The sequence below is a fragment of the Watersipora subatra genome, chromosome 10 (assembly GCF_963576615.1).
Source record: "Watersipora subatra chromosome 10, tzWatSuba1.1, whole genome shotgun sequence".
Lineage (NCBI taxonomy): Eukaryota > Metazoa > Bryozoa > Gymnolaemata > Cheilostomatida > Watersiporidae > Watersipora > Watersipora subatra.
In genome coordinates, this window is record NC_088717.1 from 38,317,039 (window position 1) to 38,570,330 (window position 253,292).

At 36.7% G+C, this 253,292-nt stretch overlaps 6 protein-coding genes, 1 long non-coding RNA gene and 2 pseudogenes across 11 annotated transcripts; 5 read left to right on the forward strand and 4 right to left on the reverse strand.

The window, feature by feature from the left end:
• Window positions 1–31,991: 31,991 nt before the first annotated feature.
• Window positions 31,992–45,162, reverse strand: LOC137405672 (uncharacterized). Of its 2 annotated transcripts, none has more exons than XR_010979794.1 (3): window positions 45,031–45,162; window positions 43,912–44,045; window positions 31,992–32,475 (listed from the first exon to the last, which is right to left on the reverse strand). It is a non-coding gene; the product is annotated as an uncharacterized lncRNA (long non-coding RNA). The 2 variants fall into 2 exon arrangements; XR_010979793.1 differs by having other exon boundaries at window positions 45,007–45,100.
• A 12,427-nt stretch (window positions 45,163–57,589) lies between these two features.
• Window positions 57,590–61,667, forward strand: LOC137406587 (uncharacterized). Its single transcript, XM_068093184.1, has 2 exons — window positions 57,590–58,328; window positions 61,537–61,667. The coding sequence occupies exons 1-2, from the start codon at window positions 57,618–57,620 to the stop codon at window positions 61,543–61,545; spliced, it is 720 nt and encodes a 239-aa protein (XP_067949285.1). The 5' UTR covers window positions 57,590–57,617; the 3' UTR covers window positions 61,546–61,667.
• A 2,503-nt stretch (window positions 61,668–64,170) lies between these two features.
• LOC137405851 (DNA repair protein RAD50.L-like) lies at window positions 64,171–172,641 on the reverse strand. Of its 2 annotated transcripts, XM_068092277.1 has the most exons (32): window positions 172,627–172,641; window positions 125,748–125,887; window positions 125,547–125,630; window positions 124,840–124,941; window positions 121,005–121,109; window positions 117,627–117,700; window positions 116,615–116,720; window positions 116,387–116,455; window positions 114,279–114,429; window positions 111,983–112,063; window positions 109,968–110,146; window positions 108,567–108,743; window positions 108,014–108,220; window positions 106,976–107,088; window positions 106,277–106,375; window positions 104,362–104,541; window positions 102,102–102,227; window positions 101,523–101,673; window positions 98,251–98,364; window positions 94,736–94,828; window positions 94,074–94,221; window positions 93,878–93,935; window positions 91,698–91,899; window positions 90,697–90,866; window positions 85,378–85,525; window positions 83,688–83,861; window positions 79,607–79,732; window positions 76,364–76,502; window positions 70,433–70,599; window positions 70,173–70,306; window positions 64,615–64,743; window positions 64,171–64,361 (listed from the first exon to the last, which is right to left on the reverse strand). In XM_068092277.1, the coding sequence occupies exons 2-32, from the start codon at window positions 125,868–125,870 to the stop codon at window positions 64,313–64,315; spliced, it is 3,978 nt and encodes a 1,325-aa protein (XP_067948378.1). In that variant the 5' UTR covers window positions 125,871–125,887; window positions 172,627–172,641; the 3' UTR covers window positions 64,171–64,312. The 2 variants fall into 2 exon arrangements, with proteins under 2 accessions (XP_067948378.1, XP_067948379.1); XM_068092278.1 differs by lacking the exon at window positions 116,387–116,455.
• Window positions 70,702–72,347, forward strand: LOC137406125 (fap1 adhesin-like; annotated as a pseudogene).
• On the forward strand, window positions 167,586–171,909 carry LOC137407041 (uncharacterized). Its single transcript, XM_068093648.1, has 7 exons — window positions 167,586–167,627; window positions 167,760–167,966; window positions 168,260–168,347; window positions 168,572–168,760; window positions 169,035–169,351; window positions 171,528–171,740; window positions 171,874–171,909. The coding sequence occupies exons 1-7, from the start codon at window positions 167,586–167,588 to the stop codon at window positions 171,907–171,909; spliced, it is 1,092 nt and encodes a 363-aa protein (XP_067949749.1).
• Window positions 172,642–173,529: 888 nt separating the features above from the next.
• On the forward strand, window positions 173,530–190,049 carry LOC137405763 (ubiquitin-like protein 3). The gene is made up of 5 exons (XM_068092150.1): window positions 173,530–173,757; window positions 177,184–177,297; window positions 179,813–179,921; window positions 185,012–185,176; window positions 189,217–190,049. The coding sequence occupies exons 2-5, from the start codon at window positions 177,259–177,261 to the stop codon at window positions 189,276–189,278; spliced, it is 375 nt and encodes a 124-aa protein (XP_067948251.1). The 5' UTR covers window positions 173,530–173,757; window positions 177,184–177,258; the 3' UTR covers window positions 189,279–190,049.
• A 7,909-nt stretch (window positions 190,050–197,958) lies between these two features.
• LOC137406071 (UDP-N-acetylglucosamine--peptide N-acetylglucosaminyltransferase 110 kDa subunit-like) lies at window positions 197,959–207,571 on the reverse strand. Of its 2 annotated transcripts, none has more exons than XM_068092598.1 (20): window positions 207,422–207,571; window positions 206,953–207,139; window positions 206,771–206,859; window positions 206,514–206,668; window positions 206,362–206,430; window positions 204,579–204,695; window positions 204,320–204,451; window positions 204,090–204,233; window positions 203,094–203,234; window positions 202,457–202,557; window positions 201,912–202,167; window positions 201,316–201,553; window positions 200,937–201,088; window positions 200,657–200,821; window positions 200,248–200,396; window positions 200,029–200,161; window positions 199,347–199,757; window positions 198,943–199,108; window positions 198,692–198,815; window positions 197,959–198,502 (listed from the first exon to the last, which is right to left on the reverse strand). In XM_068092598.1, exons 1-20 carry the CDS (start codon window positions 207,459–207,461, stop codon window positions 198,307–198,309), a joined length of 3,165 nt encoding a protein of 1,054 aa, XP_067948699.1. In that variant the 5' UTR covers window positions 207,462–207,571; the 3' UTR covers window positions 197,959–198,306. The 2 variants fall into 2 exon arrangements, with proteins under 2 accessions (XP_067948699.1, XP_067948698.1); XM_068092597.1 differs by lacking the exon at window positions 202,457–202,557 and adding an exon at window positions 202,807–202,907.
• A 9,715-nt stretch (window positions 207,572–217,286) lies between these two features.
• LOC137406490 (uncharacterized) lies at window positions 217,287–224,405 on the reverse strand. Of its 2 annotated transcripts, none has more exons than XM_068093073.1 (5): window positions 224,337–224,405; window positions 222,834–223,004; window positions 219,547–219,730; window positions 219,116–219,288; window positions 217,287–217,851 (listed from the first exon to the last, which is right to left on the reverse strand). In XM_068093073.1, the coding sequence occupies exons 2-5, from the start codon at window positions 222,987–222,989 to the stop codon at window positions 217,642–217,644; spliced, it is 723 nt and encodes a 240-aa protein (XP_067949174.1). In that variant the 5' UTR covers window positions 222,990–223,004; window positions 224,337–224,405; the 3' UTR covers window positions 217,287–217,641. The 2 variants fall into 2 exon arrangements, with proteins under 2 accessions (XP_067949174.1, XP_067949173.1); XM_068093072.1 differs by having other exon boundaries at window positions 217,287–217,902.
• Window positions 224,406–247,667: 23,262 nt separating this feature from the next.
• Window positions 247,668–249,310, forward strand: LOC137407042 (uncharacterized; annotated as a pseudogene).
• Window positions 249,311–253,292: the final 3,982 nt, after the last annotated feature.

The window sequence follows — 253,292 nt, forward strand, 5'->3', positions numbered from 1 at the left end:
TGTTGGGTATTGAATATGCAACTAGTGATTCATGGTGCAAACATTAGATCAGTTGTGACCATTTAAATTGATACATCATTTAAGCTTTTTTGTGAAATCAAGTTTTTTTTAAACTGGCAGTTATGCGATAACTAAATTTTACAAAAATTATCATATGAAAGATTGAATTTGAGTAAATTTGGTTTATAATGATCTAATTTACTTACGTGTTTGCCTATTCAATCTTTTACTCATTCATTTTTCTATTTATCCGTTTATCCAATCATTAGTATATTCATCTATTCTGTCTCCATTAACTAATTCATTCCCTCAATCATAGTTGTCTACTTGTCTACTTATTGATATTTTTCCTGTTTAAATGTTTATTCACTTATACTCATACCTGAATACCTATTTTATTTTCATCCAATGATTACTTACCAGGTAGTTTAAATGGTTAGTTACCACCTAGCTGCTTGCGCTTATGTACTTGTGTATCTGTAAACCCTGTTGAATTCATTTGTACATTATACATACATACAAAAGATAATTCTATGCATGTTTGTCTCTACACAGTTTTATGTCATATAAACTTTTACGTGGTTGAGCAAAATATCTTGGAAATTGAAATGTATGCTGCTGATCTCTCTGTAAAGGTGCAATAAGTAAAATTTAAAGAATTTAATCTCAATTGAATTATTGTAAAGAATAATCTTAGTTAGCTGTCATTTTTGAATCTCACGAATCTCCTTGGTAACAGACTCAAACAACCACTTCTGCTATTTAGCGCTTTCTAATGCTTTTAAAATATTTTTACATATTGATAAAATGTGTTGCTATTTATAAATACTAATAACTTTGTACAAACTTGACCAGTCAAATTTTAGTAATAAGAGTTAATATTTTTTGGTTAAAAACAGATTTTCTTGCTATAAACTCATGACAGTCTAAACGTTAACTTTTACACCTCTGAATGTTTGACCTGACAGGAACTTTAAGGTTGGCACGGTAAAGAAAAGTAGAAACTTGATTCGGCAGATTTGCACAACATTTTAGTAAGTTTAATAATTTGTTAAAATTGTGGAATGCAATGAACTGATAGTTTGTTAGATTTCAACTGATTACCAAACTGTATTCAGTTGATTTATTTTAACAGCTTTTTAATGGTTTGTACTACCCCAACATCCTGTGCAGTGATTGGTTGGTTTATGTCTTACATACTAACATGTGAGTCATCCTACCCCTCATTGACAATCTTTATTTCATGACTCTCTGAAGCTGTATCGTACAAATAGGAGAACATGATCTTGTTTCCTGTAACAGTGCTGACAGCTATGACATCATAGACAGTATATAAACTCAGCAGAGCACTCTGACATTCATTAGCAGGTTCTCCTTCCTTACACATTGTTGTGGGACTAAACCAGTCACTGATTTTACTATTTCAACATGTCATCCCTTTCAAGATGTAGTAGAGTGCTGGTCATGCTAAGTGTGCTGGTCAGTATAACACTCGCTGACCCTCTCAGAGATGCTGGCGTAGAAGGTAGTCGATCATGTACGGCCCATGAGTTGTTAAGTTTACCAATTCAGTTTCAACTCGCTGCCGCTAATGCGGCACTCGATGACACTTATGCTCCAAGGCTGAATCTGACAGAACATCTGCTAATTAGAGAGGACCGATCATCCATTTGTGAAGGAATGGAGAGAGTGGCTAGAACTATACCTGGGTAAGTTCAGATCTGATTTAGGATTAAATCTTTATTTATAATCGTTCAATACTATGAAACATTTGTACTGCATATTCAGACCCTCACTGATTTAAAAAGTCAATAATCAAGTTTTTTTACATTGCACAAAATCTTGTCACACATCTTTTCCGTTGTCTAATGTTACTATATAATAAATTTAAGGTATATTTAATAGAGCACTCTTTAAGTTTTTTGCCCATGTTTCAAAGTAATTGTACAAAGAAAAATCGAAGTGAGCAAATTTTTTAAAGTATGAGAGCTGCAACGCCTTTACTTCTAACTATTACTAGATGTAATATATTCAATAGTTACCCAAGATAGTAAATATATTGCTAAAAAATTATATCTGAAGTAATAAATTTTGGGCTGATTACATTATGGAATGAAATATAGAACACAATATTACCAAAAACCAATTAAAATATAAATAGGTAATTCCAGCATCAATTGCTTACAATGTAATTTACTAAATTCATCTAATAAAATTTTGTATCATGGATCACATGCTAACAAGTAATATGATATGTTAACAAGTATGATCACATGCTAACAAGTAATATAATATGTTAGAATACAATAAAATATAAATAGAATGTTGTAAATTCATATTGCTATTTTTGTAAGGAGATATGTTTAAATATTGCTATATGTACAAAACTGAACAATTGATTTGGGCTATTGATTGTAGCTGGACATAGAAATGCAACTCCAAATAAAACAAGTCTGGTTCAGCATGAATGGTAACAAATATGTATATACATGTAGTCTTCCATATGTTCTCAGGTTCTCCGCTACGTTTGAACTCAGTCTACAAGATACAGCTGTCATGCCTCTCTACACTCAATCAAATGATGGTATATTCCAATCTTCAACAGTCGAGAGCTACATCCCTTGCAGCAAGTTCTTAATCGATGGTTGTTACAGATGTGACAATACAGGAAGTAGTTGTGCTGATGTTAGAACAGCATTGACTAAGTCTCCACTCTATCTGATGCATAATGGAAGTTGTCTCCACCAGCATCAGAATGTCAACACTTATATGGCTGTCTATTTTAATGTTTACTATAACAATTTTACCTGCAGCAATTAGCTCACCATCTGCTGACACTAGACAATGGTGTATGTACTAGACACAATAAAATGCTGTCAATATACATGTAGTTTGTTTCATTCTTTTATTATGCTTTCAGTCATATCAAGCTTAAAGTTTTCTTGCTGCCATTTTTTTCTGTTAGTTCTTTAAAATCTTCTTTCTGTTTTATGTTATTATTTTATTATTTTATATGACTTGTGTTATCTCCCTACATGCTTTTCCTCCTCCTTATCTGTTATAAGTTGTATATGATGATGCAATGTCTTATATTTTACTTGATAATTGGCTTCCAGCACTATTGTAATTTAATTGTTTTCTATAACAATTAAAGCATTAATCGAGTAAAATATTTAATACTGCTACAATAATATTGAAACAGAGACAACAGATACCTCAGATATTTCTTATTCTTAGCATATTATTTTTCAAGAAAATTACATCAGCTTTCTTTTGAAAAAACTCATATCTTTCAAGAAATAGATGTCAGCTTTGGTACAATCTGATATAACTGTAATGTGATGTAATATGATATAATACAATATAGCACAATATAAGGTGATATAATTTATTAAAAATATAATTTAGCATAATATACAGTTTCAAAGACATGCAGAAACACAGATGTACAGACACGTCGTATTTGCCAAATTTTTATAACTTGAAAGATTGAAATATTGTAGAGAAATGACTCAATCTACTAACAACATGGAAAAAACTAATAGAACAGTAAAATGGTATGATGGTAGTAAGGAACTCTAACCGTTTTGTCAGAAAATATTTAAACAACTGTCGAATGCTTTTTGAACAACTAAAGTTTATGCCAATAAATAGATGTCATACATGGTAGATTTTCATGGCAACTGACTCCAACTGCAAGGTCTTTTGCTGATCTACCAATTAGAAACATGTTACAGAATGGGAGTCAGTAAAAAACTTCAAACAGGCTGTGAGAATAACATGGAGATATTCTTATTATAAATATTAAATATTGTTGATAATTCTTAGTGATTCTTTTATCATAATTAGTATTGTTATTACTATTCTTTTCATCAACTGAGTATCTTGTCTTCCAATTGTTATCATGAATAAAAATTATTAAACTAAAGACTGATGTTGACAAACCATTTTTAATCGAAAATCGATGAGCCATGTTACTTACTTTTTTTACACAGAGTAGATGGTTTTCAATTCACCTATTCTGGCTCAGCGAAATGGCAACTGTGAGTTCGCATAATTGTAAAAAATGTTTTCACTCAGATCATGAATGAATTGACATATTTGCATAGCCACATTTTATATAATTCTGCAAATTATATAAAATGTGGAATAATAGTTGCGAATGTGTGAGTTCGAGTAATTGTAAGAAATGTTTTCAGTCAGATCATGAATGAATTGACAGATGTACATAGCCACATTTCATCTAACATCTTTATATAGCAATTACCACAATTATACCTTAATTATATAATACTTTTGTTCAGCAATTTTTTTATCAACTGACATATATGCATAACTAAATTTCATATACCATCAATGTTTTATTTGTTTATATAATCAGTTGCAATTGTTTACTCTGTATTGCTTTGTTTCTGTAAGTAGATGTTCCTACTTCCTCATATTATGTTAGTCCTAGTTAGTGACCTTGTCTAGTGTGACTCATGTTTTGTTCCATAGGCAGTAATATTATTGTCAAGTGTTGTATAGCCAGTTTGTGCTATAATATACTCAGCTAACAGACTTCTAAGAAATAAATCAAAGTATTTCACTTAGCAACTATAAAAGTACTATTTATAGATAAAGTTGTCTTCCCTTGTGAAAAGTGGGAGCAGTTCAAAGGTAACTATCTAAACCTGGTCAGAGATTGACATGTGTTGTACAATTGCATAGTTGAACTTTGCGGACCATTTCATCTCACTCAGGTTATTAATCATATGTAAAACTGTGACAGAGCAGGAGAACTATTTGAATCAACACATTATCGCTGCTATTTCAAATAACTGAGAAGAAGAGTTGCAGATACAGTGAAACTAAAGGTGTTAATAGACAACAGTCATGTGAGTTCTTCAAAAATGAACTTATTCGGAATGCTGCCTGACAAAATGAACAACTTATAGTTGAAAATGATAAAAAATTGTGTATTTTATTTACAGTTTTTATTTTTTATTTTTGGAAGGGAATTAAAGAATGTGTATATAGTTGTTGTCTACAAGAGCATTTATTATTCACCAAGAGACAGTCTAGGTAATAGTGTACTACTGTTCTACCATTAATAAGTATATGACCTTTTCATTGTTCTACTACTAGCCACTTTGAGGCATAGTAAGATAGTAGATCTTTCTCTGTACTTACATTTTGGACAGAAAATTTATTCCATTCATACACAATGTACTGAAAACATGCAGAACTAAAATATCCATGACTAGTAATGCTTGTTTTTCAGCCTATTTCATAGATCTAAACAATAGAATGAACTATGTCTAGCACGAGATCATTTCTTTGCTCAAGTAGTAAATCTGTGTCACTTCACAAAGAGCATTTCCCCAAAGGATCACAATAGACCCGTAGACATTAAATTTACCAGTAAAGATGTCAAATAGCTAAATGCTAGCTGCTATGAATCAAGTATAACTGTTGAAAATGTTTAGTATGCTATTGTAATTAAGTTTATTTTTTAGTTTATTTCATAGTTTTTTATGTTCCAATGACAGTATAGGAGAAATAAAATGTAGAATGTAAAACTCAAAGATAACACAACAGATAAAATGATGGCTAAGTCAATGTAAGTGTATCACCATGGGCGGTGAAAGGTTGGTTCACGCTATATTGCCGTATGTCAGCGTTTTTTTTTCGTCGATTTTGTGAGCCGTAAACCGATGGCATCGATGAAGCAGCGCCGACACGTCGGACAAGTTTGCAGCTGTCCAACTTTCCCGATCTTTTACCGAGCATCAATGATCGCCTTTTAAATGTGAACCATTTCGGCAATGGTAAATCGCAGTCGCTGATAGTGTAATTTATTTATTTCCGTTTATGGCCATTGCTGCGGGAATAGTATTTGATTTCAGTCATGCAAAAACAGAAAGGTTTCTTCGCGAAAATTTAAAAAGATAAATGAGAACACTATATCACTGATGCAAACACCGATGGGTTTGTGACAGTGTGAACATTGTTCTCATCGACGATCACCGAAGTATTGTGACATCAACACCGAAATACGGTGGTATAGTGTAAACCAGCCTTCAGAGGGAAAGATGTGGAGATCAGTAGACTATATCATCAATACTTGACCTCTTCAGCTCAGATTGTTCACTACAAGAAACATAAGAATACAATTGAGATAGAGGTTAGGTCTATTGCATCAGACAGTAAAAATAGCAAATGTTGTAGATTGTTAGGAATAACCGTATTAGAAGTTCCTAAGTGAGAAATCTCAACATGTTGTAACATAAGACATGAAGTTGTCTGTTCATGGGTGAAAACCCGAGACCTTTTAATAATGTTAATGATTAATACTGCTAGAATAGCTAAGAATATACCTGAACTGTTTACTTTCTGTTGAAACTCGTAATACATTGTTAGTTGGTTCTGCCAAACTTCTATTTACTTAGTTAAGATGCTTTTGTCAAAGATGTTTTTGAGTATCAAAAACATTATGTAATTGTGTAATAATAGTAAACAAATATTATTATGAGAGTACTGAATATCATGTTCAATTCATTCTATAGCTCAATAATTCAGTCGTAAATGCTATATATACCATATAACATTAATGCAAATGCATTGCATAAAACTATTGACAACTGAATATGGAAACATAATTTGTATGTAAAAAAACTAATATAATGTAGTTATAACCAATAAAAATACATTATGATTGTCAGAGTAGCCTCAGTGATAAAGAAAACAGACTGCGTCTTTGTAGATTTAGCCTAGAGACACAGAGATAGTCTAATGTAGACTATGTAACATTCAAATTAACATAATTTAATTTCTTTTCTTTGTTTTTGCATTTGATTTTATTGTGAATTATTTTATATAGCCTTTCTAATTTTATTCATTTCACTTGTTGCCTTTTGCATTCGTTATATTTTCTTTCTCATAGGCAGCTGAGCTGTTTTATAGATTTTACAGGAAACTAGTCCAAAGATCTTGTCATGCTATAATACTTAGGTTTGCTTCTAAGAACAAGGTGTTTTACCACGATGCTCACTGACAGTTTTCATTTTAAACCCAAAATTTTAAAACTAAATAGGAAAGTTATGAAATATTTTCTAATACTATCTAAACACTGAGAACTCAATCAAGTTAATTAGAACATCATCCATATAAGTGAGAATTACATTTAGTATAACAATGTTTCCAAAAATTTTGAAAATGGTTTATTTCATATTGTTTCAGAGGTTGAGCTAGATGTTTGCTCAAACCTTACATTAAATGTTAAAAAAACTTATTTTTCAAAATGACTACATGTTACGGGGCGACAGCGTGTAAAATAAAGTCAGATATAGGTGTAGAAGTCAAAAAAGGTTTTATTGCTGCAACGTTAACCTAACTCATTCAGCGGTAGTACCGAGATACAACAGACCATGTTGCAATAAGGGAAAGCTGAGCTGTAACGTCATAGAGTTTACACGTAAATGGCTGAAGTACGTAACCAATCGCTCTTACTGACTCAGAACTCGTCTTTATCTGCAATATTCTCCTAGCAGATATTTTCTAGGTCTTGGATGACAGAGACCTAACTCTTTTAGCAACTTCACCGACTCATTATATTGGCATTTTGCTCCATACATAAAGCTATATATCTTCCACTTCATGACTCTGAGTTTACAAGTTTACAATGTCTCCTCTGTTTATGTTAGCTGATATACAAGTTTGACAGTTTAACAGTTTGTATATAAGTGAAATATCGTCTTTGTAATCATCAGAAGTTATGCAAATAAACAAAAGTGTTTGGCTGTTTTGTGGTACAAAAATGAATTATTGTAATTTGCATGTTTTAGGCACTGTCAATTTTTAGTTACATACTAAATTTTCTGATTAAAATATTTTCAGCTCACAGACCACTACTTACTCTAGCAAGAGAGTTGTACTTACTCTAGCGAGAGAGTTGACTGAAGTATTCTAGCTATTGTTGTTATAGCTGGGAAGATGAATATTACACCTTGCATTCTTAGCTTTATTATTATTGTACATCAAATAAGTTTTAAAGTACAAGGTAAAGAACGAATTAATATTTGAACATACAAATATCTTCACATAACATGTTTAGGCTCACATGTAAAAAGTGCTAGAGTAATGATGAAATTGTAGCTGTGGTTGGATCATCTTGTACTGGTAGGTTGCTCTATAATGGATGAAGGTTTAGTTTGTCTGCTTGATTTTGCAGACTGCATAAGAGGCAGTTCAGTTGAGCAACTTGCTTTCTGTGTTGATCGGATGGTGTCAAGTGTCAGACATGAAGAGTGGACCAACGGAAATATTGTATGCAAGCACACCTAAAATATTTGCGTGAGTTCTGGGTAAAAATTTACTAATGACACCTTGTCAAGATTCAAGTCGGCGTACACTAAAAACCTGTTGCACAGGACATTATATTTAGGGTAGGGCAAGCTGTATTAAGCTGACATAAGCCAACATTGAACTCTTCTATTCAGCTCTCCTGTTAATACACTATTTGACTGAAATTACTTTTATATGCATTATTGAAACTGTTCAAGCATCTTCTTTCTCTTGAGCAACTGATACAAGGTGGAGTTTGTCAACCATCCACTTTCAACAAGTATGTCCCATTCTCTTTACTACAAGAAAAAAGAAGAAAGATGGTCTAGAGGATATGGGATCACATAATCAATTAGACTATTTTAACTGCCAGTCAATTATTCACTTCATCTAAGTTGAACATTCTGTATAGATAAGGACTCAAAACAGCATTGACTTTGTACCTCTTTTTAATCGGTTTGATGAACTCCCAAAGATATTAGCATTTAGTTTTTTATATTAGTGTGATAAGTCTTTGTTTGTAATGTTTTTAATAAGAAAATTATAATTTGTAAAGAGATCATTATGTTTAGCTATATGGAACTTCATTTATTCTAGCATGTAGTATATTATAGGCATTTCCAACTGTCATAAAACAACCAGATTGAGTCAAGTCTGTAATTTGACCTAATATAAACCATCAATTGAAGACCAAATTGCGTGGAAGACCAAATGTTTGACAGTTGGCCAGTCATATAATGTACATGTATCTATTTTGTTGCGTAAAGTTGTATTTCCTTCTTACACACTTTGTCGTTTCCTTAAACAAGGCTACTTGCATGATTCAGCATGATCAGGAGTCTTTGATCAACTTGAACACACTAAATGATAAAGTGTTGGGTATTGAATATACAACTAGTTCAATTTTTTTGCACAATTTGTACAAACTATTTTGACAAATATTTCTATTATCTAATGTTGATATACATTCAATTAATGTTTAATAGTGCACTTTTTTAATTTCTGTATATTCTTGTTTAACAGTTTCATTTTCCCAAAAAATCAATTTGAGTAAATTCTTTAAAATATTAGCTGCAACTCCTTTACTTCTTTGGCTTTTACCAGATGTAATATATTTAATTATTACCCAAGCTAACAATCTTATTATTAAAATATTTCATCTGAAGTAATAAATTGTTTTATTGATTACATCATCGACGACAATATAGAATAAAATATTACGAAAAACCTATTACAATGTAAAAGGTAATTCTAACATCAATTGCTATTAGTGTAATTTACCAAATTCATCTAATAAAATATTGTATCAAGAATCATAGGCTAACATACATGTATATAATGTGACATATGTAATATAGAAGGTTATAATACAATACAATATATGTAGAATGTCGTAAATTGATATTGCTATTTTTGTAAGGAGGTATATTTAAAACTTGCTAACTGTACAAAAATGAACGATTGATTTGGGCTTTCCGTTGTAGCTGGACGTAGGAAAGCAACTTCAGATGAAACAAGCCTAATAGGGCATAAATAGTAACAAGAATAGTTTACTTATGGTTTTAGGTTTTCTGTTACATTTGAACTCAGTCTATCAGATACAGCTGTTGTTCCTCTCTACACTCAATCAAACGATGGTATATTCCAATCTTCAACGGTCGATAGTTACATCCCTTGCAGGAGCTTCTCAATTGATGGTTGTTACAAATGTGACAATACAGAAAGTAGTTGTGCTGATGTTAGAACAGCAATGATTAAGTCTCCACTCTATCTGATGCATAATGGAAGTTTTCTTCACCAGTATAACAATGTCAACACTTATACGGCTGTCTATTTTAATGGCTTCGATACTAATTTTACCTGCGGAAATTGGCTTGCCATCTGCTGACACTAGACAATGATGTATGTACTATGCACTATAAAACATTGTCAGTATACATGTAGTTTGTTTAATTATTTTATTATGTTTTCAGTCATATCAAGCTTAAAGTTTTCTTGCTTTGTTGTTAGTTTTTTTTTTAATTTGTTTTGTTATATGTTAAAATTTTATGTCTTTTTGATATGACTTGTGTTACCTTTCTACAACCTCCTTCTTATCTGTTATGAGTTGTATATGATGATGCAATAAATCTCTTACACTCATTTGATGGTTTACTTCGAGTACTATTGTCATCTAATTGTTTTCATAACAAATGATACGTGCAAAATAAAATAAAATATTTAATATTTTTACAGTAATATTGAAACAGAGACAACAAATACCTTTGTCATTTTTTACTCAAAGCATATCAATTGTTCATAAAAATTACATCAACTTTTTTTTTTTAAACTCATATCTCTGTCAAGAAATAGATGTCAGCCTTGGCACAATCTGATATAAATGTAATGTGCGTGCGTGTGTGTGTGTGTGCGCGCGTGCGTGCGTTTGAGTGATTTATTTCATCAAATATATAGTACATACAATTGCAAACATTTGAACAAGAAAACAAAGAAAAGTTTCAAACAATTGTATATCAAGAATCAGACAAAAGTAGAGATGATGGGGCCAGTGCGAAATGGCAGAGCTAACCGGTCGCAGGCCCGAGTCGACAGCATAAGGCGTAGACACTAATACTCACCAAGCCGAGCTAAGGTGGAGCCTTATCTCCATTTTAAATTCACCAATAGGTTTTATTAATTTCAACGACGCTGACAATTTATTCCACAGTGCAGACATCACAAAGTTAGATGTTCGTTGACCAGCAGATGAAGAATAAAAAGGAGTAGGAAGTGAGGATGATTGAAATCGGGTGTTATAATGTGAAGGTTTCTGAAAGGTTTGTAAATGATATAGTTTGTGTGCTCTAATAAGTGATTTGTAATGATACATTCTATCAGCAGTCAAAATCTTAGAGTCGTGAAATAAATCAAATGTTGGGTTACCAAAAGGCTTTTTATATATAATACGCAATATTTTCTTTTGAAACTTAATTAATTTGTCAAGGTGAACCCAAGAAACATTCCCCCATGATTCTATTGAGTAGCATAATTTAGCGTGAATAAAAGAGTGGTAAAGCATTATCAGAATCTTTCTTGGAACAGTGGTGCTTACTCGAAAAAACATTCCTGAAATAGGTCTTAAGTCAATCAGTAAATTGCGTGTGTGTGTGTGTGCGTGCGTGCGTGCGTGCGTGCGTGCGTGCGTGCGTGCGTGTGTGTGTGTGTGTGTGTGTGAGGACCAACTCAAATTCTTATCAATTGTAATGCCTAAAAACTTAATTTCATCAACTTCAACTATATTTCTATCATTTAAAGTTAATAAGTGTTCAAATTTAAAACTGTTCTAGTGGTTTTTGAAAACAATGTAAGCTGTTTTTTCACAATTAATTGTTAGTTTGTTTACTAATGTGATGTGATATAATATGACATAGCACAATATTACATAATATGAGATAATATAATTTATTAAAAATCTACTAACAACTTAATAGGTAAAAACTAATAGAACAGTAAAATGGTATGATGTTAGTGAGGAAATCTAACCATTTTGTTAGAAAATGTTTAAACAACTTTCAAATGCTTTTTGAACAACTAAAGTTTATGCCAATAGATAGATGTCATACATGGTAGATTTTTATGACAACTGACTCCAACTGCAAGGTCTTTTGATGATCCACCAATTAGAAACATGTTACATAATGGGAGTCAGTAAAAAACTTCAAACAGGCTGTGAGAATAACATGGAGATATTCTTATTATAAATATTAAATATTGTTGATAATTCTTAGTGATTACTTTATTATAATTCGTATTGTTATTACTATTCTTTTCATCAACTGAATATCTGGTCTTTCAATTGTGATCATGAATCAAAATTATTAAACTAAAGACTGATGTTGACAAACCACTTTTAATCGAAAATCGATGAGCCATGTTACTTACTTTTTTTACACAGAGTAGATGGTTTTCAATTCACCTATTCTGGCTCAGCGAAATGGCAACTGTGAGTTCGCATAATTGTAAAAAATGTTTTCACTCAGATCATGAATGAATTGACATATTTGCATAGCCACATTTTATATAATTCTGCAAATTATATAAAATGTGGAATAATAGTTGCAAATGTGTGAGTTCGAGTAATTGTAAGAAATGTTTTCAGTCAGATCATGAATGAATTGACAAATATACATAGCCACATTTTATGTAGCACCTTTATATAGTAATTACCACAATTATATCACAATTATATAGTAACTTTGTTGAGCAAATTCTTTAGACACTGACATATACATGTATGCATAACCTAATTTCATATACCGTAAATGTTTTATTTGTTTATATAATCAGTTGCAATTGTTTACTCTGTATCGCTTTGTTTCTGTAAGTGGGTGATATTATTTCCTCATATTATATTAGCCTAGTTAGTGACCTTGTTTAGTGTGAACCATGTTTTGTTCCATATGCAGTAGTTCTATTGTCAAGTGTTGTATATCTAGCTTGTGCTAGAATATACTCAGCTCATAGACTTCTACGAAATAAATCAAAGTATTTCACCTAGCGTCTATAACAGCACTATTTATGTTGTCTCCTCTTGTGAAAAGTGGAAACAGTTCAAAGGTAACTATCTAAACCTGGTCGGAGATCGACATGTGTTGTACAATTGCATAGTTGAACTTTGCTGATCGTTGGATCTCATTCAGGTTATTAATCATATGTAAAATTGTGACAGAGCAGGAGAACTATTTGAATCAACACATCGCTGCTATTTCAAATAACTGAGAAGAAGAGTTGCAGGTACAGTGAAACTAAAGGTGTTAATAGACAACAGTAATGTGAGTTCTTCAAAAATGAACTTATTCGGAATGCTGCCTGACAAAATGAACAACTTATAGTTGAAAATGGTAAAAAAGGGTGTATTTGATTTACATTTTTTATTTTTTATTTCTGGAAGAGAATTAAAGCATTAGTATATAGTTGTTGTCTACAATAGCATCTATTATTCACCAAGAGACAGTCTAGGTAATAATGTACTACTGTTCTACCATTAATAAGTATAAGACCTTTTCATTGTTCTACTACTAGCCACTTTGAGGCATAGTAAGATAGTAAATCTTTCTCTGTACTTACATTTTGAACAGGAAATTTATTCCATTTATACACAATGTACTGAACACATGCAGAACTAAAATATCCATGCCTAGTAATGCTTGTTCTTCAGCCTATTTCATAGATCTAAACGATAGAATGAACTCTGTCTAGCACGAGATCATTTCCTTGCTCAAGTAGTATATCTGTGTACTTTCACAAAGAGCATTTCCTCAAAGGATCACAATAGACTCGTAGACATTAAATTTACCAGTAAAGATGTCAAACAGCTAAATGCTAGCTGCCATGAATAAAGTATAACTGGTAGAAATGTTTAGAATACTATTGTAATTGAGTTTATTTATTATGTGACAATGAAATTATCAGAGAGATGAAATGTCCAGTGTAAAACTTCAAAGACAACATAACAGAGAAAATTAAAAGTACCTCAAAGTGATTGCATCACAATGGTTGGTTGAGAGAGAGAGAGAGATGTGGAGGTCAATAGACTATATCATCAATACTTGACCTCTTCAGCTCTGATAGTCCACTGCAAGAACAGTAGGAAGAGAATTGAGTTAAAGGTTAGACCTATTACATCAGTGAAATTACAGTGAAATTAGCAAATGCTGTAGATTATTAGGAGAAACTATTTCAGAAGCTCTTAGGTGAGAACTCCCAAAATGTTGTAACGCATGACATGAAGATGTCTGTTCATGGGTGTAAACCTGACACCTTTTTATAATGTTAATGGTTAACAATGCTGGAATAGCTATGAATATACATAAACCGTTTACCTTCCGTTGAAACAAGTAATACATTGTTAGTTGGTTCTGCCAAAGTTCTGCATGCAGAGTTGAGGTGCTCAAAGATGTTTTGAGTATCAAAAATATCGCACGTTGAAGCAAATCTTATTATGAGGGTACAGAATATTATGTTTAATTCATTCTATAGCTAAATAAATTACTCGTAAATGCTACATGTTCGATATAACATTAATAGAAATGCATTGCATAAAATGATATTGAAAACTGAATGGGAAAGTACAAATTTTATGTAAAAAACTAATACAATATAATATAGTCATAATTAATAAAAATACATTATGATTGTCAGAGTAGCCTTGGGGATAGAGAAAACAGACTGTGTCTTTGTAGATTTAGCCTGACGACACAGAACTAGTCTAATGTAGACCATGTAACATTCAAATTAACTTACTCTAGTTAACTTCCCTTTGTTTTTACAATTGACTTTATGGTAAATTATCAAATATGGCCTTTTTAATTTTATTCACTTTACTTGTGTATTTTGCATCCACCAGATTTTCTTTTTTATGGTCAGCTGAGCTGCTTTATAGATTTTATAGAGAATTGGTCCAAAGATCTTGTCATGCTATAATACTTTGGGTTGCTTCAAAAAAGGTTTTTCTACCACTATTACCACTGACAGGTTATATTTTAAGTCCATAATTTTAAAGCTAAATAAGGAAGGTATGAAGTTCAGTCTAATGTTATCAAAACACTGAAGAACCCAACTAAGTGACATAGAGCTGCATGCATATGAGTAGGGACTACATTTTATATTGCAATGTTTCCAAATAGGTTGAATGCTGTGTGCACCAAATAATTTCAGAGATTAAGCTAAATATTTGTTCAAATCATTCGTTGAATGTTAAAAAACTCATATTTTAAAGCGACTACATGCTAAAGGGCGACAGTTTGTAAAACCATGTCAGATATAGGTGTAGGGTGAGTGCAAGCCAAAGAAAAGTTTTATTGCTGTGATATTAAACTAACTCATTCAGCAGTAGTTCTGAAGTGCACTAGATCATGTTGCAATGAGGAAAAGTTGAGATTGTAATGTGATACAGTTCACACGTAAATGACTAAAGTGCGTAACCGATTGTTTTTACTGACTCGGAACTCGTCATCATCGGCAATATTCTCATAGCAAATATTTTTGTGGTCTTGGATGACAGAGACCTAATTCTTTTTAGCAATTTCCCCAACTCATTATATAGACGTTTCTCTCTGTCCATAAAGCTATATATCTCCCACTTCATGTGTCTGAATTTGCAAGTTTACAAGCTTTTTTCTGTTTATATTAGCAGCTCTGCCATTTTGATAGTTTTATAATTTGCATATACAATAAATTAAATATTTTCTTTGTTGTCATCAGAAAATATTCAAATAAACAAAAGCATTCTATTGTTTTGTGGTACAAAAATGAACTAATGTAATTTGCATGTTTTATACACTGTCAATGTTCATTAGTATACTAAATTTTTTGATTAAAACATTTTCAGCTCACAGACCACTACTTACTTTAGCGAGAGAGTTATACTTACTTTAGAGAGAGAGTTGTGTATTAAGAAAGTGCTAGAAAGTATTCTAGCTACTGTTGTTAAAGCTGGGAAGATAAATAATACACCTTGCATTCTTATCTTCATTATTATTGTACATCAAATAAGTTGTAAAGTATAAGGTAAAGAACAAATTAATATTTGAACATACAAATATCATCGCATAACATGTTTAGGTTCAGATGTAAAAAGTGTTGGAGTACTGATGAAATTGTAGCTGTGGTTGGATCATCGTGTACTGGTAAGTTTTTCTCTGATGGATGAAGGTTTAGTTGGTCTGCTTGATTGATAGATTGCGTAAGGGGCAGTTCAATTGAACAACTTGCTTTTTTGTGTTTATTGGCTAATGCCAAGCAATGAAAGTCGAGAGTAGACCAACGAACATTTTGTTTGGGATGACACCTAAAATATTTGCATGAGGTCCTGGTTAGAATTTTACTAATGACACATTGTCAAGATACAAGTCAACATACATTAAAAATCTGTTGCACAGGAGATTATATTTAGGGTAAAACAAACTTTATCATGCTGACATAAGCCAACATTGAACTCTTCTATCCAGCCCTCCTGTTTATATACCATTTGACTGATGCTAGTTCTATATGCATTATTGAAACTGTTCAATCATCTTCTTTCTCTTGAGCAAGTGATACAAGGTGGAGTTTTTCAACTATTCACTGTCAACAAGTATGTCTCATTCACTTTACTACAAGAAAGAAGAAAAAAGATGGTCTAGAGGACATGGGATCACATAATCTATCAGCCTATTTTAACTGCCAGTCAGTTATTCACTTCATCCAGGTTGAACATTCTGTATAGATATAGACTCAAAACAGCATTGACTTTGTACCTCTTTTTTATTGGCTTGATGGACTCCTAAAAATATTAGTTTTTAGTTTTTTATATTAGTGTTATAAATCTTCGTTTATAATTTTTTCTAAAATAGAAAACTTATAATTTGTAAAGAGATCATTAGTTTTAGCTAAATAGAACTTCATTTATTTTACCATGTAGTATATCATTAGCATCTCAAGCTGTCGTAAAAGCAACCAGGTTGAGTCAAGCCTGTAACCTGACCTAATATAAACCATCAATTGAAGACCAACTTACGCGGCAGACCAAATGTTTGACGGTTAGCCTGCCATATAATGTACATATTTTGTTGCGTAAAGTTGTATTTCCTTTTTACATACTTTTTCCTTTCCCCTAAACAAGGCTAGTTTCATGATTCAGCATGATCAGGAGTCTTTGATCAACTTGAACACACTAACTGATAAAGTGTTGGGTATGGAATATACAACTAGTGATACATGGTGCAAACATTAGACCAGTTGTGACCATTTAAATTGAAATCTCTTTGGTAACAGACTCAAACAACCACTTTTGCTATTTAGCGCTTTCTAATGCTTTTAAAATATTTTTACATATTTGTAAAATGTGATGCTATTTATAAATACTAATAACTTTGTACAAACTTGACCAGTCAAATTTTAGTAATAAGAGTTAATATTTTTTGGTTAAAAACAAACTTTCTTGCTATAAACTCATGACAGTCTAAACGTTAACTTTTACACCTCTGAATGTTTGACCTGACAGGAACTTTAAGGTTGGCACGGTAAAGAAAAGTAGAAACTTGATTCGGCAGATTTGCACAACATTTTAGTAAGTTTAATAATTTGTTAAAATTGTGGAATGCAATGAACTGATAGTTTGTTAGATTTCAACTGATTACCAAACTGTATTCAGTTGATTTATTTTAACAGCTTTTTAATGGTTCGTACTACCCCAACATCCTGTGCAGTGATTGGTTGGTTTATGTCTTACATACTAACATGTGAGTCATCCTACCCCTCATTGACAATCTTTATTTCATGACTCTCTGAAGCTGTATCGTACAAATAGGAGAACATGATCTTGTTTCCTGTAACAGTGCTGACAGCTATGACATCATAGACAGTATATAAACTCAGCAGAGCACTCTGACATTCATTAGCAGGTTCTCCTTCCTTACATGCTCTTGTGGGACTAAACCAGTCACTGATTTTACTATTTCAACATGTCATCCCTCTCAAGATGTAGTAGAGTGCTGGTCATGCTAAGTGTGCTGGTCAGTATAACACTCGCTGACCCTCTCAGAGATGCTGGCGTAGAAGGTAGTCGATCATGTACGGCCCATGAGTTGTTAAGTTTACCAATTCAGTTTCAACTCGCTGCCGCTAATGCGGCACTCGATGACACTTATGCTCAAAGGCTGAATCTGACAGAACATCTGCTAATTAGAGAGGACCGATCATCCATTTGTGAAGGAATGGAGAGAGTGGCTAGAACTATACCTGGGTATGTTCAGATCTGATTTAGGATTAAATCTTTATTTATAGTCGTTCAATACTATAAAACATTTGTACTGCATATTCAGACCCTCACTGATTTAAAAAGTCAACAATCAAGTTTTTTTACATTGCACAAAATCTTGTCACACATATTTTCCGTTGTTTAATGTTACTATATAATAAATTTATGGTATATTTAATAGAGCACTCTTTATGTTTTTTGCCCATGTTTCAAAGTAATTGTAAAAAGAAAAATCAAAGTGAGCAAATCTTTTAAAGTATGAGAGCTGCAACGCCTTTACTTCTAACTATTACTAGATGTAATATATTCAATAGTTACCCAAGATAGTAATTATATTGCTAAAAAATTATATCTGAAGTAATAAATTTTGGGCTGATTACATTATGGAATGAAATATAGAACACAATATTACCAAAAACCAATTAAAATATAAACAGGTAATTCTAGCATCAATTGCTTACAATGAAATTTACTAAATTCATCTAATAAAATTTTGTATCATGGATCACATGCTAACAAATTGTAATATAATATGTTAGAATACAATAAAATATAAATAGAATGTTGTAAATTCATATTGCTATTTTTGTAAGAAGATATGTTTAAATATTGTTATATGTACAAAACTGAACAATTGATTTGGGCTATTGATTGTAGCTGGACATAGAAATGCAATTCCAAATAAAACAAGTCTGGTTCAGCATGAATAGTAACAAATATGTATATACATGTAGTCTTCCCTATGTTCTCAGGTTCTCAGCTACGTTTGAACTCAGTCTACAAGATACAGCTGTCATGCCTCTCTACACTCAATCAAATGATGGTATATTCCAATCTTCAACAGTCGAGAGCTACATCCCTTGCAGCAAGTTCTTAATCGATGGTTGTTACAGATGTGACAATACAGGAAGTAGTTGTGCTGATGTTAGAACAGCATTGACTATGTCTCCACTCTATCTGATGCATAATGGAAGTTGTCTCCACCAGCATCAGAATGTCAACACTTATATGGCTGTCTATTTTAATGTTTACTATAACAATTTTACCTGCAGCAATTAGCTCACCATCTGCTGACACTAGACAATGGTGTATGTACTAGACACAATAAAATGCTGTCAATATACATGTAGTTTGTTTCATTCTTTTATTATGCTTTCAGTCATATCAAGCTTAAAGTTTTCTTGCTGCCATTTTTTTCTGTTAGTTCTTTAAAATCTTCTTTCTGTTTTATGTTATTATTTTATTATTTTATATGACTTGTGTTATCTCTCTACATGCTTTTCTTCCTCCTTATCTGTTATGAGTTGTATATGATGATGCAATGTCTTATATTTTACTTGATAATTGGCTTCCAGCACTATTGTAATTTAATTGTTTTCTATAACAAAAGAAGCATTAATTAAATAAAATATTTAATACTGCTACAGTAATATTTAACAGAAACAACAAATACCTCAGATATTTCTTATTCATAGCAGATTATTGGTCATGAAAATTACATCAACTTTCTTTTCAAAAAACTCATATCTCTCAAGAAATAGATGTCAGCTTTGGTACAATCTGATATTAATATACTGTGATATAATATAAAATAATACGATATAGCATAACATAAGGTAATATAATATAATTTATTAAAAATATAGTTTAGCATAATATACAGTTTCAAAGACACGCAGAAACACAGATGTACAGACACCGTCGTATTTGCCAAATTGTTATATTTAGAGACAATGAAATATTAGAGAGGGCTGACTGGATCTATAAATAATGTGGTAAACACTAATAGAACATTAAAATGGTGTGATGGTAGTGAGGAAATCTAACCATTTTGTTAGAAAATGTTTAAACAACTGTCAAATGCTTTTGAAACAACTAAAGTTTATGTCAATAGATAAATGTCATACATGGTAGATTTTTACTACAGCTGACTCCAACTGCAAGATCTTTTGCTGATCTACCAATTAAAAATGTGTTACATGGTGGGAGCTACTAATAAACTCTAAACAAGCTGTGTGAATAACTTGGATATATTCTTATTGTACATGTAATTATTAAATATTGATTCTTTTATCATAATACCTTAGTATTTTGTAATTATTATTTCTTTCATCAACTGAATATCTGATCTTTCAGGTGTGATCATGAATCAGAAAATTATTAAATACTGATGTAAACAGAACCGCCTTTCTAACTAAAAAGTTATGAAACATATCGCATGCTTTTTTTACACAGAGTAACTGGCTTCCAATTCATTTGCTTTGGCTGAGTGAAGTTGCAACTGTGTGAGTTCATGGAATTGTAGGAAATGTTTTCACTCAGATCATGAAAGAATTGACATATAGGCATAGCCACATTTTGTATGCGGTAAAACCTCTAATTGAACGCCACCTCTATTGGAACGGCAACTCTAATTTACCGCCACTCTGAGAGAAGGGTTGAAAAATAAACCACCACTCTTCAATTAAACTCCACCTGCATTCGAACGCCAGTTTGACATTATTTGATCTTTTAAAGCCCATAATATCAACTGATCAGTTGAAAGGTGTCCACATATTCGTATTATAATGAATCATTTATATCCATATCGGTTAATTCTCTTGTTGTTCAATTCCACAGCTTTGCGTTTTTTTCGTTAAAACTTTGAAAGCATCACCATAGCTAGCTTTTCTTGACAAACTGTTGTTTTTGCGAAGTTATCTCCCATCAAGCGGAGCGTGCAAAACAACAGCTTGTCACAATGCGCACTGCACGTGATGCATCAGCCGCCCTAAAAGGAAGTTTTTCTCTTCCGTCTATGCGGTTTGGCTGCGATGTTATCTCGGTCACTCCATTGGTAATCACAACGGATTTAGCCCCAAAATTTACGTAGAAAAAAATAAGATAAAAAAGTTTAAAAAACTAAAAATAAGATAATGACTATCAATACTGAAACAAAAAGTCGAAAAGCATATAATTGATCTGTTCAATAAATCATTTTTAAGGAAAAATTGAACTTGTACAAAATCTTAGCCAATTTTATCGGAAAGTATCAGTAGTTTTTTATTGTTTTTGTTTTTGATCACTTTAAACGCGAGTTTTGTCAATTTTAGCTTTAAAACATCCTGACAGTCAGATCAACTTAAACATCGAAAACAATTGCAAATGGTAGAAAAATACCAAAATTTTCTGATAAAATTAACAAAATTTTGGTATAAATTCATCTTAAAGTGTCAAATGTTGTCAAGTGCTAGCCGGCTATGGCAGCGACTTGGGCTTCTTTACATTAATTTTAGAAAAAAAGACAGTGAGAAACATGTTCAAGGAATTCATTGTATTTCCTTCTCTTTTACAACCAGCATGAGACATGACCTACAATAATGATTGGTTGATTTATCTCTTACATAGCAAAATGCAAGTCATACTAACTGTAATTGGGAATCTTTATCTCAAGAATCTCTTAAGATGCTAACTTGTAGAAATAAGAGAGCATAAACTTATTTCCTGTAACAGTGCTGACAGCTGTGACATCATAGACAGTATATAAACTCAGCAGAGCTCTCTGACATTTATTAGCAGGTTCTCCTTCCTTACATGTTCTTGTGGAACTAAACAAGTCACTGAGTTTACTATTTCAACATGTCATTCCTCTCAAGATTTAGAAGAGTGCTGGTCATACTGGGTGTGCTAGTCAGCATTACACTCGCTGACCCTCTCAGAGACGCTGACGTAGAAGGTAGTCGATCATGTACGGCCCATGAGTTGTTAAGTTTACCAATTCAGTTTAAACTCGCTGCAGCAAAGGCAGCACTCGATGACTCTTACGCTCCAAGACTGAATCTGACAGAACATCTGCTAATTAGAGAGGATCGGTCATCCATTTGTGAAGGAATGGAAAAAGCGACTATAACTATCCCTGGGTGAGTTCATATCTGACTTAAGGTTAAATCTTTATTTATATTCTTTAAACTTTGTAAAATGATTTGCTAAAATAATCTAAGAAAATATTGTGACATAAATATGCTTATTTATGATACATATTATATTACAATATGCTAACATATTGTAATATTATATGTCAGAATACAATACAATATAAATAGAATGCTGTAGATCTATATTGCTATTTCTATAAAGTTAATATTTTGAAACAATTGCTAGCTGTACACAACTGAAGACTTGGTTTAAGTTTTTCTGTGTATCTTGACATAAAAAGTGAACTCCAGATGAAATGCCTAGTTCTGGATAAGCGCTGACAAATACATGGATATAGCTTTACATATATTTTTAGGTTCTCCGCTACATATGAACTCAGTCTACCAGATGCAGCTGTTGTTCCTCTCTACATTCAATCGAGTGATGGTATATTCCAATACTCAACAGTCGAGAGTTACACCCCTTGCAGGAAGTTCTAAATTGATGGTTGTTACAAATGTGACAATACAGGAATTGGTTGTGTTGATATTAGCACAGCAAAAACCAAATCTCCATTATATCTAATGTATAATAGAAGTTGTCTCCACCAACAATGGAACTTCAGCACTTATAGAGCTGTCTATTTTAATGTCTACTACAACAATTTTACCTGCGGCAAATAGCTTGCCATCCGCTGACAGTAGACAAAGAAGTATGAACTAGACAGCCTAAAACGCTCTCAATATATGTGAAGGTTGCATCATTATTTCCGTATGTTTTCATTACTACGTTTTCAGCTACGTGCAATTTAAAGTTTTCTTTCTGTTATGTTTTCCCTGTTACCTCTTCAGCATAATCTTTCTGTTGTATAGTTGAATTTTATTTGTTTGTCACATGACATGTGTTATCTCTCTACAGGGCTCTCATTTCCTTATCTGTCATAAAATAGTACAATATAGTACAATATATATCATGCTTGTTACTTGAGAATTGGCTGCCAGCTCTACTTTACTTTTATGGGTTTGTACAAACTCTAGGGGGAGATAACTCTATGGTTTGTACAAACCACTAAACATCATTAATTAAATTAAATATTTAATAGAAGTGCAGTAATATTGAAATAGGGACAAAATATACTCTAGACATTTTTATTCATAGCACAATTCATGAGAATTACATTGACTGTCTGAAACAGTGATCAAAAAATATTCATCATGTAAGAATTCTAAAAAAACAGCTGGCGATTTCGTCTTTTGAGGCGTTTAATAAGTTAGTAACAATTACATGGGATCTTTTAGATTTAACTAGATCAAATGTAAAAAAAATAAAATTGAAACTACTTGATTGTTCAGTTTTTTCAGACAAACACTCTCAGGTTTTGAACATTTTGATGGGTTTTAAACGGTTTGAAGGTCTTTGAAGGTTTTTGAAGTTTTCGAACCTATACAATGCCAAATTGTCTATGGATAACATAAATTACGCCAACAAGCTTTAGTTTATGAGGCTAAATAATTATAGCCTCAATTTCACAATGTTTGACCTTGATTTTAACATAGACTTAACAACAGTTTAAACAAATAATATAACACAAAACTAGCCTAAAACCCTGCTATATTAAAAGCTAGATTGAGGAAGATAATATCACTAGACTAGTTAGTTGTTTCTCATTTTTCATGAATGAAGTTTATTGGCAAGGCTTGTTACGGCTGCATTATCTCACTATAGCATCTGATTCATTGTCTGAACAAGAAAACAAGTTTAGAAGAATTTTTCAGATAACTCAACACAGTGAACCAAATATTATAGTTAAAAGCTAAAATTCTGACTGACAACTTACAGATTATAGAATGAGTAAGTGTGTGAATGAAGAAATTAGTCAATGAACAGATGAATAACTTTATGAATGAATTAAATCTTTGCATCTTCTTACTCTGCCTCTGCTACATGTTTATTTTACTTCAATTCAAGATTTCGAGGTTTTCCATGGTTTGTGTCCTCATTTTTTACATGACAGTTACAGGTTCTCAACTCATTTCAACTTACGTTATAGGAACAAATTGCATAAAATCATTAACAATTATTTTGAAAACATCACTGCACACTGTTGTAACAATCTTCCACCTGATATCTGTTCTCGTAACAGAAAAAGGCTTTTTAAATACTATTTGTCAAACTATTTATTCAATTTTAATGGCTAATTGTTACCCTCTTTTTTTGTTTACTTTTGTTGTATGGCTTAATTTAAAAAACCTTTCTATTTTTGGAATGAAATTATTGCCAATAAAGTACTATATATATGAACAACTAAATGAATGAATGAATGAATGAATGAATGAATGAATAAATAAATGAATAAAGAAACAAATAAATGAATGAGAGAACAAGCAACTATTTTGCGGAATCAATTGAACTGGTTTACTGATATGTGAATTTGATATAAAACTGCCAAAACGAAAAACTGACAAGTGCTACTAGCAGTGAGAAAGTGACAAAACGTAGAAAGCGTTCAACACACCAAAGTTAGCAAAAGAAGGATACAGCACACTTCTAACTCTCTCATTCTAATTAAAAGTTAGAGTGGGAGGAGTATTATTGGTAGGATGATAGCTGACTCCTTAGACATGCTGTCATATTTAGTCTGTTAACAAATGTTTGTGTAATTCTACTTTATCAGCATATTGGTCAAGTCTTATTGGTCGAGTCTTATTGGTCAAGTCTTATTGGTCAAGTCTTATTTGTCAAGTCTTATTGGTCAAGTCTTATTGGTCAAGTCTTATTGTCAAAATAAAAAAGAGAATTGTTGTTTATAAAATTCAATTTAGTAAAATGGTAGTAAGTGTGTTGGGTTCTACTCAATAGCTACTAATAGTCGTGTGAGTGTTAAACACAAACCATGTGCACACACCATAAACACAGATAGGAATAAAACTGCATAGGCTGTGATAGGATCTGTGACCATTGACACTTGTTGTTAAGTACTTGGTCAATGTAACAGAACAAATGATTGAATATACAAATGCATCACTAGAGTTAAAAATGAGCAAATCAGCAAAGTTATTACAAAAAAATAAAAAAAGAAATATATTATTAAAAGTAAATAGCAAGAACATCAGTAAGGTGGTAGTTTGTATTTGAAAAGAAAGAGTGGTTTGAGTTGAATTCTCTTAAAGTGTTGACTTGACTGTTTATTTATATTATATTTGTATGCTTGGCAGTCTCATGCATCATGAGAGATTGTAAATAGAAATTGGCAAAAGTATATTTAATTCAAGAAGCGGCAAGGCGTTCAAGCGGTGTAGTGGTTACTGTGGTAGTCTGTAAGTTGGAGTATCTGAACTCAAATCCAATGCAAGACAATCTTTTTTTCTAAAGCTCTTAGAGTGACTTCAGGCAAGCAGACGGATGGACCCTGCTCTTATTATAGTAATGATTCTTTGGCTACTAACAAACATGGATAATGTTAATTTTTACTGAAAGAAGTTGTGTTGGTTTATTTGGCTATCTTTAGTACACTAAGGAGGAGAAAAATTAGACTTAGTTCCTTAATCTATGTTCGACTGCGGCTCCTAATAGCAGTATCAAAGTCTATGTGAAGAGATACAAAGAAGTCAATTATTGGTAGAATACACTCAGAGAGCTAGTCCCAATGTTTATTGCGGTAATAATATGTTGTCATTCAACCAGGCGGTGACATGACAACAATAAGGATATAAGCAAAGACATCACCGTGAATCAGTAGGTGGAAGCTGAGTGCATAGCTCACATTTCATTAGATCACTCAATGAGTATCAGTGTACTCGGCAACTATATGATACTGAGGTTTCACATTGCACGCTCTGAAAATCTTTTTATGCCCTTTTCAACATCATTTTGCCAAGTGACTACGCAAAAGCTCAGTGTGTCAAATATATTTCCTACATGTATATGGTGCAATAGCTATCTCAAAGAATTTTACCTTGCGAGCAGTTATTGTGACAAAGAAAAACCGTTTTTATTATCTTCTACTCAAAAAACATAGTGACTAATTACTTGTTGTTCAGAAATGACATTTTTTAGTATTTCTAACGGCAAGTTGCATACTGCCCAATATATATATATATATATATATATATATATATATATATATATACATATATATATATGTATATATATATATATATTGGGCAGTATGCAACTTGTCGTTAGAAATACTAAAAAATGTCATTTCTGAACAACAAGTAATTAGTCACTATGTTTTTTGAGTAGAAGATAATAAAAACGGTATATATATATATATATATATACATATATATATATATATGTATATATATATATACATGTATATATATATATATATACATGTATATGTGAGTGTCTGTTATCATTCTTCTGTTCAGTTATAACGATAGTTTTAGTAAGGAAAATCTGTTTCAACGAGGATCTTAACTCACGGCATTCAAGTCGCAATTCAACAAACCAGCATGCATAATTAGTAAACTAAGACATTTTCACCGTTTTCACCTCTTTATCTATCCTTAGCACAATTGCAGGTTACAAACTAAATATGTAAATTTTATTAATAATATTCTTTGTGTTTGTTTTTCTTTTGAAAATTTTAAAAGCCATTTCAAAGCTCGTTGCTACCTATTTTTTTAGGTTTTGATTCCAAATGTGTTGTTTCAATTTTAATTGTGCCGTTACACTCCTATCTCCAAATTTTCCTAAAGGCGATAGCTAAATTTAAAAGTTACAGAAACAAAGTGCTCTTGTCCGCTTTACTGCTATGCATTTCATTTGTACCATTATCAAGAAGTACCAGTATCGTCTATCAAAACTTTGAATACAATGAACTTCTGCTGCAACAGTAACCTTTTTATACGCACACGCACGCACGCACACAACACACACTTTTACATAGTCATTGGTATTATTACGTTAACATATTTATGACTTTTATTTATTTTTCTCAGTTCATATTAATTGTATCAGTATCAAATCATTTTTCACTGTAATCATTATAGCAAAACAAACTATCTAGCAATTACAGTACTTGCTAAATATTTTCCATTTTATTTTATTTTTTCTCTCAATTTATTTGAACTGCTCCAAACACTTTTTTCATGAGACAAAAGTTAAAACTTAAGATAGTAAATGTTGTATAATTAAGTTAAATAAAAATAAATTGTTTGTGCAAAGGCTTTGTTATTATCCGAGCAACCCCAAGCATTCAACTAGTTTTATAATAAGGTGAGTTACAAATTTACCTTTTTCTAGAGTTGTGATCATCGCTTTAATATATCAGTATAATTCCAGTATTGGAGTTTTTTGGAGTTATCTTGACATATGTTATATCAAGTTGGTGAAGTGAAAAAAAGACTTGAAGTTTTGCTCTCAACCAAATCAAAACTAAAAGTGAACCTTGAGTATCATAACTATAAGAGGAGTAAAAACTATTAAAGATAAAAAGAGTGAAACAACTATTTGATAAAACTAGTACATATTTCATTAAATTGTAATTAGTTATAAAAATGATAACCCTTGCGCATCTTTTTTCCGGATTTGTCTTCTCACAGTAACTTTTGTATGATCAAACTTTTTGCTTTTTTGTAGACTACCTTTTTTACAGAGCTGAGTACTATACACTGTAGATCAAACAAATGAGACAGAATATACATGTACCTTGGCTGAACAAAACTGCTAACATTCAGAATAAATCTCATATTGCTACAATAAATGAAGGAAAAGTGATTTAGTCTTATAAAAAGGCACACACCGAACTATGAAGCAAATATACTTATTATTATTGTACATATTTGAATCGTTTCCTAAGCTCAGAAGAGTATAGAGATGAGTTGATGCAAATAATGAGTTGTTTATAAGTCAATAGAAAGTTAAGAGCACTCCGTAAATAGTTTCAATTCTATGTATTCAAAGAGTAAGTTATCAAATATTTGAATGGAACTGGCCAAAACAAGCCAAGTTGTATAATCATTGACACTTGTTGCTAAGTGCTTGCTCAATATAAACAAAACAAATGAATTCACAAATGATTGAATAAATAAATGAATAACCAAAGAGTTGAACAATGAGCATGTCATCAAAGTAAATACTAAAAATAAAATAAAAGAAAGATACAGAAAATACATACTTATTATCCATGCATATTATTCATGCATATGGCAGTTGATGAGCAAACAACAGTGAGCAATAGCTAACTCACTATAAAGTGGGTTGACCAATCATCAGCCAATAATCTCGTCGGCCTAATTCTATTTAAACCCTAGCTTGTTAGGATTGGTCAGAAACTAGGAGTTGTCTACTCGACAACTTACTTTACTTGACACCCTATTCTTGTGATTAGATTATTTGCTCACTTTAGTGCATTTGACAGAATCAGAAAGTTCTTACACCGCATTAACGTTACCTAGTTTTACTGAGTTAATACTTTTGATTCAAAAATGAGTTAACCACCATCTGAATTTCTGTTTTAATTGGTTATTATGAGTATATAATTATGTTATATTTTACAAATACTGGGATGCTGCTTGTCATTACGATTCTCATATTGTAAAAGCATATTGTTTTCAACTGTTTTAAACAGAATTGAGAATAAAATTAGTGTGTGTTTGTAACAACTCCAGACCTTTAATCAGTTGGTAACAATTTCAGAGTTTTCCTTTTTGATACAAACATTAATTTAAATGGTAGTTGATTGGAGTATTTGACACATTTAGCTCTACTCCTTTAGGATCATTTCATGTATAGAAAAACAATCTTATATTTCAGGTAGTTGAATGGTTGAGACCATAATTACCATCATAACATCTGAGCTTAAAAGACCTCTAAGTATAACTATATTTTTATATATATATATATATATATCTTAAGCTCTAAAAGGCTAAATATAGCTACTAGCATGTCGGCAATCATTTGTTTGTATTTGGTTATAACATTTAATAGCCAATAATCAAGACATACATATAGCATAACTCAAAACATACCAATTTTCAGTATATTTTTTAAAAAGTACGTGCAAATAGGCATCTTCATTGCTCTAAATAAGCTCATAGCACCCTGACTATAAAACCTTAGCTAAAACCTATAGCTTCTTTTGCATCTCAAAATACTGTAAAGGCCTGGCCCCGGTAGCTGAGCCAGCCTTACTATCCTAACAAGCCGGTGCAGCCTGAACTCTGGGCCTTCCCCTCGTCGGCCTGCCTGACACACCTAGTGGTCCGATCAGTCCGCGGCTGTTGCCCAATCTCAGGCTCGCTTGGAACACTACACAGCCTGCTCTCTGAGTCTCTATCTTGGATAGTCTAGGTCCCGGGCTAGCTTACTGTAGGGCCTGATCTCTAATGCTATCGCATCTCTGATCAGGTCCAGTTGTAGCGTAGCCCAACCCCTAGCCTTCCTTAGGTATCTCTCAGGCAGTTCTTATCCGAGGCCAGATCAGTTCTGGTAGAATGGTCCTGTCTGCCACCCAGGCAGGCATAAATGTGATCAGTCCGTGTGAAGGAATTTAGTCTATTTATTATATATAATCATGCATACATGTGTAACACAGCATCAAACCGTATCGAGCTCGGAGTAATTATCCCCATGAAGTGGCTTGCGCCTCTTCCTTATATATGAGTCTTTCTCCGCTCACTTACATAATAATTACATAACACCTAATTGTGTTGCGCCAGGCCTGTGTGGCAGGCCTAAATACGAAGTGTTATATAATAGGATATAATAGAAAAGCACACATAGGGTTTTAATAATGAACACTGATATTTAAGGATAAGAGCATAGCTAGTACATTTGTCCAGTCCTCCACAATACTACTGATTCTGGTTTTAATATCTGCTACTTGCATAACAAAACCAAGTGGCGTGTAGCAATATGTTAACGCATGCAGCTCACATGTCAAACAGTGAACTGCATCAAAAACAGGAAATAATATAAGTTAAATAAATGAAGCAGGAGCGATAAACATGGTAGTTAACTACTGTTGTACATGTAGAATCTACCACATAGGAAACATATGTTCATTTGCAAACCTTGCTACCAGTACCATAGGATTTATAGTAAATATGAGAATGGCTATTACAAAAATAATTTGAGCAATCTATGATGACGAGTTCCAAGTCAGCGAGAGCAATTGGTTACGTACTTTAGTCATTTACGTGTAAACTGTATCACATTACAGCTCAACTTTTCCTTATTGCAACATAGTCTAGTGTATCTCGGTACTACTGCTGAATGAGTTGGGTCGATGTCACAGCAATAAAACTTTTTTTTGACTTGTTTTCCGTTTTCCATTTTTCGTCTTCCATTTTTCGTCTTCCGCCTTCCGCCTTCTGCTTTCCTCCTTCCGTCTGCTGTTTTCTTCTATGATCCTCAAACTGTTAGTAATGTGCTTTTATACAACAAGCTAATACTTTTTGTATTTAAAAAATACTATTAAAATGTTTTTAATAATTACCGCATTTAGCGTGCGATGGATAATCTTTAAAATGAAAAAAAACCTTAAATTGATTGTGACAGATCTGTTTATAATGAGACATAAAAATGTGACTCTCAGTGACAGTTATGTGACGAGTTTGATAAAAAGGTTTAAAAGGGTCCTGACAAGTGATAAACAGCATGTTAATCAGTTAAAAGAGAAAATGCTGTTGTGGAGGATTGTTGACTTATTCCTCTGTCTTATGTGTACAGTAAAGCTTTGAAACAATATATGACTCTGTTAAAAATCTGTTCCAGTAATTGCAGTAAGTCTAGTAATCTAAAATGTTCTAAGCTTCACTTATAGGTGGCTGTGCATTACAACCATATTATAAACAAAGTTGCAAGCTATCAGATGGTAACACCACAATGTGTGATGATAATGGCTATTACGTACCCGCAGTATAAAACTATTTTTGTTCTTATAAGAATAAAATAGCTCTTGCTAATAACCATGCTCTCCAGAAATTGTAACAATGTGATTAAATTTTGCCAAACAAATTGAAAAAGGCACACGATTTGCACTTATATACATGTATATATATATATATATATATATACATGTATAGCAAAACATTGTCACATTTCCTTAATAAGCTCATAGCTTGGTATTTTTACCCATAATTTTTTCGCAATTTCATATAATATTTGTAGGCAATGAAGCAACAGCAGTAATTATGTTGCATGGTAGTTGCCTCAGCCTGATGTTATTAGTCGAGATATTTGTGATTACCCCCTTATGCTTGCATTCATTGATTGAGGCAGCAGTCCAACCACCCGCACCGCTTTATTTTTTGTCATTATGATGTCCTTTATAAGTTGATCATATATGGCTACATCTGGTTCATCAATAATGATTTGTTTAATAGTCAGTCAGTTATAAAAATATGACAAAGTGCTGCTAACAGAAATCAAATTTACTCAATCTATAAAAACTAACAAAAAAATTACAAAAAACCAAATGTGAAATTTTTTAGGTTTGTCATATCTTATGATACTTTTCGTTGTTGCGCTTGTCTTATGTTGAGTCAGAATGAACCATTATCCTATTAGAAATTTAATTAATTTTATTTCTGCAATATTTCCATATCTGCAGTTTGCAGCTTTTATAGCAAAGGATCTATTATTGGAACCCGGTCAGTTCTAGTTTTAAAGGCTATTGCATGTAGGTTTTTATCCTCAGAGTATTTACAATTGTAGATAAAAGGAAAGGGTAAAAGTAATCAACTACTATATAAAATGATTTAGCCTGAGATTTTAAAAGGAAACCGGATGAAGTTTGGTCTGAGGAGTTAAAATTTACAAATCAACTTTTTCAGATTTACTAATAAACATTATTAAAAGCCTGCTAAAATACATGTACATGTATGCGGGTGAGTATAGTTGAGGTAAAATGCTTTAAAGCATTAATTATAGTGTTACGAGTTGTCTACTCTAATGAATGTGTGCAAACAACTCTCAACTTCACAATTGATGTTATTTTGCTTTAATAAGCTAATAAATGCTCCATCGGAAAATTGTTACGTAATAAAACCAAGAAATTTTGTATTTTCTTAAAAAAATAACATATAAAATAAGTCATTCGACAAACAATAAAATTACAATATTGTACAAGTTTTGTATATTGGCTTCTTTTTAGTAGCAATATTTCGCTCCCTGATAAGTTCGGCTCCAATATCTCTGTAAAGAGCTTGCATTTGTGTCTCACTTTCCATTTTGTTTATTAATGTTGAATGGTAGTTGCCCCAACCTGATGTCCTCAGTCTAGATCTTTTCGATTGCCGCCATATGTTTGCAGTCATTGTTTGAGGCAGCAGTCCAACCACTCGCACCGCTTTTCTTTTCGTCATTATGATGTCTTTTATAAATTGATCATATATGGCTACAGTCTTTGGCTTGCTTGGGTTGTATAGTATCAAATAAGCATCTGTTTGTGAGCATTTCTCCTTTAGATCTGCAAAACCTTCGGCCAACGAAAAGTTTAATATTATTCGCCAACATCCTTCAACCTGTAAAAGTAGGAGTCATTCTATGCTAATAGATTTACTTTCCAGTCTAAAATACTGAGTTGATTGATTCTTTGTTATACACTTGATATAGTAGCTGGTGAAAGTTGAAAAATTTTATTTTGTTGGTAGCTGCTTATTTTAAACTACATACAAACTAGTTTTATAGGTTTTCAAGCAATTTTGTGTCATTGAAGATAAGTTCTGGTTACTAAACAACAAACAGGTAAAGAAAGTTTGATCATGCTTGCTTTAACTCCATAGTTAGCAGAAGTCTAACTATAATGCAATGCTTTGTTGTTAAACAGAAGGTTTCATATATAATTTAACATTCTTCCAACAGTACAGTTTGGTTTTACAGAGCAAAAAGAGCAAAACTTTATTCTACTCGCAGTCCTGTTAATTTTCTTTCTCACTTTTTCTGTAAAGCTATCGCTGCCGTTGCAAAATTTTTGCTGTTTGTTAGACTCTCACATATCTGCAGGGTTGCATCTAATGATCATATTATCATTTTGAAATATCAGGGCAAGCTGTTGACTGAAATCCAGGTCAAACCAATTTATACAAATTTGCAAATCTACAACCAGGTCTTTCTAAAGTCAAGGACAGCATTTTGCAATTTCACAATTTAAACTTCAATAAAGTATGGCGAAATTTTCATTGATTTCAATAAAAAAACGTCTTTTGGGTTTATACCAATACTCCCTTAACCCTTTTGCAGGTGAGTTTTTGAGCCTATTTCTGATCGTCCTGGGTGAATTAATTTTTCAAAAAATGAAAATTTTGAAACTTTATTGAAATGATATTTTTTTGCTACACGATGGTTGTATGATAGGTTTGTATTATATAACAAGGAATTGTACAAACAGTTTTACACCCTTTGTGCCTATTTGAGCGATTTAAACTACCCTCACACATGTAAATTTTAAAAAAATTGAAAATTTTAATTGTTGTTGCGATAATGTTATATTGTTGAATAAAACATATTCTGTATTTATATTACAAATAAAGCATTTTACAAGTAGAACCACACTTTGTAATGCATTTGTCATTGCTAAGGTTTCTAATTACAGTCAAAACCCCATCATTACTGATTGCATCTCCTCCACCATCCCTTGGCCCAACAACAGAAGCATCGTCATCACTAGACTCATCACTTATATCAAAGTCCATTAGATTGACATCAGAAAAATTTGAGTCATTGTCCGAGTCATTAACTATAGAATCTGCCAAAACAAACTGGGCCCTTCGAGTTGATCTAGCAGGTCGTTGAGAAGATGAAGCCATGATTATAAAATATTTTTGTGTTCACAAAAAATCAATGCTCGGATCTTACTAAGTAAAAAAGGCACAAAGAAAGGGCATCGACAACAATCGTAAAGCATAAAAATCATTTCGGGGAAAAAGGCTTAGTATCTTACTTAGTAAAAAAACATAAAAAGGGCATTTGCTAACGATCGCCCAAAACAAGTTGAAGTAAAAAAATACATGTCTAAAATGTAGTTATTCAAGTCCTCACATGAGTTCTTTTACTTTAAAAGTATTTTTAATTAAATAGAAAAACAAACACAGACCAATAGCAAGTTCTTTTGTTCATATAAAAGCATAAAAATCGATTCGGGGAAAAAGGCTTCGTATCTTACTGAGTAAAAAGAAACATTGAAAGGACGTTTGATAACGATCGCCCAAAACAAGTTGAAATAAAACGATACATGTCTAAAATGTAGTTATTCAAGTCGTCACAAGTGTTCTTTTACTTTATAAAGTATTTAATTGAATAGAAAAATGAACACAGACCAATAGTAAGTCTTAATACATAGTGCGTACGATATCGACATTAATGTCGCACTACGCACTAGAATCGCTATCGCAAAACGACATTAATGTCGTATCACCTGCAAAAGGGTTAAAGATTGTTTGCAATTCTAACATGTGGATATTTCCCTTTTGCTGCTCATTGAGTGAAAACATATAATTAGCAAATAAAAATTTCACCCAACTTTCATGAACTAGCCCTTGAATATAACCACACCTGTTTGAACTTAGGCTACCTTAATGCCTGAATACATAGAATTCACTAATAAACACTTCACCCATCTCTCCCTGGCCAGCACTGTTATATATTCCTACTTTTTAAGCCTAGGCTCCTTGATGTCTCAAACACAAAACATTTTTTGAAAGACAAAAATCCATTTCATTTCCTCGTGTCAGTGTTGTTTGCATGGAACTCACTTTTCCAGTTAAGCGAAAAACTAAAAGAAAGGGACATTTGTTAGTTTATTGAATCTTTACTACGGTCTTTACTATAGTTTTCACTATAGTCTTTACTATAATACTAGTCCTGTCTGTCCATCTTTACATCTGTCCAAAGCAATAATTTAAGGCTAGGAAAAAATATTGCTTTAAACATAATTTGATCTTATGAATTTTTGCTTGCTAGACCAACATTCTACCCACTGAACCAATGAACCACCTCATTGCATTTTTCAATAATTATACAGTCTTTTACTAGATCTGACAATTCCTCACTGTGCAGTAGAGGTGGAACGAGACACGAGACGTCTCGAGTATCGACCTGTCTCGTCTCGTATCGGTCTCGTCTCGACTTAACTATTGCCAAACTCGAGACAGGAAGTAGAACTAAAGCGCCTGCGCACGGTTGTTAAAACATGGCTTTTTGCGGTAGCAACAACTCCATATATTGTAATGGATTGCGGGAAACTGCCTTTAAAGTTATACCCGGTCCGTTACTACCTGTTGCTACTGATTATGTTGGACACTGAGTCTAATCATGTAGTCCGGACAACGGCCCTGTTATTTTTTAGTTCGGTTCTGTGTCGTTAAAACAGATACCGGGTCGTATCTAATTACTCTTCGGATAATCCAATTTAATAAATAAGACTTGCGGGTAAAATGTCTGTATTTTATCGTATCGTGTCTAAACACCAACTGCCCTTCATAAAATTCGGGCCTCTTTTACGTATATACTACCAATCGCGGGTAAAACTTGCCCGAACACGGAGAAACGAACGAAAGGCCGTGTCGACCATAGTCCGTGCTCGGTTAACAATGACGTTTTGTTAGCTCAATGTAAGAATATACATGTGCATGTATACAGTAATTAATATAATTTCATGAGTACAATTTAAATATAATTCACATACTACAGCTAATACACAAAGAAAACTTTAATGAAACGATAAGAATGAAAGTGTTATCGTGTGTTCTTTTAGTTGCGGTATTTCTTTGTAGAGTGACGGCTATCGGTTTCATTTGTGATGGAAACCTGCAGTACCATCTCCTTTTTGGTTATTATCATTAGAGTTGTGTTCTCTTGTGTTATTTTATATAGTCACGCCCCTAGAGGAGGTTGGCCTTAGCCACCTCATTTGCATATTCTGTTATATTTAAGGCCGTGTTTATCGGCCTAGAAGTTGTTCAATACATGCTTTGCATTTGGACCCACACTCTTCTGTTACCTTGCGCAATAACAGAATCACACTGAGCACTATTTACTCCAAGTCTCAGTCTACGGACTGTGCTTTGGGAGTAGAGTATAGAAACACTGTCGACCCCGGTCGACCTCAGGTCGACCTTGTCGAACGAGCATAATATCACTCAGGGAGCAATTCCCCGTGTAAGGTGGTTGTAGTAGACCGGTGGTGTAAGCCGACTGAGTCGCCTCCGCGTGTTGGTCAACGGGCAACACTTACACGGCCCCTGTGGAAGGTGAATGCAGACCGGTAGAGTAAGCCGACCCAGGTCGCCTCTACGTGTTGGTCGCTGGATCCAACACACTGGTGGCAGCGGTGGGATTGAACTGCGGTAATTAGGACTTATAAGACGAACCTAGTAACCATGCCAAACAGCCGACGGAATGCTACCAGAGATCTGGCTGAGGCAGAGTTACAGCAGGTCGACCAGATTGGTCAACTGACAGAGGCTATCACTAGAGCCTTACAGATACCCCGAGGGGGAGCCAACTTCAAGCCTCCGAAGTTCGATGGGAGTGAGGATGTAGAGCTATTCATCTCCCAGTTCGAAGAGGTCGCGGAAGCAAATGAGTGGAGTGAGAAGGCCACGCTCCTCCACCTGCGGGAGACCCTGAAGGAAGGAGCCAGAGGATGCAGTCGAGGGGACTCACCTGCCTCCATCTTCTCGGCTTTACGCATGAAGTACGGGCTCTCCCCGAGAGAGGCTAGGAGTAAACTCCACCTAAAAAGAGAACCCAAGACGAGTCTCCAAGAACATGCCACAGAGATGGAGCGTCTGGTGAAAATAGCATACGCTGACCTCCCAGAATCCTACCAGTCCAGTATGGCCTTGGATGCGTTTTCTCTGACACTGGGAAATACGCCCCTCCAACGCCACCTGTTAGCGATGAAGGCACAGAGCTTGGAGGAAGCAGTGCAGGCGGGGAACGAGTTCCTGCAAATCCAGCCCACTCTTCCTCGACCTGGTGCCCGACCCCTAATAATGACGGTGGAGGAGGAAGAAGTTACCCCCGCTACAGTCGCCCCCGTCCATTCGGAACCCCCATCAGCCACCTTGAACGACGTCCTGATGGCTATAAAGGGGTTAGCAGATGGACTGAGGGAAGGGAAGCTGTTGGGACAACGGGGAGTGGACAAAAGGGGACCAAATTGTTGGGGTTGCGGCCAGGCAGGGCACATCCAACGCCGGTGCCCCCAAGCCCCCCAAGGACAACGGCCTCAAGTCACGAGGCCGGGAAACGGTTACCATCCACAGCAGTAGGGGGAAGTACTGACTGTGGATTAAATATACCCTTGCAAGGACAGTGGCAACAGCCACGACGGACTAGGCGACGCAGGCTCCCCCCCTGCTCGCCACCGGTCCCCTTGCATAACCAATATCAACCCTTACCTGAGTGTGCAGGTCTCCCACTCTCAGAAGCCAAGGATGAAACCTACGTCTGGCCAAAGCCGTCTCGGCCTTCCAAGAAGGGCCCCCAGAGGACTAGCAAAGCCAGACGGACCCACGGAGACGAATCATGGAAGCCGCATAATAGCAGCTATTTCTTGCCAGGTCGCATCGGAGGTCAGTCCGTCCAATTCCTCGTGGACACCGGGTGTACCTCTAATTTGTTGGGACGACATGTCTTTGAGCGGTTACCTAAAGACGTCAAAAGCAAATTGGAGGTCCGGGAGGACTATGGGCAAATGGCAGATGGTACCCGGCTGCAGTTCCACGGACTCATCACTCTCCCGGTCAGAGTCAGGAGTGTCCAGGTTACTGTGTCTCTCGTGGTGTGTGCCCTGAAGGAGGATGCTATCCTGGGCATGCCTTTCTTGGTCGACCACCACTGCGAGATGAACTTCCAGCAACCCACGTTGGTGTTAAATGGACAGAAGTTGACGTGCACTGACCGAGAGGGTCGACCTCTGACAAGCAGCGTACAGGTAATGCGAGCCACAACGCTTCCCCCTCGAACCGAGGTCCTGGTTGCCGGACGTCTCACGTCCTCCTCCTATCAGCCAGTCGGGTTAATTGAGGGAACGAAGAACGGATATATGGTGGCCGCCAGCCTACACCAACCCGGTGAGAAGGGGAGAGTGGCCATCCGTTGTATGAACCCCACCGACCATCCCGTCAGTGTGACGGCAGGAACGGTCGTGGGGCAATACACGGGGGTCGGGCCGGACGAAATAGGGGCCCCCTGGACAGCGAAGGGAGAAGCCGAGGTTTCCAAAGAAACTCCCCCTCCTGTCTCCAATGTACCACCCCACATGCTGGACCTGCTCCGACAGGCGGCACCACATTGCTCGTCCCCTACCGAGCACCGAAGAATGAAAGACCTCTTGACCCGTTATGCGGATGTATTCAGCCAAGGGAGCGAAGACATGGGGCGTACCACCCTGGTACAACACGAGATCCCCCTCCTCCCAGAGGCACAACCCATCCGTCAACACCCGTACCGTGTAGGACACGAGAAGGAAGCCGAAATCGAACGACAGGTTTCGGCCCTGGAAAAGCAAGGCATGATTGAGCCCGCTCACGGGGCCTGGAGCTCTCCGGTGGTCTTGGTGAGGAAGAAGGACGGGGCGTGGCGATTGTGTGTAGACTATAGGAAACTTAATAGTGTCACTCGCCAGGACGCCTACCCCCTCCCCCGGATTGATGAGAGCTTGGACGCCTTGTCTGGCAGTAGGTTCTTCAGTACCTTGGACATGATGAGCGGGTACTGGCAGGTACCCCTCTCCGCCGAGGCCCAGGAGCGGTCGGCATTCGCCACATGCAGTGGGTTGTGGAGGTGGAGGGTGCTCCCCTTTGGACTGACCTCCGCCCCAGCTACCTTCCAGCGGCTGATGGAACGTGTCCTCCAAGGGCTACACTGGAAAACCCTGCTGCTGTACCTCGATGACATCATCGTCATGTCAGCCGACTTCTCCAGTCATGTCACTAGGCTCGCCGAGGTGTTGGAACGATTGAAGCAGGCCGGGCTGAAATTAAAGCCCTCCAAATGCAGCTTGTTCCAGACCCAAGTCAAATACCTGGGCCACATAGTCAGCAACACAGGGGTGGCTACCGACCCTGAAAAGATTCAGGCTATAAGTGGATGGGCAGCACCCCAAGATGTGACACAGCTAAGGTCATACTTGGGTACCACTGGGTACTATCACAGATACGTGCCGGACTATGCCTCGGTCGCCAAACCTCTCACCTTGTTGACCAGCGAAGGGGTCCCCTGGAAATGGGGAGAAGAGGAACAGGAAGCTTTTCTTAGGCTCAAATGGTCGCTGACACACGCTCCAGTACTGGCATATCCCGACCCCTCCTTGCCCTACGTACTAGATACTGATGCTAGTAATGTAGGGACTGGGGCTGTGTTATCCCAGGTCCAGCAGGGCACGGAGCGACCCATAGCCTACTATAGCAAGACCCTCTCCTCCGCCGAACGCAATTACTGCGTAACCAGAAGGGAGCTACTGGCAGTGGTACAAGCTGTCCGGCATTTCCGGCCCTACCTATATGGCAGAGAGTTTACCATCCGAACCGACCATGCCTCCTTGGTTTGGTTGCACCGGAGGAAGGAACCCTCTTGCCAGGTGGCCCGGTGGCTGGAGAGTCTGGCCGAGCACAAGTACCGAATTATCCATCGAAAAGGCGATAAACACGGGAACGCCGATGGATTGAGTCGACGACAGTGCGTCGACTGCCGGCAGTGTGCTGCTATTGAGAAGCGGGATCAAGGGCCAACGAGGTCGCAAGTATACGACTCCCTAATAAACCCAGGAACGAATTGGGACACTGCGGTGCCAGTGGACCAAGTTCCGGTACAGCCACCGAGAGGCGTCGGAACATCCAGTCCCAACCCCCGCCAGTTGGATGAGGATGAATGGCCTCAACTACCTGGCAACAGACCGGCTTTAGGGCACGGCCCCCCGATTCTCACACCAACCAGTCCAGTCCCGGTACGGCTGCCGGGCGGGGCAGGAACACCTAGAGTGTTGGACCACCCTCCCAGAAGACCTCAGGATCCTCAGTCACAAGCCGTCAAGATAACTGGCGAAACCAAAAATTTGGATGGAACTGGTGAAAGTGTAGTCAAAAAGGGTCCAGAACAGCTGACGGTGGTACAAACCCCGCTGGACGAAGTACGGGCGCTACAACAGAGGGCCACTACCGACCTAGGGGTCATTTACCAAGCCGTCAGGGACCGGAAAGGAGTGGAAGAAGCCGTGCTACGAGTGGGCAGCCCCGAGCTGCAACGATTGGCCCGGATGTTTCACCAGCTCCAGCTCGACGAGTCGGGCGTGTTGACTCTCCATCTTACCCAGAATGGGCGAGAAAAGGTAGTGGTGGTATGCCCGAAAACATTGAGACAGGAAATCCTGTGGAAAGCCCACGAGCAAACACACTGCGGGGTGGAGAAGACCTTGAAACGCGTCCAATTGGACTGGTATTGGCCGGGTATGGCCGGAGATATCCGGAGAGCAGTCCTCTCTTGCGAGGTTTGCCAGAGGGCCAAAACAGGAAAGGGGCGGACCTCCGGGAATAGACAACGGCTGTACGCCGGGAGGCCGTGGCAACGCTTAGCCGTAGACTTGGTGGGACCCCTGCCTCCGACCCCTCGTGGAAACAGTTGGGTGTTGGTGCTCACTGATCACTTCACTAGGTGGTCAGATGCGTTAGCCATCCCCGACGCTACAGCCCCAACGGTAGCCCAGATCCTAGACGAAAGGGTATTTAGTTACTTCGGGCTACCCGAGATTATCCATACCGACCAGGGGAGCCAATTTGAATCCTCATTATTCCAGGAGCTATGCGACTTGTGGGGAGTCGATAAGTCTCGGACCACCCCGTACCACCCCGAAGGGAATGGGGTGGTCGAGAGAAACAATCGTGTGTTGGGTGACTCCCTACGAGCTCTCTTGCTGGGCAGAGGACAGGAAGATTGGGACCAGCTACTGCCACAAATCATGAGGACGCTGCGAGGGTTACCACACTCCGCGACTAAAGAAACACCCAATTATCTGATGTTGGGTCGGGAACTACGTCTTCCTGACCAATTGCAGTATGGGAATAGACTAGAATCATTCGCAAGCATACATGAGTATGTGCAGACTGTCCACGACCGGTTGATACAAGCCCATACTCTCCTCCGAGATAGGCAAAAAGATATTGTGTCAACCGACGCGAGAGAGCCTCCGTTATTCAATGAGGGTGACCTCGTGTGGTTGCTAAGCAAGCGGCGGAGAAGAGGGGAAAACCCGAAGCTAGCGGCCAAGTACTTGGGGCCCTATCGCGTGTTGAGGAGTCACGAAAACCACACTTACGAGATAGAGAGGTATGGACAGCGATCTATCCAAGCAGAGGGAAGGTTACGACTCTGTCGCCCCAGTCCGGTGCAACAAGGACGAGCCCCAGTTGAAGTCGAGCCTGCTCGCCGTCCCAACATGAGGGGCCGACCCAGAAGGCAAATCGCACGAGGAAACGATAACCCAGAAGTAGTTATTTCAGAGTTGCCCCTGCCTAGCCAACTAACGGAGTTGCGAATACCTCAGTCGCCAGGAAGGTCAGAAGCCCTTCGAATTCCCAGGAGGGACCCCTTGGTTCCACCAGGGGAGCACAATCCTACCTTGATGATTGACCCCGACCCTGGCGACGAGTCGATACCCGAGGAAGAAAGAGCCACAGAAAATATGGGAGCCCAGGCTAGTGATACCGGGGCTGGAGATGCACCACGGCCCCAACGAATCAGGAGGCCTCCCGCGTACTTGGCCGATTACGACACTAGCACCGTCCAATCGGGAGAAGCCCTCGGAGTTCAAGGTCAGAAGGCGGCCATTTTGGGTCCCAGACAGAACGCGCTCATTACTTGTTACCAACTCGAGGCGTACACACCTATATCTTTTCTCAACATGGAAGTCACCAAAGAAACCGTGAAGAAGTCGGCACCGATTATCGGAGCTTTACCCCTGTTGCCAGAAGTAAAGATCCTGCCACTGGAGCTCCACCCAGCGCCGGGTGAAACCCTGGACGACTCAGAAACGGATTCTTTAGATAATCACGTTCCACACCCCCCACTACCAACCAAATGGATTGCGGCAGAGACAGCTAAAACGATCTCGAAACTATGTCGAGAGAAAGGTACTAACTGTCCATTGTGCCAACAACTACTCTCTACCCCTCGACGGCGCAGAATCCACATCGCCCAGCACTTTACACGCTTTTTCTGCAAATGTGGGAGAAATTCTACATCTCGAGATACTATTGCCAAACATCAGGCTCGGATCAAGGATGCCGAAGTAAGGAAGGCGCACGGTGGAAAGGGAATTACTATATACGAGGTCGACCGAGATAGCTACCCGGCCTGGAGCAAAAAGGTACAATTAAATAATCCTCCGGCCTTTGAAAAGCCTATACCCTACGGGCCAATTAAAACCAAGCCACCTACACGAAGAGGACCTCCGGCACCTCTCCCCTCTCCCCCGAAGAAGAAGTGGTACAGTCCGCCTAAGCTGGAACGACCGGTCCCAGCTCCTAGAAGGTTGACGACAATAGGCAGCATCCAGAGCCGGCTGGGGGACGTACGACCCCGGGTTACAGTGGACGCTTTACGAGAAGAGGCCTCCAACCTCCGACGGGCGGCTCGTCGCCTGGAGGACCTGGCAAATCGCATGTCGACCTCCTAGATGACCCGGTCGACATGATTTATCCGTATTTCTCTTGGTATTTAGTAATTGCGGTTTCTCATATTATTATATTCCCTTTTCTTTGTCTGTTTTGTTGTAGCTAGTTGGTGTGTTCCTATATTTCTTGTGTTTTTTTTCTTTTCTTGTAGTTTTTTTTTTTTTTTTATATATAGCCGGTAGTCGTCTATAGGGGCGGCGTGTGTGATGGAAACCTGCAGTACCATCTCCTTTTTGGTTATTATCATTAGAGTTGTGTTCTCTTGTGTTATTTTATATAGTCACGCCCCTAGAGGAGGTTGGCCTTAGCCACCTCATTTGCATATTCTGTTATATTTAAGGCCGTGTTTATCGGCCTAGAAGTTGTTCAATACATGCTTTGCATTTGGACCCACACTCTTCTGTTACCTTGCGCAATAACAGAATCACACTGAGCACTATTTACTCCAAGTCTCAGTCTACGGACTGTGCTTTGGGAGTAGAGTATAGAAACACTGTCGACCCCGGTCGACCTCAGGTCGACCTTGTCGAACGAGCATAATATCACTCAGGGAGCAATTCCCCGTGTAAGGTGGTTGTAGTAGACCGGTGGTGTAAGCCGACTGAGTCGCCTCCGCGTGTTGGTCAACGGGCAACACTTACACGGCCCCTGTGGAAGGTGAATGCAGACCGGTAGAGTAAGCCGACCCAGGTCGCCTCTACGTGTTGGTCGCTGGATCCAACACACATTACACATTACATTAAAAAGTAAGAACCATTCAATAGATGGTAAAAATATACATGTTCAAAGCAATATGTTTATAATAATTATGATCAATCAAGCTCAAAATTCTTAGAATATATAACTTCGGTATTTTAGAGCTGTTTGTGTCACTTTTGTTTACAAAAACTACATGCCATATCACTATTAAAATGTTGTATTTAAATCGTTTACACCAGGTGAAAATTCAATTTAAAAAGAGTTTTATTAATTTTATATCTACCAAGTAGCTAGTACTTGTGTAGTGAAATCATCACCAAATGCTCATTATTTTACTGTCTCGTGTCTCGAGTCTCGAATTTTTACAAGACAGTGTCTCGAGTCTCGTCTCGAGCTTAAAAAACCTGTCTCGTTCCACCTCTACTGTGCAGTGGACTGCCAAATTACTAACAGAGATCATTTTATCTATCAAGTGAACATACTAGGGCCTTACTAACTACTTAGTATATTGGCTATGGATATATGTATAGCTTGTTTCAGTATAGACTTCATCATGCTTGGAATACAGTACAGTTAAGTGCTTACCTCAATCTGCTTGTTCATGGTTGTTACACTTTCGTTGACCATATTGAATTCTGGCCGAGCATCGCCACATGTTATAACCAACACGTTGAATTCCATTGTAGCAGACATGCTTTAGCGATGTAGTCTTTTGTCACCTAAAGAAAGATAAAATAAGTTGCCAATCACTTGCCTAAAACCTTTATGCAGAAATAAATAACCATAGCAGCAACAACAACAGCTCTGATATATCATCAAATGTCCTAAACAAACCCTTGTGAAACACACATAGAGATAATATGAATTCCTTATAACTGGCTTGTCATGACTATAGAACTACATGTATATAAACAGCAGATGGAGCAGGGGTTCTTAACTTTGCTGCATGAACTGACCTCACCTTCACTTTTACCGAACCTTTCTTTATTGAAAATTAAATATGAATTTTTTCCCATTCAAAACATACATACATACAACATACGTATATGTTTTACTGATGCACAAAATGAACTGTGAATTAACATCACTGTATTCAAACAACAAAACCACTACAACGCATGAACTCACAACAAACTGCATACTTGCTTTATAAATACATGACCTTGCAACTCAGTGACTTGTGTTGTGGCCTTCGGAGAGACCATTTATCTGTCTTGACCTCTGACTGACCAAAACCCTAGGGTTTGTTTGAACCCTAGGGTTTGCTTGAACCCAAGGATGAGAATCACTGAGCTGAAAGGTTACCTGACTCTCTCGCAATGCTGTTAGATTTCAAGCTTTTAAAACAAGTTTGTTCAACTCACTCAAAAATTCCTGATTTCTGTTTTTATGTATTTGTTTTGTTTTCTTTTAGAATGTAACGAAAAACATCATTAAGTTGATGATTACCAATTCCGATGAGAAGTTATACATACAAGCACCTGCTACTGCTTTTCAAAGTCCGTTGAATATACAAAAACTAATTTTATTGTTAGGCAGTCAGGGCATAAAAACTGCCAAAGTTAATGTACCATTTTATCTCGTAGCGTTATTCAATGACTAAAGCGGCTAATAAGGTCTATAACAATAGTACACACAAAAAGCTACTTCTGTACAACAGAGAATATTGACATGAAATACCTTGTACTCTTCTTAAGCTCTCACCTCTCTATATCCTTCCTTCTTGAACAACTAAATGATAATGGTAAACATCTGCTAGCAAAAAGGTTATCCCTTTAAAAGATCAGTGCGATTAATGGTATAATAACGCATACCACATATAAATAAACCTGACGCAGTGTCACAAGTAAATGACATATGGTAAAGCTAGCTATTGAAGCGTATCAAGCTCCTGCGTACTGGTACGACGTCATACGCCTTTCTGATAAGCTGGCAGTAGGTGATTAACACGGTTCCGCCAAATATGCAAATAATGTTCACTCGTGTTGTAAACACAAGAGGACAGGGAAAATCTGTTTTCCCAAGACACAGCTAGTTTCCTATACTTCACCTTTTTGTCGTTTTTAAATGTTGATTTGCAACAAAATTCACATTACAGTTATTTGGTATCAAGGGAATCACCATGTCTTACTCTGTTGTGTTGTAGGTGCAAAATATATGGGAATGTGATTATAAGCTCTTAAAAGCTCAAAAACGAACAGTTAATCATAGCCACACGAGACCGCCATAGTTTGGATTCTCTTTCCAAAACGGCTCAAATGGGACGTAGTTGTTACAGGATGGTTTCTGTTTACACTTTCATGCAACCTCATTCATCGAAATATTTTCACAAATATACTTCACGCATTCAATGAAACCATGTCTATTGTTCTTACGCGTCTATTTTATCGTCATTGTAATGCTGTCACTTTTAACACTGATATCTTATAACTTACCGTAAAAAATCGTTAAACTTTTTAATCTTAGCTCAAAGGAGTACATACCATTGTCTGATAATCATGACGAGCCTGTTACTTACCTGTGATAATCGAAAAGTGCTGCAAAATTATTTGCGAAGTATTGGGTCACGTGATCAGATTACGACTTGATGATTGAATAATGCCGAAACAAAACTGTAAAGTAGCGAGCATCTACATATATATTTGATACGGGGTCTTTGGTAAAACCCGAAGTGTTTGTCATAAACTTGTGCTACAATAAGTTTTATATTGAGCTTTTTATTGGCTTTTCATTTTCTGTGAGAACATCACGTGACAAGACGATAACCAAACTGTAATGACTGCGTCAGAGAAATAAACAGATTCCAATCTACGGCGGCTTTTCGTTTTTGAGCTTTGAAGAGCTTGTAATCACATTTCCACGTATTTAGCACCTACAACACAACAGAGTAAGACATGGTGAATGTTTTGATACTAAATAATTGTGATGTGAATTTTGTTGCAAGTCAACGTTTAAACATTTAGCTGCAGTGCATTTGGCATTTTAAGGTTTTGTAGTGCGTTGCAACAGAAGTTTTGCTTCTGTTGCAACTTTCATAAGAACTATGTGATAAAATCATTATGAATCAAGTTAGAAAGAAAACTTTTCTTGTCATTCAATGCACTCGTTAATAGAAATTGAAGAGGGGCTCCTACAAATTTCTAGGTTAGGTTAGTTCAGTTAGGTTTGTTCTCCCTGTCATGCTAGGTTCTATTTATGAGTACTGGTAAGGGAATAAACAGCTGGCTGTTTACATATTGAGCATAACCTTGGAAGAATTAGTTAAATTTTCAGCAGTCAGCAAAACTGTAAATTTCTTCGGGTGTAAATTTAGTTGGATTTTGCTTTGAACAGTGAAAAAACAGTGTTATGGTTAGTGTGTGGTGTGAGCAATCCCTCGAAGATCGAGTAGGATGTCTGCTTAGCTTACTGCAAGCAGAGGCTCTGTGTGTTCTTAAAAGCATTTTTACACAAAGAATGGTTCTGTGATCAGGTTGAACATGTCTGAGTCCAGGGAGAACCTCAACGATTGGAAATATGTTTAGTTGCAGAGAGCAATTTAAGGTTAGATATCATTCCTGTCATCACCAGTGACCTTTTTTGGGACTTCAACTTCAGTCTGTTGTTTGCAGGTCAGGTCAGGTGTTTCATACTCTTAGGCCACAACAACGCGCTTGGTAAACATAAAAAAAAACATTGCTCAGGTGTCACAAAGGCCTTCTAGTTGACACCGATAAGCTGTGTATCACAATGCTGCCAATCTTGAAAAATTCCTACTGATCATACTCGTGCAAAAGCTATTATATCTTTGTGAACACTGGTATGTTATTCATTATGATGATACATGTAAAAAGTCATGAACAATTGATTTATGGCAAAACTATTAATCAAACCCTGAAAAACAAAAATTTGTAAAACATGCAAATATATATTGCTTTGTGAACAACTTGAAGACAATGTCGTAAACAAGCACTAATGGTGAAAGACTAATGCCAGAGTGAAGAATTTGTATAAATTATGCATTATTCTAAATCAGATTAAGTAGAGCTGTTAGAGAATTATTTTAAGGTTTATATAATACCAAATATGCTAAAACTAAACGGAGATGTAAATAGGTATAAAAAGCTCATACGTCTAATCGATGATTTTAAAAAATCACATTATTTCTGCAACTTCAAATAAAATTCACCTATTTTAGTCTTTCCCTGATGATGTCACACATTCTTGTGTGATTTAAAGATGGTATCAAACAGTCCATTAGTTCTTTTAATGGTAGCGGCAGCCTGTTTAGAGAAGCAAGTGCTGGCCAGTCTTTTTTTAACTCCATTTTCACCAGGTACCTCTTTGATGTTCAATTTATGGTCAATAACTCTAAATGAAACTAAACAATCAATGAACACAGCAAGTTAAAAAAAATAGCAATGATATGCTTACAAGTTGAACAGGAAGCACAAACACTTTTAATGGCAGTAATATAAAAAGGAAGATAAAACTCGGAAAATTTTAAACGTTGCTAAGGATCCCGGAGTGCATAGAATTAAGTGTGAAAAACAGGCAAATAAAGAGAAATAAACTAAATAGATAATTAGATTAGAACAAAAATTATGTACACAAAAGATAAAGACTAAATAAGAAAAGATAGTAAAAGAAACATGTGTAATGGATGATGTGACATATTAAAAATGGCGAATCTACGAGTCATGTTTAGGCCCTATTTGTTTTAACATAGAGCCCAATAATCTATAGAACAGCAACAGTGAACAATTTTGCTAGATTGATTGTTACTCTATGGTAACCAGGTGATGAGTCATCTGGTGACACCTAGCAACCTAGTACTCACCACTTATGGGTTAGTTGATGAATGGATCAGTTGATCAAGTCATTTGAATCATCATCAGCTCTCTACTCAACAAGGAAATCCGATGTTGCAAACTTACTGTCCATGATTTCACCTCCATTGCTAGAGTAATTCTCAGAAAGACATGTAGCTTGTGAGTAAATTGTTCATTCATTGGTCTTTGATCTACTACTGCAACTGTTAGCCAAATTGTTGGCTGAGAATTAAGGACACTGCTAGCAAAACCAAACATATTTGGGTTTTCCTTTATTTCGAAGTTGTGAAAGCTTTGACTAACTTTGTTCCCTGAGTGGGCTTTCTTATAGACATCTAGTAGATATTCATCAGCTATGTCATTGGTGTATACCGAGCAGGAGCATGCTCTATTTAGCATGCAATACATATACCAAAAATATGGTTCAGTTATGGAAATTTTTTATATCTTAGTTACTCGGTAAATCCGTTACTCACTCAGTTACTCCCTCAGTTACTCACTCAGCTACTCACTCAGTTACTCACTCAGTTACTCACTCAGTTACTCACTCAGTTACTCACTCAGTTACTCCCTCAGTTACTCACTTAGTTACTCAGTTGCTCAGTTGCTCAGTTACTCAGTTACTCAATTATTCAGTTACTCAGTTACTCGGTTAATTAGTTTTACACACCTATAGAAGAGGAATCCCTGAAAGATTTGACTCTGTTTACAACCCAACTAGCTCTTTGAAAAGTAGCAAAAGTGATAAAGTTGCTTTGATAGGTAACATAAACAGATCAACTCTTTACCTCAACAATTATTTTCAAAATTTTAGTCCTATCTGTATGGAAAAATAAGTCTTTGTTCGAAACGAAACTGTGACAAAAAACTGGTTTTGGACTTGACTTGAATACAAAGACAACGCCTGAAAAACTGTTTTTATGAGTCTGTTATGTCTCTCATTCCTTGTTAGTTCCTAACTTGCTGACAACCATAGCCCGAGTGACGTTTGTGCAGTTACAGACACTACATGCTATCTGAGTGTCCTGGTGTGTAACTTTTCATGTAAAGTTTGACAGGCCTAAACATGGCCCAAAAACATTACCCAAAGTGGCTCTGGTTTGTGTGCGTAAACTAGAGTATAGTTTTATATCAACTTTTAGTTATCAAAAAGAATTACAGTAGAGACGGGTTTCTGGATTGCAAAGAAGTACTTTTGTAACTACCGTCATGAGTTGACATTTGTTTAATAAAAGGCAAGCATGATATTACTGCCCATTGCTACAACTTAATGTCCTGCATTCAGCATATTCTGCCGTTTATTTCTTGCATCTTGAGAGCATTTGGATCATATCTTCTTAAATTGTTGTTCTTTGAATCAGAATATAAAGCTCAGGTTCTTAGCCTTTGCCGATGTATTAGTTAGGGAGCTATTAAAGGATTACGACCCTAACATTACATCTGTTTCTCAGTCTACTTGTGTCTCTCGTCACACTGCCACACTTGTTTACTTCACCAGATGTGTGATGCGCTCGTGGTTGTTTTGTTTTTCGCGATCACTGATCCATCGCCTCATCAGATGTTTGGAATTTTACCAGTTGGTTCAAAAGTGTGTTTACTGTCTTCAGACGCTAGGCTGAATGCAAGCCTTCATCCGATTCTACTCTAGTCCTTTCTTTACCATAAATCATGGTTTATTCGGTACTGATAGTGAGCAACTTACAGAAGAGCCGACTGGTATTAAGAGATTGCCTGCTAACACTTAAAGAGACTGGATAGGCTCTATGGCATGGCTACCTATTTGCGTGTTTCCAGTCCAGCTCAGTGATTTAGTGATTCATTGATTTATTGCAGAAAGCAGTAGTGCAGTAGTGTAGTAGTGCAGTAGAACAGTACAACAGTAGAACAGTAGTGAGCTAGTGAGCTGAAACAACTGACCAGTAAACAATAAGTTCCCGTTCAATTCCCAAAATAGGCTACTAGTGGTGACAGAAGCGACATGACCTTAAATCTCTTTATGAAATTGTGTTTGTTGAGGTTCTCTTGCCACTGGACTCAGACCTCTACAGCTAAGGTCACAGAGCCATTGTTTGTACAATCTTTGAAGGATTGCTCACCCAGTGTAAGGTTGAAGATAGCTTATAGCTCATATTAGTTGGTCAAGAAGACTTTGCAGGTAGATGCTTATTCTATCAGTGTACTGACAGAGAGCTGAACTCTAACATCCTTCTAACATTGTGTTGATGTTGCCCTCACACAATTGTATAATAATTGAGTGAATTGGTAGATGCTAGTTCTATCAGTGCACTGACATAGAACTGAAATCAGCCCCATCTTTATAAGTTTACAGCTTTTGACATAGGAGCTGCGTGTTTGATACAACAAAATCACTGTTTTGAACAGTTATCAAGTTTTTTGACTTTCTAATATTTTTTTGTCACGCATTATTTCTTTAAATTTTATTTAAATTTCTAGTCATATAACACTTGAAAACACAAGTTTTATCTAAGGGCTAAGCATTTTAATGTAGTGGATAACTTTTGAGCTTTTTTCATCTTTATTGTGGTTTTTCATTTTCTGCTTTTTATGTCAGCACTCTTCTGACAACTCATTTTTTTCTGCCACCAATTCTAAGGTGGCTGATTAACCGGTACATTGTATATAATTGTATAATAATTGAGTGAATGAATGTAGAGTAGATAAATACAATAATAAATGAATAGATGAATAAGTAAACAAAAGAATGACTAAATCTAAGAATAAATGCATAAAATAAGCAAAAGAAAAAGTAAATTCATACAGTGAAGAACAATCTGTTTTCATCTTTAATGCGACGTCTTCATATGACGTGTTCTGTATAAGTTTAACTGTTAGTTTTTTGCAAACTGCAATGATTTGTTTTCACAGTACTGAATAATTTATTAATTGAATGAATAAATGAATGAATGAGTAAATGAAGGAATAGACAAACACATAAGTAAATTAAATCAGTAAAGAACGAACTGTGCTCAACTTCAATCTTTTTATTTAATTTTCTGTATAGGTTTAGTTATTGCATAATTATCAGTTTTCCAAAACTTGACTTCACAAAAGAAGCTTAAAGACTGTATCAATTTTAATAGCCACAACTGATCTAATGTTTGCACCATGTATCACTAGTTGTACATTCAATTCCCAATACTTTATCATTTAGTGTGTTCAAGTTGATCAAAGACTCTTGATCGTGCTGAATCATGAAACTAGCCTTGTTTAGGGGAAAGGATGTATGTAAAAAGGAAATACAACTTCACGCAACAAAATAGATACAGTATATGACCGACCAACTGTCAAACATTTGGTCCTCTGCGTAATTTTGGTCAACAACTAGACAAGGTCACTAACTAGGAATAACATAATACGAGAAATAAGAACACCTACTTACAGAAACAAAGCAATACAGAGTAAACAAGAGTGTTGATTATATAAACAAACAATACATGTGTATAAAATACAGCTATGCATATATGTCAATTCATTCATGATCTGAGTGAAAACATTTCTTACACTTTCGCAACTCACAGTTGCCATTTTGCTGAGCCTAAACAGTTGAATTAAGAACCATCTGTTCTGTGTAAGAAAGCAAGTAGTAACTAACCTTGTTTAGAAAACAATGAAGTTCATAAAAAAGCTTTACATTACAAAGTAGGTAAGTTATATGACCAACTGGCAGACTCTTGTCTGCTGAGCAATTTGGTCTTTAACTGCTAGTATATAGTAGGTCAAGTTTCAGACTCAACCTACTCGTTTTAATACGGTTTGAGACATCAACAATATACCACAAGCTAGAATAAATGAAATTCTATTTTTGGTATAAATTGTGATTTCTATACCAACTCAAAGTTCATTATGTTATTATAGATAACATAACAGTGTTTTACAGCTCTTTTGCTAAGGTAACTAGAGTAGTCTGTGTGCTGAAAGTATCAGAAAATGTAGTATACTGCTGAATATTGACAGTGTCTAAAGTATGCTAAATGAGAATCATCAATGTTTTTCTCATAAAACAGCAAAATACCCTACGTTTATTTCTATATATCTCCTATTAATATAAATATAAATGATATGAACAAAAGAGACATTAAAATGAGGAGTTTGTAAATTCAGACTCAAAAGATGAGATATAAATTAGACGCTCCTATATCGTATATCGTATATAATAGGCCATGAACATGTATACCTGCTTGTTATAGTAAAAAGATTTTGTTGTTGTGCCTAGTTGTAGTCATACAAAATATTTGTTATTAGTTTTACTTTGCAGAATAGACTTTGCTGTTTAGAACAAATAAGCCGATACTTGTGCAGTTCCTATCAACTTGTTGTACGATTACTGCAATCATGGTCTATAAAACCAGTGAGATTGATAATAAAAAGGAGAAAAGTTGTTGATGCAAACTAATAATACTGCGGTTACGATACAGCTCACAAATTAAAAGAGTCTACTCAAGTTTTTCCTTTTTGCATGGTCAAAGGGGTGAGTTTAAAAAGATCTGGATCCAGATTAGCCAATTACATGTATTTTACTGTTCTTATAACATAAATTCCCTATAGCGTAAATGTTCCTGGAATAGATTATTTACGTTGTAGGACCAATATAATAAGTCGGCAAAATTGCTAAGGAAAACTAGTCCTCTGTCCAACATGACCAAGAAAATATCTTCTATGAGAATATTGCAGATGATGAGGAGTTCCGAGTGAGTAAGAGCAATTGGTTACTCACTTTAGCCATTTCCGTGTAAACTGTATCACATTACAGCTCAACTTTTCTTGATTGCAACATGGTCTGGTGTGTCTCGATACTACTGCTGAATGAGTTAAGTTCATATCTCAGCAATAAAACTTTTCGTAAACTTTTCTAAACTTTGCCCACCCTATACCTACAAGTATATCTGACTTGACTGTAAACTGTGACTGAGGCACTTTTACATAACATTGCTGAGTGCTATTAACATTCAACATAAAAAATAAACAAATAATTAACTAAACATTGGATGTAAATTGAAATGAAAAACATTTAAAATTTTTGTTAATGTTGCACTATGAAATGTGATACTACCATATGTATGCAGTTTTACTTCAATTAGTTGAGTTATTCAGTGTTTAGATTATATTAAATGGAGCTTCATATCTTCTGCTTTAGTTTTAAAGTTATGGGTATAAAATGATGAGTGCCTGTGGCAACAGTAGTAAAAAATCTGATGACGCTTTTATGGAAACGAATCAAAATTAGAAAGTAAAACAAGATTTTTGAACCAATTATCTGCTGTATGATTTCAATATGATTTCAATAAATATCAATTATCTATGAAGTCAGCACAAACCAATTCTTTATAAAACCAAAAGACCAATTCTTTATGAAGTCAATAAAACCTACAAAGCTTACAATGAGACAAAAAGCTGATAAAAAGAACAAATAAACAAAATAAAAAATTAAAATTAGAAAGGCTATATGAAATAATTTGAATTAAAATATACAATATATCAAATGTAAAAACAAAAGAAACATGAAAAATGTATATTAATTTAATTGTTACACGATCTGCATTAGACTAGTTTATAAAGTAGATTACTCGTACAAAAGTGTCAGGCTTAATATTGTCAGCACTGTCATATTGTGTGTATTAGTCCTCTTCTGCACTATCTGAGTCTGAGATCCTTAACTCCTGTTTCAGTGGAGACTCAGCTGTATAGGCAGATATCTTTGGTTTTTGGGCCTTTCTCTTGCCTGTCATTTCATGTCTCTTTGCTTCGCTTTCTTTAGCCTCTTTCTATAGCCTGTTTTTCTCAGCTGAGTCTGAGAGGATAGTAGATCTTGCTTTCTTGCACACTAGATTTTTGCAAATTACATTCTTGCAAATTAGATGCCTTGCAGATCTTGTGCTTTGTATCAACCTGCTCTAGGAAGGGCTTCTAATATTAGACTGGTTTGTTTTTATCTTGTCGTTTCTTAGCAAGTTTGTAAAATCAAAAAGCTAGTTATGACAAGAAATTAATTATTGCTCTAAATATATTTACTAAAATTTGAAGCACTTGCACATTTTTTGATTATTTATTATTAAATTATATACATGTATTTATTTATTATTTATATTATTATTTCTTATTATCGTAATTAAGTATATTATTTACCCTTTATTTATATATGTGTAATAAAATAACATAAATTTTTGCATTAATGCCAGATAGACACGCAAATTCCATCTTATTTTACACCTTATCAAATAATGCCAACGAATCTTTGCAATCAAGAGAGGCGGAATAAGTTCTTCAATGACACTATTTACCCCAAACCCCTAATTTCAAAAACTTAAAATGTAATAATACAAGATTTGATCACACTGTGTAGAGAACATGGTGAGTTAAAGCAGCGTATGTGTTTGATTCAACATATTTGAAATTACTTTAGAATATACAATGTGTTTCGTTGAGTTCGGCCTTAAACCATAATCGAAATCATTACTTTTTTGAGGAAAAATCAATAAATTTAAAGTTTTGTTTACCATTTAACACAAAAAGTACTAAGTGAAAGTAAAACAGCCACTCAGGCTCAGTATTTGTCTACAAAATAGAACAACCTAAAAACTGTAGCAGTTTTATTGCCAACAGGGATAGAACTACTTACCCCATGGCACTGATTATTCCTCTTTCCCTGTAAATAGAAACTAACATAGATGGATATATCAGGAAAGACCTCAATTTCTAGGCCTAGTGTGATTTACAATGACTTCATATCTTGCTTTCTTAGAGTATCAAACACTAGTAAGAAACAGGTAAGTTATACGAGATACCTTATCTCAATCAGGTATCTAACAACTGTTTGCTGATGATGCATGTTATCTGACAGTAGACTGTAAACTGTCTGTGTATTAAGTTATCCACTCCTGATATTTGTACATCTAGACCAGGCAGGTGGTTGACTCTTTAAAATATTGAGATGGCTATAGAAAGGAACACTTTGTCTTCTTCACGTTGATAGATTTTTAGTGCTGTTCATACATATACACTCTTGATACACTTTAGACTGATTTATAAATATGAAGTTGATAATAACAGTCATGTACTACAGTATAGACTTAAAGACTTTGATAATATTTATTTATATTAGCTGATCTAACTTCTACAGATGTATTTTAACTTTGATTCTGTAAAGAATAATCACAGCAGCACTTATGCAAGACATTGGGAAAGGAACCACACAAGCTGACCTTGATTCTGAGCTGTTTATTTATTAAATCAGCGTTATACATGTGATCTCATGATTAAACGTTTATACACTCGCCAAACGAGATTAAAACGAGATTAAAACGAGATCTCATGATTAAACGTTTCTATGCTTGCCAAACGTTCATTGGCAAGCATAGAAATGTTTCTTAACAATATACTTTAATAATAGTTATTCAAGTTAACTTCTATGACTTTTGCAGATAAAATTGGAATATTTTTCAATTTTTGTAAACTTGTACGATGTTTCTACTTTTATAAGTTATTAATTTAAAAGATATTTTACCAGCTCATCACATTGTCTACCTACAGACTAACAAGTTGCTTGGAATACTGCTGTTTTAGATAAAGGTTTTATTGCTTGATTGACCATATGAGTGCTGAGTTTATTGGTACAGTCAAACATGGATAACTCGTCCACGGATAGCTCGAAAAAATGGTTAATTCGAACATTTCCTTTGGTCCGTTCCCACGTAATGATAAATTGCTATAGATAACTCGAATTCAACACTGTTAATTCGAACTGTTTTTTTGCCCAACAGCTACCGAAACGGTTGTTTTCGCTTTAGAAAATCACTTTATTCAAAGCCATAGAGGTAAACTTCATCTGTTCGTAATTCATAAGCGTCGTTATTACCACCATCGGCAAAATATTTTTGTCAACGACTTTTCTAAAAGTTTGGTGAAATTTGATTTATACAGCGATACGATGAATAGCACGGGCTAGCCGGGTCACGCGCGCAAGAATTTTCGCCACGCACATACAAAACAAAAATCGCATGTTGTTCTGTATGTGCATGGCGAAAATCCTTGAGTGCGTGACTCGGCTAGCTCGTGATGAATAGTTTTCCGACGTTGATTCCGTGTTGAATCAACGTCGGAATGTTGAATGTTTAAAACGTCTTAAAAAATGTTGTAATTAAACGTATACGTTGTCTGAGCTACAAAAAACTATTCATCGTTTGACCTAAACACAGAATACGTGTGTACATTCAATAAGTATCTATTAAAAAAGCGTGAGTGATATATAATGTACCGTAAAACCTCGTAAAACTTCTAATTGAACTGCCTCGGAGTGTTGCTCTTAACGAATCCCAGGTAAAGTAAAGTAATCTGCATAAACTTCAAGAAAAAACGGCAAAATTGATCGTGGGTAAAACCCCAAAAGAAAAAAATGTCTTTTCTTTTGAGCATTTCAACAACGATCAAGTTTTGCCAATGTCAATCTGAAAAACGTCCTGGCAATAACATCACCTCAAACAACAAACCAATCTCAAGTGATAGAAAAATCTCTATACTTTTTCATGAAAACGTTTTAAACTTTACATTAGAAGCATTTAATTTGAAACAAGCCATTTGTGCTTTTGATTTATATTATAGTTTGTATATGTACATGTATCTACTAATAAATAAGTAAATATATGGACTTGTGACAGTGCTCTGATAACTTGAACGCTCTGATAATTCGAACACTTTTGCTCGGTCCCTTGAAGTTCGAGTTATCCATGTTTGACTGTATGTGTAATATCACATTAGCATTTTTATAAATTAACTCAAAAAGGTGTGTTTAATACTACAATGTACTAGCTATAGCATACTTGAACAATTTGGTATTACAAAAATAATTCAATATTCATTTTTAAATGCACAGGTGTTCATTATAAACCGGAACTAACTTCTTTGCTTGTGAACCTCTCGATATTGAATCCGACATAAAAACTTATCCAGAGACCAGCCTCAGCGGTAAACTTTAGTAGAAATTAAGAACTTAGGCAACAACAGCAACTAAACATGTCGTTGTTTGTGTGCTCAGTCAGTTTTATTCGTATTTTTGTATCAGTCAGTTTTATTTGTTCTTGTTGGCTGTACATAACTAACTCATCTACCATTCTATTAACTCTATTATTATACTGAATGTCCTTGACCTTGTTCTTACATATTGTTGTAACCTTGACCTGATTAAATAAAAAAGGGGACTTCCTGTCTGAACATCAACATGGTGGCAGTGTGTCCTTCTTTGCCTTCAGAACTATCTATTTAATCCTACTCTTAGCTGATTGCTAATAGCCATCCATTGCCTATTCTTAGCTGACAATCATGTCTAAGCTTGAGGCACCACAAGGATTTGACTTTTCATCACCAGCATCGTTTCCAGAATGGTTGAAGCGATTTAAACTGTATAGGGTAGCTACTGGCTTGTTGGATAAGGACGGTGGTGTACAGATAGCAACCCTCCTCTACACGATGGGTGGGGATGCTGAACAGTTGTATGAAACATTTACATTTGCTGATGATAACGAGAAGAAGGATTTTGATATAGTTTCTAAGAAGCTTCTGGATTACTTCAACCCAAAGCGGAACGTAATTCATCTTAGAAGTATATTTCATACAAGAGCTCAGAGAGCAGACGAGAGTATTGAGAGCTTTATTAGGGATTTATACAAACTCAGTGAGCATTGCGAGTTTGCAGCAGAAAGAGACAATACTATCAGAGACAGATTAGTCGTTGGACTGCTAGATAAAGAACTGTCTGCAAAGCTACAGCTGGAGGAAAACTTAGACCTTAGCAAGACTATCTATATGTCTCGACACCATGAGCTAGTCAAAAATGAGGTTGCCAAACAAGTAGAGATTGATTCAATTAGCAGATCATCTGCTAGCTGTGGCACCAGCCAGAAGAATAGCGACAGGCAGGCAGTAACAAAATCGTACGCCAACTACCAAGAAACCATTAATTGTAATAACTGTGGCCTTAAACACAAGAGAAGACAATGCCCAGCATTCGGTAAACAATGTCACCATTGCCAGAAGCCAAACCATTTTGCCAAGAAGTGCAGGAGTAGAACCAGATTAACTCCGGCTGCTGCAGAAATTGTCGATCAAAATATGCCAGAAGGAGAGACCTACTACTTAGATGCAGTGACACAAATACAGGACAACAGCGAGCCATGGTTTGTGAGTATCCCTATAAGCAACACAAACATTAAGTTCAAGGTTGACACAGGTGCCGATGTCACCATATTATCCAAAAACACTTATGACTTACTTATTGATAAACCTGTTCTATCTAAAGCCAATATTGAATTAAAGTCTGTTAACTCTGATGTAACTGTTTTTGGCTATTTCATATTGAACACTAAGTACAATGGTCATGAGTACTCACTCAAATGTTATGTAGCTGATTGTAGATCTAACCTTTTGTCTAGGAATGCAGTTAAGCATATGGCGGTCATCAGCTCTGTGGTTGGTGCTGTCGGGTGTGGCACGGCTTTCGCGGTCCGGCCTGGTGCTGTGTTGGGTAAGATTAAAGGGAAGCCTGTAACCATCAACCTCAAAAGTAACATAAAACCTACTTGCATCAATGCTCCGCGTCGCATCCCCTTCCCAATGTTAGACAAAGTTGACAAAGAGCTAAACAGAATGCTCAGTCAAAACATTATTAAACCGGTAACACAACCCACTGAGTGGTGCTCCCCCATAGTTCCTGTCCAAAAAAAGTCTGGCGATGTACGACTCTGCGTAGACCTTAGGGCTGTCAATCGCGCAGTAGTTAGAGAAAATTATCCAATACCATCCTTCGAAGAACTGGCAGCCAAGTTTAGCAATGCAACAGTATTTTCAACACTCGACGCCCGCAGCGGCTACCACCAAATAGCTCTCGATGAGGAATCAAGCCTGCTGACCACATTCATCACACACAGAGGCAGGTTTAGTTTCACACGCCTACCATTTGGGATATCCAGCGCCAGCGAGTTGTTTCAGAGGACCATGGAAGGAATTCTATCAGGATGTGAAGGAGTCGTTGTCTATCAAGATGACATACTTATTTTTGGTCGCGATATGCAAGAACATGATCGGAGGTTAGAGGTAGTCTTGAAGCGAGTTGCAGAACATGGACTGGAACTAAACAGCGACAAGTGCTCATACAGGCAATCTAAAGTCAAATTTCTGGGCCATATGTTCAATGCTAGTGGCATCAAACCAGACCCATCCAAGCTGACAGCAATTGAGGCCATTGGTCATCCCAAAGATGTTCATACTCTTCGACGTTTTCTTGGCATGGTAAACTACATGCAACGATACATCCCGAACCTCTCACAACTCGCCAGCCCACTAAACAACCTGCTAAAGAACGACAGTGTCTGGACCTGGGGACAACCACAAGAGGAGGCGATGAAGGCCATAATAGAACGTCTTAAAGGTTCTCCCGGCCTTAGATACTACGATAAAAAACTCTCAGTTTCTTTGTATGCAGATGCATCTGCTGATGGTTTAGGGGCAATGATCTGTCAAGAAGGTCGTTGTGTGTCATTTGCATCCCGCACTACTAATGAGACCGAAAAAAACTATTCCAACATAGAGCGTGAGCTCCTTGCGCTTGTTTGGGCTTGCGAAAAATTTGACCAATACTTGCGCGGCTTGGAGAAATTCGATCTAGTCACTGACCATTCCCCATTAGTCCCCATGATTAACGGAAAAGACCTGAACACAGTCCCACCCCGTTGTCAGCGTTTACTGATGCGTCTCATGCGATATAATCCGGTGGCAAGATATCTTCCAGGGCCACAGATGGTCGTTCCTGATACTCTTTCTCGATCACCAGACCTTAGTGATGTGCCAGACGTAAAACTGACTGAAGAAATAGAGGAGCATCTCACCTCAGTAAGAACAAATCTCCCCATATCTGACACTAGAATAAACAGCATCATCAGAGCTACACAAAAGGACAGCATCTTGGTAGAAGCGCTTCATTATACTCTAGATGGGTGGCCCAAATACAGCAAAGATGTTGTCCCAGCACTACACCCTCTATTTCATGTACGCTCCAACCTATCCGTTGCAGAAAACATGCTTCTCTTTGAGAATAAAATAGTAATCCCAGAGTCGCTGAGGGAAGACATACTTGCCGCAATACATGAAGGTCATTGGGGGTTGGAAAAATGCAAATCTAGGGCAGCACAGGCGGTTTGGTGGCCAAGCATAAACAGCGATATTCAGTCCCACATAGCAGCATGTGAATTCTGCAACAAGCATAAGCCCGCCAATCAAAAAGAGCCCATGATTTTACAGAGCGTTCCTGAAAGTAAATGGCATACCATTGCGACAGACTTACTGGACTACAAGGGTTCAAAATACTTAGTAGTTGTAGACTTATACAGTCGTTACATTGAGATTATTCGCACTCAAAACACCACATCATATATCATAATCCAGAAACTCAAGTCCGTCTTTGCTCGCTGGGGAATCCCTATCAAACTAGTTAGTGACAATGGTCCTCCCTATAATAGTTATGGATTTGCCAAGTTCATGACTGACCTTGGTATAGACCATGTGACTAGCAGCCCGTATTACCCCCAGTCTAATGGGGCTGCTGAGAGAGCCGTTCAAACAGCCAAGAAGATTTTGTCACAAGATGATCCAGCAGCTGCCTTGATGACATATAGATGCTCAAAGACCGTTACTGGATACAGCCCTAACGAGGTAATGTTAGGTGCCGATGTTAGAACATCACTGCCCAGGCGTTTGACTAAACCTAACGTGGATACTGAAAGAATCCTGGGGAATAACTTACAGGCCAAGATGTCCGCCAAGAGGCATTACGATCAATCGGCTCTCAATCAACCTCTCAATCAGTTGACATCTGGTTCTCCTGTTCGAGTACGAACCAATGGAGAGTGGAGTGACCAGATCTATGATGTAATGGGCACGGCCGGAACACCCAGGTCATACATAGTTCAGAACCAACAAACTGGGCGCAGGTTTAGGCGGAACAGGCGCCAACTTTTGCCGTCACAAACAGCTCAATCCAGCGACTCATCACCATCAGACCTCACTGCACAATGCTCACCGCAACCACCAACGCCTAGTCAGCTAGCCAATCCACCATTACCCATAATTGACAACCCTAGCCTTACTGATAGCGGTCACAAACCTCAACCTGTTAATCATCAAGTCTTGCCTAGGCGTACCACCAGGTCCGGTCGTGCGGTTAATCCTCCTCGCCGGTACTCGCCATAGTCGGTGACCGTCATGTGCTTACTGATGTGTAACATAATTTTTCTAAACTGATTAATATCGTTATCTGTTGTTTTTTTTTGTTGTTAACATAGATTTTTTGGAGTTTACATGCTCTTTTAACACAGGTTATGTTATTGTGTTGTAGTTGCTTTGATGGGGAGGATGTTGGCTGTACATAACTAACTCATCTACTATTCTATTAACTCTATTATTATACTGAATGTCCTTGACCTTGTTCTTACATATTGTTGTAACCTTGACCTGATTAAATAAAAAAGGGGACTTCCTGTCTGAACATCAACAGTTCTTATTGATTTTATTTTTAATGTATTTTATTCTCAAGTTTTACTAAAGTTTACCGCAGAGACTGGTCTCTAATTAAACGTTCTTATCTTATTTTTCCTACATAAATTTTGGGGCTAAATCTGTTATGATTACCAATGGAACGACTGACATAATATCGCAGCCAAACCGCATAGACGGAAGAGAACAACTCCCTTTCAGTGCATCTGATGCATCAGGTGCGGTGCGTATTGTGACAAGCTGTTGTTTTACTCGCTCCGCTCGACGGGAGACATCTCAGCAAAAACAACAGTTTGTCAAGACAGGCTACACCACAGCAATAATCAATAGCGGTCTCAGGCTAGTAGTAGCTCTCTGTTTAACGCGGTCTTTCTATTTCGAAGTAGCCTGAATTTATATAAAACGGCTTGAATTTACGATAGTAGATGTGCTTTCAAAGCAACGTTATGGAAATAATTACCGCCTCAGGCTAATAGAAGTTCTTTGTTTAGCGCAGTCCTATAATATTTTGAAGGGCATGCACATAAAAACCGGTTGGCAAGTTTGGGACCAAAGGTTACGCATGCAAACTTTTACGTTTTGCTTTAGTGTTCAATGCAGCGCGTGAAAGTTTTGCTCTGCCAAAAAATTGTTTGTACGCTAATATCGACTAGTTCAGCAGTGCAGAAGAAGAGTTGAGGCCTGAAAATGTTGTGAAAGGTATTGGACAACTAGAAGATGTTCATTCCATCCAAAGTGACAATGAGAACGCTGCTATCCGAGCAAATGATGGAAATATTTTTGTTTTAAAAACATAAATTTTTGTTTCTGCATGTAATATAAGTATGGTTAGTTTATGTTAGTTGTTCATGAATATATATTTGTGTCATTCAATAGATTATTGTTGTATAACTTATAAATATGCAGATTTATAGAATGTGATTTAATAGCATCCTTGCATCTATCTTAACATGGCTTACAATGGATCGATGCTCAGAACTCCAATTCTATTGCACATAAAGAGCTAGTTTTGGCTGCAAACTGTAGAAAACATATATATCAGTGAGTGCAATAAGCTTTTATTTAACAACATTAAATATATATAAAATAAAAAAAAGTTTTCAAACTTAGAATGAAATAAAATTTGAAAATCCCAACATATTGCAAAGAAGAACACAGGCTATAATATCATCGCAGGTCAATTGCAAGCAATACATATCAACTGGTATAACATTTCTGGAGAAACATTTCTAGGTTTTTCGATGCATATCTATTAAGAGATCTTTGACAAGTCAGAGGTAAGTTAGCAGATTTATTGCATTCAAAATGTTTAATATCGGTCCACCAGAAAAAGGGCACAATATAGGCGACATCCGCTTCGACCGTATTAGGGCAAAAATGATTTTTCATGAATTCTGACAAGCCATTTGAAAAATAGGCCGCCAGCCTCTATTTAAATGCCGCCTCCAATTGACCACCACCATGGAGGAGATGCCAGGAAAGGTTGAAAAATAGAGCGCCATGGTGTTCAGTTAGAGGTTTTACGGTACATTGTTTGTTTATATAATCAGCTGAAATTGTTTTACTCTGTATTGCTTCGTTTCTGTAAGTAATGTTTTTATTTCCTTATATTGTTAGCCCTAGTTAGTGACCTTGTCTAATGCCAACTCATGTTTTGTTTGATCTGCAGTAATTTAATTGTCAAATGTTGTATAGCCAAGTTATGATATAATGACACTAATTAAGTGTAGCTATGTATAATCGTACAAACTTTAACACTGAGTTTTAACAAGCTTAACTACAGTTTCAACAAATAATATAACAGAACACTAGCCTGCAATCCTATTATATTAAGACTAGATTAAGGTTGCCTTGAAGATCCAAATAGCCCAAGAAAGTAGATTGTAGTTCCAGATGTTAACAATTCTTGCATAGCCCAACTCAATAGGCTCGTATGTCGAGATACGACTGTGTTCCCAATTTATGCAAAGGGAAAGGAGTTAAACCAAAGGTATGCAGTGGTACAAGAACAGCTATTATTCAACAGGAAACAGTCTAGGTAATAGTGTACTACTGTTCTACCATTCATGAGTATATGACCTTTTCAGTTTTATGCTACTAGCCACTTTGAGGCATGAAGATATGTGTACCATGATTAACTAAGCAAACAAAAAAATTTTTGTGCACATACATATTGGAGAAAAAGATTAAAGCATGCATGTGCATGCTTTAACCTTTAAAGCATGCACCTCACAATGTAAACATGCATAAGTAGGTACCCATAACTGGTGATGCATATTGCTCAGCCTATCCATAGATACAAAGTACACAAGTAGTACCTCTGTGTCTTTGTGTCCCTTCACAAAGGCCATTTTGAAGAATGCTTCTAGTAGACCTGCAGATTTAAAGTTTCCAGCGGAGATGTCAAACAGCTAAATACTAACTGCCAAAAGATAGGACTAATTGTTAAAGAGTTTCAAATACTCATGTAAAGGCATTTATTTTTTGCATGACAACGGAAGCATAGGAGAAATGAAATGTACAAAATAAAAAAATTAAGGATAACATAACAGAGAAAAGTACGAGTAAGTCCAAGTAAGTTTTTCACCACGGTTGGTTGAGAGTGAGAGATGTGAAGGTCAGTAAACTATGTCATCAATACTTGACCTCTTCAGCTCAGATTGTCCACTACAAAAAACATAAGAATACAATTGAGATAAAGGTCAAATAAACCCATTAAATCTGACAGTGAAATTAGCCACTTCTGTGGTTTACAACACTGTAAGGTAAGTATTTCAAAAACCCTTAGGCAAGAAATCCCAAAATGAAAACAGTGAGTTTTCATCTATAAGAAGACCCAATGGAGTTACCCAACCCAAGTATATGATGGCGAGATAACTTCTAAGCAACATGGAGAGATGAAAGTGAAAACGGCCAATACCTGACATTCTTTCCGATCTTATAGTATTCTTCAACACCTACTCTCCGTCCAAGTATCTCCACAAACTGCGTGTCATGAGTGATGATTATAAGCTGAAAGTTTTGTTGCCTTTTGCGAGCACTAATGATCCTACAAGCCAGATAATGGATCAACTTCAAAGGAATATATAACAACCAAAGGATAATATAATTGACCTCTGACCCACTCTAGGCTCAAAGGATACAGATACATTCATGATACAGTCGAACCTCTTCTTATAATCACCTCAACATACAGTCAAACCTCTACTTACAATAACCTCTACGTACAGTCGAACCTCTACTTACAATTACCTCAACATACAGTCAAACCTCTACTTACAGTCACCTCAACATACAGAGAACCTCTACTTATAATCACCTCAACATACAGTCAAACCTTTACTTACAATTACCTCAACATACAGTCACACATACTTATAATCAGTGCTGTTCATTTAATTCGATCATGCATAACCAAACATCAAGTTTAGTCAGACATTATATGTTTAGGTAAGGCAGCGTGTATTGCATTTACCATATTTTATTTTAAAACTACCCTTGATATTACAGAAAATTAAGATTTTGATATGATTACACTAATTTTTTGTATTGCTCATGATATGATACGGATTAGAAAATACATAGTCTATATTTTACAACGGCTACTCCATATGCTGCAAATTCCAATATTTTGTATGTCCTCTCTTTCTTGTCATTAGGTATAGCTTTCAGTCTCCTCGACATGCTCTCAATGAGTTTTTTTTACAAATTATAGTCAACTGTCATTTTAGTTACCAAAGCTGTCTCAATTGCTTGATTCAGAGCAACAGCATTGAGAGGCAGCTTTTTTGTTAAACTGCAGCAAGGTAATAGACTCATCAGAGAGTAATGCATTTGACCAATGTTGAATGGTGTAGTGCCTCTACCTCTGGACAAAAGCTAGTCTCAAAGTTTTTTTTAACTGGAGCAAGACGTGGTTTGGATGCAGATAATCTAGATTTTAGTCCAAAACCCTTACTTAATCGTCTGAAAAATGTACTTTCTGATACAGCAACTCTCGCAGGCAGCAATGCTGCTCTCATTTGTTTAATTCAACTTGTTGGTAAATTAATTGGCCTTCGTCTGAATATATTCATCTTAATTTGTGGTTGCCTTTATTCGACCTGACCTTTTCTGGTCATTGTAGGAGCCTGTCTAACAAACCTAGTGATTGCTGTCGTGCACTGTAGCCTTTTTACATCCAAACTTGCATACCAATCCTCTTTCACTGTACTTATCTTGCCTTCAAACTAATATCCAGGTTCAAGTATTTGGTGCCAATGGCGGTTTGCTGCCCATTTTTCCCTGGTGCTACAACTAGGATTTGCCACTAAACTGATCCGAAAGTTAAATAAAACAACAGTTCTTGTGCTGTCGATAATGAACAGACCTAAACTACCACTCACAAAACTACAAGAACTGCTGAGATTAACTGAGGCCAGAAGCTAGTACAATCCATTCATATGAAAATTCTCCAAATTTACTAAATGGTCTTAAACTTTTACAAATGACTGTACATATTATGGATTTATTGTTTTAATCGCTAAATACAAACCATGCATACAAAAAAATGAAAGTAACAAAAACAATGCAACCACTCTGAGAAAAATCGTTTTTGCAAGTTTTGGTGAATGATTCATTTTTTGGAAAACCAATTATTACCTTATTTATTCATTATTAGTTTAATATCCTTGCGGTCTAGTGTGCTGTGAGAGAGCATCAATTTGCTTACAATCTCAAAATACAGTTAAACCTGTACTTACCCCTACATACAGTCTGTACCCTGGTAGTATAGTATGCCGTGACAAATCATCAAATGTGCCAATGAAGCACAGAAAATATGTGACAGATCGTATCATTTTCAATACCAATGAGGCATTTTTTGTAGTGCACAACGGGCTCCCAAAGTGAAACTTGTCCTTCTGGCTTAAACTTTTGTGAAGCCAAGACATTCCCACCATTTATGAAAATGTAACGTTTATAGCGTGCGGTTGCTATGCCAGTCTACAATACTGAATGTTGATTGGTGCAGGTGTTACAATGCCAGTCTACCATACTGAATGTTGATTGGTGCAGGTGTTACAGTGCCAGTCTACCATACTGAATGTTGATTGGTACAGTTGTTGCAGTGCCAGTCTACCATACTAAATGCTGATTGGTGCAGGTGTTACAGTGCCAGTCTACCATACTGAATGTTGATTGGTGCAGTTGTTACAGTGCCAGTCTACCATACTGAATGTTGATTGGTGCAGGTGTTACAGTGCCAGTCTACCATACTGAATGTTGATTGGTGCAGTTGTTACAGTGCCCAGTCTACCATACTGAATGTTGATTGGTGCAGGTGTTACAGTGCCAGTCTACCATACTGAATGTTGATTGGTGCAGTTGTTACAGTGCCAGTCTACCATACTGAATGTTGATTGGTGCAGGTGTTACAGTGCCAGTCTACCATACTGAATGTTGATTGGTGCAGGTGTTACAGTGCCAGTCTACCATACTGAATGTTGATTGGTGCAGGTGTTACAGAGCCAGTCTAGCATACTGAGTGTCACAAGTTCACGTTGCATTGAAAGCAATCTACCAACTTCCATCTCTTGCTTCGAGCAGATGGACAGACACCGCTTTCGTTGTAGTAAAGACTAGCGGAATTCTCAGTGTTGCATATTTAATAAAAACGGTTTTTGCCTAGAAAACTTATTTTAATCAACACATACATATATATATAGCAACATTGACAATTCTAACTTTTAAATGAAGGCATTTGTTTATTTCTGTGTGTCCAGCCAATACATAATTCAAATATTCGAATTCTTGAGGCATAGCTAAAACAGATTATTAAAAAACATTTTTTACTTATGCTACACATTCATTCAAGATTTAAAACAGCTTATAAAAAGTGACAGGTAACGTAGTTGCCATTGGCTAAGTTTCTTTACCCAATAAATTTGAGTAACTTAAGCTAACATTTTAATCCTTACTATAATAAGAGCTGTGTCTGTCCAAAGCCATTTGAGAGCGCTTGAAAAGAATATTGCATCTCTCAGGAATCGGACCCATGCATTTGGATGCATGAATGTGAAGCCAAGTGCGCTACCACAAACCTTGCAGTCACCTTGTAACACTACGGAATAACTGTGCATATAATTATTACCCACCATGATCACTCACAGCGCACTGGACTGTTGAAGCATACAAGCATGCACACTTTAATCAATCACTTTTACCTGAATATACCACAGACAGACATTCAATTTTATATCTACTATATAAACGGCAATCGTTGTGTATCTGTCTGTCCGCTTTATAGAGTACCGTACTTTTCGGACTATTAGCTGCTACTTTTATATAAGGGCGTGTCTATTCTGTGGTTTTTTTCACCGCTAGGGCGCATTAACGGGAATCTCTGGTTAGTACACGCCTCTATTATAATACGTAACCCGCTATTCATCGTAGGGATGGACGATAAATACTGATATGCTAATAGTATGAGTTGTCTTCTCGATATATTGAGTCACCGATAACTCCCAAATATGACCAGCATAAATAAATTATGTGGCGGTCTTTTTTTTCGATTCGATCGTACGAAGCAAACTTAATTAATATGAGTAAGTAGTAAAATTAATTTAGTAGTAAATATTAGTAGTGAATTAAATAAAATTTACTACTCTTTAAATAAATTAATGAGTAGTAAATTACATCTAATTAATATTTACTGCCAACGTGTACCGGGAAGGTCATGTGAACATTTGTTTCTTGCAACCACTAGAAAAACGCTGTTCTCCATCTACTTTATAAACGGCAATCGTTGTCTGTCTGTTTGATTGAGTGTCCGCCTTATAGAGCAGTCTTTCCTTTTATCGTCGTACGAATTTCGGTCGTACGAAGCGAACTGAATTAATATGTGTAGTAACAGTAAATAAATTATAGAGCGGTCTTTCTTTTTTCATTCGGTCGAACGAAGCCAACCGAACTAATATGAATACTAAATATCGTAATTTCGTAATATGGACTATTAGCCGCTACTTTTCTCTGACGATTTGAGCCAAGCGGCTTATATAAAGGTGTGGCGATTCTGTTGTTTTTTTTTCACCGCTCGGGCGCATTAACCGAAATCCCCGGTTAGCACGCTTTTTGAACAGCAAATTTTCTGCCGTGTTAAAAAGCGCCTTCCTGAGTTCTGCGGCCTATACAAAGGTGTCTATACAGCTATATAAATGTACTATTTATTAAATAAAATAAATTAACGAGTAGTTATTTACATGCAATTAATATTTATTGCCAAGGTGTACCGAGACGGTCACGTAAACGTTTGTTTCTTGGAGCCACTGGAAAAACGCATTTCTCACTTACTAAATTTCCACATCAAAAAGCTAAGTGTTTCTTATACGATGTTGTATTGTATATGAATTGCCACATCTCCACTACTTAATAACGCTGGATTTGCCGCTGTTCGTGATAGTGGGTCATGTTCATTTCCTTCAGCAGCCGAGTTACTAATTTTTTTCCAGCTACGAGTAGGCCTACTGTAACTTACTATTACAGAACTTTCACGAGTACTCCGAGGGTTGCGATACGCTATTGTGAAAAGAAAGAGAGCTGCTGCTATCGACTTACTGTCACCCTGCATCAGCCATGACCAACTATACGTCGCCTGCTCAAAAGTAGGCACACGCCGAAAACTGTTTCTTCATACACCCAACAGAAAAACCAAAATTGTTGTCTATTCGCAAGAGTTGCGTTGAACTAAGGGAGAGAGAGAGAGAGAGAAAGGGAGAGAGGGGGGGGGGAGAAAGGGAATGAGAGGGGGGAGAGGGAGAGAGAAGGGGTGAGAGAGGGAGAGAGCGAGGAGGAGAAGAGGGAGAGAAAGGGAGAGGGGGGCGAGAGGGAGAGAGAGAGGGGGGAGAGGGAGGGAGAGAAGGGGAGAGAAGGGGAGAGAGAGGGAGAGCGAGGAAGAGAGGGAGAGAAAGAGGGAGAGAAAGAGGGGGAGAGAGGGGAGAGAGAGAGGGGAGAGACAGAGAGAGGGGAAAGAGGGAGAGAGGGAGATGTAACTGCATATTTGGAGTTGTTTTACAGTATGAAAGCCAACTCTCAATAAACCTTATGCTGCCCGTGAATCTGTTACTGTAGGCGGGTAATGCAGCTAGTATATATATATATATATATATATATATATATATATATAATGCTGTTTCATTACAGCAAATGCTCTTGAGTTCGAGGTTACATATTGACTCATAGCATATTTCAGTATAATCAACCTAATTATTAGCTTCATGAAAACACCATGTCCGGTGTACTAGTTCTCAATAATACAAGACAGGCTTGCCCAGAATCTTCTAACGACACCAAAAGTTGAAAAAAGCTAATTCAGATAAGGTGAGCAATAACCAGGATCAAAGGTCAGATGTGAGTGAGATATTAGTCCAACATTTCCTTTTACTCGAATCAAAGACTATAAATTACAAAGTATGCAAGAAAAGAGGGAATAAATTGACTTACTCTGAGAGAGCATGGGCCAGGCTTTCGATATTTTCTACATCCAAGTTAGTCGTTGGCTCATCCAATGCGAGAATTCCGCAGCTTAGACAAAAGGTCTCTGCAAGCGCAAGACGGATAATGAGAGACGCCAGCACCTGTAACAAAAAAGCACTGTGCAAAACAGATGATAAAACCAGTGCTTGCAGTATGCTATCAGAATGAATCGTAAACACAATGATTGGCCCACTGGAGCAGTAGTAAGAGAAAACAGAGAGGTTGACCTTTTGACCAGCGCTACAGCGACCTCTCATGTCCATTTGAATACCATTTCTTATCATGACCACCCTGTAGTTGTAAGTCTTTCGTTTGGAGATATCTACCGCTTCCACATCGCCTTCAGCAGAACCTCCAGATGCGTCATCAGAACAAATCTCTATATAGTCTATATCTGAAACAGTAAGTGACGACTCAAACATTTCTATATAGTATATATCTGAAACAGTAAGTGACGACTCAACCATCTCTACATAGTCTATATCTGAAACAGTGAATGACGGCTCAAACATCTCTACATAGTCGATATCTGAAACAGTAAGTGACGACTCAAACATCTCTATATAGTATATATCTGAAACAGTAAGTGACGACTCAACCATCTCTACATAGTCTATATCTGAAACAGCGAGTGACGACTCAAACATCTCTACATAGTCTATATTTGAAACAGTGAATGACGACTCAAACATTTCTATATAGTCTATATCTGAAACAGTAAGTGACGACTCAAACATCTCTATATAGTCTATATCTGAAACAGTGAATGACGACTCAAACATCTCTATATAGTCTATATCTGAAACAGTAAATGACAACTCAAACATCTCTACATAGTCTATATCTGAAACAGTAAGTGCTGACTCAAACATCTCTATATAGTCTATATCTGAAACAGTGAATGACGACTCAAACATCTCTATATAGTCTATATCTGAAACAGTAAGTGACGACTCAAACATCTCTATATAGTCTATATCTGAAACAGTGAATGACAACTCAAACATCTCTATATAGTCTATATCTGAAACAGTGAATGACGATTCAAACATCTCTATATAGTCTGTATCTGAAACAGTGAATGACGGCTCAAACATCTCTACATCGTCTATATCTGAAACAGTGAATGACGACTCAAACATCTCTATATAGTCTATATCTAAAACAGTGAATGACGACTCAAACATCTCTATATAGTCTATATCTGAAACAGTAAGTGACGGCTCAAACATCTCTATATAGTCTATATCTGAAACAGTAAGTGACGACTCAAACAACTCTATATAGTATATATCTGAAACAGTAAGTGACGACTCAAACATCTCTATATAGTCTATATCTGAAACAGTAAGTGACGACTCAAACATCTCTATATAGTATATATCTGAAACAGTAAGTGACGACTCAAACATCTCTATATAGTCTATATCTGAAACAGTAAGTGACGACTCAAACATCTCTATATAGTCTATATCTGAAACAGTAAGTGACGGCTCAAACATCTTTATATAGTCTATATCTGAAATAGTAAGTGACGACTCAAACATCTCTATATAGTCTATATCTGAAACAGTAAGTGCTGACTCAAACATCTCTATATAGTCTATATCTGAAACAGTGAATGACGGCTCAAACATCTCTACATAGTCTATATCTGAAACAGTAAGTGACGACTCAAACATCTCTATATAGTCTATATCTGAAACACTGAATGACGACTCAAACATCTCTATATAGTCTATATCTGAAACGGTGAATGACGGCTCAAACATCTCTACATAGTCTATATCTGAAACAGTAAGTGACGACTCAAACATCTCTATATAGTCTATATCTGAAACAGTGAATGACGACTCAAACATCTCTATATAGTCTATATCTGAAACAGTGAATGACGACTCAAACATCTCTATATAGTCTATATCTGAAACAGCAAGTGACGACTCAAACATCTCTTTATAGTCTATAACTGAAACAGTGAATGACGACTCAAACAACTCTATATAGTCTATATCTGAAACAGTAAATGACGACTCAAACATCTCTATATAGTATATATCTGAAACAGTAAGTGACGACTCAAACATCTCTATATAGTCTATATCTGAAACAGTGAATGACGACTCAAACAACTCTATATAGTCTATATCTGAAACAGTAAGTGACGACTCAAACATCTCTATATAGTCTATATCTGAAACGGTGAATGACGACTCAAACATCTCTATATAGTCTATATCTGAAACAGTGAATGACGACTCAAACATCTCTATATAGTCTATATCTGAAACACTGAATGACAACTCAAACATCTCTATATAGTCTATATCTGAAACAGTGAATGACGGCTCAAACATCTCTATATAGTCTATATCTGAAACAGTAAGTGACGACTCAAACATCTCTATATAGTCTATATCTGAAATAGTAAGTGACGACTCAAACATCTCTATATAGTCTATATCTGAAACAGTAAGTGCTGACTCAAACATCTCTATATAGTCTATATCTGAAACAGTGAATGACGGCTCAAACATCTCTACATAGTCTATATCTGAAACAGTAAGTGACGACTCAAACATCTCTATATAGTCTATATCTGAAACACTGAATGACGACTCAAACATCTCTATATAGTCTATATCTGAAACAGTGAATGACGATTCAAACATCTCTATATAGTCTGTATCTGAAACAGTGAATGACAACTCAAACATCTCTATATAGTCTATATCTGAAACAGTGAATGACGACTCAAACATCTCTATATAGTCTATATCTGAAACAGTGAATGACGGCTCAAACATCTCTATATAGTCTATATCTGAAACAGTGAATGACGACTCAAACATCTCTTTATAGTCTATAACTGAAACAGTGAATGACGACTCAAACATCTCTATATAGTCTATATCTGAAACAGTAAATGACAACTCAAACATCTCTATATAGTCTATATCTGAAACAGCAAGTGACGACTCAAACATCTCTTTATAGTCTATAACTGAAACAGTGAATGACGACTCAAACATCTCTATATAGTCTATATCTGAAACAGTGAATGACGACTCAAACAACTCTATATAGTCTATATCTGAAACAGTAAATGACAACTCAAACATCTCTATATAGTCTATATCTGAAACAGCAAGTGACGACTCAAACATCTCTTTATAGTCTATAACTGAAACAGTGAATGACGACTCAAACATCTCTATATAGTCTATATCTGAAACAGTGAATGACGACTCAAACAACTCTATATAGTCTATATCTGAAACAGTAAGTGCTGACTCAAACATCTCTATATAGTCTATATCTGAAATAGTAAGTGCTGACTCAAACATCTCTATATAGTCTATATCTGAAACAGTGAATGACGACTCAAACATCTCTATATAGTCTATATCTGAAACAGTGAATGACGACTCAAACATCTCTTTATAGTCTATAACTGAAACAGTGAATGACGACTCAAACATCTCTATATAGTCTATATCTGAAACAGTGAATGACGACTCAAACAACTCTATATAGTCTATATCTGAAACAGTAAGTGCTGACTCAAACATCTCTATATAGTCTATATCTGAAACAGTGAATGACGACTCAAACATCTCTATATAGTCTATATCTGAAACAGTAAATGACAACTCAAACAACTCTATATAGTCTATATCTGAAACAGTAAGTGCTGACTCAAACATCTCTATATAGTCTATATCTGAAACAGTAAGTGACGACTCAAACATCTCTATATAGTCTATATCTGAAACAGTAAGTGCTGACTCAAACATCTCTATATAGTCTATATCTGAAACAGTGAATGACGACTCAAACAACTCTATATAGTCTATATCTGAAACAGTAAATGACAACTCAAACATCTCTATATAGTCTATATCTGAAACAGCAAGTGACGACTCAAACATCTCTTTATAGTCTATAACTGAAACAGTGAATGACGACTCAAACAACTCTATATAGTCTATATCTGAAACAGTAAGTGCTGACTCAAACATCTCTATATAGTCTATATCTGAAACAGTGAATGACGACTCAAACAACTCTATATAGTCTATATCTGAAACAGTAAATGACAACTCAAACATCTCTATATAGTCTATATCTGAAACAGCAAGTGACGACTCAAACATCTCTTTATAGTCTATAACTGAAACAGTGAATGACGACTCAAACATCTCTATATAGTCTATATCTGAAACAGTGAATGACGACTCAAACATCTCTATATAGTCTATATCTGAAACAGTGAATGACGACTCAAACATCTCTATATAGTCTATATCTGAAACAGCGAATGACGGCTCAAACATCTCTACATAGTCTATATCTGAAACAGCAAGTGACGACTCAAACATCTCTACATAGTCTATATCTGAAACAGCGAATGACGGCTCAAACATCTCTACATAGTCTATATCTGAAACAGTGAATGACGGCTCAAACATCTCTACATAGTCTATATCTGAAACAGTAAGCGACGACTCAAACATCTCTATATAGTATATATCTGAAACAGTAAGTGACGACTCAAACATCTCTATATAGTCTATATCTGAAACAGTGAATGACGACTCAAACATCTCTATATAGTCTATATCTGAAACAGTAAGTGACGACTCAAACATCTCTATATAGTCTATATCTGAAACAGTGAATGATGACTCAAACATCTCTACATCTGAAACTGTAAGTGACAACTCAGTATGTGTATCTAGTTCTTTAGAGTGGACGTTACAGTTAGGCTTATTACAGACAGTTGATGCTGAGCTTTACATTCCTCCAATATAGACAGCTTTATCCTTGACTTTTGTTATGGCTTGACAACGGACAAGTTAATACAGATCCAACACTAGTTTCTATAGTATGCTGGTAGTCGTGTGGCGCAGTTGGTCGCGTACCTGGCTGGTAAGCTGAATAGCCTAGTTTGATTCCGGTCCGACATGTTTTTTCAGCGTGCCTTCGGCCACACAGACGGACACGGCTCCTATTATAGTAAAGATCGGCTACAACCGCCACAGTGGAGCGCAAGCAGTGAAAGCATTTTTTTCTTGTAAGTGGACATGGAAGTGAAATGTAACTTGGACATTTCAAAAAATAAGATATTTACAGGAAACTAACATTGGGTATAAGATCAAATATTCCATGAAAAAAACTAGTATTATGGTCATTTGAAGGATCCGAACCAGCCATTGAGTGCAAAGCAATATTAGTATCAACAAATAACAGTTCTATGGTGAATATGGAGTTGGACGTACATTAGAAAACAAGGTGCTGTCTACAATGTATCAATTTTAACAGAAAACTAGTTAACTCCAGTAACTAGTTGCAAAACCAAGGGAACTCTAATATAGAGACAAAGAGCATTAAATCTTTCGTTACCATGAACCTCGTAGTACAGCTCGGCAAAGCGTTTGTATATGACCAAAAGTGGCATGGTGTGACTTTAGTACGCTTTGTACAAACTGTTTCTGATTAGTGAGTATTTAATTAATTAGCCTATCATATCGGTACGTAGACAAAAGGAAACAATTATCCGCATGCATTGAACCAATAGAACATATGTTTAAAAACCATCCTGAGCAAAGTTTCGCTTTGCAAAAACTTATTTTATACCGCAATTCATTCTTAGCAATGACCAGTCGTGTCAGATACATTACAGATACGAAGGTTTCACTAATTTGAGAACTATTGACTTTGGGCGATTTTCACTGTACAATAGCATTACTGAGATTATTTTATTTTTAGCAGTAATAATAATGTTATAAGCTGTAATAATATTGATTAATTGTCTGACTCGGAGATACCTACGGTCATAAAATTGCTGAAAAAGTGTCTGAGCTGATTCTGCAACGCGCTTGTGACTCTATGTCATCAGCTGATGTAAAATTTTATGTTGATTAATTTGGCCTCAAAATATTTTTTTTATAGAACATGTGGCTCAAAAGTTATGACAATTTATACACGACTTGTCAACTATTAAGTTTTACCGAATATTTAATCATGTCCTGGTAAAGAAATGAATTTGGCAGTGAAAGAGTTGAATACTAAACATCCCTCTACAGAGTCATATACATTCCCAGACCCTCAGGACGGCTGATGGACTGAGCAGAAATATAGCGAGGAAACCTTACCATGTCCTCGATAGGTCTCTTTCCAAAGTTTGTGTATAATTCTGTTGAGATCATCCATCTTCTTTTGGTGGTACTCGAGGATTGCTCTGTCGAGGGCCTTGTGATATTTGTCAAGGTCAGTTACCACAAGCTTATTCACCTGTATAAAACAAAAATGTTAGCCTCAAATTTCTTGAAACATAATTTTGTAAGGAAAAGAGTAAACGAGCTTTCAGAAATTAAACATAAAAACAATAGACAATGTTATAAGTTGATTAAACTTTATCTACAAGTATACGTATCTAGTATGACCTAGAGTAAGTTACCCCACATATTTCTGTCACTCTACAACCAAACCTATAAATCTCTGAACATGTACTTCCAATGGGGGTCCTGAAGGGAACTCACAATAAAAACTTCCTTTACGGGTTATTACACTGTTAATTTAGTTGTTACAAATACTCAAGTTTCAGAAACAGTTTTTTACAGAATTTTTACAATACATTTGCTAGTATCTTTCCATACAGCATCAACATACTACATCCACCATTGCATGTTTCAGTTTATGATCTTTCTGTTTATTTAACCTTCAATTCACTAACCTGACTACTCAATACTTTTAGATTACCAACTTTTAAAATACTTTTGTTCTACTCACTTAATAAATCCTGATTTTTGCCTTACCAATTTTTTTGGCGTTTAACGAAAAACTTCATTGCGTTGATGATTACTAATGCAAATTAAAAATGTATAAATTGTCCATACATACATAGTGTTATATGTAGTCATATAGACATAGTGTTATATGTAGTCATACATACATAGTGTTATATGTAGTCATACATACATAGTGTTATATGTAGTCATACATACACAGTGTTATACGTAGTCATACATACATAGTGTTATATGTAGTCATACATACATAGTGTTATATGTAGTCATATATACATAGTGTTACATGTAGTCATACATACATAGTGTTATACGTAGTCATATATACATAGTGTTACACATAGTCATACATACATAGTGTTATATGTAAAATTTTCCATACATACATAGTGTTATATGTAGTCATACATACATAGTGTTATATGTAGTCATATATATATATAGTGTTATATGTATGTAGTCATATATACATAGGGTTATACATAGTCATATATACATAGTGTTACATGTAGTCATATATACACAGTGTTATATGTACTGTAAGTCCTTATGTTCAAGTCGCGCGGCTTGTCGTTGAGCGCGACTTCTGGTTCAAGGTAATAAGCTGCGGCTAAAGCCAAGTTTTTAAAACTTATGTGAGGCTTAGGGGGGCTTCTCGATAAATGCGGTCTCTGCTCAGTTCCGCGCAATAACCATAGAACCGCAGTCATGATACACTTTTATGTACGGGATTTTGGCAACCTACTCGTTTATTTTCAGGGTCATGTTAATGGAATACTTTAGACTAACAAGAATTTAACGCTAATGTTTAACTCACCACAGTTGTAGGTCATTAAAACCGTTTCATTCCTGACCGGCATCTTTCCATAAACGTGAAGCCCTCTAACAGCGCAATAAAAATTTAGCTGAGACATTGCAAGAAATTGTTGATGCAAGGGTTTAGGAATTTTAATTCGAACTTGGAAGTAAAAGAAAATTCTTTTCACAAGTACTGATGTAGCCTGTTTTCTTATTCAAGAGTACGGGGGTATAACGAAACCCTTCTCAACACTCTCGCTCCTGAAGGGGTCAAGGACGACAAAATCTCGGTCATTAGCCACGGTCTGTGGGCATACGCGGCTTGTTGGAGGATTATTTTTTCTTTAGTGTGCCATCTGGTTTTGAGCACAGGCCGCGCGGCTTGAGCATGAGGACTTATGGTAGTCATACATACATAGTGTTATACCTAGTTACTTTAAGTATACATGTATATCAATGTATTTGGGCTCTGAAACTAATTAAATAAAATACAATGTACTCTTATATATGTAAGAATATTAACCCTAACAGGTAAGTTTTGACATATGAGCCAAACATAGGAATGGATGAATTTTGTCAGTCGAGGTTTGACTGTCCACAGATTCAATGAAAGACTAGTAATGCTTAGTCTGAATTAAATGTATTAACTTAGATATTTGACCTCCAAGTTACAAAAAGCTGTGAGAATGCGAGAGAGAGATAGAGTAAATATACATGGTAGGGTCTATTGACCCTTCAGCCAGGGTGCATTACACAAATGGCAATGCTTGAAAACTTCCGCAAAAGTAATCAGCAATCGTTGGCCTGATACAATTGTTGCAAAAGGAAAATTGGTCATGGAAAAAAGTTTGCTCCACAATAGGAATCTATACAGAATTCAATGAAAAAAATGTTTTTGCAAGTGATACAACTAAAAAAGAGTGACATGAAAAGTTATATTTTCTGAGTTCTGCCAGGAATTTCAGTCAGTTTAAAACAGCTCTGGGGTAGTTACTCCAGTGACTACTCAGGGGTAGTTACTCCAGTGACTACTCAGGGGTAGTTACTCCAGTGACTACTCTGAGGAAGTTACTCCAGTGACTACTCAAGGGTAGTTACTCCAGTGACAACTCAGGGGTAGTTACTCCAGTGACTACTCAGGGGTAGTTACTATTGATACCCATATACGTATAAACTGAATTAAAAGACTATATCCGTAGACATATATACTAACTTGAAGGGCTACATACATACACATGAATACAAACTTGAAGGGCTATAACCATAGACATATACACTAACTTGTAAGGCTATATCCATAAACATATACACTAAATTGAAGGGCTACATTCATAGACACACATAGTAGCTTGAATGGCCACATCCATAGAGATGCACACAAAATTGAAAGATTATATTCATAGATATATAAACTAACTTGAATGGCTATATCCAAAGACATATACACGGTCTTGAAGGGCTATAACCATAGACATATATGCTAACTTGAAGGGCTATAACCATAGACATATACACTAACTCGTAAGGCTATATCCATAGACATATACACTAAATTGAAGGGCTATAACCATAGACATATACACTAACTTGAAGGGTTATAACCATAGACATATACACTAACTTGAAGGGTTATAACCATAGACCTATAGACTAACTTGAAAGGCTATATTCATAGACATATACACTAAATTGAAGGGCTACAACCATAGACATAGACACTAACTTGAAGGGTTATAACCATAGACCTATAGACTAACTTGAAAGGCTATATCCATAGACATATACACTAACTTGAAGAGCTACACTATGTTTCATGTAAACTTGAGCGGCGTCCTTCAGTCCTTCATTCTTTAATTCTTTACTATGAGTGTTGAACTGCTCCTGCCAGTTCCTCATACGTTCTGCACTTGTCGCTTGCTACAATGAGTAATATCAGTGATAACACATTCTCTCATTGTTTCTATATATTTAAATTACCTGAATGCCTGGCATTGCACTGGTAATAAAATAATTACCCAGTGAACTTGAGTAACTTAAGCTAGTAACCTGGACCAGTCCAAATATTTACTATAGTAAGAGTGTGTCTGTCGTCTAATTCAGCTTGTGCTTATAAGTTTGCTTACAATCGTTACATGTCATGATCTCTCATGTAATCATGATCTTCAAGCATGCTAGTGATATCTAATAGACTTTTCGCAAGCGCTTTATATTACAGCCATTACAGAAGTTGTCTAACCTTTGCTACTATTTTAATAATTTTCAGTTTAGCATTTGTTTTCTTACAGGTGAAATATTGTTGAGTATACACAGCATAGTAATAAGTATATAGCTATTACTTATGTGTTTTTTCCTGTATATTGACCTGTATATTGACACTTCAATTAAACGAAACCACCGCTACCATTGTTGTCCATTTTACCATGGGTCGACTCTATAGATATGATGGGCTGCCAAATTTAACAGTGTTCAATCACTCACCACTGACTATTTGGGCAGATACAACAAGGAAATGGCTCTACACTACTCACGATAAATATTTCAAGACTTATGAAATTAATCATTGTGCAGTTCACCCCCAGTTTATGATGTTCCCGTTACACAATTTCTTTTGCCTTGAGACATGGAATACAATGTTTTTTGTCCCCACCATGTGAAATTTTATTCGCCAAAATTTTTCTCAAGATTCAAACTTGGCAGTCGGTGTGCTGAATACATAGAAATAACAAAGATGCCAATAAAATATTTGCCTAAATCCTTCTCACAATATCTGAAACAGATACGAGCTTACAATACGAGATACGATAAAACTTAGCTCTATGTATGTGTTTAGTAAGCTAAATTCATTTAAGTTAAACTCAATGTTTATGTTATACATCTGCCTCGAAGATAAGAACACCCCGTGATACGTACTGCACATAGTACATTGAAATGTTACATTTTATTGCAGATCATAACCACTAAATACACTAAAGTAGCTTCAATTAACTATAGTTACTAAGGTTAACATATAATTTTGTTACCAATTTCTAACATGTACAGTACATATATAAAGTTTTGATGATTTTTACCCGGGGGTATTTGTATTAGATAATTACTACGGGTTACTATACACCTCTACACAACATTTTCACCTTAAGATGCTAACACTGGGCTAATTAATATCGTATGGTGAGGGTCCACTGTATAACAAAATTTCAGATAAGTGTCCAGTACACACACCTGTAGTTTTTAGAGCTAAATTGATAGTTTGTGTTTCCTAATAGGTAAGCATAGAAACACACCAGTCTAGACCTAGTTTAACAGCCCGATTCTATTTATTTGATCTACTGCAGTTTAGTCTTCAGCTAGACATTCCCTAAATGTGAAAAGTAGAGCAATAGCGGAGAGCATATGGCAATAATGGAGCTCTCTGCTAGTCTACAACGAATGATGACGTGTATGTAATGTTGATAAAATTACAAGTGATCTTTGACAGTGGCAGCGTAGTTGATCTGACTACTACTATGATAGAATGCTGCTGTTTGCTAAAACGTTGGAAAACAACTTATAACCTTTAGTCACAAAATACGTCAGTTGAATTGCTAACAAAGTGTGCTATTAAAGGGTCACTCACATCAAGATTTTAAAAGATTCCATTAGAAGGTATAAATATATGCTTTATTGTTTGATGTTTTGTTTATTGTTTGAGGTGATCTGACTGCCAAGATGATTTAAGATTAAAATTGACAGAACTTGATCGCAGCTAAAATGCTCAGAAGCACCATTTCTATTTTGGATGCGATCAAATTTTGCCGACTTGAATTCTGAAACATCCTGGCAGTGAGATCACCGAAAACAATAAACAAAACATCAAACAATAAAAAAATATCGGAACCATCCGATAAAATATTTCCAAACTTTGAAGTGAGTGACTCTGCTTTAATAGTACCTAGTACAGTGTACCCTTAGAATATGATTTTAATCCGTTCCAAGGTTCCAATGTATGGGGAAAAAATCGTACGGTGGGGTATAGAAGCCGTAATAATTATATAATGCAAACATTTCTAGGTAAAAATCAACAAAAATTTATGTAAGTACTATACATATTAAAAATTTGTAACAAAATAGTATATTAACATTAGTAACTATAGTTACCTACAGTAACTTTAGTATATTTAGTGTAATTATTGGTTATGATATGCATTAAAATGTAACATTACAATGTTCTAGGTGCTATGTGCGGTACGTACCAAATAGAGTTCTAACCTTCAAGACAGATGTACTTATAACATAAACTTTGAAGTCACTTTAAATAAGTTTAGTCTACTAAACACACACGCACGCACACACTTAGAGCGTGCGTGTGCGTGTGTGTTTTAGTATGTATTTTTAATTATTTTACTAAACTTCACCTTTTTATCACTAAAATTTTATCACTTATCAGCTTCCGGCTTCATTTTTACAATAACTCCTAGCTTGTTTCATTAAGACCTTTTTCAACCTAATTCACCAAAAAAGCCTGAGCGATGCTGCTCTCGCAAATGCTCAGTTTAATAAGGAATGAAGTAGATTTTCATTAGCGGGTTAAGAGAAGTTGTCTGACCATTGACCTCCTGTTTGAAGGGATCGGAACACCAACTTTGCTACTGATTTTAAAAGGAAACTATTACCGTGTTTCACACAAGAAATGCTAAACTGAGAAAAATCAGTCGTCGTGTCTCCTTCATGCGTTGTTAAAATGTTTTTGTCGAACAAAATTTCGACGTCTTTGATATTTCAATGTACTTAACAAGCACAGATACTGCCAAATTTGAACTCGGGCAAATATTTTGTTGAATTCGTAGAGTGAAATAAGATTCATATGATGACATGGAAAAATCATCATGTTTAACTTCATAAGGTGAACAAATCATATATCAGGATATTCGTATCCTGAGGGTGCACTGTAATTATAATTTTACAAACTTTACTCGTGTAACGGAAAAACCCCAGTTAACCGAGCATACAATATACCGTAGAAGGAAGAAAATGAGTTCATTGAAAGCAATTTTTATTCTGGTGGACTCAGTAACTAGTTAACTTATAGACATACACATGCTCATTCTTCAATAAACCAAGTTTTGTTTGAATTATTAGTGCTTAAATGCTATAGCGCTAAACCAAATTTTCTTATTCCATATATCTTACTTGTAGAATGTTTTCTACACGTCTGCCATAATTCCAAGTATAAATTACAAAGTTTAACATTTCTAAAAACAGTAAGAGTACCTTTTGTACGATTAAGGATGGTTGTCATATGAAAACCTCTAATCATGTGTCCTTTTTTTATTGCTGCTACATTAGGAATTGTCTTATTTTAAAAATATATGAGCTTGAATTTGATAAATTTTTACTGTAATGAGAGCCGTGTCCGTTCGTGCGAAGCCACGGTTGGAGGTTGGAAAAATATTGCATTAAATAGGGTTCAAACTCATGGCAGTTAGCTTACCAACCAAACACTCTACCAACATCACCAATCAACAACCCATGGGGCACCCTAGAATAATTTTGCAGATAGTTACTTTCTGTACTTCACCAGCACACCTGGCAATCACTTGCGCACACTAGAGTGCCAGGTCACTAGTTGCAATAATAGCTGACTAAAGGTGATCCATGTCAGGATTCCTTTTTGAAACTGAGCAGACAATTTCCGATTTATACCAAATTGTACATAAGCTGTACACGTATGCACTTTAATTGTTTCCGAAAGTCAAATCTTCAAGAATTTACAAAACCTCGCCTTTTTAAGACACGTCTTTGTGGAAAGGTAAGAGTTATTATATAACAGCCAAACCAAAATAACATTCTACAAAAATACTTTTATGAACAGCACTGAGATTAACAACGGACAAACCTCTTTCTTCAGCTCATCCAGCCTCTCAGACAGAACCTTCTGTTGAGACGAGAGTTTGCTTGGATCAAGACCTCCAAGTTTCACATTGATTTCTTCAACTTCCTTGGCACACAGCTCAGCCTCTTCGAGCTTGTCTCTATAACGCAGGTTGTCTTTCAGCTCTCTCTCGCGCATCTGTAGTATCATAAGAAAATCATTTCCGGTGAACTATGACTTGGTGTCTTTATAGACCAGATAAAACATGATAAACAGATGAAATATTAAACCAGCCTGAATCCACCGAAACAGATGATCGTAACCAAATGGTCAAAAAACTAACATGAGTGAGAATGATATGCCGTTGAGCGCAGAGCTGAGATAAAAACAATCCTTAACTACCATTGAAACAACCTCCAACTGAATATCTAACCTGACATAGACGAAGGTGGTTTATGAATTTTACTTCAACAGAGTATGAGACTTAGTAGAACTTTGAGTTGCATTTTAAGCAAACAATGAGTGACCACAGGCTCATGTTTTTTACATGGTTAAAGATGTAACATTTACAACTTGCGAATTATTTTTCACTATGTTCCTATATCTTGTTTTATTCAAAACTAAATTTTGATTGGTTTCTCTACACATGCTATGTATTTTACTTACTATCTACAAAATAAAGCATACAAGTAAATAAATTAATAAAGATGGCTACTTTCATATTTTCGGTGTAGGGAAAAATGAGGGACTTTGAATTATAAAAAAAAGTTTTTAGATTTTAAATATTTGCAATATAATCCCATTTGTGTCGATAGCAAGCAGTACATAATTGATTAAAATTACTGCACCCTGTCTAGCTAAAGAGCATAAAAATGGCAATTACATTAATAATATAATTTAATTGATCAAGTAACAGCTACTGTGTCTGTAACAGAGATCTATAACACGACGTGGTGCTAATATATTACCATTCGGCTAAAGTATTTCACTCAATAGTTACCTGCCTAACAGTAGTAATATATACCTATAAATTTTTTCTCGTCTTATGCTCCTGCTCTTGGGCAAACATGCTGAGTGCCCAATAATAGTTTATTAAGACAGTTAATAGAGTTGTCTATTCATGGCCATTTTCCCAAATTGCACAGGACTCATTATACGCTTCTTCCAAACCTCTTTGGAGGAGAAACGCAATGGCATTGCCATGTTTTCTTTGAAAATATATTCCCTCAAAACACATTAAAATTAGCAAAACAACAATATTTTCAAAGATTCAACTATATTATGAAACCACTCACAAAGAACTACACTATGTATTATTAGATCTCAAGCTATGTGATGCGGCGAAACACAGTGATGCGACATGACGAGATAGCTAGCAAAAATTTAGAAGTTCCTCAGTAGAGCAGGTAACTGTGTTTTTATACCTCTTGAGATTCTAAAATTCTCAGAAAACTCCTAGCTGATAGTGAATATATAACCCGACGAAAGTATACAAAAATCTGACAAAAGTGTAGGCAACTCCTCGTACATCAAGCATGGCATGTGAAAGCTTTGTTGTACCATAATGCTACAAATTATATTCTGTGAATTATTCATTTATGCTTAAAGGAACTAAGCTGACATGATATAACTTAAACTATTGATGTCTATAATACTGAACAACATGAAGTTGTTTTTTCCCCAGTAATATTGCACAAAACTGATTGTTTCTTGCCTTTTGTTCGGCGATCAATTTATTCAGGTTGTTAATTTCTTTTGCCTGTTCTTCTTTTATCTCCTGACACTCTTTCGTTTTCTCTCGCAGTTTCTGTAAATCTCTATCTGTCTTAGCAAGCTCCTGCGCCTTCTCTTCCGCGGTATATCTGTAAGCATTTATGATAGTATAACTTCCTCCAATATATATCTACTAAGTATGCTGACCACCTCGACACCGTTTGACGCAAACTGTTAGAGTAATCTCTTAAATGGAGCAGCAAAAATGTGCCCAACGGAGCCTTCTACGGCTCAAATGTTACAATAATATTTTGTCTCTATGGTTACAGGCATAGACATTAGAACATTGTTTTTATTTTTAAATTGTTTACAAGGTGGCAATAGTGTGAAACAGAGTGTGTCTCAAGCATAGACCTATTAACTATACTATAATGTATAGTTAATATATTATAGTATATAATGTATAGTTAATAGGTCTATGGTCACAAGGCTGGTACGAACTGTATCACAATATATTAACTGTTACCACAATACATCGGTGATCATCCGTGATAACAATGTTTATACTATCGCAAACTCCTCTGCATTTAATCTCCGGCATACCATTCCCATTATACAAAGCGATCACTGAAATGATGAAATACTATTCTTGCAGCGATGCGTTACAGCCAATCACCATCGCTGAAGTGGTGCACATAGCTCAGACTGTCGTGGATGCATGTCGAAATATCGAGTGAGTTGGACAGCCGCGATGTTTCAGACATATCTGCACTTCCTCGGCGTGCCATCGACGGTGCACATAGTTAACAAATAATTGCCGAGAAAACAACTCCAACATATTGCGACACAGTGTGTACCAGCCTTAAAGATTTCCTTGTGTGCTGTATAATTAAAAAGAATAGTAGCAGCGAAAATTCATTTAAGAATACTCTATTCATAGTAACAACCAATCAATAATTTGTACCACCTTGAAAATAACCAACTTTAAACCATTTGATTAAAGATGTAGTTGCGTCAAAAAAGTCAATTTAATGAAATTAGGACCCATAAAAGGCTAAAACATCAGCTACAATTTGATGCCATTTTTGTCTTTGTAGACCAACCCTGTCCAGAGATATATGCGATTGAATGAGGCCCTCTTTTAAAAAGCTCATGTTCCAGCGGGTGCCTATTTCGTGACGTCACAAGCAAGGTATCTGAAACGAAACCACGAGCAATAAATATGAGGTCGATTCGTTAGCCAATCATGCGTGCGAAATTTTTATATAGGCCGTAATAAATGTTATCACTCGTAAAACGCTTTGTCTGTGATCTCGAAGATTCTCCTAATTAGAGAATTCATTCTCATTACTCGTTACTGATTCAACGCGTTTCAACAATTACTAAGTTATACATAGTTTTAAAATGGCTTCAAGTTCGAGCGACCGCTACTCAGAGTTATCTGAGCAACTTTTAGTAAAAGATTAGAGTAGACAGCCTATGGCCAAAGCTGACAGGCGTCAGCAGCGTTTTGCTGCAGAAGAAGACAGAATAGAGGTAAATTAACTTAGAGTCTTCTATACTTGAGTAAATGTAATATTTTTTATAGTCATAAATACATATACTAATTAATAAAATGATAATTCTTTGCTATCTCCAATCATCGTTTCATAGCTTATCTGCCGTTTTACCTAGCTATAATATTTTTTTCGAATTTTCTTTGGTAAATTAGAGTCATGATTACAAATTATTTTCACTCGTAGGAAGTGGGTAAAATCGATTGATCATTGCAAATCTTTAATTTCCAGAACCAAAGCTTCGAATCGTTGGCTTGGCGTACTTGTGCCTTTATTAAATGTTTATTCGTTTTTAAAATTACACTCGCAATCTATTTAACTCCCAATTTGGAAGCTGTCAATAGATACGCTTTAGAATGACATATCTATGAATGACATATTTATTGCATCTACTTTGTTTACATTTACTTGTTTTACTGATTACAGAATGTTTATGTCGAACCACCAGCCGAAGAAGCTTTGTCAGTGTGGAAACTGCCATAAAGGAGAAAGCGAGACTTGAATGCGTGCTGGATAAGCCATGATGTTTTGTTTGAGTTTGTTGCAGTAGATGAATTTGTCTTATTGTATCAGCTAATACTATGTGAGTGGCCACGACTTGATGAATATTTTTAATAAAAGCTTTATGCCGAGATGAAAATATTTTTGCTTGTAAAAATTATATAATAAAATAATATTGTTGAAGATAATGCAAAACATGATTTGCAGAATATTGTAGTGAATCGGATATGGTATATGGGTGTCCGCAGAACTGGAGAATGTGAGTTCAAATCCAGTTTGCAGCAGACTTCTCATCCTTAAAACTCTATCCCTGTCTATATTCTTTTCAAAGAGGTGGCTTGCTTATTTCACTTATTTAGTATTCAGTAAGAATACTACTAGTAAGAAACTAGTACGTAGGCAATAGGTAATAGGCGACATAATGTGGGCGGGGCTTATGGGAGGCTGTATATCGTTTGTATGGGTAACTGCAGAACTGTGCTGATACAAAGACCGCGTTCTACATAAGTGACTTGACAGAATTACCGTAGACCGGTAGAATTGGTAGTCGGTACACAAATGTTTACACAACATTTGGAGAAAGTGAGTAGAACAAATTTTCAATTTTCGTTATTTGAGGCCTTTGAAACATTCATAATAATGCATCTGTAGCAGGATTTAAAATTTTATTCTAGCCAACATGAGCAAATACAAAATAAGATATATGCCAATAGAGCCGCGTAAGACTAGACTTTTATCGCAAATACCCGATGTGAATACGAGAGATAGAGACAGGTTGCCAAACGCATGACATCATTTTGGGCAAGTCTGGGCACGTTTTGGTGGCCTGAGCGTTTTTACGGCGATCAGATTTTTTCGGTTTTAATCTTCAAATATCTTGGCAATGCGATCGCGTAACACAACAAACAACATATCAACTGATAGAGAAAAAAAAAATGCTTTCTTTTAAGATCAACTTAAATTTGACGCAACTACATCTTTAAACTTGAAACCATAAATATAGCCGTCAAATTTCTTGCTCTCAATAATCTTTGTGCTAAGATTGGATACAAGCAGCAACCTTTAAGACATCTACATTCATTTAGATACTAATGATTCACGCAGACATTTAATTAGCTTGTATGAGATTTTTTTGGAAGAATGAGTTTATTTGGAACTACATAGAATCCGCATGAGCCAACAATGAGGATGCCAAAGTCAGCAGTGTGTGTAATGGCTGCTAGGTGACTCAGCTATCATGTGTGTAACTCTCGGGCAGATGTAAAAATGACATGGCTTTACATCAACAGATGTGAGCAGCATTTAGATTAGTAAAAATAGCAGTCATTAAACTCAAAAAGGAAATTTATAGCATATTCTCAAGAGTGATTCTAAATTTTGCTCTGCCCTAATTAACCACAAACCGGCACAATATTCACCTACTCATGCATAAGTTAATAAATGATTCATTTAAATTATTGGAACTGAAATGTGCACAGTATAATAGATATAGTAACAAACTATTTTATAAAAACCCTACTTCTTTGAACAAAATTGTATTTCACACCATTTTACTCTCTCTAATAGTTGAAGGAAATATATTGAAAAAGCGAAATGAGACACACTTCCCTTTCGGCTGATGATAAGATTGGTTATAATGTGTGTTGTTGGCATTGCTACTATTTATAAAAATCATATGGAAGACCTTTTAACACATGCAAAATATTAGGTTAATAAAAACATACTTTATAGTAATCGTTGTATACAAGTGATAAAAATGTAATTGAAAAACTCTATTCAAACAGTAATACTAATGACATGTAAGCAGTAAGCATCACATGCAATGCTCATCTCTATTTATTAACTCAAGTTTTAGCATTTTTGAATATGTCATGAGAAAACAACTCTTAATAACTTTTCTCTGGGTTTACTGCTTTTCAACCGATGTGACATAGGCCCATACCATTTCTGTTCATAGTTTAACTATCAATATGAACGCTACATCAGCACTCATGGGCATCTACGTGATGTGTGAATATTAGGGAGTTTTCAGACATATATGATCAGACTGATCATATATAACAGCAGTAGCATATATATGCTACTGCTGTTGCACTAATAGATAGTAATAACATTCTGTTGTTCATCAATATATTGCTAAGAGTATTTTTAAGGCTAACCCTGACATGCCTTCACCACAGTAAACTATTGCTACAAACTGATTTACGTGTTACCTAAACTGATGTGATCTACAGAACATGAAGGAGAGTCTACGCCAAGATAATACTGTAAGATAGTAGGTATACATGTAGTACCAGAGAAGCTTGCCATCGAACCATCTTTCGCTTACAACAAACCCAAACCCAAAGCTTTTCACAAGGATTAGTCTTTGCTTACGTCTCCATTCCCCTCAAAACACTCTTTACTCGAATAAAACTCGCTCTATTATTCTGACCACATTTAAATCAAAGTGCTACGAAATTGTTTCCAAAATATTATTCATTCAAAAACCTGCTACAGGTTCCGAAAACAAACTTTTCATGAAATGAAGGCTCGTGGCAGAGTTGGAAAGCTCTGACTTGTGCATTTTGAGCACCTTGCTACGTGACATACACCTATTTATAACGATGATTCCTAGGAATAAAGCCTGGTTCCCATATCGATTGCGATACTCCGGCGGTAACTTGCGCAGCAAAACGTTTGCGATGCTAGGCTTGGCGGCATATGTTCACATATAAGCTGCACCGCTAAACGTAATCGCGTAATCAAATAAAATGTTCGATATCCATGCCGTTTCTATAATGGTGACCTTCACCCGTACAGCGCATTTCGAGAAAGTTTTGTCTGCGGCCTTTTGCAAAATTTGAACAGCGCTAAACTATTGCAATGCCGCCGGCAACTACCGGCGGTACCCGGCGCGTAAGTTCCCATTTCACCGCTAATAGCCTGCGGTGCTGTCGCCGGTGCTTTGCGAAGTATATGGGAACCGGGCTTAAGACTGAAGACTTATTGGTGTAAACGAGCCTTGAGGCTCACTACTTATCTAGGGTCATTAACATAAGGCTAGCTATCACCAAAATCACCCGTTAATCGTTGTTACTATGATGGTAAGTTTTAGAGCCACCTGTTCATTCCTGTCACCATTGCAGATTTGTGGCAGATCTAAAGGACCAGGTGCTAATTGTTGTCACTATGATAATACAAGATACTTAGCGACTCATTAAATCACCTGTTATGTGCTGTCACTCTAAAAATAAAAAGCTCTCAACCACTCTCATAGTCACCTGTCGATAGCAGACTGAACTTTGCTCAATTCATCAATCCTGTGTCTGAGCTGCTGCATCTGTTTATTTAAAGCATCAAGCTTAGAATCCTTCCCACTGAGCAGTTCCCTCTTGTCCGTCAGGATTGTCTGAATCTGGTAATCCATCGGACAAAGGTCATCCTGCAGAGTCTGAAACCGCAGGAGTTAATTTTAGTTAAATACTACATCAAATAACTTTGAAGAAAAATACCATGGATGTTGGTGAAAAAAGAGCTGACAAGGATAGAAATAATTAGTGAAAACTGAAAATAGCATATTTCTCTAGATATAGAAGTACACGCGTAGAATTATGGTTCAAGGCTAAAAATATGATGACATATGAATAAAGAAGGTTCAAGGTCAAAGATATGATGACATATGAATGGAGAAGGTTCAAGGCCAAAGATATGATGATATATGAATAGAGAAGGTTCAAGGTCAAAGATATGATGACATATGAATAGAGAAGGCTTAAAGATGAACTTACACTAAATTTTAGCACATTTCATCAGAAAGTATTGGTATTTGTCTACCCTTGGCGATTGTTTTTGATGTTTGATCTGACAGTCAGGATGCTTCAAGATCAAAATTGACAAAACTTGACAGCGATTAAAACGCTCAGAAGAAAAATATGTGCGATATGACATCACTAGTTGATATCGTTGCTATGTGATTATTGCATTCCAGTATCAGCGTTACGAGTCTTTACCCTGTTGGTGTCTTGGCAGCTATAATCGTACTTTCGCTTGATTTGAGCGTTGTAATCATGATCAAATTTTGTTGACTTTCATCTTGAAACATCCTGGCAGTCAGATCACCTCAAACGTCAAAAACAATCGCAAATGACAAAAACGGACCGATACATTTTAATAAAATCTACTAAAACTTTGTGCAAGTTCATCTTGAGGTGAAACTGGAAATGGCCCAAGGTATCAGATATACACTGATCACTCATCAGCACAGCAGCCCCTGATGACTCACCTCAACCTCACGCTGAAGTTTTGAGTTCTCATCCAGAAGGGCTGCTTTCTGCTGTTCTAATGTACATTTTTGTTGCACACTCTCCTGTATTTTTAACTTGTTGGCACCAAGGTCATTCACTTTTGATCTCAATCTCATAAGGTTCTCATTGTAGGAGCTGAGCTTCTTCGTCATTCGGTCTACTTTCATGCTTGTCGTGTCACTGCAACCATGTAGTGACACGCATTGGCATGGCAATGAAACCATCAGCTTTCCCGTGTCAGATAATGAAACCACCTGCTTTCCCATGTCAGATAATGAAACAACCAGCTTACACATGTTACATCATGAAACCACCAGCTTACACATGTTACATCATGAAACCACCAGCTTACACATGTCAGATCAGGAAACCACCAGCTTACACATGTCAGATCAGGAAACCACCGGCTTACACTTGACGGATCTTGAAAACATCAGCTTACCCAAGCCAGGTTATGAGACTAACAGCTTAAATATGTAAGACCCAGAAACCACCAGCTTACACATGCCAGATCGTGAAGCCACCAGCCTGAGCATACCAGATCCTCAACTACCTGACATATGATGCCAAATAAACGCCTTTACACATTCAACCTCTCAGACACATGATATTATATGGTTTTGCCCAGTTTTCAAACATCGAAAAAATAATTAGAGCAACTCCTTCGGTGATGCCTTCGCCCCTAACTGCGTGCCACTTTGATGGAGAAAATACATAATTGATCCTTTTACAAGCAGTCATAAAATGATGACGACACTTGAAGTTCGTAGATCAAATTAATCTTTGTATAACACGGTACAGCGGCAAAAAATGTCTTAATGAAATCACGAACATACTTGAATTGAATGTTTCTCCGTCGGAGTTGGCTCAAGTAATTCTACGTGAACAACGACTCGTGTCTATTAGAACACCGTAAAATCTTGACGCAATGCTATACCCATTAGAAATTTGTAAACCATTCCAACGGCGTAAAAGAAGAGGTTTCTACAACAAAGACAAATAGTGCAAAGGAAGATAATTTTAAGTAAAAATATTGTTAGACCTATGATTTTCCAAAAGACTGCTGAACGTATAACTTTTCATTGGCATTGCTAGTCATCAATAATATTATGTTTTAGTCACATGCCAAAAGAAAACATTAATAGAAAGAAATAAGAAACTTTATTAAAGCGCTGAATGTGAGAGACTGATAAGCAGTGCAAGATTCGGTCCGAATGAAAGGAGACAAGTTAAAAACAAGATGTAGTACTTATATTAACATAGGATTGGATAGCCTTAGATAGAGTTTACCACAGAAGCCTCTTACTCGAATATGCCTAAAACTTTATAGTAAACAAAATGTATGCATGTGCACAGAGAGAGAGGGAAAAAGAGAGAGGGAAAGAAAGAGAGGGAAAGAGAGAAAGAAAGAGAGGGAAAGAGAGAGAGGAAGAGAGGGAAAGAGAGAGAGGAAGAGAGGGAAAGAGAGAGAGAGAGAGAGGGAAAGAGAGAGAGAGGGAAAGAGAGAGAGGGAAAGAGAGAGAGAGAGAAGGAAAGAGAGTGAGAGACATGGGGAGAAGTTAAACATGTTTCAGACAGCAAGATGTCTACAAGAAGTCGGAAGTGCTTGAAGAGAAGTGGGGCCAGATAGGCTATAAATCATATTTAGGAGACACGCCATATACCATGACAGAAGACCTGAAGACACGCTACATACCATGACTGAGGAACTGGAGACACGCTACATACCATGACTGAGAAGATGGAGACACGCTACATACCATGACTGAGGAGCTGGATACACGCTACATACCATGACCGAAGAGCTGGAGACACGCTACATACCATGACTGAGGAACTGGAGACACGCTACATACCAGGACTGAGGAGCTGGAGACACGCTACATACCATGACTGAGGAGCTGGAGACACGCTACATACCATGAATGAGAAGCTGGAGACACGCTACATACCATGACTGAGGAGCTACTTTCTACTGACACCAAGCTAGTCACAGAGCGATAAAGGTAAAGAGCAAGGGCAAAAGTAAGAAAAGAGAGATCAGGGGATAATAGACAAAGGATGACAAAAAACAAAATGAATAATAAAAAAGAAAGAGAGATCTGAGAAAAGAGTTTGGGCAAAAGGATGATACCAAAAGATGAATATATAAACCCACTGTTTCATCTGTTCCTCCTCCTGATCATTAGTGATGTCTTCAACGCTACGTGTGCATGCTAAAAACAATAATGACAGATGTAAATACGTATATTGGTCATATATGTACATCTTATATGTATCTTATCCGTGTACATATTATAATCTATGTATGATTAGAGTATGCAAACAAAAAGGAATGGTTCAAGCAGACATACTTAGTTCACCCATAGACTTCTCCTGATTGGTTATCCTTTTCTCTAATTGATCAATGTCAACTTGTAACGAATCAATTTTATACACATCTGGCAGAATAGCTTTAAGAGATTCCTCATCATCTTGTTTCATAGCGACTTCTCCTTCAAGCTGCGCAGAAAAAAACAACAAAAAACAGTGATATCCTCATCATTATGAAAGCATAACATATTTCCTTCCAACCAATTATTCAGCAGCTAAGGTAATAAAAAGGTTAACACCAAGAGATTCATTCCACATCCCACATTTTCATACCGACTCGCATCCCATGATGTGAAATTGACTCACATCCCATGTTCTCATATCACATCACATGATGTGAAATTGACTCACATCCCATGTTCTCACGTCAACCCACATCACATGATGTAAAATGTTCTCACGCCGACCTGCATCACATGGATGTAAAATTGACTCTCATCCCAAGTTATTATATTGACCCGCATCACATTATGTGAAACGGACTCACTTACCATGTTCACAAACTGGCCCCATTACATGATGTGAATTGTCATGCATTGATCCGAGATGATGGCTGATCAATAAACATCTATGGAGACAACCCTCACTCTATCATAAGATCTGACAACGTACACATCTAATCAGATACAGAAAGCTCACTCACCTTAGCAACTGCGGATTTCTTCTCATCGATCTGTCTCTTGATATCCAATATGTCTGCTCGATATGACGGAGCTTCCTTTTGCAATTGTTGCAGCTGCAATTTAATGACAAGCATTTGTGCTATTAAAAGAACAGTGACAAAGGCCAAGTTAACACATTTCATGCAAATCCTTTCAATCATGAGTGATTTCCTCAAGAAGCAATCTGAATCAATTGGCCAATTGCAAATCGGAAGTGTTATTATTATAGTTATATAGCTATCTATGTATTTGGAAGACAAAAACAATGCAATCAGCAAACATATTATTACCGCGGAACTTTGTGTTGTCCAACGGCTTTGTTCAAGATAGCTTAAGTTTTATAACAAATCCAATTTTTTTTTATAAATACAATTATGGTTATTAACTAGAAATTCCACTGTCATACAGCCCACGACCAAAGTGATAATGGAAAAAGAAACGGTACTGCCGGTTGAGAAATGCAATATTAACAGTGAAATGGCACTGCAGTGCAATAGGAGAACTGCTATGGTAGCTGCAATGGTAGCTGTAATGTACTGGGTGTTATTATGTACAACAAACAGCAATAATGAAAGAAAAAGATTGTTTATATCTCTTCCCTGCAATAGGAGAAATGCAATATTAGAAATATAATGGCAAGCTGTTGTGTAATATACACATGCTGGGGGCCTGTATATCATTGGTCATAGCAACCAATATCAAGAAGTTGTGATATTTATCTATATTTCTGTATTTATATCTAAAAAGATATGCTGAATTTAAAAATCAAAACATATTTTAGCTGGCTATCATAGAAATAGATAGATGTATATCTATAAGAAAATGTAGGCCTATTACTTAATTTTGCAGATATTAAAAACGGCTTGGCAGTACAGTGATATTGGGCACAGCCATAGTATCATCAACAAAATCTTTAGAAAAATAATAAGAGCAACATATTGCACACCATCGGTCACTATATACTTCGATCTTGTAAATTCGAATGATTATTCTTATAGCTAAATCTCATAATAATCTTATAAAATTGAATAATTATTCTTACAATTAAATAGCTATAATCTTATAAGAATCGTTAGAAAAATATCATCGTCATTTCCTTTACTTTCACTGTTTTGGACATCAGTTGGAATACCAAAGTACTCATTAAAAGTGTCCAAAATGTCAGAGTCCGGTAGAATCGGCAAAAAAGAAACGATTACTTTTCAGTACTTCTACGTTTATTACAGAACCTTCGGCGATTGAACAATGCTATAGACTGGTGAAATGTGCATGTTTTTCTCGTGAAATGCGCACGGCTTAATAGTTCTACTATCTGTCGCACGGCTTTATTGGTGCTTTGTTTGCTGGTCTTAATTTTGATAACAAAAGGCTTGTCAGGTTTTAATGGCGATTTTAGGCCAAACTAATCTGTCTAGTTATGTATTATCCGATCAGATGGGTAAGTTTTACGCTATTGTCTCAACTTTTCAAAGACTTGGTAACATATTTAAATAAGTTTATATGTGTTTTGTATCATTATTATACTTAAACGACTCTACCCAAAAATGGTTAAATTTTTTGATGGGATTTCGGTACAAGGTTTTGGTTACGGCCGTTGGCGGATAATTTTTCGGGAGTTGTGTGTGCATATGCATTTATCATAAAGCTCCCAAACAATCGCTTCGCTTTTATATTTTATAAGAAGTATTCTGTGAGAAGCAGTCAGAACCATTTTAATGTAGGACACAAAGAGGGCATTAAAATGAAGCTAAACATAAAAAAGGGTTTTCAACTGAGACCCAAATTAGTGAAGTTATATTGAATAAAAGTTTGTAAAACTCACATGTGACACATTCAAAGATTCGTGATATACGAAGATGCTATATCTTTGGGAAGCGATTTTCCAAACATACCATTTGCAAGGGTACAGTAATAATGAACAGTGACTGCTAGTAGATCAAAAAGGTTTATACAAACAGCTTCAAAACTTGTTGATGTCTAAACAACAGAACAATGTAAATAAATATACCGTAAAATCTCTAATTGAATGCTACCTCTATTTGAACACCACCTCTATTTGAACACCACCTCTATTTGAACACCACCTCTATTTGAACACCACCTCTATTTGAACACCACCTCCATTTGGACACCACCTCTATTTGACATTATTTGATTTTTACGGACCCATAATATCAAGTGATCAATAGAAAAGTGTCCATAAAAGCATATTAATACTGAATCGTTTACATCAATAACAATTAATTTTCTCGTAGTCCAATTTCAAAGCTTTTCATTTTTTTCATTAAAACTTGAAAAGCCACACCATAGAAATTATTAATGAAAATAATCAATAACAGTCTCAGGCTAATATTAGTTCCTTGTTTAACTCAGTCTTGATACTTTGGAGTACATGTAGTGTATATAAAAACAGTTTACATTTATGATGGTACAATGGTTACTTTTAGCGAGCAAAACTTTTACGGGTTGCACTTGTGCTAAATACAACGCGTAACAGAATTGCTTTGCTAATATCGACTAGTTCAACAGTGCAGAGAAAAGGTTGAGGTCAGAAAACATGGGACAATCAGAAGATCTTCGTTCCATCAAAAGGAACAATCAGAATGCAGCTAACAGAGCAATATTTTTGTTTTATAAACGTTAATTTTTGTTTCTGCATGTAATATCAGTATGGTTCATTTATGTCACTTGTTCATTAATATATACATTTGTAGCATTTGATCGATTACCATTATGTAACTTATAAATTTGCATATTTATAGCATATTATGTATGAGTATCCTTACGGCTATCTTAACACAGCTTACAATGGATCGACGCTCATAACTCCACTTCTATTGCACATAAAAAGCTAGTTTTGGCTGCAAACTGTAGCAAGCATTAAAGAGTGCAATGAGCTTTTGTTCAACATTGTTAAATATAGATATAAAATAAAAATATACCTTCAAATTTAGAATGAAATGAAAAATTGAAAGCTTTAGCAAATTGCAAAGCAAGACACAGGCTATAATATCATCGCAGATTAATGGCAAGGACGCAGATTAATGGCAAGCAATAGATAACAACTGGTAGAGATATCTCTCAGCTTTTAAATGCATATTTTATTTAGATATCTTCGACAAATTAGAGATAAATTAGCAGATGTATTGTATCCGAAAGGTTAAAATCGGAAAGAGGACAAAATATAAGGGAAATTTGCTTCGCCCGAAAAAGGGCTATATTTATCTTCCCAAAATTCTGATGAGCCATTTAAAAAATACAATGCCAGCCTATATTTGAACGCAAATGCCAATTGGCCGCCACTAGAGAAAAAGGGGTTAAAAATAGAGCGCCATGGCGTTCAATTAGAGGTTTTACTGTGGCGTTCAATTAGAGGTTTTACTGTGGCGTTCAATTAGAGGTTTTACTGTGGCGTTCAATTAGAGGTTTTACTGTGTCGTTCAATTAGAGGTTTTACGTTAGTTTGATGAAAAAGAGACTAAGGCTGTTGAAGCACCTGCTGTCGCTGTGGAACCAGATGTTGAAGCTTCTCTTGCTTGCTCTGCAAGCTTATGAGCTCCCGTTCACTGCTCTCCATCCTAGCGGGTAATCCTTCAACATGCCGACTCAGCTGCATGACAATGAATACAGATGAAGAGATGAACAAACCAAATGAACAAGACTACTCCTCCAAAAAAATGACATCATTGAACGCCCTGATATATGTGAATTCCATTTTCCTAATATACTTCTCTCTGCCTTGTCTAATGGATCTCCATGCACTATACCTAACATAGATGCAGTTGCATTCACTTTAAATATTTTCTTAGGCTCTTATTGTAAAAAACAATATGCATACGAAACATATATACATTATACATAAATATACATATTGATAGGAAATGCATTTAAAATGGTTAATAACATCAATGATATACAGCACCCACAAGGATAAGTGACGAGCATCATGTGGGCGGGACTTAATGATCGAGCTCTGTTGGTATGAACCCGAACACAGCACCCGAACAAACAAATATGCTGAATAAAGTCCCTTGTAAATTTACAAATATTATGAGCAATAGTAGTTATTTTACAGATCTGTTAGTTTCATTTTGTTTTAAAATTAATATAGTTGTCCAATATTGTCACCGTTATGATCAGTCAGTTGCCATTCACGATATTAACAGTCGCAATCGTAAAATAGCCCGAATTCAGTTTTATATTTAGATTTTGGGTATGAAAACTACACTCCACAGCTTTGCCTGCTATCTCATCTTATTGGCCAGATAAAACAATGTGACAACGATGAAAGACTTTGTCACTTTATCTTAAGGGGTGGCAAAATATTAATCAAAAACTAGGAAAAAAAGGCCGTTGTTCTTGTGATTTTGAGTAAATTATCGTTAACTTTAAAGGTTGACTTGCAACAAAATTCACATTACAGTGATTTAGTATCAAAAGATTCACCATGTCTTACTCTGATGTGTTGTAGGTGCCAAATATGTGGAAATGTGATTACAAGCTCTTAAACGCTCAAAAACAAAAAGCCGCCATAGATTGGAATCTCTTTATTTCGATGATGTAGCCGATGATTGAAAGGCCAATAAAAAGCTCAATATAAAACTTATCATAGTACTAGCTTATGAGAAACACTTCGGGTTTTACCAAAGACCCCGTATCAAATATAGATGCTCGCTACTTTACAGTTTTGTTTCGGCTTGGTCTAATAGGCAAGTCGTAATCTGATCATGTGACCCAATACTTTGCAAATAATTTTTGCAGCACTTTTCGATTATCACAGGTGACCAACAGGCTCGTCATGATTATCAGACAATGATATGTACTCCTTCGAGGTAAGGTTAAAAAGTTAAATGAATTTTTACGGTAAGTTATAAGATATCACTGCTAAAATTGACAGCATTACGATGACGATAAAACAGACGCGTAAGAACAATAGACATGGTTTTATTGAATGCGTGAAGTATATTTGTGAACAGATTTCGACGAATAAGGTTGCATGAAAGTGTAAACAGAAACCATCTCTCACAAATGCATCACATTTGAGCCATTTTGGAAAGAGAATCCAAACTACGGCGGTCTCGCGTGGCTGCGATTAATTGTTCGTTTTTGAGCTTTTAAGAGCTTGTAATCACATTTCCACATATTTGGCACCTACAACACAACAGAGTAAGACATGGTGAATCTTATGATGCCAAATAACTGTAATGTGAATTTTGTTGCAAGTCAACCTTCAAGCATATACTACGACATCTACCCATTTCAAAATTAGTAAAAGTAGATAATTTGAAATATTTTATTTTCCATGGATCCATTTTTGGTTAGGTGTTACACCTACAATGTAGAAATTCAAGGTTAGCTATTGTGAATTGCGGGGCCTACTGACTGAATGAACTAATGTCACGATAACAGCGAGTCGTGTTTTCCAAAACCTAGCAAGGGAATGCGACCGCCTCGCGGGAAATGTGTTAGCTCCGAAACCCAGGCTAGCACAATCCTATCAGAGCACGATCATTAAACCCAGCCCATATGATAGCCGTCGCCTATCCTTGGGGGCTGTATATCATCGATAAAATAGAAGATATTTTTTGAAATATTTGAAGAGCACACACATAGCACATGTTTAAATTAAAAAATTCTTACGAACTTGCATGTGAATAAACCTCTGGCGACTTAAATAAAGGATTGTTATTGTTGAAAAAAGTAATGCTGATTGCTAAAGAGCTGGCAGTTGCTAAGGAAGCTGGCAGTTGCTAAGGAAGCTGACAGTTGCTAAGGAGGCTGACAGTTGCTAAGGAAGCTGACAGTTGCTAAGGAAGCTGACAGTTGCTAAGGAAGCTGACAGTTGCTAAGGAAGCTGACAGTTGCTAAGGAAGCTGACAGTTGCTAAGGAAGCTGACAGTTGCTAAGCAAGCTGACAGTTGCTAAGCAAGCTGACAGTTGCTAAGGAAGCTTACAGTTGTTAAGGAAGCTGACAGTTGCTAAGGAAGCTGACAGTTGCTAGGGAAGCTGACAGTTGCTAAGGAAACTGGCAGTTGCTAAGGAAACTGGCAGTTGCTAAGGAAACTGACATTGCTAAGGAAGCTGGCAAATGCTAAGGAAGCTATCAGTTGCTAAGGAATCTGGCAGTTGCTAAGGAAGCTGGCAGTTGCTAAGGAAACTAGCTAATATGGCGAATAAGAATTATTAAAAGGCCCTCTACACTCAATGCTATTACATAAGTTAGGGTCATACATAAGTTAGATAATTTAGTGCTCAATTTAATTAAAAAAAAAAATTTGTTAATTCAATTGTTAATGCAAGTTAATGAGCCCAAAATTAATTTATGCAATTATTAATGAAACATTAAACTACCAATCAAGTATTAATCTAACTGCAATACTTTCATTGCCCCAACCATAAGTTAGGCAAAGGTGTTTCATTGAACCATCTGGCCTTTGGCAGTGATTTAGCAAGCACATGTTTCTGTTAGAGTTGGCACTAAAATATAATAACGGTTTTGAGAACCGAGAATAAAGATAAATTTTTAAAAATTTAAAACAGGCTTGAACTTAAAATAGCCTTGAAAGCAATATATTAAACATTGACTAACTTATCGCAAGTATTCAGTATACAGAGCGAGCGCATACATGAAAAAGCATACAATTGTAGGTAGGGATGCTTGCACTGTGTAGACACTCGAATATCAAGTGCCTTAAAAAATCAGGGTAGCTATGGCTTTATAAGTTGGTATCTAGAAAATATGAGACAGCACAAAGGAAATGCTGTCACCTCGGCAGCGAGCTCATCAACTTCCTCTTCTTCTGAAAACTGCCTCTTACATAGAGGACACTTCTGTTCAGCCTTGGGCCGAGATGTGTCTGTTAGTATCCGATGATATCTGGCGAACATCTCCTTGACACCATGTAGGAGGCCCCGATTACTAAAATTATGACAGCTAAGTTCATTTCCCAACTCAACATACAAATTAAAAGATGACGATGACAATGATGACGATTTAAAGATGACGATCTATGTTTGACACAATAAAAACATAATAGGAGACTAAGTAGAAGGCTAGCTAAATGAAATGCCAAAAATCATAGCAGAAAACTCAATGCAGAAGTCATATTAAATAAATATTAAAATATAAAACTTTGAACCAAACACTTGTGACATATTGCGTATGAACTTTAAACAACTGTCATATTTGATGTAATATTGCGAGCCTTTGTGTCATCGTCCTAGAACACTTTGTTGAAGCTCACTCAGAATGACTCTATACAGAATGACTACGAATTCTATTATTAGTAACAAAAATGTCTATGTTAAAGTAGGTCAAGTCACACATAGCCTAAGAAACTGACTCACTCTTGGGCAGCAGCTATTTGATCAACCATCTCCGCCTGCGTATCCTCAAACTTGTCTATATCACACACCTCACTTATCTTCTTCTTTATGTTGCTTATGTTAGTCTCAGTAGTGTTCAGCGTCTCTCTTCAAACAGTCATGGATACCATGATATAGGTCTGTTATACTTGAGAAGTCATGGATACCATGATATAGGTCTGTTATACTTGAGAAGTCATGGATACCATGATATAGGTCTGTTATACTTGAGAAGTCATGGATACCATGATATAGGTCTGTTATACTTGAGAAGTCATGGATACCATGATATAGGTTTGTTATACTTGAGAAGTCATGGATACCATGATATAGGTTTGTTATACTTGAGAAGTCATGGATACCATGATATAGGTCTGTTATACTTGAGAAGTCATGGATACCATGATATAGGTCTGTTATACTTGAGAAGTCATGGATACCATGATATAGGTCCGTTATACTTGAGAAGTCAATGATACCATGATATAGGTCTGTTATACTTGAGAAGTCAATGATACCATGATATAGGTCTGTTATACTTGAGAAGTCATGGATACCATGATATAGGTCTGTTATACTTGAGAAGTCATGGATACCATGATATAGGTCTGTTATACTTGAGAAGTCATGGATACCATGATATAGGTTTGTTATACTTGAGAACCAATGGATACCAACCAATATATAGGTCTGTTATACTTGAGAAGTCATGGATACCATGATATAGGTCTGTTATACTTGAGAAGTCATGGATACCATGATATAGGTCTGTTATACTTGAGAAGTCAATGATACCATGATATAGGTCTGTTATACTTGAGAAGTCAATGATACCATGATATAGGTCTGTTATACTTGAGAAGTCATGGATACCATGATATAGGTCTGTTATACTTGAGAAGTCATGGATACCATGATATAGGTTTGTTATACTTGAGAACCAATGGATACCATGATATAGGTCTGTTATACTTGAGAACCAATGGATACCATGATATAGGTTTGTTATACTTGAGAACCAATGGATACCAATATATAGGTCTGTTATACTTGAGAACCTAATTTCTACACATAAAAGAGCTTTAAAACATCATAATTCAACCTTCCAAGATACTAAGCTATAAAATGAGGAGTAATCTTCTCTACATTTATACATTAGATATGATGTAGAAGACAAAGTCTTTCATCAGAGTCAAGATAGCTTAATGATAAGATTATGACATACTAACACAACCCTTCATGGCTTATACCGAATAAAGTAAGCGTTCAATAAAGAAGTTTAAACCTTTTTGAAATTCATTACCAGTTAGCCATAATTACCACCCAAATAGGGAGGTGATTAGCTCTCTCTATTAGAATCATAAATGAAGTGCATTAAATGGATTGGACACTGAATAATTTGTTTAGGAAATTGACAAGTCATCCAGTTAAATATGGCTGCCCTTTCACAGCTGAGCTCATTTTCTTGGATCAAATCTTTGGAGGACCAATTTATTTTCAAAGTTTCCCCTCTATAAGTTAATTAAAGTTTGAAAAAAATTATCGATATGTTTTATATTCACTATTGTGGTCATAACACAAAAATGGTTTGTTTGATGTTCATGAACTCGCAATAAGGATTGATCAGCAACAAATTTTCTACAAAATGATATTAATAATGACTTGATCACATCAATATTCATGAATTCGTTGTTGTCGCCATGATTTTAGTGACAGTATGCATGAGAAGATCGACCATCAGAATAATCAGAACTACATCCTGATTGGCTGATTCAAAGTCATCTGACGCACTGTCTCAGATTTGTCCAAAAGGTAGTTTACAATCTGATCTAAAGAGTTTTAAATGTTTAGATGGATGATTAGAATACTCTTCACGAGCAGCGTATGACACCATTGTTAGGGAGTGTTAAACTTCGTTTTCCAACCAGAGGATTTTTCAATTTTTTCTTAAAACTTTGAATGTAACGATCAAAACAAGTAGGCAACTTTATCAGTCTAATACGCTTGGTTTCAAATAGTCTCTTGTTTGACTCCGTCTCATGCTCTGACATATATAAAACTGTTTTTAAACAAATGCTGACATTGGCGCCAATGTTGCTCTGCTCGTGAACAGGTGCAAAATATAGGCAACATACATGTCACTACGCCGGGCAAAGGGTTAAACTGTCATGACCATATAAGGACTACTAATTCAAGCCCTCCTAGGACCATAGCTTGGCACACACTTATATTATTAGCTCACGTTTTTGCAGTAAGTTTCATGTCAAGAGAATGTAAGTCCATATTTCGCTCATTCAGCTGTGCAGTCATCCCCTTAATCTCCTCAGACATCAGACTGGCAATGTCATCAACCCTCCGTTTGAGGTTAGAGGTTGGAAACTCTCCAAAGTTTTCCAAAACGGTTTCCTCAACCCTCTGCCTTCTACAACAAACAACGAAGCTGTAGGGCCTTTACTTTTTCAAATTCTTTACTAAGATACATGGCCTGCCGATGTTAAGGTTTAAATGGAAACTGTTCCATGATTAGCTTGTAACAACTATAAAGTTAGGTGTTCATTAGTCCATTGGCAGAACTCCGCTAAAAACTGACTCGGAGGATCATTCAGGAGAAAAACTGGCCATCACCAGACCAGAAACTTGCAAGACATCAGTCTGAGCCGAGCTAATCGGTAAAGCTGGTCATTTATGTTACGACAAAGCTTGTACAAAAACTAGTCTAAACTAATAGCAAGATATCAGATATGAAACCAGTCCAAGAACTAATAATAGCAAACACAACTTCTCTACATTCTGCATCACAAAAAAATAATTAAATAGAGTGTATATTTTTCTTTTTCCAGAGTATCTAAGGAACTGATAGAATTAATGGAGTATACCGCCTAATCGAATCAAATCGTGGAACCAAATAAAATGATTGGTCAAGTTGATTGAGATGTGATCCGCTATTCAAACCCAATCATCCACAAATTTCATGAATGACTGTTGCTGTTAACTATGTTAATTAACAGTAATAATGACAGTATCAATGACTATTACTGTTAATTATTTTGTTAATTATTATTATTCATTTTGCTGTTACTCATTATGGAGGAAACCATATATCATAGGCAAAAATAAACTATCAAAACTATATAATAAATTTGATATATTTCGCAACTTTTCAAAAAAGCTAGCCATCCAATCATATACGTATATATCCAATAATAAAAAAGTGAAGATAACTCCTATTCAGATCTGAAGCAAATACTATAAGATCAATTTGTCTGTTTCAACACATGAAAACCGGATTCTATAGGCTAGGCCACAGCTTTCAAGTTGGAGTTGCACATAAAATCTGCAGCTAATATGAAAAGTCTAAAATGCACGTGGTAATTTATGTGATGAGATTTGATGTGATTCCATTTACATGAATACAAAACCAAAGCCATACAGTTAAGCAATTAAGCGAGAGATTTCATATACCTAATTGTATCACATGAATCCAAGCAACATAGCAACAATATAACTACTTTCACATAGCTGCAGTATAGGCAATAGGAAAATTTGTGCTACCTGCAGCTGATTGGTTAAAATACTTCAACTAGGATACGGTAGATACCGTACTTTTCGGACTATAAACTGCACCCATATATAAGCCACATCTGCTTTATTTTTCAAAAAAAGATAATAAAACAATACATAGGTCGCACCTTAATATAGGCCGCAAAACTCAGGACGGTGCTTTTTAACACTGCGGTAACTTCGCTGATGAAAACGGAACAGTGCCTAACGGCACTGTTTCGTTTTCAACAGCGATGTTACCGCACTAACCGTATTAACCGACGCTTTTTAACCTAGTGCCTAACGGAACAGTACCATTGGGCATTGTTTTGTATAATCTTTCACCGCTAGAGGCACACTGACCGGAGAATCTGGTTAATGCGCCCTAGCAGTGATAGAAAAAGCCACAGAATAGCCGCACCCTTATATAAGCCGCATGGCTCAAATCATCAGAAAAAAGTAGCGGCTAATAGTCCGAAAAGTACGGTACTTATGCAATTTTCAGCACAATTCAATCTGATGCAGGTGTAAAATACATAAGGATAACAGGCTATAGTACCTCGTAGGACACCAAATTAAGGTTTAAAATAGCCCAATGGTACTGAAAGAATACCTACAAAGTTGCAAGTTGATCTAACTTTTCCTTCTTTGAGTCTTTGAGCATGTCCAGACTCGTCCTCTCCTTCATGAGTGAGTTGGCAGTAGATAACTCTTCCCTAAAATCATCAGTCATGACATTAAACATAAACAACATGGCAGCTTTCTACGTGAAGCTCATAAAGCTAAGAGCGAACAGGAATTCGCAAAAGAATACAAAAGACTAAAACATATTTTACATTAGGGGTGAGCTAAATGTTGGAGAGTTTTTTGTCAATGACTTGATAATTTTATTTTTTGGAGTCTAAATTCTGCTAAATCAAATTAATACTAGATTTGACTGTTTTATTTCATTTATGAGATTGGCTAACTATTGACGTTGATCAATAGAATTCAGAACTCACACGAGGCGGGCTAGTGAGCCGTAACATATGAAAAACAAATGGGAACTAGTGTAATGATGAAAGAGATAAAAATTGCAGTCCATTGGTAGTTGATAGACAAATACCTTCAGGCACCCTTGGGGGTTCTACTTACGATGTTACACAAGAGATTTCAGTTGCAGATTAGTTATCTCTTGGCGTAAGTAAACCCATTCACAGAACTAAAAGAAATAAGTCTATATAAAGATGGTTTGGCTGCTTAGATAAAGGTTTTGAAGGTGACAGGAGAGTAGATATCGGTGAGTAGAATATAACCAAGCTAAGCTAGTAACTGACTTTAGCTGGGTGAGTCGCTCTCTCATAGAATCTCTTTCCTTCTGCAGCTGTTGTAGCGTTGTCTGTGAGGCAGCGGCATCCATTGAACTCAAATGGCGCTCCAACTCCTTTTCCTAAATAAACAAGATAATCTTTAAAGGTTTACTTGATTCCAACCTACGGCATTTTCGTGATGGCTGCGATTAACTGTTCGTTTTTGAGCTTTTAAGAGCTTGTAATCATATTTCCACATATTTTGCACCTACAACACAGTAAAGTAAGACATGGTGAATCTTTTGATACCAAATAACTGTAATGTGAATTTTGTTGCAAGTCAACCTTTAACCGTTTTCTGTGTTATCTTTAATTTGTATCAGCAATATGATACTCTATGCCTCTACATGCCTGTATTATCTTTGTACCATTCAATGTATTATACTCTATCTATATGCCTGTATTATCTTTGTACCATTCAATGTATTATACTCTATCTATATGCCTGTATTATCTTTGTACCATCCAGTGTATTATACTCTATCTATATGCCTGTATTATCTTTGTACCATCCAGTGTATTATACTCTATCTATATGCCTGTATTATCTTTGTACCATTCAGTGTATTATACTCTATCTATATGCCTGTATTATCTTTGTACCATTCAGTGTATTATACTCTATCTATATGCCTGTATTATCTTTGTACCATTTAGCGGTATAACACTACAGGTAATATAGTATATCAGACTATAGTATACATACTAGTGTAACATACTATATAATTCATATTATATTTGTAACCCCAAGGTGTTATATAGTGATGTGCAGAGCAGAGCAGCAAGCAAAGCAGCAAAACTTAAAAGGAGCTTGCTAGCCTGCCAAACATCAAACTGACAGCTGGATGGACAAACAGAATTTGTTGAACTGAGGCTAACTGCTTATTCCGGTTAACACATCAGTCTAATATGAGGAGAAAGTCTTCACAGCACAGGTCCCGTGTATAAATCCTCACAAAATATAAAACACTCCTCACAGCATAAAAATCAAGCCTCATTTCTTACCGTTTGATTGAGATCAAGTACGAGATTGTCGAGTCGCCCCGAGCTTGTTTCCACATCTCCGAGCTGTAGATTCAGCTTCCTTACTTCAGCCTTGTTATTCCCTAGCCGTTCTCTCTTCATCTTGCAAGTTGTTTCCAGCTCACTCTTTCGCTTGCGCGCATCATCGAGCTTCTTCTGGATCTCTTGCTCCTTTAGCTCAAACTCCGCCTGATCAAGGAGACGCAAACATCAATCAATAAAAATACAACGACAACAAAACAACGAGTCTCTAGCTTTAACCGTCACAGGAATGCACATGTGAATTCGCACATGCACATAGTATGTTGATTACCGTGACTTCCTTTCAGCTACAAAGATTCATTGAAATAGCATCAACAATAAATCACAATGTTTAGGATGTAAGAGAGCTCCCACAATGTTCTAAAAAACATCAAACACCAACAAGCATAGCTAGAGATCATACGGGTTAATAATGCATGGGTGCACAACTCTCGAGTTGTTTGTACTATGTCCTTTAGAGACAAATGAGAAGACTGTGTGGCTATCTTATCACCTTTTCATCCTTGATACTATCTGACATTCTCGTCTCCTTCTCCCCAATCAGCTTGTTGAACTTCTCTAGGCGACCATCAGTGAGATCAGCGAGAATAGATTTGACTCCTGGCAGCTCATAGTCTCTCACCAACTCTTTCACAAAACCGTCCCTTTTAGATATATTACTCTGCTGACCCTATAATGAAATACATGTAAACTTTAGTTTTTTGTGGAAGGATGTTATAAGCTACAATTAAAACATGAGCATGGCTCAGGTATTTTATCTATATATAAAATCTTGGTGTTTGTCTTTTTGTTAAACCATATGTCCATTTATTGCAATTAAAATCTAACAATGAAAAATTTGCGCAGCACTAGTTTGATTTTGGGACCTCCAGGTCTAGAGGTGGCGAACTGAACCATTAACTGACGCAGAAAACTATGAATTAATTTTGTAAATAGTCATTACATTGGTTAAGATACTCCCAAGCGCCTGCTTGGGGTTAATAACTAGCACCGTTGATCATACGCGAAACGATTGCTAAGCAGGCCCATAACACAGGTATTGTTTTAAGAAAGATTTTATTAAAGATCTACCTTTCCAAGTAAATTACTCAAATTCAATCCGTAAATATTGTATTACCCATGCAACGCCGGGCATTCTGCTAATGAGCCTATAAATTGCAAATCGCAAAGGTTACATAACTCCGGTAATAGCAAATTACTAGTGGAAATTTTTGTCTGTTCAAAGTATTACAACCGTTTTATTTTATTGAATACTAATTAACTTATTCTTTCAAAATTATTTTGTGATTTTTTAAAATATTTATAAATCATTTAAAATTATATTTTACCATCATTGAAGTCAAATAGCGAACAAACGATATGATTGAAAAATGTATTTCACCCTTGCGCGAGATTCGTATAAATGGCTTCAATAAACAGGTGTTTCTTATATTTTCTAACTTTTAAATCTTTCACTAGAAATCCTTATAAATCGATTATCAATTGTTTGAACGTAACTGCACTTTGATTGCAGCTGCTGTGCCCAAATTCATTCGTTTTATCCGTAATAGGAATTAACGGAGTCTGTTTTAATGAGGGTCGACTATATGTCAGAGCTGGCACAATGCCATATAAGTACTAATACATCGGCAGGAGCTGTAACAAAGTTATGCCAACAAAGTTGGCATAACTTTGTTAAGTTTTTGTAACGAGTTAGCAAGTTCTTGTAACTAAGTTATGCCAAAGATTGCAGAGAAAACATATAGAGCTAGGTTGTAGACAGTTTAAGTAGTTAAATTGCTTTGTTTATTTTGCCAATATATAGTCTTTTGCTAACTACCTAAAACAGCTAAAATAACCTTAGGATCGACAACTATAACTCGACAAGTGTGTCCTTTGCAGTCACAGACTATACCTCTTGTTCCAGTTTGCACTTAGCATGTACACCAAGCAGCTGCTTCTCGGCATCCACCAGCTTCTCTATGCTCCTGAGGGTGTGATTAAGCTTGCCTTGCGTGTCCGTTGCCAGTTTCCCCTTTTGAGACATTTCCAGTTCAAATTCCTCCAGTGCTTTTTCCAACCCGACCTTGGAGCCTGATAAAAAAAACTAACGAGTATGAACAAACTGCTCAAAGACTGTACAATGTAAAAGTACTTCACGCCCTCATAACATTGTTTGTCAATGAGAATATATACACAATTGGAAGCGAGGATCATCCACTGTTACAATTAACAAATCACACCAAAAAATTTGAGAAAATAGCCACAAACTGAGCTTGGACAACAAAAAATGAAAGACAACGTTGAAGAGTTTAAAAAATATTGCCAAAGTCTTTTGAATGTAATGCGCAAGCCATTCACTAGTAGTACTGGAGGAATACAAGAAGAATAATAATACAGATAACAACAATAATAAGGTAATAGAGAAATAGGAATATAGGACTAATAAAGTAATGATAATATATAGTAGAGAAAATCCTGAGCTATGGTGCAAGCAGCTACACATCACACAATCCATGTACAATTCTGGCATTGCACATGCAGTGGCACCTCTACCAAAATAAGCCTCTACATAAGTTTCAGGTAACAAAACATTGCTTTGGAAAAATGTTATCTCTAGTTAGGAAAGAATTTTCAAGATATTAAAAGGTCCAGAATTTGACCGAATATAGGCTTTATGCAGCTTCAAGAAACATGTGGTTTGATGCTGCCGCCCCTAGATATCAATCAGTTAGAAAAGGTCAAAACAAGGACCTGGGAATGGATGAAATAGTCTCATTGGTTATCGACATGGGACTAGAGTAAATGACAAGATCTAAGATTTAATCCAAGGATATCTAAGATTTAATCCAATGATACAGCGGAAAGCTTAACGGAAGCGATAGAAGAGGTTGGAAAGAATGTCTCCGCTATAGCCCATATGATGTGTACGGTAGATTACATATAAATTATTATCTCTACTGAACAAATGAGAAAATCTTTAAAAATTTTAAGCTATATCTGAATTTTCAGAAAGAAATCACAAAAAAGTGTTTACAGGTTGAAGCTTGGAGTCATCACATGCGCTCACTGTGATGACGTTGGTCAGCAATATTATCCACAGATGATTCGCTATTAAAAGCTAACGTATCGTGGAACTTCGGTTCTTGAATGCTGCGGTGCTCGACCAATTCGGTTTTCGACCAGAAAAATTGAGATTTGTTCGTATTTAATCTCGAACAAAATTCGGTTCTGGACGAAACCGGAGCATGCGCATTAAAAATAAACATTCAGAACAGCTCCGGAAACAGCATGGAAACAATCGTTAACAATGGAAAAGCAAGTAACACTTAATAAATCCTTTACAAAAAGGAAGGAACCATCTGGGATGACATCCCTCGACCAAAAAGATTTACTAGGGAGACAACTCTTCCAGTCGAGTTACCCTCAATTGTTTTGAAGGAGAATTGTCTTTCAAAGATGTGGAGTGAACATGCAATTACTGTTTATATATTCTTTTTCACGCAATTTTTGATGCAACTGATCTGTTTTATTTTTCGCTGTTTCATTATCAATTTCTGCAATTTTTGGTATTGTATCTTAACCTAAATGTTTTTGATGTTTTAAGAGCAAAACATACGAAATGTTTACTTTTTGTTTTCTGTTTTCGTAATCATTGATATAAAATATTTTATTAAAAGAAAACACGATCTATATCTATCCGTTTTTATTTATAGTATGTAGTATACAGCTCAGTTTATGGTGTAAAATGTTAAAAAAAATACTTTACCGAAGTTGTTATCTTGGCTTGGAATAGATTAAAATTTACATACAATAATTCTAATTGGAACAACTGTTTCGGATTTCGAACAACTCAGTTTTCGAACCTTCCGGAACGGATTGTGGTTGAGAACCGAGGTTCCACTGTACATACAAAAAATCGTTTCTCACCATTGAATAAACTTCCTTTTAGACTATCTTTGATCTCTTCAGCATCTTTTCTCAACAGATCACGGCTGTGTTTCTTTCTCACTAAAACATTAGACGCTTTAACGGTTCCTGACAAAAATTACAACTCCTACCATCAAGAAATGTTAGTATCATCAGCAACCTACATGTAGCAATAGTAACAGCCACTAAACTACAACAATCAGAACACCAATTGATGTGAAATCTCTTTGGGCAGCAGTCATTAGGCAGATGCGCAGAAAAATGTGACACATCCTAGTTGTTACGCATATACATCCTTTTCAGAAAAATTCTTCTTCTATGGTGGTTACTCTGGACATACATAACCCTTGGAATATGACCAGTAAACAAAAACCAACTACATAATCTAGCCTATTAGTCTACATAGTCTATGGCCATTCATGATAGTTTGAAAAGATGCCTCAACAGTTAATGACTAACTGATACAGCAAAATACAAACAAGGACCATACAATGCTCAGAGTTGAAAGACCTTTGGTGTTTAAAATGAATGCGCACCATTGCGCCTGTGATAATAATTAGAAATAACAAGTTGCTATAATGCATACTATTTGTCACTAAAATACTGCTAAAAATTCTGTTTTGAGCTGAATTTGTCTTTTTGAATAGATATATGAGCATATTTGTGAAGTTGTAAAACTTGGTTGGTAAGAGAACCAATTTTATAAAAAAGTGAAACAAAGATGATAGAAATGTATGATTTAAACATTAAATCAAACGTTAAAAAAATCTGTTTTTACTGATCATTATTTTAAACTCCTTTGTACCTATAATTGAAGTTGTTACAACTTAATTTCTACATAATTCTCCACAAGGCATTTGTTTTAATGCTAAATACAATTAGTTAAAAATGTGTGAATAAATTAAACAAAATATAATTAAATGAATACAAATTAGACGCACTACAATACATTCTTATAATAATATTTGCTGCAACATATGGTTTTGACTTATGAAAAGAATATTGGAATAGATTAACTTGGGTCATGTTGGAGTTTAACTGTCCAAATAAATATAAATATAATGGTACATCGATGGTGCAGTGGTATTGTGTTAACGATAAATAAACAAGATGTTCATCATTTCTGCCTCATTGCAATCATGCCCACTGAAGTGTGCTCTAAATGGGTGTAGTTAAATCAAAAATTGATTACCGCAAAACCTTATTTGAACGCCGTGGCACTGTATTTTGTAATCCTTTTCTTACAGTGGCATTGTATGAGGTGACTTTCAAATAGAGGGTGGTGTCATATTTTTTGACTAGCTTGTCAGAATTTTGGGAAGAGTAATTTAACTCTTTAACAGGCTAAGGGGCACTAATGTCGCCTATATTTTGCACTATCCTTCAGGCATAGCGACATTAAAGCCGCCGACCTCGGCATTTTTGCTAAACCATTTTTCATATATGCCCTAGTTTCAGATCGAATTAAACAAGGAACCTTTAGTAAAACATATTAGCTGGATACAGTTATTAATTATTTCGGTGGTGTCGCTTTCGAAGTTTCAAAGAAAAAGCTGTAAAGCTTTGGAGTTAGAAAACGGACTTTGGTATGCCATATGATGGCTGCTATTACGCCGTGCAGTGTCCTGAAAAACATTCTCATCGTGCATCGAAATACTGTAACGTTTTCAGGTCAGATGGAAAAGACAAGATAGAAACATCTGAAGACAATAGATCGGAAATAGACCTTAGTGGCTTCGAATCAGAGTGTAGTGCCGAAAATTATGACGATTGATCTTCTCAGGTACACCGTCACTAAAACCATGGAACCATGACAGGAACCACGAAAGAATCAATTGTTATTGATGAAACTGAGTCATTTTTAGTATTATTTTGTAGATGCTTTCCTGCTGATCAATTTCTATTATGACTTTGTGAATATCAAAGAATGTCAAGGTGGTGCTGTATTTTAACCCTTTTTCTATAGTGGCGTTCTAATAGAGGTGGCGTTCAAATAAAGGTGGCATCCAAATAGAAGTTTTATCGTATATATTATTTTGCTAGAACATTTTTGGCTAAAACATTTTTGATAACTATTTGTAGTGGCTTTCAATCTTTCGATATATAGACTGCAGGCTTGTTGTATTGACACGTAAGGTCAAGGTAGCACAATTTGAATATTTTAGTTTCCAACATAGAGAAAAGCAAGGTGTGAAAAAGCATTAACACTCGATGTTGTACTAAGCCATTATGAGAAAGGACATGTAAAAGAAACAACAGATAAACATTGGGAGTTGTCCTAACTTTTTAGACTAACCGAGTTCAACCGTAACATCAGTTATCTTCTGCAACTCCTTCGCAATCTGCTCAAGCTTCCCTTCGATTGGTTTTATATCCTCCTCCACTCTCAAGCTATTTTCTGTCGCTTTGTTCAACTCCCTTTCAGCACGCTCCTTTTTCTCCTTTACCTAGACAAATATGAATACATACTATTGCATCTATTTGTGAACACAGCGGCTCCAGAAAGTGGATATGACAATTTGATAGCTGAGTAATTGAAAAAGATGACAATATTGCTGAATGCAATAGTTACTAGACTTAACCTGCTCTATATATCTGAAGTCCAATACTACTAGATTATATCTTAATAGAAAAAATGGTGGCTCAGAAGTGTGCAGCAGACAGTGAAAGAAGAACAGAGCATGAATGCCCATGCAGCCGCCATAGATAAGTTATTAACTGCATTTCACTTGGTTGTTGTGAAAAGACAACAACATGCGAATGATGAGGCGCCTGACTGGCACACCAAACCTCTCCATATTACTACCACCAACAAGTTTTTGAGGTTGGTGACCTCTACCAGACATACCTGAACATGTCGAACAAAGGTGACCTAAACACCAATACAGAGCACACAAGCAAGCGCTCCCTGCTAAGCAACTTCAAACAAAGATCTATCACACTAGAAATGATTCTAGAAGCAGACAGTGCAAGGACGCAACAGAGAACATCTAACAAATCATAAGTGGATGAAAGTAGATAGCTGAAAATGCATACACTCAGCAGCATTATCATGTCACAGGTATAGTATACAAAAGTCTATGGCCTCAATGAACCGCAACACTGACGGGACGCTCGAAGGTCAATGAGACCATGATAAGATCCTCTACAACTTCTACATCCAGACTGACAAGTATGTCTTGACAAACTAGCCAGATATTGTAGCAGAGGACGAGGAGAGCAAGAGGGCTACTATAGGTAATAGATATAGCAATACCTAATGACTATAACATAGCCAGCAAAAAATAGAAAAAAGTAAAAAATATCTCTCTTTTGGGAAGGAGATTAAAGCATGCCTAGATGTAAGCAGAACTGTAATGCCAGTAGTCACCGGAGCATTGGGTGCAATAACTCCTGTACATCAAACATGGTTTGCCCAAGTACGGGTAACGATCAACACAGGTGATTTGCAGAATACGATTAAAGGTTTACATGAAACAAAATTCACATCACAGTTATTTGTTATCTAAAGGTTCACCATGTCTTACTCTGCTGGTTGTAGGTGCAAAATATGTAGAAATGTGATTGCAGGTTCTTAAAAGCTAAAAAACAAACAGACACTCAGACAGAAAATCAGAACACCCACTGCCAAATTAAAATATGGCAGTCGGTGTACTGACTACGACGAAAATGCCCATTACTATTCGTCGAACTTCATCCCACTACGCCTGAAAAAGATATACAATGCTCGCTAGTGTTATTCGTTATAAGTTATAGTAAAAACCAATTCAAAAACAGATAGGCTATACAATTTCAGCCCATGACAATGTTGAACTTTAGTAAAATTCGTTCTAAAACTTAGCTTGTGCTTAGTAGGTGTATAGTAAGCTAAATTCATTTGAGCTAAATTCAACATTTATGTTATATGCCTGTTCTGACGGTAAGAACTCCACACACTACGCACTGCAAGTAGTACATTGTAATGTTACATTTTCTTGCAGATCATAACCCTTAAATGAACCTAAGTTGCTGTAGATAACTACAGCACCACAATTACATTTAAACAGCTTTACAGTTGTATTTATTTCCTAATGCTCCTAATTTATTTGAACTGCACAAAACACTTTTCTCATCACTTGAAGTTTAAAAGCGAGAATGGTAATTGTGGTTATAGGTTAAACAAAAATAAATTTTCTGTGCAAACTTTTTCATAACCCGGGCAACGCCACGTATTCACCTAGTAATATCAGAAAAGTATTGGTTTTATGTATGCATTCAACACATTATGATACCATTACGCATGACAAAGCTTTGTAGATAATGTGACGCAGAAAATGCATGTAATATCAAGCGTACAATATCGAAAGCGTTGTTCATAATATAGTATACATTGTGAAACATGAGAGGGACAATGGGGATTTATACCTGCTCAGCTGTGTCCTTATTCAACCGAGCCGTATCCAGTTGCGCTTGCTGTACCTTCAGATCCTGCCCCTACGATGATAATCAGATGTAAACTATTCAGTCTCACTGCTAAACTAGAAAGCAAGTGTGATGTGAGCCAATACTTAAGTACGGCATTTACGAGATCTAAACAAAGAGTTGGAATGGGACCCCGTGACATTCAGGTACAGGTGTCGAATGCTGGCTAACCTTGGCTTTGCGTATCTTAGTGATGTTGTCAAGTGCCTTCACATATCTTGTGGATGCGAAGATGTCATCAAACTTCTGCTTCAACGCCTTACCTTCAGAGAGAGGCCTGAAATGTAATATGGTGGCTAGATGTGCATTGTATAACCAATTTATCAACAACACTGGAAGAATATGGCGCAAATCGGCAAAAAATCTGCAAGCATTGATGCAGTCGTATTAATCAAATGGACTTTCATCACAAAGCTGATATTTTTGTTTGCCGCTTTAGAATTATTTTCTTGTCAGATTTATAAAAAATGATGTTTAAAATATAAACTTCTATACCTTATAAACGTCTTTAAAACATAGATTGAAGCAAATAAGCTGCAAGAAGATTGTTTTAAAATAGGAAAATATATACAAGAATGTCAAGGATAAAATCATTAATATAATTATAGGAGACTTTTGTCTCGATAAATCACACAGTAGTTAGGAGGAATTTAGTACAAAGTCTTGCATTTAATTAACCTCAACTTTTGACTACCAGTTTTCTCCCACTTTATGGCAAATAAAGTATACTATCAGAGAAATCTCATGGCTTCAGCTGCCAACAGCGTACGACAACTCCAAAGTTGAAAGTTTATTCATGTTCCACCATAATCAAGATGAATTGGATTCATGGAAGCTTTTGTTTAAGTAAAGAAATTGCTTTCAACTTATTGTCAAACCAGTCGGTATCAAGCTGTTACGTTTTTAAAAAGCTGCTTCATCATGCTGAATATGAGCTACAGTAAGCACCGTCATGCTTCATATACAGTCTAACTGGTTAGCATAAGGACTTACTACCACTAGTCACTCTATGCTCTAACTCGTTCCCTTTGTGCAAAACCTTATGCTTGCGGTTTGCAAAGTTCAGCATCAAAATCTCCAATGACTAATCCAATCATTAAACTATCAAAGTCATTTTACCAATCATGGAGCTAGCATAATTTTTTAGCCAATCACAGCGCAAATATAAGAATTTATTACAAACCAGTTAGATTCTTCTTGATGGCAGAATATGACATTTTGTAAGATCGGCGCAGACACTCCCAAGGCATGCTTCATCTGTATGAGGTACATGAAATAAACTGAGTATTAAATTGTAGATGCTCCAGGTAGATCGAAGCCTTTGGCTTAAACCGTACTTCCTCTTAGAATCAAGAGGGTGTAAACCATCTTATATAAAACTACTCAGTGACCAGAGTAGATAGATCAACTAATACAAGTCTAATATATAAGTGACCAGAGTATATAGATCAACTAATACAAGTCTACTATATAAGTGACCAGAGTAGATAGACCAGCTATTACAACTCTACTATATAAGTGACCAGAGTAGATAGACCAGCTATTACAACTCTCCTATATAAGTGACCAGAGTAGATAGACCATCTAATACAACTCTACAATATAAGTGACCAGAGTAGATAGACCAGCTATTACAACTTTACTATATAAGTGACCAGAGTAGATAGACCATCTAATACAACTCCACTGTATAAGTGACCAGAGTGGATAGATCAACTAATACAACTCTACTATATAAGTGACCAGAGTAGATAGACCAGCTAATACAAGTCTAATATATAAGTGACCAGAGTAGATAGGCCAACTAATACAAGTCTACTATATAAGTGACCAGAGTAGATAGATCAACTAATACAAGTCTACTATATAAGTGACCAGAGTAGATAGATCAACTAATACAAGTCTAATATATAAGTGACCAGAGTAGATAGACCAACTATTACAACTCTACTATATAAGTGACCAGAGTAGAAAGACCAGCTATTACAACTCTACTATATAAGTGACCAGAGTAGATAGACCATCTAATACAACTCTACTATATAAGTGACCAGAGTAGATAGACCAGCTATTACAACTCTACTGTATAAGTGCTCAGAGTAGATAGACCATCTAATACAACTCTACTATATAAGTGACCAGAGTAGATAGACCAGCTAATACAAGTCTAATATATAAGTGACCAGAGTAGATAGGCCAACTAATACAAGTCTACTATATAAGTGACCAGAGTAGATAGGCCAACTAATACAAGTCTACTATATAAGTGACCAGAGTAGATAGATCAACTAATACAAGTCTACTATATAAGTGACCAGAGTAGATAGATCAACTAATACAAGTCTACTATATAAGTGACCAGAGTAGATAGATCAACTAATACAAGTCTACTATATAAGTGACCAGAGTATATAGATCAACTAATACAAGTCTACTATATAAGTGACCAGAGTAGATAGACCAGCTATTACAACTATACTATATAAGTGACCAGAGTAGATAGATCAACTAATACAAGTCTACTATATAAGTGACCAGAGTAGATAGATCAACTAATACAAGTCTACTATATAAGTGACCAGAGTAGATAGGCCAGCTATTACAACTCTACTATATAAGTGACCAGAGTAGATAGACCAGCTATTACAACTCTACTATATAAGTGACCAGAGTAGATAGACCATCTAATACAACTCCACTGTATAAGTGACCAGAGTGGATAGATCAACTAATACAACTCTACTATATAAGTGACCAGAGTAGATAGACCAGCTAATACAAGTCTAATATATAAGTGACCAGAGTAGATAGGCCAACTAATACAAGTCTACTATATAAGTGACCAGAGTAGATAGATCAACTAATACAAGTCTACTATATAAGTGACCAGAGTAGATAGATCAACTAATACAAGTCTAATATATAAGTGACCAGAGTAGATAGATCAACTAATACAAGTCTACTATATAAGTGACCAGAGTAGATAGATCAACTAATACAAGTCTACTATATAAGTGACCAGAGTATATAGATCAACTAATACAAGTCTAATATATAAGTGACCAGAGTAGATAGATCAACTAATACAAGTCTACTATATAAGTGACCAGAGTAGATAGATCAACTAATACAAGTCTACTATATAAGTGACCAGAGTATATAGATCAACTAATACAAGTCTAATATATAAGTGACCAGAGTAGATAGATCAACTAATACAAGTCTAATATATAAGTGACCAGAGTAGATAGATCAACTAATACAAGTCTAATATATAAGTGACCAGAGTAGATAGATCAACTAATACAAGTCTACTATATAAGTGACCAGAGTATATAGATCAACTAATACAAGTCTACTATATAAGTGACCAGAGTAGATAGATCAACTAATACAAGTCTACTATATAAGTGACCAGAGTAGATAGATCAACTAATACAAGTCTACTATATAAGTGACCAGAGTATATAGATCAACTAATACAAGTCTACTATATAAGTGACCAGAGTAGATAGACCAGCTATTACAACTCTACTATATAAGTGACCAGAGTAGATAGACCAGCTATTACAAGTCTACTATATAAGTGACCAGAGTAGATAGACCAGCTATTACAACTCTACTATATAAGTGACCAGAGTAGATAGACCAGCTATTACAACTCTCCTATATAAGTGACCAGAGTAGATAGACCATCTAATACAACTCTACAATATAAGTGACCAGAGTAGATAGACCAGCTATTACAACTCCACTGTATTATTGCTCAGAGTGGATAGACCAGCCACTCTTCAGAAATGTTGTCATCATTACAGGTGACCACCGCAGGAAAAAGTTAATGTAGTCTTCAGTGCCATGTTTAATTCAATCATAACCAGTAGCGCTAATTAAAAAGGTTAGATTATCACAGATTAAAAAGCAGTTGTTTTTACTCTAGCACAATACCAATTCTTCTACAAAAATCGTGTTTTTTAGCATGATAAAAGGCAGTGAGCTAGCTTTACGAGGGAAAGGTGAAACTTATCCAAAAGCGTGTGAAACAGTTTTGTTAAACTATGACTGCTTGATCAAGTACCATATATGTACTTCCGGTTTCATCACTATAATGGAGCCTTTGGCACCAAGCAATAAAGATATGAACTACTGCTCTCGGAATTGCCAACTGCTATAAAAATACAAGAATATATTGACAGATTTTCTCATCCATATTCAGCAAAATATGTTTCAGAGAGGATAACTGTAATGACGTCGGTGCTGATGACCTTATTGTTGAAACCAATGATAGTATGGATAGAAAGACGGGTGTGAATAACATCATTGGAATAAGACCAATCACGGTTAGTAAACATGAACGTGTGTTTACTTATAAGTGTTTGACTAATATATTATTTATATTGCAGGCAGGAGGTGGCTGTCATTACGAAAATTCCCAGCTGCCACCTAATCAGCATATCATAGTAGAAGCTGAGCTTAAAAACATTCATTGAGAATAAAAAATAAGCTAAAATAATAGGAAAACAATCCAACATTAGATTTTTATTGCAAGATTTCACCAACTAACCTCAGCGTTGATGTCGGCGCATCGCGAGTCCAAAGCTGCTTCTCCTCCGTTCTTTAGCTTTCTCTTCAGGGCTGTATCAACAGTCTTGGCTGTGACAGAATTCCCCTATGATATTAACAGAAAGAAATTAAGAATCGTGAATGTCATAACAACTCCTATACAACATAGTGTCTTCTTTATCTCTAATATTACACTTGCGGTAGACAAGCGTTGGTTCCAGCTCGAGCAAAATAGAAGGCTGCTTGCAGTGGACAAGTAAAGTACTGGCCAATTGGTTAGGATTGAATATGTATCCAAGATTTCAATTCTCAGTTAAAGGTTGACTTGCAACAAAATTCACATTACAGTTATTTGGTATCAAAAGACTCACCATGTCTTACTCTGCTGTGTTGTAGGTACAAAATATGTGGAAATGTGATTACAAGCTCTTAAAAGCTCAAAAACGAACAGTTAATTGCAGCCATCACGATACCGGCGTAGATTGAAACCAGTTTATTTCTCTGAAGTAATCATTACATTTGGTTATTGTTTTGTCACATGATGTTCTCACGTAAATGGTAAAGCCAAGAAAAAGCTCAATATAAAACTTCTCTTAGCACTAGTTTATGACAAACACTTCGGGTTTTACCAAAGAGCACTTACCAAATATAGATGCTAGCTAGTTTAGTTTTGGCTTGGTCTAATCGTTTAGTCGTAATCTGATTATGTGACCCATACTTCCTGCCAAACAGCGCAAATAATTTCTGCAGCATTTTTCGACTATTACAGGTGACCAACAGGATCGTCATGATTATCAGACAATGATATGTACTCTTTCGAGCTAAGGTTAAAAAATTAAACTAATTTTTACGGTAAGTTATAAGATATCTGTGCTAAAAGTGACAGCATTACAATGACGATAAAATAGATGCGTAAGAACAATAGACATGGTTTTATTGAATGCGTGAAGCATATTTGTAAAAATATTTTGACGAATGAGGTTGCGCGAAAGTGGGAACAGAAGCCATCTTGTACAACTACGTCCTATTTGAGCCGTTTTGGAAAGAGATTCCAATCTACGGTGGTTTCGTGATGGCTGTCATTAACTGTTCGCTTTTGAGCTTTTAAGAGCTTGTAATCACATTTCTACATATTTTGCACCTACAACACAACAGAGTGAAGGCGTGGTCACACCAGCGCCGAACCGACTTAGGTTTGGATTGGTTCGGAAGTTGTTTTACTTCGGTTCGGCTAAGCCACATGTAACACGGCATCAGAAGTCACTTCGCTTCCTAGATACCATACGTAGTATGGAGACAGAACACTGTTTCATTAGTAGTTTTTATGTATTTGAGCTAAATAATTCTATTGTAAACAAAAAAACTTTGAGGAACAATTATTAATTATAATTACGCAGCAAATTTATCAGAAGATCGTTCAGCTGCTCAAAACAAATCACTTAATACAAAAATTTTGCTAACCCTTCCCATCAACATAATTATATTTTTTATTAACATATGAATGTTTTTCTATGCTGAGTACATAACAAACAAAAACAGTCATTATCATAGTGCTGTGGTTTTACATAAATAAATCAGTCAACGATACTTCATCAGGATGAGTATGACAGATTACTTATATTCTACACGAAAGAAAACCACAACCATTCTCTTACATTTATGCAAAACTTAAGTGCAACATCTTACATTTATGCAACACAATCACAAGTCCAGGTGAGCCTTGTCGTAAATTGCTTCATGTTGTTTATTTAACGAAATAAAAGTATCGCCCATCTCTTTTTTAACTTTGCTCACATGCACTTAAGGAAAAATGTGACGCGTGCTCGCTAGAATTTTAATCAGCCAATAAGAGCAAGGGTTCGGCCACGAAATTTCAAGCAGGACCGAAATTATTTGTTTCGGCCAGAAATGCCTTTGGCTGAACAGTTTACAACTGACAGCGCTGTCGTTTTGCATCATTTAGTTCGTTTCGGCTCTCGTGTGACCACCCCTTAAGACCTAGTGAATCTTTTGATACCAAATAACTGTAATGTGAATGTTGTTGCAAGTCAACCTTTAATAATGAGGGTGCATGTGCACGACGGTGTGTCTATCAATATATCTATGCGCATAGAGCTATTCTCTCAGGTCAATAGAAAAAGACATATTAAAAGAGACACTTGGAAATGATTCCGCAGACAAAGATGTATTGATAATAATACACTCAATCCAAAGTCAATTTGTTCCAATATATTTTGTGTCTGCACAAAAAATTTATTATATTATTTAATATTCATTTATTATATTTGCAGTAGTGCAAATATGATTATATGAATGCATTATATTTTGTTTAATTCGTTAAACATCCCAGACATTTTATCGATAAATGCTTTGAAAATCAGCTCTAGCATTAAATTAAATCAATTATTAAAAATAATGTAAAAAAGTTACAAGCAGATTTTAATCAATACAGTCATGATCAATAATAAGTTTTATTGGCCCACCGGAATCAACTTCAAATGTAGGAATACTGAGGCATTGTATTTGTCACAATAAAAAAAAACAGAAACCCCTATAGAATTGTAGTGATTATTATTATAATCAAGAGTATGAAAAATTTACCAATAACCATAGCTAGTTTATAACAATTTTTTTATATTTGGTATATTTATAGCTAAATATTTAATAACCTCGAGTTCTCTCCACATTTACTCATTTAATATGGCTCACCAGCTTTAATTATCTTCGCATTTCATTCACTTTCTTCATCACTATAACTACTAAATGGCTTCGGAAATGCTTTATTGAATTATAGAATTTTACGAATCGTTGTTTAAATTATAAAAAGCATTGCCTGTTTTTACAGCTACCACTCACTTGAGTCTCCTTTATATTCCAGATTTTAAAACCAAAAAACTATTAGACACTGTTTAGTAATATTGGTAGTCGATATTATGAAGATTGTTACAAAATTAGGAACAGCCATTAAACGAAGGCATAAAATTGAGCAGACGCTATTTGAAATAAACTAGTTCGCTTGTGTCTCAAAGTCTAGGTTAGTTCCGGAACTAAGGCTTGATTATAGATAAGGTTGCTCCATGAGCAAGTTAATTGTGGTGTGAAGTTGCTTAGCAGCGTGTCTGCATTAGATATACAGTAATGTAGATTTTATCAATGTTATGGTTTTGCAAGTCTATATTTTGTTAAGCAAGAGGGTTTGCAACGCGGAAATAACTTGCGAATGTTCAAGATGGTGAGTGGAAAGGGACAAACAAAGCTGTAGAAGAGCCAAAATATAATGATGAAAATGACAAGGACAAAATATGGAGAAGGGGGGTGGGAACCAAAAACTGTAGAAAAATGTTGTAGAAAAAAGCGACGAACCAAGAGGGTAGGTGAAAGAACCAAGGCATATTTAAGAGCCTTGCGAGTGAAATATGAAGAAAACAGTGCTAGAAGAGAGTGATTATATGCACCAAGTAAGGGCAGACGTAGAGGAACAAAGAAGTCCAAGGAGTGAGATCTGACGAGCAAAGTGAGTGTAGAGATTTACGAGGTATAACAAGACAAATTGAAAAATGAGAAAGGAGGAAAGAAAAAGAAGAGAAAAGCAAAAGAGATGACTGAGAGAGAGAATATAAAGAGTGAGTGAGAGGGGAGAATGAAATGAGTGAGAGAGGAAAGCAGTCAGAGTGATAATAAAAGCAAGTGAGAGAGGTGAATGAGGGAAGAGATGAGAGAGATGAGTGAGAAGAGAGAGAAGAATAGAAGTGAGTAAGAGAAAAGAGTAGAGAAGACAGATGGACAATAAGAAGAGAAGTTGAACTAAAGATGGAAGTTAATTAATATAATAATACCTTTCTCATTGCTTGCTGACTCCGGCTAACCAGGGCTTGTTCCCCGGTCACGCAACTGAACTGAAGCTTAACTTGAGCCTTTATAGTGCTTTCATCGGAGAGCTGAAAAAAATAGAGCGGATATCCTTGAATTAGCTTACTCCATGGGCAGCAATTACATGAAATACAAAATAATTAAGTGAATATTAAAATTCATATTACGTAATCATTATTGTAGACATAACAGCAAAGGCAAATCATTGTTTGTGTCATATCCTGAGATAGAATACAACTCGAATATAAGTGAAGCAGTTTTTTCAAATATTAAACTGCGTAACCAATGAGTTTTTAGAGCAAGTGTATCCTAAAACTCAAATGATGCGTTTGGTAAGTGTCTTCAGAAGGAATCTTGCATTATCTTTGCAGCATATGCACGTAACAAAGCCTGGTAACAAAGCCTCTGTATAAGGAAGTTAAAAAACAAAAGTTTAAAAAGGACTAGGCCAACATTTATCAGCAGATAAGATCTGATATCCCAAAGGTACTAATTATAAATATTATAGATACTTGATCACCTGACAGCACAGCATGTTTTATGCTAGGAAATACATTTCAACGGCTACCTTGGGGTCCTTAAGAAAGACATTTTAACGCCTACCTTGAGGTCATACAGAAAGATATTTTAACTCCTACCTTAGGGTCATAAAGAAAGACATTTTAACTCCTACCTTGGGGTCATACAGAAAAGCACCGCCTTTGGTGTTGGGTGGCTGGTCTCCTGTCGTAGCATACCTCAAACACTCTATGATAGTCTGGAGATAATAAAGGACAAGAAATAAGATAGTGATGAACGGAGAAAGGTAAACGAAGGCAATTTTTCACGTTGTAATTATCACCACATAGCAAATAAAAAGGATATTTATACTCACAGTCTTCCCAGTACCATTCGGACCGTGAATCAGAGTGACTGGCTTGATGAATTTCAACCTCTGTGCTTCTAATGGTCCAAAGCTACGAATTCCTCGAATTTCTAATATCTCCAAAGTAGCCATTAACCTCTACAATACCTCTGAAAAAAAGTCCAACACATCTTTTGTTCAGCTGACTGGTGATCAAAACAGAATTTTATAACGTTCAAGTAATTATATCATTATATTTATCAAAAAAAAGCTTCACTAAAACTGCTTCTCTCACCATAGTTCACATACTAAACATCTACACCAAGTTGAGTTGTGCTCACTCAAAGCGAGATAAAAATCAGTTGAAAGCAACTGTGAGCCTATAATAAAATAGCTGTAGTGACATGTTTCACTTCTTCAGTCATATATATATTCACTTTTCTTTTACAAGGAAACTTCCTTATATATTTCGTTCAAAAGATGTGAGGGTTTTAGAAGCACGCTATCAGCTGTGAGTATAATAATTTTTTATATTATAGTAGATGTTTTAGAAAAAATAATATGTTAAGGAGTTAAACCAGCATTTCTTGTGAGTTGAAAACAGCGGTGGTGAAGAAAATTTTTATTGTAAGAAGAGTGTGCAATGTTATGCAAGACATTGGAATGAACATTATCTGGTATATTTTTAAATGTTTGGTAAAGGGTTTTCAGAATTATTACATTGTTTATGCTTTCTAGGTGTATTGCGAATATGTGGTCAAAACAAATGGATGATAATGATAATTATCATCAGAAAAGATCAAGAGTAGATATAGACGTATTGTATGAGCTGAACTTTGATGAAAGTAACATTGGGGGTGTGGTGAGAGGGACAATCATTAAAATGCTGAACAAGCTCTGGTGCTTGCATTCAAATATTATTTAATTTCTTTTTTTTTAAGTGCATGTGTCACTTGCTATGCACTGTATTCTAATATGGTAGAAAAAAGTTACCCTATCGCATCATTTATATGAGCAATACACATAATTTGAAGTTTGATAGCAAGCTCTTAACTTAACGACTTAAAAATAGTGATGACAAACTTGTACTGGCTGATTTGATAACCATCAACTAAGCCAAATACTCAATGTGTCGATTGATGGAGAACGAATTCATTTCCAACGATGACGCATACATAAGTAATGAGGCTGGTCAATCAGTAATTATGGCTTTGAGATCTCCAAATTTGTAACTGGGGACACGATCGATGAAATAGTGGAGGATTCCAATTTGTGCAGTATGCAGAAGATTGGTATTTATATTAGCCCAAACTACAAAGAAAATGGAGTAAATGAAACTGTATTGTTAGGAGTTCAGTAAAAACTAGCAGTGGTCACCAATACTGGAAAATGGCAACAGTTCACCTACAATAATGGAAGTGAGGAGTAAAACCCGATTGAAGCTTGTTTGTGAGCCTGTATTTCATTGACGATTGCAAACAATGGAAGATGAAGAAAGGATAAGTTATGGAAAATTTGACCATGGGTAGATGGTTTCCTTGAGCAACATCTGCTTGCAGATCTGGAAGAGTATCATTCCATTAAAGCAAGATGTCGGTACACATGAATAACCAGTTTTTGTGGGCAATATACATAGAGTAAGCCACGTCCTTGCAGTTTCATATCTGAGGGCTGAGTTGCGGTTATTGATATACTACATGATGTTGAAGCAACCAAGCTAGAAATGAGAAGCAGTTAAAGCTTGAATGGGTAACACATTGATTTGAAACTGTCCTTTACTCTTCACCAACATCCGAACTACGCAATACAGTCAAACATGGATAACTCGCCCACGGATAGCTCGAACACATGGTTAACTCGAATGGTTTCTTTGGTCCGTTTCCACGAGATGATAAATTGCTATAGATAACTCGACCTCAACTCTGTTAACTCGAACAGTTTTTTGCCCAACGACTACCAAGACGGTTGTTATCGCTTTAGAAAATCACTTTATTCCAAGTCATAGAGGTGAACCTCAACTTTTCGTAAATCATAAGCGTCGTTATTACCACCGTCGGCAAAACGACTTTTGTCAACGACTTTTCTAAAGGTTTGGTGAAATTTGATTTTTACCAAACATCCGCTTAGCGATCGCCTTTCGGAAGCATGGAAAAGTGAGGTGACCTTCGCATAAACTTCAAGAAAAATCGGCAAAATTGATCTTGGTTAAAACACTCAAAAGAAAAAGATGTCTTTTCTTTTGAGCATTTCAACAACGATCAAGTTTTGCCAATTTTAATCTAAAAAACGTCCTGGCAATAACATCACCTCAAACAACAAAACAATCTCAAGAGATAGAAAAATCTCCTATACTTTTTGATAAAAAAGTTTGAAACTTTACATTAGAAGCATTTGAAACAAGCCATTTATGGTTTTGATTTCTATTATAGTTTGTATATGTGCATGTATCTACTAATAAATAAATACATGGACTTGTGACAGTGCTCTGATAACTTGAACGCTCTGATAACTCGAACACTTTGGCTCAGTCACGTGAAGTTCGAGTTATCCATGTTTGACTGCATATGAAAATAAGATTTTTATCAATCTCCGCTAGCACTGGTTCTACACTGACACTGTAAAAGATGAGCAGACATAGAAACAGAGACAGAAGTTGCTATGATGCTTATTTTGAAAAGATAAATGTATACGTAGTTTTTACTATAGTTGCCCTGATTTTAGTATCGGAATCGGTATCGGTGCCGATATGGGTGTCAAGTATCTGAATTGGTACCGGCCGATCTTTTCTTAAAAATCTGAAACTTCTGATATTTTTACAGATCAACTATTTAGCAGAAAACCGTATTTTAGCCTGCTACACTAATGAAAAATCACCAACTGTAAGCTCCTTACTTTTACCTAATGAATTTCGGGCCTGCCACACAATTTATTTCATGTGTATAGCCTGATCAACACAGCGGAGGAAACTTTTTGCTTTAGTTAGGACATAACCACAAAGTGTAGTATTTCTCAATTAGAGCGATGGGATTTATTGCAGTCAATCAAGAACAAAATAACAAAGATGGGAGAGAAGAACGCAGTGTAATATTTCTATTTACTAGCATTACGAAAGTAGTTTAAACAGTCTATGCATTAAGTTATCTATCACTTTTTTGATCCTGATAATACAATGTATCGTTTGTATCGTACAAGAAATGATAACCCCAGTGGCTATTGGTATTTAGCCTGTCCTCCATCATCTGTGGCAAATGAGTGTCCCCTTCAGTACGGCTGGTTACATTGATAGTGATGGAAGAAAGAGACTTCTAAGTGAGAAAATTGAATCCCTAACGGTAAAAGAAACATTGATTTGCTCTAAATGTGTACAGGTGCAGCAGTTCATCCAGCAACAGAAGAGAGACTTCGTTATCACAGAGAGAACTGTACCACTAACAGTAATTACTTTTATTTACAAATTACCAAAAACATGGACTGTTTTGTTACTACATGCACAGTATGTCAGTATGTGAATATGTATGAATATATATAATTTTTTCCATAATTACAAACCAATAAATACATTAATATTTATATTTTCTTCGCATTGTTTTTATATTTGCATAATTAAATGAACAACTATCTATGCAACACAAAATATCTGAATCGGTATCTGAATCAGATTATTTTCCAATAAGAATCGGTATATTGGATCGGTATCGGAATCCGCTAGTGAATTTAGAATCAGGGCATCTCTAGTTTTTACCATACTGCCATTGCTGGTAAATGTTCAACCATTACGAAGAGCCACACTTGGAAAAAATTTAATACAGCATGTCTGCCACAAATCAAATGTACTAGAATATGGAAGGCATTGACTTTATAGATTTTCTTTATGGCCAGATACAGATTTCAAATAAATAGTAGATGGTGGAATTTCTATTTATTTTGTCACTTGTTGATGGTGGTAGTCATTATTGCCTAGAATGTCTTTGAAGAGATTGCAAACTATAATGTACCTCAAAAAGAAACTAAAACAAGTTAGGTTCAAGCAGTAGTAGCTAAAAAACTAATGACGAGTATGAAAATTTCGCTTTTTGACAGATCAAACTTTTAAAACTTGGTCAACGTAATTATGGGATATTAAACAAATATCTTATGCTTTCCTGTGATTAGCCATTAAAACAAAAGCTGACTTGTATAAAAAGTCGGGGGACTGACACGATTTGCAATATAAACAGCAGTGAATCAATGATGAAAGAGAATCCTGGTCAAGAAGAGCAGAAACTGTGAACTGAGCTATAAATTTGCCCTGCCTTGCCTTTTAGCTGGCAAGAAACCTTGAGCATGTGGTTGTCCGGGCAGACAGGACTATCATGTAGCAGCAGAGGCTGCTGGACAGTTATTAGTTTGCGCACAGGCATTGGCAAAAGGGCCTGTGAAATTTGCATGAGGTTTGTTGTAGCTATTGCGCTATGGGCATGTAACGCCGTGGTAGTGAAGGCTGGTGGCAAAGGGAAAGTTGGTGTGCCATTGTTGCAGCTTGGAGCAGCGCAACAACTTTTTTGCTTGTTTTGTTTCCAGTAAATTGTGTGAAGGAACAACTAACATTAACTCCTAAAAACGAATCTCTGATTTCTAGATGATCATTACTGATTTGCCTGCATCACAATAAGTGACATTTGCACCCTCATGAAGTAATTGGCAAAACTACAATGCTATTTATGTACATAAAATTACATGATTCTAAACGTATGAAATGATGCATGTATCTTATTGTGTGTTGTGTATGCTATGCCAATACTTTTAAAAACTCCATGGTATATTTTGTATATCATATTTTAATTAGAGATGCCCCGATTCTAATTTCACCAGCCGATTCAGATACCGATTCGATATACCGATTCTTATTGAAAAATAATCCGATTCAGATTATTTTGTGTTGCATAGATTATTGGTAATTTTATTATGCAAGTATAAATATAATGCAAAGAAAAATTAAATAGTGATGTATTTATTTGTTTGTATTTATGAAAAAAGATGTACATGTATATATATTCACATACTGACACACCGTGCATCTAATAACAAAACAGTCCATGTTTCTCGATGTATGTTATTAATAAAGGTAATTACTGTTAGTGGCACAGCTTTCTCTGTGATAATGAAGTCTCTCTACTGTTGAATGAACTGCTGCGCCTGTACAAGTCTAGAGCAAATAAATGCGTCTTTAATTACCGTTAGTGATTCAATTATCTCAGCGAGACGTCTCTATCTTCTATCACTATCGATGTAGCTTAGCTAGTCGTACTGAAAAAGGACTCGCTTGCTGCAGATTATGGAGAACAGGCTAAACACCGATAAGCCACAGAGGTTATTTTATGCGATACAAACGATACAACATATCGTCAGGATCAAAAGAGAGATAAATAACTTTATGCATCGACTGCTCAAATTACTTTCGCAATGCTAGTAAATAGAAACATTACACCGCATTCTTGTTTCTCATTATGGTTCTATTGTTTGTGATTGGCTACAATAAATCATATCGCTGTAATTGGGAAATACCGCACTTTGTGATTACGTCCTGACTAAAGCCAAAAGATTGCTCAGCTGTGTGGATGTTTATTAGGCTATAGACATGAAATAGATTGTGTGACAGGCCCGGAATTCATTAGGTAAAAGTAAGGAACTTGCAGCTGATTATTTTTTATTAAAGTAGCAGGCTAAAATACGGTTTTCTGTTAAATAGTCGATATGTAAAAAGTATCTGAAGTTTCCGATATTTTTAAGAAAAGATCGGCTGATACCGATTCAGATACTTAACACCCATATCGGCACCGATACAGATTCCGATATTAGAATCGGGGCAACTCTAATTTTAATGTTTGTCATCTCAATTGTAGCATCAATAATGTTGTAATATCAATGTTTAATATAGTCGAGTATTACCTACATGTATTTTAACTGATAAGATCATCATTGTTCAAGCCATCACATAGAGAGTAAACAGATTTTACATTGCATGAGTGCAACAGTACATATATCAAGAAAGTATAAACAGGAAAATTTCCCTTACAAAAACAAACAACTCAAGTTGGGAGCATCAGGTTCCAAACAGCGTACTTTTAGCAAAGCAACGAGCTGATATTTTATGGTAATATCATTTAATATTTATATTAAATGAGCTGGGTGCGTGTCAACTGGGTGCGTGACAACTGGGTGCGTGACAACTGGGTGCGTGACAACTGGTGCATGTTATGTTGGTCAACAGAAGACCCGAACACCTGTGAAAAAGACCACGGCGCGTTGCACTTCAGACAGCTGCTCCTAAGGAAGAGTGATCATCAATTACAAGGCAACCTTAAACTGCTGTTGAATGGTGCAATCTTTTGAACAACATATTTCTATAGTATATTCTGATCAACAGTCGTTGGTCTATGTTGGAGTGCAATACCAAGTATTGTACCACTACATTACATCTCACTCATTTACAAGAAATATTACTCCAAACATGTTCATGCAGCACGAGAGAGAGGTTTCACAGAAAACTATTAAGTTCATTCTTTCTTAAAAAGTGAACACTTTGATGATATTCAATATTTCTCCTAACCATCCTGATTAACTCAGTTTCATCAAGACTTCCGTATTCTTGCCCAGAGGTTTCACTCTTACAAGAATGAGCAACAAACGGAGTCATTATTCAATCAAACAATGAGATTACAAAATCAAGAATTGTGTTCTGTAGAACCCATTACCTGAGGAACGCGAAAGGTGTTAACAGTGTTGTCAAAGATGGCCAAATCTACAATTATTCAGTAAGTAAGACCATCACAAGTCGCCACCGTACCAGCTATGTTGCTTACTGCTACCAAGACTATAATAGTGAATAGAAACAACTTTTAAAGGAAGAATAGAAGTTACCCCAAGTACCCTCCCACATCCCTAGAAGGGAAGCAATATGGCGATAGACAACAGTCCTTATAATTCATGATATATGATGTTGATGCTGCTTTCGTCCAAGGTTATATAGAAGGGCAATGCTCACTAGAAAGCATAAGAAAATTACTGCTTCCTGAACTATCTCAAACAGACCAAAGTTGAGCAAAAAGATCTAATACTTCAAAGATACCATCCATCTAGTTGGTGGTAAATCCTTTGCAGTTTGTACAGGCCAACCCGTGCATAATCAACCCAACACTCCAGCTGTCAACTAGTGAGAGATCTAAATTCGAATTTCATCGCTGAAGCTGATATGAATCTGAAATTTTAATCTACAGATACTCTTCTCAAACAGAATTCTAGGGAAGACAATAGCTAAATATTACTAACCGAGCCTACCTCTCATTTGCAGAACAAAAAGACATCTGTCAATCACAAGTTCTGAGAAGAATATTTACTATGGAACATAGGTTAGAAAACAAGCATCATGAACCCAATAAATTACGAGATAAAACCAAACAAACCACAAAAAATTTAAAGCTAGACAACACCAAATTAACACAATCACTAGGTTCTACAATAAACGAACAGCTACAATGAAACCAGTATGAATCTCTCTGTGACCGATACCTAAATAGTTTCAGACACTAACACTGGGAATAACGACACTCAAAGCCAATAAGGAACCTTAGTTCAAGTTTCAGAGAGTAGTGCAAAAAAAATTCCATAACAACAGCGCAGCGTATTACCGGATAGTAAAAGGCAGAATTCAATTTGATGTAAAAAAAGTAGTTGTTTAAAAAGAAAGTTCGAAGAGAGCTAGTCTTTACGATGACACCAGGAAAGGGATCAGCAGGAACTGTGACAATGTTGTCATCAACGGAATAGCGCACAACACAAATGGCCCTAGCAATATTCTGTTACTGATGGTACCAGCAGAAATGCAACAGAAACTCCTAGACAACTGGAACTCAACATTACTATCTAATGGGTATAAATAAAGAAGCGATACAAGCTGAAGCCTAAATCCTTCAGCATAGCTACAGCAGTACCATTGAATAATAGTGATGAAAAATTTGGTCAAGATCTTGAAAGACACTAAACTGATGCTATTGTCAGAAGACTTCTCAAAGGTAATTAGAAGCTGAGCGCAATAAAAAAATTCCGAGATACTAAAAACTCAGAAATAACACATGTGCAACTTATTTAAAAACCTAATGTTTGGCACTGTCACAATTATTGGAAAATAGTACATCTCACCCACAACTGTGTGAGTCCTGGAAATTGTTAACATTGAGAAAATCAGAAAAATACAGGATACATTACTTGTACAGAACATACAATCTTCATAAACTGCAGGTGAAATCAGAGTGGATACCTAACAAAAAGTGCAATGCCTACACAAAGACGTGCGAGCTAGTAAAAAGTTGCTACGGATTCAAAAGTACCTACAGAATGTTTAAATTGAATGTACGTAGGATGTAAGAATACTTCTGTACAGCCATCTATGAATACTCTTACTAAGACATAGACATTGTATGCTTGTATGAGCAAAGTTTATTATATCCAACAAACTGCATTCCCAATAAGAAGTGTTCTCAAACCTAGTGCCAGTCATTCCAGACAAAGATACACATATGTGGCGATTCTTGTGAATGAATCAATTCACAAGAATCATACACATTCAAATAACCGAATTTGCACATTTAGAGGCCTCATCATTTCATGTCTGATCCAAACTACCGAACTCAAGAATGAAAGATGTGTACACTGCTCAGTAAACTCATCTCTAAATGATAAAGCTACATGCGGAGTAGCTACCGAGTCATTAAAGAATATAAATAACATACAGAAAAAGTTGAAACCTGAAGGATTACTATTGGTCAAAGACTTAAATTCAAGGCACCAACAGAGGGAAAACCATACTAAAAACTCAGCGAAAGTAAGTTTTTAACTTAAACTGGATCTTGTTTTAATGTAAATGAGACTGTCGGTCCGCTTCACTACTTCACAAAAATCCTACCGAATGCAAGAAAACCACCGAGTGCATGGAATAAGCCAATATATATTTGAACAATCTATATGAACACATGTCATTCAGTGTGTGTGTGTGTGTGTGCACGAGCGCGTGCATACAACAGAACAACACGCAAGAGACTACCAGCGATCTGTCTCCTTTGGCTCATCTGGCCTCCTTATATACCCTTTCTATTTTGGCTAGCTCCACCTCCTTTACACTCGATAGGTCACGCATGAGTGATTTGGCTCGAGTATTTAAGTTGCAATGTGGCCGGCTTAGCGGGGCGAGTACAGTCGAGATAGCCAAGCCGACTTTGCACTTATCTGATCGAGAGGGTCCTAGTCTAGTCCGACTAGTCCTAGCCGACTTGGTCCTGTTAGCTGAGTTGGCTATTATGCAATCACCTGGCTGATCGTGCTTGCTAATAATTAGTGACCTTTCAGCTGGAACACTTGGTGCTAGTGCATGGTTGGCTTCCACCCTATTAGCATCTTGAACCTTCATAGAATCCAACATCTCTTTGTGAAAACAGTTCAAGCACAATATTTACTATGACAAGAGCTGTGTCAGTCTAAAGCCATGATTAGAGTTCAAAGTAAAATATTACTTTCAACTGGATTCAAGCTCACAGCTTTCAGTGGGGTAGACCAACGCTCTAAAACCCACGCCAATCGACAGCTTTCTGTTGTGTTGGAATAATTATGTAGACACTAATTATCGGCGCTTTATCAGCATACCTGATGAGTAGACAAAATATTGCCAAGCAACAATATAACAAAAATAGTTTGCAGACAACAAGCAGATGATACCGCAAAGCTTTTCACTAGAGTACATGGTGCAGTCATCTCGACTTTGCAGATTAACAGACTACCTTCCTGCAACCATCTATTCAAAATGGTCAAAAACAGATATAGTATCATGTTTAATGTACTCAGTAGAAGCTAAATCTTTCATCAAAAATCTCACCTCTTTCACACTCTGGCAGGAATTGGAGGATATACTCCTTTATTGTAAACAGGTATCGGTCCCGAATGAAGTAACAAAGGCTCACAATAAACCCTACTGTAATAAAAGACTGTTCTTGCTATCCAAAGTGTTTCATAAAGCTATGAAAAACCTTGAAACACCAATTATAATTTGAAATGGCGAATTTTCAAGTGTTCTTAAACATGACTGCAATGACAAGCTTACTAAAGCAAAGATATAATCTTTTAAAAAAAATCCAAAAGCTTATTTAATGAAGATGGAACTAATATTTGAAAAATTTTTTAATTTGTTTTATCACTTTGAGAAACACATCCTCAGGCACATGAAGACTTCAAATGATAAGATCATAAGCGATAATGCCAAAAAACCAAACTTATGATTTGGGTGAGCCGATAAACAGACTCGTGGGTGAGCCGATAAACACACTCGAGGGTGAGCCGATAAACAGACTCAAGGGTGAGCCGATAAACAGACTCGATTGTGTTTTTTCTCAACTGTTACACCCTAGTAAGCCAATCGCTATAATTCTTGATGTTCGGTCAATAGCACTTATAGTGAATGCAGCTATGATACGCTGGCTAATATCCCAATGCTAAAGTCGGAAACAGTGACAAGAACTTTATACACTATTTGCTTTGGAAAATCAAGCGGAGCTATTGTATAGAACGCAGTATCTTTATTGGTGTTATATCTCACAGCATCAAGCACTAACACACCAGCAATGATAAAACTGACAGGTTACATAGCAAATCAAGGGAAAAATCTACAATTGATTGGCTGCACATTAATTAGGTCAACCGTTGCCACCACAGCATATTTCGAATACAAAAACGATAACATTTGTCACTAACTAATCACGCAATATGAGTATTAATAATTTTTTGAGTATTTGTATAGTAACATGCAAATCTTAGAACAATATGGTAATAAATGGTTAACATAAAAAATTGCTAGTATAACACATACATATACACTACATTGGACAAGTGTTAAGCGTGTGACTTATAAATAACTATTTAAATTGGACTGAATTGCGACGAGCGTAATATAGACCCATTGAGTAAGCAATTTGAAGCTGCCAGATGAAAGGCTTAGAAAAGATGTCATCAACTCTCTTACGCATACTGACTGCCTATAAATACGGGTACACACTGATTGAGAGTTCATTCGCTTTAACAAGCATGAAGAATTTGTGTACTTTTTGCGACTTTTCTTGCAAGGAGCGTGACCTACAGAGGCATGCTCGTGTACAGACACCGCTGCTCCTCCTGTGACAAAGTGTTCACAACCCAGCGTCTCCTGCAAGAGCACATCTCTGCTGCGTACCGGAAAACACAGTCTACTCAGACTGAACCTCAAAGACCAAGGGCGTATTCACCCCATCACCGACACCATCACCGAGGGCAACGCTACACAAGGCCACGACAAGACCGACGGCCGTACTAGAGGCCAGCCTGTAATGCTTGCCCTACTCTACGGCAAGAAGTGGAGTCCAAAATAGTTCGCCTGCCGGTAGACCCTATCGGGGACGACAGTGACTCTCTTGGGCTACTGGACTCACCAGTCAAAATCGATTTCTGAGTGCCAATAGTCCCACCAACCACCTCGGCCCTTTTAAGGGCCACCATTTCCATTTTAAATATTTTGTTTTGCGACGACAACGGTGGAAACTCAGTGTAGTACATATCGTCCACTCTTTTTATTACGCTGTCCCCTCCCAAGGCAGAATTCTGTCCCAGCATAGCTGATAGCTTATCATTGTCTGATGGCAATTTGTTGAGCCAATAATTTTGTAGGTGCGTTGGCTTCTTGGTTACCCTATGGGGTCACTGCTTTACATCAGTGTTTGTTGGCTTGACCGACGTTTCCGTCGCAGGAGGTTTGGGCTCAAAACAAGTTGCTGCATCTTCTGTACTTCCCGCAAAGCTTTGTCTGCAAGCCCGAGTGTTCTCCCCCGAAGGAGGCCTTTCACCAGTTTTCTTGTATAGTTTAATTCTGCCTTTGTGCTGCACCGACAATTTTCCGTTTCGCTACATTTCGTACGCTTGGTAGGGCAGAGATTTGGTAATGCGGTGGCGCAACATACTAAGTTGAAATTTTGTTCCTCTACCTTTTGTCATGAAGTATGATTTGAGCCAGATTTGATCACCTTTGACAAATGTTGGCTCTTCTTCACTATCATCCATTCAAGGTTTGCGTTTTTGATGCTGTCGTAGTCTTATGTATGCGGTCTGCATGTCTTTTTGTAGTTGTGCTGCATACTCGTTTTCTGTACAATCAATCCCGGTGGGGTAGTTGACGAGGAGGTCATGCAGCAGTCGGACATCTCGCCCTAGCATCACCGAGCTTGGCGTCTCTCCAGTGCTTCGATACAGTGTAGCCTGTATGATCCGCATGATTTGGGCACTAGATGATCCCAATCCTGGTGTTCTGATTCAGCCAGCATAGCCCTCAAGGAATTTCCCAATGTCCGGTTCAATCTCTCCACTATCGAATTTCCCTGTGGATGATAGGAAGCGCAACGAGTTTTCTTGCAGTTCCACAGTTCACAGCAGGCCCTAAATAAAGCTGACTCAAACTGTGTCCCTTGGTCCGTGTGTATAATTTCAGGGATCCCAAAGTAGCTGAACACTCACTCATCTAGAACCTTAGTTATTGTTGAGGCCTGCCCATCACGGATTGGAATGATGTCGTACCATCTGGTGAAGTGGTCTGCTAGGACTAAAATCTGGGTGTTACCTTCGGTAGTCTCTGGCAAGGGCTCACATAAATCCACCGCTATAACCTGCCATGGTCTTCCGGCCCCCAGCTTGTTTTGGGGATCGGAGTGTCGGTGGCGTGCTGGTTTTGCTTTCTGACAAGCAACACATCCATTCACCCACTTCCTGACATAACTCGTCATGCCAGGCTAAAACCAATTGTGGCGGATTATGGCCAGGGTCTTATTAAAACCAAGATGCGCAGCTTGATGCACGGTCTGTGTTACCTCTTCTTGTTTAACACGGGGGCATATTGCCCTTGAGACTCGTCTACCTTGATAAGGCAACTCTACATGCAGCACACCAGATTAGTCTAATCTTAGGTGCTCCCATAATTTAACAAGCTTTTCTGCCTGCCATCCTAGGTACCGTTCTGAAGGGGTTTCTGTTCCGGACCCCTTGATACACATCCCCAATGTGCTCATCTAATTCCTGAGCCTTGGCCAACTCAATTTGGCGTCCCGATGGACAAGTGGACACCGCATCTATGCGCACTGGCTGTACTTGAGATGCTTCGGGAGCAAAGTAGCATTGGCATTGCTTGCAATCTTGGCAGAACTGCCAACTTAGTCCTGCATTGTTATATGTTTCAGTCCCTTGCAGTGCTTCAAGGTAAAATCAAAATCCGAGAGTATTTCGAACCATCGGGCTAGCTGACCTGTCGGTGTTGAAGCTCGAAGTGAAGCGAAAGTGACTCGAAAGTGAGCCGATAAACAGACTCATGGGTGAGCCGATAAACAAACTCGTGGGTGAGCCGAAAAACACACTCGAGGGTGAGCCGATAAACAGATTCAAGGGTGAGCCGATAAACAGACTCGATGGTGTCTTTTCTCAACTGTTACACCCTAGTAAGCCAATCGCTATAATTCTTGATGTTCGGTCAATAGCACTTATAGTGAATGCAGCTATAACACAATGGCTAATATCAAAATACTAAAGTTGGAAACAGTGACAAGAATTTTACACACTATTTGCTTTGAAAAATCAAGCGGAGCTATTGTAAAGAACGCAGTATCTTTATTGGGGTTACATCTCACAGCACCAAGCACTAACACAACAGCAATGATAAAACTGACAGGTTATATAGCAAATCAAGAGAGAAATTTACAATTTATTGGCTGCACAGTAATTAGGTCAACCGTTGCCACAATAACATATTTCAAATACAAAAACGATAACATTTGTCACTAACTAATCACGCAACGCGAGTAATAATAATTTTTTGAGCATTTGTATAGTAACATGCAAATCTTAGAACAATATGATAATAAATAGTTGAAATAAAAAATCGCTAGTATAACACATACATATACACAACATTGGCCAAGTGTTAAATAGATATAAATGCCTATAAACGCCTTATAAATGACTATTCAAATTTGACTGAACTGCGACGAATGTAATATAGATCCATTGAGTCAGCAATTTGAAGCTGCCGGATTATAGGCTTAGAAAAGACGCCATCAACTTTCTTACACATGCTGACTGTCTATAAATACGGGTACACACTGATTGACAGTTCATTCACTTTTACAAGCATGAAGCACTCGTGTACTTCTTGCGACTTTTCTTGTAACAAGGAGCGTGACCTACAGAGGCATGCTCGTGTACACAAACACCGCTGCTCCTCATGTGATGAAGCGTTTACAACCCAGCCTCTCTACAAGCGCACATCTCTGCTGAGCACCGGAGAACAGCAGCGTGACCTACAGAGGCATGCTCGCGTACACAGACACCGCTGCTCCTCATGTGATGAAGTGTTCACAACCCAGCCTCTCCTGCAAGAGCACATCTCTGCTGAGCACTGGAAAACACAGTATACCCAGACTGAACCTCAGAGACCAAAGGCATGTTCACCCCATCGCCAACACCATCACCGAGGGCAACACTACACAAGGCCACGACAAGACCGACGGCTGTACTGGAGGCCAGCCCATAATGCTTGCCCTACTCCACGGCATGAAGTGGAGTCCAAGATAGTTCGCTCGCCGGTAGACCCTATCGGGGACGATAGTGACCCACTCAGGCTACTGGACTCACCAGTCAAAATCGATTTCTGAGTGCCAGTAGTCCCAACTACCACCTCGGCCCTTTTCAGGGCCACCATTTCCATTTTAAGGGTTTTGTTCTGCGACGACAATGGTGGAAACTCAGTGTCGTACTTTTCGTCCACTTTTTTTATTACAACTGACTTTGATCGTATCCATCCTCAAATGTTGAAACAGAGAAATTGTTTCTCCCATACTGTACTCCACTGCCTATTGATTCATTCGCAACCACTGTGAGTATACTCGTGTAGCTTTCCCATTCCGAGTATTATCAATTCTAAATTACAAAAAAAATCTTGATTGGTTTAAATAAAATCTGGCTAATCAGAAAAAAATCAAAACTGTCGCAATGATATCTTCTGCAATATTTGAATCAAAATATTGAACCTATGTTGCCATCAACCTAAACCGGAAAACATCATGCCAACTTTAAATTGGATAAGATCATCATATAAGGTCATCATCTGTTGTAATCCACGTGAACTATATTTTACATATTTCTGTGACCAATACTGCTGAAGTCATTGTCCTGTATTATCCTGTATAGTTATAGTTTATTATCCTGTCATTATCCTATATAGCTGTTACTATCTTGTGTTCAGTTGTTGTTTAGTCAGTAAAACATACACATACACATCTTGAACGCTCATCTGTGTCATACATTACAATGACTAATACATACTGCAAGCGACTTAACCTGGTGTCAAAACTTTAGAATGCCTACCATACAGTGAGGGCGCAACTTTATGAACATGGCTGATAGCGATTCTCTTAGACCACCTTCAAATTTCCTGGCGGGATTCTCTGCTTAAAATCCGATTGACGCCAGCAGCGTTTGGACAGCCTGGTCGGAGCAGTTTGACTTTTATATGACAGCAATAGAAAAGAATGCTAATGAAGAGAGAGTGCAGGTGGCTATCCTACTCACAATCCTTGGAGCTGAAGATCAGGAGCTGTTTAGAAAATTTGACTTATTAGTGACCAAACAAAAAAAAATTAAAACCTGTCAAAGAAGCGTTTACTAGTTACTTTGCTCCTTAAGTCAAGGAAAAACTTGAACGGTACAGCTGTATAGCCGGGTAAAACAGACCGACGAAGCATTCGATAGGTTTTCGTCATCACTCAAGCTTAGCCAAAACATGCAACCTTCATGAGGCAGTAGAAGATAAAGCTTTGAGACACAGAATTGTATTTGGCATTTGATCAGATCAAAAAATCGTCTAGCAGGGTCATCGTAACCCGAGGGTGCATTGCATGTACAGGTACATTTTCAATTGTCTTATAAAATCACATAATTGATAAAGTTCTCGGTGGAAAGTTGTGTAATGAAAATGCGCAACCTTCAGTCTTAATTCGGTTTGCTGACTGGTCTAATGCTACTCCATTAGAGGTAGTCAAAGCTCTACTGCCTGACAATTTCAGTCTCATATGAAAGACCAAACAACTTTGTATGCAAGTCAGTGTCTATCTAAAGCTCTATCAACCAATTCAGTGAAACCTCACAGTACTCTTGCTAATTGGAACACGATTACAATACAAGAGTTGAAAAAATTTTTGCCATTGTAAAAAACCTGAGATATCTGATTATTGGTCAACCAACGCAGTAATGCATACCAGTTTTGCTAATAACATCATGTCGAAAACCGGTGGCTTTCAATCAATTCTATGTTGCATTTTAGCGATTAAGACGCTTTTGTCATAGAGTACTGTCACAGACGGTATTAGTAATAAATTCACTGACGGACATGTCCCTGGTTGCAAACTTCCTCTTAATGAGGCTATGTTTCCATTTCTGAGCTAGCTCTTGCCCTGGGTCTATTGTGCAAACAAACAAAATAAATAGGGTATCAAGCTACATCAAATTATGTGATGCTAAAACTGCCTTCACAACAGATTTTGAAGTTTACAGTGTTGAAGAAAGTAGTGCAGAGGATGTTATGAAAGAAGCTATGCGACATCTTGAAAAGCACCCCTTGCTATACATGGATGGTTAATATAACACCACTTCTCTTACAGACAAGCTACTAACCAAAATACCCAAGTGGTTGGAATGATTCAGTCCAACCGCCATGAAATGCCTAGTACAATGGAGAACCTTTCAAAATTGAAAAGGAAAATCAAGTCAGTGAGGAAGGGGAAAGCATCACTTTTGCATTGACATAAGCGTGACGTATGTATGATATTTTAACAGTGTATACTAACTCGGTGTCAAAAATGCAACATATAAGTGAGCATCAGCCTTGTTTTAAGCCTGACTGTCTCATCTATCTATATATATATTATATATTTCTCAGAGTATGTGTGTCCCTCCAGCTATATATCTTAAAATCTTGAAATTAAAATTCTGCTTTCTGGTGGATTTGAACTCACTTCGAATGCATCAACAAGGTTTTTATCTGGACAGACGCTCTACCACTGACCCAAAATGAGATAGTGATCAGTTACGTGATCATATACCAAATAGCCCATGCGCGTGCTAATTATCTTAGCCTTGCGTCCATGAGTTACGATGCTTCTGTTCGAAAATATTTTGTGACCTTAGTATTTGTAACGCGATGCTTATTCATAATTTTTCGTTAAAGCTCAATCATTCAGCTCCACAATATCGACAATAATTTATCTCGAACTTGAAATTTGGCGAATTGTGTCCTGATTATATACGTTATTAAAAGATATATGCCATTGAACTTGCCATGGCGAGTTATCTATATCCGTTATACGGTATATCCGGAATCCGTTAAAATAAAAACATTTTGCAATGATAAAACTAATGTTAAAAGTTTAAGGTTTACTAAAATACATACTAAAACTTCTTTCAAGTATGTGTTTAGTAAACTAAATTCATTTAGGTTAGATTCAGCGTTACATTACATGCCTGTCTCGAAGGTAAAAACTCTCCACGTAGTACATTGTAATGTTATATTATTTTGGTCACGCAGATCATAACCACAAAATTCACTAAAGTCATTGAAGGTACCTATATTTACTAAGGTTAACATAGTATTTTGGCACTATTTTTAATGAGCATGATTAGTACCTATAACCTACAATATTACCCAACATGCCAACACTGAAACGAGCTGAAATCATATAATTGTATATCAAATAATTTTAGATTGTAATCGTAGCAAAATAGACTATATTCAGCCATTACTTGCTAATGATTTCACATTTACACACCTTTACATCTATATTTTTCCGTCTAATTTTGTCAACAAAACACTTCGTTCAAGTTATGAAATTTTAAATTTACAGTTGTTTGAAAACCTTAACAGTTGTTTTATTTATTTTTAATTTAGTTGTCCTGCACAAAACCTTTTCCCCATGGTATGAAGTTTGAAAGTTACAGTTGTTTGACAAAGTTTGAAAACCTTTACAGTCGTTTTTATTTTCTCTCTTAATTTATTTCAACTACACAAAACACTTATCTCATGATATGTAGTTTGAAAGTTAGAATGGCAAATGTTGTTATATGTTGAATACAAAACAATTTTCTGTCCAAATACTTTTCTATTACCCGGGCTACGCCGAGAAGTACATCTAGTATATATATAAATCTCAGAGTTTGTCATCTGTTCGGATGTCTGCCCACTGATAGCTATTAAAATCTTGGAATGGAGAATCCATATCGCAGAAGATTTGATCGCGGAACCTCCCATTCCCCTGACGATATGTTAAAGCATTGTGCTACACGAGATCAGTGGACTCAATGGGCAATGTATGTTGCTATGGGGGTGTAAATATGTATATCACTTTGTGTAATGGGGCAACATCATTTTATGCTTGTTTTCATGGCTCTTATTAGTAAGTTTAGTTGGATTAAAAAATAAATGAGTATCTTCAATTCATTTCAACTGCAGAAACGAGATAGAGCAGAACAAAAAAAGTTGTCACACTTTTCTTGAACATACAGAAGACTTTGAATATAGTTAAGCACCACTTGACGATACAAAAACTCACTGATATTGGTATTTCAAGGGCGCTCCTTTCTGTCACAAAGTGGCTTAACTACAAGATAAACCCACGCTAAATGCCTATTCTAGAGCGCCACAGATGTGTACAACAGACCTGCCTCAAGGTAGTGTCCGCTCTTCATTACTACTTATAATATTCATCAGAGACATCTTGAAACAAATCGATGGTAAGTCTTCAATTCACTGATGACTGCAAGTTTTGACAAGTGCTAAATACTGAGCAGAGCTACAGACAATTATAAAAAAAGCTGCAACGCCATGCGCCCCTGAATGGAAAATGGAAATTAGAAGTAAACTGCGAAGAAACCGAAATAATTTTTTTCAAGGGACATCTTCAACAATCAAGTCTTATAACTGGTACAATATTGATTGTAAAAAAAATCCAGGGCTCTCAGTATTTTGATAGATAGGAACTGTTATTACTACTTGAACCTTTTATTTAGGCAGTACTTCACTGTGATACAGCTATATGTATACTAAACCAAATTATCCTATCCAAAGCGCTTTATGCATCTTCAATCTGGAATCATGCAGCACATATATAACTCTGGCCGCATTTAAAAGTGATTCTCAGAGCCTATTTCAACCCAGTCTCGGTTGATTGACACATGTTTAGTAGTGTCTTGTAAACAGGTAGTTGGGGAGCAGACAAAGACAGCAAATAATCAAAAACCTAGTTTCAATGAACAGGCCTCATATTGTGACATCTCCTAACAGAAGCCGATTACCAAAGCTGTTTACATGAAGCTGACTGCAAAATTGTTATCTTGAGGGACATTCCATTCCTTGGATGTGAATCAACTTACTTCAGCAAAAAAAAACAATACAGCAAGATATATGAATAGAATGTGTGAAATGATGGAATATGGCTCATTTGAATGTTCAAATGAGCATCACATAGCACATCATCTGCTGTCTCATTCACTACCACTATGTCACCCCTGAAATCAAATTGTTTTTTTATGTGACTTCCTTACTAGAAATAGCAACCTACAACTGTGACAGTATATCTTGAACAAAACATACGGCCTCACATGTTGCTGTCTAGAAGAATAGCCATCCGTTTCCTGTACAGATGTCCAAATTAGTTGAGTATCACATGTCTCACACACCTATATTCCATAAATTGGAATTCTGTAATAGACTACATCAGTTTCACTGACTGACAAACTGAACTAGATAATCAACCAGCTGGGTCAACCATAAAAGACTGGCAAGCAGAGGCAAAGGTCAGAAAAATTATAGCTACATGTTCCCAATGTGGGTATATGCAGTGTTCGAAATGGGGGTATGCAAGGGTACGCCGTACCCCTAAAAAGAATTAGTGGGGGTACTCTCTGGGAGGCGTACCCCCTCATATAAAATAGCTCATATCTTATTACATGCGGTGAAATTGGAAAGTGAAATATTCACACAACTTTTTTTCTCTTTTCTTCTCAAACTTATATTAGCCCGAGTCCATTACACCGGAAACAGTGCGCGTTTTCGAGACGAGAGAATCACGCTATTGATCTTTGATTTCTTCAGTTAGTTTTCCCGCTATTTAGTGGATAACTAGAGTATTTTGTCAAAAGCCTGAGAACCGATCAGTTTTCTGTCAGCCGACACAATCGACTAACCCTTGTGTCGACTGCCTCGTGAAATCCTCAAATAGCTTAAGATTAATCATTGCTTGGATTTTGTTCTTGCGTTTTAGATAGTAGTTTTGAAAAGTTTCTTGCTTATTATACTAGTTTCTTCAAAGTATCTTTCAATTCATGATGAAACGGCATGGGCCAATAGATAACTTCTTTAAAGGTGAGTAAGAATTAGCGACTGTCATGAATTTAGAGTCTGTATTTAAGAAAATAGTGAGTGACTGAGCTTATCATATAATAATATTCATGGTGGCTTGGGGATGGGACTGTAATGTGTCCGGGGTTTGTGTGGACTGTCTATAGGGTTTCTTTACTGACATCACAACCTGGAGTCACCCAGGTTGTGCAGCCAAGCCCACTTTTAATTTCTTACTGGACACAACACAGGGTCAGTGAGTGTCTGTCTCACCAACTAGTTAAACTTGTATTGTATCTAGTTCGTTGTAATACCATCAACAAAAAAGTTTTGACTCAACTTGAGTCACTAGCATTACAAATGGTCAATTATGATCATGAAAAAATTGTTGATCAGTAACATGTTGTTTGTTGCATGTCCAGACATTTTACTAAACTAATATGGTTTTCATTTCATCATTGTCAAAAGCTTATTTATTTAAGTATTTATTATAGTGAAAAGGACCAGCAGCCCGGCTGAAACACATGCTGGATCTGGATCGAGTAATTCACAAAGTGGTAAGTGCTGTTGATTTTGTGCAGGTTGGAGTTATCATAAGGAAACAACAATAAGTGGGTAGGCACCATGCTATGCACATACATGCACAATAGGCTTTTCAACTCCTTAGTCACAGGTGGTTACATTACCATTGTTTTTAAAACCTTGTTTGAGAATCGACACATAATGAAGCGGTTGAGAGTTTAACCCGTGATGAATCCGACTCTGTTGGGGTAGCAACATCAATGATCCAACATGCAGATGGTAGGTTGCAAGCCATGGTCACCTGGGGAATCCAAATATAAACTACGCATCATCCACCAACACAGGGGAGGGGGCTGTGTTGGTGGGCGATGCGTAGTTTATATTGGGATACCCCAGGTGCCCGTGTTGCTTGCCAACGTGATAGCAAAGTCCTCATTGGAAAGATTACTAAGGTTTTTTATTCCAATGTGCTGTACAATGTATTCTTATTGTAGTATCTAATATGAATGAGGCTGAGAAGTCAACAAAATCAAATCTCAGCGAGGCCATAGTGATTGGTGAGTCGACCAGTTTAATTTTGGCTGCTTATTGGAATTTAAAACTGTAGGTACTTGTACGTTTTATGCCACATGTTGTCCAAAACCAATCTCACTTCATTCTTTTCTGTTAGATGTTGAAGAACAAAATGACGTGATCTCAAGTATCAGCAATGTGGATGGCGAATTGCAAACACGATATTTGTGATTAAATAGAAAATAATGCACTGTACAAAAACAAATATAAATATTTGTTAATTTCTCTATTCAATTCAAATGCACCTAAGCATACCTTCTCTGGTGTAAAGATAAGTATATCTGGGCTAACAAATGTGTAGCTAGCATTAACATAGCATAACCAATGTTTTCTCAGTTAGTAACAGTCTGTGTTGTCAATGTCTTCTTTCTTCTAATACTCTCCTGATATATCATTATTGGTGTGATGGACAATTTTCTGATTAATGATTCGTACTTTCTATGGGTTATCTCCTCAATGTGGTGTGCGAAAAAATTTTTTTATAAAGTCTTAATTTCACTTATTGATAGGAATTGCGATGGTGCAAACTGTAAGTGGCTGTTATGATTAGTTTGTTGAATATTGTAGTAACATATGGTTTATTCATTTTTTATTATATTTAGACTGGCCTGATGTCTGGCGAAAGAATCCAAAAACATTGCAAAAAGTGAAGAGCAAGCACCCATGGATCATTGCAAAAAATAACCACATAGGCTGCTTGTGGTGCCAGAATGCACCCATTTCTATGGCGAACCGGACTAAAGGAATGAACCCATCAACAGAGTGGATGGAGATTAAGGTCGGCTTTGAGCCATTAGACAATGGTGCTGCCAATTTTAAACAACAGTGCACCACTAAGTTGTCCATGCTTAGGGGTAAGATAGCCAAACATTTAGCCTCAGAGACACATAAATCATTAGAGGCTGTATTTAGAGCTAAGAGCGACAGCATCACTTAGCAGATGCTGACAAATAAATCCGCCAAACACCAGACCTCAACAGAAAAAGTATTTCTTGTAGCCGATATCATAGCAACAAAATGAATAGATCATATAGCGACCTGTCTGATCATATTATATGTTACCAGCAGAATGGGATTGATATGGGCGGTATCCTCTATAGTGACAAATCATGTGCAAGTATGATTTCGAGTATTTTTTCAGATATGAGAGGGGCATTGGTTGGTCATATCATTTAGAGCCAATCAAAGCAAGTAATGGTTGACGAAAGCAGTACAGTAAGCAATGAGGAGGCACTTGTTATTCATCTCAGGGCATGTGTTGATGATATTCCCACTAATTTATTTCTAGATTTGGTACATTTGAAGACTGCTGATGCTAAATCTATTGTAAATTGCTTGATACAAACTCTTAGCAACCGCCGGTTTGATCACTCATCTGAAGCACCACCTTATCTGCTTTGCCTCAGATGGTGCTTCAGTTATGACTGGTCCAACCTCTGGGGTTGGACGTCTACTGTTAGACTGATTCCCAGACATAATTTTATGGCATTGCTCTAACCATAAATTAGCGCTTGCTGTTGGTGATGCAATTGAAGAGGTAGGTGGTGGTATCAACTCATTGAAGATATTTGTCACCAGCTTGTATTCTTCATACAGCCAGTCTCCTAAGATGCAGGAGGAAGTGAAGCGGTGTGCTGAATCTTTAGACAGCCAGTTTAGGAAGATAGACAAGCTTCTAGATACAAGGTGGCGTGCATCTTCTCTGACAATATATGCATCCTTTGAAAGTTTTGTTGCCCATTTCAAGTGCCGCCCAAATGATACTAATTTCAAGGATTAGTTGCAACTCTAACAAGCCAAAACAATGTCATAAATCTAAGTATTATGCTAAAAGAGGTTTAGGTATATGCACTGGAAGAGGTTTCTAGGCTTTCCTTACTTTTGCAGAACGAGATGTTTCATTGGTAACTACCAATTCTTTGATTGACCAAACAATCAAAGCAATGAGAGGATACATAAACATGCCAGGTAAGTATCATTCTGAAGCCCTGGTGTCCTGTGAGTTTGGAGAGTTCGACGGAGAGGTACTATCAAGCAAGAGGGTTGTACTCTTACATGCAAGTAGGTTTTTTCAGTCACTGGCAAACTTTCTTAGTTCCCGCTTGTTTACAGTGAGCTCAAGGAAAGGTGAAAAGGCTGCCAATAGCATAAATCATAGTGATGAGTATTTTGAGCTCCTCTCTCAGGTGTCACACCTAGACCCATTTTTGTGGCCAGCCAATTATGAAGATGTGTCCAGGTTTGCAGAGGTAAGTATTAAAAGTCTTTGTGATAGGTTCAGAGTTGATGTGGATGTGAAAGAACAGATCAGCAATGGCTTTAGACTGTACAAGGCTGTGGGAGGTAAGACCTCTAATACATCATTGAAAAATTTGCAGAACATGGTCAAGTGTATCCCAGTAAGCATAGCCAAATGTAAATGGGGGTTTAGTCTTATGAATACCATCATCAAATCTAAAAGGAATAGACTAAACATCAGACAAGTTTCAGGCCTCATGTTTGTCAATATTGTTGGTTCTCCCATAGATCTTTTCAACCCAGCCCAGTATGCGAAAAACTGGCTGAAAAGAGGTCACTATGCAGCCATTGACACTATGTCAGTGAAATGAAAAAGCCAGAAGGTAGTGAAAACTACTATGCGCATGTTTATGCTTTATCATAGTTGATAGCTTGCTTTGTAAGTTGGTGATGATAGCTCGCTGTATGGTTATTTTTATTACAGAAATAATAGCTTTGTTATAGGGGATAGCTCGCTTTGTAAGCTAGTGGGCTACTTAAATGATAGCTCGCTGTAGGGTCGTCACTTTCATTACAGAGATAGTAGGTTGCAATCGTCTTGTAACTTAAACATATGCATACTGTACTGCTTTCATTCAATAGATGATAGCTTGCTATGGGGTAGCTCACAGTATATCTTCCTCATGATTTTTGCTCAGACTGTTTATTATTTCAGGGAAGTTTCCCATATCAATACCATTCTGCTGTTTGGACCTTGTTTTGCATTATTTGTCAGCATGTGAATGTTGATGGTCCTACGATACCCTGTTCATGTGTTAAAACATGCCTTGTTGTTGTTTTTTCATTCAGGTTATGTATGTAAAATAAACACTTTTAACACATGCATGCTGTGATAAGTTATGTTTTAAGTTATAGAAAACAGCATCATTTAGGGGCATTCGTGCTAAAAACTTTACCGGGGGGATACCCCCGGACCTTCCCTCTATCGAAAAGGCGCAGCACACCTCTCGGATTTTTTCCAAATTGTCTCGTTCTAATGTGTTCAGCTCATCGGATGCAACACAGGGTTTTGTGCAGCTAGAGCTTGATGATGAAAGCAGTTTGCTTACAACCTTCACAACAACCTTTGGTCGATATCAGTTTTTGAAGTTGCCATACGCCATAAGCTTGCGCCGCACAGGTTTTGACCGCACAGTAAGTTAAATTTTTGCTAATATTGATGGGTAGAATGGGTAAATGATCATCACCTTTGTTGATGATCTGCTAATCCATGCAACCACAAAAAATTGAGCATGATGTTATTCTGAATAGGGTCTTAGGTAAGGGTAGGTCAGTCAACCTTGAACTAAATCTAGCCAAGTGTAACTTTGAACAAGCAGAGCTAAAGTACTTAGGCCATATCATAGGCCAAGGTGTCATCAACCCAGATCCCTCAATAATCAAAGCCACAGTAGACATGACAGTACCAGGGTCCTTGGAGGATCTGCGCAGGCTATCAAGCATAGTAACATATTTGGGCAAATTTTGTCCCAACTTGTCATAGGTAACAGCTTCTCTTAGGAAACCAACTCAAAAATGGGTTTCCTGGAATTGGGAACATGAACAAAATACTTGAGTCACTGAAAACACTTTCAACATGCAGCAAGTTACTCCGCATGGTTTTTTGTACATCAACTTGTCATGCTTCATGTAGATGGCTTTCAAAATTTTTTGGGGGCAACCTTCCTGCAGAATGGTCAACCCACAGAATTTGCTCGCTGTAGTTTGACTTCTGCACAAAGATCCATGGCAAAAATCGAACAGGAGTTTGTTGCAATACACAATGACACAGTACTCAAGGGGAGCCAAATTGTAGTGCCAATGGCGCTCAGAAAGCTCATCATTAGTGATATACACAGGGGGCATTTGGGTGTTGTGAAATGCATTGAAGGAGCAAAAAACCCAATAAATTGGTCAGATTACACAACACAATCACTGACCTCGTAGAAGGATGCAACAGGTGCCAGAAAAGTGCTCGATCTAACACTAAGCCAGCGCTAGATCAGTATGACATTGCAGAATATCCCATGCAAACAGTGAGCATAGATATTTTTTAACTAAAGGGTGTTCAATATCTTACTGCTGTAGATAGGTACTCTAAGTGGCATACGTGTCATGAACTTAAACATTCCAATTCAAGGGAAATAATTGAACTATTGAAGCAGCAATTTCTAGACTTTGGCCAACCAGAAACCATAGTGTCAGACAATCCAGCAAGTTCCTTCTTCCCAAAGTGTGTTGGGAACTAAAATTGAAAGCCATTTCTTTTGGCTACCAAAAAGGTCCTGCATTGACCACTGCAGAAATTATCAGCAATCGTGATGCTCCAACACAAATCTCTACATACTCAATTACCGAAGATCTGCTATACATTTTAGTTTTTACAAAAATTGCATTATATGGATAAAGAGTTATTTGACAGATCGCTCCCATACTACATTGATAAATTATATTTATTCAAATTTTAGCAATATAACTTATGGAGTACCACAGGGTTCAATTTTAGGTCCAAAGCTATTTTTAATATATATTAACGACTTATGCTCTAACCTGAAATTCTTAATGCCTATATTGTATGCTGATGATACTAGCTTATTTTACAAATAAAAAAACTTAAATGATGACATTAGCCTTATAAACACGGATTTGATAGAACTTACAAAATGATGTCAACAAAAAAAATTAATTACTAACATTAACAAGACAAATTACATTAATGTAAAAAACTATCAAAACAATTTTAAAATGAATGAAAATTTTCTTTTTTTAAATGGTGATACAATTAAGAAAACAGACTGTGTTAAATTTCTCGGAATAACTATTGACAACAAATTAAACTGGAAATTACGTATAGAAAGCTTATTAAAACAATTACGTCCACTTAGTGGCCTATTGCACCGATTATCTTTTTATTTACTACGAAATATTCTAACTTTACTTTATAATTTATTGATCAATTCAAAAATTTCATATTGTCGTGAAGACCGGGGGAATGCTCCATTAGTTTGTCTTGAAAAATATGTCATTTAACAAAAAGAGTAGTTCGCATTATTAACAAGAAACCTTTTTATTTCTCGACTGGGGATCTATTTAAAAAATGCAACATTTTGCATGTTAGTAGTTGTTTAAATTTCGGATTTTGCTTAGAGCTCATATATCTTTCTACTCATCATATTTTCATCTCTCACAGCACTATTTCACTCGAAAGTCTAAATTCAACGTACCTCTACCTAAATCATCTTCCGCTGCTGGTCACAAAAGAACAATTTACCAAGAAGCTGTTTCATGGAACACTCTGCCTATAATATCTATTCGCAGTATACAAAACACGATAGGTTTTAAGAGGAGCTTAAGGGCATGGCTATTGAGATAATTTCTTTAACTATGTTTAATAAATTTTTGCTTGGAATCCGCCACTTAGGTCTGCTCTAAATATTAGCTTTTGCTATCTCGCACATGGCCTCATCATCACCTTCTCTGGATGCTCGTTGTCTAGTTTTCATTTCTTTTGTATATATTCATATATTAATGATGAAATAAAGCAAACAAACAAACCTCATTGCCAAACTCAACAGCCCACCTGGTTCCTTTCCAGGTTGGACAGGATTCAATATCCAACGTTCATCCCCACTGCCAAGATCTCAGCTATTCTATTCCCCAGTGATCAGGGCCTCACCTACAGAGTTATCTGCAGTAAAATACATTCTGGTCGATGCTATTCAGATTGCAGACCATCTTGAAGCTAAAAATATCTTTGTTGTATTTGGTCACGCAGTCTATGCAAAAGCACAGCAGACTCGCTGGCAAAACCATGCCTTCAGCAAACATCTGCTAATAAAGATGCTAAAATTTCACACTGTAATGACTTTTCTAGGAGTGCTTGGAGAGCAATTTTCAATGTCTGGGCTTGAAGATGTCCTTGTAGAACTCAATGTCTGTGCAAGTGGCTCAGTGAGCGATGTGTTATCCGCTCGCGTGTACAACAGAAGCGTACAATGTCATAAAATCTCTTTGAAGCTTTGACACGTATGCAGCTTTTCGAGTTTATATCATCAAAAGAAAAAAAACACAAGATATTGCTGATAGACTTGCACATCTCTCAAATTGTATACTGCAAGATCCATATACTGCACCAGAAGAAGGAGACTTTGAAGAGCAGTTTTTCAATATGAAGGTATGTGTTGTGCTGAGAGCCCCACTTACAGGTTTTGGAATGTGTACTTACAAATGGTACGCCTACGTCTCACCTTGCTCGAAGCTACACTATAGAGCAATTGGCAGGAGTATCTCTGTACAGAACGGCTAATGCTGAAATATTTCTTTGCCTATGGCAGGGTGAACTTAGCCAGGTTAGTATGGTATACCAAAGGAATGAATATACAAGACATGCACAGTGTACGAACCAACATAAAGCTGTGCATTGTTTACTTGGCATTCATTCGCATTGTACGCTTACCACCTATACTGCCCTATACTACCATCTCAAGGTATTTCATTGTTTACTGGGTTGAGATGAATAATCTAGATAAATCCCATCTATGGCTGGCACCTCAGCTCCAGAAGGTACCTGGCTCATGGACAGTACGCCGACACTTTAACCATGGGTTCAACTCGATGGCCGCTCTCTAAACAATCGAACAAACTGTCAATCGTGAGTCAAAGGCTAGCCGCCGTATTAAAGGTATAACACTTACTTAAGGCAAGTAAGTCATCATTAATCTTCAGAACTCAACTGAGCATCAGCTAATCTTTGCTATTATTATTTTGTGCATGACAGCTTCTATTTTACTCGCACTCCTGAGTGGTTAAATGTGACTCTCTATTTGTAGGTGCAATCGAACGATATGTTTTTGCTCATCCCGGTAAAACAACTGTAATTCAATGTCAAGTTATGGCTGGAGTCACTAGAGGGTTGTAGCTACACAAAGCATTAGATGATTCCCAGTATCCTTCTTTTGTACCTTGTCCATCCAATGACCATTTAACAAATGAATGCTTCTGCATATTCAAGCTGTGAGTAAAAGAATTAATATAAAATAAATACATTGTATATTACTTAAACTTCTCGTGTATACAGTATGGCTGGCCTAACTTTTGTCACGATTTTCAGTCAATTGCATTTCTAAAGCAAAAGAAGATGAAAAGGCTAGCAATAACCTTTTTGATACTGTTGAGTCAATTTTCAACCACTGGACATATCATCAAAACGCTCTTGTATTACTTAGCTCTGGTGCTACAGCCGATGCAACTCAACAGCAAAGTCTTTGTCAGCTGACACGATTGGAGAAACCAAAGTTCAGACATATCTGAAAGAGCTTTTGCAAGATGAACAGGGTTGTATATTCAGTACAATAAAAAACCAGACTTCAAACTTTTGCAACAACTCCTAACAACGCAACCAACAAAGCCTGTCAAAAAAAAAGCACAACAGCGGATCGCAATCTTTCTAGTCGATTGCTTGTGGTCAGCATGCAGTGAAACATACAATACATACAAAGAAAATCCTTGGCTACTCCCTGTCGTCTACACCAGCAGCCCTTTCATCACATGATGGAACAGGGCAAAGCAAATGTGTGAAAGCTCATCTCCTTCATGCAATCGAAAATCACCCCAAAGAAGACTCAGCTGTTGTAGCTGTGCCTGAAGACTGTTCTCTGATTATAGACTGTATAGTATCCATTCATGCCTTATCCAAAAACAATATTTATAATACTTTTGGAGAGCTAACCCAAAAATATTGTATCAGATCTGCAACTTCGCCAAAGCCTACAAAGAAAAAAGAGTTGATCTGATTGGTAATCAATACTTGCAAAACTCTATAAAAAAAGTTGAACCATCTAACCGTGTGACTAGCAAACAACCTGAAGTTATAACACTTAATGGGGCTCAGCAGAAAACAACGAAAAAGTGGACAAGATTCTTAGGGAGTAGCCGCAAAGGTCAGCTTTGCAGGATTTTTTACTATTACAATTCAAGCATTGCAAGCTCCAAGACTGTCTTTTGCTATATATCAGGATTGCTGATAATTGTGAGCGACGCTCATTTAAAAAAGCTTTGCTGCTTCAGACCCCCAGCCAGACCTCGTCTTTGATCATGAGGAGGCGATACACGAATGCTTTTAAATGCTGCTCACTCGGATGTAGAGAACACCTGACACTGATGTGGCCTTTCTGGGCATCCGGTTTGCTACTGCGCTAAGAAGCGGTCTATACTTTTCAACTGGCACTAGAAATATTTCCAAACAGCAAATAATCACTGCTTGACAACAATATCTCCCGTAGGTATGGTAAAGAAGGTATGGGATGCTCTATTCTATCTATTAAACCCAAGACCTGATATAAGACTTCCTTGGCAAAAAATGACACAAACATGCTCTGTGGCCACTAGACTATCTATTCTTAGCAACCCAGACAGATGTATTCATACTCAAGAAGCCACCAGCTGCTACACCTGCTCGGGTTTAAAGGATGATTGTGTAAATTCAAAGCTACAACATTCAGCCTGTATCCAAGTGTGGCAAAGATATGTTGATTGCTGATACACGGTCAAATGCTTTCTTGCGTGAGTCAAATGTGTCTGATATAACCAACAACTCGACGATTATCTCAACTGTGTCCATCACTGAATCTAAGAAAGCTGAACTGGAAAAATTCTCTGAGCTAAAACCCACTATGCAACAAACTGACAGAGCTCTGTGACATTTATTTTGTGAATTTAATAGTTAATCAAAATCCATAAAATAAATTTTGATTAACAAAAAATATTTTCATGAATGGACAAAGCATACAAATGACAAATAGCATGAATTGTTTAGGCGTTACAATAGGTAGTACACGAAACTGGTCAAGACACAGAACTATTGAGAAAACAACTGCGACAAAGCTTGGGACTTATTTACCAGGCCTCATTGATCTGACCAGAAATGCCTCTTTTGTTTTTATACACTACTCCAATTAACAGTAAAATAGTTCATTGCTTGGAATCATAGAGAAATGCTCCCATGAGCTACTTAACCAAATTTTGGTCACCCGGAAGAGATTGCTTAGAATAATATATCATAAACTTTTATTTTTCTTCAACTCCTTTGTGTAAAAAAATTCATGTTTTGCTTATACAAACACTATGCCAACTAAGAATATGTCTTTAAGCCTTCAATTTAAATTTAAATCTCAAACTTGTCAACACATTACAAAACTCATTCCTTATTTTAATTGTTTCTTCCTTCTTCCTCTTCTACTGGTGGCCATAGACGGGTTGCTTGTCGTGCATCATTAGCATGGAATTCCTTGCCAATTTGGCTAAAGAAAATTGATAGTCACGATGGTTCTAGGGCTGCTTTGAAGCAGTACTTTCTGGACTCTCTGGAATAGATTTGTTTTGATTTCTTTTCCTTAGACAACTATGTTTTTTTATTAGCAATCTCATCTTTAATTATGCCTCGAATAGCCACGCTATATATATGCATATGCCATAGCATGTGCATATGGGCCCTCATTGTGCGATGTCTATGTTTATTTGTGTCGATGTTGCTATGTTTCTATCTACGTATGAGCGATATGCTTACGTGTTATCTAACCTGTTGTGTGCTACGGTTCTAACCCAGGCTAGAGGTTCAGATGTGGAGGGAAGGTCAAACACTGGCACTTGGGTATCTGACGACTGAACGGACTGGTGGTGCTTCTCCTATTACGGCCTGTTGAGAGAGCTGCTGTGCACTCAAAGTAAGACACTATGTGGCATCAACAGTGGGATTAGATCAATACTCAAAAGGAGTATTGATTTATCTGTGGATAATTTGCGTGATATTGCTGATAGACATGAATGGAAAGGTAATAAATAATAATAATGATACAATAATATTATTGGTGTTATACATACATACGTATATTTTTTATCACCCCTAAGAAGTGGTGTCGATTTTAATAGTCACGTGCATACATCGAATTTGTGTTGTAACTAGTAATAGCAGTGGGATATTGCTACTTGGCAATCAGTTCACAACATGTCAAACATGGTCAAGGGGGTGGAGTTGCGTGTGCCACCGCTAGAATTAATGAACAACAGTGAGCTAGAATGTTGGAGAGATTTCATTCTCAGGTTTGAGATAGCTCTCATTATCACTAATTTGGCAATAGAAATATCAGTTAGCGAAGGAAAAAAAAATAAACAAGATACCACAACATATGGACAGAGCAGTAGTAAGTCAACTGGACCTACTGAGGAGTTAAACTTCTACAGAGGCGGTTTACAGCTAAATACAATTGGTCGAAAAGGCTACAAGGTTTTCACTAAGTGAAAAATGACACCGCAAAATATCAGTTATACTGATTTAGCACAACATTATGAGCGACAGTTCACTCAGAGACAGAATGTGTTCATTATGCGACATAGATTCCTGTCCATGGAACAGTTGTCAACGAAAAAAGTGGAGATTTTTATCGACAGGGTGGCCACAGCAGCTACCTTTGTAGCTTTGAAGGACTGGAAGATATGGTATTGCAGATTGTGATTAAGGGTCTACGAGATGATCGGCTGAGAAAAAAGTTGCTTGAAAAGATTTGAATATGGCTAAAGCTAAGAGTGTATGTTACTTGTTTACTAGTGCAGAAGAGTCTAATAAAGTTATTTCAGATGAAACAGATGCAGAGGTGGCTGTAGTACATAGGAGGTACCCTGAAAGTCGCAAGGAGAAGAGGGGGAAAGGTTGATTCTTCTGCCGTTCGGAATCACACTGGGTGAGAGAATGCCTTAAGATCAAGGCTATAGTTTGCCATAGATGCAAAGAAAATGTCACTCATCAAAATATTGTAAAACAAAATGGTGAAGGTGTGGCTGATCAGAGGTCATCAAATGTATAATCTGATGAATCGTTCTGACTAGAGAAAGATCCCTCAGTCAATACTGTTGTGGTTTGCAATGAGAAAACCATTATTAAGATATCCTCGCAGGCTGAACCAGATTGTGTGGTCTTGTTAAATATTAATGGTAGGGAAGTGCCATTTGTCCTAGATACCGGAGCTGACGTTACTGTCATTACAAAGAGGACTTTTTTAAATTTGCGCTGTGAAGGCAGTAGGGCTTCAAGAGTGTTAAAGGGCGCTGATGGAAAAGCTCTAGAGGTAGAGTGCGAAACTCATTTAAAGATGCCTAAGCATGGAGCGTCTGCTAAAACGAAATCTTGTGGTTAAGGGAGCATCTAAAACCTTTCTAGAGAGATGTGGAATGTAAGCATTTAAAACTATTAGTGTGGTAAATAAAGTTACAGCTTTCAGTATCTATGACAAGTTTCCCCAAGTCGTTTCAAGGGTTAGGGGTGCTTCGTGAGGCCTTTAGTACACATACGGTTCCAGATGTGACTCCTTATAACCTCAAAGTTCCAAGGAGTTTCTATAGGCCTTCGCAATAAGGTGAAAGCCATTTTAGACAGAATGCAGGTGTTGGGTGTGATTTCGGTGATTGAAAAAGATACTGATTGGTGAGCTAAGATTGTAATTGCTCCAAAGAAGAATGTCAAGGTGAGACATTGTGTTGACCTCTCCAAGCTGAACAAGAGTGTGAAAAGAGAAATTATTCCTTTGCCACATGTGGAGGATGCACTGACCTCTCACACGGAGGCCAAATTCTCCAAAATGAATGCCAATAGTGGGTTTTGGCAAGTCAAGCTTCATCCAGAGTGCAGAAAACTACCAACTTTTGCTTAAACAAGTGAGCCTACCTGACTTCAATCTAGCGCGAGGACTGCAGACTCTAGATAGGGGCTACCTGAAACCTACAGACAAGCTATTGCAGGCAAACCAAATGGATGTATCATGGCTTTTAAGCCGCCTCAGCCCTATGAGTCTCTTCCGCCTCGATGTGAACCCTACCAGCCAATCATGTCTTTCATGGAGTGCATTCAACACTAAGGCTCGTGTGCCCCCTGACTTCATATCAGTAATCGGTTTCTGCCCTATGTTAAATACCAACTCTACCGATCCAAGTACAGTGTATACTGTATTGACACAGATCAATCATATGATGAAAAAGCTCAATCAGAAGTTTGCAATCATAACATTTGATTTGGCTATTTACAAGGTGGCGAAAAAAGTGCAATGGAGTTGACCGGAAGAGTTTAGCAAAACTATAATACGGCTCGGTGGTTTCCATGCTATAACAAAATTTTGAGTGCTCTTGGCACAGTGCAACACACCAGTGGGCCGAAATACATAATATCAGCTGCAGATGTCTCAGATGTGACTACCAATCAGGTGATGGCTAGGAAACACTAACAGAGGAGTCAGACTGCACAAACTGATTTATGAAGCAGTATCTCTTCAGAAATGGTAGCTTTGGGTGAATGGCTTTCCAAAAAGGGAGATGATCCTCTCAATGAAATGAATGAGGTGGAGCCTGCAGCTGAAAACATGACAGCTTCACTCAAAGAATTCGACATCTACATCGAGAGAACATCTGCAATGGGAACCTTCTACAACAACTATCTCTAGTCTGTGCAAGCTATGTTGTCATTAAATCGTGCAGAGAGGTCTGCTGACTGGCAGCTCTATTTAGATAACCTATTGTCAATTTTGCTTACTTTTTTGCATATGAGAGGTTAAACTACTTGAGATGGCTACCAGTGTACATCACTGACATGCTTGACTTTGAAGACAATGCACCTGAAGTCCATAACTAATTCATCAGAGGACAGTTTGAAATTAATCAGACAAGGAAAAGATTTGCAGGTGTTCCAACTAAGTATTGGAGCAAACCACGAATTTTCAAGATTCTAAAGGTGCAGGCGAACTGAAAGGCATCAAGTCGGGATGAGAATTGTAGGACTAAATGGGTCCTCACACCACACATCCGAGCCTGTTTCTATGCTGCACAAAAAGACCTCTGTGGCATGAACACTCAGGATCTCCAGTCACACAAAGAAGACAGATTCAATAACCAGTAAAGATGAAACTGATGTTCAAGTATTTCTAAGCATCCTGGAGCAGGCAGACATATGTATATTTAGATCAGGTACCACTTTAGTCAATCTCACAACAGGAGCAAAGCCAGACCTGGAAACAACACAACAAATATTGTTAGCCCACAGAGTAGCAGCAGACCGAGCCAAGAAATTCATCGATGAACGCCTTTGTCAAAATACCAAACATTTGGATGCAGTCATTCCCAAAAAGAAGGTGCCTTCCTTTAACAAGCTATCAAATAGTTCTGAGCCACAAAAAAGAGTAAAGATGAAAATGAAAAAATTGTCAATGGTTAGGTTAAACTGCTAATATTAGGACAATGTGGAGAGCTGGATATATAAGGAATTCTGGAATATAAGACATGTGCTATTCCATTGGCATTAATCAACAGAAATGATGACATGATAAAATCTACTAAATTTCAGCTAGCTAAAGAATTGGAGAGTTTGATGACAGGCAGCAATGTCTACAACAACAATGGAAAATCACTTGTGATTGATAGGACATCTTTAGAACTAACGGTGAAAGGCTCTGGAAATTTTAGTCTACCTGCTGCAGAACTGTTAGTAAGAATAAGACGAGAGAATGAGGGTTTTGCTAGGGTAGATGTTGTTTGATGTTTACTGCCTTCAGCCAATAAAATCAGCAGAAAGACAGCGTCGCAATTAACAGAAAATGTGAAACATTGAGATCGGTGCTGACGTTCATATCCCGACTAATTGGGTAGCTTTCCTGAATAATCTAACCAACGAGAACAATTTAGTCTCTTCATTGATCAGCACATGAAAATTCAAACAGATGATGATTGCTGATACAACCCTGATACTGAGTGGAGTTTCAGCTTACATAGTCACAAATACATCATCACAGACTTATGATCAGCTGATATCTAACCCTGATGAAGCTAATACCAGGTTACCATTGCATGCTGGTGATGCTTTAAAGACATCAGATACAGTAGTTGTCAGAAGTGTTGACACAGATGGGCTTGTATTGGTAGCTCATCACTTTAAAGCTATTGCCAACGATGACCACGATGTAATTTTGTGGCTAGGCACGGGACTTCAAAAGCAATATGTCTCAGTCCGGCATCTGGTTGATAGCTCACCCACAAACATCCCCGCAAATATACTAGCAGTACATGGTATGACAGATTGCGAGAGTGTGAGTGGAATGTTTAGGATATTCTAAAAAAGGGCACTGAATACCATAAAGGAGACTGCAATAGATATGGCAGAGTTGGGAAACAGAGACTGCTGCAGTAAACAAGTCATGGCAAACTGCATGCAACTCATTGCAAGACTGTATGGCAATTGGCAACTATGACAAAATCACAGACATCAGGTACAAAATATTTGCCACCAAAACTGTTAATAAAGAAGTGCAGTTGCCTCCAAGTCAGAATGCTTTGACCTATCACATCGCTCGGGCTAACTGCCAAGTCAGATTATAGAAACAGGCAATGAAGCCACGGGTACTCCGAGCGTTGCGATAGGCGACGGTGACAAGAAAGAGAGGAAGGTATATTACAAAAAAGCACACCATCTCATTCACTTTTAGAAATGCTCACAATTGAAAATATACCTCAAATAACCTACAAACCAAATTCTTTACCAATTAAAACACCTCTTCTAACGGTATACAACTTTCAAAAGACACTTTCGGGCGGAAACGAACGTTTGATGAAGTTTATGTAGCACTAATATAATTGCTGATTAGTATTTAAACATTATATGCTACCCTTAGTAGTTGAATATACTGGTGAAACACAAATTTTATTCAAACCACACTTTCTTGCTACTTTTTCATATTTACAATTTAAAATTTTTGCAATGACAATAGCATCATCAGATGCTGAAACTTTTCTCAGCTTTGCAAAAATTATATGTGTTCTATATGAAAATTTGAGTGCTTTTATGGTTAAAGTGAGATCTCCTGGACCCGTGTCCTAATCTGTAGATCATCTTGATTTAATTGAACCTGAACGCAAAATTTGATTATGTAATTGTACCTGCAGTGGCTAGGCTTACAACTTGCATGAACAGCCCTATAGCATATTCTCTACCATGAGTGTATTAGAACAATCTTCATATATGTGAAATTGTTAAAATAAACTAGTGATGTGCGTGTTAGAAAGACTACCGCATTAATCAAATGATTTGCAACAGAAATATAAATGCCAAACACACATAAACATGCAAAAAAATGCATCATAATCTGCAGTGCCAAGTTTGTATTTCTCAAAATGTAATTTGGGGCCAACTTATAACAATTCACTCTCATTTGTTTGTCAAAGCTGTCAATTTTTGCCCTGGAACTCAATTGTATACATAATTTATTTGGTAAATGTTTCTACATCTAATAGGCATAGTGACTCACAATATGTTATTGCGTAATTAAAGTTGATTTGGTTGAACAAACCACACATAATTGCTTATGCTGTTAATCTTTTAAATACTCTAGCCGAATGAATTGTTTGCAGGTTGGCAGAGTGTGACGTGAGGCTGATTGATGAAATCAGCATGCAGTCGGTCCAAATTTCACTCACATCTGTCATAATACAATATATTAAAAAAATTCCTTGCTTCTACGAGGTGTGCAGCGCATATTTGTTGGCGACCTCTTTCAGTTGGCTCCAGTTGCCAATCTGATCAATGGGGACATTGGAGAACTATATATCAGCATGTAGATATTTCCGTTTATATTCCTCACAAAGTGAATTTAGTTGAGGTATGCATACAACTACTGACCACATCATAATATGACCTAGTATTCTGCACTAAACTGCAGTCAAACCTCAATACTTTCAGTAAATTCGTTCCAATGTTCACTTTTTTTTCAAAATTCTTGTTGGAGCAAATGTTCTTATGAGAATACATTGTATTTTGTTCAATTATTTTCTAATCTAAAACCTCACGTAATTGAAATGATGTTGCAGATAGTAAGAACAAGGGATATGGTGTTAGCCAACGCTGTAAGAGAGACAAGTGATGGATCAGTCTCGGCGAAGACCATGGAATTCGTGAAGTCTAAATGCAGACCTCTTCCATGTTCCAATCGAGACAAGACCGTTTTGTTCGCGCGTAATTTTGACGTATGAGCCCATATTGCTTGCGTGAACCGATGGTCTGAAAAAGTTAAAAAATATTTAGCAGAAGACTCAGGCTTCAAGGAAGTACTACGCAGAAGCAATGCTCATGAGGTATGACTATTTGAATGACAAAGTTTATAGTTGGCCCGCAGTTTTTAGCAGCGAAATTTTTGATTTTTATTCTAAGCAGCATTTTGTTGTTTAGTAATGCTTACATTTTATATTGTAACTGTTCTTAGTTCGCTCAAGTATACAAAATGATCTCATTTCCTCATTCGCTTAATAGCATGTAATAAATTTTTGTTTAATTGTTGTTCTGCATTGCTTGAAGTAAATTATCTTGCTTGGCTATGTTGGTAATGACGTGTTATTATTACACTCATCATGCACTTAGCTAGGTGTAAAGAAATTGCACGTTTTATTTTTGACAGGCACAACTCATTGCAGCAATATCAATGCATGTACTAATAATCCGTCCTTCAATTACTGATATGCATTCATCTTGATTTGGCTTATCATATGCCCATGTTGTTGCATTGCACAATAACAATGCATGGGTTTATGGTACTACATGTACATGTATATAGTTTTATATATACATTATAGATTCTTCTTCTGAAAGAAGGAGTGCCAGTTCTTCTTCTCATCAACTTGACTGAGTCGTTAGCAAATGGCACCCATGGAGAGATTGTTGCGATGCAGGATACTTGTGTTAAGGTCAAGTTAGAATGTTATGATGATCCCATTGCTATCAAACCTCACAAGTTTATCTAGTAAGTTTTTAAACAACTTCGGGATGGCTGCACTTCATATCAGTAGGGAATTATTTGGGTAAACGACAGTTATGTTGCTAAATATAGACCCTGCTGAAGATCTGTAATGGTTGCCATAACTCAGTTGTGTAGCTTTTTTAGTTTATAATCACATTGTTTTGTCCGTAGCTTCAACCCCTACTGTCAGATGACTAGCGTCTACAGACCACAGTTGCCTCTGTCATTAGCGTTTGCATTGACAGTCCACAAATCTCAAGGAACCACGCTTGATAATGTTGAAGTATGCTGCAACAATATATTCAAGCCTGGAAAATTGGCTGTAGCTATGGGGCATGCTAGAACTGCAATTGGGCTATGAATCAAGAACTTCCATCCCGAGCACATTGTACCACTCTCTGCAGAAAATTTGAGCCAGCTATTTAGCATAAGCTCTAAAAGCCTTGTAGATAACTGTAAATGTTGCAACATAGTCATATCTTTTTCCGCCCAAGGCCATGTCCTCCTATACTGCAGCTACTGCCATGGCAGTACCATTTTTTGAGGCTCGAAATCCCAGAATTCACAAAATTTTTGCTGGATTTTAATAAATCTTTAAAAAGCTGAAGAAACAATAAATGTTCACTTATGGGCACCGCCATATTGAATCAGTATTTGTGGTAACAACACTAAATCACGCGCTTCGCGAGAGGTTTCATTGATGTCTAAACTATGCCACTCATCACCAAGTGCATTTTTTGCTAATTCAACTGCAACCCAAAGAGATCATTGATGGAGCACACTGTTGGACTACAGTGTTTAAGCTGTGTGTGGGTTATTTGAGCAATGTACTAAAGAAGTTCATTGAAAATTGATTTGAGAATCAGCACCACCATCTCCATAATGGCAGAAGCAGGTGAACCAGAGAAAGCTCTGTAGCGAAAGAAGATACATGTAGGTCCCCCAGATAGACTCTTCAGCAGAAGGTAGGTGGACTGACTGACTTAATAAGACTAGTCAATTAGTGTCTGTGATGCCTGTCAATCCAGACCAATGCAATGTGAAATTACTGAGGTGGATATCAATTTTTCTATCATTTATCATGTACTGAGAGCTGACTGAGTTGTTGACAGTAACTGAGACCTGCCAACACTATCCAACTACCAACCATCAACCATGCATGTCTGATAGATGTATGTTGTCAGCAAGTGTCAATCCAGTTAAAACTTCATTGAATGACTCTACTGATAGTTTTCTATCCACTTTTAAGTTTATCTAAGTTCATTCTCCTTTCATTTCACGTAGAAAGAAGACAGATAGTTATCATGTAGCTGCTGCAACAAAATCAGAACCTATGTCTAGTACTGGTGGTAGTTATAAAAACATTGATGAAGAAGCCATCACAGCACCTGTCAACTCAGAGGCAGAACAATGAAGCAATGAGCCAGTTAATCCAGTTGAAGGTAACATTAAATCGCATAATCCTGTATCCCACTCAAAGGCAGTAAATGAATTTCTCCATTCTATAAATCATTGGAACCTTTATGGAGAATAGCAATTGAGATCTTTACTAGTATGTTTGTCTATTGCTAGTAATATGACTATGATGAGTGATGAATTAAAAAAAATCTGCCCCGTAGCATTATCAACTTTGTTTTCTAGACCAGAATTACACGCAGTACCATCCACCGCCGACCTACAAGTTTCCGATGAGAAGACAGAGCTCCAGAAACAAGTCCTTTCAACACAAAGTGGTTGACTATGGTTCCATGGCTTCATTATGATATTAGACACGACTTAGCTTTGTGTAATATCTGCATTAGAGCAACCAAACTGAGTAAATTGAAAAGTCATATTGGCCTGCAAAACCTTGCTACCATCGATCCTGCCACTACTCATACTGAGTGCCATCCTACAGAAATGGTGATCTGTGCAGGTATTTAAATAGCTGCTAGCTTTCTTCCGGTGGACCAATAATTTATGTGCTCATACATTTTGCGTTACCCATATTTTCCAGTCACTTAGAATTTCAGTTAACAGTGTAGTACATTCATGTCAACAGCACTTTCTTTCAACTCATCATCAGCATGAGTTTTCAATTGTTCATGAAATAATATTTATTTACCAACAGACTATCTCAGATTCACTAATCAGCAACAACCAGCCTATACCCATGCTGGTTATAGTAGATGGAATGAAAAGAAGGTGAATTTCACAGCTTATGCCATTTTGGTTGTTCACAAAGCATCTCTGAAACTTTCTAGCCAACCAAGAGTCGATGAAGTTCTAGATAGAAGGTTGTCAGCTGCTAAGTCTAATAACAGAAAGAAACTTGGAGAAGTTATTCGGGCACTCCAGTTGCTAGCAAGACAGAATATTGCTATCAGAGGTATGATTAAGTTATAAGCTAATGTATTATATTGTTTTTTACTGATGTAAAGCATCCACGTCTTGATGGCGGCACATATTTTCATCTCATGTCCTTATTGTGTTTCATAATGAACATAAGAAGGCGGATATGTCAATAATGTGTGTAATGCAATAATTATCTGCAGGTTCTACTGTTACAACCTCATCTACACAGACTGAGAGTGAGCCTAATGGAAACCTTAGACAGCTGCTGAGATTCATGTCTATGACAGACAGGTTATTGAAAGAGTGGCTCAATGGAAGAGCCACATGAACTTCCTCCACCTGTCAGAATAATCTCTTTGATATAATCGCTAGTAGAGTAGCCAGACAACTCAGGGATCGAATCAAGTCTAGTGGCTTTCATACTATCATGATGGATGAAAGTCCAGATAGTGCTAGCAGAGAGCAATCTGTTTTCTGTATGACGTAATTGGTTTTTTTCATACCCATTGGATTTTATTAATTTTCTTTGTTCATCCCTTTTGGCACAGGCATGTATGACGTTAGATCAAACTTGATCCATCTTTTGCGGAGTTGTCTGTCTACACATGTGACTGCCCCGAGGGCGAAGCCCACAGATAACTCTAGAAAATGATAGTGAGATGGTTCAGGCACTGATCTAGTGTGTCATACCTTTTGATTTGATTCCATTATTTTATTTCTAGATGGGTTGACAAAGACATAGCTCACAAGGTTTTCTTGGCCTATATAATGTAAACCAAACAGATGCAGAGAGTTTATTCAAGACTATTATAGATGTACTAAGGAGATTCGATCTACGGGGGCCAGTGTTATGATTACGCATCAGTGATGTCAGGCAAGAATGCTGGTGTCTCAATCAAAGTTTTAAAGGTGAGATGATCATTCAAAGTTATTTATAGCTGTTTTGGTTTTTTCTAACATTTTTTTCTATTCTCAAATTTTTGGTTTGCAACGACCCAATAAGCTCTCAACATCATAGACATTCATCGATATGTGTTCCAGGTTAATCCAAAGGCACTTTACCTACACTGCTATGCCCACTCCTTAAACCTAGCTGTACAGGATACTACTAAACAGTGCACTATCATAAGAGATGCAATGGACGTTACTAACGAATTCACCAAGCTTGTCAAAGCCAGTCCAAAGAGAGAAGCATGGTTGGAGAAGCTCAAGACTGAGCAAGGAACAAGTCCGACCATCTCACCAAAAGTGCAGAAGTTTTCACAAACAGGGTAAGTGTAAATATTGTACAAGGTTGGTATATATGTTGAGATCATAATGCTTAGCAAACTTGTGTTAGTAGATACAATGGCTAAGCTTAATTATACCAGTAATGGCAGAAGGGTATTTGGCTGAGTACCATGTTAAGGCAAATCTACATTGTATGGCATAGGTTCAAGATGCATCATAGCAAACCAATGTTTACTTTCAGGTGAACTGTACAAGCCTCCACAATAAGAAGTGTGCTATGTAACCATGAGACGTTCATGTGTTTATGCAAGGAAGTTTCTGAAGAAACAACAGACAGTGACACTCGTGCCAAGGTCTTGGAGGTTCTGTCTAAAATGAGAGAATATAGTTTTCTGTTTGGTAAGGTTTTATTTCCCAAAAAAATTTTTAGTATTTCTCATTTGCAAAGTCTTTTTGGTATGTTAAAGTGTATCTTAGTCTGATCTTCATGTCTTGCCTATTCATAATGAAAAACTAGCCATGGCACTTGGCTTTGGGGAGGCTAAGTTTCTTGGCTAGTCTTGGACCATTCATGATGTCTGTCAATACTGAAGCTTTACATTTAACTAATTTTTGCTTTGTAGGCCTTGTCCTGGCAGACAAAGTTTATGGCATCACTGAAATCCTCAGCAAAACTCTGCAAACAGAAAGTCCCACAGCCAGTGAAGCTAGACAACATGCCCTATCTGTCATGACTATGCTGACAAGTATGAGGGATGAAGATGAGTTCCTCAGACAGTTAAGTGATTTTGAAGAAAAGAGAGAGATGTTTGGTAGGTTTTAATTTTTAGTTCTCCAGCTGTCTCTGTCACATACTTACCTACAAAAAAACATTCATGTTATTGATTATCTTCGGATGTGGAGTTACCATACATTGGAACTGAGCAATCTGGTGGAGCAACTATCAATCAAAACAGTGTGGCACAATATTGAACAATAATATATTAGTGATGTTTTCAACTCAATGTTATTCTACAGCTATTTCAAAACTAGTTCAGTCAAGATGAAGAAAGATCCCTATAAGATACGACCCTAACAATGGCTCAGGAAGGGAGCTGTCAATTGAGGTCAGGTACAGGCGCCTCTTTTTTGAGGTGATAGATCATGCTATCAGTACAATTAAAAAAAGGTTCACTCAGGAGGGCATTAGTAAGCAGATCAAGCTTGAAAACCTAATATGCAAGGCAAGTAATAACCAGCAATATGTTGAGGAACTGGAAGAAACACTCAGATTCTATGGTGATGATTTCCAGTCAGACATGTTACAATGTGAGCTTGAGATGCTGCGACTCTCCAACACCTCAATCAAATCAGCCAGTGACTTTTTTTGTATGGATAAGAAGGTCTTGTGCAATGTACCCACAGTTAGCAACAGACGCTAGACTGTTGCTATTGCGCAACAGTAGCATCAGTGGCATGCAGCAGTGGCATCAGTGACTGTTGCTAGTAGCAACAGTCACTGCTGCCAGCCAGCAATGCTGTATCAGAAGGATCATTCAGCGCTATGAACCGGGTTCTGACTGCCATAAGGGCCTCTATGGGTCAAAAAAGACTGAACAACTTACTAATACTACATGTGCACAATGATCTAACTGATAAGCTAGACACACAAGCTATCATGGACACTTTCAAACACTCCCACAGTGGAAGATCTTCCCTCCTTTAAATTAATTCTAAGTATTTGCATAAATGAATCAGTTTACTCATTCTACTACTTGCTCCGAATTATAGACTATCGTATAGGTGCATTATTTTTAACATGGCGCTCTATTAATTTTACTTTCCAACTCTACAATATTAATTAATGAAATTATTTCATAAGAGACACTCGTCTCCTACATCACTCAGCATTGTACCTGGTGATAATTCTACCTCATGCTAGCTGTGGCCAACCCCTTTAGCAGCTTTCATTCACATTATATTTTTAATAAGCGTTGTTAAAGACAATCTCAATAAACAGTTTTATATTTAGAAAACAGTGGTTTATAATGTCAAATTCGCTGTTACAAAATGCGCCCCATCAGGAGCCAAGTGTGCTAGATTTGTACCATTTTGACTAGTTAAACTAAGAAATTTCCAGGGGGGAACCACCAGACCCCCACCCTTAGGAAACTTAGACTTATGGCCTTAACCCTCAGACTTATGGCAACAATTTTTTACAATAAAACTAGCCCCCAGTTCAAAGACTTTCTAGCTGTTAGCCATGCTTACTCAATCGGGAGTTGCAAATAGAGTTAAAACATTACAATGATATTTATCTTGACACTTTGGTCCGTCTGTTTAGAAAAACTGAAGAAAAATTTATGTGAACGACAATAGGTCGGTAGTCCGTTTTCCACCTCTCCAGAAACTGGCGAGGATCAACCTGGCGAGGTTAGCTGCTGGACAGGGCCCTCTAAGGAGGCTAGCTGGGCACACAGTCGTACAAGTTGAAAGACACTTTCAACAAAAAATGAGAACTGAAGTTTTTCAAGGACGCAATGTCTCACAGCTGTATTCTATTTTGAACCACAAGCGCTATATGAAGACTTCATCTATATACATGTACATAGTAGTAATCTATAGGACTTGGCAATGTGGAGGAGATAACTATGGCTACAACGCATATATTATTTTGCAACAACTATAAAATAGATACTGATAAAAAGTTCTATAAATGATAGTACGTTTACTGGCCTATAAACTAAATAGGTGGATAAAATTGGAATGACAAGTTGCCTTTCGCCTGCTTAACTGGCTTAAGTGCACATGGAAGATTACGCAATGATCATTAGAAACTTGTTGCAAGCAAATGCCATCAAGAAGAATGTACAAATTATTATTCTTGGGTCACACAATCAAATGTCTCACAGGAACAGCTGCTAGAATTAATATAAATAATTCACATTAAATTACCATCTTTTAGCTGGTCTTTTTCTTTCATTCACTATATTAAAATAAATATAACCCCAAAACTAGTTAAATTTCACAGCTGACTATCGGCCTAAAATCATTAGAGCACGTAACTACTTTCCTCAGCAGCCATCAGTATGGCACATGTGAAATAGGGCGCCTGCGGTTTCGGCCATGGAATCTTATTGGCTAATAATTATTGTCAATGCAGAGCCGTGAAGCACAACGAGGCTACCCGGCTCTGAGTCGATGAACTGAAGGGAAAACCCCAAAGCCTTTGCATTTTGGTCAATACATGTTTGTGGCCACTCCAACGACTAGGTCAAGAGTTCATTGCAAATGCTTGTCCTGTAGCTGTTATATATCGAACCCCGATATTAAAAAGTCTACATTAAACGTTCATTTCCGCCTGAAAGTGACTTGTGAAAGTTGCACATCGTTAGAAGAGGTGAGTGTTTAATTAATAAAATTTTTGGTTATCAAGTTATTTGAGGTATATTTTCAACTGTGAGCAAAAGTGAATGAGATGGTGTGCATGTTTGTAATACTTCTCTCTTGTCATCCCTTCTCTCTTTCTTCTCTCGTCGCCTATCGCAACGCTCAGAGTACCCGTAATTGAAGCCCTTATTGGCTCCTCATCTCCTACAGGAAAAGGCTGGGATGATCAGTTTAAACCGACATTATGTGATGAATCACATGAAAGTCAGATGTCATGCGGATGCCAGAGAAAAGACTGCAGTAGCAATCAGTGCAAATGTTTCAGAGTTGGCATGGTGTGTACTGATGTTTGTACCTGCAGGAACTGTCTTAACGGTGGAGAAGAGGAATCTGATGAATCTAAAGGCGATGAAAACTAAGCAGGTAATATTTACACTGTTGTTTGCTTAAGCATTGACATATCCAGATAAAATGTGAATGACTTTTCTGCAATTTCTGTCCAGGCATGCAATCAATCTTATTTGCTCGGAGTAATTTAGTTTATCTTAATTTGCAGGATGGACAGATGGAAGACTTTGGATCAAATAGATAAAATGAGCACTATTTTAAACACGAACAGAAAAACAAGATCGGCCATGACCCAGAAAATGACTACTAGTGTTAGTTTTATGATTATATAGATAATAGGCAGTTATTTTATTCTGTTAGTTGGTGTACTTTACCAATAAATCAGCTAAAATGCCATTTCTCTGTAAAAAGTCTTATAAACTGACCTAGATATGGATCTTGAATGCATCAGATAGCACAAAAACATAGATAATACACATTTGGGGGATAGCTCCGAAATAGACATAACATACAAAACGCATCAATTTTCTCAGAAGTATTAAGTCCAGAAAGATGTAATTCAGCTTTCTGAACATAAACACATAGGTCGTCATGATATATAATCTTCAGAAGCTCACTTATGATTGAAAGGGAATGGCTTATGTGCGAACCCAAAAATTTTGCAAAAACATGACATGCCCTGAATATCGCCGAAAAACCTCTGATCATATAGTGATGTAGAGTTGAAAATTTGGGTATACAAAGCCAATAATATGTTCAGCATAACATGTAAAAAGAGTAGATTTGAATCAACAGTTATTAAGGTATGTATGCTCACATTTTGATATTCGCTACAGTGGAAAAACATTCAAAACCCCCATTTACGCCCCTGTAGTGTTTTATACGCAACTGGTACGGAAAAGTTACTCATAGATTTAAAATCAGTGAATTCTCAGCTTTCCAATGGTATATGGTGTCATACTTTGTAATATATATAATGCAGGATGTTTGGTGATGATAGAGGTAACAAGTTCAGAGCCTTGTCGTTTATTAATTGCTAGCCAAAGCACAATTGCCGATGTCCGTGGTGCGCATGCACAACCGGACATTACATAACATATGGGACACAAAGTTCTCTTCAATGAGCAAAAAAACATACCTTGCCTCCCCACTATAACATTACCACTACTATTACCATTGGATTAACAAAAATATAACGTCGCACATCAACGCGTGCAACTTATCGGCGGCAAAAGCTGTAGCTTAATTGAAGCCTTGAAATAATCAGATATTAACGTATACTTTTACACACACTTTAAATGGAAGCAATTTTGTTGCGTCAACTTTCAGAAGACTGCTACAACAAGCTCTTGGACAGGCCTAAGGCACGTGTAGAATAAAAAGACGATAACGGCCTAAGCAAGGGCGAAGCTGTTTAGCTGATGAGATGTTAGCCTTAGATTACTAATCTATCAATTTTGACGCCACGCAATGGCAATTGTAGCCTTTGCTCTGCAAAAGCAAAGACATGTACACAAATTCTATAACCAAGTCTAATATAAGGACACTCTCTCGTACAATATCTTTAATGATATGATCTATGTACTGTATATGCATAGTGTTCAATCTCACAAGTACTGAATAACTTTTGAAAAGCCAAGTTCGCGGGCCAAATTCGAACCGTTTCTATGCAATTCTTTTAGAACCTGCGACTTTATTTATATTAATCATAGAGTCAACGCGAGGACACTTTACACTGAAAAATAATATTAATATTTACGGAGTTGTTTTCTACCGACAAACTAAGCGAATACAACTCTTGCTGTATGAATCTTAGCGTGTGGTAGCCATTATCAACAAACAAGCGACCTCTGTTGTAGTATCCGGTACCCTTGAGTTTCGTTGTCAAATAATTTTCTCGTTGTAATACTTGAATCATTTAATTATTAATAGGGTATCGTAGTCTTCGTGTCACACCAACCTTTGAGTATAGTTTTAACGGTGTTTAGGGCATAGCCAGTACAATTTTTAATCGTTCTAGCTATTGAGGACGTGCGACCTATTGCTATTACTAGCACGGCTGACAGTTTCAATAGCTTTTCAAGAAAAACCAGTAAGTTATGTACCATCTCATATTATCGGTGGGTTTAGTGAGTTATTGTTTTGGTTAAGTAATGTATTGAGGAATTACTGATACCAAAAGATCACAATAATCGGTTGAATTATATGCGTGTTGACATTGTCAGGGGACTAGTGTAGAATGCATTCTAAAGCTTTGGTCCAAGAATACTCGAGTAGCCTAAGTCATATTAGAGTCAGATGAAAAATGGCGTTTTAATATAATCACCAATGGAACTGTTTTTTTATTTACGTCAGCATGTGATTTTTGCTATGAATAGGCCAAAACAAAATGACCAGGCAGGCTACACGGCAATATTGTTAGCCTATACATGCATTTTATTGGCGTTTTCTCAATTGTTCAGCTTTTTTACTTGAAAAGATCAGTATCCGCTGAAGACATTGTTATATAGGCTTTCATACATCAACCTGGGAGGCCAAAGCTAATGTATTATCAGGGAATCCTGATAAAGGAAGGTTTGAGACTCGAATGAGGGATAAGTCAAAGTTTGGTTAATCATTTTCAACTCTAGATATGAAAAAATGGCATTCTTCCATTCTTGTTTCAGTTATTTTCACTAGCCTACGTATTGTCAATCATCTAACTAGGATCGCTCAAACATGACATATTACGTCAAATTGTAGCAACTAATTGTTTCAACATCTTGAGTAGTTTTGCACAGGACAATTCAGAAGACCCTTGAAAACTGTGTTTTGGTAATTAGTACATATATATGTAGTTCACTTTCACATATACGTAGTTTGCTTCTACTGTGTTCGAATAACAAAGCATTGCTTCATTTTTTAGTTTTGAACTCTTAGATATTCAAAATAGTATTAGTATTTGTGAGAAGGGAAGAGGGCAAAGTTTTCTTTAGATTTGAAGCAAAACATCGTAAAAGAAACATCAGCAAGCATTTTGGAAAAATCTATAGTCTAGTTGTTGTTGTACGGAGGGAAATGAAAGTTATGCAACAGAAAAAATCTGAAATGAGCAAAAATGGAAAGGTCTGATGTGGTGATTTCAAAGAAAAAGCATGAAAATCAATTTATATAAAAATATGATTAAGCTGTGTCAATTTCACATTAACATGATCTAAGTTAGACTTGCTCTCTCTATTGACTGTCCATCTATTGCATCACCAAAGCTATGCCTAAATTTGCATCTAAGGTAAAGACGCAGTGGCAACAAAACCTTTTCTTTTGTAGTTTTTACTGTGCTTCACACATATATTTTAATTTTTTACATCAGTTTTTGCATGGCTTTTTATGATGCCTTTGTTTTACTGCTATATATAATTGTTTGAAATATTTATCCTTAGGTTTGAACTGTAGAATTAATTAATTAAAACAATTATCCTTTGGACAATGCCTTTTCCAACATGTGTTAGTTTGGCATTAACAAATATATTCGAAGGAATTAAAATCATGTGTTCAGGTTTGGCTGTGATATCCTATTACAGAAGTTGGAAACTAATGAAAACTCTGATTTCCATGTTGCTTGTGTTTGTTTAGTCTCGTCAATAAAATGCTATTGGTATCTATACAGATGTAGGTGTTTGCATTTACATAAATACTTGAACCTATCATTTGAGCATTATCAATATTCACTGTGTGTCCTTATTCCATCATAGTCTTGACTGATTGCCATGAAGTCATTTTTATAAGTTCAATGTTGGAATTCCCTTGATAGATGGAACTCATGGCTAGGATTAAATGATTCTTGTGGATGCAATAGGTTTTGATGGTCTACAGGGAAAAATGCAAATATGACGCAGCTTGTGTTGGGAGACATTGTTTCATTTAGTCATCAGATGATGACCAAAAATATGACCATTGGAAGAATGTTTTGTTTATGACATATATTTTTGAAGAATGTACCCCAATAAAGATCATTTGACAAATGCAAACAGTAATCTAAAAAGATTTCAACTGTCAAGAGCAATATTCTGTTGAGATTGTGGTTAGCAATATTTCCTGCTGTCTCAATTCTGACATCAGTCATCATCAATCATGTAGTGCTTCCCATCGCACAGCCGTGTTCGTATTATTTTTCTAAACACAACAAGTATGTAAATACTTCTTTGGAATTCAGCTTCCTCTCTTTATTTTCAGTGATGATATACCCAGATACTGACTGATCAAACTGTACAGTCTGCCCTCGGGTTATAAGCACTCTGTTATACTATTTTTTCACCTTGCAATGAAGAACATGTTTTTTTGTCTTCGTCATACAACATTATTATTGTCATACGAAATCGACCAAAATTGGTCTCGAAATTCAAATTTGGCAGTCGGTGTGCTGAATACGTCGGAATAATGAAAATGCCGATATGCTATTCACCAAAATCCCTCTCCATAATTCATGAAAGAGATGCGATGCTCGCTCTCTTTTTCAGTTCAGCATTATTAGTTATAGTGAAAACGAAACTAAAAACACGTAGGTGATAAAATTTTAGCTGTTGACAGAATTGAACTTTATTAAAATAGCCTACATACTAAAACTTAGCTTTAAGTATGTATTTGGTAAGCTAAATTTATTTAGGTTAAATTCAATGCTTATGTTATGCGTCTTTCTCAAAGATTGGAACTCCCTACGGTACGTACTGTACATAGTACATTGGAAAGTTACACGTTATTGCTGATCATAACCACTAAATATACTCAAGTTACTGTAGGTAACTATCATTGCTAGGGTTAACATATATTTTGTTGCTAATTCCTAATATGTACAGTACATATATAAAAGTTTAATGATTTTCAACACTGGGTGTTTGCATTAGATAATTACTACGGGTTTCTATACCCCTTTTGTGCGACATTTTCGCCTTACGATGCCAACACTGAAACAAATTAAATCATATGGCGAAGGTCTACTGTATTAGTGACAGGCTCATGCAAGGTGTACTCTGACACTGAACTATGAAGGCAGCAATATCCAACTTCCAATGTTTCCATGTCCCCTAGTGTGCAGCGCTTCATAATTCAACTACAAGTTTTGATCATAATCAAGTTAACAGGTTATGTTATCGTTAAAAATTTCAATTCATATGACTGCCTTTTTATTGAGAAATTCCCAAAATTTGTCTCAGATCTGTCAAGCCCGTCATCGGTACGATAGCATACATGTAGATGAGAACATAGTTTTATGTTGTGTAATGTAATCCTTATAGAAGCTTGGGTAGTATGTTTATTGCTGATTGCACGTTTTTATGTACTAGCCTACTTCATTTAGTTGAGTACTTATTTGTTATAGCATAGTTACTAGTATTTAATTGCATTGCTTACTTTAATTACATCATCTGTTGTATCTACCCAACATGTCCGCTAAGAATAGAGATCAAGGTTGCTATTGTACTCTACTAATAACAGTAACAGTGCCATCCCACAATGTTACAACTTTGTTGTGCAACTATTGCAGGTAGCGGATATGATATAACAGCAAAGTCGTTCTGATAAATATATATATATATATAGAACAAGAGCAAAAACTAGTATGGCCTCTGGAAAGAGCAAAGCAATACCTTCTGATAAGGTGTGTATCATTGTTTGTTTGAGCTCACTCCGTGTGTCCTCAATGGATGAGCAATTAAGCCGTTTACAACAGCTCAATTACAGCCTTTTATAATGGACCTGGGCATGTATTGAGTTGCCCCTATTATTCATGTATTTGCCATCAGCGTTTTGTTATGCTAAATGTAAAAGGCTTCCACACAAGGGCCTGCCTGATCAGCATCCCCAAAGCCCTAAGCTGTGATATGATGATAAATCTTTTTCAGATGACAAGAAAAGTGGTGTGGTCTCTGTCAAAAGGGCTGATATCAATATTAATGACATTGATTTGATTTAACGAGAAATCCAGCTTAGGACAACTGTAGGGCAAATCGATTATCTATGTGAATATTTTTCCATACAAATCGATTATCTAAGAGAATATTTTTCCTTGGCTAGTTTTAGTACTCGGTGAATTCTCTTCCTTCTCTCAACATGCAAGCTACCTTCAGCCTGGTTCCCATATCGATTGCGAGACTCCGGCAGTAACTTGCGCAGCAAAACGCTTGCGACGCTAGGCTCGGCGGCATCTGTTCACATATAAGCTGCATCGCTAAACATAATCGCGTAATCAAATGAAATGTTCGCTCGCCATGCCGTTTCTATAATGTGACTTTCACCTGTACATTGCATTTTGGGAAGGTTTTGCCTGCGGCCTTTTGTGAAATTTGAACAGCGCTAAACTATTGCGATGCCGCTGGCAACTACCGGCGGTCCTCGGCGTTACCCGCCGCATAGGTTCCCATTTCATTGTTAATAGCCTGCGGTGCTGTCCCCGGTGCTTCGCAACGTATATGCGAACCAGGCTTTAGTAAAAAGGCTACTGGGCTAGTCTCTCAGTTTTAGGACATGCGCTGAAGGCACTGTCAGTTTGTCATTACCAGGCTATTATGACTGACAGACAGGGCAGTCAATGATGTAGTAGGTAATTAGGCAATAGGCTGCCAGTTCTCATGAGATGTCCAGTATCATGAGATGTCGGGTTATTGAAGAGTAAATGGCCTGGCACATAATTCTCAGGGCCTTGTCAATCACTAGTGTTACATGCTCTGAATTTTTGAGCTTCAGAAGTTGTGGCTTTAGTTGTGGAGTAATGAGGAGGGCGTATTTACATGATACGCCGGAGTGGTCGCACAACTCCCAATTGTTCGTAGCTGGCGAGTTTACATGCTGCAAAGAAATTGCCGCACAACTCCGCCTTTTCTATGTTAGCCTGTTGCGTTTTTAGCTATAGCGGGGCATCTATTTCATATCGCGGCTGACACTATTTCATATCGCGGCTGACACTATTTCATATCGCGGCTGACACTATTTCATATCGCGGCTGACACTATTTCATATCGCGGCTGACACTATTTCATATCGCGGCTGACACTATTTCATATCGCGGCTGACACTATTTCATATCGCGGCTGACACTATTTCATATCGCGGCTGACACTATTAAAATGCGTCTAATGTTAAAATGTGTGGGAAATCATTTAAAATTCAGAGTTAATACTTTATATTTCACGGATATAATATTTTTAAACGCATGCGTTGAAAACAGAGCTGCGTAGGGATGCTGTAAGGAAGTCACTAAAGAAGACGATGAAAATCCAACCTCCGATCGCAAAGATTTAACAATAATACGAATATTGATGTTTACATCATACCAGTACTTCGTTGTTGATACGATGTTTTCAAAAATACCCCACTTGAATCGGAGGTTTGAATCATTTTGAAGAATTAAATATGTGATGTTTCAAACCATTTACATGCTACGAAGATAAAAATTCAGACAAAAATCTGTAGCATGTAACTCTAGTGATTGTTTCATTTGATTGGTCCTCGAATTGTTTATTTTCTCGCCTAGGGCTAAAGCCATTCTAGCTAGCTAAACAGTCTAGGTGATTAGCTGTGCTAGGATAAGTTATAATAGCATTTGACCTTTTTGGCTGCTGGAACCATTAAATGCGAGTTGAGATCTTACTGCGCCGCAGTGAATATATAGGGCAGATGATCGGAAACATGATCGTATGCATGATAGTCCCATTCTTCATGAAAGCTAACTTCCTAATATATTCAAATGAGCCGTAGTTATATTTCTTCTACTAGTTGCTATGGGCATGTCAATGTCATGTCTAGTGCGATTGTATCTGTTGGTTACCTTTTGTTTCTTTACACAGCCATTTTCGAACCTATCATCAGTAAAACTTGCACCCATTATTCATAGTCATTCTCTTATAAGTGTCTCGCGACCATCGCTCTACCTCCGCCTGCTCCCAATTGAATGATTAATTCATAGTAGCTTCCATCTGCGCCGTACTAGCCTTATAACAGATCCTTATAACACATTCAAGAAGTTGCTTTAGGACAGTCAGTGATGGAGCCAAGGATTGGTTGTTGTTTGCTTGTCAGCTGCTAGGTGTAACATGATTAGGCTGAGGTGTTCCCATGTTGGTCTCTCTTTTTACTAACAAGTGGTTTAAAGCGCTTTGCTTTGTTTTTGCTCATAGATAAACTTGAGGTTAATATTGGTGTCAGGCAAAACACACGAAGCCCTCTTCTCTACTACCGACAGCGCCTCCCACATCACACAACACATATATGATAGCTGGCCTGAAGGTAAGCTCATCTACATGAATGTACGGTGATTCCTGACTACTTTCGCACCCTCCATTTTTTTAAAGTCACATATCTATTGCGCCTGATGCAAATAGGTATAATTATGGGGGCACTTGGATCAAATGAAAAGTGAATTACTAGCCTCCGTTTAGATTAAAAAAATAGATTTTAGAAGCTAGAATTGCTGGATAGCTTGTTGTTATCGCAAAGGCTAGATGTAGGAAGGTGATTCAAAAAAATTGGTTGTTTTCGGTAATCTTACCACAACATTTTCTTATCTCCTCAAAACAGGTAAGTCAGCCAGTTGTTTTAATAGCAGTAACACGGTGAACCAAACCTTGTAATTATAGACTCATTTTTATACACAAAATAGGTTATGTGTTACCCTGCTCGATTGTGTAATATTTCCAGAGGTTTAGGATCACAATACTGCTTAACATATTTTCACATCTCTCAGTCAGTGCAGGTCCCCATTAACCCCAGTAAGTGAAGAATCATTGTGAAAGGAAAAGTTGTCAAGTATAATAGCCAGGTGACTCACTCTGCGCAATTCTGTGACGCGCCCCAAGCTAGGAACTTAGGAGGCAGGCTAACTGGGTAGTGAACTGGGCCCATTGTTGTTGAGTAGGGAGAGTCACTATTGATTCATAGCTATTCATCTTTATAACCACTTATTCAGCGAATGACCTCAGTTGGTCGTATTCAAGTGGACGCATTTCAATCACAAGCCATTGCCATGTGATGCGTGTCATTGTATCGGCATAATTAGAATTCGTATACTTCAACTGCATTCCTTCCCAGGCGCGTTCCCTCTAGTGCCTTCAGGGGTTAATTGTACAATGGTGAGCGACAACGGTATCGTCATACCCTGTTGCTGTTTTGACCCATTAACTACGGCTTAGTGTCCACAAGAATAAGTTCATTTACTACGTCTCTATTGTGTGGATGCTGGGGCTTTAGAGTTGTGCTCCCGCTGAGTTACCGGGCGATAAGTGTTTCAATGGATATTCATATATCGTGCATTAATGCAGGCTCTTTGGTAAAAAAGATAAGAATTATACTCCATAGGTCATAGCAGCGCACTCCTGTCTCACTTAGCATGATTTCTTAATGAATGACTGAAGTGTGGAAGATGCTAAGAATGTTTTTGCGCGAGTGCCGTTTCTGCCTTTTGCATGCATGAAACATTCGATAAAAAATTTGTGAATTTGTGAAACTCGGTTTAATTGTAGGTGTGTGCCATTCATTTGCGATTTGTTACAACTTTCTTTTCATGTGTTCCTATCTCAGGCTATAAGCACCTCATCTTCACCAAGTATTAGTTTGTTATGTGATAATTTGTAGTCAGTCAGTTATTAGGATGTAGCAAAATATCGTCGGTTGAACAAATACAGTGGTACCTTGGTGCGCGACCACAGTTTGTGCAAATTTGGTTGTCAAGCACCGATTTGTCCGCCGTAAAGACCTGAATGTGTGCACGATAGGAATTAAATGATCAGTGAGACGAATAGCCGCAGGTAAGGTGCTTGCTGCTAATGATCAGGAGTCGTAGAATGCGTTTGGCTTTTTGTAGGTTGTTCATGCTCCGAAAATCTGCTCGAAAAAATCTCTCGAAAATCTGCTCTGGTGCATTTTCAACTTGACTTGTTTTGTTGAGCTTTAAATTGTTCTAATAGGGAGGGGCTCGAGCACCGAGTTACAACAGTACAACTGTATTCGCTGTCGCTGCATATGTGGATAAAATCCTTCCTTAGCATGATAGCCCGCTGGCAGACAATACGTGTTCAATACATTCACTCTGATATCACATGTTATAGAGGCCTTTATCAACCATATAGTAGTTTATGTATATACAATGTATGTGATCAGCGGAATGAGTTGATTCCCCAGTGGAACTAATCCGATTCCATTTTATCTGTTTTAAGCCGAAGATGTTAACATTTCAAACTGGCTTTTGAGTGCTAACAAATTTATCGACATTCGTAGCTTTCTCCATGGAGTAAAAGTATCACAGCCGAGCGCCTTGCTAGAGAATCAAAAGAGATATGGCAGAATTAGTAATGGCGGTAAAACCAGTTTTAGTTGGCCAATCACCATTATAGGCATTATCAGTTGTCGAGTTGTGTCATTTTGTGTAGCTAAGAAATGTTTTAGTTGTGCATCGCTCTCTGATTTCGTGTCATAGCTTTCGTAAACATAATTTCAAAGAAAAAAGCTTTGTCAAAAATTACGACGCAACGCATTTGTTCAATACCTAAAAACTGGGTCTCGCGTGTGTAGTACAGTGTGTGTATATAGTATACTGGTTGCTCTACGCTTAGGCTATCCATGGTCATGTCTCTTTTGCTATTAAAGACAGAATTTAATAAGTCTGTAATTCACAATACACAATCTACTTCTTAATTTACACAAAATTTTAGTAGATTTTATCAGAAAATATCGGTATTTTTCAATAATTTTGAGGTTTCCTGACTGCCAGGATGTTTCAAGATTAAAATCAACAAACTTACTCTTGGTTAAAACGGTCTCTTTACGATATTATGGCTATCATGGGCCGACTACTGTCTCCTCTTCTCACTAGGCTAGTTTATTAAACCACAAACCCAAGTTATTGGCAATACCACACACCTAACTTTGGTAAAAACATTTTATCAAAGGCTAATGCCTTTACAATGTTGCACCGACATAGGGAAAAATCAAATGGCTCAACAAAACCACTCATATCACTTGAAAAAAGTGTACAATTGTATTGCATAAGTATTCCTCTTCCAATCAAACAATAGGTTAAACCTTATCAACAGTTTGAGGATCTTTTTATGGAAAAATTTCCTCCGTTTAAGGAAATTTTAATGTAGTATCAAATAGATTGCTCAGCAAAGGTTCATTCATCTAACTATAAACTCCATATTCCCTCCGTAGAATACCTAACAACACTCGAAATGACTTTCTCCATCACACTAGGTATGTTTCGCTTGAAGCCGTAATTTGCGTTCCAGTTTACAAATTTGTGTCGCACGATGCATTTCAAAAACTTGGAAAAAATTGAATAATTTAGTACAAAACTGGTCATATAACTAGAGAAAGTTTGGTATAACTCTCCATGTCAGACTCTGATCAAAACATCAATTTATTCAATTTGAGATTGTATGTGGTTGCACAGTGCACCAATGATGGATATAGTTATACTATCTGATTTATAGTTTTTTTGCGTATATACAAATAAATCATCTTAAAGCATACACACCCTCCACATATGTTTTATAATGTGGATAGTTTTGTTACTAATTGTAAAGACAAGCCTTCAGTCTTGTGGGGTCTCCTGTCTCCTTTAATAATTTTGTGACGCAACTGAGATCTGGATTTTGGAGCGTCTCACCTCACTCCGTTTAACCCTTTTGCAGGGATAGTAACATTTTTGTCGTTTTGCGATACTGACGCTAGTGGGCAGAGCGACTATCATGCCGCCACACGAACGTTTTTATAAATTGATTGCTGGTTAGCTAATTGCCATTTTTTGTTTTATTTTTTTTTACCAATAGTAAACCAAAATAGATTGGTCTCTGTTAGCAACAAAAGAATAAGCCGTTTTGAGAAGAAAAAAACGATGTTTTTGCAATACTAAACGAACGAAAAATTCAAAATAAAAACCTATTTAGATAAAATTGAGAATTTTGTTTTTAGCTTGTTGCTGCTTTTGTTTCTGCTTTCTGAATGTTTTCCCGGAGTACAAAAAACTTTCTCTTACTATCGTGGCGTCCTCCAAAAGCTATAGGCAAAGGCAAGGCTATAGAGGAACAAGAATAAGCACATGGTGTCAAGACTGTGGTGCAGGCCTCTGCAAGGTCCAATGCTTCCAAAAGTACCTTAGCTAAAGAAACAGTTATTTGAAGAATTGAGTTTAAACATGTTTATTTGTATTTATCTGTATCATAAAAACAATACACATACACGATATCATAAATAAGAGTGTATCAATGATTTTTTTTTAATTGATTTGTGAAAAATTAATTTGCCCAGGGGGTCTCAACTAGCCCCAAAAAACTCGCCTGCGAAAGGCTTGACGATGGTGATCGTTACACGGTAATGTAATACAATATTCACTGTAATGTGTCCCAATGCGTTCCCTTGGTGTGTGTATTTGACAACATGTCAAAAGATTTATCTTGAAATGGGTACATGATAGGCATTTGTTTAGTTAAACATGCATTCGTAAACATGGAGACTGGGGTTATCTTTTATCTGCTATTTTCAGCGAAATAAACCCGACACTAATTCCTCAATTGATTACCCAGCAGCACGAACCAATGAAAATTTTTTTAGCTTACAATAAATGCATTTGCTGTAAGCTTACATTTAGTTATCGTAGCCTAAAACATTAAAGGTTGACTTGCAACAAAATTCACATTACAGTTATTTGGTATCAAAAGATTCACCATGTCTTACTCTGTTGTGTTGTAGGTGCCAAATATGTGGAAATGTGGTCACAAGCTCCTAAAAGCTCAAAAACAAACGGTTAATCGCCGCCATCACGAAATCGCCGTAGATTAGAATCGCTTTCTAAAACGCCTCAAATGGGTCGTAGTTGTACAAGATGGCTTCTGTTTACACTTTCACGCAACCTTATTCGTCGAAATATTTTCACAAATATACTTCATGCATTCAATAACACCATGTCTATTGTTCTTACGCGTCTATTTGTTGCAAGTCAACCTTTAAGATAATCATAAAGATCCCAGGTCATGGCTTCTGCTGAAACATAGCCTCAAATGTGCTTATTCATTTTTAGTAAATTCTACCTGCCTCCATTGTCATCTAGCATCATGAGCCAGAATACATATAAACTTTTATTTGGCAGTCCATAGTCATTTTTATTTAAAAAATATTTTACATGTGGTGCCACCAAAAATGAAAAACAATAGAATCAAGAAATAATTAATAAGGAATTCAAAGTTGCTCGTATTACTGTTTAAATAATGAGGAGTCCGCTATTAAAACAGCACTTGTACCCTACCTTTAGGGATGCGTTATGAGAATTCAAAAGCACCCTATACTTGAAGTAAGTATATTCAGTGTGTTTAATGATTATATAGACTGGGTCGATGAAGAACGACCCGAGTGCAATATTCTCAGACTAATATATCAGGGAAGGTTTCTACATGGAAATGTCACTCTCGGAGCACTCCAGCTCACACCTGGTAAAACTACGGTTATGCATCTGGTGGCCAGAGAGAACCTACCAGAACCAAACAACAGAGGTATGTTTAGTATTGCTGCATTTCTATAGTTATTCAGGCAAGTCATGCCAGTCAAGTCATGCTTGTTCTATCGAGTATTGGCTAGCTTTTGCTTTAAAGATGAACTCACACAACATTTTTGTCAAAAAATATCAGTATTTTTCTAATATTAGCAATTGTTCTTGGTGATTGAGGTGATCTGATTGCCAGGATGTTTCAAGATTAAAATCGATAAAACTTGATCGCGATTAATATTTTCAGATCGAAGTTGGAATTATGATGTCTGTAATGGCAGAGAGACTGACAGAGTACAGGCGTAACACTTCAATTTGAATGCAATATCCAATATCAACTATCGCAACAACAACAACTAGTGGTGTCATTTGGCATATTTTTTTTCTGAGTGTTTTAAGTCTGATCAAGTTTTGTCGATTTTAATCTTGAAACATCCAGCAGTCGGATCATCTCAAACATCAGAAACAATCGCAAATGATAAAAAATACTGATACATTCTAATAAAATCTACAGAGAAATTGGTCTAACCTTATCTTTAAAAGGTAATATCTACATTTGCTGAAAAATGAGTTGGCTGTACGTCGGAGAGTTTAAATTTAGTGATTTTACACATATTCTCACGGAAGATCTCATACAATAGTTGAATCATAGTTATATCCAGCGATACATCAAGTATGAACTAAAGCCCGTTGCTCAACTCATTCACTACCAAATTTATTTTTAGCACTGACCGAATTTTTTTTTCTATCCCACAAATGTTGACATAACGTCACCAGTTTGGTGATTAAATAACTTGAGAAAGAATGAAGATATCAACTTAATTTAAAAAAGAGGTTGTTGAGAAGAAGACACTTTATTAGGAAATAGATAAATTTTAAATTAACTCAATTAAAAAATGACTACTGCTAGCAGCACTACTAATACCAGTAGCACCCCTACTGCTAATGTTTCTACTCGTACTGCTGTTACTACTACTAAACTGGGCTATTTCATAGCAAGATTCATTGCTAGAGTCAGAATCGCTCGATATAGAGTTACTGAAGTCCCAATGGCTAAGAATGTTGGAAGCTTCTACAGCTTCCACTATCGCGATATTTTTTTGTTGTCCACGGTTTTTGTGTGGTGAACTTTCTGTTTGAAAATCAGTGTAAAATTGGAGCTGCTCGTGAGAGTCCTGCTGATTGGTCATATCGTTAGCGACAAGCTTGTTTTCATGGAGACCAGATCTTATTGGTCTATCTGAAGTGAAAGCTGAATAATTATAAATAAACTAATGCACTGTCTAAAAGCCGATGTATCGGCTTCCAACCACAAAGGGAAGATAACCCGAGTCGATACATAGGCTTCCAACCACAAAGGGAAGATAACCCGAGCCGATACATTGGCTTGCGATAGTGATTGAGTTGAGGAAATGCTTATCATTACATAACTTTCCAAACAAGAGGAAAGCATTCAGCTGAAGCTGTTCTTATGCTAATAACTCACAGATTATTTATCCGTTTTGTTTGATCTTATTAAACATTAACAAAGTTTTCGTAGATTTTATCAAAAAGTATTGGTGTTCCATCATTTGCGATCGTTTTTTATGTTTGAGGTGATCTGACTGTCAGGTCGTTTCAAGTTTAAAATTGACGAAAGTTGATCGCGGTTAAAATGCTCAGAAGAAAATACATGCCAACATGGCGTCACTATTTGTGCGGCTGTTCGTCTCTCTCATAGTGGATATCGGTTATTGCTTTCAAGTTTCAGCGTTACACTCTTTTATTGTCAGTCACTTTGCCAAAGTGCAACTATACAGTAGATATCATACTATAAATATATTACTATAATTACTAAATATACTATATATATATATACACTATATTCTTGAATCTGAGCGTTCATGAAAGGTACTCATTCACACTATTATATCTCTGGACTGGGTAGCTCTATAAAGACAAAAATTTCATCAAATTTATGCGTCATGTCTTGGGTTTAAATTGATGTTATTTTTGTTTACATCATTTCAATGGTGTGAGTTCACCTTTAATGCCTCACCTACAAATTACATATTTAGTATCTATGTATCTCACTCTATATTGTGACTCAGCAATTACCTCATTACAGTTCTATTTCCTTCACTCCTTTTATTCCCATCTGACCACCTGCTATATTTCTCTCTCCATCTTGCGCCTCACTTCCTCTTGGGAAACTCCTTCCTCTAACTTTGCACGTACTTTTACTTTCTCATCCATACTATATATGTATTACATATCACCTAGGTATTACATACCACCTATGTACAGTTGATGCTCCTTGAATGTATACCTCCTATAACGTAAATTCCACATAACGTAACGAATCTATCTAAAGTTTTTGCTTCATATCATGTAGGGTCAAGAGAAAAATAAAAACAACTGTAAGGTTTTAAAACTTTGTCAAACAACTGTAACTTTCAGGCTATTAGCCTGGCACATAAAGCCACTAAAGCCTGGTTCCCATATGCGTACGTCGCAAATCACTGGCGACAGCACCGCAGGCTATTAGCAATGAAATGGGGACCTACTCGTCGGGTACCACCGAGGACCACCTGTAGTTGACGGCGGCAACGCAATAGTTTAGGGCTGTTCAAATTTCGCAAAAGGCCGCAGGCAAAACCTTTCCGAAATGCACTGTACAGGTGAAGGTCACCATTATAGAAATGGCATGGCGAGCGAACACTTTATTTGATTACACGATTATGTTTAGCGATGCAGCTTATATGTGAACAGATGCCGCCGAGACTAACGTCGCAAGCGTTTTGCTGCACAAGTCACCCCCGGAGTCTCGCAATCGATGTGGGAACCAGGCTTAAGCTAGTTAATACGCTTGGCTTCTAATGACGGTACTTGATGACCTTGCGTCAGCATTGTTATGCTATTCTGATAATAGCTATAGCTGGAGGGACACACATACTTTGAGAAATATATATAGATATATACGCAAGATTGCGTGCTCGGCAATTAAAATGTTTATTCAAAAACGTTTTAACATGCCATCACACACAAAGCTGACATGTTTGCTTTTTGCAAAATTCAGAGCTTAAAGATACAGTAGAACCTTGGTTCTCGAACATCATCTATTCCAGAAGGTTGTTCCATAAGGTTGTTCGAAAACCGAATTGTTTGAGATCTGAAACAAGTTTTCCTATTAAAATTAATATATGTAAATTTTGAAACTTTTCAAGTCGAGAAAGCAACATCGGTGAAGTATTTTTTTTAACATTTTACACTATAAACTGTACTGTATACTGCATAATATCAATAAGAACGGGTAGATATAGATTGTGTTTGATGTAATAAAAGATTTTCTATCTATGATGATAAAAACAGAAAACAAAAGTAAACATTTCGTATGTTTTGATCTTAAAACATTGAAAACATTAAAGGTTAAGATACAATACCAAAAATTGCAGAAATGGATAATGAAACAGCAAAAATGTAACAAATATATACATTAAAAATCATCAGAAAAAGAATATGTAAACAGCAATGGCACGTTTACTTCACATCTTTGAAGGAGAATCCTCCTCCAAAACAATTTAGGGTAACTTGACTGAAGGAGTTGTTTCCCTAGCAAATATGTTCGGTAGAGGAGACGTCGTCTCAGATGGTTCATTCCTTTTTGTAAAGAATTTATGAAGCGTAGCTTGCCTCTCTTTTTGTTAACGAATGTTTTGACGCTGTTTCCAGAGCTGTTACGAACGTTTAATTTCAATGCACATGCTCCGGTTTGGTCAAAAACCGAATTTATGTTCGTGATCCGAGACGAACAAATCTCAAATTTTTTGTTGGTCGAAAACCAAGTTGGTTGAGAACCGGAGCGTTCAAGAACCGAGGTTCCACTGTAGTCACATAATGTTTACATGTAAAGTCATTGAAAACCTCCCGTCATGCCTCTTTTGTACTGAAAATTGTTGTTATATACATCACAGTCACGGAAGTTTTTAGGCAATTATTGGTTAAGCCATCTGGTAGATTGTAGGAAATAATGAAAAAGCATCATTGTTTTATTATATTGTTTTTCAGATCAACTGAAGAAGGATAAGGGCAGGGAGACAGGGTGTGCCAATTGCTGTACCATAGTCTAGACAGCAGCACTCATAGAGCTGCTCTAGCTCTATCTCTCTACTTACGAGACTAAACAAATGGATATATCGCTGATCAATAGATGTATTCATTTAGATGCATAGCTATCTAGATGGCTCTACATCAATCCTCAGCATTTCAACTTCACAGTTAACTCTAGATAACTATTTCGGTCAGTCAATTGTTCACATACATATTACCCCTTGCAAACTGTTCGATATATTACCCACCAGCAGGGACGGGCCTACAGTTATGAGATAAAGAAAGGTTTCCTTTAGTTTTTATAACTTCATTTTTAATATGGATTTTGAGTTTATACTGTTAGGAAATTATGTATATATATTATATAACAAGTATTTCTTCATTCTAGCTTTTTTCATTCATACTAGCACATTTATCTGTTTGTTCTCACATTCTCGCCATTAAGGAGTTGCGAACTACTCTTTGCAGCTCCCTGCATGATCAGCTTATGCTGTAATGGTGCCACTTAATTTTGCATGTAAATTTGCTCTTTCTTGAACAGGCCTTGTAATAGCGTATTTCTTCGCTCACTGTAATCCTACCACAGCCTTGGTTTAACTCCGCTTACCACTTCAGCGAATGAGGACTTAAGTTTGCGGGCTGATGGTCTATCAGACATACTTTCATTCTATTTATGACTAGCTATTCCTACAACTGATGCCTTGTTCTATCTCATCAGTTTCATCAAATTTATTTTGTGCATACATTATATTGTTGCTAAATTTATTAAAATAAATTATATGCAGTGCAAAGCATTACAGTTATTTTTTGTCCTTCAGAATTTACTAAGGAGACAGGAAAATAGTGGCATCAGTGTTTTTGTCTCAACTTTATGCAGAACTTTTATTAGATCTGTGGGAAGTTTCAGGATTGGTGATTTTCTCTAAATATCTAGTCATCTTTCTATCAGACAATATCAGTTGAGTTGGTTTCCATCACACAATCAAGTGAGTTGGTTTCTATCAGACACTATCAGGTGAGTTGGTTTTTATCAGACACTATCAGGTGAGTTGGTTGCCATCAGACACTAGCAGGTGATTTTGTTTCCATCAGACACTATCAGGTGAGTTGGTTTTTATCAGACACTATCAGGTGAGTTAGTTTCTATCAGACACAATCAGGTGACTTGGTTTTTATCAGACACAATCAGGTGAGTTGGTTTCCATCAGACACAATCAGGGGAGTTGGTTTCTATCAGACACTAGCAGGTGAGTTGGTTTCCATCAGCCACTATCAGGTGAGTTGGTTTCCATCAGACACTAGCAGGTGAGTTGGTTTCCATCAGACACTATCAGGTGATTTTGTTTCCATCAGACACTAGCAGGTCCATTGGTTTCCATCATGGCATTTCTAAAGACGTAATCAAGCATCCATTTCTAGAATTTTCCTTTCTTCAAATTTCTCTAATAGAGAATAAAATAGTAACAAACTGTAACATATTACTTTTTTTAATCTAAAAGCAGTTTTAACATTGGTTTAACATTTTTCTCATTGTTTTGTAGCTCTTGTATGTTTTGTTTTTGGTTGTTGATGAACATGTTCATTGGCAAACATATTTCATACTCATATTAATACCGTGACACTTCAAACATTAGCAGGTAAATCAGAGGATTTAGGAAAAATGAGCTAGCATCACCATATGTACAACGCCAGTACCTGGAAAGTTTTATGAATGTTTCTCAAATATACAAAAGGCCCATTTCTAGGTTAGCAAAAATACATGTAAGTTTTTGCTTGCAGAATATTGAAACTATTGTGCTGGAAAGATAACTTGTTCCAAGGGCATAGCTTGAAGTTGCAGCTGAAAAGAGTGCTATAAATAAAAACATATCCAAGATACATGAACATTCTAGTCTGATTAGCGGTTAGATCTTGTGTGTATGTATTCATTAGCCAATGGCAATAACATTTTATGGGCTCAAAAATATCACGTTACCTAACCTCGGGGTCAAAACCAGTTCAGATTAGTTTTAGTTATGGTCTATGAAGTTTTCGGCAAACTAAAATACAACAAATGACGACATTGAAAAGAAGGAAAAGTGACAGATGTTATGATTAATAGATCAAAAATAGATCATGACATCATCTCCTTGTGTCAACAGTCATTGTGAAATGTGAACACACTGACAGCCAAAGTCTTTTCTTGAGCAGCGCTGCAGTCGTTTTTGTCTTTTTTCATTTATTGTCGATCCTATAGTTTTTCCTAGTGAAACAGTTTCTACTCTTTGCTATCTTTAGCTCAGCCATGTGGAAGTGAGTCAGAAAGCTTTCTGAAGTACATGTAATTTAATTTGCTGAGCAACTCCTGAATGCTTTTCGAAGTTATCACCTGATGAGACCAGATCTATATCTGCTTGAAACAGAATTGTAGCGATCGACTAACATCTAAGTGATCATAATATTTTATAATATACTATATATATTATGTATTGTATATTATAATTATTATTCTATATTAAACTATAGTTAACTAACTCTGGACATTTTGTATCGAGCGTTTTTCCTTTATTAGTCTTTATAGTACTAGCAGTTCTAACGATAATAAATATACAGACATTACACGCATACATATGCACATTGTATATACATGCGCATAAATATATATATATATATTACACTAGCTGTGTTACCTGGCGTTGCCCGGGTAATAAAAAGATCTGGACAGAAAATTGATTTGTATTTAATATATAACAACATTTCCCGTTCTAACTTTTAAACTACATATCATGAAAGAAGTGTTTTGTGTAGTTGAAATAAATTAAGCGAAAAAATAAAAACAACTGTAACGGTTTTAAAACGTTGTCAAACAACTGTAACTTCCAAGCTAATAGCCTCGCACATTGCCAATGGAAAATTCCAGTAAGCTGCTAGGCTTCTAATGACGGTACTCCAAGACGTCGTGTCAGCATTGCTGTCCAGCTACAGTTATTCTAATAATAGCTATAGCCGGAATGCAGATAGACATACGACACACGGACACACTTTGAGAAATATATATATAGATATACGTTGCATGTATATATATATATATATATATATATATATATATATGTGTGTGTGTGTGTGCGCGCGCGTGCGTGTAAAAATATAAGACAATTCTAGAACAAGTTACCAAGCTAATGGGTCTGGTTTATCCGCGAGTAACTCTGATTGAAAGTAAACAAAATGACGCAAACCTAATTTTAACCGCTACAAGTCGACTATGCTAAGAATGGGGCTGGTAGCCTTTTACTTACAGTTTGTTTTGTACAGTAGTGATGGCTTGCACTTGAAGAAAAGCCGCATGTAAAAACTCGTCGAAAAATAATGCAACGAAACTGGTGCATTTAGCCTTTTTCTGTCCAGCTTTTGCTCTTACGGTATGTAGCAATAAATAAACATCCCGTAAAACCTCTATTTGAATGCCACCTTTATTTGAACGCCACTTTCATTTAACCGCCATTACAGGAGAAAGAGTACGCCACCCTTTCATTGAACGCCACCTCCATTTGACCACCACTGTGACATTGTTTGATCATTATGAACCCATAATAGCAAGTGATCAGTAGAAAAGTGTCTACAAAATTTTACTAAGGACTCGGTTATATCAATAACAACTAATTCTTTTATTGTTTTTGTTTGTATCGAAGTCCATTTTTAACTGCAAAGCTATCCGTTAAAACTTTGGAAGCAACACCATAAAAATAATTACTACTCGTATCAGGCTAATAGTTGTTCTTTGTTTATTAACGCAGTCTTGATACTTCGACGTAAGTGAAAAACGGTGTGCATTCACAATGATATATGAACGACTAGTTTTAAACTAAACGTTTTGCTTAGCACCAATGCGGCGAAATGTTTATCGTTATTTGTGTGAAATGCATCGCATGAAAGTTTGCTCTTCTAAAAAAGTTGTTTGCATGCTAATATTGACTAGATCAGCAGTGCTGAAGAAGATTTGAGGTCAGAAGACATTGTTGAAGGTTTTGAACACCCACAAGAAAATGTTTTTCCATCGTAAGCAACAATCAGAATGCAACTGGCCTAGCAAACGATGCAAATATTTTTGTTTCAAAAATGGTTATTTTTGTTTCTGCATGTATTGTATGGTTCATTTATGGCGCTTGTTGTTGAATATCTTATTGTAGCATATTTTATATACATGTATATATTTCTATATATATATATGTATTTATAGCATACCATTTAATAGCATTCTCAGGGTTATCCAAACACAGCTTGCAATGGATCGATGCTCATAACTCTTCTTCTATTTCACATAAAAAGCCACTTTTGGCTGCAAACTGTAGCAAACATATACGTGTATGAATGAGTGCAATGAGCTTTACCATCAAAATCATGCATCAAAACATTCAATACAACGAGCTTCTGCTGCAACAGTTACCTTTTTTATACACACACTACCATGTACTCATGGTTTTTTTCTTAATTTATTTGAACTGCACAAAATCACTTTTCTCATGATATGAAGTATAAAGGTTGGAATGGTAAATCTTGTAGGGTTTATGTTAAATAAATAAAAAAGTTTTTTGCGTATAGACTTTTTTATTGTCCAGGCACCGCCGACATTCAACTAATAATGTATATATATACACAAACAGATATATATATATATATCTATATTTCTCGAAGTATGTTTTATGTCTGTATGTCGTATGTCTGCATTTCGGCTATAGCTATTATTAGAATGCTTAGCTGGGCAACAATGCTGACGCAATGTCATTGCCTACCGGCATTTGAAGCTTACTAACTAGGTTAGTGGAATTTTCCATTGGCAATGTGCCAGGCCACTTGGCAATGGCCTGCCACTTGCTGGAGAGTTGTCTGCCAGCAAGTGGTAAGCAAATCTCATCACTTCTCATTGTTTATAAGCTGATTTTTAATACCCGGGCAACGCCGGAAGGCACAGCTAGTATATATATATATATATATATGTATATATATGTATATACTGTAATGTTTCCAGAAACTTCTAATAACATTTCTATCACCCTTGTTATTCGGTCTTGTTGTTTACCCTACAAAAGGCTGCCAGAACCAGAATTAGAAATAGCCACAGCACAAAGAAGTGCAATGATTCAAAAGGGTTTCAGAACACAGGCAATATTATTTCAATGAACAAAGTTCCTGTTGGGATACGCTGATTGCAACTCACTGCTGCAATCATGTTATTTTGGCCATTTTTTACTCAGTGAATCACAATCTTTCTGGAATTTTCAACACTGTATTTTGTCAGCAAGTGTTTGTCTTCATCAATTTTACACCAGAGCTTCAACTGCCAAGATGGGAGTTCTCTGGTTTTACGTATTTCAGATATGCTATGACAATCGATTATATCTTACTCATATTATTCAAGCATATTATACCTATATTCTGCAAGTATTGTCATATGCAAGCACACAGTTTCTATAAGTACTTAACTAATCTTTTCTGGAAGGGTGCAATAAGGTATGTTTATACATGTTTATCTTTTGAATTTGTTGCAATTGCATCTTTACTATAATCACTTTTATTTTTGTTGTTATTTTAAACCCAACATTACTGTAACTGTACTTGTACCTTGCTTGCAATGTTTCATTACTTATATCATTTTATGTAGCAACATTATGTTAGTCAAATGTATATATCTTTGTAGTTTCACAGTGTTTTGTGGTGTGTATAAATAAAGCTACATATATACATCCCAACATCAGTGTATCATACGCAACAAAATCCAGGGGAGCAGTTACATATAAGTATACTAGCTGTGCTACTCGGCGTTGCTCGGGTAACAAAAAAGTCTTTGGACAGAAAATGGATTTGTATTTAACATATAATAACATTTGCCATTCTAACTTTCAACCTTCATATCATGAGAAAAGTGTTTTGAGTAATTGAAATAAATTAAGGGAAAAAATAAAATAACTGTAAAGGTTTTTAAACTATGTCAAACAACTTTTAAACTTCATATCAGGAAAAAATTGTTTTGCGCAGGTCCAATGAATTTACAAAAAGTAAAACGACTATAAAAAGGGTTAGATGTAAATGTGAAATAATTACCAAGTAATAGTTGGATTAAGTTGGTTTTGTTATGACGATGATTCATTAATGATACGATTAATACGAACTGAAAAATATAAAATAAAAAACCTGAATAAGTGGAATTAGTAGTAACAATTCTTTCATAGAAGTGTGTGTATAAAAAAGTTACTGTTCCACCAGTTTGGCTATCCATCGAAACTCTGAATACGACGATATGGAGCCAATATAATTGTCCGAGTGACAAGAATTGGCCTTGAACCCAGAGATAATAATCGAACCTTACGAAAAATATCTCTTAACAGAGTCATCGTATCACGTGGCCGCATTGGCAAAATAATCAGTGTGTGCTATAGCTATCGACGAAATGGCAGACAGATAGATCCACACATACTTTGAGAAATATATATACTGTATATAGACTAACTGTGCCTCCTGCGTTGCCCAGGGTATTATGCCCGGGTAAAAGTCAGCTTATAAACAATGAGAAGTGATGAGAGTCGCCTACTCCTTGCTCTCAGCCTGACACATTGCCAATGGAAAATTCCAGTAAGCTAGTTAATAAGCGCTAGGCTTCTAATGACAGTAGGCTATGACATTGCGTCATTGTTGTTGTCCAGCTACTCTATTCTAATAACAGCTGTAGCCGGAATGACACGCAGATATATCCACAAACACATACTTTGAGAAATATATATATATAGAATAGACTAGCTGAATGCAAAATGGTTTTGAGTAGAAATGCAAATTCGAAGGCAGCGAAGTCACAAAATATTTCCTTCTGATATTAAAACCCCAGGGATGGGACAGTCTCTAAAACAGGCACCATGTGCACACCTAGGTTTAGAATTGGACCCATAGCCCATTTTCCTAGGGTTTTAACACATGACCCATAGCCAACCAGCCATTATTTCACAATTAACCCTTTTTGCGTTACATATTTTATAGTCACCATAACACACAGTTTTACACCCTTATCACTGAATTTACAGTATTACTACTATTACTAGAGGCTACATGGACGGGTTTGCCAGTAAAAGGTGAGTAGAAATACACATATAAGATTTTCTTTACGCCATGCGCAATTAGCCAAATCAGCCAATCAGCTCCGTAAACATAAATCTATGCCCTTTTAAATACGGGGCGGTATTTGCTTTCACACAAAGGTCCTTAGTCTGTTTCCGCTATGGCCCCGTCATAAACTGCCATAGTAGCGGTGAAAATTTAATATCTCTATTTAATTACCACAGTTAGCTATTATGGATTACATAATTCATTATAATCAAGTTCTGCATTCTAACAAGCCTTACTAACAAACCACATAGACCCATACCACGTTTATGTATCTAGTTTACTAAAATATGCCCATAGCACGTTAACGTGACGACTGGGAAAATATACCCCTTAGGACGTGAAATTTGGTGTGCACATGGTGCCTATTTTAGAGACTCTCCCACCCCTGGGATTAAAACCTGATAACCAGAAACAAACTGCAAAATTATTACTCATTTCATTAATAGGTGAGAAGACTTGAGTCCAAGGCAATTCAAAGATCTTCGAGCATTGACCTATAAGTGAATTTTTTGGACTCAGTTGCCACTGTAAAAGAACCACCAAAGTAACAACAGTAATTCAGTCGCCAGTGTAAAAGGCCAAAGTAACATAACTGGTTAGATTAGTTGTTTTGCAAAACTAGAAGCTAAACGTTTGCCTTTGCCAAATGGCCAACCTATAAAGAAATATATGTAAATAAACATCTAAGTTATATAAATATATTTAAATAAACTGTACATCAAATGTAAGTTTGTTATTTTTGTATGTACTTATCTTGTGACAACCTTGAATAATTTTGTAAAGAAATGTGATGCATTGGCAATGGGGTTAGCTCGAAGCATCGGCAATGAGTTTAAAAAAGGTTTTGTAACTCGGCTACGTTTAGTGTTTATGCATAGCGACTAGTTTTTAATTTGAGGCAGTAGTTATTCTCCCTTGTGATTAAAAATAAAACCAATTATTCGCAAAATTGACTGTTCGCGAATTTTTATATCCATCGAATATTTTCATCCTGTAGGCTATATTTCAGTCAGCTTTGATGGATCCAGCTTGAGCATCTGAGCAAATTCGTTTAAAAATATTTCCTATTTTAACCAAGAAACTAAATATATATACTAGTACGTCATCAAACCAGTGTGCATCCATTAGCGATTGACCAGTGCTCGAACGATTCGTACAATTATTCAGGTATGCCCGTTGGTTTGGCAAGATCTTGGAATTCACTAAGCAATTTCTATCTATTTGTCAGCTTGGAAGTAGTATTTAGGGCCAGCTTAAATTTTTCTTCACATTTGGCTATCAATGCGTAGAAATTGAATAATTCAAGGACAAAAAGACCGGCAGCTATTTATTCTAAGCTTCTAATTGGTTTTCCGGTAACTGAGATCCAACGAGGGAAAATTATTCAAATCTAGTTTCAATTAGAAGTTATACAGCATAGCATTTTGGTAGCTGCCAGCTTTGCCCACATCCGCCAAGTACCAGATTGGAATTACGGATTTCTCAAAGTGCCAATGCAAGCATGTCATTTTTGTGACATTACATTTCTAGTAAAGTACATGTATATTGCAACTCAAAAGTGGGAATCTATTAAATAAGGGGAGACAGTGTATTGCGTAAGCTTGCCCTTAGCAAAAATTTCCATACACACAGGCAGATTTGCAAGCGCATTAAAGGCCATTTGCTATTTATAATCACCATCAAACAAATCGCCACATAACGCAACAGCAAAATATATACCGGAACTAAACAGGACAATAGTACAATATCAACAATTTAAAATAACACACAGATATTGATAGTGTAAAACCAAATGTAAAGAGTATGGGGGTTAGACAACCGATGTGATGCACAGCATTCAATATAAATAAGCATAATTTCCTTGAGGCGTAAAAAAATATAAATGGCTATGATAGCAAATATTCCACATTTGAGAGGCTATGACATCGAGGTGCTCTTAGACTCTTCAAGCAAAGGTGGAAAAGGAGCAGTAAGGTGTGTGGGCTGTTTACCATCAGCTAGATTATCCCACATCCTTTGGAACACACGCTCTAGATTCTTGGCATATAAGCGCACATTAAAAAGAGGGCTCTCTATTCGTAGCGCCCAAACCTTGGCACGGATGGTTTTTAAACTGAAACAAAAGGCAACATAGATAGATGTGACCTGTGAAATGTGGACTGATACAATCATTTTTAATAAAATTGAAAATCTGATCTGCCAGTTTATCTGGCACTGGTGCAAAGCTGTCTCAGCAACATTAACTGAAAAAGCGGTTTACAGTGCAAAACACAGTGCGAATATTGTATTATGATTCACTTACTATGCTGGGTCATTGCCTAGCCGCACTGCTATGTTCTCATAATCAGTGTAAGAAGTTGCAACCAGCTCTGGAATACCAAGGCAGCGTAACTGTGAAGAGGCAACACGCGAGGCCAAACTTTCCACTACAAAAAAGTAAATGCGTTATCATACAACGCAAACCTAAAATCAGCGCGGAAGCATCAATTGTGCATACATTTGTAAAAAAGTTGTATGTATGCAGGCAACTGGAGATTTCCAAAAAATACTAACAAGGATAGGTAATCATAGGGGTGCCAGCCCATAAGACATCCACTCCAGTTGTGTGCCCATTACACAAAGGTGTGTCAAGACAGACATCTGCCAACTGTCCACGACGTACATGCTCCTCCTTTGGTGCCACAGGACTAAACACAACCCTTGATGACTCAATTCCTTTCTGAAAGACAGCAAACAATCAATTCATTGATGCTTCAATCACAGAAAATTATTACATAATGGATATATCCATCCAATGACAGACATTTAAAAGGTAGCATGAAAAACTGGTAAGGACAAATAATTATCTTAAGTTTCCCTCGCTAAGACAGGTTTTGTTTTGTTCAATATTGTACAATCATCTCAACGTTTCGTGTTCTAAACCTGATGACCCTTGCCATACTCAGTGAATAACTCACCTGCACGCAATAGTTGATAACATTCGTTTCTCCTACCGCTGGAAACCGCAACAACCACAGCACAGCATTGGGCACTCTCTTTAGTATATTACACCAGACATTGAGAATGGCAGGATCTATCTTGTAGAGCTGGTTGAAATTGCAGAAAACGACAGCATTTTCAGGCAAGCCATATTGCCAGCGAGTGGTAACAACAGGATTTTGCAACACTTCCTCTCCAGTGGCTGCCTTTGTGTGAGTTTGTGTTGTGGTAAGTCCATTCTGCACAAGTACTCCATCACCAATCTCTGCCACAACCTGATTGTTGCTGATCATCTCTGATACACTACTTGTGGTTGGAAGCTCAATAACAGGGGTGACAACTTCAACCTGATCTCCTGTACCAGCGTGCTTAATGGTGTGTTTCAAATCCTAAAACATTGTTAAAAAAACAAGTGCCATGCCCATTTATCAGCTGCACAACACAAACTGAAACCATTTTCCTCGACACTAGACAATCTCATATTTAGACACTTCAACTGGTATCAGCATGTTGAGCAGCTCCTCAAACACCAACTGAAAAAACTCAATCGGTTTGAAGAACAACAACACATTAATTTAGCACAAGATTAAATCCATAGGGACATTGCAGCTCCCAATGAAGGTTATACTGTGCAAAAACATTCAGAAAAAGGAAACATACTGTAACATTCTCAGCAACGCTGACTAAAGGTTTGAGGTCAGTAGCATTGATGATAGAGACATTGTCCTTGAGGTCCTCACTTCCCTGAGCATGAGGTATAATGGCTCTCTCTACCATATGTGGGAACATTTGCCTGCAACACACCGACTCGGTATAACTCACCTATTGGGTGTAGCGGCAATCTAATCAGATAACATTCAACCCACATGTTTTACTTACCAATGATCGCCAATAAAAAATGTATCAGGCATATAGGCTAGTTTTTCACTGTAGTGGTCAGCGTGTTCAATTGGAGATGTCGTCTTATCAGTTATGATGTAATCCATATATGACGCTCCACTAGTTCCTGGGTAACCCAGCCACATCACCTGTAGCCACAAAATTTACGTGATAATAAAACATTGATGTGATAATAAAACATTGATGTGATAATAAAACATTGATTCAACTCACCCTGATGAAATTATTATGACAATGTAACTTGTTGCTTGAACCAATAGCGTCAAAAAAGAACACCACTGGCTTGATTTTACAGTCTCTTTTTAGCTAGCATTTCTGGACCTAAAGAGCATTAGCTTTTTAGGCTAAAAGGTACAGCTAGCATCGCTAACACTTTTGCAAAACTTACCTGTATCGGTGCAGGTCGCAAAGCAAACAACTCGTTCCGAGCCCCTTTAGTATAGCCATTCAAATTGACTAGGATATGTATTCCATCAGCATTAATGCGGTCAGCCGCTTTACCATTGCAGGGGATTCTTGACAAATCCACAAAGTGTTCGGACTCTTTCATAATCTAAAAACCACAGTGATGACAACGCCATTTACTTCAACTTTGCTTGAAAACAAAAAATATATGAAAAAACTATTTATTGTTGCAGCAAACGAATAATGAAACGCTATAAACACACCTTTGCTCGAAAAGTTGTGCTGTCATCTGCAGATAATGCATAACAAAACACTTCTACATTGGCTCGGTTGTGCATACCAGGAATACTCTGCATGAGATGGGAGGTAGGATGATTTCCAAAATCTGAGCTTACGTATCCAATGCGCAACCGACCTAAATCAGAAAACCTTTAATTATAAACAAATCGAAAGGAATAAGATTGCTCAAGAAATCTGCTATAACCATTGTCGTGAGGCCTACTATCAAACACCACTCAGAAATAAGTGAGGTTAGCGAATCCCCTCAATTACTCTTGCATTGTTTTTGTCCACCAGAAGAAGGCAACTGATAGGGGTTAACAATGCATCACCTGGCTTATAAAGTGAACAAACAAATCATACCATTAGAGGCAGACAGGTCAGCAGGAAAGTTGTAGGCAGACCGTCTAAGTATGACAATCTTCTCTTGGCAAAGAGTGGCATGGCGACTGGCAATGCCTTTCCGTTGTTGCGGCGTGAGTGGATACAGCATGCTGTGATGGGGATGAACAGACGGAAGTCGATTTTTCTTAAGTTGTTCAGAGACTATGCTCACTAGCCTTTGCATTCTTTCATCATAATCTGTCCAGTCACAGACGATCTACAGGACATATTTTTTTAACATTGTTGCAAACGAAATTGAACTAGGAGCTAGTTAGAAACGTGGATAAGCTTATTTCTAATAACTGAATGTTTGTGTGTAAACAATACGTGAAGACCATGCTTGCAGCAATGTAGAGCAAAATTCACTAGACATTGGACTGGCCACACAGATGATATGACGTTCAATTTCGGCCACACACAAGATGATCAGACATTTGATAATTCAAAATTTTATTCTAGCAAGCTTTAATATTCGGCTTCTCGAAGAATATTTTTAGGTGCTATCAAGTAGATAGCAGTATTAGCTGCTTTCCAGAAAAATAAATAATCCTGAGCAAAATCTCGGTTCAACAAACCTGCAAACAGTGAGCAAGATTGCAGTAAGCATCTGGAAAATCTGGCTTCAATTTGAGAGCCATTCTGTAACTTTGCACAGCCTCCGGAATATTTCCGCTATCCTTGTGAATGCTGGCAAGGTTGCTATGAGCATCAGCAAAAGCAGGATTGATTTGTATGGCGCGAGTGTAGCACTGCATAGCTCCTTGAACATCCTGCATCTCTTTAAGAGTGTTTCCCATGTTTGAATATGCATCAGCAAATGTTGGCGATATTCTGCTCAATGTAAAGAACAGATGCAACAGCCATTGCTTAACTACAGACAACAAATACCATTTTGAATCAGCAGTAACAGGAGACAAATGAACAACAAGATTAAACAATCATATCACAGATCCATGGGCTACAGCATATCACAACATATTAACAGGGTCAGGCTAACAAGGTGAGTGGGATAATGCAAGGGAGGAATTATAAGCAAGACAAGAGTGAAAAGCAAGACAAGAGTGAGAAGCAAGACAAAATGTGTTACTTCTTTGGAAGACAAATTCTTTTGTAAGTTTACCTGATTGCATCTTGGTAATGTGCGAGGGCCTCATGCAGCTTCCCTTGCATTTGCAAAATACTAGCTAAGTTAGAGTGAGCAGCAGCAAATTCAGGAAATACCTAAAACCCAACACTAGCAGCATAAGATAACCGAGACGACACTGCATGGATTGCAAGCACATCTACCAGGAATGAGACCTTGTCACAGTAACATGCACCAGAGCCTTACAAATGAAAGCCCATGCAGTTAGTTTTTTGTTAAGAACCCTGCGGCATGCACGATCCAATGGCCAACCACTACCCAGGTGTACGAATAAGCAGACAGCAGCAGCGGGGAGAGCACTGCAGCAAATAAGATATCCAACAAACCTAATTGCTTCCTTATAATGCTTAAGGGCATCATGAAGATTGCCTTGTTGTTGTAAAACACTGGCAAGATTAGAATGGGCAACAGCAAACTCTGGGTAGACCTGAAACACGTGGAGGATTGTCTTTTGTCTATTTGTCTGACAGCTAGAAACTGCTGACACGGTAAAATCTAGTCGGTAATAGTTTTTGGTCATCCTCCAACAAGCCAAACAAAACTATCAACAGACTGCACCTCTTGCCATCAATCTGATTACTGGCCAGAGTAGTGTGCAACAAATACTACACACCTCTAAAGCTTTCATATACAACCGGACAGCCTCCTCAGTGTTACCTTGCTCCCGCTTGATGTTGGCCAAATTGTTTAGAGAGTCAGCATGTGCAGGACAAAGTTTGAGGGCGGTGTTATACATGTCTTCTGCTTCTTGTACCTGAAAGGTTTGTAGATGAGAACTACCACATGGACTAACACATACCAGGCTACATGTATATGTTGAGCTACCCCCAGCTCAACCATATGGTGACAAAACTAACTGCCCAGTAATTCCAGACCACAAACTAGTTCTGGCTATTGCTCAATCAAGCCGACAAGATGTCTTATCAACTTTCCAACTTGACGATTCATACTTTTGATACACTGAGAGGTGGTAAAAACTGTAGTAAATATACATTAACATGTCGAGAATCCTTTTCGAATATATTCACTCTGCTACCAAACCTTCTTAACATGCTTTAATAGTGCACAAACAACTAAGTCACTATTTTATCAAGGCTTTATTAGTCGACATACTTCTAGGTTACGTGGTTAACTTGAACATTTATTCGTCAAGACTTTTTTCTATAAGCACATCATTTCGATCAGCAATGTTGCACAAAGTGTGACTGACCCGGGCAGCAAAAGGGTTAACCTGGTTAATATATCAATAATCAATTGACATCACATCTATTCACCCAATCTGTTATAATGTATTAAAAAAGAACACCTACAAATATTGTAATACCGTTGTAGTAACACAACAGTCCTTTGCAATGCTTGCTATAGAGAAATAAATCGTATATTAAAGCAGTAACCGAGATGCTTAAATTTATACTGTATACTGATGAAAACTTGCAAAATGTGGAGACTACCAACAGCAAAGACAGTGGTCAGCACTGCAATATTTTTGGTAGTCGCTTGATATCGCTCTAGCAGACGTTTGACACCGACCACGACACGAGTGAAGCGAGTCGGTTCTAATTCTCTGCACGAAATCAATTAGGTTAATACCCAAGTATATTATACCTACCTTCCCTTTCTCTTTGAGAGCATTGGCAAGGTTGCAGTATGCATCCGGAAAGTTGGGTTGCAACTCAATGGCTCGTTTATATGTATCGACAGCAAGATCAACTAAGCCTTGTTCATAGTAAACACATGCCAAGTTTCCATGAACCTAACAAAACAAAATAATAAATGCGTTATGAAATCAGTATTTTCAATCAAACATTTTTTAACAATGATAGACCATGATGAACATACCACAGCATGGTTAGGCGAGAGATTCAATGCCCTGAGATAGGAAGAGACAGCTCTTTCAAATATCCGAGCTTCCTTTAGAACATTGCCTAGGTTAATATAGGCATCAAGAAAGTTTGTATCCAACGCTACAGCCTAAATAAAGAACCAACAACTTTTAAACATTGAGTAAACACATGAGATTAATGTAACCATGAAAAGATATCCTGTTTGTTGAACAGTCAATAAAAACTGCTGACATGGTTACATTTTCATGACTAACCTTTTCGAAGTGATGAATAGCCAACCATATTTCACCTTGAGCATTGAAGACACAACCAAGATTACTCCAAGCAACAGCAAAATTGGGCTGAGTTTCAATAGCCTTCAGATAACACGCCTACAAAATGCCCGGGCAATGCCGCAAGGCACAACAATGGAAGATAAGCAACTCGAAATTTGAGTTATGGCGCTTCTGTGCGAAAGCATGCCCCGATATGTCTAAAGTCTGTCCTTGACTACTTGCTGTTTTGAGGGTTGACCAAAATGTATAGTATCTAGGTTTCAAAATTATCAAGAGAAGACTTCGGACATATGGCTTGATCTTCACTAAAAGTTCTGTTATCTGTGCACATGAAGAATGGTTGCCAAAGCATCTCATAAAAAAATCAATAAAAAAATACAAACAATTTTTTTTCACATAAACCATCCTAGATGACACTAGTCTTGAAACTTTGCGTGAAGATCATTGCGCAATGCATCCAACTGCATATTCTCACATTGTGCGTCGTGATGAGAATGTGCTATTGTTTGCCACGTGTGAATTTGCATAAAATGGTCTGTCTTCTTGTGGCACCAAAGAGATTTCATGATATTATTACACGAGTTGTTGAGCTAAAGTCACCAGATTCTCATTCATACCTACTTTAAACAAGGGACTGTTTTAAAAAAATTGATCCTGCGATACTGTAACGGCGTACGAGGTACTAACCAATAAATGCATCAGCCAGTCCCCAGCATAAAATGGTATAAAACTTGCGAAATATAATGACTTTGGCCTCCCCAAGAATTTTTACAGCAATTTTAAGCAGCTGAAACAACGATCATGGAGACAAACCATTTACATTATCAAATTCGTATATGACTCGTACTAGTTTTCAACTGGCAAAAACTAGTTTTTTTGAAGAATAAACATGAGCCAATACGAATTGACTGAACATGGCCGAGACCAGAAAGCATGGAACTGACAAGACCATATTAAATCAGGGCCACTCTTTAAGGTTTTTGGTCTCAGCCAACACACGTGAACACGTCGCAAAAAACCTAGGCGCTTTCTAAGCATTGCGTCCATATCAAACTTTGTAAATTGAAGGCGTTATAAGACAGGATAGAATGACTTATGAAAGCCACAAAACTGTCCCGCACATTGTTTCACCTACCGAACCTGCCTCCTTTCTTCCTCGGTGCTGGCAGCTGGTCACACAAGATCTTCCATAGAACTATCTGAGAGTCGGCTACAGAACATGGACATGAGAAATTAGCGTCAGATCATTACTGGCACGGACCTGGCTATAAGCCACCACTGATAATCACAATACAATTTTGGTTTTAAAATGTTTCATCTTTGACGAATGCTGGCAACTCAGTTAGGTGGCTAAAATTCAACGCTCCTTGTTTTTTCTTGTCACCGTCACTGAGTAAACATTTTACTAGTTTACAGACCATGCCCACTTAGAACTATACAAATTTTTGGGGAAAAATATTTTACCCCAAACAAGATCCGCTCTACTTCCAATTGCGAAACAATGATTCCTGGAACCGATGCCGCAACTATATAAAGATCTGCAAGGGTGCAACACTTGTATATCTTCACTATACAAATATTGTTTCAGCCATAGTCATGAAACACTCAAGCAACAAACTAAAAATCAATCACTGCATTCAGTTTAATCAATGTTGCATAGAATGTTTAATGAACAAATGACTAAAAACTGAGCTGCCAACAAATATTCTATTTTTGAAAACAAAGCTGTGGTGATCAGTGGCCGTACTCTGACGCCACTCACCTTCGCTTCATCAAGTCGACCAAGGGCCTTAAGGAGGTTGCCAAGATCACTTCGCACACAATACAACTCCTACAACACAACCAATACATTACAACATGTATTTTAATAAAAAAATTTCATTCAGACAAGCACAAAATGGGTGACCAACTCACTGGATTGTATTGCAATGCTGTTACGTAAGCCTGCACTGCCTGCTCCATGTCACCTGCTGAGACCAAAGCCGCTGCTAGGTTGATGTAGCCATCAATAAAATCTGGCTTTAAACTTACTGCATATCGATAATTTTCAAGAGCTTCTGCCAGTTGACCTGAAAGTTGTCAATAAATAAGTTGTCAGCAGAAATAATTTGTACAAATTCTCAAGAAAACCATATATATTATAAATATATACACAACGTGAGCAGCCTTACCACTTTCTTTGAAAACGTTGCCAAGATTAGAATAGGCTTCGGCTAGCATAGGATTTTGCTTTATAGCCAACTGGCTGAAGTAAGCTGACCTAAAGTTAAATATTAAATATAAGTGCAAATGTATTACGATGCTATGTACGTATTCATGAACTGAACGACAAGTAAGCAAAATGTCAACTTACCTATCGAGTCGCCGACTCTGAAAATGTATAGAACTAAGCAGCAGAAGAACTCCAGTATTTTCAGGTTCCTGCTTCCACAACTGCATACAATGAGTCTCGGCGCGGTCGTAATCTCCTGCCTGATACTCACGGTGAGCCAATTCCGCTAAACTAATCATGCTCAAATGTGCATGAGAAGTTGGGACGGCTTTAATAACAAAAAACTCGTGTTACGGTTTAAGTCATGAAGTGCCAATGGAAATAACCAAAGCGGTTTATCGCAAGTTTGCATACTATTTTGTATTGAACAAACCTATATCACTATCAGTAAGTTCAGAGCTGACAAGATCAACAATATCCGAATATGCTCAACAAATAAATATTAATGACAATTCGATACATAAGAAGCTACCAATGGGCTACGAATGCAATACAAAACTATTTTACAACTACATTTATACACGATCAGGCTTATGTTAGATTGACTTACAAGTAGTGGGAACATGTCCACCAGAACTACTACCCGTCATTCTTTAAGCCTTCGCTTGATTACTTATTGTTTTGTAAACGCTAAATAGGTAAATGGTCTCAACCGATGCTAACGATTTAAATTACAAAAAAACCCTACGGTTACCAAGTAAGTCTTTCAAGCAAAATGGCCGATCAAGACCGCAATACGGCTAATATTAAAGCGCTCCGCGAATAAATACATTCGAGGTACTGTAGTATAGACACTTTCATCAGTGAAAGTTTTTGTTTTAATTAATATTATAAAACTATTTAAATCATTTCATTACATTTTCAAAGTATTTTTCTATTTTAGTATTTGAAAACAGCCTTTTTATTCAAATGACGCGCAAATATTAATACGGCAAAACAGTGTACGTATGTAGGTCAAGCTATTATAGAAAAGGTCTCAGTCAAATTTTACTTTAAGTTGTTAAAAAAAGGAAAAAAACTGCATAAATTTTTTATAATTGTTTTAAACAAATCACAAAAAATATGAAAGAAAATTCTTCCACAATTCTAAGTAGTGTCAAATCTGTAGTGAAGAAAACTCCCTACTCCCTTTCTATGAATCCTGAAGTCTCCCAAGTCAAAAAAAAGTTCCATGTTGAATATTATGAAAACGAGTCTTGCTCTTAAAAAACAAAACTTAGCCAGATCTATGAAAAGAACACCAAGCAATTGCCAGAGAACTTTGCTGAAGTTTTCTACCAACTCTAGTCACTGGAAAAACATAGATCTAGCCTATAATATGTTTAGTTACAATAAGTGGTACTCAAATTTCATTCACCACAGTTGTTACAAAATACTCATGGGATAAAAAACTGCTGGCAAAACTTGAAAGTCAATAGGTAAATACAGACCTTAAAATTTTAGAACTTCACTGACCTTATGAACTACTTCAGGCATAAAGATTAGAAGTGCTACCCAAGCAAGGGTGATAGGAAGAGAGATTAGCCCAAAGATAGCTGCTTGCAGATGTTTTCAGCCTTGAGTTTAACTTTTTTAAATTTAAATTATTTCTGACTAAACATAAAAAAGATCACGGCAAGCTTAAACCTCATCCACATTAGTAAAATAATTATTTATTACGAATCGTTAAAGAAAAAAGTACAAACTCAAGGATGTAAAACTGAGTTTAAATACATATAAAAATGACAGATATAGGCTAATCAAACAGTAAATCTTTTTATATTATTTGTGTGTGGGTGAGGTGAAACTGCTCAAAATACATGGATGAACTGTCTATAGTGTACAAACTTATCGACTACAAGTATATGTGATAAAAGATTTATGGCCTCATAGAGACCTCATAAAGACATAAGATCAGTAATACTGAGAGATATTGAAAAAGCAGGAATGCCATCACTCAAAGCCATTTTCATCCAATTAAATTTGAGATGTACAATTTTGTACGTGTTGAGAGGATAGGTCATGATTGCTCACTCCTGGAACTATTTTACTTTCAATAGCGATCAGGGAACTCCTAGATTAAAATTGTAAGACACACGCTTTGTCAGGAGAAGTAAGTGCGAACGTAAGTGTCATGCAAGTGCCAAGTATTACTGGTACTTTGCCAACAAACATTATGCTTTTTAGCTAAAGCTTTATACAAGCTAATATTATATAGTACTGTCTCATTATAGCTATTAATAATGCTTGTAGCTTTTTACAAAGCTTTTCTATGACCAAACATATAAATACTTGGGTTTTCTGTTATCAAATCAGTTGTCTCTGGAGTGTGCAATAAACCATTTCTCTAATTTAATACTCTATTTAATTGCTTCTGTGCAGAAACATAACAGAAGCTAATTGGCGACAAGGATTTCTCTTTTGAACAGTTACAAAGAGTTTTGTTCAGATTTTATCATTGATAAAATCGATACAAAGAGTTCTAGTTTATTACAAGAGTAACTGTTCAAAATTGCACCACTACAATGGCAGAAGTAGCAGACCTGATCAAGCTAATGCAGAAGCAGCAGGAGGACCAGAGACAGCAGCAAGAGGAGCAGAGAAAGCAGCAAGAAGAGCATAGACAACAGCAGCATGAGGAGTTCAAGCAGCAACAAGAGGAATACAGACGTCAGCAAGATGAAAGAATGGAGGAGAATAAGAAACTGATGGAGCTACTACTACAAAACCTACAACGGAAACAAGAAACAGCTGCAACCGCTGTTCCAGCCTTCCCAGGTTTTGACCCAACAGCAGAGCTACTAACAGATTACATAGACAGATTCAACACATTCATTGCAGCAAATTCTATTCATCAAGACAAGATTGCTGGCACTTTTCTCACCAACCAACAGCCTACACTCTACAAGCAGCTTAGTAATATGGCAGCTCAGCTTTCAACACCCAAGCAGATCAACGACCTCAACATGGATGAAATACTGGAATTTCTCAAAGACCAGTATGACCCTAAGCGCTTCATTGTTAGAGAGCGTTACAAGTATTGGAGTGACATGCAGAGGAAACCTGGAGAAACTATTCAAGAGTTAGCTGCCAGAATTCGTCAAGATGCAACTACATGTGCCTTCATAGACATTACAGATCCATTAGATGAGGCTCTCAGAACAAGATTTATCGGCTCTGTAAACAATGAAGCAGTTCTCAAATCTCTCTTCAAGGTCAAGGACAATGAACTCAACTTCAACAAAGCTATACAGGTAGCACAGGAAACAGAAGAAGCAGCTAAAGTTGCCAAAGAGACAGTTTATGGAAACTCGTCTAAAGTCAACAAGGTTGCTCAACAGAAATCAAGATACAAACCAATCCAGAAAAACAACTCTACACCTGACAAGCAGAAGGAAGGAAAGCTATGCTACAGATGTGACCGAACTAACCATACAGCGGATGACTGCAGATTCAAAGCAGCCACCTGCAACTTTTGTTCTAAACAAGGTCACATAGAAAGAGCATGCAAGAAAAAGAAATCATCTGCAGCAGAAAAACCAGTAAAGATGATAGAATGCACATCAACCAAGATGGTGAAACTTGCTGAAAACATCAAACTGGAGGGAGACAACTTCACACTTGAACTGGACACTGGAGCATGTGACAACTTCATCTGTAAATCAATATGGGAGAAGCTAGGAAAGCCAAACCTAAAACCTACTACAGTTAACTACAAATCAGCCTCAGGACATCTCATAGAGACGCTTGGCAGATGTGAGCTAACTGCCCAATTGGATGCACAGAAAGAAGTCAGACTACCATTTGTGATTAGTGCTGTACAAGATCTCAACCTACTAGGAAGAACTGCTATACAGCAACTAGGCATCTCTATTGATGACAAGCTACAACAGAACCTTGTATCAACAATCACAGAGAACCAGCCAGATGGGAGGTTACAAATCAAGTGTAAGGAGATGTGCAAAGAATTTCCAGAAATATTCAAAGACGAGCTAGGATGTCTCAAGAACTTTGAACTAGAGATAAACTTCAAACCTTCAACAAAGCCAGTCTTCTGCCGACCCAGACCAGTTCCTATTGCCTTGACAGAAGAGCTCAACCAAGCATACGAAGCAGGTGTAGCTAAAGGCATATGGGAACCAACTCAATTCAACCAGTATGGAACACCAGTTGTACCTGTACGCAAATCTACAACAGGTCAAGCTGCAGGGAAGATCAGAGTATGTGGAGACTACTCCAAGACTATCAATAATCAGCTAGAAACACATAGGAAACCTATCCCACTACCAGAAGATCTAATCAGAAAACTAGGTGGAGGCTATTGCTACACAAAGATTGATTTAGCAGATGCCTACAATCAAATATTGTTGGCACCAGAAAGTCAACGACGACTAGCACTATCAACACACCGAGGAGTACTACTACAGAAGAGGTTGCCCTTTGGCATAAGCTCAGCACCAGGGTATTTTCAAGAAATCATGGAGCAACTGACACAAGACCTCCCAGGAGTAGCAGTATACCTAGATGATATACTAGTGAGTGGAGCCAATGCAGAGAGCCATCTACAAAACTTACGTCAACTTCTTCAAAGATTAGAAGAAAGAGGGCTCAGATGTAGAAAAGACAAGTGCTGTTTTGCTCAACCTACAGTAGAGTATCTGGGACACAAACTCACTTCAAAGGGAATCACTAAAGGAAAGAAGGCAGATGCAGTACAACAGATGCCAGTCCCAACAGACTTAACTCAGCTAAGATCTTTCTTAGGAGCTACACAATTCTACAGCAAGTTCATACCCAATCTGTCACAACTCACAGGACCATTGCACAAACTGACACGCAAAGGAGAGACCTGGAAGTGGGGCACTGAACAAGAAAAGAGCTTCAACAAACTGAAAGATATGCTATCAACTGATAGTGTCTTAGCACACTTCAACCCAGATCTTGACATTGGAATCTCATGTGATGCTTCAGAAACTGGACTGGAAGCTGTACTATTTCATCGTTATCCTGATGGAAGTGAGAGACCAATAGCCAATGTTTCAAAAACACTGACCAGCACACAGAGGAAATATGGACAAATACAAAAAGAAGCTCTCTCAATCATATTTGCTCTAAAGAAGTATCACCAGTACCTGTATGGTCGACGGTTTATCTTGGTAACTGACCACAGACCTCTTCTCACACTTCTAGGACCTACCAAAGGAGTTCCAGCTCTAGCAGCCAACAGACTAGCAAGATGGGCACTGGTACTAAATCAGTATGACTACACCATAGAATACAGATCTACCCAGCATCATCAAAATGCAGATGTCCTCTCAAGACTGCCAGTTGGACATGATAAAGAGTTTGATGCAAGAGAAGATGAGGATGATGTTGATACAGTATGCACTATTCACACTATTGGACAACAGCTCAACTCTACAGACTACAATGTTCTAGCAAAGGAGACAAAGAAAGACCCAACACTAGCCACAGTAATGCGCTACACAGCAGAAGGATGGCCTGGTAACAAAGAGATGAAGGAGACTCAGCTGTCACTCTTCCACAAGATCTCAGATTCACTTTCTATCACTGAAGGTTGTCTTCTATATGGCAACAGAGTAGTCATTCCTGTCAAGTTACAACAGGAAGTATTAAAGATCCTTCACCTTGGACACTTTGGAATGGAAAGAATGAAGAAGCTAGCTCGAACTGCTGTCTATTGGCCTCGCATTGACTCTGATATAGAGGAGACAAGCCGACAGTGCACTGCCTGTGCTGAACACCAGAAGCTTCCACAGAAGTATCCTATACATCCCTGGATGCTACCTGAGAAGCCATGGAGTCGTCTTCACTTAGATCATGCAGTGAACTTCATGGGCAGCCAATGGCTAGTGATGATAGATGCCTACTCAAAGTATCCATGCATACACAGGACGTCATCTACTTCTACCAGAGCTACCACAGACATCTTAGAGGAGATATTCGCACACTTTGGATACCCTCACACCATAGTCACTGACAATGCTACCAGCTTCACCTCAGGAGAGTTTCAGCAGTGGTGTCAAGAGAGAAGCATTGTTCACCTCACTGGAGCACCCTACCATCCAGCTACAAATGGCACAGCTGAAAGACTAGTACAATCCTTCAAACAAGCCATGAAGAAATCGTCACTCTCACCTAAATCTGCACTACAACAGTTCTTGATGCACTATAGAAGGACACCACTTCCTACAGGATACTCTCCCAGTCAGCTGCTGAATGGAAGACAGATGAGATGCAAGATTGACACCCTATTGCCATCACCCGCACACATAGCACAGTTTCATCAATCCAGAGAAGTCAACCGATTGGCAGAAAAGACGGTTAGCAAGATACACAGCTACAATCTTGGAGCACCATGCTATGCCTTGTATCATGGACCTAGACGCAACAGACAACCTAGATGGGTTCCAGCCATTGTTACTAAGATATATGGAACTCGTAGTCTCAATGTCAAAGTGGTACCAAAGGGACCTACTTGGAGAAGACATGTTGAACAACTCAGACCAAGATACTCAACAGAAGAAGATCAAGACCCTGGAGATAAACCTGATATAACAGAGGAGACAAAACTGCAACTACCAGCCCCTACAACTGTAACAGAGCAACCTCCGTCTAGAAGAAGACCACGCAACCCTCGTCTACCTGATGGAGATGAGTATAGCAGAGACAAACCCCGAAGGTCTAAGAGAACCAGAAAGAACCTTTAGCTTAGTGAGGAGGTGTCATGCAAGTGCCAAGTATTACTGGTACTTTGCCAACAAACATTATGCTTTTTAGCTAAAGCTTTATACAAGCTAATATTATATAGTACTGTCTCATTATAGCTATTAATAATGCTTGTAGCTTTTTACAAAGCTTTTCTATGACCAAACATATAAATACTTGGGTTTTCTGTTATCAAATCAGTTGTCTCTGGAGTGTGCAATAAACCATTTCTCTAATTTAATACTCTATTTAATTGCTTCTGTGCAGAAACATAACAGTAAGTAAGTAGCGGATGGCAAATGATCAAGGCATAAAGCAGGCTGATGATGTTGTATCAGACTTAATTGAGGATCTTTTGTTGCATCTGAAATCTTTTGTTGCACCAGCTGATGGCTATAGTGATAATGATTAGGGTTTTCCTCATAGGGAATTCATAACACAGCATGATACACAATGAATATTTTAAATTCTTTGCAAGTTACTTCTGTAACGTTTGTAAATCAAAAAGACAACTTCCTCCTTGGCGATGCAGTACTCTTACAGATACTAGAGAGGTTCTCAGCATAGAAATTTTTTTGTCTGGATTCCCTGAGACCTGTGGAGTGAATAGCTACCTCCACGATTGTGGAATCATTACTAGATGTCATGGCTGGACATTTTAGTAGTTATTCCTGCGGAGTGGATAGCCCCTAACTACTATAGCCAGACTCCACAATAGTGGAATCTCTATCTGAACCAATGACAGACCTATCAAGCAACCCCGTCGAGATAAAGGCAAGATAGTTACCAGATACCACGAATCGACTGCCTACTCTACAACTGCTAACCTACCACCCATTACTATAGCAAGACTATTTAACTGTTTTGCATCCATCAGATGTCTTCCTTCGGTGGCAAAGGCAATGTTATATATATTATGTACTGGTAAGTTCAAAGAGACTTTTGCACGATCCTTTATTTTTGTAATTTAACAATTCAACGAATTTAAAAAATTCAACGATGTGCTTTTAACTAACTATGTCTATTCGAGATGGTTCGAATTTAAAGTGTGACAAAACATAAAAAACACACAAAAATATAATGCGTTGAATGAAGTAACTTCTACAACAAAATAAATGTAGCTAGTTTATTTGACTAAAAGCAGTGCACAATTCTGTTCAATTTATTTACAAAAAATAGTAAAGCAGGTAATATGACAGGGGAGATAATTTCAAAAATCACAGGATGAACCATCACACTTGTGAGTACTGTACATGGGTTGTTCGACTGCTCAGTTATATTGTCTAATGTAAGACCCTTCACAACTTTTGGCGGAGTAGCTTTGCAACGCTTGTATGTGCGACAATCACTCCTGAAATCTAAAATAAATCATAGATAGATGTTTGCATTGATGACGAAGTTCTTACCAAATACTTCGGATTCAAATTGCACAAATTTAACCTGTAAGTTACAACTTTTTGTTAAAGATGTAGCCAAGTTTGATCTCTACCATTCTTTGTAGATCATGAGAATTATGAGTTTGAGATCGGAAGCAGACAACTCTATAGTAAACAACGCAATCTGATAAGTTACTAGTTATAACAAAACGAAAGAGCAAACTGTTGTCATTTAATTTTAAGTACATTTACATCGACCTTGAACTTTAATAGAGAAGTAATTGTAGAGAGAAAGACTTACCTTTTAAATGTAGCGCAAAGTATGTGTACATGTAGATTTACACTTCCATAAATCTTGCCAAGTATTTTATGATTGGCTCAACATGCAAACTTTAGAAAGCTATTACTCACTATTATTTTTTGTTTCTTTTGGTGTTTGCTTTTGCATGATCTCTTACATGACTTCTTGCTGTTAGTGCACATTGCGTTTGAATTCATAATTTTGTTTTAGTGTTTTATTGTACATTTTTGTTTATTGTTGTCATTTATTTATTTATGGTACTTATCATACATCGTATTTGTGGCCTTCAAAACATGTATATGTGTGTACATGTGTGCCTGTGTGTATTTATTTCATCAATTAGTAGAAATATAACATTATGCAAAGTAAATATATAGTTATAATATTGATTTAGTTGAACACAATAAATGAAAGCTTAGTTCCTACTTGTTGAGGCATGATGAGGCCTACATGCACAGTAGCACTGCAGCTAGTTGAGGCGCTGGGCCCACAGGACTTGGCAAACTCAAACAGCAGGTCTGAATTAATCTAGGCTTAACAAATGGCTTTTAATATTAATTGTAAAACTAGTAAATGCAAAGGTTTTGCGTAAGTCTATTGGAAGACTGTTTCATTGTGATGGTACTCTGTATTTGATTGTTTTTTGACCTGAAACAGTATAAAATAATGGTAAAGGTAGGTTGGTTTCTAAAAATCTGGTGTTATAGTATGAATACTTTTTGGTTTTGTCATAACTTGAATAAAATTTTGAATGAGCTATCAAGAGAATTTTACACTGATAAAGTTTATCAACAGGCAACACAACCAGCTGAACAAACTGGGACCAGTTTCGGTGGTTTGTGACAAATACTTTTTCTTCTTTTAGTTTTTCTTATTTAAAGGTCACTACCGCAAATGGTATATCCTGGTGCAGAGTATTTCCTGACTATTTTCCTCATCTAGTTTCGCAGGATGAGGAAGATAGTCATCATGGCAAACCAGAGGATGATTGGTTTGGCTTGCTGATGCTGTCATCATGCCAAACACGTATCATGCCAACTCCAGGAGCATGGTTTGCAAGTTGACAAACCATGCATTATTGCACCAACATGCACAATAATGCATGGTTTGTGGCATGCAATTATTGTGCATTATTGGGGCTGGATGCCCTTTCAAACATCTCCGATGGCCCGTCCGTGATTCGAGCCCCTGACTTACTGCTTGTATGCCAGCGCATTAACTACTGAACCATGACTGCACCCTATGGATTTGTCAAATACAAATGTGCTGTTATTTGATTAAATTGTGGATCATTTTCTAATTCATAGGGTAAGTACCGTAATAATCACTTGTTGCTAAAAGTAGCGGAGGACGATAACTATTAGTTTATGAACCAATGTAGACCCAAATGATGGATTATTTTTCACTTTCAATTCAAATGTAATCTAATAGCAGCTGTAATCTTTTGCAAGCACCTGTGGTTTAGTGGTTACTATACTGACTTAGGATCAATAGGTCAGAAGTTGAGTTACATAAGGACCGTTAGCGGTGCTAGGCAGGGCATTCAACCACAATTCTGGTTGGGTCGTCAGCGACCAAATCGGCTCTTCATCTACGACTCAGCATAGATGAGGAGGCTGGGTAGCAACCCTGCAGGACTAAAAAAAAAGCCTGAAAAAGGATGGGGAAGCTCCTTTGTGAGCCAACGGCCAGCTAGCTATAGATGACGTCTCAATAAAAACACCCAACAGAAGGCAATGGCAAACCACTGATGAAACCTGGAAAGAAGAGTCATGTTTATTGGGGACAACCACAATCGCCTCTGTCCCCACAGACATGACACTTAGAGAGAGAATCGGTTTTAAAGTTTATCAAAGTGGCATCGCAGTCTAATAAGATCAGGACAGAGAAACAAAAGTTTCTGATTTCAGATTGATAATTCATGTAAATGATGACAAACAGTATGTCATGACATTTTACAACCGCCTGAAAGTAAAACTAATAATGCTGTTTTTATTAAATTATTTCAACTGCAAACTTGACTTTCCTTTTGCAAACAGTTGAAAAAATTGATCTAGTAAACTTTGATGTTTTAACAGGTAATAAAGAATAAACTTCATTTGTTATTTTCCTAAACCCATCACTAATAAAAAACATATTTAAATTCAATATAATTTGTCAAGAGTTGAAGAAAAGTAGTCAATGTGTGAACTCAAATGACAGTAATGAAATGAATACTCATGTAAAGAGAGTAAGGCAACTCCAAGATCCAAATGCTTGACACGCAGGATCTGTTGACATATATACTAAGAAAACTGTACAAAAACAACAAACAATATCTCTAACTTGTAGAAATATTAAAGTTGAAAATCAGGAGAATATTGACTTCAACGTCATGTGTCAAGGTCATGTGTTTTGATGTATTTTATACTTTTCCAATGACTCAAAGAATGTGGCCAGTCTGTCTTCATACGGATTGCTGATATTGCTAGTTTTAACTGATTTCTCAGCCACTGATGGCGGATCTAGCAAACTTTTTGAGCTGTCATTAGTCCACGCTAGAGTTCCAAATGGCTGTTTCGAATCCTTCACAAAGTGTTTCTTTCTCCCTCTGTACTGAAGGTAGAAAAACATATCCAACAAGAAATCAGCAAATATCTGTAATATCTGTAAACAAATGCCAAATTTACCTATTAGTAAATATTTACTATAATAAGAGTCATGTTTATCTGCCAGTTCAAAGCCATACTAATTAGGAACATTAAAAAAATGAATTGCTTCCCACAGGAATCACACCCAGGGCATCAAATTCACAATCAAGCACACTACCACTACACCACTCAATCAGCTAATCAATAGATGGCTAATCGGGGTACTAATTTACCATACTAAAAGCCATGTCCGCCTGTCCTGTTTGAGGCCACACTAAGAGTATTAGCAAAACAGGTTGCATCACTCTGTAGTCAAACCAGACACGGATTCTAAGCCAAGCGTGCTACTGCCTGCACCACTCAACCATATTTGTACATTCAAGAGTAGTTGTGCGTATAGTTATTACGAATGCCGATCTCTCACGGCACATGGGAATTCCAGGGCACTAGTATACATTTTATACATCTAATATCAGGTCTTTACTGCTGTATGGTACACCTGTTTGGCACATAATTTTATCTTTTACACGTAAAGAAAGACTATAGCAGATTCAATGTAGCGCATCAAGAACCATTTACCCTGACATGTGCCATGGGAACAAACTAACCTTGCTTCCGCTACCACTGTCGAACGATTTTATTTTTGGTGTTTATGCAAATCATTTTAATTGTATTAGTAGTAATTCTGACCATCTTCTGAATCAAAAAACTGTTTTTAATAATTTCAGGAGGTCTTTCCACGTTCTGTTTACCTCCTCGACATAACACCAACGCAAAAAAGATTAAAAGATTTTTCCATTATTGATGATATTGTTAACAATGGCAACATCTATACATAATCATGCGAGTGAACACAATCATTACAACACTGTCTACCATATAAATATTATATTACATGTGTGGATAAGGAAATAAAATAAATTTCACAAATCTCACAGAATTATACATACTTATTTTTAAGTATGTATAATTCTGTGAGACACAACAGCAGTAGACTGAATATGAATGAAACAGTAGGTCTACTAGATCAGAGAAAATATTGAATGCCAATTAAGTAGGACAAAAGGAAAAAAACAGAAAAATGCTTAGGGCGAAGCAATGGCATAAAAAAGTAAGTTTCCAAACATTTGCCACAAACAAGCAGCACCTACAGCATGTTTATCATAATATTGTTTATAATGAATGTTTAAGAGCATTGAATATCTCTCTGACACGAAACTGTTACTTACGCTGTGTTTTACAACTGGCAACCTTTCCACTCTTTTCGAGAAAGCCGGACTTTTCGTAGTCATCATTTGGACTGCTCCGACGGTGGAAGGCCTAGCTGGGAGCTTTCTGTTGGTGAAATTTTCATCCATGTTTGCTTGCAATGTGGACACAGCCCTCTGCCTCACAATATTTCCTAAATTATTTCAATACAAGTTAATTGACATAGCTGTTTAATTACACGCTGGGAGAGTTCCTCAATCTTATGATTGGGTGTTTTGACAAACAAAAACTTAACGGCTAGTCAACATAGACATAGGTACATAGCAATTCAATGATAAGAAGCAAGTATAAGCGGCTATCATCAAAAAGGCCATAGAGAGGTGTATTTACTTTGCTAGGAGTGTGTGATTATGTCTGATTATCTGACATAGATGATTGGAAAATATGTTACCAGGTTCGAATCTCTCTGTCTCTCGACTAGAGAGTGAAGGATGAGTGCGTGGCCTTCTGGGAGCACCTATTAAACAGCGCAAACTGCTGATATCTTCGAATGTATTTTGTCTGGTGCTCCGTAACTCTTCTACAAGCTCCCTATCATGTTGTAGCCTTGCTTGTACCATTTTACTGTTCCAGAGCTGCAGGAGACCAAAGCAATCTTAGTTGACTATATAAATATATGTCTATTACTCCTCACTTAGTATTACAACTGTAGAAAATTTAGCGTCATCTATTTACATGCACTTATGAAACAATGATTTCATCTTCCTTGAAACTGTTCCAAATGAATGTAAAAATAATATAGACATTGATTAGAGTGCTTCAAAGAAACTGTCTTGTGTGCGTCGTGAACTCATAGCATTTCAATTAGTAGCAAACACTTTCCCACCTGGACTAATCCATCACATCCCAATTTATTAGTATAATCCGTACTCTAATTAGAATTGTGTTCTGCAGAGGTAAAACATTATTGCATGAGATACACCTTATAAGAGAAGGCTCACTATGGCTTATTTAATACTGAAATGCAGGCCCCCTTCAAACCATGCCAAGCTCAATTAGCAACCTGAAAACTTTTATTTTCCAATGCGCTACAATCTATCTTTCACATGCACCAAAGGACAACTGCCCTCCATGAACGTATTCATGGGTTGTTGTCATGAAAGCAGTTTAGCAATTTACATTGGTGATGATAGAAATCCTGAGTCACACCGGGCTTACCACTTACCAAGTATAATTTGTTAAATCTAACATATATTTTCAATGTAATGGTTTCAGACATAAAAAAAGTTAAACCGAGTTTTATTGTTAGCAGTGTTTTGGATTATATAAAAGCATGTGTGGAGAGACAAAAACCAAAATGTATACTTTCAAGAACCTGGAAAGTGCACCATCTGATTTGCATCAAATCTAGATTTTATATCTGTATATCTGTTTAGCGAGTTTAAACATTTCTTTGGTGATAAATAATGACAAAGTACGAGTTGAAGCCTTAACTGATAACATTTAAGATTCATACAATTTGACAAATACTCTGCTATATTTTTAATAAGTTAAAAAAAATTATGATAATGTTGTTTATAGCAGCTTTAAAAAAGCTGAAACATTAAAAACAGCTACCGTAAAACTCTAATTGAATGCCACCTCTATTTGAACGGCACCACTATTTGGTCGCCACCGTGAGAGAAGGGTTGAAAAAAAATGCCACTCTCTAATTGAACGCCACCTCAATTTGACCACCACTTTGACAATCTTTGATTTTCACGAACCCATAATGTCAATTGATCAATGAAAAAGTGTCCACAAAATAGTATTAATAATGAATTGTTTACACCAATAACAATTAATTCTCTCGTTGTCTAAGTCACAAGCTTTTCGTTTTTTGTTATTAAAACTTTGAAAGTAATACCATAAAAATAACTAATAACTGTCTCAGACTAATAGCAGTTTTTTGTTTAATGCGGTCATGATACTTCGAAGTACATGTATATATATATATAAAAGTGGTTTACATTTACGATGGTAGACAAACCATTAGTTTTAGGCTTAAGGTTGCGCTTAACGAACAAAATTTTACGCATTACATTTATGCTAAATGCAATGCGTAAAAGTATTGGCCAGTATTGCTCTGCCTAAAAATTGCTTCTACGCTAATATCAACTAGTTCACCAGTGCAGAAGAAGAGTTGAGGTCAAAAGACATTTTGGAAGGTATTGGGCAACCAGAAGATGTTCGTTCCATCAAAAATAGCAATCAAAACGCAGCTAACAGAGCATACAATGCAAATATTTTTGTTTTATAAGCGTTAATTTTAGTTTCTGTATTTAATACAAGTTTGGTTCGTTTATGCCATTTGTTCATGAGTATATATATTTTTAGCTACTGATCAATTATCATTATATAACTTATAAGTTCGCGGATTTATAGCATATTATTTAATAGCATCCTTGCGTTTATCTTAACACGGCTTACAATAGATCGACGCTCATAACTCCTCTTCTATTGCACATAAAAAGCCAGTTTTAACTGCAAACTGTAGCAAACATATCAAGGAGTGCAATGTGTTTTATGCAAACTTGTTAAATATAAAATAAAAGTATGTCTTTGAATTGGAATACAAAATAAAATAAAAATTGAAAGCTCCAACAAATTGCAAAGCAGGGCACTGGCTATAATATCATTGCAGGTTAATAGCAAGCGATAGATATCAATTGGTAGAGATATTTCTTGATTATATTATGTTTCTCAATGCATATTTATTAATAGATCTTTAACAAGCTGGAGTTATGTTGGCAGATTAATTGCATCCAAAAGGGTTAATAATGCTCCACCGGAAAAAAAGAGGGCAAAACATAGGTGAAATTGGCTTTGCCTGTAAAAGGGCTAAATTTATCTTTTTAAAATTCTGACAAGCCATTTGAATAGTACAGCGCCAGCCTCTATTTGAACACCACCTCCAATTGACCGCCACCATAAAGGAAGAGTTGCAAAATAGAGCGCCACAGCGGTCAATTAGAGGTTTTACGGTATATCTCAAGTGACTACATTGGCTTGCAGCTAGTAGTTTTTAGGTATTGAGAACACTGAAAACAATCCAAGGTAAATCATGATAGGTAATTGCAATATTAATGATAATCAACACAACTAGGAAACCTTAAAATTTCCAAAATCTCTTATATTAACAAAAAATGACGATCAATATTAAATATATTATATGTTTTAAACATTTAGTAAGAAACTGAGATATGGAATTGCTTAGATAAAGGAACTTATAAATGCATTTATACGTATTATATTTTTATACATAATAGACGTATTAAAATGAGTTAGTAACTGCATGACAAACTAGGACATTGATTTGAGAATCATAGTCAGAGCTGAACGGGCTGTCATTAGTTTACGTGTAATGATTTGATGGAGAGATTTATTAGCCCTGAAAACTGCCCTGCCTTGAGTATGTACTCTCATCCTTATGGATCATAGAAACTTAGTTTTTAGTCATAAGGTCATTAATTAAAATTCTTTTATCAAAACCAATTAAAATAACTTACTCTCAGCCATCTGAGAGACATTGGGTACAAAACACATAGTCTCTATCTGTCCTTTTTACTTTCTAATTATTGGGCCTCAATAATTGTTGACTAAAAACTGATTTTGAAGCTTTCTTTGACTAAAAAAATCTCTTAAATATGGTAAAGCAAACTGTGGAATTAAATACAGCAGGAGCCTAATGGCGCCTACCTTTACTTGGAATCTCCGTTGCACCAATCTTTGCTGAGTGTAAATCTCTTGAATTTTGTTTTTCTCATTGCTGTTGATAATGTTTAACTTTTGTTTCAGAAGCATCTCTTCCTGCCAGTTGGCATACTGACAAGCTTCTCGCGTGTTGCTGAGCATCACTGTTACTATGTCCTGTCAACAGAGAGTCATTAAACGTGCTCAATGATGGTTATTGTTATGTGTTGTTCAGAGTGAATCCTTTTAAGGATTTTCACGCATTCAGAAAATGAATGATTAACTAAAAAACTAAAAGTAATCGTTCTAGACTTAATTTATTCAATTTGTTAAATCTAAATAAAAAGTACTTCAATCAAAGCTTTTTAAAAATGTATATCAAAACTTTTGGCATAATATTGACATATAATGACAGGATGCATTTTATCCTAAAATATTTTATATCTGAAATGCCCTTATATTAATAAACTGAAAAAATTGCTACTAATAAACTAGTTCAGATTTAGAACCAAAACTAGCTTGCTTTAAAAAAACTTGCCATTTTAAAGATTTTAACACTTTTATGTATGAAAAAGATAAAGCATTCAGGAAGTGAGTGGTAATGTAAATAATTTATTTAATATTAGCAGAGTAAGGAAGGAAAACTCTACTTCCGAATAAAAAAATAGAAGTGAAGTGTTTGCGAAAAGAAAGAAAAAGGATTCTATGTGAATGGTAGAGAGCTTTGGAACAGGTGACATAGCATTGACATAGATGCGCCGCCGAACAAGGACAGTTGCCAAGTTTAAATGAGTGTCGTTGCAGTGACACAGATGAGACACTGAACAATGAATGCTGCCAAGTCTAAGCAGGTGATATGGCATCGACAGAAATGAAACACTGAAGACAGTTGCCAAGTCTAAACAGATGACAAAGCGTTGGCACAAATAAAAGGCTGAAAAATGACAGCGGCCCAGTCTAATCGGGTGACATAGCATAGACAGAGGAGAGACACTGAACAATGACAGTTGATTAGTCTAAACAGGGGACATACATGTAGCATAGACACAGGAGAGACACTAAACAATGACAGTTGATTAGTCTAAACAGGAGACATACATGTAGCATAGACACAGGAGAGACACTAAACAATGACAGTTGATTAGTCTAAACAGGGGACATACATGTAGCATAGACACAGGAGAGACACTAAACAATGACAGTTGATTAGTCTAAACAGGAGACATACATGTAGCATAGACACAGGAGAGACACTGAACAATGACAGTTGATTAGTCTAAACAGTTGACATAGCATTGACACAGAAAAGACACCGAACAATGACGGCTGCCAAGTCTAAACAGGTTACATAGCATTGAGACATGTTAATAACAGCTGCATGGTGCAAGATATTTGATCAATGTTTAAAAAGCTACAATCCCACATTATTAATGTTCAAATATATACTCAAATGTGCCAGTAGTGATTAAAACACCTTTGTAAATCAAGCTAGAAATGTAGGTTACATACATGTGTTGTTTAAAGTAACAAAAATACTGCAACTCGATTGAGCACTACAACCTTCGTCTGTGCTTATCTATAAACTGCCAAGGATTGTATCAGGAACGATTGCTGTTTCAATAATGCTGCTTATCAGTCTTGCATAGTAAATAACAACGCGGCAAAAGCGTCCCTTAGCTACAGTATAATAGAATAACCAAAGCATCACTTATACCAACATCTCTATGCTGCTCCAGCTTCTCCTACATTTTAAAAATATGAAATATTAATGCTCATGCTGACTCACGATAAACCGACACCAAAACTAAGATTGGTGTCAGATTTATAGCCTTTTAGATAAAATGTGATCAAAGTTGTTGTTTTGGCTTTTTGCCAGCCATTATTGCTATAAAACGCTGTGCATCAATTCAGGTCAAAATACTATAGTGACTACAAAACACTTTATAGCTCATGTTTAATATGGGTAGCGCACGATGGTAGAGTTGTGTTACACAAATATTATAGAAAAGTTTGCTGACTTTTTGATCGAACATGCAGTCAAAGAAAAAATTAAAAATTGTTACTAGCACTGTCTAATAATACAATATTAGCAATTTAAAACGTGAACAAAATCAAACTTTTGATGAAAAGATCATAAGTTTTTGCACTGTTATTATTATTATTATTAAACTTACATATTTATAAAAGTTTCCAAAAGCAAAAATTATTTGTATATTTGTACATTTTTATAAATACAAAAACAAAAAATAATCTTTTCAATGGATTCCCACTACAAAATGTGTAAGCATCTATTTGTGGTTAGGATATGCAACATTTAGTGTTCAAAATAAAAATGACCAAAGAGTTGTCTGCACTTGACCAAAACAATACTTCGGTGAGCAAGCAACTCATTGTTGGAACCCAGACAAAACTTAGACATAAGAATGAAATTTTAAACTGTTTTGAAAACTTTCAAACACCGTAGTAGTTAATTGTTTTCATAAAACAATTGAGGAGCAGACAGTTTTGTGGGACATAGCAGGTGGTTTAAGATGCCGGCCAGCTGAGTTCCCCCCAGCGTATATTGCAGTTTTTGTTTGACTTATGATAAACTGACAAGTATTTATCTATCAATGCCAGACTGATACTTCAACTACTTAGGGTGTCAATAACTCACTAATAATGTGATAAATCAAACAAAACTTTTGCAGCAAAGAAATAAAAAGAAAACAATAACACCTACTTACAAAACAAAACAGCGCAACAATTTTTTGTAAAACAAAAAAGTGTTATGCGTCTTTAATCTGTATGGTATGAGATGATTTTTCTGATACCAACATGAAATTTTTAAAAATAGAAAGTATGATTAAAACGCATATTGATTGCTAAATAATAAAAGGGCTAAATAATAAAAGGGCTAAATAATAAAAGGGCTAAATAATAAAAGGGCTAAATAATAAAAGGGCTAAATAATAAAAAGGCTAAATAATAAAAGGGCTAAATAATAAAAGGGCTAAATAATAAAAGGGCTAAAGGCTTTTACAAACTTTGTTAATGAAAATTTAAAACGAAAAATTGAAAGTAAAGAATACCCTAATGACAAAGCCTCCTGTTTGAACACAGATAATGAAAAATTGGGAAAGTTGAAGTGAATCTGGGTAGAAAAGCCGTTCAGTTTGGATTTGTCATGCCATGGTAATAACAGGATGTATTTTCTGACATGATGAGATTTACCTTCTCTTTTGCAGCCCTGCGTGTAAAACAGCAAGCCACAGAATGCTTATCGCTGACAAATTAGCTTTAGTTATTTTTATATCACAACTAAGAGCTGTAAAACTCATACCGAACCTCAAAATACCATTTAGACAATTTTGGATGCCATGAAAAGTCATTTTCAGGGAAGAGATGGCATGGGAGAAATCATCAATGACCTTTATGTGCCAACAAAGGTAAGCTTTTGGAATGCATTCAACTTAATAACATTTATTTTCTATAATTTAATCTTTTCAAAAACTTTTAAAACCAAAATAATTATATCTTAATAAAATACATGTAAACAAACATAATATTAGGCGAGGCTGCAACGTTATCAGAAAATTGGACAATTATGATTATTACAAACTTTTAAGTTACATTTGTATGTCCAAAAGGATAAGCATGATGATTTGAGTAGCTGTAATATAATATTAAAAAAAAGAATGTTTGCTTTACAACATTTCTACTGATTTGACCTTCAAAGATAACTTTTTGTGCTGCTGTTGACTTTAAAATGTTCAGACTAGTTTGGTTAGTTAATAAAGTCAGCATTTTCTGGCAGCAGAATTCATTTCATCAAGTCTTTTAAACCATGTGTAGGCTAGCCAAAAACTGCATTGATTTGTTAGCAAAGTGCAACTATCAATTTTTAATTTGCTCAGATGAAAACAAGGATTAGGATAATATCCAACTATCCCGTCAAAGACCTCCTGCGGTTATTTGACTCTTGTATAACTTTAGCCATATGAGGTGTAAGAGAAGGCCGCTGGTAACTCATTTCTAAGTTGGTCTTTTCTTTGGTATGTCTCCTTCTCTGAGGATGTCGAAACTTCATGGGCAAGGAGGTTCTGCGTTTCTGCTTCAAAGAATGCCGACGAGGAGTTGTCTGAACTCCTTCACTTAAAAGAATATGTGGAGCACTGTTAGCGCCAATGAGAGAAATTTGTTTGGCATATCCTGCATCAGTTGAGACATTCTGCTGCTTTACGGGATCCGTCTTTATGCCTACAAAGTATCTTCTAAAATGTACACCAGTCAGCGCTATAGTAAATAAAAATAAATGTAAATTTTTACAAAAAAAACTAAAGCTTACCTTGTTGATTAAAGCTAGGTTGATTTTCAGAACTATGTACATAATTATGTCTTTGGTTTTGATTTGCAGCAAAACTTTCGGAATGGTCTGACTGCTGATGGTGTGAAGAGGATTGTTGTTCAAGTCTTGAGTTTGATAGTCTTTGCAATGTGCTGTTTTGAGGCTTTCTTTTGGACATATCTTTCTTAGGTTGCTGAGTTCTACCATGTTGCTCGTGAGCTCTCCTATTTCTGCGCCAGGAAGTAACAGCAAAGCCAATGAGCAGAGCTACAACACAAGTAAATTATACAACCATGCTTAATAATAATAATTGAAACTTTCTCAGTAAGATGTCGGGCATTTTAATTGGGAGAGGTAACTGACGTTACCAAAGGATGTAGGTTGACCATCTAATTACTGAAGCCATGCTCAATATTGGTTAAGCCAGCCATAATTACAGCTCCCATTTGATTGTACAGCATTTTATTATTGATTACAATAATCCTATATTTTATTAAAAGTGACCAATCCCAGTACGATTCAGAACAAAATAGATGGAAACAAGCAACCGTCAAACAAGAAATAAGATGATAATTTTTAAAACTAACTTCTGAATGTGTTGCAGCTTTCTGTTAAATATCAAGAGTTTTAAATCAGTAGTTAGAGCATCAGAGATAGTTGCCAAAACAGCATTGTTTTTAAACAAAGGCGCCATAAATACATTATAACTCTGTTGACTAAGATAACACCAGAGCTGGTAATTTTGACAGCTAGTGATTAAGTATTAGGCATGGTTTGACAGCTAGTGAGGATGTATTAGGTCTAGTTTGACAGCTAGTGAGTATGTATTAGGCCTAGTTTGACAGCTAGCGAGCATTTATTAAGCCTAGTTTGACAGCTAGTGAGTATGTATTAGGTCTAGTTTGACAGCTAGTGAGTATGTATTAGGTCTAGTTTGACAGCTAGTGAGTATGTATTAAGTCTAGTTTGACAGCTAGTGAGTATGTATTAGGTCTAGTTTGACAGCTAGTGAGTATGTATTAGGCCTAGTTTGACAGCTAGTGAGTATGTATTAGGTCTAGTTTGACAGCTAGTGAGTATGTATTAGGCCTAGTTTGACAGCTAGCGAGCATTTATTAAGCCTAGTTTGACAGCTAGTGAGTATGTATTAGGTCTAGTTTGACAGCTAGTGAGTATGTATTAGGTCTAGTTTGACAGCTAGTGAGTATGTATTAAGTCTAGTTTGACAGCTAGTGAGTATGTATTAGGTCTAGTTTGACAGCTAGTGAGTATGTATTAGGCCTAGTTTGACAGCTAGTGAGTATGTATTAGGTCTAGTTTGACAGCTAGTGAGTATGTATTAGGTCTAGTTTGACAGCTAGTGAGTATGTATTAGGCCTAGTTTGACAGCTAGCGAGCATGTATTAAGCCTAGTTTCACAGCTAGTGAGTATGTATTAGGTCTAGTTTGACAGCTAGTGAGTATGTGTTAGGCTAGTTTATAAAGAATCAAAGTAACTTTAGCCTCTCAATCATTAAATGATTCTTTGACCTACCTAGCCATCTTTGGTGTCCATTTTAAGTTTTGTTTCACGAAACCAACTATTTGAGGAAACTATTGTCTAATGCAATAACTATGAAGGTTAGTAGTAGCCTACATGTGATTATATTTCAGAATAGAACTTCATACATATATATTGTAAAGGTTTTGTGTGCTGCCTTTACTACTCCACCAACACAAGAATCAGTGCAAAGAGTGTATACATAGTTATGTTCTACTTTGTTCATAAGTGGTTACAGCTAAAAGCATGCAATAATCAGTGAAACAGGTGCAGAACAGCTCTGCTCTTCGATTATGGTGTGTGCTCTTATATGTATAGTGGGAGGCCCCCTTTCAGTGCCACTTGGCTAGGCTCGGCTGGACTCGGCTTGGCTTGGCTCGGCTTGAGTCAGCTTGGCTCTGCTTGACTCGACTCGGCCCTCGAACATTTCATTACAATATCTTGTCGAAAAACCGAGTAAATAAAAAAATTAATTCACACTCAATGAACTACACAGTGTCAGACTGCTGAAAATCTATGGCTCTCTAACCTTTTTCTAGCCTCCTCTAGCCACCACCTACACCACCTTCAAACTGCCTCCTTAGTCACAATAGTACAATATACTCAAGAGAGTATAGTAATTCATAGAGCTCATAAAGTCACAACCTGCACTTAAGACTTCCGGAGTCAATATGAAGGAGTCTCGTGTGAGCATTCTAACGAACTGTTGAAAGCATGTTAGCTTGTGTGATTATCACGGGTGTGCAAATGAAAAAGATGTGCAAATAAATATCCAACTACGCGATACCAGCTGAAGCTAAACTAGTGAATACAAAAATTATTCGTTTCTTGAACATTCCAACCTTGCTTTGTGAATGTATTAGACCACGAACAAAGTCAATACAACCACATCTATTTATATGTTTTATTATTTACTACACAAAAACCTTAAAAAATTTAAAAAAACAAGGCTAGGCTTTGAGTTGTTACAAATATTACAATACGTTCTCTCACATAGCTTTCACTATTAATACATTGTAAAGTATTATGAGAATTTCTATATAAGTTGTAGAACACTCTCTCAATCCATATATATATATTTCTCAAAGTTGGTCTTCTGTCGTCCTTCGGTATGCCCAGCAATAGCTATTAAAATTTTGGAATTAAACTTCCACGTTTGAATAGATTAGAACTCGCGATGAATGCATCCAATGATGCTACCATATTCCCTAAATCTTATACACACGATAACTATTTTAGCATTGCACCCACGCGGTACGAGGTCTCTGTTAAGAAATATTTTAGAATTTAAGTATATGCAAAGCGATGCTTCTTCTTCTTTTTTGTAAGGAAAAATTTGTTCCACCCTATATATCAACAATAATTTATGTTGAACTTAAAAGTTGGTCATTTGTGTACCGATCATATATGTTATTAAAAGATATACGTCGCTAAATTTGCTATGGCGAGTTATCCGTATTCGTTATTTGGTATATCCGGTATCCGTTAAAATAAAAACGATTCGCAAACGGATAAATCATAAATTTTTTGTTGAAAGTTTGAAGTTTACTAAAATACATACTAAAGCTTTCTTCAAATATGCCTTTAGTAAACTACATTCATATAAGTTAAACTCAGCGTTTATGTTACACACCTGTCTCGAAGGTAAGAACTTCCCACGTAGTACATTGTAATGTTATATATGTAAATGTTGGTACTTTCCAATCATTGTTATTAATATTAACTTTTTATCTAACTATTTTTTGCAAGCATAGTTGTACTAAAATTTCATTTACAAAATACTACAATGTTCTGTCATATTTAAAAAAAAAATTTGTTAGATACATGAATTCTCAGAAGTTACACACTAATTCCTTCAAAGAAGAACCTGTAATGATTCATCAGAGGAAAGAGAAAAAGACTTAGAAAAGACCGGATGAGAAAAGTCGATGATAGAGCTCTGGAAAGGGAACAGCAAAAAAATGAAAGCTCAGCAAAAGCCAAAAAAAGGACAACACGACTTCGAGCGTCACCGGCAGATCAGGAGCGTCAACTAAGAGAAACAAATGACCGAGAAAGCTTGCAGCAAAAGACTCCCAAAGACAAGCGCGTGATCGAGAGAGGATTGAAACTGTAAGATCTTTGGAAACAGGCAAACAGCATAAACAGAGGCAAGCATGTGAGAAATATAGAATTGCTGAAAGAAGATGTACATCTTGGCAAAAAAAGTTAAATGCAGCATTTTTTTTATGGCTGTTCCTTTAACTACGGGAGTATTCCTTTTTGCTCGATAGGAAATATGAATAGAAATAAAATTTGTCACCACTGTCACACACTCAAGTGGAAAGACAAAACTCCAGGTATGTGTTGCGCTAATGGAAAAGTAAAAATACCAGTAATTATTGCTGAACCCCTTGAACCATTGAGAAGTTTCAGGCTTGGAGATAGTGCATATTCTTGCTACTTTATTTCTAATATTCGCAGATATAACAATTGTGTTCAGATTACATCTTTTGGAGCTTTGAGAGAATTTTGTGAGCAAGGTTTTATGCACACTTTTAAAGTATAACGACAGAGTTATCATATGCATGAACCACTTTTGCAACCTGAAAATGAAAACCACAAGTTTTTGCAAATTTTTTTCATGGGCAATTTTGATGATGAAGTGAATCAACGATGTTAACTTGTCTCAGGTGTCAGTCGTAGCATTGTACAGGATTTGCAAAACATTTTTCACCATTACAACAACTACGTTCAGGAATTTAAACTACCAATGGAAAATCTAACAGATGACGATTTAAAAATCGTAATTCGTGCAGAAAGGCGACCAGCTGGAGGACATGATCGGATGTATAATGCACCCGAATTAAACGAACCAGCCATTGTTCTTGTAAAACAGGACTTTGATAAGAAAGATATCGTGATAAACAAGTGACAATCAAGACTTACATGAGTTCCTGAAACGCATATATTTTACGATGCACTGCAGTACCCAATAATATACTGACAAGGACAAGATGGATATCATCTTACAATTAGGCAAGTGGACTCAAACACAGGAAATGAAATACAAAAGAAGACAATATCTGCCATGGATTTTTATGCTTTTAGGATATTGATACAAAACACAGGATCAGGCCACTTACACAGATGCAGACGCCTGCTCCATCAATTTTTGACAGACACGTACTCAAAAATTGAAAGTGAAAGATGGTCTTATATTAGACATAACCACAAGAAGCTTAGAGCTCACAGCTACATTTACTTAAAAGACGCTATGCTAAGTGATGATGAACAGAACATCGGCCAATTGGTCATTATTTTTTTCTTCCTCTACTAGTAACCCTCAATACATGCATGAGTATGTCCAGGATGCTATGACCTATGTCAGACAAATTGGAAAGCCATATCTCTTTATAACATTAACGCGCAATCCAAAATGGACGGATATAAAAGAAGCTTTCATAGATGGACAAACAGCTCATGACAGACATGACTTTGTAGCCAGAGTGTTTGGACTAAAAGTAAAACTACTGCTTAACTTCCTAACCAAAAGAAATTTTTTAGAGATGCTCAATGTTTCCTTTATTCAATTGAATGACAAAACAAGGTCTGCCTCATTGTCATCTTCTTCTATGGCTGGTAGAAAAAATATGCTCATTTCAGATTGACTCAATAATGTTCGCAGAAATTCTAAATGAAGAAGAGGTCTCAACTCTGTACAGCATCGTTACTAAGCAAATGGTACATGGACCATGTGGCAACCTCAATCACATTTCTTTCTGTATGAAAGATGGAAAATGCACCAAACAATACCCGCAAGAACTTATTCTTGACACTCTGACTGCTGATCATGGATATCCACGGTATAAAAGACGAATGCCAGACTTGGGATAAAATTTTGCAAGAATTCAACACAGTAGCACAGAAATAGAAATTGACTACAGATGGATTGTGCCATACTGCCCTCTTCTATCAAGAATTTTTAACACCCATCTGAATGTGGAATATTCTCATTCGGTTAAATTGATCAAGTACATTTGCAAGTACATTCATAAAGGTAGTAATCAAGCAGCTTTTGTAATAGAAGATGATTGGGATGAGGTGATTACCTTTTAAACTGGTAGATATATTTCCAACAATAAGGCTGTTTGGAAAATTTTAGGTTTGCCAATTTATAAGAGACATTCTGCAGTAACACACCTTAGCGTACATCTGGAAAATGGACAGCGGGTAAACTTCAATGAGGACAACATTGAACAATGTGCACAGGAACCACAAAGGACTACTTTAACAGAATTTTTCAAAGCATGCAAAAACTATGAGTTTGCTTGAAATCTGCTATATCATCAAATGCCTACTTACTACACGTGGACAGCAGAAAAAAGCGGCAATCTAAAACACAAGGAAAGGTTGTTGGAAACTGGCCTCACATATGCGCATCAGAAACGCTGGAAAGAGTATATACCGTTCATCCAACAAACATAGAGTGCGTTCACTTGCGCATTTTACTACACAAAGTTACGAGACCTACTTCATTTCATACAGCTTCGAACTGTCAACGAAATCGTTTGTTCAAAATTTAATGAGGGATGTCCCAAACGACAATGGCACAGCACTCTTCAGGAAGCTTTAGTTTCAGGTTCACTCTCTCTGTTGCGTAAACTTTTTGTTGTTATTCTTATTTCCTGCAATGCGACTGTTTCTAAACAACTGTGGCAATGGTGGCTTTACCATAGAGAAAGCATGATTAAAGATGTATGTCGACATTTGAATCAACTTCAATTGCAGATTTCTTTATATTTTAAATAAAAATTTTTTAACAAAGCTTTGATTTTGTTAGAATACAAAGTCATTAGCACTTCCAATAAGAGACTAGAGGAACTCAGATTCACATTGCCATGCAAGGATTTAGACTTGCTTCCACAGACAGAGTTGCTACGAGAAACCAACTATGACATAGCAAGTTTAGCTAGATTTGTTAGCAGCACAGTACCAAAACTTACATTTGATCAGTCTTTAGTTTATGGAAAAGTTTTAGAAGCTGGGGATGATGAGCATGAAGCAATATTTTTCTTGGATGCCCCCAATTGAACAGGTTAAACTTTCTTGCTTTATCTTTTGCTTGCTAAAATTAGATCTAACTGACAAGTTGCACTGGCAGTCGCATCTTCAGGTATAGCCGCTACGTTGCTGAAAGGTGAAAGAACGCCTCATTCCATATTTAAACCACTATTGAATATAGGACACCTGGAGACTCCTGTTTGCAACATCTGTAACGGTACTGCATTGACAATTTTAATACAGACCACAAAACTAATTGTTTGGGATATATGCACCATGGCACATAAAGCAACATTTGAAGCTCTGAACATTTATAAAACTGACAAAATTATGGGTGGTGTATGTGTACTTCTTGCTGGCAATTTTCATAAAAATCTACCGGTCATACCTAGATGAACTCTAGATGATGAACTTAAAGCGTGCTCAAAGGATTCTTATACATGACACTGTGTATAAGTGTGTAAACTAACGACAAATATGAGGGTGCATCTGTGATGGGATGACGCTTCACTTTGGGAGAATTTTCTGCACAACTTTTAAATATCGGTGATGGAAAGCTACCAGTTAATAATGGGCCAATCTTTCTTTCTAAAAACTTCGGATTGATTGTAGACACAAGACAACTGACTCTACAAAGTTTACTCCAGTATTCAGGAAAACTATCTTCAGCAGCAATGTCTGAAAAAAAGTGTAATTCTGGCACCTAAAATGGCACTGTTGACCACATAAATCAACTACTTGCGCAACTTCTGGAACTATGACTTCATTCCTTAGTATAAACCGTGTTGTCGAAGAGAATGACTCTGTCAATTATTGAACAGAATTCTTAAACTACTTACAGCCAGCCAGTATGTCACCTCATAATTTTCAACTACGCGTTGGTGCCTTAGTTATGCTTCTTCAAATTTGGATTTACCCAGATGTTGTAATGGAACAAGAATGAGCATCAAAAATCTATCGCCAAATCTTGTTTTTGCTACAGTGCTTACTAGAGCTGCAATGGGTGAAAAAGTTTTTATTCCTAGGATACCACTAATTCCCGCAAATGTGTCGTTTCAATTTAAATGCGTTTAATTTCTTGTTCGACTTTCATTTGCATTGACTATCAATAAATCCCAAGGTCAATTAATAAAATTTGTCAGCATTCAATTCTTAACACTTTGCGTTGTAAATGGACCGTTGTATGCTGCGCTATCCCGAGTAAGCAATAAAAATGGCCTATACATTCTCTTGCCGTTAGGCCAGACAAAGAATGTCGTTTACCCTCGTGCGCTTTAGTGATATTCTAGCGGTATGCCCAAAATACTTTCAACGATATCTTCTACAGCAGCAATAACCTGTCATTGTTATTGTCATTCATTTGATGTACTCATGTTTTTTGTTTTATTCATTTTGTATTCAAGATTTTTTGTTTTTTCTTTTTTTATACCATATTTCTATCAATACATATTTTTTGCAATAATTGTAGTAGAACAGACTTTATTTAACCATTGCTTGCTAACTATTTCAAGTTTAAACACCTTTACTGGTGTCTTATTACTTGTGTAAATTATTTGGATCTGCACAAAATGCCCTTTTCATGAAATGTTTTAAAGATTCATCTATTTCCATTGTCATGTAATAAACCTTGTGTAAAACAATCAAATTCTTGAGATATTAGATCTTGTATACATTTTCAATGATTCATATGCCTACTGGGAAGCTCACCATCTTAAAAATGGGTAATGCACCATTTGTCTATATATCTTGGGTGATGTGGAAATGACTTACATTATATCCACAAATATTCAAATCTATAAGTCAACAGCATCATGTAAGGTAAAATACTAAATGCTGTATGTGTTACATAACATTAATTTTTTTGTGCAAAAACTTTTATTTTTGAGCAACGCCGGGTATTTAGTTAGTAATTGTTATATTAATATATATATTAAATATATAATTTTATTGCCAATAAGTTCATTTAAAATAGAAATATTTTTCAAATGATACCATAAAACAATAATAAAACACCTGACGACAACTAACAGTTAGCCACTGAAATCATATAACTAGTTTGACAAATAATGTTTACAACACTTTTCTCTGCTAAATTAACTAAATTAACTTGTGACATATCTTAAAGCCAACTTATAATCAATGTGTGTACTATAAATAATATGGCAAAATATAGACTGATAATAACATATATAGACAATTTTTTTGAAACGATAATTTAAAGTATAAAGTAATGTAAAACTGGTTGAAATGGTTGTTTTCTAGTCTTGAAACAGATCAAAAGTATTCAAATTACTGTGGCATCGTTTTTAGTTTCTAACAGTTTACTTGGCGAGCTGCCTTTTAGAATGGACTGTGGTCCACATGTGGCATTGGGCTGTAGTTCAAAAGTCAATGCTACATACATGTGTTTACAGACTATTGTTACTAAGAACACTTTGACAAAAGAGAGGAGGTGTACTATTGCTACAAGGAATGATTTGGGTGAGGCTACTAGCAAATCTATTAGCAAATATCACATGGTGAAGGTTGTTAAAAGTATTAAGCCAGCCATGAGAATGGGATAGAACTAGTTTTTTATTAGCAATTAGTCATCAAATGACCATCTTTTCGGCTTACTATTTTTAATAAACAAGCACTGCTATTTTCAGTCTTAAGGCCGCTGAAAATATAGTTTTTCAATTAATATCAAAAATTAACATTGGTGCAACGACAGTAATAAAATTTTTTTAGAAACTAAAGAGCAATGACATTAATAACTTTCTTAGGTGAAGCGCGCAACTACTGGTTCCTCCAGTGCGACTCAAATTAGATGGTTTCAGTGCTCAAGGAGCACTCCTAAAATTTTGTTCTTATACGGCATGCCGAGAGAAGCATTTAAATCTGACTGACCTTCAAGTGGTCCATGTGCATGTAACGATGGCAAATGAACTTTATTGCTGACTTAATTGTAGCAAGCATCATATCATAGTCACATTTTTAAGAAGCAGTATATAACAAAAACTTACAGATGAGTAGAATTACTCCCACAGCAGCCATGATTGGCATTATCCAGTTTTCTAGAACATCTATCATATTAGTTTTAGCCTTGTTCTGGTCAGCTTCTAGTGGCAGAGGAGGCACCGTCATGGATCTTTGTGTTTTGTTTTTGCTAGCTAAGATAGAACCAATGCAATCCCAGATCACCAGTTTAGTTGTTTAGTTCAGACAAGAATCTCTTGTGGTGCACAAGGGATCACTTTAGTACTGAGGCAGGACATGAAAGCAGCCTTGCTTATACTTAATATTAATCAAGCTCGTATTTTGATAGTGTTATTTCTGGTTGAGAAAAATGCAGTGTGAAGATGTGTTTACACCTGAACGATTTATTAGAGTTGCTTCCACGCTGACAAAGTCTGTTTTGCGTAAAACAAAAAAACGTTTTAAAAACAGGTTTTTTCCAGTCCCTGACAGGAGATCGGTGAAACGCTGAATAATATGTTTTTTGTTTTTGATGGCTGTAATTGACAGAGTATGACATGAAATAGGCTACTCATATCTCTTAAAGTTAATGGCGCCAAGAATACAAGCAAATGGAATATAAATCGATGTTTTATTTCATTGGCTAAAAGGGTGGCCTATTTTGTATAACCAAAGGATGAGTTGGTTTGATGGAAAGTCTGTTGCAAAAGTGTATTTAAATTGTAAACAGATTACAAGACATTCCTACTCAAAGTCTCGGCGTAAACACAACTCTGGCAAATCATATTGGTGTAAACACATTTAAATAGTTAAGAAGGAAGACTGCAGTGCTGAAGCAATCAGATAAAAAATCAGTGTTTAATTTAGTACCTTAAATGGTGTGGCAATTCTATTTGTTGACAGACAAACAAAATTATACTAGTTATATTTTAGTAAAATAAGAAGAAATGTTTAGGCTGTTAGTACTTAGCAGTTGATAAAGATTAAAAATAACTTTTTTACACTTTTTTATGTACCTTTGGCTAGCCCGCTTTTAAAGTTACTACAAAAGACTATCCAGCATTGTTCAATAGGCAGGTGAAGAGCGGGAAAAAATTGAGAGAGGGAAAGAAAAAGATGGAGAAAAAGGTGGAGAGACGAGAAAAAAGGTGAAAAGGGGAGGGGATAGGAAAAGAATGAGAGAAAGTTAAAGAAATAAAGAAAAAGAAAAACTGAGAAAGAGGGAGAGAGTCATTGAAGTCTAAAGGCCTAAATATCTATTAAATTACATTAGAGATTTTCAACTTTAAAGGTCCAATAAAAGATTACATGATAGTATAGTATTGTTTTTTATGCCATATTGTTATGGTCATTTGTATTTTAAGTATAGCAAGGTAGTAAAATGATGCGATCATTTTTTTGAAGTCCTTGAAATCTTGAAGTTTTAATATTGACTTTCAAACAAGATTAGAGCTACTTCATTTACATCGATATAAGATTTTGAAAATAGTAATCTTTTATAAAATGTTTTGTTGTTTCACAAACTAGGTGACTTCCATATATAGATTGCCAGGCGCAGACTATTAAATGTAGCCTGAACATACCACAATTTAAAAAATAATCAGAAAATTCTATAAAAGTTAAATTTCAAAAGTTTTTTTAGAAGCCTTTACTTTAAAACTTTATTTTCTATACATACCAGATGATTTAGCAGAGGAGTAGATATATGTTGCTGTCTTTTTAGAAGTTTTATCTGCTATCTTGTTTGGTGATGAGAAAGACTCAACCACCGTGAACAATTCTGTTGAATTTTCAAATGAATTAGTAGCATTCCAAGACTCATTGTGACTAACAATGACTCCTCCAACCAAGTAAACCATCACATGAAATACAGGAGCTCTCCATGTCCATGAGTTCAACATAACTATACTCTTCAATAATATTTTTAGTAAGACATTCTTGAGATATTTTGAATTTGCTTGTTGTATCTGTCAGCGTAAGTTAAAACAAGAGTTCTAGCAGTAACAATATTAACCATTATAACAACAATAGTAGTAGTATTGCTAGTTACTGTGATAGTAAAAGTAACATCAGTGATAGAAGCACTAGTAGTAGAAGTAGTGGGAGTAGTAGTAGTAGTAGTAGCAGTAATAGTAGTAGTAGTAATAGTAGTAGTACTAGTACTAGTAGTAGCAGTAGCAGTAGTAGTAGTAGCTGTCATAGTCATGAAATTACTAAAAGTTGCCTTTGCATAGTGAATAGTTGTCGCTGTAATATTAGTGGTAGTACTAATAATAGCACTATTACCATCAGTAGCAGGAGTAGTAACAGTAGTAGTATCAGTAGTAGTGATAATAGTAGCAATAGTAGTAGCAGTAGTAGTAGTAAAAGTTGTAATAGTGGTGATAGTAGCACTAATAACAGTAGTAGTAGTAGCAGTAGTAGCGGTAGTAGTAACAGCAGCAGTAGTAGTAGTACTAGTAGCAGTAAAAATAATGGCAGTAGTAATAGTAACAGTAGTAGTAGCAATAGTAGTAATAGTGGTAGTAGTAACAGTAATAGTAACAGTAATAGTAGGAATATTGATAGTAATAATAGTAGCAGTAATATTGGTAGCAGTGCAAGTAGTAATGGTAGTAGTAACAGTATTAGTGGTTATAGTAATAGTGGTAGCAATAGTAGAAATAGTAATGGTAGTAGTGGTAATACTGGTAGTAGTGGTAATACTGGTAGTAGTGGTAATACTGGTAGTAGTGGTAGTAGTACTATGAGTAACACTAATACAAATAGGAACAAATGTATAAATATAGAAATTGAAGCAGTATAGCTAGTGGATTACAGCATGACACATTCATTTTTATTACACTGTTTAACAGAATTTCTATACATTTTGAAATGGGTTCTTCGTACTTGAAACGCATTTCATTGTGCAAAGAACTTACGAACTTATTTAACATACAAGTTGTGTAAAATGTGACACAAGTTTCACATTTAATACAGCTTGTGTTAAATGTAAAACTCATTTAACACAAGTCATGTTAAAACTGAAGAGCTTAGCTTGTATGAATTAATTATTAACTTTTGTACGGACACCTCTATCACAGACGTTCAGTCTAGTGAAGCTTTGTGTAAACTCACCATAGCTGAGGAGTCATAGTAGCAGATATAGCAGCTGAACAGTATAATAGAAACTCTAGTTGTAGTTGCCACAACTGAAGAGAAAGCAGATCTGTGTAAACAGCGAAAGGTACACATAGTTGTTGGAGAGTTTATCACAGAAATTACAGGCACTTCATAAATTGAGGCCAATAAAATAGCTCGTTCAAAAAATCAGAAAGCCCACAATTCTGCTGCCTTTCAGTTTAAAGTAACGCGTCAAAAAACTTGAAACAAGACATTTAATGGTTGGCACTTTATCCACACTATGCCAAGTTTTCTTAACAACTTGTGATAATTTACTAAAATAACTTTTTTGATAATAAATACTACAGAACTTTAAACCACATTCAAATTCAGGATGCAGATGCAAGACGAAACTAGACAACCTGATATACTGAAGCTGTAGTTTTGTTATGCATATTAGGGAACTCGTTCTAAGCCCTTGGAAGTAGGCCTGCATAACAATGTAAATATTACAAAACTATAAAAGTTTGTATAAACTTGATAAGAACATGATGTAATCTACAGTCGACCCATTTCCAAATTGTCTCTGTATGTCGAAGCGCTAGTGTTTTAGAGTAAACACTGTTATAGAAATATCCTGTGTATTTTTTTAATTTTATTCTACAGTTAAAAAAATGATTGTAAACTACTTCAAGTCACTGAGGTATGTATAGCATTAAAACAAATGTCTTATGTTTGTAAAGATTGAATGTTAAAATTTAAATCATTGAAACCGGCTTTGAATGGAAATTTATCTGTTTGTGCATTCAAACAGATAGATGTCCATTTTCCGTTTGCTCGTCCGTCTATCCATCAGCCCGTTTGTCTGTCTGCCTGCCTGTTTGTTCCAAGCTACAGCTGGAAGTTGAGAAAAAATATTTCCTCATTCAGAGCTTTAAGTTATGACATTAGGCTTGCTAGACCAGCAGTTTAACACCTGCACCTATCAGCTACCTTTTTGCATTGTGGAGTAATCATGGAGATACTTATTCTCTGTGCTTAATCGACACACCTGATAATCTCTTACGGTACGCTGAACAGCCAGGGTACTAGTATATATAAAAACTAAAGTAACATAAAGTAAAAGTAATTAAAAAAATTTTTTTGGTGCTCTGTTGTAAGGATTTCATAATGAGAGTGTAATCGAAAGGCAGAGGTAACAAGAGAGCTACGGTTGCAACTTACTACAACCTAAACTAAGAGAACTTTAAGCAAACTCAACTGAGATGGTTTTTTATTTTTATTTCTTTTGTGTTTGCTCTATATTTTTTACAATTTTCTATTGTTTTAACTGAAAAACCCAAAATGCTTTGAAAAAAACTTCAGACATTGTATGTTAAAATTATGTTAGTTGTTGAGTCAGCTATTTCTTTAAATTTCATATCAGAAGTCAAAAAAATTCATTATTCATACTAATCATACATTGCGGTTTGACAATTTTAGTCAAAGTATATTTGAGCTCTAATTTTTACTATAATAGCAGCCGTGTCCGCATGTCTGTCTAAAGCTACGATTGGAGGCCGAGAAAAGATTGCGGCATACTGGAAGTGAACCGGCAACATTAGACTCCCCACCAGACCATTCTGCCACTTGTAGCAATCATGTGCCTTCAACGTTTTATGATTATTTTACATATAATTATTTTTTGCACTCTATTGGCACACCTGATGATCCCTCACAGCACAATGGAGCACCAGAGTCTTAGCTGATTATAAATACCAATTGAAATTCAAGAAATTCAAACTCCATCAGGCTCCAGGCAGTTCCATTATATGGTATTGATTCTTATTTGTTATTCTTTGTTATTAGTTATATTTATTTGTAAACATACATGTAAATGCATTTTAATATACCGTGAAACCTCTATCTGAATGCTATGGCACTCCATTGTTCAACCCTTCCCCTGTAGAGGTGTCTTATTAGAGGTGGCGTTCAAATAAAGAGTGGCGCTGTATTTTTTAAATGGTTCATAAGAATTTTGGAAGCGAAATTTAACCCTTTAGGCGAAGTGAATGTTGCCTATATTTTGCACTCTCCTTTGAATGGAGTGAGATTAACTGCTTTAGGTGCAACAAATCTGTCATAACTTACCTTTAACTGGTCATAGATCTCTAAGTAGATATGCATTAGAAAGCTATTTCTACCTGAACAATATTTCTATCAATTAATATTTATTGCTTGCAATTAACCTCCAATGATCATATAGCCTGCGTTGAAATTTGTTGGAGGTGTCAGTTTTTTATTTTATTCTAAATTTGAAAGCACATTTTTATTTTGTATCTATATTTAACAATGATGCATTAAGGCTCATCACACTTATTGTTATGTTTTCTACAGTTTGCAGTTAAACCTGGTGCTTTATGTGTAATAGAAAAGGTGTTTTGAGCATCGATTCATTGTAAGCCAAGTTTATATAACCGCAAATATGCTATCAAATAATATGCTATAAATCTGCAAATTTACAAGTTATAGAATAATTATAACCTACAAAATGCTACTAACATATATTCAACAACAGGTGACATAAACAAACCATAATTATAATACATGCAGACACAAAAATTATCCTTTTTGAAACAAAAATAGCTGCATCGTTTGCTCTGCAGGTTGTGTTCTGATTGTTGCTTTCGTGTTGACTTATGTCATCTTCTTGTGGCTGTTCAATACCTTACACAATGTCTCCTGACCTCAACTCTTCTTCTGCACTGCTGATCTAGTCGATATTAGCCTCCAGACAACTTTTTTAGCAGAAAAAAGTTTTACCTGGTGCTGTTTGACAAGCTTTTCACAAAAATAATGACATATATTTAGACACATGCATGCTTAGCACAAGCTATAGTCTGAAAATAGTAGTACAGATTCTATCGTAATTGTGAACCGTTTTTCATATATGTCTAAATATCAAGACCCCATTAAACAAAGAGCTATTACTAGCCTGATACAGTTATTAATTATTTCTGTGGCGCTGATTTCAAAGTTGAAGAAAAGATCATAAGCTTTGGAACTAGAAAACAGACTTCAATACGAATAGCAACCACAAAAAAACTAACTGTTATTGATGTAACCGAGCCATCATTAGTACTATCTTGTGGACACTTCTACTGATCACTTTCTATTTTGATTCGTGAAAATCAAAAAGTGTCAACGTGACAGTCAAATAGAGAGGTGCTCAAATAGATAACATGACAAATGGATAACAAATGGACTCATTTGATATATTTGAATAAACTTTATGTAACAGATTAAAGAACAGAAAGCAATGACGTTATGCAATTATGCTAAAAACAAAGCAAAATTGTTTGCAAAGTTTTTAAAAATGCGAAAATAAATTAAAACAAATTCTAGAATTATTAAAAAAAGTCAATATAGTAGAAATAAAGTACAGAGTATAATAAAGTAGAACTACACAAATGTATGAGTAACTTGACTAGAGTGGTAATCTAAAAAGAAGACAAATCCCGCTAGGAATGTCATCCCTAGCCGCTATCACCCTGCGTCAAGCCACATCATAAATAGTATTTATTGTTGCTACTGGTAAGCAACAACAAGTTTAAATATTTTACAATTTGATAAACTTTTTAGTTTTTACTAGGATAGAAAACACTAGCTTTAAAGATTCTCTGAGAGCACAGCAATGACTATCATTCTGTACAAAGTAAGATGAATACAAAAGAAGATTATTTTTGGACAAAAACAACAATTACAATATATTATTTTACATTAATATTTTCTTAAAATTTGCCACAACAAACATTCTTGAAAAAACCGTATGTCAGTAAACAGAGCAAGGATCACTGATCACTGATCACTGATCACTGATCACTGATCACTGATCACTGATCACTGATCACTGATCACTGATCACTGATCACTGATCACTGATCACTGATCACTGATCACTGATCACTGATCACTGATCACTGATCACTGATCACTGATCACTGATCACTGATCACTGATCACTGATCACTGATCACTGATCACTGATCACTGATCACTGATCACTGATCACTGATCACTGATCACTGATCACTGATCACTGATCTTTGGCCCCCTAAAAAAAGTAAAATTAAAGTTGAGTAATCTCTAAGGGTTCCACTATAAACTGTTAGCTGACTGTCATAGATGAATGTTTCTGAAGTAAATCTCTATCATGTATTTCTTCTTCAGTCACCAAAAGATGTTTTTCTGCTGATGCAATACGTAGCGGTTGTTTTGTTGAAACCATGTAAAGAAAGTACGTAGCATTGAGAATGCCCTAAAAATAAAAAATTGTATATACTCCGTGCAGTGAAACCTGATTAGAACCTTCTTCTGATTGAAATTATATTTCTAATATCTCAAAACATATATAATTAACATCTATATATATAAATGTGAACGTATGTCTGTCCTTCCAGTTATAGCTATTATTAGAATAGACTAGCTGGACAACAACGCTGTGACCAACGCACCGCTCATGCCTACTGGCATTATTAACTACTGTAGCTTAATGGAATTTTCCATTGGCAATGTGCCAGGTTAATAGCAAGCAACTCTTACTACTTCTCATTGTTTATAAGACAAAATGATTTTCTCATGATATGTAGTTTAAAAGTTAGAATGGCAAATGTTGTTATATGTTAAATACAAATCAATTTTCTGTCCAAAAAGGCTTTTTCATTACCCGGACAACGCCGGGTAGCACAGCTAGTATATATACATAACATACCAAACATATATACTAGAAATTCCACTGTCATACAGCCCACGACCAAAGAGATGGCCAGAGATATTGGCAAAAAATTAAAGGGTACTGATGGTTGAGACATGCAATATTAGCAATCAAATGGCTCTGCAGTGCAATAGGATAACTGCAATGGTAGCTGTAATGTACTGGGTGTGGGTGTTATTATATACAACAATAAGCAATAATGAATGGAAAAGATGTTTATATTTTCCCCCTGCAATAGGAGAAATGCAATATTGGCCAATATTAAAAGTAAAATGCACTGATATTCTTAGAATAATCAATTTTATTAATATAGTAATAATAGAAAAACAATACACGATTTTGTTTACATTTCAAAACGTCATAGGTAGCAATATCGAGAAGTTGTGGTATTTATATAGGTTTTTAGAAAATTTATTTAAAAAGTGTTTGGTCATGACAAACAACAACAATGAAAGGAAAGTATTACACGTTTATATCTCTCCCTTGCAATAGGAGAAATGCAATGTTGGCCAATACTATAAGTAAAATGCACTGATATTATTAAAATAACCAATATTGTTAATATAGTAATACAGCAATAATAGAAAACCTATGAGCGTTCATGCGTCTCGAAGATTTCTGCAAACTGCAGCAAAATAAAAGCTGTTATAAAAGTGTTATAAAGCTGTAGGCCTAATTTACTGTAATGTATGTAATTCAACAAAAATAAAGAAATATGTTTATAATAACTCTGAAATGCAAAATTAGAAGTAAAATGGCAAGCTACTGTGTACTATACACAGTTTGAAAGTTGGTTGCGTTGAATGTAGAATGGTTTTGATAAGCGATCTTTAACAGAAAGCGAGTAAGAGCATTCACGCGTATAAAACTGTAGCAAAATAAAAAATGTTCTTGTCATGAAGGGGCGTTGTAGTTCGGCCCTAGCTTGTACATAAGTTGTAAAGAATTTTGGCTAACGTTTCAAATAATGAAACCTTTGGTGATTGGACAAAAAACGCAGGCTGATAAACTGTGTACCACAATTTCGTACCTGTAAATCGGTCTACGCCTCAAACGGTCTACGTTTATTACAGAAACCTTCGAACAAATTCGATTACAAGTAAAAAATGCCATAGACTGATGAAATGAGCACGGTTTTCTCGTGAAATTCGCACTGCTAAATAGTTCTACTATCTGTCGCACGGCTTTATTGGCGTTTCAATTTTCAGTCTTAATTTTTATTAAACTGGGTTTTTCAAGCGTTTTGTGGTCATTTTCGTCCAAATTAATCTGTCTATTTGTGTATAATCCGATCAGATGGGTAAGTTTTAAGATAATACCGACGGTTTACAAAGACTTGGTAACATATTTAAATAGGGTTAAGTGTGTTTTGTATCATTATTATACTTCAACGACTTTACAAAACGATGCTTAAATTTGTTGATGAAATTTCTAGACGAAGGTTCGTCTCATTGTTGATGAATAATTTTCGTAAGTTGTGTGCACATGCATTTATCTTAAAAACTCCCACACATCGCTCCGCTCGTTTGGTAGTGGGTTCATAGCATTATTAGAACAAAATATCTCTTCTGCTTTTAAAGGTGTACTTCAATAAATTCTTAAAAATCTGTCTGCTCCCTGCAGATAGATTTTATTTACGCTTACAAAATACATTTTATTTAAAGAACATTAGGTAAGACTTCAACACTTAAGTTTACTTACTAGGATGAGCTCGCAAAATGCGATGTAAGTCATGTTCCAGCCAAAGTTCTCAACATCTATAATAACACCGGATATAACCGGGCCCATTGTGGCTCCCAAACCCCACCCACTATTGATGAGTCCTGTTATCATACCGTAAGTATGAAGACTTTTCCTCTCATGTTCATGGACTCTAAAATTATAGCAGAGTAGGTCAGTATCAACATTAATCCTGTTTTATCAAACTTTTCAAGCAATAAATGTACATATATACAGGCTCCTTTTTGCACAGCTCTTGATGAACAAAGTGAGTTCTTAAATGAAGTCCTAATATGTACAATTTGTGTAGATATCAGCTATACAATTTGTGGAATATTTTAAGTTGTACCAACGAAGGCTTTTTACAAATGAATGTGATATTTATTGCTTTTGCTGTTCTACTATAAAATGGTAGGTTTGACGTTTTGCATTACATTAGGCACAATGTAAAGGAGTTGGTGTTCGTTTTGAATAAGTTGAGTTGAGCTGGTTGCAATAAAAACTGTGTATTATTACTCATCCTGATCTTGTTTCATTTTACAAAGCTTGCACTTGTACTATTACTACTACCATTTGCAATAAAAATAGGACAAGTGTTTGCGATACTAGCTATCAAATTATACTTCTTCACTTTCTTTAGTCGTATTTTTGCTTTTGGAAAGTTAAATGCTGGCAGCTCAATGACAGACACGAGTAAACAAATGCGAAAAAATTTATAGACAACAATATTAGCCAGATACAAATAAAATAAGCATTTTTGTCTAGATCATGTATCTGCGCATATCATTTAGTATTTTCTTTTTTCAATGTTGCATTATCTTATTTTAGACTTTAAAATGTTTATTTTACTCTTTATAAGGACGAAATCAAGTAAAAAAAGTGTCACAGATTCTGAGTGCTGTATATAGTATCATAAACAAAGTTATAGCATGACAATAGCTATTGCGCAATACGCTGATGAGTCATGATCATAAATTTAGAAGCATTGTTCTATTACTAGATTTTTCCTGAATGGATTTTCTGGAAGTTTCTAGAATAATTGTAAGGAGGCATAAATAGCCTGACTGCAGCAGTTCATAACAATTCAGTTTACATTATACATGTCTACAAGTCAGCAATAAAGGATTATTTTATACTCTCACAGCAATCCTCGGCATATTATTATATAGACACTATATTACTTTTACATAGTTAGCCGCAGTATTACACCCGGACGTCTTAACTCTTAGCCTTGTGCAGACATCAGGATACAATCACAACACCAGATATCTCGAACCTGTCACATTGCATCACCGCTTTGTGACAACTTGGGGGCTGCTCTGGGAATATCTACCGTTGATCAGGATTATATCAGTCTAACTCACGCAAGACATAAAGAGTACCAAAAGACAGTCAGTAATGGCGGAGACTAGTATGAGCAGTATGCGGAGGGCAATGGATATGGGCGAGAAGCTTGGATTAAAGGATGCTGAGCTAGCCAAATTCATTGAAGAGAACGAACAAAAGTTTGCAGCGGAAATTGAACGCGAGGAGAGACGGATGGAACGAGAAGCCAAAAAGAGGCTGAGGACAGACAACTACAAATGCATATGAAGCAAATGGAGATAGACAGCCAGAACCAAGCAAGAGAGTTGGAGATGCAAAGAGAGATAGAAGAAAAGAGGTTAGCGCATGAGCTCGAGATGAAAAAACTGAAAGTGGAGAGTATTAGGATGGATGACTCCAAAAATGAGAGTACAGGACTAGAGCGGGTTAGTAGTAAACCTAAACCGAAACTACCAGTGTTTGATGAGAAAACAGATGACATGGATAGTTACCTGCAGCGATTTGAATGGATAGCTGAAAACTATCAGTGGGATAAAGCTGAATGGTCATTCCATTTGAGCCAATATCTCAAAGGTAAGGCTACAGAGACTTACACTAGAATGGCGGCAGGGAATAGGAAGGACTACGATCAGGTAAAGGAAGCTCTGTTAAAACGCTACAATCTCACGGAGGAAGGCTACAGAAAGCGATTCAGCGAGAGTGAAGCTGAGCCCGACGAAACACCACAACAATTTCTAGCTTGACTCAGTACCTACATTGACAAGTGGGTGGAGCTATCGAACTGCAAAGACCTGAAAGAACTCAACTTGCGAGAACAATTCATAGCGGCATGTCCTACGGATCTCGCTGTACATCTAAAGGAGATGAAATTTGACAGCTGTGACGAGTTGGCTAAAGCTGCTGACCGATACCTGACAGCTCATGGTCGCAAGATGTCATTCATAAGGAAGACAACTCCAAATGAGACAACCATCACCGGCCACAGTTATAACGAAAAGGGGCATATTGCAAATCGGTGTAATAAGAAGCCTCAAAAGTACTGCGCACACTGCAAGACGAATAACCATAACACAGCCGAATGTCGAAGACTCAAGACACCTACGCACAAGGCGGGTGTGGCTGAAAATTCAAATCCAGAAGAACAGAATACGGATGAAATTAAGCTAAGTGGGAAGCGTTACGTACAAGTAGCATGTCGTAAAGGTAAAGTTGGTAAAATGGAGAATGGAGTAAACCTGGTTGGAGGTTATGTAAATGGTAAGCAGGTGGAGATGATTAGAGATACTAGATGCACCACAGTAGTGGTCAAGAAATTACTGGTAAAAGCTGATCAGTACACAGGAGAGGAAGGATATCTACAAATGGCAGATAACACTGCCAGAAAACTGCCATTTGCCAAAATCAGCATCGATACACCATTCTATCAGAGAGATGTAACGGCGATGGTTATGGAGACACCCATTCACGATCTAATGCTTGGAAATATTTCAGGCGCTCGATCCCTATGTGATCCACTACCAGAACAGGATCAGGAGTGTTCTGTGGTTACATGCGCACAAGCTATAGAAAATAAACGAGGAGAAAAACCACTATCAGTTGTCAGCAATGAAAACATCGAAGTAAACAGAGAAGACCTCATCAAGTCACAGAAAGAAGACGATTCTCTAAAGAGGCTGTATGATGCTACAGAAGCAATAATGAAAGGCAAACATTAAACCAGGTTCATGGTGAAAAAGGACATCCTTTATCGTGAATATTATCACCCAGGGTACAACAGCGGACAGCCGATAAAACCAGTAGTTGTACCGAAAACTCTACGTGTCGCTGTGATGAGACACGCCCACAATTCTTTATTGAGTGGAGATCTGGGAATCCGTAAAACTACTGATCGAATCCTAACCAACTTTTTCTGACCGGGTCTACATGATGAGGTTACGAGATTCTGTCGATCCTGCGACATCTGTCAATGCACTGTAAAGAAAGGTTCAGTACAGAAGGTTCCCCTACAGCGGACTCCAGTAATTGAGACTCCATTCAAGCGCTGCGCTGTCGACTTGATTGGACCGATTAACCCTCCGAGTGAAAAAGGACATAGATATATACTAACTCTGGTGGACTATACTACTCGATACCCCGAGGCTGTTCCACTGAAAGAGATAAGCTCAGAAGCAGTGGCTGAAGCTCTAATCGACATTTACAGTCGGGTTGGAATACCTGAAGAAGTAATCAGTGATCGAGGGACCCAATTCATATCTGAATACATAGAGGAGTTTGCCAGACTACTCGGCATGAAGCAGATGCCAACAACCCCCTACCATGCTATGGCTAATAGACTGGTGGAGCGATTTAATGGCACACTGAAGTCAATGCTGGAAAAGTTATGCCATCAGGAGCCAAGGCAGTGGCACAGATACATAAACCCGACACTATTTGCCTACAGAGAGGTCCCACAGAAATCTACTGGATTCTCACCATTTGAGCTGTTGTACAGAAGGACAGTACGAGGGCCGATGGATATTCTACGACAGCTATGGACACAGGATGATGCCGATGGAAAGACCAAAAGTAGCTACCAACACTTGTTTGATCTGCGTGCTAAGCTGGAAGATAGGATGGAGTAGGCCCAGAAATAGCTGGAAGAAAATAAGCAGAGGTACAAGCATTACTTCGACAAGAAGGCAAAGAAAAGGAAATTTCAAGAAGGTGACAAAGCTCTCATCCTGCTCTCTACTAACCACAACAAGTTACTAATGCACTGGCAGGGACCATGCAACGTAGAAGAGAAAGTCGGGATAAACGCATACCGAGTTCAGGTCAAAGGTAAAAGCCGAACCTACCATGCTAACATGCTGAAGAAATACTATGTGAGAGATGGTGAAAAAGAAATAACTGAGGTAGCTGGTATTGTAGAAGTAGAAGAAGAGGAAGGCACACTGGTGGAGTTGTATTCGGGAAAGTCAGTCGGAACTGTGAAAGATCTGAAGATGGGAGAAAATATATCTGATGAGCAGAGAAAGCAGATCACGGACATCGTCAAGGACTACACAGATATATTCACAGACAGACCGGGAAACTGCAATCTCATCAAACATCCGATTATTCTAACCAGTAACAAGCCCATCAAATCCAAACCCTACACATTACCTTATGCAGTGAGGGAATCACTTAGAGAAGATATAAAAGATATGCTGAACACAGGGATCATCAGAGAATCAAACTCTCCATATGCATCACCAGTCGTACTCGTGAAAAAGCCTGATGGATCCAATCGACTATGTGCTGACTACCGGAACTTGAACAAAATAACAGTGTTCAATCCAGAGCCAATGACAACAGCAAGCGATCTCTTTCAGAAGATGAGCGGTGATCACTACTTCTCGAAGGTAGATCTAACTAAGGGCTACTGGCAAATTCCTGTAGAGGAGAGTGACATACCGAAGACTGCATTTTTTACTCCAGATGGGCAATACGAGTTCATCAGGATGCCGTTTGGGATGGTCAACTCTGGAGCAACATTTGTACGTGGCATGAAGAAGCTATTAGAGGATTTACCAGGAGTAGACAACTACATCGATAACATCATCATACACACTGCCAAATGGGAGGATCACATGAACGCACTGAGAGAACTCTTCACTCGTTTGGCCAAGGCGCAGCTCACAATCAAACCGATAAAATGCGACCTCGGTGGAACATCTATAGAGTTCCTAGGTCACAAGATCGATCGGGGAGAACTGAAACCGATGGAAGACAATGTGGAGAAAATCACTGAAGCTCCAAGGCCTCGGACCAAGACTCAAGTACGGTCATTTCTAGGATTGACGGGCTACTACCGAGAGTTCGTCCCAAATTACGCGGCAATAGCAAGTCCTCTGTTGGACTTGCTATTGACTAAAAAAGGACAACCTAATAAAGTTATCTGGACAGATGCGCAAGAGAAGGCATACCGGAAACTAAGAGCGACCATAACCGAGAAGCCAGTTCTGAAACTACCAGACATAACGAAGCAGTTCACCCTAAGGACTGACGCGTCGGACACTGGACTTGGAGCTGTACTACTACATGAACATGATGGAAAGCTATTTCCTGTCAGCTATGCTAGCAGAAAACTACTGGACCGTGAAAGGAATTACTCAACAATAGAGAAAGAATGCCTGGCAATTGTATGGGCTGTAAAAAAATATCTACCGTATCTCTACGGCGTGGAGTTCATACTACAAACGGATCACCAACCACTAACCTACATCAATCGAGCAAAGTATGAGAACAGCGGAGTGATGAGATGGGCACTATATCTACAGGATTATCGCATGACGGTGGAATCGATCAAAGGGAAAGACAACGTCAGAGCGGACTACATGAGCAGAATAGACTCAGAATCTTAATGCTGGAAATTTGACTATAAATTTCCTCTTGAATGGGGAGTTGTCACAGATTCTGAGCGCTGTATATAGTATCATAAACAAAGTTATAGCATGACAATAGCTATTGCGTAATACGCTGATGAGTCATGATCATAAATTTAGAAGCATTGTTCTATTACTAGATTTTTCCTGAATGGATTTTCTGGAAGTTTTTAGAATATTTGTAAGGAGGTATAAATAGCCTGACTGCAGCAGTTCATAACAATTCAGTTTACATTACACATGTCTACAAGTCAGCAATAAAGGATTATTTTATACTCTCACAGCAATCCTCGGCATATTATTATATAGACACTATATTACTTATACATAGTTAGCCGCAGTATTACACCCGGACATCTTAACTCTTAGCCTTGTGCAGACATCAGGATACAATCACAACACCAGATATCTCGAACCTGTCACATTGCATCACCACTTTGTGACAAAAAGGTGTACAGTGTTTTGTACTGTGTTGTTGGCTTACACATTTTTTAATACGAATAAATGCAAATGTGTACTGTCTGCATAGTTTTTTGTTAAGAAATTATTTATTTCCTATTTTATTCTTTATCACATTGCATCATATTATATTGCCTCATAATATGTTAAATTATATCTTTCTAGAGTCAATCAGAGGCGTACTAAACTTTAAAAAGACTTGCAGCTCAGAAACATTTGTCTGCTTAAAAAACTTTTTTGCCCTTTGGTCAAAACAAACAGTTTTTACACATTTTTGTTTTACACCTTACAAAATCACCCAATTGGGTCTGTGGGTAAAACTGGAAGTCATTGTCTGAAGTTGGGAAGTGATCTCTGCAATATGAATTTCTGAATGTTTTTATTTTGGATCCTAGGAGTCAGGTCAGGTGCTAGCCTGCTACTGGTAACCATGTAACCCAGTACTACCTGTGCCATTGGTCGGGTCGCCGGCGACTAAACCAGCAACCCCTCCCTTTCTTTGAAAGGAGGGTTTGGAGGGAACTAAAAACAACATCCACCCAACATTTGGGCATGTACTATCCCGACAGCAAAAGCACCAGTTGGAAAGGGCGAAAGAATCTCTTGCAGATCAACGGCCGCGTACTGCAACTTGTCATACTCCCAATTGTCTAGGTCTTCTTGCCATTGGATCAGAGTATGACTAGCCAAGTTAGTGGATCTCTGCAGTGCATCAGAAGAACCACTTAAATCCACGCACAGCTTTCTGCTTGCACCAAAACAACCAACCAAGCCCTGCGGCGATTGGAAGGTGGCAACGGGGACAGGGTAGTGAAACCTGGGAGTCCTCAGC

Coding starts and splice junctions, on each gene's coding strand:
- LOC137406587 (XM_068093184.1), top strand. CDS start 57,618: ATGGGTGGGGATGCTGAACAGTTGTATGAAACATTTACATTTGCTGAT.
- LOC137405851 (XM_068092277.1), bottom strand. CDS start 125,870: ATGGCTACTTTGGAGATATTAGAAATTCGAGGAATTCGTAGCTTTGGA. Junction 110,147..111,982: donor AAAAGGAAGTTTATTCAATG/GTGAGAAACGAT, acceptor TTTTTTTATCAG/GCTCCAAGGTCGGGTTGGAA. Junction 85,526..90,696: donor GTTCAGTCTGCTATCGACAG/GTGACTATGAGA, acceptor AAATGCTTACAG/ATATACCGCGGAAGAGAAGG.
- LOC137407041 (XM_068093648.1), top strand. CDS start 167,586: ATGTCAGGCAAGAATGCTGGTGTCTCAATCAAAGTTTTAAAG. Junction 167,628..167,759: donor TCTCAATCAAAGTTTTAAAG/GTGAGATGATCA, acceptor TATGTGTTCCAG/GTTAATCCAAAGGCACTTTA. Junction 167,967..168,259: donor GTCCGACCATCTCACCAAAA/GTGCAGAAGTTT, acceptor TGTTTATGCAAG/GAAGTTTCTGAAGAAACAAC.
- LOC137405763 (XM_068092150.1), top strand. CDS start 177,259: ATGGCCTCTGGAAAGAGCAAAGCAATACCTTCTGATAAG. Junction 177,298..179,812: donor AAGCAATACCTTCTGATAAG/GTGTGTATCATT, acceptor TTTTGCTCATAG/ATAAACTTGAGGTTAATATT. Junction 185,177..189,216: donor ACCAGAACCAAACAACAGAG/GTATGTTTAGTA, acceptor ATTGTTTTTCAG/ATCAACTGAAGAAGGATAAG.
- LOC137406071 (XM_068092598.1), bottom strand. CDS start 207,461: ATGACGGGTAGTAGTTCTGGTGGACATGTTCCCACTACTT. Junction 206,860..206,952: donor CAGAGTCGGCGACTCGATAG/GTAAGTTGACAT, acceptor ATTTAACTTTAG/GTCAGCTTACTTCAGCCAGT. Junction 198,816..198,942: donor CCCTATGATTACCTATCCTT/GTTAGTATTTTT, acceptor ACTTTTTTGTAG/TGGAAAGTTTGGCCTCGCGT.
- LOC137406490 (XM_068093072.1), bottom strand. CDS start 222,989: ATGCTCAGCAACACGCGAGAAGCTTGTCAGTATGCCAACTGGCAGGAA. Junction 219,731..222,833: donor AACGGAGATTCCAAGTAAAG/GTAGGCGCCATT, acceptor GGTCTCCTGCAG/CTCTGGAACAGTAAAATGGT. Junction 219,289..219,546: donor GACAGAGAGATTCGAACCTG/GTAACATATTTT, acceptor GAAATAATTTAG/GAAATATTGTGAGGCAGAGG.